The following is a 288,358-nucleotide window of genomic DNA, read 5'->3' on the forward strand; positions in this document are numbered from 1 at the left end:
GTGCAACATTTAATCTACTGGTCAACTGGATAAAAAAACATAAAGATTACAAATAATTTTAAAGTTCTTTGTCGCTTTTTGAAAACTCAGAAAATATGTCCTCATTTTAGTTTTTTAGAGCACTAACCATAATTTTGATGCAGATAAGACCCTCTCATATATGTAATTCCTTAAGGAAATACTCTAGGTATTACAGTTTTGATTACATCAAGATGACGTCAGGCGTTCCACACTTTTGTAATAAATATAGAATGTTAGCAATCTAGTTGTTCATTGGGATACTGTTGAGAGGCAGAGGCCAGGGACACGGACTCTGAAAATTGAAGGCAGGTAGGAGAGTGTAGAGGCAACAATTTGACCACACTGGGCAGGCAGGAAGGGCAGTGGCAGCACAACAGACTATGGAGGGCAGTGGAAAGGGGGGCAGGGGCAACAAACCAACAATACAGGACTGGCAAGAGAGGCTGTGGCAATATAATAGACCATTGTGGGCAGAAGGAAGAGGCAGTGGTAGTACAACCATACATGCCAACAGACCCGTTTCAGCAAGGAAACGTCCAATGATTTTAAGTTCAAATGGGCTTTATTTGATCTGTCTCCTGCCAACAATCTCCTCTTTTTCAATGCAACTCAAGGGGGAAAATCAATACCCTAGTTTTTTTCCCAAATCTCTCTCTTACCAAGTTCAAAATGTTCGGAAGTATGGTACATTGGATCATGGTAGGCAGGAGGAATTGGGGTAGGGACATGGACTCGGATAACAGAGGACAGGAGGTACATGGAGAGGTGCACCAAACTGATCCTACAGGGCAGGCATCAGGGTTTGCAGCAGCACAGTACACCACACAGCGCATGCGGGACGGGAGTGCAGCACAACAATCCATAGAAAGCAATAGGGAGGGGACAGGACCATGCACATGGACAACAGAGAACAGAGGGGAAAGAGGCAATGGTAGCTACCTGACCATAATGGACAGACAGGAGAGAAAGCTGCAGCATAGCAGACCATAAAGGGCAGGAGGGACGGATCAGGGGCATTACAATGGAACAGACAAGCCAGGAGGTAGGGAATAGGGGTCTGCACATGGAAACAGAGGGCTGGGGGCAAGAGGGCAGGGCAGGAGCAGCAAGATGACCATGAGACTATGATGGCATACACACAGACCATGGAGGGAAGGTGGGAGGGGGTCAGGGGCAGCTAGCTGACCACACAGGGAAGGTGGGAGGGGCCATGGCAGCACAGAAGACCATGCATGGCAAGCGGGAGGGTTAGTGGCAGCACAATGGCTATGATGGGCAAGAAGGAGGGTGCAGGGACATGCACAAAGGACCATGGAGGATAGAAGGGAGGGTCAGGACCTGGGCACAGACAAGAGAGTTCAGGGGAAGGGGCCTCACAACAGACCGCGTGGGGCAGGCAGGAGGAGCAGTTGCAGCACAACAGACCAGGGAGGGCAGAAGGGTGTGGCAGTAAAATGGACCATGGTGGACAGGAGGAAGGGGATAGGGGCATGGCATGTGGACAGGCACAGGTTACAGTCGTCTGACAATGCTAGGCAGGTGGGAGGGGAGTGGCAGCTCAACAGAACACTTAGAGTAGAAAGGAGTGGCAGGTCCATGGAACATGGTGGGCAAAAAGGATGGAGCAGGGGCATGCACAAAGACATCGGAGGGCAGGGGGAAGGAGAATAGGGGCAGCAAGCTAAGCACAAAGGCTAAGCAGGAGGTCAATGATGGGCCATAGAATTGTGCAATGGAGGGCAGGAGGAGTGAACAGGTACATCATGCTAAATGAAGGGCAGTGGCAGCACATCAGACCATGCATGGCAGGAGGGAGGAGGCTAGTCCATGGATTCAGACAACAGAGGATAGGGAGGAGGTGGATGGGGCAGCAAGCTAACTGTTCAGAGAAGGTGGGTGTTAGGAACTTTATTGTTTTTAAAATGTGTGTCTGTGCGAACTACTTAAAATATGAACAAGTATGCAGCATAATCTCACTTTTATTCAGGAAAAAGAGGACGTTTGTGGCTGTGACTCCGGGCTCACTTGACAGAAACACCCCCTGACCCTCCACCCCCCATCGCAAAATGTAATGCCCGTGAAAAGGGTAGGTGGACGCAGTGTTATATAGAACATAGTCCTGAGAGCACGATTGAAAATGAAAACTAGATATAGTATATGGTATAAACTATGCACCAAAAAGTGTGATATAAGATGAACCGGGGCGTGAAATATAATATGCAATACATTGTGCGCAATGACAGATTCATTGGAGAGCGCAAGATAGCATAGGCACTAGCGCGTGCTATGCGATATGCGCCTTGGAGTGTAATATGCACAGGGCAGTGTTGTGTGACCTAACTTGTCTCTAAAGTTGTAATATAAAATATGTGCTGGGGAGTGCAACGTTGCATATGCACTGTGACAAAGATATGGATCCCAGATTGTAATATGTATGGCATAGCGCTGTGCGTTATAACATAGGCATCGAGGAAGGCACGTTAGATGGGGCAATATAACCTGTGCGAAGGCAAGTGTGGCATGACATATTCACGGTGTGGTGTTACAGTGCACATGGGCTAGAGAGTGTCATAGCATACCCACTAGCTGGTGGAATACAACACAGAGGTGTGAGGCACTCGGGGGGCACTGGTGGGTGTAACACAGCATTGGGCTCAGCCAGGAGCACGTCGTGACTCTCAAGTGAGGTTCGTCTCCTTTCCAGAGAGTAAAATAAAAAGTATTACACATCCGGCGGTGGATGTGTACTTTATTAACCGTGAGGGGGGTTTCTTGCATAGTTTGGTCGAATTTTTGTTGAATCCCCTTTGAATGGCTTGGTGTGCATGTATATTAAATGTGCCCGTCAATAACTACCCATGTTTGTATAAATAAACGACAAGGGTGTCTACTTGGAGAGTACCCACCGGCGGGGGCGCCGGGATTAGGCACGGTAGGGCGTCAGACACGTCAGAGCTTCACTAGCGGTGTAAATACATTCCATGTGAATTCATTCTATGCATAGTCACCTTTTAATGAATATCACGCAAATCGTCATGGTGATAGGTACGTACGGTTTGTCCAGCATGTCCTATGTGTTTCTATAAATATATATTTTTTTTAAATAATAAAAAACAAAGGCCGGCCCTGGGGGATGGGGTCCCCGGGGCCATAAGTGGCCTGAGGAGGGGGGCAACGCAGCCCCCTCCTAAAGAATAAAAAAAAAGAAAAAGGCCATGACCCGGGGGTTGGGGTCCCCGGGGCCGATTAGGGCCTTGGGAGGGCCAAATTTATTTTTTTGCCACAAAAAAAATTAGGGTGTAGGCCCTGGGGGATGGGGTCCCCAGGGCCAGTAAATTAGAAAAATTAGAAAAAAAATAAAATAAAGAAAAGACCGGCATCGCGCCGGAGGCCATGCCCCCTCCTTGCAGCACTCTGCAAACGCGCCCCCTGGCCAGTTGTAAGTTGGGGAATTAATTCCCCTTCAATACTGAGGGTCCCTGAGGGCAAACTAGCCCAACAGGTATCTCCAGTATGCGCCAGGGAGCTGCGTTGCAGACAGGTGTTCTGAGGCCACGCCCCTTTTTACACCTCTATGCATCACAGCTCTGTGGCGCTTACTGGAGGTACCTAGTGGGCTAGTTTGACCCTAGGGACCCTTAGAATTCAAGGGGACTTAATCTCTCAACTTAGAACGGCCACAGGGTGCGTTTACACAGTGGTGAAGGGAGGGGACGGGGCCTGAGGTGACGTGTGCAAACACGCCCTTTGGCGCTTTTTAAGTTGGGGAAATAATTCCCTTTCAATCCTGAAGGACCATGGGGGCCAACTAGCCCACCAGGTGCTTCCAGTAAGTGCCACTGCTCTGCGTTGCAGAGAGGTGGTGCAGGCCGTGCCCCTTTTTACACCTCTCTGCAATGGCGCTTACTAGACGTACCTAGTGGGCTATTTTGCCCCTAGGGAGCCTCAGGATTCAAGGGGACTTAATCTCCCAACTTAAAAAACGGCCACAGGGCGTGTTTAAACAGTGGTGAAGGGAGGGGACGGGGCCTGAGTTAACGTGTGCAAACAAGCCCTGTGGCGTGTTTTAAGTTGGGGAAATAATTCCCCTTCAATCCTGAGGGACCCAGGTGCTTCCAGTAAGCGCTACGGCGCTGCGTTGCAGAGAGGTGGTCTAGGCCGTGCCCCTTTTTACATCTCTCTGCAACGCAGCTCTGTGGCGCTTACTGGAGGTACCTAGTGGTCTAGTTGGACCCTAGGGACCCTCAGGATTCAAGGAGACTTAATCTCCCAACTTAAAACGGCCACAAGGCGTGTTTACACAGTGGGGAAGTGAGGGGACGGGGCCTAAGGTGATATGTGCAAACACGCCCTGTGGCGCGTTTTAAGAGGTAGTTTTAATCCCCTGCCCTATTTCATACTAGGGGCTTACAGAGGAGGTCATGCTGATCACAGGGGGACACCAACGCATAGTGTTCCCTAGTGTATGTAGGTGTTTTCACTGTATTCTGAGTGTCTTTTAACATTGCACTGGCTCTAGGACTGGTTAGTCAGACTCAGTTACCACCAGTATCCGTCTGAAAAAGTTGAGGGTACAGCATGATTTTGCAACAAGGCTTCTTTCTGCTCTTCTGTTTGTTCTTTCTGCACGTTATCCTTCTTCCTGCACTTTTCTTCGTCTTTGAGGACTTCTGTTGCTTCTTTCTGCATTTCTTTTTTTTCTTTCTGTGCGTTTTTTCTTCTTTCTTCACATGTCCCATCTCTGTAGGCATAGTTAGAAATTAGCATTTAAAAAACCTTTGAAATTCACTGAAAAAACCATAGGTTTCAGGCACGTTATAGTTAGGAATTAGCATTTTATAAACCTTAGAAATTCACTGAAAAAACCATAGGTTTCAGGGGCATTATAGTTAGCTGGACTTTTCACTCATACAAAACCATTGAAATTCCCCCGTTATAGTTAGTTCAGCTAACTATAACTCGCGCGCCCGCAATGCACTGCTGATGACGTCACATATTACATCACTCATGACATGGTCAGTGACATCACTCATGACATCACTGATGACATCTCAAATGACATCACTGATGACATCATCCTTGTGATAGAGTGGCAGACCTCCTCTCCCCCTAATATAACCTTTGATACACACATTCAAAAATAGAAACTAAAATTTTCAAAACAATGGACATACCAATATTAGTTACAACAACCTATTCAGTAATTCTAAGATCCACATACACATACACTCATTCACCAACAGTCCTATACAGTCACTCATACATGTACTCACTCATCATATGTACTCACACACCTATACATCCTGTTACACAACGCCACTCATCCATAGAGTTACTCACACACATAGTCACTCATGCTAATAAAGAATCAAACATCCATTTACTTGCATATACAGTTATACACACACCACCACACTTACTTCTACAGAAACTTACACATACTTAGTCTTTTAAACAATCACTTATAGAAACACATACTTATTCATACAGGAACACTTTCAATCTCTCACTCTCACATATACTCACTTATATACACCAATAGTCACATATACTAGTTTAAAACATATGTAGTTACACATAAAGACACTATTGAGACAGTCATTCACTCACTAACACACCCATGCACACACTCATCCACCCATACAGTCCTGCACACATGCTGTCTTCAACACATACAAACAGTGAGTCACTCATTCATGCACCTATGCACTACGTAATACCCCCCACCGAACCATACAGACACTCAGACACTCATACTGATACTCAAAAAAACCAACTAATAACCTATATAGACACTCATGTAGCTACTCACCAACCCATGCAGTCACTTATACACAAAGTGAGAGACTGATACAGATATTTACATATTTAAACATTACTCACTAAGCCATGTATTCACTAAGATACACTTAAACAGTCAGTTATACAATTCATTTTTCAAAAACAAATCATCCATTTAGACACTTATATACCCATTTATTCTTCCATCGACCTTGAGATATACATATATAGAACATATGTAATTTTCAGAAAAACACACATTCACTGGATGATGTCATCAGTGATGGTATTTGAGATATCATCAGTGATGTCATGAGTGATGTCACTGACCATGTCCTTAGTGATGTAATATGTGACGTCATCAGCAGTACATTGCGGGCGCGCAAGTTATAGTTAGCTGAACTAACTATAACGGGGGAATTTCGATGGTTTCGTATGAGTGAAAAGTCCAGCCAACTATCATGCCCCTGAAACTTATGGTTTTTTCAGTGAATTTCTAAGGTTTTTAAAATGCTAATTCCTAACTATAACGTGCCTGAAACCTATGGTTTTTTCAGTGAATATATATATATATATATATATATATATATATATATATATATATATATATATATATATATATATATATATATATATATATATATATATATATATATATTCACTGAAGAAAACAAGGGTTACAGAGACATTATAGTTAGGCTCAAGTTTCACAAAACCAGTGAAGTCAGCAGTTATAGTTAGCTGACCTAACTATAACTCGTGCCCCCACAATGTACTGCTTATGACCTCACATATTTCATCACTCATGACATGGTCATTGACATCACTGATGACTTCACTGAAAAGACATACCTTATGGCATCATCCAGTGACTGTGAGTGTTTTTAAAATGTTTATGAGTATTAAATATATATATTTACCAAGGTGTATTGATGAATCAGTGGGTGTATGAGTGACTGTATTGATGATTCAGTGGATGCATGACTGACTTTATAAGTGAGTGATTAGGAGTCTCAGTGACTGTATGGGTGAGTGACTAGGTTTTAAGAATGTCTTTTTGAGTCTGTCAGATGGTGTCTAAGTGGTTGTATGGGTTGTTGAGTGGGTACGTGAGTGGCTGTATGGTTGATTGGGTGTCTAAGTATCTGTATGTATGCATGAGTGACTGTCTGTGTGAGTGAGGGATTGGGATAGTGGATGTGTTGGTTAGTGAGTACATGTGTGAGAGGCTGTATGGGTTAGTGAGTACATGTGTGAGAGGCTCTATGGGTGAGTGAGTATGTGTTAGTATCTATATGAATAAGTGACTGAGTGTGTGTATATAACTGTATAGGTGAGTAAATGACTGTCTGATTGACTCTATAGGTGAGTGAGTAGGTGTGAGTGTAGCTCTCTGAGTGACTGACTGGGTGTCAGTGGCTGAAAGGCTGTATGAGTGGATATATCAGTGGCTGTATTAGTGAGTGAGTTGGTGTATGAGTAGCTGTATTGGTAACTGAGTGGATGTGTGTATATAGACCTATGAATCAGTGATGGGTGTGTAAGTATTGGTATGAGTTTGTCAACAGTTTTGAGAATGTTAGGGGGGGCGTTGGAGTGGGTGTATGAAAAGTTATATTGGGGTGTGACTGGGTATGTTAGAGATTCTGTGGATGATGTCATCAGTGATGTCCTCAATGATGTCACTGACCATGTCATGAGTGATGTCATATATGAGGTCATAAGCAGTGCATTGCGAGGGCATGAGTTATAGTTAGTTCAGCTAACTATAACTGCTGAATTTCACTGGTTTTGTCGGAATGAAACTTGAGCTTAACTATAATGTCTCTGTAACCTTTGTTTTTTCAGTGAATTTCTGAGGTTTTTTAAATGCTAATTCCTATCTATAATGTCGTTGTAACCTTTCTTTTGTTCCAAGAATTTCAAAGGTATTTTGAAATTGTATTTCCTAACTGTAACCTGAAAACTTTGAGAGTCGAAGTGTTAGTCACTTTATAGGTTGCTGACTGGGTGTGTGAGTGGCTTTATAGGTCTGTGAGTGAGTATGTAATGTCTGGGTAATTACGTAAGTGCATGAGTAGTGCGTGGGTGATTGTATAATTCCATAGGTGGTGCTTGTGTGATTCTATGAGTTCAAATGACAAAGACACACTGCAATTACCGGGTTTTTTGACAAAGTGTAAAACACACATATAGACATATTTTACCTAAAGTTTCGGGGTAGCTATTTAGTAAGATACCAATTTAACTTTTCCCTTTGTATTTATTTATCAAAATAAAAACATCAAATATGCATTTTCCTTCTTCACAGCAACAGTAGGAGCGCAATGACATTAGTAGTCATGAATATAAATGACAACGCGTAAAACAGATATATAGACATATTTTCATAACGTTTGAGTCTGGCTGTTTAGTACCATATTGGTTTAACTTTATTTTAACAACATATTTCTAAAGAATAACAGTTTCAAAAAATAACTTTCAACATCTGAACTCACGAATACAACATAAATACCAAACAAACATCAAACTATCCATTGTTACCCAAACTCATGAAGAATCAAAAACTGCTGCAAAACTAGTGTAATACACAATCTGTGACAAGACCCTCTCCAGAGGGAAAACAAATATTCATGTGGGACAACGTCCATCTTATATTATCCTAAAACCTATTACAGAAACCTTCTCCAACTGTTGATCTACCAGAGAGAAGCTGGAGGACCATCTACATCAGTGACAGCAGCATGTAGCCTTACGGCTAGAGTGGTCAACCTCAAAGCTGGGGAACCGGGTTTGAGTCTTGACAACGACGCTCAACATTATGTGATTCTGGGCAAATCACTTAATCTCCCAGTGCCTAAAAAAATGAATGTGGCCATCTGTAACGAAACTGGTGCTCTTGTAAAGCGCCCTGATACCCGATGTCTCGGGTCTAGTTCGCGCTATAAAAAGTTCTATAAAGAAATAAATAATAAAACAATACCTGGTCAGAAAATCTCTTCAGAGGTACACACTACTATAACATATATGGCTCCAGAGATTCCAAGAATGGCCATGTATTGCATTCACAGTAGTATTGGTATAATTGCTGGTGCGCAGTGTGTTACAGCTTTTTGCAATGCTGCAAAAAAATCATACATGCAATTTGTTTCTCCCTTTTATATTTTTTGCACATTTCTCAGTGTACATTTTTCAAATTCCTACTGTCCCAGTTGCCATTTATGTTACCATACAAAAGAACAAATATTATTTTTAACTTTACAAAAGCACAAAAAAGTTATTAAAAAACAAAACAGAAAATCATGCCACTGAGAAATAAAGGAATATCATTGGATAACACACTTTTCAACTAAAACATAAAAAGAACACGCCCATTTATCTATTTTGAACATTCTTTAAGAGGAGTTCATAGTGAACAAATTTGCGCAATATGTCACAACAAATTATCAAGGGATACAAATAAATAATACTCTTGGGGACTATGTCTATGCTTTACCATCTGAAAACAAACCATACCAATAGTCTAAAAGCAGCAAGAAGGCAACACCAGGCTGAAGGACCCTCAACTTCAATAGCAGCTGCAATAACATCAGGGCAGAGAGTCCCTTCAGAGGTCCAATCTCAACTTCAAGATTTCGCTCCACAGTTTTCCAGGATAGCATCATACTAAATGTATTGTGGAGTTGTAGTGACTGATGGAGTACAGTCCAGAACAGCCCCTTGCAATGCTGCAAAGAACCATAAATGTTGATTTTTTTTTTTAAATGTTGGCCTCTCATAGTTTTTTTACATTAACAGGCATTTTATTATCTTACGAAATGGGTATCTCATATCTATGGGGTCTTCGTTTTTTTATCTTCTAATTTATTGTAACACTACTTGCATATAACTTGCTGTATGGACAAGTCAGAGCCTTTAACTACAAATAAATACACAGCTAACTTTTGCCAGGTATACAAGTCAATAGTCTATGTTTGAATCTTCTAGTGAGTGCGTCGATAACATATACAAGCTTACTTGTGTTAATTATTATAATCTTTTTTTCAAAACTATCAACTGTAATATATGTGTCCTGGTCTGCCACCCCTCCTCTTAACAGCTTATCATTTTCTCTAGAATCCTGCACAGGACCAAAGAAATGAAACCGCACATCATCACAAACCTTTTCTACGTCTGCCACAGTACCATGCAAAAGGGTTCTGTTCATTTCTCCTAAACATAAAGCAGGAGTTTTTACATAGTACAGCTTCCTCACTAAAGTTCGCATTGTTGAGTGATGTACAGCTAACATCCTGAAATGATGAAAGGTGCTTGGGCACACTTTCTCTGATAAGCAAGCTAGTGAGTGTCCCTGCAAATTTGTATGCTTTCTCATCTTGGAAGGATCCGATCTTTGTAAAGTACTAATTTTGTGTATTAAACTTCGCCTTGGAAAGATACTTAGGAATTTCCTTAATATATCAGTGGAATGCTGCCAAATACTACCATCACTAATACACTTCCATTTGTATACAGGTGCCTGACTGCACCTTCTGAGGAACTTCGATTTCTGATCGCGATCGAATCGACCTGCCATTTTATGTTCCGCCGCCATTTTATGTTGCCCTCACTCAGGTAGCGCGGCGAACAAAGTCTATTCTGCTTTTTCTGCAGCTTCGTGTCAAAAATTGTCCTTTTTCCTCTATTTGCAAAGCTGTGTTAGGTTTGGCCAAGTACACTAATCCCTGTCTGGTTTTCCTAATCCCCGTCTCAACTATCTGTAATATGTATTGTTTAATTGGTATTTATGATTAATTAATTGTTAATTAATTACTAATTGTAAATTAAATATATTAATTGATTAATTAATTGTTAATTAATTATTAATTGTAAATTAATTTTATTAATTGGTTAATTATATAAGTTATAATTAGTTTAATATTAATATTTATTTATTGGTATTGTTAATTAATTAATTGTTAATTAGTAATTAATTGGTGATTTAATTTTATTAAGTGATTAATTGATGATTAAATTAATTATGTGAATTCTTATGTGCAGTGGGTTGTGGGTTTATAGGGGAATAGGGTGGGATGTAATTAAATTCAAATATTATTATTATTATTATTATAGCGATTTATAAAGTGCCTGGTGACCCAAGGGCATCCCCGCGCTATAAAAGTTATAATCCAGTTGAGGGGGAGGAAGGAGGAGGGAGGATTAATTAGGGAATAGGTGTGTTTTCAATTTTTTACGAAATGCCAAATAGTGGGGTTCGAGTCTGAGGGAGCGTGGTAGGGCGTTCCATCCAATGGCTGCTTGGACAGAGAAGCGTCGTCCTCCTGTACGTGCCTTTTTGAATCTGGGAACGCTGGCCAAGTGCTCATTCTCAGATCGTAAGGATCTGGGTGCTTTGTAGGGCGTGATCATGCTGCTGAGGATCGCGGGACCAGATCCGTTGATCAGCTTATGTGACATGCACATGGCTTTGAACTGCACCCTTTGGCGCACAGGGAGCTAGTGCAGGGCCTTGAGTGCAGGTCTGGCAGACGCTCTAGAGGGAAGGTTGGTTATCAGACGTGCTGCAGCGTTCTGTGTCCGCTGCAGTTTCGTCAGGGTGGCTTCAGGGGCTCCCAGGTAGACTATATTGCTATAGTCCAAGTGGGACAATACTAGTCCCTGGATGAGTAGTTTCCTGGAAGCAGAAGGCAGTAGGGGGAGAATCTTGCGGGTCGTGCGCATGAGCCCGAAACAGGTACCTGAGGTTTTGGTTGCTTGCGTCTTCAAGGTGAGTTCTGGTTCGAGCCATACGCCGAGGGTCTTGACTTCACGATTCGGGAGGGGGGTTTCTCCAAACACGTCGGGCCAGATTGCTGGGGGGATGGTCGTCCATTGTTTCCCCAGGAGCATCACTTCCGTCTTTGACCCATTTAATTTTAATGATGAGTCACTCATCCAGCTGTAGATTTCTGTAAGACAGTTGGTCAGATTCTCTGGGTGGTCGATAAGTTGTGATAAGGAGACGACCAGTTGAGTGTCATCAGCGTAATTTATTATTTTGATGTTAAATGGTGTTACCACGTCCTCAAGGGGGGCCATATATGCATTAAAAAGCGTCGGGCTCAGGGAGGAGCCCTGAGGGACCCCGCTTGTGAGGGGGAGGGTGGACGAGTGGTGATTGTCGTCCCAAACCTGGAACGTGCGTCCAGTGAGGAAGGATTCAATCCAGCCAAGGGCCGTCCAGGAGAGCCCTGCTGTCGCGAGTCGATGAAGAAGGACACGGTGGTTAACCGTGTCGAAGGCTGCGCTGAGATCCAGGAGGATCACTGCCACTGACCCTCCTGAATCCAGGATGCGCCTTGCTTCCTCGATAACGGCAAGAAGGGCGGTGTCTGTGCCATGGCCCGGGCGGAATCCAGTCTGGGATTGTCGTAATGCGTTATTGGTCTCAAGGAACTGAGATAATTGTTCGTTGACCAATTTCTCGGCTACCTTACTGATTCCGGGAAGTAGTGATATTGGCCGATAGTTTGACATATCCGCTGGGTCGAGCTGGTACTGATATTTTTTATTTATTTGTAATTAATAATACTTAATTGTTAATTAATTATTAATTGGTAATTAATTGGTGTTAGTATGTTAAATATAGTAAATATAAATAATTTATTATTTCATGTTATTTGTTGTTATTGCTAATTAATGTATTGTTAATTAATAATTGATTTGTGAATAATTGTAATTTGGTAGTTAATATGTATAAATTAGTAAATAATAAGTATATTAATTATAAAGAATGTATTATTAATTGTAAATAATAGATAAACTGATATTTAAATGTATTGTGTATTTTGTATGTGTAGTGTGTTGTGTGTTAAAGGGGGAATAGTGTGGGATGTAATTTAAAGTTAGTTATATAAATATTTATTTTAAATAATTGGTATTTAAGAATAAATATTTTGTAAATTAATTATTAATATGCTATTTTTTTTATAACTACTTATTTAATTGGTTATTATGTTTATAGAATCCCTATGCTATCCAGTGCTTTCCCAACTGTTTTACTATCTGGAGTAGGAATAGTAATTTTTACCCCTACGCTATCCAGCGCTTTTCCTACTGTTGCACTCTCTGGAGTTGGAATAGTAATTTGTACCCCTACGCTATCCAGCGTTTTCACTACTGCTGCACTCTCTGGAGTGGGAATAGTAATTATTACCCCTACGCTATCCAACGCTTTCCCTACTGTTGGACTCACTGAAGTGGGAATAGTAATTTTTACTCCTACGCTATCTAACGTTTTCCCTACTATTGCACTCTCTGGAGTTGGAATAGTAATTTTTTTCCCTACGCTATCCAACACTTTCCCTACTGTTGCACTCTCTGGAGTGGGAATAGTAATTTTTACCCTTACGCTATCCAACGCTTTCCCTACTATTGCACTCTCGGGAGTTGGAATAGTAATTTTTACCCCTACGCTATCCAACGCTTTCCCTACTGTTGCACTCTTTGGAGTTGGAATAGTAATTTTTACCCCTACGCTATCCAGCGCTTTCCCTACTGTTTCACTTACTGGAGTGGGAATAGTAATTTGTACCCCTACACTATCCAACGCTTTCCCTACTGTTGCACTCTCTGGAGTTGGAATAGTAATTTTTACCCCTACGCTATCCAGCGCTTTTCCTACTGTTGCACTCTCTGGAGTTGGAATAGTAATTTTTACCCCTACGCTATCCAGCGCTTTCCCTACTGTTTCACTTACTGGAGTGGGAATAGTAATTTTTACCCCTACGCTATCCAGCGCTTTCCCTACTGTTTCACTTACTGGAGTGGGAATAGTAATTTGTACCCCTACGCTATCCAGCGTTTTCACTACTGTTGCACTCTCTGGAGTGGGAATAGTAATTTTTACCCCTACGCTATCCAACGCTTTCCCTACTGTTGGACTCACTGGAGTGAGAATAGTAATTTTTACTCCTACGCTATCCAACGTTTTCCCTACTATTGCACTCTCTGGAGTTGGAATAGTAATTTTTTTCCCTACGCTAGCCAACACTTTCCCTACTGTTGCACTCTCTGGAGTGGGAATAGTAATTTTTACCCTTACGCTATCCAACGCTTTCCCTACTATTGCACTCTCTGGAGTTGGAATAGTAATTTTTACCCCTACGCTATCCAACGCTTTCCCTACTGTTGCACTCTTTGGAGTTGGAATAGTAATTTTTACCCCTACGCTATCCAGCGCTTTCCCTACTGTTTCACTTACTGGAGTGGGAATAGTAATTTTTACCCCTACGCTATCCAGCGCTTTCCCTACTGTTTCACTTACTGGAGTGGGAATAGTAATTTGTACCCCTACGCTATCCAGCGTTTTCACTGCTGTTGCACTCTCTGGTGTGGGAACAGTAATTTTTACCCCTATGCTATGCAATGTTTTCCCTACTGTTGCACTCATTGGAGTGGGAATAGTAATTTTTACTCCTAAGCTATCCAGCGTTTTCACTACTGTTGCACTCTCTGGAGTGGGAATAGTAATTTTTACCCCTACGCTATCCAACGCTTTCCCTACTGTTGCACTCACTGGAGTGGGAATAGTAATTTTTACCCCTATGCTATGCAATGTTTTCCCTACTGTTGCACTCATTGGAGTGGGAATAGTAATTTTTACTCCTAAGCTATCCAGCGTTTTCACTACTGTTGCACTCTCTGGAGTGGGAATAGTAATTTTTACCCCTACGCTATCCAACGCTTTCCCTACTGTTGGACTCACTGGAGTGGGAATAGTAATTTTTACCACTATGCTATCCAGTGGTTTCCCTACTGTTGCATTCTCTGTAGTTGGAATAGTAATTTTTTTCCCTACGCTATCCAACACTTTCCCTACTGTTGCACTCTCTGGAATGGGAATAGTAATTTTTACCCTTACGCTATCCAACGCTTTCCCTACTATTGCACTCTCTGGAGTTGGAATAGTAATTTTTACCCCTACGCTATCCAACGCTTTCCCTACTGTTGAACTCTTTGGAGTTGGAATAGTAATTTTTACCCTCACGCTATCCAACGCTTTCCCTACTATTGCACTCTCGGGAGTTGGAATAGTAATTTTTACCCCTACGCTATACAACGCTTTCCCTACTGTTGCACTCTTTGGAGTTGGAATAGTAATTTTTACCCCTACGCTATCCAGCGCTTTCCCTACTGTTTCACTTACTGGAGTGGGAATAGTAATTTGTACCCCTACACTATCCAACGCTTTCCTTACTGTTGCACTCTCTGGAGTTGGAATAGTAATTTTTACCCCTACGCTATCCAGCGCTTTTCCTACTGTTGCACTCTCTGGAGTTGGAATAGTAATTTTTACCCCTACGCTATCCAGCGCTTTCCCTACTGTTTCACTTACTGGAGTAGGAATAGTAATTTTTACCCCTACGCTATCCAGCGCTTTCCCTACTGTTTCACTTACTGGAGTGGGAATAGTAATTTGTACCCCTACGCTATCCAGCGTTTTCACTACTGTTGCACTCTCTGGAGTGGGAATAGTAATTTTTACCCCTACGCTATCCAACGCTTTCCCTACTGTTGGACTCACTGGAGTGGGAATAGTAATTTTTACTCCTATGCTATCCAACGTTTTCCCTACTATTGCACTCTCTGGAGTTGGAATAGTAATTTTTTTCCCTACGCTATCCAACACTTTCCCTACTGTTGCACTCTCTGGAGTGGGAATAGTAATTTTTACCCTTACGCTATCCAACGCTTTCCCTACTATTGCACTCTCTGGAGTTGGAATAGTAATTTTTACCCCTACGCTATCCAACGCTTTCCCTACTGTTGCACTCTTTGGAGTTGGAATAGTAATTTTTACCCCTACGCTATCCAGCGCTTTCCCTACTGTTTCACTTACTGGAGTGGGAATAGTAATTTTTACCCCTACGCTATCCAGCGCTTTCCCTACTGTTTCACTTACTGGAGTGGGAATAGTAATTTGTACCCCTACGTTATCCAGCGTTTTCACTGCTGTTGCACTCTCTGGGGTGGGAATAGTAATTTTTACCCCTATGCTATGCAATGTTTTCCCTACTGTTGCACTCATTGGAGTGGGAATAGTAATTTTTACTCCTAAGCTATCCAGCGTTTTCACTACTGTTGCACTCTCTGGAGTGGGAATAGTAATTTTTACCCCTACGCTATCCAACGCTTTCCCTACTGTTGGACTCACTGGAGTGGGAATAGTAATTTTTACCCCTATGCTATGCAATGTTTTCCCTACTGTTGCACTCATTGGAGTGGGAATAGTAATTTTTACTCCTAAGCTATCCAGCTTTTTCACTACTGTTGCACTCTCTGGAGTGGGAATAGTAATTTTTACCCCTACGCTATCCAACGCTTTCCCTACTGTTGGACTCACTGGAGTGGGAATAGTAATTTTTACCACTATGCTATCCAGTGGTTTCCCTACTGTTGCATTCTCTGTAGTTGGAATAGTAATTTTTTCCCTACGCTATCCAACACTTTCCCTACTGTTGCACTCTCTGGAATGGGAATAGTAATTTTTACCCTTACGCTATCCAACGCTTTCCCTACTATTGCACTCTCTGGAGTTGGAATAGTAATTTTTACCCCTACGCTATCCAACGCTTTCCCTACTGTTGCACTCTTTGGAGTTGGAATAGTAATTTTTACCCCTACGCTATCCAACGTTTTCCCTACTGTTGCACTCTCTGGAGTGGGAATAGTAATTTTTACCTTTACGCTAGCCAACGCTTTCCCTACTATTGCACTCTCTGTAGTTGGAATAGTAATTTTAACCCTATGCTATCCAATGCTTTCCCTACTGTTGCACTCTTTGGAGTTGGAATAGTAATTTTTACCCCTACGGTATCCAACATTTTCCTTACTGTTGTTTTTGTTGGAGTTGGACTAGTAGTTTTATTGTGTCTGATATTTAATATGTTTTGTATTATTTTTGCTATTGTAATATATCATTAATAATAAAAATTATTCATATTAAAAATATTGATTATTATTTGCTATATGTAATTATTAAATATTTATTAATGTTATTGTTTTATGTGTATAGATGTATTGGTAATTTTTAAAAACATTTAATAATTTATACGTTACAGAAATTATTATTAAAATTAATGATTAAGTAAGTATATATATTATATATTATATGTATATGTTTAATTAACGTTTTATTAAATTATATATATTAATTATACATTTTAAATATTATACAATATATTTAATTATGTTTATTTAATTTCTAAGTATAATTTGGTTTATTTTACATATATTTTTAAAGTAAAAGAAAAACGATATTTTTAATAACGATATTTTTGACATCGATATTTAATTTTCGATATTTTTGTACTTACCATGTTGTAGATAGGATGTCGATATTCTTGACATCGATATTTTTGTTGCGATATATGTGTAGGTCGATTTTCTGTCTGTCGAAATTATGTCATACAACCATGAGCTCTATTCGAAACATGGTATTGGCCCCATTTCCTTTAACGAGGCATGGACCCGATACACGAAGAAAGATGGTGTTCTAAAATGGCCAGAAAATGGTAGCTTTGATCCCGATGTGCTAGATAATTTGGAAGCAGTCCTATTCAAAAGAAAAGCCCGGCCGGCAATGTTTGACTCTCTTCGCCTTTGGCGTAAGGAAGCCAAACAGAAAGAAATTAAGCAAGCAAAACGAGATAGGAAAGCACAGGGTATGACGATTATATAGGCTGCTCAACAGTTCAAAGATGATGAAATTGATAAAGTAACTGAAATTTCAGAGAGACAGCATCGCATGGCGATAGATAAATGCTATCCGGTGTTGCCTGTTTCCCCCTCTGAAAATAAGAAAGATATAGAAGAAGATCCCCTAATGTCCCATTTATTGAGGTTGCCTCCGCCCTATGCACATAGTGCCAATCCACCCCAATTATTACAGCCTGTCCAGCCGCCAGCGGTACCTCCGCCTGTTCCGGCTCTTCCGCATTTGCCTCCTCCAGTATTACCGCCTCCGCCAGTGTTACCATTAACTTCAACTTCTTTGCCCTCATCTCCTGATCTTAGACCTCCTTTGCCTTCTGCTCCTCCTGTAATTATCGATTCTCCTCCTGTCAGTTCTCCTAATACTTTGTCTCCAATTCTTATGTCTAATTCTCCGTCTGTGCGTAAGCGTCTCACAGACACTGTCACTGGTATTCTATCTCCTTTCTTTGGAGCTTTAAATGTGTCTCCGGCTTTTGTTCGCAGACAGTCTCGTAGTCAGTTCCCAGATTTTGAAGAACGAGAAAGGTTAGACTCTCTCGCACGTAAATGGATCAAGAAGGGTCCTCAATATAGTGTGCCCGATATTATGCCTACTTTCTCACAATGAAATGCGCCTACGCAACGATATGTTTTTAATGCAATGTGCGATACTCTCATTAAGGAATGGGAAGATGTAAATTCGAGTCCGATCCCACAAGATCTGTTAGATGTTCAGGCTGATTTCAATAAAGGTCTTATTGTGGGTTCCAAGGTTGAGAAAGCTATAAGGACACTTATTTCTTATAGATCCTTGTTGTTCTCTCAGGCTCTCCTTGATTCTGATCCGTCGGTGAGACTGACATTGAAAAACTATCCCATGAGAGAGGTTCCTCCAGTATGGAAGGAAGAGGTTCCAGCAGCAGGCAACGTACCACTTATTCCTGCTCATTTTCAGCGTATATGGGTACATGTTCCATGGAAACGATCTGAAGTCTTGGCCCTTAAGCAGACTCTACCAGATCCTCGTAAGAACCCTGCAGGTTATTACAAAGAATTATCACAGACAGTTGATGCTTGCATCATGAATTTAGCTGATATCGACATGTTAATGGGAAATGTAGTCCCACAGACAATATGGGCTAAGATTCGTAAATAGAATCACGTACAGGAATTAGGTGCCACTTGGGATGTTATAACTACCACAGATAGAGACCAAGTGGGTGGTGCAAAGCCTGAAGCTTTGATTTCGGAACTCCCTGGTAGAATTATTACATTAATGAAAACTATGATGTCTGCCTTGAGAGTTAACTGGGATAAATTAGCAGCATGCAAGCAAAAGAAAGATGAAAGTGTCTCTGACTTCTTCACTCGTTTCGAGGAGACATTTATTGATCACAGTGGTCAAGATATGGCTACAGAAGGTGGACAGCGATTATTTGTGGACAAATTTGTATTTAATTTGCTTCCCGAGCTGTCACACAAATTGAAAGACTCTGAAAGTTCATGGGCTGTTTCTTCTTCTGCCCAGATATTGGCTACTGCACAATATTACGAAAACAGAGATAAAGAAGAGAAGGAAAAGCAAGAGAAAAAGACGAAATAATTAAAACCGAAGGTTCTCTTGCAACAAGCTTATCCTCCTCGCTGTTCAGCCTCAGTTTCAACAGCCTCAGCAGTTTCAAAGGTTGTATCAAAAACCTGAGTCGTACATTCCGCGACCTTTGTTGGGACCTAATCAATGTGCTTATTGTAGAGAAGAAGGTCATTTTAAGAATAGTTGTCCGGTTTTATTGCAACGCAATGGAGTATTATCTGCTCCACGAGGTCGTGCTGGCCTCCAGTCAGCAGACAGGGGTAGAGGTCGAGGTGTGTTGACTCAAGAACAGCGTACCCTTCCTTCTCCCAATTCTGTGAACTGTTTTGATTAGCAAAATGTTAGGTCCACGCAATATTATAATGAAGATTGTTATGTTGAAAACGGAAATGAGAGTCTTCATGCTAACTAGGACAGCCATGGACAAAGTAAGGGAGTTGTGTCCATTCCAGTAGATCAGAATGGACCTTATGTTAACGTCACTATGATGGGTGTTTCAGAGCCATTTCTTCTGGATACTGGGGCAATGAGAAGTTCTATCATTCATTCTAAACTCCCTGGGGCACCTTTGTCTGGCTTAACGAATGTTTCTGTAGGTTTCTCTGGCGCCCCTGTTCGTAACCCAGTTTCTTGCCCTCTGCCTATTACAATTGGCCCCTATGATTTGGAAGCTCCACTTCTCTTGACGAATGGTTGCGGTGAGAATCTGTTGGGTCTAGATCTACTGAAAAGAATGCATGCTACGATATATTGTTCTCCTTCTGGTATACATCTTACTTTAGGACAGAAACTGACTTTTCCAATGTATTTGTCCGAGGATCAATTTCCACCCGAATTGCTTTCTCTTCCAGCAACGCTTTGGGCCACGGGTCCAAACGATGTGGGTTGTCTTGAGATTCCACCTTATGTTATCACTCTTAAGCCTAATGTTGAATTACCACGCATTCCGCAGTACAGGATTTCTACTGAAGGTGAAAAAGCGCTTTTGGAGGTAACACATGCAATAGTCCTATTCTGCCTGTTCTTAAACGCACTGATCCTTCTCAGCCACCTGTATATCGTTTTGTGATTGATCTCCGGGAGGTAAACAGAATTGTTGTGCCACAGTTTCCCGTAGTATCAGATATCACTGCTCTGTTGACAATGATACCTTCTACAGCGACCTGGTTTTCTGTTATCGATCTAAAGAATGCCTTCTTTAGTATTTCCATTACAGAAGAGAGTAGGGATATTTTTGGCTTCTCTCTTGGAGGCCGAAGCTTCCGGTTTAAGCGCGCACCTGAAGGCTATTGTGAAAGTCCCTCTATTTACAGTCAAGCTTTAAAAAGTCATCTTGATACTTTTCATTTGCCGTCTGGTGCTGCTCTTATCCAATATATGGATGACTTATTAATAGCTGCTGATTCAGAAGAGATTTGCAAAAATGTCACTGTTGCATTGTTACGCCATTTGTTTGATCTGAATCATAAGGTTTCACCCTCTAAACTACAATATGCTTGTAGAGAGGTTACCTACTTGGGTCATCTCCTATCAAAGGAGGGACGACGATTAACACCAGAACGAATTCAGATAATTACGCAAATGTCTGTGCCATCCACACAAAGGGAGGTACGTGCCTTTCTGGGTATCACCTCTTATTGTAGGCAATGGATCCCTAACTTCTCTCTGATAGCCAAACCTCTGTTGGCCCTCACTTTAAAAGATACGCCTCACCCCCTTCCATGGACTGATGAGTGCCAAAAGAGTTTTGCCGATTTATGTACTGCTCTATGTTCCGCTCCTGTATTGGGTACTCCTGATTACAATAAGCCTTTTACGCTCTATGTTCACGAGAGAGAAGGTTGTGCGTTGTCAGTTCTAACGCAACGATTTGGAGACAAGCAGCGGCCATGTGCCTATTTTTCGGCTACGTTAGACCCAGTAGCTAAAGCATTGCCCAGTTGCCTCAAAGCGACAGCAGCAGCAGCAATTTCTATCCGACAGTCTGCTGGAATAGTGTTGGATAACACTCTCATTGTCATGGTACCACATGCAGTGGATACCTTACTAAATAGAACGAAAACACAGCATCTTACGAGCGCTCGTCTAACTGGATATGAGCTGACGCTGTTGGCTAGTCACGTACACATCAAACGATGAAATACCCTAAATCCAGCCACTTTGATGCCCCTTCCAGATGAGAAAAGTGTTGAGGAGCAACATGATTGTTTCTTTCGTACTGAAGAAGAGACGAAAGGAAGAATTGACCTGAAAGACACACCGTTAGAGAATCCGGATGGAACTCCATGGGTAGATGGTTCTTGTTTAAAAATGCCTAATGGAGATACAGTTTTAGCCTATGCTGTGACTACTTTGCATACAGTTGTGGAAACAGCACGTATTAGGCATAATTCAGCTCAAGCAGCAGAATTGATAGCTTTAACAAGAGCATGTGTCTTGTCAAAAGGGAAGAGAGTGAACGTGTACACCGACAGCCAATATGCCTTTGGTGTAGCGTTCAACTTTGGGCGTCTTTGGAAGGAAAGGGGATTCCTCACTTCACATGGCACAAAAATACAACATGGTCAGTTTGTGACTGAACTCCTTGAATCGCTTGCCTTACCCACCCAAATAGCGATTGTGAAGTGTAGTGCACACAAAAAGATTACAGACGACATTGGTCGAGGAAATGCATTTGCAGACGAAGTAGAGAAAGAGACAGCGAGAGATGCAACAAGTCGAATGTATGTGGCGGGTCCTGCGAATTGGGTTAGAGAAAGAGGAATGTATGAGGATACAGTGGAAAATGTACGAGCGATTTAGAAAGAGGCTTCAGAGAAAGAATTGAGCACGTGGAGAGAAAGTACAGGAATGTTAGATGAGATGGGTTTTTGGGTAGAATTATCTGAACACCAACGTTGGCTGTTACCGGATGCCTATGTGCTTCCAGTGGTTACTATGGCGCATGGTCCAGCCCACTTAAGTGCGAAGGGTATATGCAAACTTCTGGCTCCAGTGTGGCAAAATGACAAAATCCCAAAATGTGCAGACAATGTAGTGAAACATTGTATTGTTTGTCCGATGTACAACCCAGGAAAGGGAACCTCAACTCCAGCAGGTCACTTTGCTCCTCCAACATATCCATTTGAGGTGTTGCAGATCGATTATATTCATATGGAACGATGCAACAACCTCAAATATGTTCTGGTGGTAGTATGTGCCTTTTCAAGATGGATTGAAGCATACCCTGTAAAAGAAAACACAGCTTTATCCACAGCTAAAATTCTATTGAAAGAACTTTTCCCTAGGTTTGGTTTGTGGCGCATTGTCTGGAGTGACAATGGGAGCGAATTTGTTGGCCAAGTCATGCAGAAAGTTTGTGCGGGTCTTGGTATCAAGCAAAAGTTCCATGCGGCAAATAATCCACAATCAACGGGTCTAGTAGAATGTTACAACGGCACATTGAAGTTGAAATTAGCAAAGATTCAGGCTAGTACAGGACTTAATTGGCCAGATGCTTTGCCATTAGCTCTACTGTCCACCAGAACTGCAGTACACTCTTGTTTGGGACTTAGCCCTTACGAAGTAGTTTTTGGACGCCCGGCTAATGTATGGGGAGTCCCTCGCCCTAAGAAATACTCAGACTTGCCATATCCAATGTTGATTGACTATCTGCATGATCTCACGACTAAATTGCGTGTTCTCCATCAACAGGTTCAAAGTGCTTTACCAGAGGCTTCCACAGACCCAGGTCATTCCATCTGACCAGGTGACTGGGTTTGCACCAAAAACTTTCAGAAAACGAGAAATTTGGAGCCCAGATGGAGGGAGCCCCGAATGGTCTTGCTCACCACGAGAACAGCAGTTAAAGTCGAGGGAAAGAAAAATTGGATTCACGTTGTGCATTGCAAGAAAGTACCTTTGCCTCTACCATTTGATCAGTGGGTTCGTAGGGGTGTTGGCGACGCAGAAAGTAAAAAAGTTCCATGATTCATACCTTTCAGTGATGCACACTTAAATGGGACCTTGTCTGAGAAAGAGGACGACGACATTTTACAGGAAGCAATACCATCGCATCGTCGATTAGATACAACCAATCCACAAACATTGTTTCAAAATCAGAACATTCCTGGAAGAGAACATTATGATCTGAGACCTAGACAAAAGAACTCTTAAGATTTTTCTCACTTGTGTAGTATTCTGTCCCGGTTGCAGGGTCACGGTAGGAGTCTTAATTGTGACCTGAGTGGTGGCAATAGGCCTGCAGGACTTGCAGTGTCATAGGACGGCAGACAATCATAATTGAGTGATCGGGGAAGATTTCCGTGAGCATCCATTAGAAAGATGGAAACTACACAAGACAAAAGAGAGAGACAGAATGAAATGAAGAAAGAATCCTGTAAATTAATGTACAGTCGTTTTAATATAACCTTATGTGTTATTATATTATTGTGTATTGTTTTGGCGTTTATCGGTTGGATTGTTTATGCACTGCAGCAAAAAGTTGTCTCTCCTCCTTCCTCTTCGTCTTCTTCTACTGTTTCTCCACATCTTTTTCATACCCTTCCTCAACATGAACTCATTAGAAGAACTGAATATTACAACAATTCCTTTGTCCAGTTGTTGCATCAACACCAGTTAGTGGTCAATACGACTGACTGTTGGGTGTGTGGACTTATGCCACATACCACAGAGAAAGGAATGCCATATTTGGTTCTCCCGTTCTCTTATGAGGGTTCTGCTTGGGCTAATTTTGTCATTTTCTCTAATGCCTACCAAAGTAAGTTCAAACGCTCTATTAGTTCACATATTGGTGGTCCAGACTTTAGTTATAGCTCATTAATTAAGGGACTGGTAGCTATGGCTAAAATCATGGAAAATAGTAAGATTTCCATTGATGAAAGAAAAGAGTATACAAACTGGAACGTCACCCATTATGTCTCTAGTCTTAGTGATAAAATCAAACAAAGAAAATCTCCGCCAATCTGGACGATTCCTCATCAGGGAAATTTCTGTCTGCAAATTAATGAACGCTCCTCTGACACCATACAAAGAAATAACTGTTCTCACACGTACGTTTATTCCTCTCAGAACTCGCCTCCTCTAGTGCCATCTCAGGGCACGTATTTTATCTGCCACAATAGAGCTTACACATGGTTACCCACGGATTTTTCTGGTAACTGCTATATAGCTTTCCTTCTTCCCCCTACATACACCGCTTCTGAAAACTATCATCGAAACAGATATGGCAGAGGGATTATTGATTCGAAAGACACAGCAGGACAAGAGGAGGAGATTTCCTCAAAGGATTTCTTCCTTTTTGGGGTCCAATGGCCAACAGCAGAAATATAAGGCAACTAGTCCGTGTTGTGGAGACCACAATAGACATCACTGTAGGAGCCTTAAGTAATATCACGGCAGAACTACAGGCGGACCGTCTTATGACTTTACAAAATCGGGTTGCCTTAGACTTTGTTCTTGCAGATCGTGGTGGAGTGTGCAAATTGATCGGGTCAAGTTGCTGTATTTTCATACCTAATGACGCTCCGACAGTATACCAAGCTATCTCCAAGTTGCATATAATCTCTGAGTCGATTCACCAGGACGAAGGAGATTGGTCCTTTTCGGAGTGGTTTTGGGGACTACTGTCCAAATGGGGTTGGAAAGCATTGACATTTCTTGGAATAATTTTGACCATTATTTTCTCCTGCTGCCTTTGTATGCACTGTGGTCCCGCCATCTGTGACCTATGTGCTACTATGTGCATCCCTAAGCCCAAATCGCCAAGAACAGAAAACATAAGAATGATGTTACAGCAACAGCTCGATGAACTCATGGCTATCGACGTTGTCATGAGTCTATCTTGCCTGAGTTCTGGCAAAAGGAGGGTCTGAGGAACTTCGATTTCTGATCGCGATCGAATCGACCTGCCATTTTATGCTCCGCCGCCATTTTATGTTGCCCTCACTCAGGTAGCACGGCGAACAAAGTCTATTCTGCTTTTTCTGCAGCTTCGTGTCAAAAATTGTCCTTTTGCCTCTATTTGCAAAGCTGTGTTAGGTTTGGCCAAGTACACTAATCTGTGTCTGGTTTTGTAACGCCCTGAACGTCTCAGGATCGTTTAACAGACACGACAATGAGGACGCAACCACTTGTGAAGGGTTAGTTCTTTTAATGAAGGCAAATAAAATACAAAGAACAAACAAAAGTTATAGTCACTGGAATCCTCCAGGCTAAGTACGTTACCAGCCCACAGCACGGATGGTCCTAACCGTCCTCTGCATATACGCCGATCCCGGCGTATGCCAACAGAGGGCAGAAATGAAATGGCCGACAATGCCAATCGGTAGGCTGTGAGGGGCACGAAGAGTGTTGGGGAGAATCGAGGAGTCAGGGAAACACCCAGCCGGGGTCTCTACCTGAAGGGAGCAGCCGCTCAACCTCTTCCTCAGACTGCACCGGGACGCGGAGTCACCTCCTGGTGATGCGTCACCGATACCCCAATCACAAGCAAGAAGACTGAACCGAGAGCAGCCGCTCGATCGATCCTGTGGACTTCCGAGTCTGTAACGCGGCAAACACCTCCTGGTGTGCGTTACAGCTGGCAGTCCCTGTGTCTCTGGTCGGGCTGGGAGTTACGACTCCAACCAGCAAAAGCGCCACTGCGCTTGGACTCAGCCGAGTCAAAAAGCGAAGCTCAATGGTTGACCGGTAGAGCTTCCGGGTCCTTCACAGGTGACGATGGGGCAAGACACGGCCCAGGGAGTAACGACTCGACCTACCTCCGTTCTTGCCTTACTGGAGCACCACTCCGGAACACTGCTCTTCACGAAGCAGGTACGTCGGTGTAAACACAATATCCGACAGCCTTGTACCTCCCGGTTCCTCCCTTTATAGGGCGTGTTTTCCTTGAGTTATGTAACAGCTCTCCTGTTTACATAAGGGCGTGTTTCCCTTGAGTTATGTAACAGCTCTCCTGTTTACATAAGGGCGTGTTTCCCTTGAGTTATGTAACAGCTCTCCTGTTTACATAAGGGCGTGTTTCCCTTGAGTTATGTAACAGCTCTCCTGTTTACATAAGGGCGTGTTTCCCTTGTATGACAGGAATTCTTGACAGTACATCCTCCCTCTCAGCGGCTCCCCACGGGTCCAGCGCTGGCAGGAAAACGCCGATGGAACAAGGAGACCAAGCGCGGAGCATGAACCCCTTCAGCCGGTTCCCATGAATGCTCCTCCGGGCCATAGCCTTTCCACGCAACCAGGTACCACAGCTTCCCCCTGCGCCATTTGGACGCCCGTATGCCCGACACTTCATACTCCACCTCCGACTCCACGCATACCGGCCTAGGTGTCCCAGACGGCTTGGAGGGTGCTGGTTTGAGCAATGATACATGAAAGACAGGGTGTATCCGCAATGACTGGGGCAAGCACACCTTCACGTTCACGGGACCCATACACTTGGTAATTCGATAGGGGCCCATGTACTTGGGATGGAACACACTGTTCTTTCGAAACCTCATGTTTCTTGTGGATATCCAGACGTAGTCTCCAGTGCGGTACAGTGGCCCGGGCCTTCTCTTCCTATCTGCCGCAGCCTTGTATCTTCTCTTGGCCTCTATTAGGACAGCCCTTGAGCGCATCAACGTGTCTTTTATGTGTGCCACCCTGTCCGCTGTGGCGGGAATCCTGTCCTCTCTGAACGGATGTAGAAATGGCAAGAACCTGGGATGTTGGCCATAGTTGCTATAGAACGGAGATGACTGTGTGGAGCTGTGAGTGGCGTTGTTATAGGCTATCTCTGCAACCCATAGCAAGTCGACCCATTCTTCCCTGCCCTGGTCCACAAAACATCGCAGATACTGTTTGAGCGTTTGGTTCAGGCGCTCGGTTTGGCCGTCCGTTTGAGGGTGGTAGCTGGTGGACAGGGCGGTCTTAACATGCAGCGCAGTGCACCAAGTTTTCCAGAATTGCGCAGTAAACTGCGACCCCCGGTCCGACACGATCACCCCAGGTAATCCATGCAGTCGTACCACATTCTTTAGGAGTAGTGACGCCAATTCCCCGGCCGTAGGGACTCTCTTGCAGGGGATGAAGTGCCCCATTTTCGTCAAGTAATCCACCACCACCAGTATTGCCGTCATCCCCTGGTCTACCGGTAGGCCCACCACGAAGTCCAGTGATATGCTATCCCATGGTCTATCCGGGGTCGGAAGTGGATGTAAGAGCCCTTGGGTTCGGCCATGGTCGGCCTTCATGGTAGCACACGTAGGACACTCCTGTCCCCACCTCCTGACATCCACTCTCATGGTTGGCCACCAGAAATGCCGTCCCATGCTAGCCACCGTTTTTTCAAAGCCCAAATGACCTGCGCATGGAGAGTCATGGCACCAGATGAATGCTTGTTTCCTTAGCCTAGGCGTGGGTATCAATAGGCACCTGCCCTTCAGGGGTATCCCGTCCTTCAGCTGCCATTCTCTGTGACTGAGGAGCCACCTCCGCCATGCGAATGACCTGATCCCTCTCTTTATTCCCCTCAGGAAAGTATCCGGTTGGATAACCCCCAATACCATCCTCGGGGAAATGATGGAACGCTCGGTTGCAGGCAATGGTTCCTTAACTGCAGATTGACGGGACAGGGCGTCCGCCTTCCGGTTTTCCGTCCCCGGCCGATATGTGATGCGGAAGTTGAACCCCGCAAAGAAGATCATCCACCGCAGCTGCCTGGGAGAAAGGTGTCTAGTGGCCGTCATGAACTGTAGGTTCCGATGGTCCGTGTACACCGATACCACATGTCTTGCCCCCATCAACCAATGCCTCCATTCGGTGAAGGCGTCCTTGATTGCGAGAAGCTCCTTCTCCGCAATATGGTAGTTGCGTTCGGCGTCGTTGAGTTTGCGGGACATGTACGCAACGGGATGAAGCACCCCTGTGTCGTGGTTGCGTTGGGACAAGATAGCCCCCAGCGCCACATCCGACGCGTCCGCTTCCACCACGTAGGGGAGATCCGGATCGGGGTGAGCCAACACCGGCGCCTTACCAAAGGCGCTTTTCAGGGCCTCAAAGGCTTTGTTCGCTTCAGGGGACCAGACAAACTCCTTGGACTTCCTCAGTAGCTGTGTGATTGGGGCCACCACTCCTGAAAATCCATCTATAAACCGCCTGTAAAAGTTGGCGAAGCCAATGAAACTTTGGACGTCCTTCACGCTTTGGGGCACCGGCCATTCTTTCACCGCCTTGATCTTTCGTTCTGCCATCTCCTGTCCCTCTGGACTCAGCATCACTCCGAGGAATTCCACGGATGTGACGTGGAAGTCACACTTGCTGAGTTTACAAAACAGCATGTTTTCCCTCAGCTTTTGGAGCACAGCTTTGACGTGGTGTACGTGCTCCTCCATACTGGACGAATAGATGAGGATGTCGTCGATATATACGACCACGTAGATATCCAACTCCTCTCTGAATACCTCATTCAAAAAGTACTGAAAGGCTGCCGGGGCGTTGCACAGACCGAACGGCATGACGAGGTACTCAAAAAGGCCGAACCTGGTCTTAAAGGCGGTCTTCCACTCGTCTCCGTCCCTCATGCGCACCAGATGGTATGCCCCTTTCAAATCCAACTTGGTGTAGATACGAGCTTTCTTGACCTGTTCCAGAAGTACACTGATGAGAGGCAAGGGGTACCGATTTTTTATGGTTATCGCATTCAATGCCCTAAAGTCCACACAGGCTCTCAGCTCCCCATTAGCCTTCGGGATGAAGAAGAGTGGCGAGGCGGCCGGAGACTTGGACGGGCGGATGAATCCTAGCTTGAGGAGTTTATCCAGGTACCCCCGGAGATGCACGTTTTCAGGCTCCGTCAGGGCATACAGCCTGCCGCTGGGAACGCTGGCCCCTGGCACCAGGTCGATCTGGCAGTCAAACTGTCTATGTGGTGGTAGCACTTCCGCCTTCACCTCATCAAATACATCCTCAAAACTGTGATAAGCCTGGGGGAGAGCCACATCTTTTTCTGCCGCTGTAGCCACCGTCTGACTCCCGCTCTCATCTGCGTCAAGGGATTCCGTTCTTATTCCACAATGCAGGATGCAATACGGTGACGTCATTTCGATGCGATGTGTTGGCCAATCCACAAAGGGGTTGTGTTTCTGTAGCCACGGCAATCCCAATATGACGCCATATTGGGGCGCTCGGATGATGTTAAAATCGATTTGTTCCAAATGGTTCCTCCCATATCTCATCGGAAGGACCCCCGTGTGCTGTCCGATGGGCCCCGTCACCAATCGCCTTCCGTCTACCGCATAGACGTCTTCGGGTACTGCTTTGGGAAGAAGCACTAGCCCTAGCCTGCATGCCTCGTTGTGGTCCATAAACATGCCAGTGGCCCCTGAATCCACCATGGCCACAACGGGTATCCACTGGTCATGCACTCCCACGTGCACCGTGATAAACAGGTGTCGTTGTCCCTTAGTGACCGAGTTGGAAAGTGAAGGGATGGATGAGTGACTCCGAGATGCCCCTTCTCTGGTCTTGGAGTCCTCTAGTTTTCCGCCGGTATGTCCACCACGGCTGTTACCGACCGGTTGGCCCGATAACGTGACGTCTTCGGTTTGGCAGGGCATTCACGTACGTAGTGGCCTTTTTTGCCACAATATAGGCACAATCCTTGTTTACGGCGTGACTCTTTCTCCGTGGCTGTGAGGCTCGCTCGTATTGCGCTGATGTCCATGGGTTCTCCCTTGGATGCGGTGGACGTTTCAGGACTTCCCACCGTCACATAGGATGGAAGGGATTTTCCTTTTCTCCCATGATCCCCCTTTCTTTCACTTAGCCTATGTTCCAGCCGTAATACCAGGTTGATAAGGCCCTCACATGTCTTGGGTTGAGGGTCAATATGAGCCACGGCGTCCTTGAGCTCATCGCACAGCCCTTGATGGAAGAGCGCCGTCTGTTTAGCAACAGGCCACTTGGTTTCCGCAACCAGCCTTCGGAACGCGTTGAGATACTGCACCAGGTCGTTGGATCCCTGTCTCAACTCAAGCATTTCACGGTCCGCCGTGTACGAGTCAGCCCTTCTGTCGAATACCTTCAGGAATTCCTCGCGAAAAGCACCCCAATCACATAAGAGGGGGTCGTCCCTGCTCACCAGAGGTACGGCCCATTGTGCCGCGTTTCCAGCCAAATAGGATATAAGGAAAGCCGCACGAGCCTGACTCGTGGGGAACGCCTTTGGTTTGCACGATAAATGTAGCGCCACTTGTGTGAGGAATACCTGCACTGTGTTAGGATCCCCACTGTACCTCTCTGGTGTTGCCAAGGGGATGGCTACCGGCATTTCCACTACTACCGCAGGGGTCTGGTTCGTGAGGGAGGTGCTGGGCGTGAGCGGGTCCAATTGGATAGCATCCAGTCTGGCTTTTACATCGGCTGTTTCTTGCCTAGAGGCAGCCACTTCAACTTGCATGGCCGCTAAAGCAGCCAGCACATCATCAAGTGTTGCCATGTCTGTTATCGACCGGGAGACAGTTAGTGTTATTAAGGTCGGATATTTTGTAACGCCCTGAACGTCTCAGGATCGTTTAACAGACACGACAATGAGGACGCAACCACTTGTGAAGGGTTAGTTCTTTTAATGAAGGCAAATAAAATACAAAGAACAAACAAAAGTTATAGTCACTGGAATCCTCCAGGCTAAGTACGTTACCAGCCCACAGCACGGATGGTCCTAACCGTCCTCTGCATATACGCCGATCCCGGCGTATGCCAACAGAGGGCAGAAATGAAATGGCCGACAATGCCAATCGGTAGGCTGTGAGGGGCACGAAGAGTGTTGGGGAGAATCGAGGAGTCAGGGAAACACCCAGCCGGGGTCTCTACCTGAAGGGAGCAGCCGCTCAACCTCTTCCTCAGACTGCACCGGGACGCGGAGTCACCTCCTGGTGATGCGTCACCGATACCCCAATCACAAGCAAGAAGACTGAACCGAGAGCAGCCGCTCGATCGATCCTGTGGACTTCCGAGTCTGTAACGCGGCAAACACCTCCTGGTGTGCGTTACAGCTGGCAGTCCCTGTGTCTCTGGTCGGGCTGGGAGTTACGACTCCAACCAGCAAAAGCGCCACTGCGCTTGGACTCAGCCGAGTCAAAAAGCGAAGCTCAATGGTTGACCGGTAGAGCTTCCGGGTCCTTCACAGGTGACGATGGGGCAAGACACGGCCCAGGGAGTAACGACTCGACCTACCTCCGTTCTTGCCTTACTGGAGCACCACTCCGGAACACTGCTCTTCACGAAGCAGGTACGTCGGTGTAAACACAATATCCGACAGCCTTGTACCTCCCGGTTCCTCCCTTTATAGGGCGTGTTTTCCTTGAGTTATGTAACAGCTCTCCTGTTTACATAAGGGCGTGTTTCCCTTGAGTTATGTAACAGCTCTCCTGTTTACATAAGGGCGTGTTTCCCTTGAGTTATGTAACAGCTCTCCTGTTTACATAAGGGCGTGTTTCCCTTGAGTTATGTAACAGCTCTCCTGTTTACATAAGGGCGTGTTTCCCTTGTATGACAGGAATTCTTGACAGGTTTTCCTAATCCCTGTCTCAACTATCTGTTGGTTCACACTATTCTTTTCTGACTTTATCTTATCGTCTGGCCTTCACTGTCCTCTGCTAGCATTCTTTCGTTTCACAACTGTCCTCCAACACACACAAACGTATCTCGCCACCTGCAAGTTAGTTACAAATCCGTTAATGAATTAGTTTGAGGGAGGGGTGACAAACACAGTTGGAGGAGAGGTTTCTTCGAGTCATCTGATACTTTGTTTTCAAACCTTTCCTATTGGTGCTGTCTTGTTTTCCAACTTTTCTTATTGGCTCTTTTCTTTATGTTCTGGGTGTGTATTTAGTTAATGTATATTTTACATATGTGGTATATAAGTCTGTGCGCCACAGAGTGAAGTGGCAGTCTCCTGAGAACCTACCTTGTGTACTTCTGGGACAACTGTACTAGCTGCAGCTAATAAATCTGATCTTCTAACGCCTAATAGAGTGTCCCGTGTCTCTGTGTAGCTGAGCAGGAGAAACCCAGGAGATTAAGGCATACCCTGCGCCACCAGGCCCAAAAGGTTCTGGTTCTTCACTTCCTTGTACCTGTTATTCAATAACTTGTTCTACATTTGTAGGTACCATCACCTCTTTTGCTATAGAAGTGCCATTCTTCATTTCATAACATTGTCCTCGGTAATCAATAGCATGAACTAATTTATTATCCTGGAGATAGCTTTCTTAATAAAAAAAAAGACTCAGTACCAGAAGTATGTAAGAATTCTCCACTAAAAACTGTACAAAAGTTACTTCTATTCACTAATCTTTTGGTTTTTTCTTCTCATGCACAACACCATTTTGTCAAGAGTCTTCATTCTATTTATATTCAAAATGAAAAGCTTCCTCTTCAAAGCAAAGGCCTTATCAACTAGTCTCTCAACTTGTTCTTTCTGTTTCAGTGCCTCTGTCCTTTTTTAGGTCTCGCCTTGCTATCGCGTAAGCGATGGCAAAGCGAGACTATTGTAAGCAGGTTTTAAAAGTGCTCCCAAAAAGCGGATTGCATGGCTAGCACGCGCACAATCACGCGCATCGTGCCGCCATGCAATCCGCTTTTTGGGAGCACTTCAAAGGGTCCGCTCCCCCGCCCCCGCCAAGCGCGCGCGCACGCCACGCTCCGCCGGGCTTGTTAATCCCAGCAACCAAATGTGAGCGCCACACTTTCAACCATCCAGCCCCCACTAACAACAACAAGGTCCGCTCCCCCGCCCCCGCCAAGCATCCTGCAAAACTGTCCCAGCCCTCGAGCTGTTGCTGCCTTCTGTCTGCCTCATTCATTGCTTCCTACACATCAGCTTTACTTGCTTTTTCCCTGTCCCCACAACCCCCCACCTCAAGCTCCCTGTCGCCCACTACCCCCCGTCCGCTTCCAGTTGCTGTACTCTATAAAATAATTATATATTTATTTTTGCCTGTGGAAGCTGCAATTTAATTTTGGAAACATGTATTTTTGCGTGCATTTATTTACCGCTCCGAAGGACGTAACCCATCTTGAAATGGCGAAAAGAAATTTGCAGATTCGTGATAACACATTTGTACACAATTGCGCTTTTATTTGTAATTTTATCGATGCTGCAGAGCATTGACAATGCCTATGGGCCCAAAAAAAATTATCTCTTATAGATATCTAGCTACGTCAATTCAGTAACTTAATCAAACACCATCTCAAATATTTTGTATCGATTGATGAAATAACATTCATGCTTGTAATAAAGCAACACCTGACTACGGTTTTGCTCTTACTGCATCGTCTGAAAGGAGTGTTGATTTGCATACACTGGGTAGTCGCACAGAACAGGTACATCAAATAAATTTTACAAAAGATGGGCCCGGTGAAATAGCAAATCGAGACGAATAGCATTCAGTTAAACTCGACAGTAATATGCCAGCAGTATTAAACTGAATAAGAGGAGTCAGCTTTCTGTTTCAGGCAGGCAGCTTAGTAAAATTTTAGCTTTTTCCAGAGTGCACCATTTACTTCAGTTTATTCCTCTCTGAAGTATTTTTGATGCCTTTATCGAAGGCACGTTGAAGCTGAATTCAGCCTTTCCATCTACATGAAAGGTTCGTAGACTATTTAAAACGTATTGTGAGAATCCAGCTTCAGAGGCTTTAGTCATAATCATTGTGGTTTTTCTCTATGAAAAGATAAACGGGCCCTCGAAATTAAAAATGAATACGGGTGTACAGAAAACGGGCAACATTATTGGAAGAAGAGACTGGTCTATGTACATGCATTAGTTGTTCCTCTGTTAAGTGGTACACCATGGTCCGAAGACGTTTTTCGTGATTATTGAATACCTCTTCGGTTTTTAGTTGTGAAGTCGAGGAATGACTGCTCTGGGATGAAGAAAGGGGAAAACTTCGTAATTTAATAAAGTATTTATTTTGACATAAAGGACTGCTTACAGCAAAATAGCTTTTGTCTGAATAAATATTGTACTGTCTGCGTTTGTAGGTGTGTTTTATTCCTGGAGGTAATGCATATTGTCTTTTCCGTAGAATGCGTTACGTTGCTGCCTACCTTTTGGCTGCCCTTGGGGGCAATGAAAATCCCAACTCAAAAGACCTCTCAAAAATCCTTGAAAGCATTGGAATCGAAGTAGACAAGAAACGCGCCAACAAGGTATATCTTGGTGCAGTCTGAGTTGACATTGTGCGGTTCTGCCACGCTTCTCTTTTGCTCTTTGTACTGTGTTCAGTCTTTCACTTTCTCCAAATGCAGCGAAAATTGTTTTTGTTTATTAAAATAACTAATGTTGCTTTTATTCTAGGTGATCACAGAACTGAACGGCAAAAATCTTGAGGAAGTCATTGCTCAGGGTAAGTACATCTTTCGGGTGGGTACCTGAGCAAATCATATCTCCACATTTTCCTTGGTGCGCTAAACTGCAAAAAAAAAGATAAGAAGATTCCCATATGGTTTCACTATTGATTACTAACTTTTTTTGGCAGCAATAGTATGGCTCAGTGATTTATTTTTTCTTTTCTCTATTTGCTCAACAAAAATCCTACATTTCATGATTAAGTGCTGATGCTTGTTTCTCTACTTGTCTGAAGATTGCCCCCATCAATTTCCTCCCATCTAACTCTGCGGGTAAACTGCCTTTAGTTCGCCCCTTCAGGTAGGTGTAGATTAAAGCAGTAGCTTCCGACTGATGCATTCATTAAACTTGTCATACATAGCTAGCATTTACGGATTCCTGGTTATGACTATGGCTATTGTAATTATGTGGCACAGATATTGTATCCAGGTTAAGTTATGGAGCAAACGAAAGCCAAATTGTGCACTGTCTGTAGATTAATTTTTATAGCAGTCTTGGAGTTAAGACGCATTTTAAAGAATCTGGAGGCTTTTGTAACTACACAGTTCCTCTAAAACTATGCACATTTGCCCTCAATAGTAGTGCTTTTTTAAACCAGATTCTGCTCAATAGAAAGCAGTCCTGCATGTACACAATTCTAGTACTATAAGCTGTTTCCTTTTCTCGCTGCATCCAGTTTTAAACTTTCTTTCCTAGCTGCATTATCTTGCTTTTACACTATCGGGCCATTTGAATAAACCATCAATGGTTCGTTTCTATAAATGTATGTCTAACTAAATGCAACATTTTTAGGATTCTTAAAGTCCTATTCAAATTATTGATGGTTTGAGCGCAATCAACGTCTCATGTCAACAGAAATGAAAGGATTCATTCTTTACACCCTGTCTGTAGTATTTACGGTTTGTGTTGGCTCCTGAAAGTGGGGACATCATTAACCCGAGCATGTGCCTTTAGGATGAACACAATTGTTTTAAAAATCAAATTACAATGCAATAGGTCTCGCATTTACGCGAGTTTGAGCTATTCACATTGCAAATAACAATGCCTTTTATTTGCGTTTTCGTTTTTCAAACATAAATAAAAGGCATCGTCATTTACAATGCCAATAGCTTAAACTCGCGTAAATGCGAGACCTATTGCATTGTAAATGCTTGTCTATACTTTTTCATAGTTCTCAGTAGATTTATAACTACTCTACTACAAAAGATCCTGGCTCTGATTTCCTTAAACTGTTTCTGTTTTCTAGTTAAGGTGTGTCCATCTTTGTTATATTCTTTCCTGTTCTTGTTATATACATGTTGTCCATTGTTAATCTTTCTCATAGTTTGAATTGTATTTTCATTATTCAATAATCTTTGGAAATATCCACATATCTTTTGAAGAAATGACTTAGTACTCTTACCAATAGCTTTTTTTTGTTCACCACTTTTTCTTAATTTTGCCCCCTTTTGAGTCTCAGTCCTTCATAGATACTATGGTTGTTTATGTTCCTTTTTCGTCATGGGTTTAGTAGGCATTCTGTCTGTAACTATGCAAATAATGTTCTGTAAAAAAAGAGCTATATTTCATGTTTTTGCTAGCCAATGTACCAACTACTTTACTATTGGCCTACACATTATACAAATACAGATTTTATGTTATGTTGCAGTTTTAAATCTACAAATGAACCTACCAGCATTTCACTGGTAGAATTCTCCTTTAGTGCTGGGAAGTCTTCGGGCAACTATGCGCTCTACAAATCCCTTAAATAAATAAATAAATACCTACATAACTACAAGTACTTACTTAAATTGACCAAACCCAAACTAAAACACAAAACCTAATTTATTAATTGCCTTTTAAGATCATAGCACCCTCTCCTACAACACACCTGCACCATATCTCAGTTCTCACTTATACACACTAAAAGACCACTTTACCCCTTATGTATTCAATTTGAAAATAAACATCAACCAAAGTAAAAACTTACATACAGTGTCTCAATACTGTAAATCCAAAAATACAACTTAAGAGCAATCTCTGTGCCTCTCTGCCACTGTGTCACAGGTACATTTAGTGTTTCAATACTTTTCGACTTAGATGTGTCAGATGTAAATGTTGAGAAACACTGCATATAAAAATATGCACATTAATCTGTATCACAGCATAGCTCACAAATTCTTCTGATTACATGCAAACAGTGTATGACAGGTTACATATATAATTCACCAGATGGTTCTAAAAGAGTACATATTCCCCACTAAAACTTGCAAATGCATGTGTTTCTGGTTGAGTACAACAATACTCCCTGGCTGATTGGATGAGTGCATAGATAGTGTCTCTCAGAATATAGGTAGTGCCAACATGATTCCCTGAGTATGTAGGAACTACATCAGTGATTCTACGTCTGCATAATGAGTGCCTGTGTATTCACTTGACTATATTGCTATTATCTGGCTGATTGTATGAACACATTGGTGTTGTCTGCATAGTTCAATGAGTACATATTTAGTGCCTGCATGATTGGAAGAGTGCATATGTAGTGCCTGGTTAATTGAATAAGTCTAGATATCACACTTGATATATAATTGCATACATGGCTCTCTAGGGGCATACATTGCTCTGTTACTCAGTGTGCACATGCATCAGGAAGTTTCTAAAACTGAAAACAACAATTCTTACTTTTTCAAAGCACAAAACCTTTTCTTAATGGCATACCTACATCATTTCGCAAATATTTATTGTGTCTTTAAAACATATATTCAGCATTTCTCAAAGAAAAGTGAAGCTAGCACAAGAACTCTCAAGATACATTCTACACTATTAACCCACCTCAATTTTAAACATAGCATGTTTAAAGAAATACAACACCCTCATCATATACATGAAATTTCCAACAGCCTTAAAGAACAAAGATCACCAGTTAAACATTTATGTGATTTCATAATAGATATACACCTTCAGGCCATCTTTCCAACAATATATAGTTCTCTGCATCTTCAAATAACCTCAAGAGTCTCATAGTACATATAACAATCTACAACTACAAAAACCACATCTCACCATCTATGTATATGCAAACTAGTCATATAAGGTAAAAACCACATTCACAAACACTTCATAATATATACCTCAATCAATCAATCAGGGGTTTATATAGTGCGCTACTCACCCGTGAGGGTCTCAAGGTGCTGGGGGGGGTAGCGGCTCTGGATTAGTCAAAAAGCCAGGTCTTGAGGTCCTTCCTGAACGAGTGCAGGGTCTGGGAGCGTCTGATGTTCACAGGGAGCTCGTTCCAGGTCTTGGCTGCAATGTAGGAAAAGGCTCTCCCACCAGTTCTGTTTCTGCGGATGCGGGGTACCTCTGACAAGGCGAGGTCAGCTGAGCGGAGGTTCCTCTTGGGTACGTGGAAGGATAATCTCTCATTGAGGTATTTGGGTCCGATGTTGTGGAGGGATTTGTAGGCGTGGGTGAGGAGTTTGAAGGTGGACCTCTTCTTGATGGGTGCCAGTGGAGGGCTTGTAGGTGTTGGGTCATGTGCTTGTGACATGGTGTCCCGAGGACAAGTCTGGCTGCGGCGGTCTGGATGGTTTGGAGTCTGTGTAGAAGAGTTCTGTTGATTCCAGCATAGAGGGCGTTGCCGTAGTCCAGTCTGCTGGTTATGAGTGCGTGGGTGACGATCCTTCTGTAGTCGGGGGAATCCATTTGAAGGTCTTACGGAGGATCCAAAGGCAGTTGAAACTAGTGGAAGCGACAGCATTGATCTGGTGGTTCTTGGAGAGGGAGGAGTCAAGGACGATGCTGAGGTTCCGAGCATGGTCTGTCGGGTGGGGGTTTCCCGAGGGTGGAGGGCCACCATGTGTTGTCCCAGGTAGAGGTGCAGGGTCTGAGGATGAGGACCTCAGTCTTCTCTGTGTTGAGCTTCAGACAGCTGTATTTCATCCAAGCTGCCACGTTCTTCATTCCTACCTGGAAGCAGAGTCTGGTGTCTTCGGGACTCTTCGTGAGTGAGAGGATGAGCTGTGTGTCATCGGAGTAGGATACGATGCTGAGTCCATGTTGTCTGACGATGGCGGCGAGGGGGGCCATGTAGATGTTGAAGACCGTGGGGCTGAATGATGATCCCTGGGGCACTCCGCAGTTGATTTCTGTGGGTTCAGAAAGGAAGGGAGGGAGTCGGATCCTCTGGGTTCTGCCAAAGAGGAAGGATTGGATCCAGTCGTGGGCGGCTCCTTGTATCCCTGCGTCGTGAAGTCTGGCTGTGAGCGTGGGATGTGAGACGGTGTCGAAGGTTGCGGAGAGGTCTAGAAGGATGAGGGCTGCAGTGTGTCCCTGGTCGAGTAGCATGCGGATGTCATCAGTGGCAGCGAGGAGGGCGGTCTCGGTGCTGTGGTTGTTGTGGAATCCAGACTGGGAGGCGTCAAGGATGGTGTTCTCTTCAATGAAGGCGGTCAGCTGGGCGTTTATGAGTCTCTCGGTGACCTTGGCTGCAAATGAGAGGAGGGAGATGGGCCGGTAGTTTTGCGATGGTGTTAGTGGGCTGGGTGCAAGATCCTGGTGGTCTTTAGATGAGGGTGCCGCGTAGCGTCGTCCTGGGGCAGGTCTGGATCTGGAAGTGGAGGTGTTCTGTGTTGGAGTGGGGGTCAGTTATGCTGGATGTGGCGATTCGGAGGGGGGCCTTGTGTGCAATGGGGAGACCTCCTCCCGGTCGGTGCGGGCGGTCCTTTCTCTGGATCTTGTATCCGTCAGGGATGGCAGTGGCGATGTCGGGGCCGGAGGCGGCATTGGTCCAGGTTTCCGTGAAGAAAGTGACATTGGGCGAGAGGATGTCAATCAGGTCCCAGATCTCTACGGCGTGTCGTTGCAGGGAGGTATGTTGAGGAGGATGCATGTCAGGGTTTCAGAGGTGCGTGCATCGGGGGGGGGTCGTTGGCGGCCGTGGGAGCTTTGTCGATGGAGAAGGATCTGTGGCAGTGTCTGCACGAGGACTGTCCTTGAGTGGTGTTCGGCGAGGATCTTGCATAGTCGGCATGTCTTCTGGGATTGAGTGCGTGGAGAGTGGTGTTGTAGCGGTGGAGACTTGGGGAGCCAGGGTTCCTGGCGCTGGTCGTGGTCGGGTCGTGGACGGGCGCAGACTGGTGCAGACGGGCCTGCCTTAGGCACGCCTTCGGCGTGCCAGCAGTGCAACCACGCAGTGGTCGGCATTAAGTAGGGGAGGGGGCGGGGTCAGATGTAGGGTGGTGGGAGTGGGGCTGTGTCCGGGGACAGGGCCGCAGGGGCAACAGCGGCGAGAAGAGTGAACAGTCCAAAATTAAAAGTTGAAAGCAAACACAGTAAACAAAACAAAGGCAATAAAAGAAAATTAGTAAAGGGGGTTTAACAAAGCAAAACGGACACGGCAGGCAGAGAGGAGAAAACCACCTGAGGCGCACTGCCGGCGCGAACCCTGCTTGAGGCGGGGCTCTGAAACCGGAGCGGAGCGACTAAAAGCCGAAGCTGCTGGGGAGTGCTGGCCTGGACCAGAGGTCAAGGCTTCACCTAACAAGTATTACTACTGTATAATTCATATACAGAACGCAGCATATTTTTTTATCTTTTATTTCTGACTACACTACTCCTGTTTAATAATGTGACTAAAATTACGCACAACTCCCAAAATGCAAATAATATAGATGTATCTATCCTGCACATAATGCTTAGACATTTAAAACATTGTCCTTTTTAAAAGTGTGCTCAACAGTACTAACATCTTAAACACATACCCACTGCAAGATACAGCTCATCTGAAATTTTTTTCTTCACATCACTGTGATACTCTTTTTAATCAAAATCCTATACACATTTTCATTTCTAATCTAAATTTCTTAAATATCTCAAAAGTTATATACATACCAGTAAATTGAGTTTTTTTTAATTAATTTGTTGTTTTAGCTCTTTCTGGATAGTTTTGACATTGTTAAGATTTGTGAAAACTAAGCACAAGAATGGTACACTACTCTCATTGACAGCAACGATAAAATGTCAACCTCTTCAACTTTCCACTCTATGATCATGAGAAAGGCAGAAAATGAAATAATTTCTTTAATGTTAAGCTATTGCATCTCCCCTTGTGAACGGTTAGCATCTGATAACCCTTCCAATCAGTTTCAAAACGAGGTTCCTGTCTCCGTGTGTTTGTGTTGTTTTCACGATCATCGAGGAGTCATTGCAAAAAAAGACGGGAGTCCAAACCAATATCTAGCTTCAGTTTTCTTAAAATTTAAATACTGAACATCAGTTTATAACATAGTCTTGACTTGGAAATTAAAGTTTGACATTACTTAAATTATGTCATAACTCCTCGACGTTTTAAAAAGCTTTCTGTGTCTTTAACACCCTTCCCCTCCAATTCACTCTTAGCTCAGTGTACCTAGCAACCCAGAGGCACCAGTAGGTCACAAGTTCACAGCACATTCTAGAAGGAGCATGAAACTTCCAAATAATACAGAGCAGATGTGGTTTACTCCACAGATTCAAAAGCATATCCATGTATGTATCACATTTCTTTTTTTAAACAACTGCCAATAGTAGGACTTGTTGCGAAGGCATCCAACATACCACCTAATTGTATTCACGTTCATGCTGACAGCATCCAATGAAATATATATATTTTTTTTAAACTTCCATTTTAACTGTTTTTCATTTGGAAAACTACCTCATTCAGCTCCAGGCTTCTCCTGACTGCTATTGCTCCTTCTCTTCAAAAGGTTTAATCAGTTGCTGGCTTTGGTTAAATCCATTGTGGATTCCCGAGCTCCTCCCCTCATGATTGTGCACTGTGGTGGCAATGACCTAGGCACATTGACTGGGGTAGGGCTGGAAATCCTAATGAAAGAAAACTTTGCAGAACTGATGTCCTTTTTCCCTCACACTGTCTTGGTGTACTCTAATACATTCAACATACAAAAACGAACTGGGGGTCAATAAAGAAGCACAATGGGAAATATACACACTAATTGAAGGATATCAATTCTATCACCCTAGGCATTCAGAGCAGAGCAAGGATTACCATCAAAACGCTTTAGGTGGTAGAGCTAAAGTGTCAAGCTCAGATGATCAATGTTATCATTTGGTCATCCGCCAAACCCAGAAGAACAATCCTTTGATCATAAGGAATTGCTTCTATGGCAAGCTCTTGTGCTCTCAAAAAATGCCTTACCAACCCGAGGCAGACAATAGATACAGAAAAGTGTATTTAGTGATGAAAAAATCTAATGTGATGCAGTGCAAAGAAAAACAAAGTTAAAAAGGTTATGTGGAAAGACTAGAAACTCTAGGCAGTATATCTCTCCTCACACCTAGTAAAAATGAAAAACAAAAAATGCAGTAATCCTTAGTAGCTGCTATTAAATCATAGCAGTAAACACAGTGACTGCTAACAAAGGGTCGACATGTTTCAGCCTAACTGGTAATTGCCCACGGCTTTCTTCAGGACCTATACTCTTGTAGCTACTGCATATCCATAAAACTCTTATTATATAAGAGCAAAAAGTGAATTAAAACCATACTGTGTTTACTGCTATGATTTAATAGCAGCTACTAAGGATAACTGCATTTTTTGTTTTTCTTTGCACTGCATCACATTAGATTTTTTCATCACTAAATACACTTTTCTGTATCTATTGTCTGCCTCGGGTTGGTAAGGCATTTTTTGAGAGCACAAGAGCTTGCCATAGAAGCAATTCCTTATGATCAAAGGATTGTTCTTCTGGGTTTGGCGGATGACCAAATGATAACATTGATCATCTGAGCTTGACACTTTAGCTCTACCACCTAAAGCGTTTTGATGGTAATCCTTGCTCTGCTCTGAATGCCTAGGGTGATAGAATTGATATCCTTCAATTAGTGTGTGTATTTCCCATTGTGCTTCTTTATTGACACCCAGTTTGTTTTTATATGTTGAATGAGTTTGCAGTAGGGGATTAGGACTCGGGCTGGTCATTAAATATAGCTTCCCTTAGACACTGTTTGTTCACCAGTTTATTGATGTACTCTAATACATGCCAATGACAGAAATGGAAGTGATAAAATCAATTCTGTACACATATTGACGAAGCCAGGAAACATGTTACTAACACTATATCTGCTTTCATTGGAGACCATAACATGGGCTGTATCTATAACAACAATCTAAATTTTCACATGGATGGAATTTATAGAAATGATGTAGTGCACTTCACAGATGAAGGCAACAGGGTGTTTCTAAGTAATCTGAAACTCTGCATCTTGTCTTATGTGTAGCTCATATACACACAATCAACACAAAGGTTCTTGTCAGAGACTCCCTAGTACCCGAAATATTGTTAATTTTCTTTACAAGGATCCTTTTTTTTGCATTTTTTGGCAATCTGCGACAACATTGTGATGGTAATGGATACGTCACAAGAAGGGAAAACCAAAGCAGACATTCAACGGACACCAGCACATCCAACAATAATAATTTTAAAAATCCATTCTGAACAATGAGCTACACATATTACTATATACATGCTTATTTAAAAACATGTTTATACTCAAGTTTTGGTACTAGGTTTCTTAAAAATCCATCTTTAAGAACTATTTTCCATTTTCATGGTTATTCGTGGAATCGCGACGATGCAGTTAACCGTGACTATAGCGCCTTATCCATAATGTGAAAAACACATATATGCACACAGGGGTTTATTACTGTACACTTCAAACTCATATTTTTCTCAACCATCTCTAACACCTATTTTCCGTTTTTGCGGTGAGGCCGGAGTTCGCGATGACGTAGGTAATGGTGATGCCCATGGGTATGATGCGAAAGTAAAAGCAGGAATTCAGTAGCCACCACCACAGTAAAAAATTATAACATTACAAAAAATTATAACCATCACACTAGATAACTCGCTATCTAAATAACTCTGCAAAAACATTTATCGGAATCTCAATATCTCTATTACAATGTATTAATGATTCACTGATAATTTTTTTTTATATTACTACCAATATTTGCGATGATATCGGTAGTCGCGACGTCCTCGCGATGGTACACGGGGGCCTGCGCTGGTGGTTGCTGGGTCACTGCGAATATCATGTGTGATTAAATAAATCACCTTTGGACACATAACTTGTGTCACTAACACACCCATTTCTCAAACATGGGGTCAAAGTGTCTCCACCCTGACCCCTTATGTTAGCTTTCACACACATTTTCAACCCCAGGAACCATTCCTGGATGATAAAATGGTGGCCACAACTTTCTGTTTGGGTTGCATCCAGCCAATCAGAGCATTCCTGTTGGCGCACGCATCCATGATTAATTGCAAAACCACCCAAAAATATCAGCGGCCAGAGATATATCTATACATTTTGGCTATAATTTCTCAAAAACTACTGGATGGATTTGCACCAAATAACAAAAAGCACAATCTGTGTAACAACATCTACCTTTCTGCCACATTTGGTGCAATTCTGTCCAGCGGTTCGAGCTGTAGGTTTGTTAACGCGTCCCTATGGGAGTTAACATTACAAATGCAGCCTTCTTTCGTGCCCCTATTTCTCAGTCCCCACTGCACGGATCACCCCCAAACTGTCTATGGCACACAGAACCAAATTTGACACTTTATTGGGAGAATTTCATTAAGATTGGTCAAATTACGTTATAGGCATGTCAAGAAATGCTTTTCCTATGGAAACTAGGTCCTAACAATAACTACCTACTGGTGACAGCCAGTAGGTAATATAATAATATATATAGTTGCCAGTAGGTAGTTATAGTTAGGACCTAGTTTCCATAGGAAAAGAGTATTTGGACTTGCCTATAACTTTGGCACCGGTTGTCGAAAGTTCCTGAAATTTGCCCCAAAAATGTCATAGTAAGTCTTGTTGTGCATGGAAAGTTTCCAAGGGATCCGTTAAGCGGGAACTGAGAAAATGGGGGCTCAAACAAAGTGTGTTTTCCCAATTTGATTCCCACTGGGCACATAGTCGAACCTACGGCATGAACCGCTGAACATAATTACACCAAATTAAGCAGACAGGTCAATGTTGTTCCACAGGGTGTGTTTTTTGTTATTTGGTGCAAATCCCTTCTGTAATTTTGGAGAAATTTAAGAAGAAAAAGTTAGTGATAGCTCTTGTGTCGAAGCCTTCGTGAAAAAAGACGAGCTTGTACAGGGGAATGCACAGCTCTGAATGGCTGCCAACACTTCAATCAGGAAGTGCTGGCAGCCATCTTGGAACTCAACTTCACCGAGTCCCCAAAAATAAGTGAAAATAAAGAAAGTGGGCAGGGTAGCAATACCCTCACCACATGCCATGGTCTTGGCATCCCTCGGGGACCCCACTACGTAAAAAAGTATTTTTTTGTTGTACTTTTACCTTGAGGTTGCGACAAATTTGTAAAAATGGAAGTCCAGCACCTCTCCAGCCAGCCCGTAGCAAACTCTGCTCTTGCTTGCATGAAGCAAAAAAAGATTGCTTTTGGACAAAGGGAGCTGCATGTTTAGCTGCTCCCTCTATGCAAAAGCAATGCCGGCTTCCACAGGATGCGTGGAGCCAGCAGGGACTGCAGGGGCCTTCACCCTTCTCCTGCTGTCCCAAAATATTTGAAACTAGGTGCCCTGGTTGGAACCAAATTTGGCAGAAAGCTAGATCTTGGTCTAGAAATATCTCTTTTGTAATTTGGTGTAAAGACATTCAGTAGTTTTTAGGTAGTCAAAAAAAAATCTATGCATATCTAGGGATGCCAAGGGTTCATGGATAGGATGAATCTCATGATGAGATCTGATTGGCTACCACCACTTTAACCAGGAAGCCATTTGGGACTTGGGACTCGGCCATGTGGCTGCCTTCCCGGAGCCATTAACAGTTCTGCGGACCCCATCAGCCAGGGCCGGCTCCTACTATGTCCCAGGGTTCCCATCCTGGGAAACAGTGGTTTCCGTGCCCGCACCGGCGTGGGCAGGGAGATCTGTGTTTGCAACTGTTTAACGGGAGCAATTTCAAAGCTCCTACTAGCTTACTAGCTGGGAGCGTACTTCAGATCGGTCTGTTTCCCAGCATGCACTGATGCGGGCAGGAAGACAGATCTAAATATTGCTCCAATCACAGCAAACAACATTTTCAGCTGCTCCCCGCCAGCGGGAACAATGCCGGCTCCTGTTCGATGTGGGGAGCCGGCTTAGGCTGTAGAGTCCTTTAGGCTCCCATGACGACCCACAACCAGGATATGGTTGGTGTCCCAGGAGGCACCCACCACCCTCTGTTGCCTTGGCCCCGGGCAATGGGGTCCCCAAGCTGAAATTGGCCCAGGGAGCGGTGCACGTGCCCCACTCCTTATTTTAAAATGTGCTGGGCACCAGGGGATTGGGTCCCCTGCACCAAAAGCAGCCAGTGGAGGGGGACTGTACACCCCCACACCATTTGAAAATGTGCTTAGCCCTGGGGTATGGGGTCCCTGGAGCGGAAATTGGCCTGGGGTAGGGTTTTATGTGCCCCCTCCCACATTATGATTTAGCTCGGCCCAGGCCTTGAGTGCCAAAATTATCCCAGGGAGGGGGCATGCAGGGTCCCTCTCCCATGCATATAGTGGTGGTACCTGGAGCCGAAATCGGCCCAGGGTGGGGGGCTGTGTGTCCCTGCCGATCAAATATAGTGACGGGTCCCAGAAATTGGGTTTCTGGGGCCAATTTTGGCCTGGGAAATATGTTCCCGGGGCGAGGAATGGCACGGGAGGAGGGCCTTGTGCCCCCACCCTAAAAAAAGGGGCCAGGCCCCAGAGGATTGGGTCCCCAGGGCCAAAGGTGGTCAGGTGAGGGGCCCATGGGTTAGCTGCCTTTCGGGAGGTTGGCCATAGGGCCTGGCCGCTAGCCAGGAACTGTACCTAACCCCCTGCCTCTCATGGCCGAAGGGCGGGGAGGTTGGTCACATAGCCTGTCTCATACAGTGTAGTGTTGTATAGTGGATTATCATTATTTGTGAGAACAGAATGCATGGTAGAGTGGCGAGTTATAGTTAATGTTGTCTGGTTAGCAAGCTGAAAAAAGTGTGTAACAAGGTCTGCTACTTATCATAATTTTAAAGTGTTGGATACATTGTAAACTGAAATTATCACTATAACTTTAGAATTTTTAAAGTTTGTGTAGTTTACACTAAGTTTGTATAGGGCAAATATTTTTTCCTAACAACAACTAAGCTTTAACCTTTGATTTTTCATTTGATTGTTTTTTTTGTAAAAATATGTTTCAAATAGTAGAGTGAGGTGTCCCAAGGGGAGAGTTGTTATGTAGAGTGTCGTACAGTACAGTTGAGGATATTGTTGTAAAGTTTACTGACATAGACTGGAATATCATAGACTGGAATCGAGTGGAGTAGAGTAGAGTGTAGTAGTATCTTGTTCAGTGTAGTAAAGTTTTACATAGTGTAGTGGCATGATGTCTCATATAGTGGAGTCAAGTCTCGTTGACTTGAGTAGCGAGTTGTATATTGGAATGGCATGTTGAACAGTAGAGTAGGGTGTCGTAGACTGTCATAGAGCGGAGTAGAGTGTTTTAGAGTGGAGTAGTGTGAAGAAGAGTGTCATAGAGTGGAGTATCATCAAGTGGATTATCATAGAGTACAATGGAGGAGAGTATCTGAGTGGAGTACTGTGTCATATAGTGGTGTTGCATATCATAAAGAGAAGTTGAGTGGCATGTCGTTGGGTGACATTGAGTGTAGTACAGTGGTGCAGAGTGGCTGGGCAAAGCTGCTAGCCAGGAACTGTGGCTAACACCCTTCCTCTCATGGCCGACGGGTGGGGAGGTTGGCAACATAGCCTGTCTCATACAGTGTCGTGTTGCACAGCAGAGTATCATTATTATTTGTGAGAACAGAATGCATGGTAGAGTGGTGAATTATAGTTAATGTTGTCTGGTTAGCAAGCTGTTGTAGAGTGTCATAGAGCGTAGTACAATGTTGAGGGTGGAATTGCATAGAGTAAAGTAGAAGGTTGGACAGTGGAGCAGCGTAGAGTGGAGTATAGTACAGTGCGTAGAGTGCGATAAAGTGTTGTAGAGTGTTGTAGAGTGGAGTATGGTGGAGCACTCTGGATCGGGATACTGTAGAGAGAAGTAGAGTGTCATAGAGTGGAGTGGAGTGGCTTGTCATAGACTATGGTGGCGTGGAGTGCAGTAGAGTAGAGTGGTGTAGCATACAGTTGAGGAAAGTGTCGTAAATTGGAGTGCTGTGTTGTACGTTAGAGTGTAGTGAAGTGTCATATAGCATTGGAAAGCGATGTAGACTACAGTCGAATAGAGCAGCATACATTCTTGTTCACTTTTTTAGGGTGCAGGGGTGTACAATACAATACAGTGTTGTAGAGTCTGGTAGAGTGAATTGGCATACATTGTTATAGAGTATATTGGCATTGAGGGACGTAGAGTGGAGTGCCGTACAGTGGAGTACTGGAGTAGAGTGGAGTACTGTGTCAGAGAGGAGTGGAGTAAAGTGGCGTCTTGTGGCATTCAAAGAATTGTGTACAGTGTTGTATAATGGACTAGAGCATTGTACAGTAGAGTGAAGTAGAGTGCTTTATAGTGGTATACAGTACTGTACAGTAGCGTGAAGGGATATAGACAGAAAAAAAGTGTTGGAGGGTGGCATACAGTGTAGTAGAGTGTTGTAGAGTGGTGTTGCATAGAGTACGGTAGTGTGTGCAACAGTGGACCTGCATAGATTGTACAATTGTATAGTACTGTACAGTGATGTAAAGTCTCATACAGTGGAGTAGAGTCAAGTGGAGTGGTGTAACGTAGTGTGAAGTAAAGTACAATAGAGTGTATTGGTATGTCATAGAGTAGAGTGGCAAGGAGTGGAGTGTACTGGCGTAGCGTAGGTAGTAATATGTTATAAATTGAAGTGGGGTCTCGTACAGTAGAGTGGAGTGCTGTGTCATATACAACAGTGCTATATAGTGGAATAGAGTGTTGTACATTGGAGTGTACAGGTATAGTGTGGAGTATAGAAAGTGAAGTGTATGGGTATAGAGTGGAGAAGAAAGTCATAAAGTGCCATGAAATGTGGTAGACATTTATAGATGCATCACGCCGTATGAGATGAAAGAATCATCGTAAACCATTTTAATCAATGTTCCATGATTTTTATTGTTTGTAAGTTGAGGTTGCAGAACGAAGTGATTCCAATTTTCAAATGCGTGCATTATGCTCAATCGCCTTTAATACAGCATGTCGAAATTCCCAGTTCCTTTAACAATTGTGAAAAAGCTTGACCCAATGCATTTCGGGCCTTACCGGCCCTTCGTCAGGGTTTCTTTTCTACGTGTAGAATGTTGTACACTAGAGTATATGGGCATAGAATTGAGTGCAAATTTGGACAGCGCAATTTACTGGGATAGAGTGGAGTATAGTCTAGTAAGGTGGAATTGAGTAGAGCGGAGGAAAGTGGAGGAGAGTACACTAGCATGCAGTGGAGTGCATAAAATGGAATAGAGTTGAGTGAGTAGTGAAAACTGAAGAGGTGTACAGTGGAGCGGCATAGAGTGTAATCGTGTATAGTGTAGTAGAGTACAGTGGAGTTCCGTAAAGTGCAATAGCATATAGTTTAGGAGCGTACAGTGTAGTGGCATACAATGAAGTGGTTTAGACTAGAGTGGTGTATTGTGGGTTGGAGTAGAGTTTAGTATCATACAATTGAGTGGCATACAGTGTAGTGGGCTAGATTGGAATACTATACAGTAGAGGGGGAAACCTGCTCCCTCTTCCATGAAGCTGAGCAGATTGCTTTTGGGCAAAGGGAGCTGCATGCCAGCAGCTTTCTTTGTCCAAAAGCAATGCCGGCTCCCGCAGGAGGCGGAGTGCCGGCAGGGACCACGGTGGCATTGGGGCTCCTCCACGGTCCCCAACAGTGAGGCCATACCCTGGGGTATGGGGTCCCCAGGGCCGAAAATGATGTGGGAGGGGGGCCACTGGGGTCCCCTCCCTTTCCAATATATTAAAAAAAAAGAAATAAGGCTGGGCCCTGGGGGATGGGCTCCCCGGGGCCAAAATTGGCCTGAGGAGGGGCACCCCACGGCCCCACTCCATTAAAAGAATTGCTTTTTTAAAATATGTGGCCATGCCCCGGGGGATGGAGTCCCTGGGGTCGAAATCGGCCTTGGGATGGGGGCCTTGCAGCCCTCTTCCAGTTTTTCTTTTTTTTTAAAATTTATTTTTAAGGCCCTGTGGGATGGGGTCCCAGGGCCCACAAAATATTAAGAGAAGGGGTGCTACACAGCCACCCCTTCTAACAATAATTTTAAAAAACAGAAGCCGGCATCTCGCCGGAGGCCCCACCCCCTCCCTGCACCACTCTGCAAATTAGCCTCCTGCCACATTCTGGGTCGGGGGATGAAGTCCCCTAGAATCTTAGGGGCCAACTAGCCCACCAGGTACCTCCAGTAAGCCCCACACAGTGGGATTGCTGAGAGGTGGCCCGAGGCCATGGCCCTATTTACACCACTCTGCAAACATGCCCCTTGGTGCAATCCGGGGGGTGCAATGAGGTCCTCTTGTGTCATAAGGACCTCAGGACTAAAGTGGACTTCATCCCCTGAGCAGCAGTGTGCCAGGCAGCGCGTTTGCAGTGTTGTGTAAAAGAGGGGGCATGGCCTCGGACCATTCTCAGCAATCCAGCTGTGTGGGGCTTACTAGAGATACCAGGAGGGCTAGTTGGCCCCCAGGGAACCAAGAGTGCGCCAGGAGGGTCGTTTGCAGAGTGGTGGAGAAAGGGTGTGTGGCCTGTGTCCATGTCTCCGCAATCCCACTACCTGGGGCTTACTGGAGGTGTCAGGTAGGGTGGTCGGCCCCTAACGGCCCCCAGCAGCAAACGGGACTTTAATCCCCATCCAAGAGCGTGCCAGGGAGTGCATTTGCAGACTGGTGAACAAAGGGGGCATGGCCTACTTTAAGAACTTACCAATGCTGCTGTGTGGGACTTACTAGAGGTAATAGGAGGGGTAATTAGCCCCCAAGGTTGTCCTTGGGGGCCAGCAACCCCTCCTGTTACCTCCAATAAGTGCCACACAGTGGTATTGCAAAGAGGTCTTTGGAGCCACGCCCCCTTTCTCCACCACTCTACAAATGCGCCTCCTGGCACACAACGGTCTGGGGGATGAAGTCTAGTTTACTCCTGAGGGAGTTTGGGGGCCAAGAAACCCTCCTGGTACCTCCTGTAAGTTCTACGCAGCGGAATTCCTGAGCGCTGGTTGGATGCCCAGCCCCCTTTCTGCACCATTCTACAAACACAACTACTAGGTTATAGTTATAAATTAGCATTTTAAAAAACTTAGAAATTCCTTGAAAAAACCATAGGTTTCAGGGACATTATAGTTAGTAATTACCATTTAAAAAACCTTTGAAAGTCATTGAAAAAACCATAGGTTTCAGGGACGTTATAGTTAGTAATTAGCATTTAAAAAACCTTTGAAATTCACTGAAGAAAACCATAGGTGTCAGGGACGTTGTCATTTGAGATGTCATCAGTGATGTAATCAGTGATATCATTGACCAAGTAATAAGTGATGTAATATGTGAGGTCATCATAAGCGGTGCACTGCGGGGGTTTAAGTTATAGTTAGCTCAGTTAACTATAACTGCTGAATTTACTGGTTTTGTACGAGTGAAATGTGAGCCTAAATATAACGTCCCTGTAACCTTTGGTTTTTCAAGTGAATTTCTAAGGTTTTTTAAATTCTGTTTCCAACAATAATGTCCCTGTAACATTTGCCTTTTTTTCAGTGCATTTTCTTTAGTTTTTAATGTTATTTCCTAACTACAACATCCATGTAACCTTTGGCTTTTTAGTGAATTTCGAAGGTTATTTAAATTTAATTTCCTAACTATAACCTGTAACCTTTGAGAGTGGGTGTGAATGGCTGCATAGGTCTGTGAGTGGGTGTGTGAGTGGTTTTATAGGTGGGTGGGTGAGAGGCTGCATTGGTCAGTGAGTGCGTGTGTGAGTGGCTGTATGGGTCTGTGAGTGGGTGTGTGAGTAACTGTATGGGTTGTTGACTGGTTGTGTGAGTGGCTATATCGGGCTGTTAATGGGTGCATAAGTAACTGTTTGAGTGTGTGACCAGTTTTGTCAGTGGCTGTATGGGTTTCTGAGTGGAAGTGTGATCTGCAGTATGGGTCTTTGAATGGGTGTGTGAGTAGCTGTATAGATCTGTAAGTGGGAGTGTGAGTGGCTGTATGGATCTGTAAGAGGGTGTGAGTGGGGCTGTATGGGTGTGTGAGTAGTTTTCTGGATGCATGAGTGGGTGTGTGAGTGGTTATGTGGGTATGTGAGTGGGTGTGTGAGTAGCTATATGGGTGTGCGAGTGGGTGTGTCAGTGGTTTTATGACCTGTGAGTATATTTGGGAGTGCATGAATGGCTGTGTGACTGGGTGCCTGAGTGTCTGTGTGGGCGTGTCAGTAGCTATATGAATGACTGGGCCACAACGGAGCTTCACCTGCCCCCCTTTTTTGGCAGTAAAATTGCAAATCAGTTGCGATTTCATTGCAAACTTTTTTAATACTTTTTTAGCACTGGTGGCAGGCACGGTGCGTCCATTGAGGCGTAGACCCCCCGCCCGCAGCTCCCTCGGTGTCTCTGAACTTAAGTAAACTGAATCAGTTTACTTAAGTTCAAAGACGCCGAGGGAGAACTGACAATCATGTCAGTCAGCATACCGTCGGACCACCCACTCCCTTCAGAGTCTGAAGGGGTGGGTGGTCCGGCGTCATGTTGACTGACATGATTGTCAGACCAGGGGTAGCAGGCAGCAGCACAAGTGCGCAAGAGTGGGGAAGGTCGGCGAATTTTTCAGCCGTGCCCAGTCATGCGCACTAGTGTCTGCTCTGGCTGGCGAATGCCCATTAGGAGAGCGATGGTTGAACAAAGGCTCAAACCTCGGTCTCCTAATGGGCAGGCGGGCGAGTAGTATCCGTGCCCTAAGCCAATCCTGGCGCTGCTGGCAGCACCAGGATTGGCTAAGAGGGGTTGCCAGTCCACTCCAGTGCCGTTTGTGAAGGGGCCAAGGGGAGCAGAGGTGGCACAGACCGGCTGTGAGGTAAGTTTTCTGTTTTATATTTAATTCCCCACCCCCCGCGAGCCGTGACTGAATGTGTGCTGTATAAGTACCACCTACAATCTACATAATTAGAACTGCATCAAATAAACTGCCTAAACCACATTCTCAATATTGGAAGTGGTTTATTATGGGACCGTGTTGTTGGACAGTTAATGCTCTGCTATTGTTAGAGGCTCTCACCTGTCTGTCCTCTCCCTCTCCTGTGAGTTAAAAAATGGCTCTATACCTTGGCGCTAATCCTCCTTGGTGCATTAATGGCATTGGGTGACGTGGTCATTATCTGCACGGATCGATGGCCTAAACTTGAAGTGCGTGTGGGTGGGGGTGTCTGTAGCAGAGAGTGTGATCTCTAGTGTATCTCGGTGTCTCGCGAGAGTGTTGGTGAAGGGGTGCAGGTCGATGGCAGGGTCAGGGCCCTGCGGGAGGGGCTCGTGTCCTGGTTTTCGCTGCTCGGTGCAGGAGAGCGGGCTGTGTTTTTATTTAATCTTTGAAGTGCAGTGCGTGTGAACTCGGCGTTCATTAAGCCCGGGCCCCCCTATGAATTCTGGGGTGGCTGACCTGGTGTGGAATGCAGTGGACAGGAAGTCGCGGGACGGGCAGGGTGGTATTCGTGCAATACACATATCATGCTTTCTAGTAACCCCTTAAAACAAACAATAAAGGACTCTTCCGTGACACTGTACAATGAGGCTGACGTCGGGGTAAATTAACAATGTGGTCAGTAGAAGGCGGCGTGCACTGTTTCCCTGGAGTGTCTTCTAATTTTTCTACATTTGTAGTGGTGCTTATATAAGGCTTTCCGAAAACAACTTGCAAAGACAAACGCACTTGGATAGAGTACATTTCCTGGCATGGAAAAATCATGCGCTGCCCGTGAATTTTGTAGGATGTGAGCCCAGTTTTTCAGCTGCATGCGCGCTCGAAGGGCCCCTCAAGATTTATGAATCTCTCTGCATTTCCTATAGATTTCTTGATTGCATTGTGCGCGCAGTCGATAGTCTGGAAAATGGGATGGCTCGGAAGCTCAGCTTTGCAGCGCTCCTGTTTCAGCCAGGCAATGGAGGTTGTACCAAAATCACCCCAAGCCCCAGCTATCGGGGCGAGAGACCCAGCGATATCCTTGCTTCTTCACAGGGTCACGGGTATGAAGGCGCAGGGAACGGTTTCGTTTGGTTTCAGATCCCATTCCACGGCTGGTGCTGTTCCTGCCTTTATTTACGACATGGAGTCGTCTTACTTGCCCTGGAGTGAACGGCACCACTGCAAGGAAGGGTGCGGGTTTCCTACACGGTGCTCTCTACAGATTGCATTTGCTGTAGGTACTAGGGACAATGCAGTGAGTGAATTTTGGTTTGCATGCAAAGTGCTGAATCGAGAGCTGAGGGCGCTGACGTCCTGCACTCTTAAGTATCTCTGACATTCTTGCAGAGTGTAACTAACTGGCCGTAATGGTGAGATTAGAGGTCTAAATTCATACCCATTCAATGTTTGGCCTCTCTGCTAAGTTTCAAAAGAAAAGCCTATGTTGTGGCCAGTGTGACTTTTTTTGGAGAAAGTTGTGTATGAAAGCATGTGTTTGACACTCAAAAGAATCATTGTGCTCCGTCGAAGGTTTGCTGTTTCTGCGCAAAATTTCTAAAAGATTTCAGATTTATTTTCAGGGTATAGCTCAGAAAACTCATTGAACTGCGTTGTACAGAGTTCAACAAAATATTTTTTTTGGGGGGAGAGGCTGGGGGATTTTGGAGAAACACAACATGGTACATGTCAAGTATTTCAGAAGGAAATATGCGTAATTGCTAAACATTTTGAAACATCGTGACTGTGCAAAGCATAGAACCCCTTGGTTGTGATTTACAGGCTGCGCTGCTGCTTTAAGAGTTGGCCGGCTCCATCTCTTCCAGTGTGTACATCAGATGAATATTCAACATGTTTCTGCTCTGACGCAGCGAGTGGCTTCCTTGGAAAACTGGCGCGCCATGCCTGAGCAGTGTCCTACAGACCTGCACACCGGTCTATCCCTGGACCCCCAGACCCCATTCGACCCTCGGGCTACCTTCGCACCTGCAGCTCTTCGGCCTCTCCACCTTCTGGACCCTGGGCTCAATGTCCCCTCTGGCCAAGTCCCTGGCTCGAAGTGCTCATGGTGAGTGGGTTCCCCATTTTGTTTTGCTGGATTGCGAGCACCCCAGCTGGTCTCCAAGGGGCTGGTGGGTCGCGGGGCAAAACAGCATCTCACTAGTGCTTTGTATTTGTTTCAGGAAGATGTTATCACTTTCAATTGCAAGATTTTCTCAAAACTATTCTGAATCATTACTATTGATGTTTTATCTCCTAGATACACTGCATACAGATTGTTTTGTTTGATTTTACACTGCAGCAGGGTTTTATGTTTTATTTGAGGCTCAAAATGCATGGCAGGCCTATTGGCTTTGCCAGACGCCAGTGCTTGTTTTGCTTCTGCGTGTGCTTGATGCACATGTGTTTTGAAGGGGCTCTGCAGGTCAAACATGCAGTTGTCGCTAGGATATCCCTGTGGTGTAATGTCCACTGTGCAAAAAGAAGGGTGATTTCTGCCAGCTTCAGGTTCAAATCCCGACATGGCCGTCTTATCCTTTCACCATTATGATGACGTTGTACTTCTTGTACCACGTATGTTTGCAAGACTGTAATTCCTTCAGGTCGGTGTTTCTTATTTTTTATTACCCTCTTCTGTACTTGCACAATTTTTCTGTATCTTCTGAACCTGTGTGTCTGAATGTTGATTTGTGTAATCCTCCTTACACAAGCCTGCGTGTGTCAGTGGTCTGACAGTGGTGTGTGTCAGTGCGTCTGTCTCAACGCCTCTGCGAGTTAACAAATGTGCGGGGCCTGTCGGTGTGTGTGACTTGGCAACCCAGAAATTCTCTGAAATAATGTATGAGTTTTCATTTATGAATGCCTAGAACTGAATTTTTAGTCCATTTATCACAGAAATAGTGCTGAAAAGCGCACCAAAAAGATGCCAATTCTTTTACAATTTATTCATGGGGGAGAACCCCACCCCAAACCCATTTATTGCCGTCGGGCTCGCTCGCTCGCATACGTTCATTCGTTCTGCATACGCCGCCACTGACTGGTGGGATCCCTGGGGGACCGCAGCACTAGGCATAGGAGGGGGCAGGGTATTCCTACTCTGCCCCTTTCTAGTTTTTTCTGTTTTTGTTTGGGACTTGGCTGAGTCCGAGTCCTAAGATGGCTTCCAATACTTCCTGGTTAAAGTGTTGACAGCCAATCAGATCTCTGCATGAAATCGGCAAGATTCATGCAGATTCTGCTCCTGTAGATATAGAAATGTGATTTTCCTTTATCATCTCCAAAACTACTTAATGGGTTTACACTAACTAAGAAAAAGTACTCTTTCTAGACCAAGAGCTACCTTTCTGCCAAATTTGGTATAATTCCATCCGGTGGTTCAGGCTGTAGTTGTGTCTAAAATCTCTAAGGGAATTAACATGGGGAAAAAGCGCTTTGGGGTCGCCCTTTTTCTCGCCCCCCCAAACGTTCAACATATATCCTTCCCTCATGTGTGTTGTGACTCACCAGGAGTAAACTGCTAATGATCCTGGCTTGGGGCCATGGGGCACTGATTCACCCCTCATTAAGTTCTGCTGTGTTGCATGAGTGAGGTGAAGCAGCACAGCAGGAGGCTCAATAAAAAACTCAACTTCTTTCAGTGTGTGATGAGAGAGCTCTTTAAGCAGATCAACAGCTCTTTAAGCAGACACCAAAATGAGGGATCAAGGCATCAAAAACCTGCACCCGTCAGCACAATGTGGAAGCTGTAGATTATGATCACAATGATGCTCGGAACCCTAAGTGTGACCCTTCTACACTTCTGAGAGGAAATACATTTCCAAAATGAACATACATGATAGTGGTTCAGCACTCAATTTCAAAATAAGTTAAATGTACTTAGTGAATCTTAAATCTATTGTACACAATTTGTATTTTCAGGCAATGTCATCATTTAGTCTCAATAAACAGATGTCAGGATAATTTCTTCTTTCAGTAAATCTTTATTTATCTCTTTTTTTCTTAAAATCAAATTGGTTGAATAGTAGCCAACACGTTTCGTCCGCCAAGGGCTACAAAATGTATACAAAAACAAACACTTAAAATGCAGCACAAAGAAAAAGAGGAAGTAACGAGGAGAAATATCTTTATTTCTCCTCATTATGCCTATCCTGGGAAGGCCTAGCATTTTGGCGCATTCCCAGGTTTACCAGTTCTGATAAATCTGAGAATGCACCTAAATCCATGGGAGTAGTGAAAGGAACACCCCTGCTATGCCCATGGAACGCCTTCCCAGGGCAGAGGAACGTAACGCAGCAATTTATGCTTTGTTGCGTTCCTCCAGATCTATGAAGCCACTCAGGGCCAGGCAAAGTGGCCTTGCGTGGCTTCATTACTCTAATTTTTGAGTTGTGTTGCATAAGCACCACGTTGCGTGGTGCAAGTGCGATGCAACTGGCCTCAAAAATATGTCCCTTAGTATTTAGTGGATGTGAAATTTACATCTGAGATCATGCACATAGTGGGCCTCCTTTACGAGGTTTTGGCGCAGGGCAGTGCTGCAAGGAATCTTGCTGCGTTGCCCTGCATCAAAAGAAAAGGACAAGAAGGCTTCATATCTATGAGATACGGCACATTCCTGTCATTTTTCCCCTGCGTTGGTGCACAATGGGGTGCCATGCGCCAACACAGGCACCCTTGCACCATGGTGCAAGGGTGCCTGCGTTGTAGGGGGGATTGTTTTTGTGCAGGAAGGTACACCTTCCCGCACAAAAACAATCACAAGAGGTGGTTTCCTCTTTCTGTGCATGCTGTGTGTACTGCTGCGGAATGCTATTTCTCCTTGTTGCGCCTCTCTAACGCCACCCCTGGGGTAGCATTAGATTCTGATGCATTCCCAGGCTTACGTTCCCTTGTAAATCTAGGAATGCTTCAGATTCCATGGGTGTTGCATGGAACTCACAGCAACACCCATGGAACGCCCCTTTCATGCACCGTACTGCATAAAAGGGGCACATATTTACATGGCCATGTAAATATGCTGCGGCACTCTGTTCCACTCCGGCGGCGCAAAAGTGCCTCTACAGACCGCGTAAATGAGGCCCTTTGTGGGCCACTCAAAATCAAGGCTTAACTGTTCCATCACAAACCTGAAGCTTCAGAGAGCTGAGGCTTAAGATATCTCAGTCATTCCTAATGCCTTACTCAGGAGTAGTGTGTATTTCAGTCACTTGTACACTCCATCTTCCGGTGTCCAGTTACAGTCCTGAAATTCGAGAACCTTGGTTTTTATATTGATTTTGTATTTAGTCTGACTGTGTGTACTCACCTGGAAGCAAAATATTGGCCAGTGTGTACATCCGGCATTAGCCTAGACCATTTGATTTTATTAAAATGATAAATCCTTGCTTTCAAGCAGCCCTCTATCTCTATTGGTCTGTTATTGTGGCCAGCTCATTTATCTTCCACCCTCTACAGAATGCAGCCTATTTTTATGTCTGTGGCGCTGTGCCTGTTTTTGATTCTGAAAACCTGTTCACCCTGGTACTTTCTGTTCACACTCCTCCCTAAGCAGTTCTACAAGCATGATATTTAGCAGCTTTGTTCTCTGAAGCAGTTGTTCTCCGTGGCTTCCCGGTCCTCGCAAGGCAAGCGCAGACTCGGGGGACCAGATAACAACACTATTGTTTGCTGCAGCTCCCCGGGGCCTCTGCCTGTAGCCACGGAGCCAAATTCTCATGTCAGTTCCTTCTGAACCTGCGCCCTAGAACTTCGCGGTAATAAAACGTGCCTGCTGGAACAGACGCTTACGTAACGCGCGTCCTCGGTTAACCCCTGCGTCGGTTGAATAATACCACTTCAAGAAGGCAGATTTTTTTCCTCAACTGTGAATTGGCGCGATAAGAAGGGAACTGGACTCTGAGGTGAAATTGATGTAATGATAAAAATGTAGTGCCGCGGGGCAAAACGGCTTCAGGTATCACTTTAAAAGAATTGGTTAATTTCACCTGACTGCTGTAAACATCGCTCAGCGTGACACTAGGGACCTACGCAGGAACTGGAAGCTTTCAGTGGCAGGTTGGGTAAAAAGTGTTTGTGTTCTGAAATCACCATTTATAAGTGTACAGGTAAATAGTGCCAATATCGGCAACAGTTATCACAACACACATAAGTACATAAATAAAACACACGACACTGAATGTAAGTGGAGAAATATTGCTGCAGGTTTATTAGCATAAGCAATATGCAAACATGGTGGGTTATCTTACGGGCGATTCCAGGGCAGGCCAGCCCCTATGCCGCCTGCCCGTCTGATAAGCCTAGAGTCACCATGGCAACGCCAATTGGTGTATACCTAATGTTGGGAGGGTCCCCCCCTCCCACCTGTGGACCACCAGTCCACTTGCTACACACGCCCCCCCGTGATGGGTGGGCGGAGCATACATGGCAGCCCCCGGTTGCTCAGACCCACAACCGCCTGTCGGTTAGCGGGGCGCCGTCGTTCTTCCAGGGGACCCGCTAAACATCCCTGGGTATCCTGGCTTAGCACCCCATGGTGCTGCTGCATGCTGTACCCCTTGGTAAGTGCAGACCCTGGATCGCCCTGTAACTCCTCCTGCAACACAAAGCGAGAATTGTTAGAAAACCTGGCCCCCCCATTGTCCCTCCGGACGCCGGGTAAGCGGATGGGCGGGCAAGGCGAACGAACGGACAAGAGGGCGAGGAGGGGGCGGAGACAGAATATGTACCCCCCTGGCTCCTCCCCGCCGGAAGCAGCTCTCTGCTGGGGTCTCCCTAGGTCCATCCCAGGGACACGACCTCCCACCCCTGTGCCTTCCTGTGGCACTAAGGCGGCCGCCCTCAAAGGGGCGGGCCGCTGCGCAACCCCCCCCCGGGCAGCCTTACATAGTGCCAATATCGGCAACAGTTATCACAACACACATAAGTACATAAATAAAACACACGACACTGAATGTAAGTGGAGAAATATTGCTGCAGGTTTATTAGCATAAGCAATATGCAAACATGGTGGGTTATCTTACGGGCGATCCCAGGGCAGGCCAGCCCCTATGCCGCCTGCCCGTCTGATAAGCCTAGAGTCACCATGGCAACGCCAATTGGTGTATACCTAATGTTGGGAGGGTCCCCTCCTCCCACCTGTGGACCACCAGTCCACTTGCTACACACGCCCCCCCGTGATGGGTGGGCGGAGCATACATGGCAGCCCCCGGTTGCTCAGACCCACAACCGCCTGTCGGTTAGCGGGGCGCCGTCGTTCTTCCAGGGGACCCGCTAAACATCCCTGGGTATCCTGGCTTAGCACCCCATGGTGCTGCTGCATGCTGTACCCCTTGGTAAGTGCAGACCCTGGATCGCCCTGTAACTCCTCCACAGCCTTGGGAGTGGCCACCGTCACTACCAGGGCCCCCCACCAAAGTCCCCTATTATTTGCAACCCGCAGCTGCCAGTGCTTCCCCTAGATCCAGTAAAAACAACTCCATGCCTAGATCCGAGAGGTGAACCCCATCTCCTGACAGACATCCAGTTGATTTGGCGTGCAGCAGGCCATGCCTGATGAAGCCAAAGCCTCTTTGCTCAGTGAACTTGCGCATGGCGCTGTTAACTTTTCTTCTAGACACTTCGATGGCGTCCCCTGAGCGAGCACCATGCCAAATCGCGCGTGGTGTCATCTCCGACCACCACAATTCACACGGCCCCAACAACACGCTTAACTTGCAGAAAGTATCCCTCATGTCCTGGAGCAAAGCTCTCCTTCCTAGTGATGTGAGGTCATTCCCCCCCAGGTGAACCACCAAGAGGTTGGGCGGGAGCCCTCCCCCCTGGAGTCTCTGCTTCACTTTTCGTAACAGCTCGCACCAGCGCAAGCCTGGGAAACCCAACCACGTGATGTCTGTGTTGGCAAAGCCATTCTGCCACTCTCTTGCCTCCGCCCAATGTGCCAGTCTTGCAATGATTGAGTGACCAATTACCCACACCTTCATACCTAATAAAGAGAAAATTGGTTTTGAGTATCTGTTTATTGAACGGAAAATCAGCAAAACAAAAGCACATCTACAGTCAAGGTATACGTCAATCAGGAGCCAGAGAAAGGGGGGGGGGAGGCCTGACAAGATAGTAGGTCTCGAATTAGACAGTCCAACCAACGTGTCCCACTGCCCGCCCGGCCACTCCTAGGGCCGAATGTATCGCTTGAAGCAAAGCGATTGCCAGCGCCCCACATTCATGATACCTTCTGCGGGCAGTCCTGCCAGGAACGCTGTGGTGGCCGCACCTATGCGGAAAGAATGGCTGCTGAATTTTTTGTCCCTAACCTCATGGCCGGACAGCCTTAGGCAGGCCCTGAGGATGTGGTCCACTTGGAATCTAGTGACCGGGAGGCCATCCTGATGCACCAGCAGGTAACCCGCCCCCCGCGGGCGAAGCGGCAGGTAGGTTCTGACACAAGCTACCGGGCAATACCTCTCATCCCCCAGGCTGTGTCGCACAAATGACCTCCCCCGCCCTAGCTGGTCAGTCTTGGACTGTCTCATGACTATTTTCAGGCACCCCGGCTCCAGCTCTACGTCTTTTACGTTCAAAGCCACCCCCGAGGAATCAGATTTTGAGCGAGCCACCAGTTCCCCGATCCTGAAGGCCCCAAAGAAGGCTAGGGAAAAACAGGCCGAGAACAGTGTGGCTTCGTACCCCGAGTGGGTGGCCCTACCCATACAATCTAACATCCCTTGCAGCAGTGAGAAACTAATGGGGGACCTGGGATCAGGGGATCGTGGAACCAGTTTGGCCCACCCTCGCAAGGCTGCCTTGATCACAAAAGCCTTGGTGGGATCAGACTGTCCCCTCAGTTTGGCGTGGTGGCTGATGGCAGCGAGGTGACCAGCTATCCAGGAATGTGTTTTGCCCTCCCCTCTGGCCCACAGCAAGAATTTTTGGACTCTCAGCTCCAGGGCCACCTGATCCTCCTCCCATCCTCCTGTAACTGCACTGAAAAGAGTGACACAGCTCCCATATCGCTTTGCAGTTCTGGGGGCTAGGGACCGTTCTCCCAGCTCCCTCATCCGTGGTCCCACTTCAGCAGCCGCCACAAGTGCGGCGGGAAAGGAATCCCCTCTTGACGTGCGCTCGGCCAGGCCTCCCGGAAACGGTGCCACTGGAATCGAGACAAAGAGTCAGCGGCAACATTAGAAATCCCCTGAATGTGCCTAGCCCTGCACTCTACGTTGTTAAATAAGCAGGCCCTGACAAGCTCTCGCAGTAGACACAGGACCAGGGGGCAGCTGGCAGACTGGGAGTTGATGGCCTGCACCACCGCCAGGTTGTCTGACCAGAAAAGCACACGTTTGGCGGACAGGGCCCTGGGCCAGAGATGAAAAGCTACCACAATTGGGAAGAGTTCCAGGACGGTGATCTTGGACGTGACCTTTTTCTTGTGCCAGGCGTTAGGCCACCTCTCTGCACACCACTCCCTGTCCAAAATCACTCCGAACCCTTCCCGGCCAGACGCATCAGAAAAGAGGGCCAGCTCCCGACTGTTGGCCCAGGGGTCGCGCCAGATGACTGCCCCATTGAAGTTGCATAGGAAGTCTGCCCACATGATCAGGTCTTCACGCATCCCCTTGCTCAATTTAACCATGTGGTGCTTCCTACTCACAGAGGCCGTAGCTCTAGCTAACCTCCTCGCAAATGCCCTGCCCGCAGGGATGACTCTGGCAGCAAAGTTTAGCTTCCCCAAGAGGCTCTGAATGTCTGCCAAGGAAACCTTCTCCTTCCCTACCACTTGACTAATCTGATCTCTCAGGTCCCGCACCTTGTCGGCTGGCAGCCTGGCCTCCCCCGCCACCGTGTCCAACTCAATACCCAAGAAAGAGAGAACCTGGGCCGGACCCTCCGTTTTCTTAGGGGCTAAGGGAACGCCAAGGTGATGCATCAGGGCCTGAAAATCATCGAGGGCTGCCCTGCATTCCTGAGTGCCATCCCTCCCGATGAATAAGAAGTCATCTAAGTAATGGGAAACCCCGGAAACGCTGTAGGTGTGCTGAAAGGCCCATTGAAGGAAAGAGCTGAAGGCCTCGAAGAAGGCACAGGAAACCGCGCACCCCATGGGCATGCACTTGTCAAAGTAGTACATGCCGTCCACCTTGAAACCCAGCAAGTGTTGGCTGCTGGGGTGCACTGGTAGTAACCGAAAGGCCGACTCAATGTCGGCCTTTGCCAACCATGCTCCTTTGCCAGCCCTCCTTACCAGGTCAAGTGCAACATCCAATGTACAATACGACACCGAGCAAGACCCCTCCTGGAGGCCGTGGTTTACTGAGCTCCCTTCTGGGTAAGACAAGTGATGTATCAGTCTGAAAGACCCTGGTTCTTTTTTAGGGACCAAGCCAAGGGGTGAGACTACAAAGTTATCTAACGGGGGCTCCCTGAAAGGACCCGCCACCCGTCCCAGCCTCAGTTCCTTCTGAACTTTTTCCTTTAAAACCTGTGGGAGAACCCTGGCAGATCTGAGGTTCTCCGCATCGCGACTGGACGGGGGACCTACATAAGGGATGGTGAAGCCCAGCGAGAAGCCTTCTAGCAGGAGAGCGCTGTCAGAGGAGAGGGGGTACAGTCTGAGTAATTCGAGCAAGCGGTCAAGAATGACAGGGGAAGGACCCTTGATGGCCAGGGGCGCCGGAGCGCTGGCTGCTTGAGCGGTGGGAGTGAGGGGGAGGGAAGAGGCCGCAGCTGAGGGAGGGTGCGAGGGTGGCTCACGAGGATGGTTTGAAGGAGTCAGCAGGCTTCTTGTTCTGTTTGGCTTGGCACGAGGAGGCGGGGTGGCGCCCCCCGCACTTGCTGCATGAGTGCTGGAAACGGCACCTGACCCCCCAAGAGCAAGCGCCAGCATTGAACAGGTTGCAAGTCCCGGGCGGGACCCGCTTGCCCCCCCTCCCCTGCCACCTCCTCTGCGGCCCCCCCGAAAGGACTGCCTCGCGTGCTTAACATTGAGCTGTGCGCTCCCTGGCTGGCCGCCCCCCCCTCCTGACCCTTTGGGAAGCGGGGCAGAGCTCAGGGATCCCCGAGACCCCATGTGGTCCATCCACAGCTGTACCTCTTTCTGGTCCCATTCCATCTCTGGGCAAATGGCCATCTTCTTTCTGAACTCCATGTCATAATTGAGCCACCCTTCCCCGCCCCACTTCTGCGCTTCTGTGTGAATTAACCGCTGGTACAGGACTAATGCCTGCCCCTGTTCAGGAAATTTTTCAAGTATAACCGATTGAAGAATGGAGAAGGCGGATAGCCAGTTATCTATGGTTTTATCTGGCCACTGCTGGAACCTGACCTTCTTATCGTCTTCCTTCCCCCCAAGCCTACGCGCGTCTTGCCCACGCTGGCCCAGCAGCAGCAGAGAAAAGATGTCTAAAAACTCGCGCCTCCAGATGAATTCCTTTACTGCTAGAGGGACCTCCCAGATCAGTGAGCTATGGCCAGACAGGAGCGGGGCATGGGTAACCTCCTTCTTTGCTGCGACCTGCATAGCTGGCCCTGGTACTGCTGCGCTAGCTATCTGTGTGGACGCGCTGCCCCCTACTGTGGTGGCGGGGGCGATGGACACGTGGACGGCCGCAGGCTGCCCAGTAAGCGGCTCACCTCCTGCTGGTTGACGCTGCTCACCCCCTGCCGGGAGGGGGCCTGGTGTGGGGGTGCCGGCGGGTGCCGCCATCTCCTGCCTGATGGAGAGTTCAGACCCTGCCACCGCCGCCGGTTCTGCACTCCTGGGCAAGGAAATAGGTGGTGTGCACGGCACCGTGGGCAGCTCGGGGGCCGGACGACATGTCCCTTGTGGTGCCCACACCGTGGCTGCAGCGGAAGGGTTCCCTCCCGCACAGTCCGCAGTCGGCCGTCCCCCGGCTGAGGCTGCACGCGAAAAACCAGCCCTGACCTCTTCCATGAAATTCTTAAGGGTGTCAGTAAGATTGGCCAGGTCCTCCTTGGATGCAAAGTTAGCAGAGGGGGGGCTTAAACTTGAGGGGGGTGCCGGGCCGGCCGGGGGCGGATGCCCGGAAGGGGCCTTGGCGGCGGGCACCGAGCGGATCCTGTGTGCAGTTCCTTCAGCCGGGAAGTCTCTAACCGTGGCCCTGCGAATTCGTTTGGGGCGGGGAGGTCCTGCCTCCTCATTCGACTCTTGTCCCATCGTGGGACCCCCTGAAATGACCCCAGAATCATCTGGGCAGCTGGCCTTGAGAAGGTCTGCGGCCCAGGCCAGTCCTTTGGATTTGGCAAGCTCAATAATAGCTGCAATCTGTGCTTCTTGCGAATTGCCCTGCTGGGTTTCATCGACTTGGGACGGCGTCGAGAAGAGCGCTGGGGTACCCTCACTGTCCATCTTGGACTGGGTCCTAACCTGAAAGAGAAATGAACGTAAGCTGCGGCCAATACCACTTGAGACCGGCCCCTGCCCGCCCTGAAACCAATCCTCGCCGTCACACCCGCTACTACTTACTCTCACGGAAGTGAACGCACCTCCTTCGGCCCCGAACCTATGCTGTCGAGATATCCTGCATACAAAGAACAACAACTGTTAAAGAAAACGCGCAACAGGGCGACCTTGTTCTTGTCCGTGCAAACCTAGAGCCTCCTCTCCCCTTCCCTCCCCACCCTTAGACACACTTACACCCTTTTCCGGCAGCAAGCGTGTTCGTCTGATACACCTACCCCTTGGCACGATCTAGGAGGGAGAGAGGAGAGGGATTAAATTTTTTTTTTTTTTTTTTTTTCTTTCTTGCGCACATGGAGATAAAGTAATCGCGCAGAATCATGAATGTTCGGCATTATTCAAAAGCCCGAGTTAGTCTCCCCGTTCCCCCGGTCACCTCCGCTCCCTCGCTGATGTTGGGCCACCGTACACGGCAGCCACTCTGCCAGATGATGGTGTGACGGGGGGGTGGGAACCCACACGGCGCAAAGGGACGAAGCAACAAGCGCCTGCCAATTCGCGACCGAGGGCGCTGCGGGGGGGGGCACATTGCGGAGCGTAATCATTACCCACGGCGCGCGCCAGACTCGAAGGGCCGCGGTGAGCCAGCCCCGAAAGAGACTACCCAGGCAGGTAAGTGACTGTGAGGGGGGGGGGGGGTGGGGGGGGGAGCGAGAAAACCATAGAGGTGCCAAATGCATCCAGGCAACCGGCACTTATTAACCATCTGAATTTTTAACTGGAACGTGTAAACATGCTACTTCACGTACAGGCTGCTATTGGCAACGCACCTGAAACACAGTGACTCTAACCGCAAACCAGTGCATTGTGCTTGCTGTAACTCACTGACTATTGCTAGATGAGCTGTCCTACACGAGCGCCCCAAGACGGCGCTCTTGGCGCCCCGAGCAATGCCCACTGTGGCCTGATCGAGTCCGCCCGCGACGCACCTTCCCCCCCCCCCCCCGCGGGCCCCCAAACATGGCGGCCAGGGGGGGCAAAACGCGATTCGAGCGCATGGCGGGATCACCTGCTTGCCGACTCGCACATTCAGTAAGCGTGCAGGCCTCCCCAAGCCCGCTAAATCCACGCACGAGGCCCCCAACGGACCCAGGGCAGTGCACGCCACCCGGGGGGGTGGGGGGGGGGGCTGAAAGAGGAAATTCGCACCGCAGACGCTTGCCGAAGCACGCCCGGTGGGGGGGGGCAGTTTCTGCCCCGGAAATCAGGGCCAGGACACGTTGCCCCGAGTGAAACTGTGACCCACCCGGAGGCAAATGAGATGCTCCCCCCCAGCCCCGCGATCCTTAGCATTTGTCGGAGCAGGGGAGGGAGTGAGACGGAGAGAGTGGGCCGCCGACCGAGGTCTGAATCCAGCCAGCGACAACCTCCCATTACCTAGTCTGTAGACCAGCTCTTGTCCAGAACTCATAATAGAGGGGCACTAGGCGCGGGGCACAGAACTCGCTGCGCCTGCACATATCAGCCTCTACACTTCACGTGGACTGGCGCGAACACCTAAGCCCTGAGACCCGCATTGTGCATGCGGCCATTACAGCCCGCGCTGTCAAATCAGATGCGCCGTACAGGAGAGGCTGCCTGCGACGTACCGACTGCGATAAAAGGAGCCTGGCCCCACGGTAACTTTCGATAGAGCACAGGCGCTTTCCCCTCAGCGTGCACAAGATCCCGTCCCCCGCCACAGACTCTCTAAAGTACGGCGACTGTCTCCCCTCTCACCACGCAGCTCAGCCAATGTACCTCAGCCCTGACGGCAGCATTTCACCGATTGCCTTACTGGGGATCCACACACACGGATCTACCAATGCAACTCAATCTGGAACCTCGATCCCCGTCCCGACCTTCGGATTGTTTCCGACTCTTTTTGGCACCTCGATGCCCATGGGGCCTGTCTATTCCGCAAATAACTTATTCCTCACCAGGCAACTCCTTCCCTGCTCAAGCCGACCGCACCGCCCTCTCGTTCCAGTGAATAATTCATCCCCTACTGACTAACAGCTCAGGTATTTCACAACCCGCTCCAAACCAATTTAATAAGTAAACGTGAGTTGTTACGAGCGCGCTCGAAGACTCCCGCAGGAGCACTCGATATTTACATGGCGATGTGGACATAAGGGGGCACGGGGCGCAGGGCCGGGGCACTAGCCCCCTCGCACGCTACTCGACCTCGCGACACGCGCCCCACAGCATTCTGCCCTCAACGTACACATGATCCGCCCCCTCACAAACTCTTTCCCCGAGCACGGCCCCCCCCCCGCCCGTGGCACGCCGACCACAGGGCCCTGTCTCCTGGTACTGCCCAGGGACAAGGCCGGGGCGAGAGGGAAGTAACCGGCCGACTCACCGAAGCAAAGACGGGCGACACGACGGAGCACGACGGACTGCAGGCAAGGCGAACGAGCGGACAAGAGGGCGAGGAGGGGGCGGAGACAGAATATGTACCCCCCTGGCTCCTCCCCGCCGGAAGCAGCTCTCTGCTGGGGTCTCCCTAGGTCCATCCCAGGGACACGACCTCCCACCCCTGTGCCTTCCTGTGGCACTAAGGCGGCCGCCCTCAAAGGGGCGGGCCGCTGCGCAACCCCCCCCCGGGCAGCCTTACATTAGGCAGGCCGCTTAAATTAAAATTAAAGCCACCGACAGAGAATACAAAGAGCCAGTTCTGGTGGCTAAGTGGACTAAAGTGTCCTCTTCAGTGGCCTGTGTTCGACCTCATGGTCACAGATTCAAATCCCAGGGGTCCTCTCAGCCTTTCATCCATCTGAGGTCAATAAAATGAGTAGCTGTTGGGTAACAATAAACAGTTATTCCGCGACAAAATGCTCTTCTGGATGAATGTGTGCTTTACAAATACACATGGTATGTTATGAGTCTCAGACAACATTCTCAGATTCAGCAAGTTCATTTTATGTTCACCCCTTCGCGTGCTGGTCAGGGAGAAATGTTATGTCTTATGAATCTGGCCCTTCTCAAACAGTATAATAATGGGGGTACAGTTGTATAGACAAACATTGCCATCTCTTTGGGTTCAATCATTATCTTATGGATTGTTTTCAACAGGTACCTCCAGCAGCGGGGCAATCGGGTGGCAGGTCGAGACGTCTCCATCCAACAGCAAGCCCATGGCCATCATTTATATCCCTAGTTACCATCAAATACAGATTTCTGTTACCTGAGGAGCTGCCTCTCAGAGACTGAGAGGCGGATAAAGGATGAGTGCCTGAACTATATCCAGTGTACAACTGAGAGTCCACCCAAGTACCCTCAGAAACCCAGGCCAATTTCTGATGCCTGTCTGTCCATGCTTGCTAAGGATGGCATTACTCTCACTGTGGTTCAGTCAGCCAGCTATAGGTTTTCTCTTCAACTCTGAACTTTCTGTGGCAAAATGTACCTTCTGAAGCAGATGCTTCACTGACGCGCACCGTTGGTTTACCCATGTGCCCGTTCCATCAAAATACCACATGAAATACCAAAGTCCTAAGATGCAGAAAGAATAACCATGTGGAACAAAGGCAAAGTGTAGAGTCTCACTCTAAATGCAAAGCAACACATGTTGACTACCACCATGTAACTAGAAGCATTCCACTAAACTCGAGGCTCACTAACTGCTTACCACCTCCACAAACATTGTCCAAAAGACAGCTTATCCACTTTTTGGCCAGATGAAATGTAACATGGTCCTAGGCAATATGAATTGTCCACCTCGGCACACTCCTTGGAGATGGAGAGCAACCACTCAATTAGCCTGTTAAAAGGCCTCAAAATAATTCTGGTCAACCGCAGCCAGTGGGCAGCAGGTGACTCAAGCTTGTGGTCCCAGTCAGCAAGCATGTTCAGAATCAGGTGAGAAGCAGCGTCTCGCAATGACAGCGCCCTTGGTCATCCCAAAGATACGTTTCCTTCACCTGCAACCCCTCTCTTTGCTCTTCCTCTAATAATAATTTCTCAAAATGAGGGGCAAATCTACAAAGGTATTCATCAACATAGTGAATGTAGCAAACTGTGTTTGACACGTGAGTTAATTTCTTATGTGGTCTGCCTGGCTATGATTGGTTGTTGTAGAAATGTGTTTCAGCTGGAGATGGTGGTAGCGTTGAGAATATCACTACTTTCTTTATGAGGTGTTTTGCAGAGGAAATTTCTAACATTTGTTTCTAAAGGAAAGGTAAACACATTCAAAACTCATTTATTTACCATGCTTCAAACATTAAAAAGCCTTTTATATAAGAACAGTTTAAAAAAAACAATCAATATTAATTTAGTTTGGGATTTTGCAATAGCAATTACCAATGTAGAAGATGTGAAACAATAAGTTGTTTTAGTCTGGATTTAAAAGAAATTACTATTTTTAATATTTATCGAAGAAATAAACGTGGCTTTATTTGCCAATATATTTATATTTCATAACTGCATTTATTTGTATGGGAGGGCGCTTCAGTACCAGGGTTTGACCATGTGTGGTGCTGGATACTGAGCTAGCTGGAGTACATTTATTACTGTTTTAGGTCCTTTTTGGCTGTAGAAACTTTAGAAGTGCATTTTGTGAATAGTAATGGGCTTACTCTTTTTGGGTGTATTGCTTATTTCTCTCTTAGCTCCTTTCTGCTCCCTCAACCCCCTCATCTTCAGTAGTATGAATTCCCAGTTTTTTGTCCCCCTTACATTTACTTCTAAAATGTATACCTATATGTGTGGACACTCTGCAGTTGGGGCGGAGTACTCAGCCAAGAAAAAGATAACAGAGGCTGAGAGGGAACCTCATACATAGATTTTATTAATAGCATGTTGTACGTGAGTTGTACTATTACAGTACTGCTAAATATACTGTAATGCAGTTTGCGAATCTTCCCCTCATTGTCTTTCCATCTAATCTTGCTACTGGAAGAGGTACTCAAGAATTCCATCTTCTCACACCAATCTGTTACTTGGTAAACTCTCCCTTTGAGAAGACCGCACAAGTTATGGTGCCAATTAGCTAGTTCCCTCTCTACAAAGCAAATGGAGGCAACAAAATGTAGCATGCAGCACTTTATACACTTGATGAATGAAATAGAAAAATAGAAAAAAATGAGTTAGTATCTCCAGGATTTTAAACTTCGAGTTAAAGTGAAGTGAAAATAATGAAATAAAATTGCAGCCACCCTGAATGTGTGTCCATTTTCGGTTATCTGCTCAAACCATAACTAATTATTACATTGAAAAAATAGATCTGCTATTAGGCAGCTCATGACCTCACAATAATTATACCTATACCTATAAAAACCAGGATGTAACAACACAACATTAATAAATAATAACAATTATCCCAAAAAAATGAATGATATTGTATGCATAGTGATCTTATCAATAATGTCAATGATAAGGTGATAAACAGTGTCAGCTACAGTAATCTCTTCAACTGAGTCAATAGTATGGTCATACAGAATGTCACTAGTTTGTATGTATGTATGTATATAGTATTTGTAAAGCGCGACAAACACCCAACGGGTACCTCGGTGCTATAGATACGTGAGCACAGACCAGCACAACGGGAGAGAGAAGAATATAGTAAGACCTAAAAAAAAGAAAGAAGAACAGACAATCTCAGTAGTGGTAGAGTCAATCTCTAGGAAATAGCCAAATTTTGACCCTTTTCCTAAACTGCAACAAAGTACTACATTGTCTGATTGCGAGTGGGAGTTTATTCCAGAGTTTTGTGGCCGCATAGTTAAAAGATCGGCCTCCTATTCTGGCCTTGTTAAATCTAGGTACTGTTGCCAGACATGCACAAGAAGAGCGGAGACTACGGGCTGGGGCATACCAGACCAATTTCTTCTGCAGTGGCTTGGGGCCCAGTCCATGTAGCGCTCTAAACCCAATGCAGAGGGATTTAAAAAAAAATCCTCTGCTGCACCGGGAGCCAGTGTAGCTCGGTCAGGCACAGCGAAGCAGAAGAGCTACGTAGTCTTGACAAAACTAATTTTGCTGCAGTATTCTGAACACGTTGTAATCTCTGGATTAGATATTTGGGAGATTCCAACAATAGGGCGTTGCAGTTGTCAAGTCTACTTAGGATGGTGCCTTGAACGATCAATGCTCTGGCCGAGACTGGGAGCAAAGGAAGAATCTTCCTTAAGGCTCTCATCAGGCCAAAGCAGCAGCCTACCGTCTTGTTCACTTGCGTCTCCAGTGACAAATTGGCATTGAACATAACTCCCGAATTTCGTACTGTCATGGATGGTGCCAGGGGAGCGGAAGTGCCAAGAGGCCAAGAAATTGTCAGGAAGGGGCAAGGGAACCTTCCCAACTGTGCAGTGCAGAATTTCGGTCTTCTCCGAATTAAATTGTAGGAAATTATTTCGTAGCCACTGCGCAGTATCATGCATACATGCATGAAACTCCTCCAGGGCATTAGATTGAATTCCATCAAGAGACAGAATGATCTGAGTATCATCCGCGTAGTTTATCAGTTTAACCTTATGAGCTCGAAAGATATCAATCAGAGGGCTCAAATAAATGTTGAATAAGATCGGGCTGATAGCAGATCCTTGTGGAACCCCATGACAGATGTTGGTGAAAGCTGACTGGAACGGTGGGAGAGCCACTGCTTGGCATCTGTCCGAAAGATAGGATCGAAACCAATCTAAGGCAGTGCCCACTACTCCCACCTTCTCTAGACGGGTAAGCAAAATATTATGGTTGACCGTGTCGAAAGCGGCAGACAGGTCAAGCAAAATAAGGATTGCTGATTGTCCCCTGTCTGCCAGCTGACGAAGATCATCCATCACGGTCACCAGAGCGGACTCGGTACCGTGTTCTGGACGGAAGCCAAATTGTACATCTGCCAGGCAGTTGGTCTGTTCCACAAAAACTGACAGGGATTTGCTAACCCAACGTTCAAGAATTTTCACTGGGTAGGGGAAGAGGGAAATAGGCCGATAGTTGCCCGGGCAGGTTGGATCTAGGGTGGCCTTTTTCAGAAGTGGCGTAACTACGGCCTGTTTCCAGTCAGCAGGTACCACTCCACTAGAAAGTGACTGGTTACAAATCTGTCGAAGCCTAGGAAACAATTCTGAGGCAAGTTCCTTCCAGATTTTATGAGGAAGGGGGTCCAGAGGAGAACCTGAGGAGATGCCCATAGCAAGCCTACTGAAATCCTCTTCCGAGAGAATCTCAAAGTGGTCCAGGAGACTTGGTTTACCGGACACTTCCCCAGACTGTGAGTCAACATAGGGCGCTCTGCTCTTGCTATCAGCTAGAGTAGCTACTTTGGGAATCACACTTCCTATCGCCCTGGAGGTGTCATTTTTTAGCCCCATGATAATATTGTTAATTTTTTCATGGAAAAAACTAGCCAAGCTGTCACAGAGATCCTGAGTGGGCTGGATCTGGTTTTGGGAGCATTGAGGGTTAATCAGATCCTCAACTAGTTTAAAAATACATTTAGATTTATTTGATGAGTTTAGAATGACCTCAGTGAAGTATTCCTGTTTGGCTACACAGATTTCTTTTTTATACAAGGATATGGCCACTTTCCAAGCGGCTCTATCCTCATCTGTATAGTTCTTCCTCCATTTACGTTCTGCCTGTTTGCATTTAGATTTAAGGTTTTTGAGTTTCTCATTAAACCACCTGGCAGAGGGCCTACCTCTATTTTTACAGCGTTTCACCAGAGCAAAATGATTAATAGTGTCAGTGATGTGGCTACAGAAGGCCATATAATTCTCTTCTGCTGAATTGAGTGCACAGAGATCCACATTAAAAGGGAATAGTGGTGCCTGTGACGCTTTTTCCAGCAGCCTCTTCCAGTCCCTACCCAGGAAGTTCTTCACATCCTTCAAGTCAGTAGCTCCACGGCTTGGGATGGCCATCAAAAAGTTAATCAGATGGTGATCGGTCCAAGCAACCGGCAGAATTTCCATGAGATCAATAGCCCTCTCTTCCGTGAAAATTAGATTAAGCATATGTCCCTTAATGTGTGTAGGTCCGGTTACTCCCTGGAATGAATCCAGGCTTTCGCAGGATTGAAAGAGGGTGTGGCAACCAGTGTCTAGGGTCCCATTATGCCAAAGATTGAAGTCCCCTGCAATAAGCAGTCTCGAATGGCTAACAGCCATATTATTAAAAATATCTATCAGCGCCTGCAGCTGAGATGGACTGATAGCACCCGGAGGTCTGTAACATACTATGCCATCCAGAAGATGCCCCCTGGGGTCTTTTAAGGAGAACCCCAGGAGCTCAAAACCCTCTGCAGCGTCAATATGCCATTGATGTAATTTGTGATGGCATATGCCTCGTTATGCGTGAGGAGATGAGCAATACATTTGGGGGTTAGGTGTGGTTTTCATGAGAGATGTGTGAGCAATGGTGTGTTTAGCTAACCATAACTCTCCAATTTCAAGTAGTTTCCAGTTTTATTTTGTTAACCATAAATTTACTGTAAATGTGTTCTAAGGGAATTTCTGATTTAGAAAACAAAAAAAACAACGTTGATGTGTTATGGGCAAAAGGAACCAACAATTACACTTATCAATTTTTTTCCAGTTAATTTTTGTTATATTTTATTATATCCTTCAAAGTAATGGGGTTATTAGTTGCAAAGAGCATAAGTCCTTCATAAGTAATGTCTGCAACTTTCTCTTTACCGTGAATCAAGTACCTCATTGTAGCACTTGACGCTCTCAGTGTAGTGAAGCAGTGCATTACAAGGCCTACTCAGGGAGGTGATGTGGATAGTACCCCCAGCTCTTTGGTACCCTACAACAACGCTCAATAGATAATGGTCCAGTCAGTGTTCTTTCCTATAAAAAAGAAAAACACTTTACTAAGCATACATTACTAAATACTATGCCTTGATAACACATATTTAGACTCAGGAAGATGGAAATACATTTGGTGACACCAGCAGAACAGCTGGCACCACAGAAAGCCAACACCATAAGACACAGTACTACTATATGTAAGTATAGAAACAAAATCATAGGGCACAGTCATAAAATGTAGGCCTACTGGTTTTGTCAGGCTGTCACCACAATTGTAAACATAGAAAGATGACATATACAGTTATTGCTAACTACATTAATAACATACACTAATAATACCATCTCTCAATAACATTCATTAATATGTAGTGTTACTCACTGTTCATGTAAACTTGTTGAATAAAGCATTTTAGAACATTTCAATTTGTGTTAGTTGGACCAGACCAACACCCCAAAGCCCATGTGCAAAGGTACAGGCTCTGGGAGTACTTAAAACAAGGAGCATCCTCTGCCGGGGTCATGAATATAATACCCTGGGAGACTTACGGTGACATAAGACAAAATGTGTGGGTGGGCTAAGGTGGGGGCACATTTGGTGTCCCTGTGCATAGTCCAGTTCAAACCGGTTCAGGGGCTTCCAGCCCCTTCTCTGGCACGAATATGGGCAAAGGAAATGGGTGTAGCCACCCCTCTTTCCAAACCCTCCCATAGGTGGGTCCCTAGAGCTAGTCCAACCCCTTCCTTAGGTATAAGTAAGGAACCTCTGTAACCAGAACTTTAGATATCCCTGGACGAAACTCTGAAGCTGAATCCTGGAAATTCAACGCTCTACTAAAGACTAGAGGACTGAAGAAATCTCTCTTGGGGTCAAGTAGTGAGTAGTGACTCCCCTGCTTGGTAGGCACCAACGAAGCTTTTTGCCGGTCTGCATCTCCGAAGCTCCTGCCGGACTCTGAAGTAATTGCAGCCCAGGAAGACAATTTCCAGATATCTCAGAGGCCGACCCGAGTCCCCAGCAAAGCTGAGACCCGCAGCCCTTGTGAGTAGCGTAGAACCAGAACTCCTGGTCACCGTGCACATTTGCAAGTGCATTGACTTCTCGACGTCTCTTGAAGTCTTGCTTGAGGTTACTTGTAGCCCCTATCTCGAGCAGAGAATCCACCAAAGACTGTCGACCTAGTCACTCCGAGTGACCTGTGGGCTGCCATTTTGTGTTTCCTCTTGAGGTCCCTTTGCGATCCCTGGTCCGTCGACTGGTGGGTCCCTGAGGGAATAACTTTGATTTTCCTTGGAATTCCCTGGTTGCTCCAGATGTGCCCTGACTCCCAACCAAGTGGTGAGTCTCCCAGACCTTGCTGGTCTGCACCGAAGCATCTTTTTCCTTTCTGCGTGGGATGCTGTTACCAAGGCTTGTTGTGTCCAACCTGGGCACCGACACTGCAGCACTTGACATCCTTTGTGGGGCAGCTCGAATCCAGCTCCTGGTCATCCTCAACGCCTCCTGGTCCTCGTGGCTGAAGAGTCAAGCTTCACCTTCTTCACCTGAAATCACCCGACATCGGTGGGCATCCGCCTATCGTCCTACTGGGCACTGGCAAGTGACCCAGACTCTGTCCCCTCTGCTTTCAGGTTCTTCTCGACTTTAATCCAGGCTTGGATCTCTTCAGACACTTCGCATCTTCCTGGCAGCAGCATTTCTTTGCCAGCTCCCATTGAAATCAACCACACGACGCGACACCATTTGACACCTATGCACCCGGCTTCGCTGGATGAGGTAACACCAGTACTCCATGCTCCCGTAGGTGTTGACCCTAGAACTTCCTAAGTCCCAAAGGGTTTGGTCCTGACTCATTTCTAAGTGTCCCTAATCTTTAAAAATCTCACTGCGACTTTCCCCATAGAAGCTAACAGGAGCTTGCGGCTGTGTTCTCACACTGCACATGGCACCGTGGGTCTCCTGTGTCACTACCTTGGGCGGTTCCTTGGGGTCACAGTGATTCTACAGGCTCAAAGCCTTGTGTCTAGTTAAGTCGTGGTTCTCATACCACTATTTTAGTGTATGGTTTGGCTCGCCCCTAGGGCCTGACGTGTATTTGTGCTATTTTACTGTCACATTTGAAGTGTAACTTATGTGTTTTGACCTCTAGCCTCATAAAGAGACTAGGAGGGTGTGTTTAGAAATAAATACATATATTTTATATATATACCTGGTGTGGTTGTCTTTCATTTAGCCACTCAAGAGATTATAAACTGGTAAAACAAGCTGCTTTACATTCCTTCAAGACTTAGCCTGAAGGCTGCTCTCCATAGCTACCACTAGGATAGCTTTCAATAAAGGTTGTCTTTAACCTATCATCCATAAGGGGTTGTTTGGACTGGTACTGGGTGCCCACTATAATTAGTGGACAGCATATACCAGGCGAACTTCTCACAAACCATCCCACGCATGCCGACCATCATTGCCTAACAGGCCTACGGTACCAACACAGCGGACAACCAACATCCCACTCCACACCAAGCTGCTGGCTTGGCTGCACCTGTTGGCCCCTGGCACCCCCAACCAACACCCGCCAGAGTCGGAGGAGTCTCACAGCCAGACACATCCAAGTCCCCCACACCTGTCCTGGACAGCATCATTACCCTGGTACCCCAGTCCCCACACGTCCAACACAATGCGCAGGTCACGCTGGAGACCAAGCAAGGACCATACGCCATAGCAGGATGCACGCACATGTTGGGTACAACCCACAGCACACATGTCCTACCTGTGCCCCCTGGTGACCCAGCACACAATCACCGCAACAGAAAGCACACGTCCCACCCCAATGTGCAGGCAACAACATAACACCGTGGAACCTCCAACAATGTCGCCTTCAAATACACAGCCAGTGTGCATGAACCCTTTATCCTCCGATCGTCCATCATCAACCAGAGTACCCAGGATGGCAACAAGGGAAATGGACAGCCCTTGGCAAGTTCCAAATGAACACCCCACTCACTTCAACTCCACAACCATGCAAATCACAACTCTGGCAATGCACACGTCACAAAATCACAACCAACATGCACAACAACATGCCCACCCACCAGACATGACAGAACAACTCACAATGGTTACCTGGCCAAGCCGTGAACATGAGCTATCAGTGGCATGTCACCTCAGCCACACGACAGCCGCATGTGAGGAGAGGTGGCAAACAGGCATGTGTGAAGGATGCAGTAGTACCTTGATTGGGAAAGTACACAATGCCAAGAGTGGCAGAAATGTGCTGGACAGACCGCAGTATGCAGCACACACCCATATCCATGGCGACATACACCTCTGGTGTATGGAGTGTAGTGGACAGTGGACGCAACCATGTCACCACAGCCACTGGGGGACCTTGCAGAAATCTTGCCTGTTACGTCCCCCCTAAGTGTGACCGGAGTGGGATGGCCCGGCGTGCGCCACGCCAGCATAGGGGTGTGAATAAGAAGCACGTAGCCCTGGGCGTGGTCCTCCTCTGGAAAGCCCAACGTCTCTGCCAGGGCGGCGCCTCTCACCCCGCATGAGGCCGACGCCGTCCTCTTAAGCGGAGTTGCCTGCGATGCTGTGCGCCTGCCGGACCCCGGCACGCTGGACCACAAACCTGTCAGGCCCGCCCCTGCACAGCCAGGCCTCACTGATCACCTGCCGACACCTGCGTGTGTCAAGGAGGGCCCACCACGTTCTGGCGCAAGCTCCAGGCCCGAGTCCCGTGACCTTGGCAGCCTCCTCAAGCCATCACGGCCTCCACAACACAGGCCCGCTTTACTCCTTTTTCGTTGACGTACTCCACTGCTGCCTCAGGCCTACTCTTCAGCCCAGTAGGTCCCATATATGAAACTGTGCCCTGAGTCATGGATGGCAGTGACCCCAAATCCAGGCCAGCTGCAACAGCACCAGGCCCCACCCGATCAGTGAGGCATAGTTCCACATGGGTTTTTGGCCACACGTGGTGCTACTAACCCTGTTCAACACCAGCCGGCGACACGTAGTGCCACTAACGCTGTTCAATGCCAGCCGGCGACACGTGGTGCCACTAACCCTGTTCAACATCAGCTGGTGACACGTGGTGCCACTAACCCTGTTCAACGCCAGCCGGCGATACGTGGATGAGGGACCAGGACTACCCTGTGGACCAGTAGGTCCCACATCCAGCACCTGGGCGCAAATCACGAATGGCAGAATCCACACCAGTGGTCGCACGGAGAGGTGGAAGAGGAAGATGCGGCTCATTCCGGACGAAACCCGAGTCACATACACTGAGGTGTCCGAACACGTGGTGCCACTGAACCTGAACTACGCAGGCCGGTGGGGCCATCCAACCTATGCCAGCGACACTTGGGGAATGGGTCGTGCTGACCACTGCCTCAGGCCTACACCACAGTCAGGTAGGTCACACATTTGGAACTGAGTCCTAATTACACCATGGCAGTGAACACCATTTACGGCATAGGACAAGTCACTATACACCCTTCGATGTGGTGCCAACAAGTCTGTGCATGGCATCACAACCACACGTGTCTGTGGGCCTACGCGGACTACTGCCCTCGGCCTACGCTGCGCATGAGTGGGTCACAGATTTGGAACTGAACATCAGTTATTCAAAAGGCAGAATACATGTCAACGCATGCACAGAGAGGCATAAGAGGATGACAGGTTGCAGTCTGGAGGGAACAGGATCATCGTTACGGAGGTGATCGAACACTACCGACAACAGCCCTTGTGTCACTAACTCTGTGCTTCTCCAGGCAACGACACATGGCTGTGGGCCACTGCTGACCACTGCCTCCAGCCTACACTGTGGTCCAGTAGATCACAGTCTTGATTTGGCAATGATGGAGTTCATGTCAGTGTACCGGCATCATCGCAGACTGCATCCCCACTCAGCACCTGTGCCACTAAGTCTGCTCCCCGACATTCATGGACACTCCCTGGTCGTACATAGGTGGCATTTGAGTCTATGGACTAGGGGCTAGTGTTCATCCTCATGGAGCTGATACTGAATTGGTGGTGAAAACGAGGCTGGCTCTTTCCACTCCTCCATTTGCTGCTGCTTGATAACATCAGGCCTTCCGCATCATGCCCTGGAGGACACCTTCCGCTGTCCCCCGCAACCCTCCGCAACACACACCTCGGACATTGATGGGCTCCTGCCCTGGTCGCATGGCCCATTTGACTGCACCGCAAGTCACCGTCCCCTGGCTGAGTGCCTGTGCTGACCACAGTGCATCAGGGGCCACTAACTCTGTGCTGCTGAGGTCTGGGACCCCTGCTTCTGATATATTGGAAGACCTCTGTGACGGTGGTCTTGGGGTCATCAACGCCATGTGTCTGTGGCCCTGCGCTGTCCGCAGCCTCCGGCCTCAACTGCGGGCCACCAGGGCCCACACATTGATTCGGATCCTGACCGGCCCGGATGTCGCATCATCGCAGGAGGCACACGTCACCACCGCAAGGACCACCTCCAATCGCCATCTGCCAGAGTTGATAAGGTGGTCCTGACAGACCTACGGACTTGCTCAGACCTGCATCAGGACTAACCCAAAGGGACACAGTCCTAGCAATTCCTTCACATGAGCGCACTCATCTCTAGTGCCCGTACCTCAGTGCACTGCAACTCACGGAACCTCCTGACTGAATATCGGGTGACCTCTGTCCTTGCTCCAGCTCTATCCATGTTGCTGTGCAGTTGGCTCTGTTATGCATGTGTTTTCTGTTTCTGTTGCACTGGTGTCCAATGTTCAAGTTGTATCCAGCACCAAGCATTCCGTGCGGACTGGCTTACACTCACCCCACACACATCCAGGACAGCCGTCACTGTACATGTGGCACTGCCAATAAAGGGGCCGGGCGTGGGTGCCTGTAGCCAGTTCGACATGATATCTACGGGTGTCCCTGTGGTGTTGTTTTATGCATGTGGGCCCTAGGACATTACAGTGTGCTGTGTACATCGGATGCAGACATGTCACCGCAGGCATCGGGATGGAGCTTGCAAGTGAGGAGAACCATTTAGGAAATGCAAAATAACAAAAAGTGGACCTCTACATATACAAAACAAATATGCAATCAACCAAGCAAGTATCGAAAATATATATATTTTATTTGTATCACAAAGTTTTTTGGGGAGTATAGAAATATATTTTTTTCAATAGATTAAATACCGAGAGTATTTTAAAAGTACATAATGTGTATGCTAGTCACATCCTTGTGTGCCATGCCCACAACACACACTGCCCTGGCATACATCAGCCACCCCTCTAGCTGGGTGCCCTATGCCAGTCGTGTGGGTACAGGTGCCTGAGGCCTGTGCCCCTACAGTACCCAGGTCCATTCCTGGGCACTGTAAGTGCAGTGCTGCCATTTAAGAGTATATGGTGCTGGGAGATCGTCAACACGAACTCCACAGCACCATGATGGCTCCATTGAAAACTGGGAAGTTTGGTATCAAACTTCTCAGCACATTAAACCCGCACTGATGCTAGTGTAGGATTTAATGCACAATGCACAACAGAGGGCATCTTAGAGATGCCCCCTGAACCTAACCTACAATCCACGTCTTGTCTGAGGGGCTGCCTAGGCTGCCACACAGCAGACATGGTGCTGGACCCCTGGGTAGAGAGCCATCCGCTCTCCTGGGCCTGCAACAATGCACATCCTGGGCGAGGTGCTATGTCTCCTCCCCAGGATGGGCAGGGGAAGCTTCAAAGGCATGCCGCCTTTGTGAGCTTCTCCAGGCCACTTGCTGTACTCAGCAACTGGCCCCTACCGGTTCTAACCCCCACTCTGGCGGGAAGACTGGCCGGAAACCCCAAGGAAGGACAGGGGGTGTGCCAGCCTCTGCCAACCCCACCCCTCAGGTGGGGGAGACGAGGTGAAGCACATCTCCGGGCTCTCACCATCTTGAAGATGGGAAGCCCTGCCCAATCAGGACTAGGCTACTGCCCCCCTCCCACAGGAGAGTGGCAGGATAGGGGGTGTACCCACCCCAGGGCAGGGACCCAGTGGTCCCTGCCCTTTACCTACCTGCAACGCCCCTAAATTTAGTATTTAGGGGCACCCTGAACCTTCCTTCCTTAGATCCAAATTCCAAAACAGCAAAGAAGATCAAGAAACAAGAAGACCTGCCGTGCAGCTGCTAGCAAGAGGAAGACACCAACTGCTTTGGCCCCAGCCCTACCGGCCTGTCGACCTCGATCCTGCTCCTGCTAAACCCCGGCATCTCCCATGGCCAGCAACCTCACAAACCCCGGAGGACCTGGCTACCTTGTGACTCTAAGCAACTGGGACTCCCACGAGCAGTGGTACTGCTCAAAGCAAGTAACTGACCCCTGGCATCAGCCAGGAACCGCGAACCCTGCACACTCTGCACCCGGCCAAGCCTGGCCTGTACAGGAGTGGACAAAGACCCCGAGGATGTCCCCCCGGTGACTCTGACCCCGAATCCAGCACCCAAGGACCCACCTCGACGCTCCTGACGACGCCTGCAGCCTCAGAACCAGGGACCCCTCCAACCACGACCAGCAGAGGGTAAGATTTCCCGACACCAAAAGGCACCGCTGCACCCGGCGCCCCACGGCCCCCTGTGCCCAACTCCTGGGTGCCTACCTATCCTCCAACTACCCAACTTACCTCTCGAAGTGGTGGTCCCACCTGAAGAATCTTCGTCCCCGAGCTTGCAGCCTTTGTTCGTTTTTGAGCTTCTCCATTGCAATCCATTGAGCGCCCGACAGCTCAAAAGCACCCTGCACCCAGCCGCCCAAGTGCCCCTGGCAGTGCAATCTATACTCTACTCTACTTCCCTATTTGCCCTGAGCAAGTGACCAGGAGCCCAGCTCCAACAGCCGCGTGGCCTGCTAGCCAGCAGCCACCAACCAAGGGCCCCCTGCCTCCCATAGGATAACATTGGGCCTAACTCACTCTGCACCCGGCTGCCCCTGTGCCGCTGAGGGTGTAACAACTGTGCTTACTTGGCCCCGGGAGACCCCTGAGTCTATGCCTAGAACCTTAACTCTGCCAGTCGAGTACTTACCCAAAAGCCGATAACTCTCTTTTCTTCCATAGGGTAACATTGACTGGTTTAACTTGGAAATTCTTCTGTGTGGAGTTTCTAAACTTTAAAATATTCACCTAAAATCAACCGAGTGACGAAAGCGAAAATACTCACCTGCTATTAGGAGAGATCCCAGTGCTGGATCTTGGTGCCCCACACTGACCCTGAAAAGTAAATACAACCATACTTACCGCTAACCCAATTTTCTCCCATAGGAAAACATTGACTGTTTTTCTGTGAAATTTCTTCTAAGTGTCGATTTTTGCAAACTACAAATATTCTTTAAAAATCGCACCAACTGTGAAAACGTAATTACTTAATGTTTTAGAAAGATGTCCCAGTGCTGAACCTAGGAGCCCAGCACTGGATTACAAAAGTAATGAGAACATACTTTACCTATAATTTGAATTTCATTCCATAGGATAACATTGCCTGTTTTTTGCAGAAAAAGTTTCTGTCGATTTTGCAAACTTTCAAATATTCGTTAAAAATCGCCTGTATAACCAAAACACATTCTTTCAACTGTTTACAGGTGAGGCCCCAGTGCTGGATTCAGGATCCAACTCTGAGTTAGAAGAAGTAACAATAACCCCACTTACCTGCTAAGTGAAATTCCTCCCTTAGGATAACATTGGTGATTCTAGGAGAAAATGTTTCTAAGTGTCAACTTTTAAAATACCAAAATATTGCTTAAAAATCACTACTGTAACCAAAACGCTTTTACTCGACTGTTTACAGGAAATGTCCCAGGACTGAATCCAGGATCCAGTCCCGTGGTTAGAAAAGTAATCCTCAAAGTAACTAATTGCATTTAACTAGAAATTCCCATTGAGCTCAATGTATTATTGTGTTTGAAATTGTGTTTCCTATTGCAACAACTGTGTCTATTACATTCAAAAGCCTATTCCATATTGAAAGTATTTACCTAAAGCCTCTCATTCAGAGAAAGTATAGTTTTAAATCTATTGTTGGTTCTAAAAAAAAAACAACCATATATTTTTATACAAAACCACTGGCTTAGAGGTCAGTGCTTGAGTGTGTGAGGCCATTTGCTGACTGAGTGTGTGCAACAAATGCTTTACACTGTCCTCTGATACTGCCTTACTGCTCGACCAAGCTACCACTTTAGAGAGTAAGGTTATATCTAACTTTAGCCTCTGCCAAACCTCTGGGGACTGTGGACTCTGTGCACACTGTACCTATTTAGGAACAGTATATGCAGAGCCACTTTCCTACACCGAACCAGCTATGCATGTCTTTGGCAGTGTGCCTTGGGTTTGGTCTTCAGCCAACTCTGTCCTTGCCCCATGCAACTTAACCAGTAGCATACAGTCTTTGTACATACACACCAGCCTCTTAGGCACAATTTGCCAGGATGTGCACAGTCTGTGCCATGTACATTTGCATTGAGAACAGTTGTTGTTTTCTTTCTTTATTCAGGATTCGCAAAAAAATCAATGTTTTAAAATAGTTGAGGATCTAACTGCAAAAAGGTAGAACCCAATTTACATCCCTCAAATCCATGAGAAAAATGGGTATGTTTTTAATTTTGTAGAGAGCAGCTACCCCTCTGTGGCACTCCCCATCATCACCCTTATTGCCAAGGAATGCTACATCAGCCATCCTATACTTGCTCTGAAAACTTTTTTGAAGCTGCAGCATTGAGGGCTTTGCATTCGGTAATGGCTACAGCAGCAAAATGTTTCAGTTGCTGCGATCCAATCAGATTGCCGATCCTTGAAATCCTCTGAATGATCTACAAATCCTGCATATATACAATTATCAGTCGTTTTCAGTCTGATTTCAATTCATTCGGCAGTACCTATGGGGGTAAAAGTTTGATATTGCTATTTTTCACCCCACATTTCTTTTTCCCTACGTTTGATGTGCGTGAAACTTGACATACAGAAGCCGAGCCACTTACCCCGTTTCTTTGGAAAGTGTAGCATAGATTGATGATGTTTCTCCAAAGTTATTAGCAAAAAAAAAAAATCTTTTCACTGGAAAGTGAGACTTAACAAAAACTACAAAGCCACTATCGCACACTGTGTGATATACCTTTATACATTATTTCTGCTTAGTGAATGACATTTTACCGACATTCAGTAGTCAGATTTTCAACTCAAGCTACATATAGGTTGATGGCAATGGTAGCCCATAAGCAATTCTCCTAAGTTTAGCTGATCACATATGAGCGCGTGTGGGAACCCATTAAATCTCCATCAATATTTCCGTGCCCCTTTAAAATTCCATAACTGTACTGAACGAAACGTCATCCTGTAGGCACCCTGCTCTCTGTGTTTACTTTACATTTGTGATTCATCGTTTCATGGTTTCATCTGCCGGCATCATCAAAAAATATTTTATTCATAAACCGGGTTTGTTTATCCATTACTAGAAGTCCGTGTACATTCACCTTTGAGCGTCATTTCAACTGAGCATTACCAGCATAACACACAAGATGATGGACGGAATGTTGCACATTGGCAAAACACTCAAGACTGATTTGCATATGGCTGGGTTCAAACTGGAACGGCATGGTGAGCAAAAAAACGATGGATTTAGGCCCAGATCTCTGTACTGGGATGAATGTATGACATTGTTCTTCATTCTATTCCTCAATTGTTGCTTTTGCATTACCAGCATCCCAGATGCCACAGCACTCAGGTCATGCCATTGAGCAAGGTCATATAATTACTCCCGAGCGAAGCATCGGGCATGATTTATAATAACCTAGGGGCATATCAACAAGTAGGCGATAAAAAATTATCGCCGCTTTTGCGGCCGTTTTCGGCCCAAAACCGGCGATAATTTTATCGCCTAATCAGCAAGGTCACGCTAACGCGTGAAACCTTGCTTTAGTGTCAGGATTCCTAACGCCCAGCTTTGCATCTCTAATGAGATGCAAAGTGGGCGTTCCTGACAAGACTCCCTTGGGAAAATATCGCGAAGGCAGCTTCGCGATATTAACAAGGGAGGGTAGCGATTTTTAAAATCACGTTAAGTATGCCTTAACGCAGGAATTTAACGTCTGTTAAATTCCTAAGGCATACTTAACATGGGGGGTGGATTTTGTGGCTAAGACCACAGGCCCTATCATCTAGGATATCGCCGTTTTCCACCATGGAAAACGGCGATATGCCAACTATCTCTGGAATTTTTATTGCCTCGGCGATGCGCGTTGTTAATAACGCGCAAACCGGGCGATAAATTCCAGAGATAGCCAGCGATAAATATGCAAGCGCTAAGCGCGCTTTGCGATATTTATCGCCGGCCCTTGTTAATATGCCCCGAAGTAATTTCTTGTACTCCAAAAAATATCGTCATTTCGAGTGCTCAAACAAATATAAATTCCATCCACCTTTAAAAGAATGAATGGCGTTGTGTGCAATGTCACAGTGACATCTCCAGAGGCCATTCCAAATCCAAGAAAGACTCCTCGGTCAGCTGGAACAGCTCCCAGAGGCCTTAAAAAAGCTTTTCCAGGCATTGTCACTCTATGTAGGACGAGAGGATCTTTGAAAATTACGGTGAGTCATAATTCCTTGAAACGCAAAGAATGAATTGCGTTGTGTGGTAATACTACAGTGACATCCCCAGAGACCATTGCAGATCCAGAAAATACTCGGTCAGCTGACGCAGCTCCCAGAGGCCCCAAAAAGCCTTTCCAGGCAGTGTCACTCTCTGTATGATGAGAGGACGTTTGAAAATGATGAGGAGTCATAAATCCTTGAAACGCAAAGAATTTCATTCGCAGAAAAGGAATACTTATATAATGGCTAATAATTAGGTTTGAAGACAAAAGCCCACATTACAACTAGCGTGGAGTGGTATTAGCACGGTCTTCAGGGGTGATGTCACTGTGCATGATTACCAGTGTTACTAGGTGCGGTCTTAGTGGGCGGTATTACCGCACGCTGCATTACCTCATGCTTTTCCAGTCACCAATTCCATCTGCCTGGAGCAGGGAGGGATTTGTCAGCAGGAAAGGGCATAGAATTCAAGGAAAACATGCAGTAAACTGATCTGTAATCACTAACAGCATGCCACATACTCCCATTGGCTGGGAATTGAAGCAATGATATCGCCAGTAACAGTAATAATTCCAACTGAATTATCACCACAATTTACTGGCCAGCCCGTAGTGAGACCCAAAGTCAATGTCACGTAGCAGTGTCTAAATTGGATTTTTTATTTATAAAAAAAAAAAAATTTAAGATAAGAGGTCTAAAGAAAACTTTGTAACTTTGCATTGTTTGCAAGGACATATGTACTAAACTAAAGAATTTTTACAAAAATATTGCATATGTTCTTGTTCAGTGCTGAAAAAGTTTTCAAGAAGATTATAATTCTACTTCACAACGTCACCATGAATAAAAAAGCCCACCATAATAAACTTGACAAGAAATTATAGATCCATCTTCCACCATGGAATTATAACACAAAAACACAAGCAGCATGAATCTTACACTACACTACAGGTCATGTTTGGCTTGGCACAGTCATGTTAGTTTGAAACCGATATTAGTGTAGGGCAGCCGCAGTCGGTAGTAGGAGTAACTGCAGGGCGGTGACAACATGGGGAGGGGGAGGGTCAGGGTGGGGGGTAGTAAACTACAGATTACGGAGGTTTACAGGTAAGTTAACATATAAATTAATAAAATGAATTTCGTTGCGTGCACTGCATCCCCAAATGCGATGCAGTGCATGCAACAAAATTCGTTTTATTAATTTATATGTTAACTTACCTGTAAACCTCCGTAATCCATAGTTTACTACCCGCCCACCCTGCCCCTCCCCCTCCCCACATCACCGCCCTGCAGTTACTTCCACTACCGGCCGCGGCTGGTGTAGGGAGAGACAACTTTGCACGGGTAAGGTTAAACCAGGTACCTCTGTGGTTGAAAAACAAACTTTCACGTCTTGTGGCTGTCTCCAGGAACCCACCAGTGGTGGCTGGCATTTACTGAGGGGTAGGGGGCGGGCAAACAAAAGAAAAAGAAATGAAAAACACTTAACGGATGCTGACGACGATGTCCTTTTCACTCCGCCCTCGTCTCCTCCGACTGCAGTGCAGGCCTCAGCAAACTCCCTCAACCAATCCTGGCCTGCTCACGCGCTGTTAACCAGCATGTGAGCAGTGCCCTGATTGGTGGGAGCGGCCTCTCTCGGCGTTCCCGAGGGTACTGGATGCCTGCACTTGCTCTCAACTTAGCTTCCTTAAGACAGCTGAGTTGAGAGGTTTAAAGTGTGCATGTGTGACTGGCTGTCTCAAGAGGGTCGGCCAAAGACACATGCACACTTTAAACAAGTGCAAAGGCAGCCCTCTGCCCACCACTCCTCCCTGCTCAACCAGCAGGCCAGCCCCTTCCTAGCGATCAGGATGATAAAAATAAAATGAAAATCAATTACTGCTAGAAATGGGCGTCTCTAGTTGGCAATGTTTTGCACCTATTCATGTAGGGATCCTTCTTCCTAGTCAGGGTAAGGCGGATACACTTCTAAAATAACCCCTGCTCACCCCCTTGCTGGCTTGGCATGAGCAGATAGGCTTATCACAGAGGCAATGTGTAAATCATTTGTGCACAAATTTAGGAATACAGTGAAAACACTACAAATGGACACCACGTCAGTTCTGAAAATTAAGTAATCTTTATCTAAACCAAACAATACCAAAATGACAAAAAATCCAAAATACAATAAAAAATATGACTTTTAGAAGGTAAAACAGTTCTGTCCATAGCAAAACTATAGACGCGACACTTTCAACACAAAGTACCTTGGATGCATCAAAATCATAAACAAAAACAGCCGCAGGGAAGGTGATGCATCAGTTCCTTACGCCCAGGGAAGGTGATGCGTCGGTTCCTTACTCCAGGGAGGTGGTTGATGCGTCGGTTCCTTACTGAAGCGGAGGTAAATCGTTGGTTTCTTACTGCAGCCCTGGCATTGATATAGACATGGCGCTCCGGTGCGATGCGTGGGGATTCGGGGATGCGTAGGCTCTCGATGTGGCATCAGCAGCAACCGCGCTGCGTTGATCTCTGCAGCCATAATCCCATGATGCTTTGGTTCTTGCAGTCGCACAGCAGGGCCTGTGTCAGAGTTGGTGAGGTGATCTCGGACTTCAGAGCTCGGTGCATGAGACTCGTCGTGCCGCGATTTGACCAGCCGCTGGCAGGCGCTGCCTCGGTTTCTTCAGCAGCACAGCAGCGATGCGTCGGAAACGAGTGCGGATGCATCACGCTTCTTTAGTGGCATCTCTTTTCCCAGCTCCCAGCAGCAGCAACACCCTCCAGAGGCCAAACACAGGAACAGGCACCTATTGACAGGTCAGAGCTCCCAGCAAGGAAGTTCAGGGGAGCTAGTGGTGAAGTCTTTGTGTCCCTGAGACTTCAGAACAGGAGGCAAGCTCTACTTCAAGCCCTTGGAGATCTTCTTCAAGCAGGATACACAGCACACAGCAAAGTCTTTGTCTTCTCCTTGGCAGAAACAGCCACTGCAGGCAAACCCCACACAGCAAAGGGGCAGTACTTCTCCTTCAGCTCTCCCTGCTCTTCTCCTCGGGGGAGGTTCCTCTTGAGTCTAGAAGTATTCTAAAGTTCTGGGCCCAACAATTTATGTTCAATTTCTCTTTGTTCTCTTGTAGCAGTGAGGCTCTGTGCTCAGTCAAAACCAGTTGTGTCCTCTCTGGTCCAGCTTCCCGGCAGGCGGTGGAGACAGCATTGTGTAAGGCAGACCAGGCCCAATCAGGTGCAAGGAAATCTCCTCCCCCTACTTTAAATGCAGGCCAGGTCTATTCAGCCGAGCCCTGGCTCATCCAGGAAAGGCAGGGCAGACCTCAATCCCCCCAGTGGCTGTCTACAGTGAATGCACATCCCCAGCCCTGTCACTCCACAAGTCAGCAGAGCCCCATAGGACAGCTAAGCAAGAAAATACATTCTTTCTAAAGGTGGTATTTTCAAACACAATATGAAAATCATCTTTACTAAAAGATGCATTTTTATATTCTGAGTTCAGACATACTACATTCAATTTTTCTACTTTGTCCCAATGGGAAGTTATATTTATAAGACGTCATAAATAAACTCTCATTCTATACTATGGGACAGATAGCCTTTCAATAGTGAAAAACAAACTATACTGTATTTCACTATCAGGACATGTCACACACATCAGTACATGTCCTAACTCTCACATACACTGCATTCTGCCCACAGGGTTACTTTGGGCTTACCTTAGGGGTGACTCACATGTAATAAAAGGGAAGGTAGGGCCTGGCAAGTGAGTGCACTTGTCAGGTCAACATAGTAGTAGACACTGCGCGCAGACACTGCAGTGGTAGGTCTGAGACACCTTTTGAAAGGCTGCTTGTGTGGGTGGCACAATCAGTGCTGCAGGCCCACTAGCAGCATTTGACTTACAGGCCCTGGGCACACACAATGCATTGTGCTAGGGACTTAGAAGTAAGTCAAACAAGCCAATCATGGGAGCACCAAACCATATTCACAATTTACAGAGGGAGCACTTGAACTCTGGCACTGATAAGCAGTGGCAAAGGGCCTAAAGCATCTAGACCAGCAAAAACGAAATGCAGCACACAGCAAAAATACAGGAGGCAGAGGCAAAAAGACAGGGGAAAACCACGCCATGGATGCCAGGCTAACAATTACCATTTTACTTTTTATCTCTGGGGCTTCAGGGGGCAAGTAAATGGGGCAACACTCTTTTGCTCCAATGGAGGAGCCACCCCTGGAACCCACAATTGAGAGCACAGATGTCGGCCACCGAAATAACGAGCTGTTCGGACACAACAAATAACTACTTTTCTTCTCCCCTAACTCCAGTCTTTGGGAATCCCAACTTCGAGCTGGGAATTTCAGACGAAGGTTAGCTGAGATAGAAGGGAGAGAAATGCAGCCAGGGTTCTTGTTTGAGGGAGGGAATCTCAAGAATAGTGAACAGTGTGCCAACAGTGTGTACTGGTTAATGCAAAGGTTGCCCTGGGTTCAGTAGACATAAGTGAGCCATTGAGGGATTGCAGAAACTACTGGCAAAGGGGATATACACAAAAAGTGAGAGACAAATGGAGTAGCATCCCATTTGTGTAAAGCCTTAGCCAAAAGCCTCTCACTGCAGGATATAAAATACTCAAGACCCTTAGAGAACTACCACCACTGAAAAGAGACCCACAAATGCTCACAAGTCCTTGTAAGGAAATGCCTCTTTTTGTATGATCACCCACAAGGTTTTGGACTGATCCTGCAGTTTTTTTCAACTCTGAAGGTGCAATTAATCCTGACAAACAGATCTCAGTGCCAATGCTTTGACCCTTAAAAAGTTATACGCCTGATTGGTTCACCACAATTGACATAAATTAACTTATTTATAAGCCCCTAGTATATGGTATCAGGGGTACCCAGGGCCTCTAAGTTAAAATATTTCTTGTAGACTGCAGCACTTATTGCACCACCACGAGTGAGACAAATCAAATAATGAGACCCAGTCCACCATTGCTGGTTGGCAAAGCAGTTTTCGACTGCTAGCTCGACTTTGCCAATTAAAGCAATGTCAAAGTGCACATTTTCCATTTTAATATTCATACGTCACCCCTGAGGCAGCCTTTACTGAACACTAAAGGAAGGGTGCATTATATTAAAAAGTTGGACACATGTTTCTTAACTTGACATGTCCTGTCCCCCATTGCCGTTTTTACTGTGAAAAGGTTAGTAGTCCCATTGACAACTACAGAGTTACACTCCGAAAACTCAGCAGTGCTACCTTCTGAATGGAACTACTAACTTTGATAGTTCAAGGTATCAGAATATTTGTTGCATTAAAGTGGACTTGATGGTCAAGTCGGATTGCATGTAACTTTAGCAAAAGAGGCAACTTTAGTAAGTAGCCACTTTGATGTCCAAACTTTTTCAGAAACCCTTAATGGCTGCTGGCCACAAGAAAGCCTTCTGCCCTCCTGGAAAAAGGTGCGAACCACTCTCAGGTGTGACAGATAGGACCTGCCTTTGAAAGAAGTGTGACCTCTCCCTGGAAGGAAGGCCAAACAGTGCTCAAACCGAGTTTCAAAGGGGAAATCCCCTTTGAAGGGCAAATGGTGGACACACAGGAGAGAGGCTGCTCTGTTGTTCTTGCAGGGTCATTTCTGCTTACCTGATTTGCTCTGAGATTCACCTCTCCCCACAGTTAAACTGCTGTTAGAAATGATAGTAGACATTCAGCCCATCTGAATATCTTTGAGGCCCTAGAGATAGTACTGGGAACCAACCCTATCCTTGAAGATTTATTTATGTACTGGACTCAGTGTTATCAGTTCTTATAAAACAACCCAGGCTATGGAGATGGTGAGGGAAATCTTGGAGACCTCTCCTGATGACTCCAGTTCTCTCTAATTCAATGACATTTTTTTTCTTCATTTTAGAATATTATCTATCAGATTCCAGTGAACCAAAGGTGGCTCCCCACCTCTTGGTGCTGGCTTTAGTAAGGATAAATGGGGAAGAAGGATTCAGGAAAACTCTATGATTTAGATTCAATTTGTGAAGACACCACGTCATGGTTAACTCCTTTAGTGGGCAGGAAGTTTTAGACAAACTTAATATCTACTCGAAAGGGATTCTGTGGACTTCTGAAGAGGAGATGAACAATATCTCAGGAGAAATCTAACCGACTTGACTAGAAGCACCAAAGATGCCATATGACCGAGAACTTCATGCCCTTTCAAGAGCAGAATTGATTTGAAAAAGCAGGGTCAATGAGTTGTAAAGTTCTTCTGCACTCTGATCCGGAAAGACTGACCTTGTACCATGATGTCTGGAAGAAGACCTGCATGAACTCCACCTCTTGCATTAGAATGAGACCTGCTTTTCAGATTGTGATGACATATTGTAAGTTCTCATTATGAACATGTGAGCATCATTCCCTGAACCGACTCTGGCCAACCAGTTGTCTAGGTATGGGGAAAGGGATAGACTCTCTAAATGTAGAGAACCCACTAAAAGTGCCAAAACCTTTGGGAATACCATGGGAGTTGTCTCCAGTCCAAAGTGCAGTACGATTAACTGTTAATGCTGTTTGTACACAGTGAACCAGAGATTCTTTTGATAAGTCTAATTTAAGGGGAGGTGGAGATACACATCCGGAAGATCCAGGGAGGATAGAGAAACTCCTGCATGCACCATGGGAATCACCTATTGCAGAGTTACCATTTTAAAAGTTAGACTTGGTATTCAGGGATTTAAGTACTCTAGGTCGATCATCAATTTGAATTTGCCTAATTCTTTTTAAATCATGAATATCCAAGAGTAGAATCTGCGGCAAGGCCACTCCAAAACCTGGATGAATTTAATTCTCCATCTTTAGGTGGATGTGTCTGACCAGTAAATTTGTGATTTCTCTACATTTGAGTTTTTGAGTACCTAAACAGATTGATTTCCAATAATCTAAGGCTCTATTGCTTGTCCTTGAGCTCCCTCAATTTTTTGCCTCTCTATTCTTAGGTCTCTGATAGACAGCGCATGCGCTGTCTCGAAGAGATGGTTGTATTCAGTATATGTGAGTCTGCCCACCCATAGGCTTCCCATTTGCTGGCTCATTGTTGCTCTCATATTCTTTCTCCCCATGTGTCCATGGCATGCATGCCTCATGCCTCTTCCTGTGTTTAGCCCTCCCTGAGAACATGGACCAATTACTACTATCCATCCACTGCTCCCAGTTTAGGAACTGTCCCAGGAACTACTTTTTCCTCTATTGAAGAGCAGTTCACATGAGTGCATGATTTTTCAATCACTCCCAGCTGCATTTCTGTAAACAGGCCTGTAAATCTTGTTCTTATCTCGTCACATCTGATGTGCATTAAAAGTCTGAGGTCAAATGTCAGATGCTGTTTTCTAAGGGCTTGTCTTCAATTTTCTTTCTCTGACTTCAAAGTGAGAGGATCCCTCAGCCAAGAGTTTTCTGTGTTCACGCCCCACCTGAGACTGCTTTTGCCTTGTACAGTCCTGTCCCATTTTCTTCCCTTATAGTTAGCATTTTATCATTTGATATACACATGTGACTGCATTTTCCCAATTTGCTTTGTCCAAAATGCCATTGTTTATGATTTTGTTTTCTTTGTGCCGTTCCCAGCCATCCTGTGCTTCCTGTAATTTTTGTTAATCCCTTGGATTTTTTCATAATTATACGTCTCTTTTTGCTTTTATGGTAACTATTAATTAACACATTTGACTCTTTTTTCCATTGCTGCATATGACCTCACTGAACATGGAAATGTCCGTGTATTTGTCCTAAGTCATATTTAGTAACACCTTGGTTTACCAAAATGACAACCGTGATAAAAAGATTGGTGGATCCTAACTTGTTTGTTTGTGTTTTAATTTAAATAAAGACAGTAAATAAGCCACTTGGAAGGGTCTGAGGGATAATTGGAGCCTGATATTTCATTGTACAACCAAATTTTTGGCAGTCATGTACTGGAAAAAGAAATGCCATTAACATGAAATTTTATGACAAGCTAATATTTATATTTTCTGTTTATTAAATAACTACATGTTGCCCGCTACTGGACACAATTATACGTTTTCAATATGCTGATGCTAATCGTAATTACATTATAACATTTCAGAAAATGTAACAATATCAGCTGTTTCAAACTGGATATTTCCTACGTAGTCAACATTTGTCCTTATTTTTAGGAGGTTCCTAACAAGCTTAGTTACTGTAATACGTGGTTCATTTTTTTTTTTTGTTAACATTTGGTTGCTGACTGTGTGAAATAATGTTGCAGTTTGGGGTTGCACGTATTGCTCGCTTGTTAAACATAACACATATAGGCATTTTCAGTGAAATTGTAGGTGCATGGTCATAACCTATTCTCAATATGTACAGATTAACATCAACAAAGCCAATAGTTCCCACATCGGCTGGACCTATTGGCTTTGCCAGAGCTTGTTCTACTTTGTTATTACGTCCTTACACCAACATCACATCCCCTACTCTTCGTAAGCAAGTTGAACACTTTCCTGTGCCATCCCAGTTAGACCCGAACACTTGTCACCTAGGCTTTCACATTCACCTACATTTCTCCTTGGCAGTTTGCACCCTCCTCTGGGTTTGTGAAGACCCCATTGACCCGCACTCCATGAACTAAAATGGATCTCTTTTCACTTGTAGTTTTAGATTGTACACTGACAACACTGCTATGACCTTGTGGTGATCTGTAACATTCTTTGTGATTTTAAAGTAATTAAGTAATTTTAGGTTTGGTTATCCAAAATATAAAGAGTCAGGAAATTGAAGTTATGCATCACACAGTAAGAAATGAGCATTTCTGAAACTACTTCTTCACAAAACTATTGTATTTCTTCAGCAGCAAGCATGTCTGTGGTTTGGAGTAGTGTGCAATGGATATTACGCCTCTATAGCAAGTATTCCCACCCTGAACCTAGAAATAATTCTCTTGGCGTATCTGTCTTCTGCTTTGGGATGTACAAGCTGAAGTTCCTTTGATTGATTATTAAGTGAACACTGTTCATGTTCAAATAATGTTGTAATTTTTTTCTTCAGGAGTGAGATATGGTCTTCTTTGTAGCACCACCCTGACCACCATATGAAAAAAGTGCCTGGGATCTAGTGAACACTCATTTGTAGTCTCTGGAGTAAGAATCATATTAATGGGTCATATGCAAGTCAGAGGTCTTTGGTATCTAAAGGGAAGTCAACCCAGCAGCTTTCAAAACCTAACCCTCAGTTGCATTTGTTTCTATGTCTGTACTCACATAATAGAGGGGCTGCGGCTTCAACCTAGACATTTGCATACACACTGTAGCCACTCTAACAATTTGTATACATTTTTTAGGATAAATAAATATTCTAAAGCTGTTTTATAGGGAGGAGTCAACACTGCAACTTCAATAATGTCTTCGGTGCAATGGAAACGGTGAGGACAACTTACTAAACATAGGGATCAGCAGTTACTAGAATGAACAAATGTCTAAAAAGTTCTGTTTTGGGAAAAGTTTTTTAAATATATGCATACATGTGCAAGGGAAAAACTAGTGATTCAAAATGAAAGCATACTCATAGTTGCTGGGTCTATACTTTGTGCTTTGGTGAGAGGGAGCTTAATTTGGGTGACATTTGTACAGACCAATGCTTAAAGATTGTTGATGGGGAGCCAGTACATATGTATGTATTTTTGTATTATATTTTTTGGAAAACATGAGACAGGCAAAACAGATAAAGCTGTCTTTAGGCCAGAACTAAAAAGGGGCACACAATAGTCCATCACTAGGTATTCACTAAAGACGGGTGTGGGGAAAAAAGACATTTAGGGTGAGAGGTTAATGCAGCATGTCTGGATTGTGAAGCCAATCTTAAACATCCATCATTTGCAATGTGGAAATAAGAAGTAATTACAAAAGTCCTGAATTTAAATCAGGCAGATGTTGAATGCAACCATCTGCAGAACCCTAAGGAAGGGAATCAGAATGATATAGTGAAATATTTAAGGAAATAATGGAAACTCAGGGGAGAGTCTCGCAAACTATAAAAAGAGTAATGTGATCCCTCCGGTAAGACAGTATGCTGATGTAGGCACTTTTGAGAGCACTGTTCATATATGAATACTGTCTTAAGGCAAGAACAAGCTAAATTTTGCATTTGAACAGATGAAATCCTTTGAAACCTTTAAAAGAATTGGGTCTTTTTTAGCCTGAAGGATATATGATTTAAGCAGGTCATATCCTGTGATTTGAAGGGCAGGTGAATCATGAGAACAGAATTGTATCCAAGTCATACCTCAAATGCAATTTCAGAGGCCAAAGATAAACTTAATCAATGTGGTTTGGAACTGATTCCTCCCAAAATTATTGAATGAGACTCAGGAAAGTTAAGACTACTCGTAACGCACCACTCCGCAGTAATGCCACATAATAGGCTTTGGGTGATGGAAATGATTACAGGCCTCTTATGATAGGAGACATGAAAAAGAAAAAAATATTTAAGACTGGAAGAGTCATTGATTGTAAACTCTATATGTGTCAGTGGTTCTTCATGATAATTTGATTTTGACTGTGGATTTTGAGGTTGAGGAGATGATTTTAATGATCGTAGGGCATTGAAAACACTGCTTCAAATCTTATTTCCTATGCAGATCAGTAACTCTGGTCTCCTAGGTGCTAATTATACCCAAAGATTACAAACTAATTTGAATAAGAAAGGTATGAGTAGACTCTAAAGGATACACTTGAAAGAGGTGCAATCCTGTAGACCCACATAAAGTATGGTGGAATGGTCTAATGATATAAGAAATATGGTAATAAATTGCGTCATCGAAGGCTCATCACAACCTGATAACACAAATGGCAAAGAGCTTAATACAAATGCTAACCAACTGTATGCCTATGAATCCCTAATCAAGGAAAAAATATTGACAGGGTCCACATGCACTATAAGCAACATCATATGGAAGCAAAACTAAAAGTACTGAAAAAGAAAAGAAGCATGGATAATAACATCATAATTGAATGTAAAATAAATGTAATTTTTAGAATTGACAGAAAATGAAGATAGCAATTAAAAAGGCCAATACTACAGAGTTTTGGTTATCAGTTAATGAGAACTCGAGAGGTATACTAAAAAAACTTATTATATGTTGTATTGGAAGTGTCTTTGACTAATTTTAGTTCCACTCTATACAATATGAGTGATGCTAATAATGTTGAAGAGGGATTGGTTTCTAGGACATACTATAGGGGGGGCTCAGTTCGGAACAAATTGTTATTTTACTACCCCATTTCTGCTAATTCAAGGGACATGCTGTCTGACTATACTGAATAATACATTAAATGTAAAGATGGAGAAATAGATAAATGTGAGTTAGGGAGAAAGCTTACTTTTTAGTGGCCCCTTGGAAGGTGGGAGGCATGGACAATTGCTCACTTTGTCCATGCCTTAAACCGTCTCTGAGTCCTGTACCCCTGTTTGTATCTCCCAGAGGAGGACCTGAGATGGGAAATTCTGCATCTCAGAAATAGAGGTAAATCAAGCATGAACGATTCAAGTCTAATCCCTATGAAACTAACTAGAAGCGGAGGATGTGTTTCAAGAAATATAATTGCAAAGGAAATATGGCAATTTGTTCGCTAAGCCAAATCCCCTATGGGGATATTGCTGTTGCATGTTACATTGTTACAAGGTATTTTTACCAGTTTTGTATGGTTGACTTTTTGGGGCAGGAATTTTATATTATAGATGATATCATGAAAGAAGTGCTGTATGTATGTATAATGCTTTCAAAGACAATTTCTTCATAAGCCAATTAAAAGTAATAATCGCATTTCTAGGGGTTTGATAACTGCATTCACCTAGTATGTACCCATTCTGGGTTAGGCACAAGGGTTTAGCTGCAGGGCCTGGCCTTTGTGTCTCCCAAAGCATACAGTACTACAGGAGCAAGAGGAAGCACATGCTACAGAAGAGCACATAAGGCTGATAGTGGAAATTGATTTCACAACAAGTTTTACAAAGTAGCCAATGAGACAGCTAAAGACCCCAGCCATGCAGAACATGATAAGCATTGCAGAGAATGGATAGAAGATGCTTCTAGAGAGATCACAGCATTACACCACCAAAGCCCGGCAAGAACACCAGGGCATCTAAAACATAACACAGGAAGTATTGTTATCCCAGAAGCAGAACTACTGAGAGGACAACTAATATAGTGCCCCTTGGACACTAAACAGTTCAGCTGTCTCACAGCATTCATTAGGGAATGATGAAAACTGGAGCCTGACTCTGAAGAAAACATGTGGTTCTCAGGAATCAACACAATGGTGGAAGAGGAAATACGGAAAGTCTGCAGTGCCACTTCACCAGACGTCAGATAAGGCAGATCATATTAGTGGAACCAATGTGCAAATGTCTCTGTGAAATAACCAATGTGGATTTTGGCTCAATGCCGTTGAGAAACTCCTGTTGCTGGTTATTAAACAAAACTCAAAGTACCCATAGGTGCTATTATTGTAGACTGCCAATGCAGTGATGTCCAAACTGCAGATTATTCTTGCCACTAATTGTAGAAAGCTGGGCTGTTGAACCTAGGAGAGAGTCAAAAAGGTCTCATTCTTGATATGAGCTGTTGTCCAGTACCAATATACTCAAACAAACTGATATGTGAATGTGAAAGCAGGTTTCCATGAAGAACGCCAAACGTACCACCCTTGGTAGCTGGGCACAAGTAGCAAGCCTTTCCTCAGACAAATGTGGGTATAACACAGGAACAATACGACCAAAACTATCTATGAGTTAAGAAATAAACACAAGAAATTCCCAAACAAATTTAGTTAAAACGAGATAGCTCACTGATAATGTAATACAAAATTGAATCAAATCAGATGTAGGTTGTAGGCATCATGGGAGATTATAAATCAAGAGAATAAACACACAATACATCTGGTCTCTACATAAAAAAAGGGGGAATAAGGACGTAAGGTGTCTGTGGGAGAACGCTTCTTTAAGGAAACGAACCCTCACTCACCCAAGGGTGACATGCTTCATCATGGAGTTCCCTCCTCACACCAGGACCGCCATTATAAAGGGCCGTGAGTCAAAAGATCTAAAAGAAAAGGGGGGGCTGATGGCCAGGGAACATGCGATACATAGTCCAGACTCCAACTCTTCTACGTTTCATATTGTTTGAGCGCTTTTAATGAATCTCTTGTTCTTATTTCCTAGTATGACAGTGGACGCTGGTGGGCCACCTCTGAGACCACATGGCTTACAGATGTGAGGCTGGTACTTTTTTATTCTATTTGCAGAGTGGCACTATCACCTTAGCCCCGATGAATGACTTTGACCCTTCATTGGGTCAGTTATATGCAGAAACATGTTGACCATGTAGAGCGGGGAATTTTCCAAACCCCATGTCCTCTCTTACGTTTTAACCCTATCTATTTGGGGAGCCAGAATAAAGTATAGATTCAGCCCACCAGGAGATAGTTTTATTGACCACACTTTTTTCTTGTACTCTGCCCCTCACTTAGAACAATTATTCAGCTCCTTTGATTGCAAACACCTCTGCTCCTCTCCATTGGAGAGTTGTTTCCCACACCAGGTACCTTGCGGTCCTGTTGTGCGGTGGGAACCCCATGATGAAGCATGTCACCCTCGGGTAAGTGAGGATTCTTGTCCTTAAAGAAGTGTTCTCCCAATAGACACCCCTTTTTAGGTCTCGCCGATGCAGCGCGCATGCGCTGCATAGGAAAAATACCTTCAGCAATTGAGTCGGTTTTGAGGCCAAAAATGTGCACGCATTGCATTGCTTTCAATGGCAATGCATGCCCGTTTGGCTATTCCCTTGCGGGAGCGAGCAGCAGCGCCATATGTTAGCAATTGTCTCGCCTTGCTGCTCGCTCCCGCAAGGGAATCCGGCGCAGGCCCCCTCCTCTCTCCCCTTCCCCTGCTGCTGCGCGAGGCGCGCGCACTTGTTTAATAGAGTTTCGAATGGGAACCTTACAATCAGCTGTAAGGTTATAGCACTATTTAACCACCTTGCACTACCACACATCCTGTTAATCTAAGTATTATTAATAAAAGTGCACTTGTTTTCAATAGGGCCAGAATAAAAGTTCGGGGAAAACATCAAAAGCTTACTAGTGTGTTCCGTTTACCAGATTAATACTGCACTTTAAACAATAGTTGCTATATTCCCCTCCTACCTGTCTTACGGCTGGCCACAGAAAAATAGTTGTGACAGAAAATCGCCACTATAACTGCAGCTCCTGTGGGACACGGCGAAACAGAATTGTGAGCTGCGTCGTGGGTGGGGGGCAATTTGCAGCCTTTCCGCTTTCATTGCCTGCGAGTGATTAGCAAAATGACCCCCATTTAAGGTGCGCAGCAAAGCAGAAAACTCACTTCCACAGTCCGTGAGCCGTGACGGAATATAAATGCTTATTGAAAGCTGCCAATCCTGCGTCAAATCAAGGGCAAAATGGATGTACACTGGCGTGGACGCTGGTCGAGTCCCTGACTTGTGGGGAAGTCGCTGAGGACCCGTGACATGCATCAGAACAAGAAAGGAGATTTCTCCTTTATTAAACCCTGCCATTCGACACTCAGGAGGGTAAACGCGCACCATCGATCCTCGAGCTCGACATGAAACCACAACGAGAGAGAAATGCAATGAAAGAAAAGGACAGAATCATGGCAGACAGTAAACTTCATCATATTGTAATGTTGTGGTTGCTTTTGCAGGTATACAGCTCTGTTATACTGCAAATGGCGAACGTTACGGGCGCCCAGTTAATTAATACTCATTTTAATTACCTGGAAAGGTTGAAAATCTGCTTCAGCCCACGGTTATGCAAACTCGTCAGTCTCTTGCATTGCCTCTGCCGTTGTTCTCATGTTTAGAACTGGCTTTGACACAATTTTATTTGTCTTAATTGACAAATGTAATAATAAATGTAATCCTAAATAAAGAAATGAATGGATATATACATTTAACGTTAGCCCTCTTCCTCCATTGATCTGTTCGACTGTCATTCGCGTTTTGTTTCCACCCCCCACAGCATACAGTGTACGCAGCCCACTTCGAACACTAGTCCTTTTGTCTTGGATTGTGAATTATGTATTTTTACTGATCAGATGTACGCTTCAACCAGAAAAGGCTTGCACTTAATTGTCAGAGTTGGCAGCCAGTTCTTTGCTAATGATTTCTCCCCATTCTTTATTTTTTCATTTCGTTTTGTTGTCATTTTGTGTTTAAAGAATGCCTTCGGGTTGTAGAAAATCAAAGACAAAAACATATTTTCTTTATGCCAATAAGCATCACATTTCCCTGCTTCCAATACAAATATTGCAATAAAAATTTCAGAAGCTTGCATAGGCTGCCGGTGATTGTTTCTTCTCAGTACATCTATTGTGACTCAGGGATAATGAGGAAATTAAACTGATCTTTAATTAAATATATAAGTGCAATAAGTGCACATATATACGTTTTGCTCGATTTAGAGGTAATTGCAAACTTTCCAAATCTTTAAAATGGCATTAATTAACCAGAACCATTCAAATTGTTAAATCCTCCTAATGCATTTAAAAATATATATAAATTATAAAGACGCAGTCTTACGTAACTGTTTGTCAAGAGTATGGTTTGCCACTCCGCTCTGGACTAGTATCTCAGTGGCATGCATGCTTATCTCTGATAGACCGCGTAGCTGGGACAGAGCCATTCTCACTCTGGGCTCAATCTCCGAGAGGCTGGTATGATGGGAGAAAACACAAAGAGAGGAGTGTTCATCTCTGAATGTGGCGTCACATCTGAAACTGATGTCTTGAAGACAAGTAGCGTGAATTACGCTGTCACAGATACATTTTATTTATTTATTTCAGAGTCATTGGCATTTTAGAGGTCTTCATCAATGGGGTGGGGGTTTAAAAGTCACTCATAGACTACCGAGAATGTTGCAATGCTCTGCCAATGGCAGATTGTGTGCTTTATACAAAAGGAAGAAGAAATCGCATGATTTAAGAAAGGATCCAATCATCGCAGAAACTCTGGAGCTGTGCCTTCCCCAGTAAGCGATTCTGGCCCACATCTGTTTTTTTTTAATAACTATTTATTGGTTCTTTTCCTTTGTAAAACATTACAAATATTAGGAAAGAAAACAAGCATTGGCATAGCCAATAGGTCTCACCTTTGGAACCTTATAAGTGCTTAGCCATGCAACAGTTGATGTTGTTGCACCAAGGATATTGTGCTGCATAACTAAACACTTATAAGGTCCCAAAGGCGAGACCTATTGGCTATGCCAATGCTTGTTTTTAGATAGTGACCAGACGTATTTTGTGTGTATTCTCATTGGCCAGGGAGCAGTACGTCATTGGTTGGCTTTCTTTGTCCCTCTTGTAATGATGGGCCCTAGGCCCACATGCTAGGTGAAGGAGGACACAGGACACATAGTTGGGGATAGTGGGAATGGCCTCGAGCACGTGCGCTCGGCCCCTTTTATTGACAGCGTCACCTGACACAGTGACGTCTGTGGTGGGTGGGTGTACAGTGTAATACAGCAGGTCGGAGCACTAGAACGTGTCCATGCTTGGACACTACATCCCTCCCAATTTTTTTAATAACAAAACCCAACGTCAAAGTTCAACCTGGGGGAGAAAGAAAGATATACACAGTTGTAATACAGTGACCAAACTTCTGCAGAATCGCTCACGCTTCAGCTGCTTGGAGTCGCAGAAGATGTTCTTCCTGTCGCGGACGATGCTCTTCCTGTCGCAGACGATCACCAGTTCACTGTGGCACCAGTCATGGGTGCTCGATGGATCTAGTCTGTTTGACGGCTCTGCCTTGAAGTTGTTCTCACAGTCTTTCCTTCGCTTTTACTTTCTTGGCGACAAACGCAGTTGAGTTCTTGTGGTTTTTACCGCTAGATGTTGCCGTTCGTCTTTTCGTCCAGTCCTTTTCTTTATCTGTGGCGTGTGTTCTGTTTTGCAAAACGGATTGGTTGCAAGACACCCCTCTCACCAGGATGCCTCTCTCGCAGGTGTTCCCCTGCCACGGGATATCCCTGAGGCCCTCCGACTCGTCCTGAGCTGGGTGTCCTGTGTCGTGTTACTCGCACGCCGATCCGTGTGGGTGCAGAGGAGACGACAAGTCTCACCTCGGGTTCTGCAGTCGTGCCTGGAGGGTAGCTGTTGGCTCCTGTCTTCGCACACAATGTCTTCATCCTCCTGGGACCTTTGCTGGAGGGCGGCTGATGACCATCTCTCGTCGCGGGGACGCTCTCTCACTGGCATCCCTGAGGCCTCTGCCCCTGGGTCACCACGGCTGGCGTTGTCCAGTGTCCGTGTGACCCCAAAGGTGGGTGTTTCGAATGGTCCGGCCTGCTCACCTCTGCAGATCCCAGGTGCGCTGAAAGCATCATCAAACAGATGGTCTTTCTCCGTGCCACGGGTGTTCTTCAGGACTTGCGCACCGTGTTCTGACGCTTGTCACCTTCCTTGTCTTTGAGGTGCGAGTAGACTTGCCACACTCTTCTCTCTTTCCTCTATTTCTTTCTCCGTGCGGATGTCATGTCACTCTGACTTCTTCTTTTGTTGCAGTGGCAACCGTGCCACTCAGATCTCTTCCTTTCCCCTTTCTTTTGGTGGCAAACGTGCCACTCCGATATCTACCTTCTTCTTTTCTTGTCGTGGCAAACGTGCCACTGCGATTTCTTCTTTCTTCGTAGTGGCGGACGTGCCACTCTGGTCTCTTCATCTCTTCGCTTCACGACCTACTCTGGACCGTTCCTGTTCTCTTATCTGGCCAGGCTTCTCCATGCAGCGCGCGCACTCTGCACGTGTTCCCCCTGGTCTTGTCCTCGTCCGAGAACACTCTCTTCATCTTCCTCAGCATTCCGAGTTAGGGTCGTGACCTTCTCTTCATCTTCACCTTGTCACCAGTTACGTCGGTTGAAGTTCGTGGGGCCATGCTCATGGTCCGCTTCGGTCTTCTCCTCTTCACCAGTTGCTTTGGTTCTTCTTGAGCTTCTTTGGACCACTTGACGGTCCGCGCTGCCGATCACTGGCAGGATATCTTCGGTCTTGCGTCAGACCTCTTTGTGCGACTCCTGGCGAGTCGGCTTCTTTGGTGCGACCATGTGGCAGGTCGGCTGGGCCTTTGTGGTGCGACCGTTCGGCTGGTCGGCTTGACCTTTGTGGGGCGACCGTTTGGCAGGTCGGCTTGGCCTTTGTGGTGCGACCATTTGGCTGGTCGGCTTGACCTTTGTGGGGCGACCGTTTGGCAGGTCGGCTTGGCCTTTGTGGTGCGACCATTTGGCTGGTCGGCTTGACCTTTGCGTTGCGACCGTTTGGCAGGTCGGCTTGGCCTTTGTGGTGCGACCATTTGGCTGGTCGGCTTGACCTTTGTGGTGCGACCATTTGGCAGGTCGGCTGGGCCTTTGTGGTGCGACCATTTTTGGCTGGTCGGCTTCACGAGGTGTGTCACGTCGTGTGACTACCTGTGTCCGCTGCCTTGTCAGGCGCTGGTGCGTGCTACTCTTCGTACCGTCGTGGTACCTCTTCAGTGTAGCGTTGCTCCTAGTATCAGGATCACTTGATGTGGTGGCTTCTTGGCGCCACTGGGTGTTGCTCTGCATCCATGGCCGCCAGTGCCGGATACTTGCTGCGCCCATCCTCTTCAGTGGGTTCCTCTCCTGTGTAGGCGCTGCAGTGTACTGTCCGCGTCCGGGGTACAACTGCGCTGAGTCCGTTTGTTCTCTTGAGGGTTCGCTCCACTTGATGCGGCGACAGCGCAGTCCTCGCTGGGGTGGATGTGGCTCGACACCGTTCTTCTTTCTTCCTCCTTGTTGCTGCGGGATGACGCTGCATCCCTGTGGCACACCGTCTCTTCACCCTTGCAGTTCTGTGCTTCCGTCGCGTTCCTGCGCTTCTGGCACATTCCTGTGCGCCTCCGTCGCGTTCCCGTGCGCTCACCTTCGCGCCTCCGTCAGACCTTGCGGTACTTGCCTTGCTGCCTCTTCTCCCTTGCGCTGCGAGCCGTCGGTCTCCTGTGGCTGCTGGACTTCTTTGGATTGCTGTAGGCTTGTTGGTTTCTTAGTGCTGCAGTACCACCAGTGGCCACTGGGTGGCAGTGTTGCTTTTCCTTGGCTTCAGCAGCAACCTTCTGTACTGCCAGAACTCTATCCCTTGTTTTCCTTTCCACAATTTCCCCAGGCTCCGGTAGAGTGCAGAGGGCTGGAGTGGGGCTGGAGCCAGGCAGACCAGTGAAAGGCAGGACCGGAGCTGGGCAGCAGGTAAGTCTCTTCTCCTACTTTTACTTATTTATTTACTTTAGAGGCAGGGGGCACCGGCACTGACATTGCTAACAAGGGAACGATGAGGCATCCCTGGCAGGCTGGCTGAGAAATGCTCTGTCCTCACTGCGGGTAGGCTCCGCTTCATGTCTGCAGCTGCATGGAGGGCACAGGCATGTGGGCTGCATAAAGGGCGAGGCAATACTCCCTGGGGGCGTGGTGCCTCCGCGCACCCAGTACAAGTTAATTTTCGGCGGCGCTGGCCGCTTGCTCTGTTGTAGGCGCCGACTGGGGGTCCCGCGAGGTGGGGCATACTCCGATGGCCATCGGCGGCCACTACATAACTTCTTAATTGCCCTCCCTGCCCGCGGCAGCTTCTTTCAGTCCTTGCGCGGCAGGGAGGGGGGCGGGGGTGCATTTGCGGAGCACGCTCCTCACCGCTGCAGCGTTGATTTAGGGTGTACTGTGAGCGGCGCTCCAGTGCGCCAGTCTTCACTCACTTCCCGCCCCCTGCGGCAGCCTGCACTCTACACGGGCCGCGGGGGGGGGAAAGTACTAGTGCTGCACTCCTCCGGCCACGGGCCGGGTGCTTCCTTTTCGCCCACGATCCTCACGCGGGGTAGGCTCCCGCTGCGGATGGGGTCACTCAGTGTCTGCCGTTGCGGTCTGAGGCGTATGAAAGCACGGGGTGAGCTCCCGCTGGCTTCCTCGCGCGGCTCCTCACCTTCGGCCGGCGGGCCTCAGCTTTTCCTCGCGGGTGGGCTCCGCGTGACACAGGCTCCTGTGAGGGGTCGTGGCCGACGCGGGTGGGCTCCGCTCGGTGCACTCTTCGATCCGGGCACGGCGGCAGGCTAGACAGGTTCGGGGTGGGCACCCGATTTCTCCGGCTCACTCTCGGCGTCGCGGCCGGTGCGGGTGGGCTCCGCACGGTCGGCACTTCCTTCTGGGCGCTTCTAGGCACAGCGGCAGGTCGGGGTGGGCACCCGACTGCCACGCTTCCTCCCTGGGGCACAGCGTCGCCTACCAGTCTTCGTGGCGGTGCGGGGTGGGCACCCGGTCACCGCAGGGCCTGCTGCGGGCTCCGCTCGCCTGGCTGGCTTCACGGCGCGTGGCGCCGTCACCCGGGGGTGTGCTCACCGGGCAGTCCTCCTTCCCCCTCAACCATCAAAGGTGCGCCGATCGGGGGCTGCACACGCGGGGTAACGTACCCGCCTCGTCGCCAATGTAATGATGGGCCCTAGGCCCACATGCTAGGTGAAGGAGGACACAGGACACATAGTTGGGGATAGTGGGAATGGCCTCGAGCACGTGCGCTCGGCCCCTTTTATTGACAGCGTCACCTGACACAGTGACGTCTGTGGTGGGTGGGTGTACAGTGTAATACAGCAGGTCGGAGCACTAGAACGTGTCCATGCTTGGACACTACACCTCTGGACCTCTCTTGTGTATTCAGATTGCAAATCAAACCAGGATGCTTTTTTGTCATCGAAGTAGGCTATGGGAATGAAAATGTAACACACCAATGCTCGGTGTCTGTTTGTAAATGATGGCCACTCGGGGTAGCAGAGCATTTATTTTGGCACTGAAACAAAGCAATGTCATCCATTTTAAGAGTAGAAAGATTCTTAGAAAAGAGTTGTCCAGTAAAATACAGTTTCTCTCACGAGCAGCAAATGTCTATGATTTGAAGGTACCGATCAAAAAAAATGTTGAAACGTTCGAAAATTGTAGCAAGAGTTCTGTATATTCTATTCTGGTACGCCATATATCCACCTCGTCAAGGGCTGCTCAATGGACATGATGCCACAGGTTCATCAGATGGAAGAAGCTCCCTCTTCTTTTGGTCCTCTCCAGCTTGAGGCAAAAGAACTTCACTGTAGTAAGTGTACTTCTGGATAGCATTGGATACTTGTGGAGAGTTTTTCTGACACCAAGAGTAGTCTTGAGAGTCAGAGATTCCCGATGGAGCACAAACACCACTCCTCAGTCCATTCCCAGACAAAGAGTAACTGGATAACATCAGTCTTCTTGATATTTCCATTTTTCCACCAGCAGCACTCCGACAATGTGAAATGCCGTCCAATTTAAAACACCCAGCTGGTATCAAGCAAATAAAGAGGACAAATGTTTCTTAACAACCCTCAAGAAAGTGCTGCCCATAGCTAATGAGCAACACCAAAACTTGATGTATTATGCTGATTTTAAATGAACAGGGGAGCGCCCCTCAATTGACAACTTGATCAATCCCAGTTGCTCTTCTCCTTGTCTGCACAATACAAGGGTCCATACCCAGGATCCTCACCTGAACCATCACAAGCCTGGACTTTCAATACATAAAAACCTGCAGGCAAAGAGCAGTGATCAGATGAGTCACAAGCAAAGGATCAAGAAAGTGAATATCAATGTAGGTGGTCAAGTACTCATCAAAGGCGGACATCCAAGAGGAGAGTTGCACATCCATTTTGAAATCCAACTATTGAAGAAGTCCACAGTATAAGGAATAATCATTACAGCCTTCTGAGGAAACAGGGCCATCACACAAGACGTGTACTGAGTCAAAAAAAAGAATGAGCCCCACACTCGAAAAAGGCAACACTGGAACCTTAACAGGAGCTTGATAAAGTTGAAACTTGTCCATCTTCCCTTGCTACTCCCTCAGCAGATGGGGATACCAGAGCATCAACAAGACCAGAAAACTGGGAGTCAGTCGCATGTGGACACCCCTCGTCTAGTGTGGCGGTGAGGACGGTGACACCTCAGACATCACCCAAGCCAGAGGAGGCCTCAACAGAAATGGTAAATACCTGTTGAGGGGTAAATCAGACCTGTCAACCAGGCTCTAAGACTTTGCCACCTAACAATAGTAACACACTACAACCTCTGGATCCCATTGGCCCACTGGTCCCCTACTGGACTGTTCTGAGCAGGAGGGCTGAAAATATGTCATAGGTGAGCTGTTATGTAGTAACAACCTTTGTGCTATCCTGTCCACACACATCTCCTCGCTCACTCTCTCACCTCCCTCTTGTGCTGGATGCTAGGGATGAAGAGCTCGGCCAATTAATGGTCCGAGTCACAGCCAGTGTGCAGGAGATTCAAACAGCAGGATGTCAACACTCTGTGTTTGCCCTGCATTCTGAATCTAAGCTCCAGGACTGATACCCACCAGGGTTGCTGGACTATGACGTTGCAGAGAAAGAAAAACATATGGGTGTGAGAGATGGAGGGGTTTGGATATAGGCTGCCCCTCTTTTTGGCATTTCCTTGTGAACGGGTGGATTCTGTCCCTGGCTGGATTCAGTATTTCTCAATAGTAGAGCAAGATTATTTAGCATTACATTATAATCGTTAGCCAAGTCATATATATGTTTTATTGTAATCACAGACCCATTACCGTAGTCTATCAACGACCACATCATCAAAAGAGTATGCTTCATGCAGACCCTGGTACCATGATATTTCAGTGGTCCGTAGCAGGGCTATTTTAAAAGGCCAACCAAGGGTTTATAGAGCTATTATTTAATTTCATGAACCCTTCACTGGATAATTACCTTTTGAATAAACTGTATTCCCGTGTCCGTTTCAGCGATGAGCTGCTCGCGGACTCGGACCTCATGCTCTTTGACAGGCCCCGAATTTCAGGTCAGTCAGTAGTCGACCAGCCCAGGGCATTCAAAATGGAGGACAACGCGCGCGAGGGTTCCATATCCATTTGTTTGCAGTCCAGCCCACTGTTTTCACTCGCGCACACGCGGCTTGCTTCTTCAATGCAATTCATTTTTTAATGACACAAAATAACCTTTCCCTGCCTTTAGGATGCGAAAAAACTCATCGCTGCGAGATTCACGTTTCCAAAGGATATACGGTAAGGCCTTTGTCCTGTCAAGCATTTCTCGGATTTCAAGCTCACGATCTCGCAGACCGAAAATCATTTTTGAACGCGGCCCATTGTGCTCTTAGTCCGAGGACTAAGGGTGAAGTCACAGAAGGTTAAAGGCTTGCAAATGAGTATTCTTGGAAGTAATTAGATGAATAATGTGAAGGAAACATATTTTAAAGCAACCTTCCATCCTCAGGAGTGCTTAAGTCATTGTAAAAGCAATTTTATAATTACCATAACACCTCCAACATGAACAGGCAAATCTGCAAAAGAAAGCCTGAAACATTTTAATCATTTAATGTATCATATTGAATAATAGGGGATGGTAAATAGGCCAATTTGTAATTTTTGAACGCACACTCCCCAGGGACAGCCGGACTGAATAATAAGAAAAGGAAAATAGAAAACGGGGGAGGAGGGGGCAGTGGTTGAGGGAAGAGAAAAAAAGTCAGAGAGCGATTGGTTTGTTCCCAGATGTATCAGTAAATTCATCTATTAAATTAAAAGCGAAATAATCCCACTCTGGGCTTGGGGTGGCTCGTTACTGAAAATGTGTCCCCTACATAAACGTCACACCCTATGTTTATCCTGTAGGGGAAGCCGGAACATTCAAGATATGGTGACCCCTAATATTACATGGGGGTTGTACGTTTTGTTGTACGATGCATTACATTTACATTTTTGTGTGTATTCCACAATTACAGAAACATGCGGGCATGCATGAGTTGTAGGGTGATCAGATTTTGAGAGATAAAAACAGGGACAGGCCAGACATAGAAGTAGGACTAAAGGCTGGCAATGATCAAGGTGTATATATCGGGCATGGCTCATATTTATATATCATGTGATCAAGGCCGAGTAAGGCCGAAACGCGTCATGGCGGTTGTGGTGATGGACGAATAAACTAAAATACCTGCACAAAGACTGGGTTTGTCTCTGTTTGATCCTGATGAAAAGGAAGTATTGGTGAACGGTGTAACAGGAAGTCCGAAACGCGTCAGGTTCGAGGTTGAGAAAGGAATAAACGTCATTTAACCTCATTCGTTTGGGTTTGCGTCTCTGTTCGCCATTGCTGTGGGGGTGCAGGGAAATCTTCATTGTTTATATATATATATATATATATATATATATATATATATATATATATATATATATATATATATATATATATATATATATATATATATATATATATATATATATATAGCCCACTGGCGGTCGCCAGTAGGTAGTTATAGTTAGGACCTATTATCCATAGGAAATTCGTAACATTCTATTTCCAATAACTTTGGCGCCGGATGACGAATCTTCGCGAAATTTTCAAAACTGGTGGGATGCTCCAGTCAGCTCCTATCCAGACAGTTTGGGGGTGATTCGTCAAGCAGGGGTACGAGAAAAAAGGGGGGTCCCAAAACGCGTTTTCCCCATGTTATTTCCCATAGGAAATTTTAGACACTGCTACAGCCCGAACTGCTGAACGGAATTACACCAAATTTTGCAAAAAGGTAGCCCTTGGATCAGAAAGCGCCCTTTTTTTAAAATGGTGTAAATCCGTTCAGTAGTTCCTGAGAAATTAAAAAAATAGAGGTAAAAAAATCAATTTCCCATAGGAAATTTTAGACACAGTTATAGCAAAAACTGCTGAACAGAATTACACCAAATTTGGCACAAAGGTACTACTAGGCTCAGAAAGCAACCTTGTTTAAAATGGTGTAATTCCGTTTAGTAGTTTTTGAGAAATTATGAAATAAAGATAGTGATATCTAGAGGCACGGAGGATCCGCGCACTCTCCCGATCACAAGCTTCATGTTAATTGGGTGTCAACACTCCAAACTAGGAAGTGTTGGCAGCCATTTTGTGCCTCGGAAGAACAGAGGCAGAAGAAAACCAAAAAACAAATGTGGAAAACAGGAAAAGGGGGCAGGGTAGAAACACCCTGACTCCTAAGGCCTGCTCAGGGGGTCCCACAAGGACCTGCGGGCCAACTAGCCCACCAGGTACCTCCAGTAAGCGGCACGGAGCTGCGTTGCAGAGTGTTATAAAAAGGGGCATGGCCTCAGAACACCTCTCTGCAACGCAGCTCCCTGGCACATACTGGAGGTACCTGGTGGGCTAGTTGGCCCCCAGGGACCCTCAGGATTGAAGAGGAATTAATTCCCCAACTTAAAACGCGCCACAGGGCGTATTTGCACACATGTCACCTCAGGCCCCTTCACCATTGTGCAAACACGCCCCTTGGCGAGTTGTGAGCTGGGGAATTAATTCCCCTTCAATACTGAGGGTCCCAGAGGGCCAACTAGTCCACCAGGTACCTCCAGTATGCGCCAGGGAGCTGCGTTGCACAGAGGTGTTCAGAGGTCATGCCCGTTTTAACACCTCTCTGCAACGCAGCTCTGTGGCACTTACTGGAGGTACCTAGTGGGATAGTTGGACCCTAGGGACTTTCAGGATTCAAGGGGAGTTAATCTCCCAACTTAAAACGGCCACAGGGCGTGTTTACACCGTGGTGAAGGGAGGGGACGGGGCCTGAGGTGATGTGTGCAAACACGCCCAATGGGCGGGTTTTAAGTTGGGGAAATAATTGCCCTTCAGTCCTGAGGGCTCCTGGGGGACAACTAGACCACCAGGTGCTTCCAGTAAGCGTGACTGTGATGCGTTGCAGAGAGGTGGTCCAGGCCGTGCCCCTTTTTACACCTCTTTGCGAGGCAGCTCTGTGGCGCTTATTGGAGATACCTGGTGGGCTAGTTGGACCCAAGGGACACTCAGGATTCCAGGGCACTTTATCACCCAAATTAAAACGGCCACAGGGCGTGTTTGCACACATGTCACCTCAGGCACCCCCTCCCTTCACCAGTGTCAAAAGCGCCCCATGGCACGTTTTAAGAGGTAGTTTTAATCCCTCTGCCCTATTATGTACTAGGGTCTTACAGAGGAGGTCATGCTAATCACAGGGGTACCCCAACGCATAGTGTTCCCTAGTGTATGTAGGTGTTTTCACTGTATTCTAAGTGTCTTTTAGCATAGCACTGGCTATCGGCCTGGTTAGTCAGAGTCAGTTACCACCAGTACCCATCTGAAAAAGTTGTGGGCACAGGATGATTTTGCAACAAGGCCTCCTTCTGCTCCTCTGATGGTTCTTTCTGCACATGTCTTGCTTCTTCCTGCAATTTTCTTCATCTTTGTGGACTTCTGCTGCTTCTTTCTGCATTTCTTTTGCTTCTTTCTGTGCGTTTTTTCATCTTTCTTCACATGTCCTACCTCTGTAGGCATAGTTAGAAATTACCATTTAAAAAACCTTTGAAATTCACTGAAAAAACAAAGGTTTCAGGCACGTTATAGCTAGAAATTAGCATTTGAAAAACCTTAGAAATTCACTGAAAAAACCATAGGTTTTAGTGGCGTTATAGTTCGTTGGACATTTCACACGTACAAAACCATTGAAAATTCCCCCGTTATAGTTAGTTCAGCTAACTATATCTCGTGCCCCCGCAATGCACTGCTGATGACATCACATATTACATCCCTTATGACATGGTCAGTGACATCACTGATGACATCACTGATGACATCTCAAATAACATCACTAATGACATCATCCATGTGATAATTTAATGCATCTTCTCACACCGTAATATAACTTATGATACATCAAATCCAATTGGCCGCACTCTGCTCGTCTTACCAGCAAGTTGCCCCAAGGAACTATGGTCCATGTAGTGGCGGCGGCGAGTACGCCTGTGCCACAATGTTAGAAGAAAGTAAGTGTCGCATTCGCCATCCCTGGACACGTGTTTCGAGGTAGTTGCCTCTCGTCAGCAGGGAGTAGGTGAGTGTAAGGGGGTGCCGCGTAGACTGCCAAAAACGTATTAACAGGTAATGTACCACTCATGGCGCGCAGGTGCTGGTCCAGGGCTCGTCAGCCCAATGGCTCAAGGGAGCCTTAATACAACAAATCTAATTGGCCGCACTCTGCTCGTCTTACCAGCAAGTTGCCCCACGGAACTATGGTCCATGTAGTGGCGGCGGCGAGTACGCCTGTGCCACAGTGTTAGAAGAAAGTAAGTGTCGCATTCGCCATCCCTGGACACATGTTTCGAGGTAGTTGCCTCTCGTCAGCAGGGAGTAGGTGAGTGTAAGGGGGTGCCGCGTAGACTGCCAAAAACGTATTAACAGGTAACGTACCACTCATGGCGCGCAGGTGCTGGTCCAGGGCTCGTCAGCCCAATGGCTCAAGGGAGCCTTAATACAACAAATCCAATTGGCCGCACTCTGCTCGTCTTACCAGCAAGTTGCCCCAAGGAACTATGGTCCATGTAGTGGCGGCGGCGAGTACGCCTGTGCCACAGTGTTAGAAGAAAGTAAGTGTCGCATTCGCCATCCCTGGACACGTGTTTCGAGGTAGTTGCCTCTCGTCAGCAGGGAGTAGGGGAGTGTAAGGGGGTGCCGCGTAGACTGCCAAAAACGTATTAACAGGTAAGGTACCACTCATGGCGCGCAGGTGCTGGTCCAGGGCTCGTCAGCCCAATGGCTCAAGGGAGCCTTAATACAACAAATCCAATTGGCCGCACTCTGCTCGTCTTACCAGCAAGTTGCCCCAAGGAACTATGGTCCATGTAGTGGCGGCGGCGAGTACGCCTGTGCCACAGTGTTAGAAGAAAGTAAGTGTTGCATTCGCCATCCCTGGACATGTGTTTCGAGGTAGTTGCCTCTCGTCAGCAGGGAGTAGGTGAGTGTAAGGGGGTGCCGCGTAGACTGCCAAAAACGTATTAACAGGTAACGTACCACTCATGGCGCGCAGGTGCTGGTCCAGGGCTCGTCAGCCCAATGGCTCAAGGGAGCCTTAATACAACAAATCCAATTGACCTGCTCCCTGCTGACGAGAGGCAACTACCTCGAAACACGTGTCCAGGGATGGCTAACGCAACACATACTGTTCTTTATACATCGTGGCATAGGCGTACCCGCCGTCGCCACTACATCTACCACAGTCCCTTGGGGCAACTTGCTGGTGTGACGAGCAGTGTGCGACCAACCTTTGCATAATTTATTACGGCTCCCTTGAGCCAACGGGCTGACGAGCCTTGGATCTGCACCTGCGCGCCATGAGAGGTACTTGACCTGTTTTAATTACATTTTGGCAGTCCACGCGGCACCCCTTTACACTGACCTGCTCCCTGCTGACGAGAGGCAACTACCTCGAAACACGTGTCCAGGGATGGCTAACGCAACACATACTGTTCTTTATACATCGTGGCATAGGCGTACCCGCCGTCGCCACTACATCTACCACAGTCCCTTGGGGCAACTTGCTGGTGTGACAAGCAGTGTGCGACCAACCTTTGCATAATTTATTACGGCTCCCTTGAGCCAACGGGCTGAGAGCCTTGGATCTGCACCTGCGCGCCATGAGAGGTACTTGACCTGTTTTAATTACATTTTGGCAGTCCACGCGGCACCCCTTTACACTGACCTGCTCCCTGCTGACGAGAGGCAACTACCTCGAAACACGTGTCCAGGGATGGCTAACGCAACACATACTGTTCTTTATACATCGTGGCATAGGCGTACCCACCGTCGCCACTACATCTACCACAGTCCCTTGGGGCAACTTGCTGGTGTGACGAGCAGTGTGCGACCAACCTTTGCATAATTTATTACGGCTCCCTTGAGCCAACGGGCTGACGAGCCTTGGATCTGCAGCTGCGCGCCATGAGAGGTACTTGACCTGTTTTAATTACATTTTGGCAGGCCACGCGGCACCCCTTTACACTGACCTGCTCCCTGCTGACGAGAGGCAACTACCTCGAAACACGTGTCCAGGGATGGCTAACGCAACACATACTGTTCTTTATACATCGTGGCATAGGCGTACCCGCCGTCGCCACTACATCTACCACAGTCCCTTGGGGCAACTTGCCTGTGTGACAAGCAGTGTGCGACCAACCTTTGCATAATTTATTACGGCTCCCTTGAGCCAACGGGCTGACGAGCCTTGGATCTGCACCTGCGCGCCATGAGAGGTACTTGACCTGTTTTAATTACATTTTGGCAGTCCACGCGGCACCCCTTTACACTGACCTGCTCCCTGCTGACGAGAGGCAACTACCTCGAAACACGTGTCCAGGGATGGCTAACGCAACACATACTGTTCTTTATACATCGTGGCATAGGCGTACCCGCCGTCGCCACTACATCTACCACAGTCCCTTGGGGCAACTTGCTGGTGTGACGAGCAGTGTGCGACCAACCTTTGCATAATTTATTACGGCTCCCTTGAGCCAACGGGCTGACGAGCCTTGGATCTGCACCTGCGCGCCATGAGAGGTACTTGACCTGTTTTAATTACATTTTGGCAGTCCACGCGGCACCCCTTTACACTGACCTGCTCCCTGCTGACGAGAGGCAACTACCTCGAAACACGTGTCCAGGGATGGCTAACGCAACACATACTGTTCTTTATACATCGTGGCATAGGCGTACCCGCCGTCGCCACTACATCTACCACAGTCCCTTGGGGCAACTTGCTGGTGTGACGAGCAGTGTGCGACCAACCTTTGCATAATTTATTACGGCTCCCTTGAGCCAACGGGCTGACGAGCCTTGGATCTGCACCTGCGCGCCATGAGAGGTACTTGACCTGTTTTAATTACATTTTGGCAGTCCACGCGGCACCCCTTTACACTGACCTGCTCCCTGCTGACGAGAGGCAACTACCTCGAAACACGTGTCCAGGGATGGCTAACACAACACATACTGTTCTTTATACATCGTGGCATAGGCGTACCCGCCGTCGCCACTACATCTACCACAGTCCCTTGGGGCAACTTGCTGGTGTGACGAGCAGTGTGCGACCAACCTTTGCATAACTTTTGATACACCCATTCTAAATTACTGACTGCCATTCTCAAAACCATAGACACTCCAAGACCAAAAACTACATACCCGCTCACTGATTCTTAAGTCTACACACACATCCACTCACTCACCCATGCAGTCACTCATACTTACGGTCACTCTGTACAGGACTATCATATGCACTCATACACCTATATAGACACTCACACACCCCCACTCATCCATAGACATACTCACACACCTAGTCAGTCATGCAAATATTTAATTACACTCCCATTTACTCACCTATACAGTTATACACACACCAGCTCACTTACTGATAAAAATACTAGCACATTCTTACGCTCTTATACAATCACTGATACAAGCACACACTCATCCATACAGCTACTCTTGTAATCACACACTCTCACTTATAGCCATTTATATACTCTAACACACATATCTACTAACTTTCACATATGTAGTTACTCACACATGTACCACTGAGATATACATTCACTCACTAACACACCCATACACACACTCACCCACCCATACAGTTCATCACAGATGCAGTCTTGAAACCTTGCACCCAGTGAACCACCCACTCACACATCTATGCACAGAGTCACACACACCCCACCCACACAAACACTTAGGCACCCATACAGATACTCAGACAACTAATGAATAACTCATATAGACACTCATGTAGTTATTCACAAACCCATGGAGCTGCTTACACACCAACAGACAGATGGATGCAGAGATTCACACAGTTTAGTCACTAACCCATGCATTCAGTAAGATATGTTTAATCACTCACTTATAGAGTCAGTCACTCACCTAGTAAATCATTCATTCAGACACTTATACGCCCACTCATCTTCAATACGCCTTTCCCTATATATATTAAACATATTTAAACTTTACAGAAACACACAGTCACAGGATGATGTCATCAGTGATGTCACTGATCATGTCATGAGTGATGTAATATGTGACATCATCAGCAGTGCATTGTGGGGTCGCTAATTATAGTTAGCTGAACTAACTATAACGGGGGAATTTCAATGGTTTTGTACGAGTGAAATGTCCAACTAACTATAACGCCCCTGAAACCTATGGTTTTTTAGTGAATTTCTAAGGTTTTTTAAATGCTAATTTCTAACTATAACGTGCCTGAAACCTTTGTTTTTTCAGTGAATATATATATATATATAAAATTAAACAGTCCCAGATGCACTGATTCCATCGAAAAGGGCCGGACTCCAGAATTATGTGCTGATTTCAAAAGTTATTTACACAGACATGCTGATATGATGCGTTTTGGCCACCACATTTGGCCTTGATCTCATATAGTACCATATATATATATATATATATATATATATATATATATATAGATATATATATATATTTTCAACAATGCGGCTTAAGTTCGGATCGCTCCACAGCGGGTGCGAGTGTTGGGCCAAGCCAGCGGCCAGGAATCAATTTTCAAACAAATGACACTCGCACTCAGGAACCTTGACAGGATTTATTGTTTTAACAGAGTCCCCGTCTGTTACACCAACGCGTTTCAGCCATGTCGGCCTTGTTCACGGTAGGTGATTCTACTTCCTGTAGCATTTATAAAGCATTTCCTATACAATATTTGGAGCCCCATGGAATTCTGAGATTTGTAGTTTTTTCGATTTTTTAACAAAATAGAATTAATTGATCACCTAGTAACAGTGAAAAAAGACTCGTCTGTTTCTAATTACAAAGGCATTTGAACAGTTGTCAATGGCAATTGGAATGAGTTAACTGGTATTAGTGACCAACCTCATAATTGAAAAAATATGTTTCACAAGTTAATGATTAATAACAAAATGTACAGCAGGTATCAGTAACCAATTGCTGGATTTCAAGAAAAAAGAGAGGGGGGGGAGAGCTGCATTTATAAAATGGGTACGTATGCCAGGATGTCCTTAAGTAGGCTGAGTTCTATTAGAGATGTACATAAAGTTCCTCATCCGAGTTCATCCCTCTCGGGTACTTGGTTCGTAATCGTATAATGTATTTGGATTCAAGTTGTCGTAATTTCCTTTGTCGGTCACCCATCCTTTCATTGGTTTCAATAGAGTCAATGGCAAAAAATGACATATTCATCCAATTACCTTTCTGGCATGCAAGCATGTGTTTGGTGGTGGCGTATGATAAATCTCTGTTTTTGACCGCTCTAATGTGTTCCAAAATGCGCTTTTTCAGCATACAGATGGTGCTGCCTATGTAGAGCATGTCACAATCATATTGAATCACATATATTACAAATTTCGTTGTACATGTTATTTTGTGTTGAATGTGAATGGTTTTGCCTTCTGGGTCTTTGAGCGTTCTCATGTTTTTCCCAATTTTGCATGCTTTGCAATTGTTGCATTTCCTGAAGCCAATTTGTTGTATTGTGAGCCAGTTTGGTTCTACAGTTTGGATGGTTTGGAAGTGACTCTTGGTAGTAAGGTCTCTGATGGATTGTACCTTCTTGTATGAAATCGATGGTTGTGTTCCAATGATGTTCACTAGATCTTGATCCTGTTGTAATATTGGCCAGTATTTTTGGATGATTTGTCGGATTTTATACGATTCTTTGCTGTATGTAAGTACTAGTCGTGGTGCTGCCTGATGGATGGTGGTATGTTGGTTGTTCAGTTGTGGGTGTTTCTTGACAAGGATATTGGTTCTACTCCTAGTTTTTACTCTGTCTATGCTTTTCTTGAGATCTCTCATTTTATAACCTCGTTTTTGTAATCTTTTGGTACACTCAAGGATTTCTTTATTGGCATCTTCATCTTTTGAACAATTTCTTTTCATGCGAATAAATTCACCGTAAGGGATGCTTCTGAGTAGGGCCTTTGGGTGGAAACTGTCTGCATGCAGGATGCTATTGGTGGCTGTTTTTTTCCTGAATAAAGTAGTTTCAATTTGATCATTTTCAATGTACACTGATAAATCCAGGAAATCAATTTTGTGACGGCTAGTATTGCATGTGAATGAGAGTCCAATGTTGTTATTATTGAGTGTATTGAAGTATGACATGAAATCATCTTTATCTCCATTCCAGATCAAGAACAGATCGTCAATGTATCGCGACCACAAAAGAATTTTGTCTAGTGCTGCGTTGTTCTGTGGACCCCATGCTATTTCCTTCTCCCACCATCCCATTGTGAGGTTAGCGTAATTGGGCGAAAAGGAAATTCCCATGGCACAGCCACATAATTGATGGTAAAGTTGGTGATTGAAAAAAAATATATTGTTGTTTAAACATGTTTCAATCATAGTAAGCAACATGGCTGAGTGTTCCAATTCATGTATACTTTTTTGTCGCAGAAAATACGCACAGGCATTTAAGCCAATGGTATGTTCTATGGATGTGTACAATGACACTACAGCTATGGTTGCCATAAGACAATTGGGGTTCCATGATGTATTAGCAAGGATCCGTAAGAAGTCACTTGTGTCTTGAATGTACGAAGAAAGATATTTTACCAATGGTGCAAGGTACCGGTCAATGTATGAAGAGATGTTTTCATATATTGAATCACAGGATGATACAATTGGTCTCCCTGGTGGTTTGATAAGTGTTTTGTGAATTTTTGGCAGAAAATATATCGTGGGAATTGTTGGATTTTCTTTCAGTAGAAATTTTTTCTCCTCAATGTTGAGTAAATTATGTTCATGCCATTCATTAAGATGTTTCTTTATCTCCTGAAGCATTTTATGCATAGGATTGTTTGTAAGTTTGGCGTATTTCTGAGTATCACTTAATTGGCGGTATGCTTCTTCTACATAATCCCTGGTGTTGAGAATCACGATATTGTCGCCCTTGTCTGCGGGCTTTATGATGATATTGGGATTGTTTGCCAAATTGCGAATTGCTTGACTTTCTTTTTTGGAGATATTTTCCCTGGTTTTGATGTTCCTTGTTTTGTCTATTTTGTCGATTTCATTCATAATTATTTCCGAAAAGGAATCAATTTTATTGCCTGGTGACAGCTGAGGACAGTATTTGGATTTTGGTTTTAGGCCACTGGGTTCGTGTTGTTTAGTGTCAATTTCAAGATGTTTGAGAATTTCCAGATCAGTGGTTTGATCACTATCCGAATCATTGGCCAAATCATACAGATTTTTTAGGTGTGGAATTTCCTCTATTGTAAGTGAGTCTTTCTCAGTTTGCTTGGTACCTTCATGTTCTTCTGTGTACTGGGTATTTAGTTTCTTTGATGCATGTATTTTAGTGAGTTTCAATTTCCGCACATATTTATATATGTCAATTTTGGTAGTAGTATAGTCGAGATGTTTTTGTGGGCAGAAAGATAGGCCTTTGTTGAGGATCCTGTGTTCAGTGTCCGTCAGCACGTAGTCCGATAAATTAGTTATTAAGTTCTCCATGCCTAATTCTTCTTCGTGCGGTTCCTGAGTCCATATGTTCTTTTTTCGCTTGGATCTCCGGGTTTTCCTGAGGCTTCTGAAAACTTTGTATTGCCTCTTCCATACCCTCTGCCTCGTCCTCTGCCTCTGCCTCGTCCCCGGGTCCGGGATAGGTTCTGGTCCAGGTTGACGAGGCGCATTTCCTCTAAAAAAGTAGTGTTGGTGGGTTTGTTGGTGCTGGAGATTGTTTCATTCTCACTGCCACTGACATCTGATTCTGTTTCAACATCACTTAAGGGTTTTGCAGGTTGTGTGGCTTGGTTCATTTTCAATACATCAAACCTTTTAGCAAATGTGAGTATTCTGCCGTGTTTGTAGTCAGCTTCATCGCGAGCAAACTTTCTCTTTTTTCGTTGTTCAATTTCATCCTCATACTTCTCTAAGCGGTCTTCCATTTCTTTCCTTAATTTATCAGTGTCTTCTTTATTATTTGCAGAAATTTTAGCTTCCAATTCTTGGATTTGGTTATGTATCTCCTCAAGATCCTTTTCAGCGTATTTTATAAGGATGCGCATCATATTCTGACTACATGCTGTATTATTTGCTCCCCATTCCTCAAGCATGTCAGTTCTCGTTTCTGGGTGGGTGGGCATTGTAAAGATTCTCAGCCCGCGTGGGATTCGATTTATTTCAAGGTACTTTTGAAGTGCAAGTGCTTCCCAACTTTTGCTTATTTCCCGCTTATATTGTTTTTCAATTGAGAAAAAGAGTTGTTGTAACGTCGGATTGGTATCTTTACGTGTTGCTGTATTGACATTGGTTGAAACGTCATCGTTTCCCTCAGGCTGGAGAAAGGTTGCTACTTTAAGTGCGCGTTTCGCTTTACGTTCTTCCATTTTCATGCAGTTCTTACGTTTGTAATTAACTGGTATTTTACCGAGATGACACAAGTTCAGCTGCCAATTCTGTCATATAGTATGTTTGTATTTCTCACGGGCTGTCTCGAGACAGTATTTTCAAAATTGCAAAGTTCCTACTTAGTGTAATTCAGTGCCGACTATGCGCTTAGATTCCATGCGCAAATGTCGGATTGATACAATGTTACACCTTCAAGTCGCTTCGGCGGAATTTGTACACACAAGGATTTCAAAGCACAGTGCTTGGACACTTACCCGGTATGGAAACTCCCGTGAAGGCGGCGCTCTCTGCCCCGTCTTTCTGCGTTCCTGCGGGTTTAGCAGTGTTGTTTCCAGCGTTCTCGTTTCCGTCGGGCGCCTCCGATTTCACTTAGATTTTCAACAATGCGGCTTAAGTTCGGATCGCTCCACAGCGGGTGCGAGTGTTGGGCCAAGCCAGCGGCCAGGAATCAATTTTCAAACAAATGACACTCGCACTCAGGAACCTTGACAGGATTTATTGTTTTAACAGAGTCCCCGTCTGTTACACCAACGCGTTTCAGCCATGTCGGCCTTGTTCACGGTAGGTGATTCTACTTCCTGTAGCATTTATAAAGCATTTCCTATACAATATTTGGAGCCCCATGGAATTCTGGGATTTGTAGTTTTTTAGATTTTTAACAAAATAGAATTAATTGATCACCTAGTAACAGTGAAAAAAGACTTATTCGTCTGTTTCTAATTACAAAGGCATTTGAACAGTTGTCAATGGCAATTGGAATGAGTTAACTGGTATTAGTGACCAACCTCATAATTGAAAAAATATGTTTCACAAGTTAATGATTAATAACAAAATGTACAGCAGGTATCAGTAACCAATTGCTGGATTTCAAGAAAAAAGAGAGGGGGGAGAGCTGCATTTATAAAATGGATACGTATGCCAGGATGTCCTTATGTAGGCTGAGTTCTATTAGAGATGTACATAAAGTTCCTCATCCGAGTTCATCCCTCTCGGGTACTTGGTTCGTAATCGTATAATGTATTTGGATTCAAGTTGTCGTAACTTCCTTTGTCGGTCACCCATCCTTTCATTGGTTTCAATAGAGTCAATGGCAAAAAATGACATATTCATCCAATTACCTTTCTGGCATGCAAGCATGTGTTTGGCGGTGGCGTATGATAAATCTCTGTTTTTGACCGCTCTAATGTGTTCCAAAATGCGCTTTTTCAGCATACAGATGGTGCTGCCTATGTAGAGCATGCCACAATCACATTGAATCACATATATTACAAATTTCGTTGTACATGTTATTTTGTGTTGAATGTGAATGGTTTTGCCTTCTGGGTCTTTGAGCGTTCTCATGTTTTTCCCAATTTTGCATGCTTTGCAATTGTTGCATTTCCTGAAGCCAATTTGTTGTATTGTGAGCCAGTTTGGTTCTACAGTTTGGATGGTTTAAAAGTGACTCTTGGTAGTAAGGTCTCTGATGGATTGTACCTTCTTGTATGAAATCGATGGTTGTGTTCCAATGATGTTCACTAGATCTTGATCCTGTTGTAATATTGGCCAGTATTTTTGGATGATTTGTCGGATTTTATACGATTCTTTGCTGTATGTAAGTACTAGTCGTGGTGCTGCCTGATGGATGGTGGTATGTTGGTTGTTCAGTTGTGGGTGTTTCTTGACAAGGATATCGGTTCTACTCCTAGTTTTTACTCTGTCTATGCTTTTCTTGAGATCTCTCGTTTTATAACCTCGTTTTTGTAATCTTTTGGTACAATCAAGGATTTCTTTAATGGCATCTTCATCTTTTGAACAATTTCTTTTCATGCGAATAAATTCACCGTAAGGGATGCTTCTGAGTAGGGCCTTTGGGTGGAAACTGTCTGCATGCAGGATGCTATTGGTGGCTGTTTTTTTCCTGAATAAAGTAGTTTCAATTTGATCATTTTCAATGTACACTGATATATCCAGGAAATCAATTTTGTGACGGCTAGTATTGCACGTGAATGAGAGTCCAATGTTGTTATTATTGAGTGTATTGAAGTATGACATGAAATCATCTTTATCTCCATTCCAGATCAAGAACAGATCGTCAATGTATCGCGACCACAAAAGAATTTTGTCTAGTGCTGCGTTGTTCTGTGGACCCCATGCTATTTCCTTCTCCCACCATCCCATTGTGAGGTTAGCGTAATTGGGCGAAAAGGAAATTCCCATGGCACAGCCACATAATTGATGGTAAAGTTGGTGATTGAAAAAAAATATATTGTTGTTTAAACATGTTTCAATCATAGTAAGCAACATGGCTGAGTGTTCCAATTCATGTATACTTTTTTGTCGCAGAAAATACGCACAGGCATTTAAGCCAATGGTATGTTCTATGGATGTGTACAATGACACTACAGCTATGGTTGCCATAAGACAATTGGGGTTCCATGATGTATTAGCAAGGATCCGTAAGAAGTCACTTGTGTCTTGAATGTACGAAGAAAGATATTTTACCAATGGTGCAAGGTACCGGTCAATGTATGAAGAGATGTTTTCATATATTGAATCACAGGATGATACAATTGGTCTCCCTGGTGGTTTGATAAGTGTTTTGTGAATTTTTGGCAGAAAATATATCGTGGGAATTGTTGGATTTTCTTTCAGTAGAAATTTTTTCTCCTCAATGTTGAGTAAATTATGTTCATGCCATTCATTAAGATGTTTCTTTATCTCCTGAAGCATTTTATGCATAGGATTGTTTGTAAGTTTGGCGTATTTCTGAGTATCACTTAATTGGCGGTATGCTTCTTCTACATAATCCCTGGTGTTGAGAATCACGATATTGTCGCCCTTGTCTGCGGGCTTTATGATGATATTGGGATTGTTTGCCAAATTGCGAATTGCTTGACTTTCTTTTTTGGAGATATTTTCCCTGGTTTTGATGTTCCTTGTTTTGTCTATTTTGTCGATTTCATTCATAATTATTTCCGAAAAGGAATCAATTTTATTGCCTGGTGACAGCTGAGGACAGTATTTGGATTTTGGTTTTAGGCCACTGGGTTCGTGTTGTTTAGTGTCAATTTCAAGATGTTTGAGAATTTCCAGATCAGTGGTTTGATCACTATCCGAATCATTGGCCAAATCATACAGATTTTTTAGGTGTGGAATTTCCTCTATTGTAAGTGAGTCTTTCTCAGTTTGCTTGGTACCTTCATGTTCTTCTGTGTACTGGGTATTTAGTTTCTTTGATGCATGTATTTTAGTGAGTTTCAATTTCCGCACATATTTATATATGTCAATTTTGGTAGTAGTATAGTCGAGATGTTTTTGTGGGCAGAAAGATAGGCCTTTGTTGAGGATCCTGTGTTCAGTGTCCGTCAGCACGTAGTCCGATAAATTAGTTATTAAGTTCTCCATGCCTAATTCTTCTTCGTGCGGTTCCTGAGTCCATATGTTCTTTTTTCGCTTGGATCTCCGGGTTTTCCTGAGGCTTCTGAAAACTTTGTATTGCCTCTTCCATACCCTCTGCCTCGTCCTCTGCCTCTGCCTCGTCCCCGGGTCCGGGATAGGTTCTGGTCCAGGTTGACGAGGCGCATTTCCTCTAAAAAAGTAGTGTTGGTGGGTTTGTTGGTGCTGGAGATTGTTTCATTCTCACTGCCACTGACATCTGATTCTGTTTCAACATCACTTAAGGGTTTTGCAGGTTGTGTGGCTTGGTTCATTTTCAATACATCAAACCTTTTAGCAAATGTGAGTATTCTGCCGTGTTTGTAGTCAGCTTCATCGCGAGCAAACTTTCTCTTTTTTCGTTGTTCAATTTCATCCTCATACTTCTCTAAGCGGTCTTCCATTTCTTTCCTTAATTTATCAGTGTCTTCTTTATTATTTGCAGAAATTTTAGCTTCCAATTCTTGGATTTGGTTATGTATCTCCTCAAGATCCTTTTCAGCGTATTTTATAAGGATGCGCATCATATTCTGACTACATGCTGTATTATTTGCTCCCCATTCCTCAAGCATGTCAGTTCTCGTTTCTGGGTGGGTGGGCATTGTAAAGATTCTCAGCCCGCGTGGGATTCGATTTATTTCAAGGTACTTTTGAAGTGCAAGTGCTTCCCAACTTTTGCTTATTTCCCGCTTATATTGTTTTTCAATTGAGAAAAAGAGTTGTTGTAACGTCGGATTGGTATCTTTACGTGTTGCTGTATTGACATTGGTTGAAACGTCATCGTTTCCCTCAGGCTGGAGAAAGGTTGCTACTTTAAGTGCGCGTTTCGCTTTACGTTCTTCCATTTTCATGCAGTTCTTACGTTTGTAATTAACTGGTATTTTACCGAGATGACACAAGTTCAGCTGCCAATTCTGTCATATAGTATGTTTGTATTTCTCACGGGCTGTCTCGAGACAGTATTTTCAAAATTGCAAAGTTCCTACTTAGTGTAATTCAGTGCCGACTATGCGCTTAGATTCCATGCGCAAATGTCGGATTGATACAATGTTACACCTTCAAGTCGCTTCGGCGGAATTTGTACACACAAGGATTTCAAAGCACAGTGCTTGGACACTTACCCGGTATGGAAACTCCCGTGAAGGCGGCGCTCTCTGCCCCGTCTTTCTGCGTTCCTGCGGGTTTAGCAGTGTTGTTTCCAGCGTTCTCGTTTCCGTCGGGCGCCTCCGATTTCACTTAGATTTTCAACAATGCGGCTTAAGTTCGGATCGCTCCACAGCGGGTGCGAGTGTTGGGCCAAGCCAGCGGCCAGGAATCAATTTTCAAACAAATGACACTCGCACTCAGGAACCTTGACAGGATTTATTGTTTTAACAGAGTCCCCGTCTGTTACACCAACGCGTTTCAGCCATGTCGGCCTTGTTCACGGTAGGTGATTCTACTTCCTGTAGCATTTATAAAGCATTTCCTATACAATATTTGGAGCCCCATGGAATTCTGGGATTTGTAGTTTTTTAGATTTTTAACAAAATAGAATTAATTGATCACCTAGTAACAGTGAAAAAAGACTTATTCGTCTGTTTCTAATTACAAAGGCATTTGAACAGTTGTCAATGGCAATTGGAATGAGTTAACTGGTATTAGTGACCAACCTCATAATTGAAAAAATATGTTTCACAAGTTAATGATTAATAACAAAATGTACAGCAGGTATCAGTAACCAATTGCTGGATTTCAAGAAAAAAGAGAGGGGGGAGAGCTGCATTTATAAAATGGATACGTATGCCAGGATGTCCTTATGTAGGCTGAGTTCTATTAGAGATGTACATAAAGTTCCTCATCCGAGTTCATCCCTCTCGGGTACTTGGTTCGTAATCGTATAATGTATTTGGATTCAAGTTGTCGTAACTTCCTTTGTCGGTCACCCATCCTTTCATTGGTTTCAATAGAGTCAATGGCAAAAAATGACATATTCATCCAATTACCTTTCTGGCATGCAAGCATGTGTTTGGCGGTGGCGTATGATAAATCTCTGTTTTTGACCGCTCTAATGTGTTCCAAAATGCGCTTTTTCAGCATACAGATGGTGCTGCCTATGTAGAGCATGCCACAATCACATTGAATCACATATATTACAAATTTCGTTGTACATGTTATTTTGTGTTGAATGTGAATGGTTTTGCCTTCTGGGTCTTTGAGCGTTCTCATGTTTTTCCCAATTTTGCATGCTTTGCAATTGTTGCATTTCCTGAAGCCAATTTGTTGTATTGTGAGCCAGTTTGGTTCTACAGTTTGGATGGTTTGGAAGTGACTCTTGGTAGTAAGGTCTCTGATGGATTGTACCTTCTTGTATGAAATCGATGGTTGTGTTCCAATGATGTTCACTAGATCTTGATCCTGTTGTAATATTGGCCAGTATTTTTGGATGATTTGTCGGATTTTATACGATTCTTTGCTGTATGTAAGTACTAGTCGTGGTGCTGCCTGATGGATGGTGGTATGTTGGTTGTTCAGTTGTGGGTGTTTCTTGACAAGGATATCGGTTCTACTCCTAGTTTTTACTCTGTCTATGCTTTTCTTGAGATCTCTCGTTTTATAACCTCGTTTTTGTAATCTTTTGGTACAATCAAGGATTTCTTTAATGGCATCTTCATCTTTTGAACAATTTCTTTTCATGCGAATAAATTCACCGTAAGGGATGCTTCTGAGTAGGGCCTTTGGGTGGAAACTGTCTGCATGCAGGATGCTATTGGTGGCTGTTTTTTTCCTGAATAAAGTAGTTTCAATTTGATCATTTTCAATGTACACTGATATATCCAGGAAATCAATTTTGTGACGGCTAGTATTGCACGTGAATGAGAGTCCAATGTTGTTATTATTGAGTGTATTGAAGTATGACATGAAATCATCTTTATCTCCATTCCAGATCAAGAACAGATCGTCAATGTATCGCGACCACAAAACAATTTTGTCTAGTGCTGCGTTGTTCTGTGGACCCCATGCTATTTCCTTCTCCCACCATCCCATTGTGAGGTTAGCATAATTCCATGGGGCTCCAAATATTGTATAGGAAATGCTTTATAAATGCTACAGGAAGTAGAATCACCTACCGTGAACAAGGCCGACATGGCTGAAACGCGTTGGTGTAACAGATGGGGACTCTGTTTAATCACTCACTTATAGAGTCAGTCACTCACCTAGTAAATCATTCATTCAGACACTTATACACCCACTCATTCTTCAATACGCCTTTCCCTATATATATTAAACATATTTAAACTTTACAGAAACACACAGTCACTGGATGATGTCATCAGTGATGTCATTTAAGATGTCATCAGTGATGTCACTGACCATGTCATGAGTGATGTAATATGTGTCGTCAGCAGCAGAGCATTGCGGGGGCGCGAGTTATAGTTAGCTGAACTATCTATAACGAGGGAATTTCTCTGGTTTTGTATGAGTGAAATGTCCAACTAACTATAACTTTCCCTAAAACCGATGTTTTTTTCAGTGAATTTCGAAGGTTTTTCAAATGCTAATTTCTAACTATAACGTGCCTAAAACCTATGGAAACAACGTACAGAAACAAAAAAAAAAGAAATGCAGAAAGAAGCAACAGAAGTCCAAAAAGACGAATAAAAGTGCAGGAAGAAGAAGAGATGTGCAGAAAGAACCAACAGAGGAGCATAAAGTCCTCCTGTGCCCACAACTTTTTCAGACAGTTACTGGTGGTAACTGACTCTGACTAACCAGGCCTAGAGCCAGTGCTATGCTAAAAGACACTTAGAATACAGTGAAAACACCTACATACACTAGGGAACACTATGCGTTGGGGTACCCTGTGATTAGCATGACCTCCTCTGTAAGTCCCTCATACATAATAGGGCAGGGGAATTAAAACCACCTCTTAAAACGTGCCACGGGACGCGTTTGCACACTAGTGAAGGAGGGGGGCTGAGGTTACATGTGTGCAAACACGCACTGTGGCCATTTTAAGTTGGGGTATAAAGTCCCCTTGAATCCTGAGGGTCCCTGGGGTCCAACTAGCCCACCAGGTACCTCCAGTAAGTGCCATAGAGCTGCGTTGCAGAGAGGTGTAAAAAGGGGCATGGCCTGGACCACCTCTCAGTAACGCAGCGCAGTGGCGCTTACTGGAAGCACCTGGTAGGCTAGTTGGCCCCCAGGGGCCCTCAGGATTGAAGGGGAATTAGTTCCCCAACACGTCCCGGGAGCTGCGTTGCAGAGAGGTGTTCAGAGGCCACGCCCATTTTTATACCACTCTTCAACGCAGCTCTGTGAGTTTGCAATGACAGGGCGGGAGCTGCGAGGCTCCCGCCCTGTCATTTCAAACAGCAGTGTCCCAGGGGTGGTCACCCCGGGACACTGCAGGAGCCGGCCCTGGGGGGTGGTGGTCCCGAGGGCCATCACTGGCTCCAGGAGGGGGGCCAGAGCGGCCCCCCTCCCAATGTTAGCAAAGCCCCAGGGAGGTGGTGGTCCCCGGGCTCGGGGGTCCGTAACGGACCCCCACATTTGCATACTTAGTGCCCCGGGGAGGTGGCGGTCCCCGGGGCGTGTGGGGGGCTCGAGCCCCCATATAAAGGTAGTTTTATTTTACTAAAAACAAGCCCCGGGGGTGACGGTCCCCGGGGCTGCAGGGGGGCTATGTGCCCCCTGCAAATATTTTTAGAAAGCCCCAGGGGGTGGCGGTCGCCGGGGCTTCAGGGGTCCCCTGGGCCCCCGCCACTATATGTTTGAGATGTCCCCGGGACTTGGCCCACCCGGGGGCTAATTAATAACGAAGCGCGGGAGACCGCGCTTTGTTTTTTTAATTTTCGCGGTCGTATCTGCGGATGCTCCGCGCATCCCGCGATTTAAAAAAAAAATCTTTTTTTGGCCTTGGGGGTCCTTGTGGGACCCCCTAAGCAGGCCTAGGGGGACAGGGTGTTTCTACCCTGCCCCCTTTTCTTATTTTGCGCCTTTGTTTTTCTCTTTTCTTGTGCCTTGGTTCTACCGAGGCACAAGATGGCTGCCAACACTTCCTGGTTTGAAGTGTTGACAGCCAATTAGAATGCAGCTCGTGATCGCGAAGGTGCGCGGATCCTCCATGCCTCTAAATATCGAATTTGTTTTTGATTTTCTCAGCAACTACTCAATGGATTTACACTATTTTTAAAAAGGTCGCTTTCTGAGCCAAGCAGTACCTTTTTGCCAAATGTGGGGTAAATACGTTCAGTAGTTTCGGCTTCTTGCATAAGGTTTCCTATGGGAAATGGATTTTCTGACTCGTATTTTTTAAATTTCTCAGCAACTATTGAACGGATTCAAACCATTTAAAAAAATGTCTCTTTCTGAACCAAGGGCTACGTTATTGCAAAATTTGGTGTAATTCCGTTCAGCAGTTCGGGCTGTAGTCGTGTCTAAAGTTTCCTATAGGAAATAACATTGAGAAAACGCGTTTTGGGACCCCCCTTTTTTCTCGGCCCCCACTTGGCGAATCACCCTGAAACTTCCAGGATAAGAGCTGACCGGAGGAAGACCAACGTTTTGAAAATTTCACGAAGATTCGTCAACCGGTGCCAAAGTTATTGGGAAAAGTAAAAATGATTTTTGAATAGAAGCAAGGTCCTAACTATAACTACCTACTGGCGACCATATATATATATATAGAGAGAGAGAGATACGTTGAAAGATAGGTTAATATATCGTCTGTGAGTTGTGTCCCTCTAGGACTAGATTTGCAAAAGAACATGGAGGGTCCTTCGTATTGAACCTGTCCCATCATTCGACGGGTCCTTAGTACCCTGTTACCACTGGCCAAGGGCGCACATTAACTCAGCTTAAATTAAGCTATTGCAACACCAATAGAATCTGTGCAAGTGAGCATGGCACTGCAAGCTATGTAAATGGTTCTCCATTTTCCTTATCTGCAGAACCCAACAAGATAAACTTGATGCCTTCCTCTCTCAGTACAGAGAAGCCATTCATGGTGTTCCACCAGACTCCACCTTTCTGCTCAACTTTATTTAGTATTTACTTATACCCCTAGTCAAGCTCAGTGCTCATTAAAAACACCATACACACTCTTGTCCACCTGACATCAAACTTTATATTAAACACTCACAACACATGAAACATTCAACAGATCTAACTTTGCTGTTACTTGAAGTTCAAAACTACTGCACATAATCTGTTCGTAATTAAACTAGACTAAAACCTCACACAAGACTTCCTCATCGGCTCTTGAGTCACCTGGCATCTTTAACCTCAATGACATGCCCTTAGAGAGTGTTTAAAACTAGCGTTTCATCTGTGACTCACAGGCCACGCACAACCTCAGGGACACTTAGGGACTTAGGGCCTGATTACGATAGCAGACGGACTTCAGTCTGTTCGCCATAGTCTCCTATTTGGGACCGCCCGCCAACAAGGAGGCAGTCTCACAATAGGAATTAGGATGCGAAGGCCACCGTGGGGGTCGCATCACCCACCTTTAACATTGTGGTGGGTGCTGCTGGCTGCAACACCTGCTGCAATGTTAAAAAGGGGTGTTTTACATATCCCTGTCCTACGTGACAGGCACCATGTGGTGCCTGTCACTTGGTGGAGGGATATGTAGGAGGCACCATAGATGCCCCCAACACCCAAACAATGGGCCAGGGTGGAAGGTGGGCCCGCTACAGGCCCCCAATGTCCATCCCTGCCAGCTTTTTCATGGCGGTTTAACCGGCATGGAAAGGCTGGCAGGGATGGATATCATTATCTGACCAGCGGTGCCTGACAGGCACCGCCACCATTCTGACTAATGCGGGCGGTCCGTTTGGCAGTCGGATTCTATCCAACTGTCGAGACTGTGGCGGTCGGATTTTGTGACCGCCAACAATCAGACCGCCAACGTAATATGGCAGTCTGATCGGCCCTCAGAATTGGCGGCAGACCACCACCGACAGGCGAACGGTGGCAGTCCTTCCACCATCATAATGAGCCCCTTATTTATGAGTGCCCTGCGTCACTTTTGCACCACGTAAGGTGGTGCATGCATGACGCAGTGCTCTCATAAAGATTTATGAAGCCACGCAAAGCCACCATGCGGCGATTTTTTTGTTCCTATTTCCATGTGTTCTGTAATCTGCAGCACACATAGAAAGAAGAAAACACCTCTTAAGAATGTTTTTTGTGCTGGAAGGTGCCCCTTTCTGCACAAAAAACAATCCTGCCTTCAATGGAGGCACCCTTGCACAATGGTGCAAGGGTGTCTACGTTGGCGCTATGCTACCGAAACGGCGCAGGCAAAAAAGACAGGAATGCACCGTATTGGTACATTCCTGCACTTTCAGTTTGGCGTAGGGCAGCACCGCAAGCTTCCTGGCTGCGCTGCCCTGAGCCAAAATGCCATAAATTAGGCCCTTAGTTGTTAGAACTACATGGCTTATTTGTGAGATTTTATAAAGATTTATGAAGGTACGCAAATCCACCCTGCGTGGCTTTGAGTGGCCTCATAAATCATGAGTAAGGCGATGCAGTTCAAATAGCTGAGTAACCTCACTCTGCATCTGGAAGATATTCCATGGGCATTGCAGTGGATTCTCCCATACAACACCCATGGAATTTGATGCTGCCCCAGGCTTACAAAGTGATGTAAACCTAGGGAAGTGCTATTCCGTACGCCTCTAGAGGTGAGGCGTAACGAGGAGCAAGGGTGCCTACGTTGGCACTAAGCCGCCAAAACTGCACCAGTGCAGGCAGAAAGGACAGGAATGCACTGTATTGCTTAAATACAGTGCATTTCTGCCCTTTCACTTTGGCATAGGGTGCCTTGCTGCGCTGCTCTACACCAAAATACCATAAATTAAACCCTACTTTTTCAACATCACTCGACTTGACTTTTACTGTCCTTTTTTCTTTAAAGACCCATGATGTGGTGGTAAGCATCACAGTAACTTCTAGACACAACTACTACAGCAGAAAGTCCAAAGGTACTCTAGAAAGGGCAAAATCACTTCAGTTAAAGCAATTTTTGGATTGGGCAGATCACTTCACTGGACCCTGTACTGGTTCCCAGTGAAATATCTGATATTTTATATCCTAGGTACTGGATATCATGCATCGGTGTCTTCATCAGGAGGTATATAGCTAAAATTCATCATCGAATGTCTGGTCGTGAACTCTACAGCACATCTTAATTAAAGGTACATGCCCCTAAATACAGTCTTGAACTTTGGGAAAAAAGAAGAACACTCACCAGTTTGTGTAATTGAAATTGTATTTATATAGCCTATACTACCAATGACGAGTACTCTGGAACCCAGGTTAATAGTTAATCAAGTGGGTGTTGCTGTAATTACGTTTAGTCATGTGCTCTCCTGAAAAAATGCCTGCATCTATACTTGTTACTTTATGATAGATTATATTAATACCAGTTACATGTAATCAGTAGTGGGTGATATGTGGTTTCAGGTGAATGGTTGGTGAGGTAGGTGGTGTGGTAGGTCGATACTTCGCAAACTAAAACAACGCATACTTTTACAATGTTGTTTTTAGTTTGCAAGTACCATTACAATGCATTTTTATATAACGCATACCATTACTTCACAAGGGCTTGGAAATGCATATAAAATGTCTTTTCAATGGATCCCAATTCCTGCATACTTGTACAGCGCATTTTTATTTAAATAACCCCCAACACTACGTTCATTTCTACATCCAGATACACTACCCTACATAACACCTACTTCACAACACTACCCTAACCCCTCAAACACCACCCCCAGCACGACCCTCCCCCTTCCCCCAATTTGGTCCCTACATTCAAACACTACACTGCATGACCCCCAACACTACTCTAAACCCTAAAACACTACCCTACACTAAACAAACAACACAACACTACCCTAAACCCTAAAACACTATCCCCTGCATGACCCTCCCCAACCCCCACTCCTGTCCCTACACCCAAACACTACCCTGCATGACACCCCAGACACAACCCTAAACCCTAAAACACTACCCTGCACTACACAAACACCAAAACACTACCCTAAACCCTAAAACACTATCCCCTGCATGACCGTCCCCGACCCCCACTCCTGTCCCTACACCCAAACACTACACTGCATGACACCCCAGACACTACCCTTAACCCTAAAACACTACCCTACACAGACTCCAAAACACTACCCTAAACCCTAAAACACTACCCCCTGCACGACCCTCCCCCGACCACCAGTCCTGTCCCTACACCCAAACACTACCCTGCACGACCTCCGACACTACCCTTAACCCAAAAACACTACTCCTTAAACGCTACAACACTACCCTTAATCCTAAAAGACTACCCCCTGCACGACCCACCCCTACCCTAAACCAATAAAAACGACACAGCCCCTCTTACCTCTCTCTCCTCGTGGTTCCTCTCTTCTCCATCCAGCGTCGTCAGAGGGGCGGTGCTCATTGCACTGAGGCTCTGCCGTTTCCTCACAACGACGTGGATCGCATTACAACGCTTGCATTGTAACAGCGCATGCGATGTAATAACATGCGTAGTAAAGGCTATGCGTTGTTACAGTGCATGCGTTGTTACGCTTGCGTTGTAATGGTATGTGGTGTAATAGCCAGGTACTAATGGCTGTTCACCCTTTAAACATGTCTCAGGACGGCACTGCAGAGCCTGTGTGTGCAGTTTTAAACTGCCATGTCGACCTGGCAAGTTCACCTACTTGCCAGGCCCAAACCTTTCCTACATGTAATGCACCTCTTATGTAAGCCCTAGGCAGACCCATGGGCAAGGTGCAATGTATTTAAAAGATGGGACATGTTTTTTTAAGCTTTACGTGTCCTGGAAGTGAAAAACGGCTAAATTAGTTTTTCACTACAACAAGGCCACACATTAGCATTGGAGCTGCCTTGTAACACTGTACAAGTGTATCTTTCAACTGGGAGCAGATAGAAAATTGGAATTTGGTGTCTCTGGACTCACAATTTAAAAACACATCTTTTAGTGAAGTTGGTTTTTAAATTGCAGGCCTGAAAATGCCACTTTTAGAAAGTTGCTCTAAGATAAACCAACAACTGGGGTTAGGCCCGAAAGACCAGGGTCAGGTAGGGCCATATAATTTATTACAAAAAAGGGGGGAACCTGACACCTTCACAGTTTTTGTGCTGTCTCCTTATAGCAATGGTCAAACAACAATTACTTTAGTTTGATCTGGTTATTTATTTAACCTTGAAATTCATTAATATTCATACTTTGTGTTTGCGTTAGAAAAGAATAACGCTAATTCCTTCCAAAGACATACATATTAACAAATGACAGATTCAATGAATATCAATATTCATACACAACAAACATTATACGTGTGACATTACTAGACCAAACAAATGGCTAACATATCCCTGCACCATTTCCTATTTGTCAACAACAAACAAAGAGGCTCCCAATTATTCTGCCTCTCCTGAACAAGAACACTGGAAACAAATGATACAAGCAGAGGGTGATAGTTTTCATTTCATTTCCCTCAAAATAGAATTAGTTATAATTCACAGTTCCTCAGTGTCTCTATATGCCAACGCGTTTTGATTCCTAGGCAAGAAGTACTGGGGCTCTCATCAGGGCTTCATATTTGTTACAAACTGGTATGATCTGACAGGCGATGGTCGCGCTAATGGTGGAGCTCACAGGGGATCTGAGGGTGGATTTTTCAACCTGCACAAGTGCAGCATTGCTCCCACGTGTCTTAGCCACAGGAAGCTATTACCGGGTCACCGGGGGCTTCGTATTTTCTCTGATCGGGTGCTTGACTCGCGAAACACTTTCTTTTTGATCACGTAGATCGGCTCTATTCCTCCTCGCGGTCTTCCATTCAGTTAATGAGCTTGGTCCTTCATCCGATCATGGCCGACACAAAGGACTGTAGGGAGAAAATACGAAGACCCCGGTGAAAAATCCACCCTAAGAGATGCAAACCTAGTGCAAAGTGTTGCTTTCTCCAACTCATTCCAAAATTGCTTGTTTGCTGCACCATACAGCACACATACAAAGTGGTATAGTTTTAAACGTTGTCAAAACCTATAATTTTGTGCTGGAAGGGTAGGTTTCCAGTATTAAGCTTAATCTTGACATCACACAAACACCCTTGCAAGGGTGTGTGCATTGGCACTAGGCAGCCTAAGGAGAGAGCAACAGCACCATTTCTTTGTAGATATAATGCTGTTGTGCTCTCTCTGTTTCACAAAACACAGTTTAGCAGCTTTGGCTTCTGCGTATTATAAAAACATGATTAATTTGTCCCTCCGCTTCTTCTGACCAACCACTCTTAACCTATATTGACTATCAGTATGGAAGACATATGACTTCTGCACCTTGTAGTCCTCATTGTCTTAAGTAACATTTCCCATATATTAATTTACACATTTGCATGACTCATTGTCTCTGTATGATATGTTTGTTATCTAAAGCACTCTGACAGTATACATTTGGATGAGTAGTGCTATAAAAAAAATGGATGTGAGAGAGGGACTAAGGAGAGACTAGGGTCACCATTGGAGAGTGATCCTGAGGAAATCTGTGAAGAAGGAGGTCATTGGGGTGCACCAACAAGACTGTTGCACCAGGTGCCACCACCACTAAAGCCGGCCCTGGTGCCCAATGTGAGACAAATGAACATAATGGAACATGGTTGTCAAGCAAACACAGGGCAGAGTAAGACTTCTGGATTTTGAAGAGGACAAAGGCAAGGTAGAAAGGGATATGTAAAATCACCTTGGGTTCCAATGAGACCCACTTAGCAAGCACTTATTGGTGTTCCATCTATGGGTGGCAACAAATGGAGAATTATATTAGCCAAAACTGAAGTAGAAATACAGTCCGTAAAGCATGCATACTAATTGTGGTAGACAAGACAGAGTAGCAGCCACTTGCATAACAAACATTATCAAAGCCAGTATATCTTGGTTCGTCCAGGGTGTCAACATTTCCAATGCTTATTGCCCATTGTGCACAGCTGTCTGGCAATCTTGAAATGGTTTTTGTATTACCCCAATAACCCATTCCAGTATGGCTGCTGATGCTCATACATGTGTTATGATGCAGGCGGACATTTTAAACTCAACGTTCCAACATGGCAGATGGCCATGTTAGAATGGCAATCCGAAATGGAAAGACAAAGAAGAAAAATAAGTGTGCAAAGTGCAAACATGGATGTGAGGGACCAGGCAGTACTTTGCAACTGCTGGACCCTTGTAAAAATATATATGTTTAACACAGAGAGCAGGGTAGGAAGTGGGATAGTAGTGGGTAGGGAGCGAAGGGAATTGAGAGAGCGTAGAGTGTAAATTTGCAGCAAAATCTGAGAAGAGAGCCAGTTAACACTTGTACTTATATGACATGTTAAAGTAGCATGAAACAAACATTGGCAAAACCATGGGATATGACCTTTCGCAAAGCTGCAGCACTGCAAGGTTCTACTAGATGACCCTCTTGAGTTAGAATACTGCTTGAAAAGTCTTTAACAAAGCTGAAGTACAGTAAATTGTTACTAGATGTCCCTCTCGAATCAGAAGCATCTGCATCAAAAGTGTTTCACAGACCTGCAGAATGGTAAGGCATTACTTAATATCCCTCCTGAGTCAGATGCAATTGTCTGAACTGTACTTCTTATATGTGCAGTACCTCATACTGTTACTGGATGTCCCTCATGAGTCAGATGCAATTTCTTGAAAGGTCTTTCACAACTAAGCTACAACTCCTTGAAAAATGTTTTACAAAGCTGCAGTACAGAAAGGCATTTCTATTTGTAAACAGGGGTTTAAGCACGGGTCGGAATTTTCCAGCCCACATATAATCATTGCCTAAGTGTTGACCTGTAGTGCTTACTGAAATATCTGTGGTGTTTGCACTGTAATATACATTCAGGCAAAATCTGCCTTCAAGTGTAGTTTTGTCATACTTAGGCCTCCAAAGTCCAGCAAGGTACCAACACGGGTTAAAAGATACGTGTGAAGTTTGAACTTGCAGTTCCAAACCCACTACATCCACATCTTATGAGACTTATGGACTTGCATATTTCTCTGGCTCAGTTCCTAATCAGGTTCCAGTCCTTTCCGCCCTTTACTGGGGCAAGTTAATTACCCTGCTTCCTAGTAGCAGCATCAAAGGCCACCCAACACAAAAAGACAATCAACAGTGATTGGCTCAGTTTCTGGGAAAGGAAGAGGAGTGGGGAATACAGCATCTGATAATTAGGCTCTTACACTGCACCTGGGCTGGGACAGCCCAGGGCTACTAGAACAAAGGAGGGAGCCCAGACATCTTGAACCAACACAGGAGGGCCTTGCCTTTATAGTTTTGGTGGAAATGGATCAGGCAGTAATAGCAGTTGAGGGAAGATATAAGGCCCTCAGATGAGCTGTTTCCAGCTATGATGTGCCATCATAGGGTTGACCATCAGAACCTATCCCCTATAACTTTCAAACCTCTGTACAAGGAGAGAGAGAGAGAGATGAGAAGTACCTGGACCTGGGGGCAACAGCGGTTGAAAGAATGCTCAGCTGGACAGAGAAGCCACATTATGCCCTGCATAGATGGACTAAGGACTTTGACTACAGGTGACCCCCCATCCCCCATGACAAGCACAGATCTCTCCAGGACCTTTGGTGCTGTCCCCCTTATGATCCCTGAGGACCGGTTGGCGGAAAAGTCTTGGACTCCACTGCCCCCTCACAGGTGCCCTTCAAGACGGCATGAGGCTCTGGGGTCTGGGGAGTTTGGACTAGAGGGTCCCCACTAGCAGGAGAGGGACACTAGGAGTCACACATAGAAAAAACTGACACAGAGAACACGAAAATCCATCTCCCCAATAGGAGAAATCCCCCAGAGGCAAGGAGAGCTGATGAAAATACTCTTGCTGACTAGGCCATCCGCCAAGAACAAAACGAGCCCAAGATACGGAAATTGGCCCAATGGGGCCTGACATAGGCATTTTTCAAGATTTTCTTTTGAAAGGCAAGAAACAAGAAAAATGAGCATGTAGTGCTCAACCATATTGTAATGCTTACCCTTGGAACGGACAAGGGCCTGGGATTTGGCGCATTTTCTTTAATTTTCTTGATGGAGCATGCATGCTTGAGCCCCCTCCCTAAGTCAGCATTGCCCCTGGAGACTCCAGTCTCTCTGGAAACCGGTGCAAAAAAGCTCAGCTAAGGCACCTTAGTTCAAAATCCTCATTGGGTCCCGAAGCATCCCAGTTCCAGTTCCCCAGGAACCACAGACCTACCTTGCCAGGCACAATGCCCCCCCTTCATGTCAATATTTTGGCGGGATGAGTTGCTCTGGCCTCTGCAAATCATGCCCATCCTCATGGCAGGCAAGGGGCATGGTGTAGCTACTGCCCACTGGGTGACAGCAGAAAGATAGATGCCAGTTCCTTCACCTGTGGGGTCGCATTGGCCTCGGAGCACACCCACACTCATGAATAGAGGATCCTGTGGTTGTCCTGGGTGGGATTGGTGCACACACTAACCAAAATAAAAGCAAAAGACATACATGGTGAGCAGGGCCACATGAACGAGGAAGGGCGGGCAGGAGCTCCCATAATGGGGGCTGAGGATTACCTTATTTTCTCCTTTGTGCCCCGAGGAGGGACAGAGGTACTACTCATGATTTTGAAATAAGTTTTGGGGGTTGCAAGGATTGCAGCACCCTCTGAGATGTTTTTATAATCAAATAAAATGTGTTAAAGAATTCATAACTAATTATTGCCTAATTCATTTCCCACCTTATCTCCCTACAAACCCTACAACCTGATACAAAACTATAAATTACTATTAAAAACTAAATAAAATATTCTAAATCACCTACAATTAAATGCTATATTAAAAAAAATAACATTTATATAAACAATAAAACAATATTTAAATTAATATATTTCAACTAAAGACATTAAAATAATTAAAAAACGTTATTGTTAACCACCATGTTACTAAAAACTACATTAAAAAGCAAGATTATTCAGCACTATATTTACTTACCTCAAAAATCAATATTCTTGTCAACGATATTCTTCAATCACAATATTTATGTATCACAGTATTTTATTTCTGATATTTCTGTCTCCTGATATTTATAACTCAATATTTTGTCCAAACATCGCCCTTTTATGTCTTAAATCATTATAGAAATTGTTTTCTTTAAGATATAAACCATACATTTGCTAATTCTCATCCTAATAAAGTCATCCTTCGCTTGTTATTTAAATAGCACACTTGAATCACAGACTTATTGATCTGTGGGCCAGTTAAGTTATAAAAAATACAATGAAAGGGACAAGTTTTTTCATTCTAACACAGGTTTATGCAAAATCTGATTAATTAAAAATCCCATCGACTCTTGTTTATAAGAGCCACTGGCAAATTGATAGTTTTCTTGTTGCCTAAGTGTAAATGATTAGGATTCATGATGCAGGCATTAGCAACAATGTGACATTTAATCACTCACCATCATCTATTTACCTAGCTTTTCATCTATGAACCTGTCCTCTACTTAGGGCCAAATTACAAGAATTTGGCGGAGCGGTGGTGAGCGCTGCTCGCCACCAGATTATGACTTATTCGTAGTCTGGCAGGCGGACAGTGTGGTGGTTCCCATTGCGGTGGCCTTTAAGCAGTGTCTCTTAAAAAGGCACCACAATGGGAACGCCTCACAAGGTCCCTGCACGGCATTGGCTCGTAAGTTCATGCCGTGCAGGAACCTATGTGCATGCACACAGGGTGCACATATTATGGCCCCCGTGTGCATCCACATATGTCTGAGGCACAGGGGGGCCCTGTAGGTGTTGGAACCGCCATGAAAAGCCTAGCAGAGAGGAAGCTCGTAATATTCTTGGCGGGACAGTGGCGGTCCTGCCAGCCACGGTCCGCGGAGGGAGTTCCGTGGGGCGAAAGGTTGGCGCGGGGGAGGGGCAGGGTGGGGGGAACTAAACACAACACCGGAATATGGATAATTGGAGGTAAGTAAACAATTAAATAAATAAAACAAATTTCGTAGTGCGTGCTGCATCACAAAATGCGATGCAGCGCGCGCTACGAAATTAATTTTATTTATTTAATTGTTTACTTACCTCCAATTATCCATATTCGGTGTTTAGTACCCCCCACCCTGCCCCTCCCCCACCCCGCCTTTCCGCCCCACGGAACTCCCTCCACGGACCGCGGCTGGATCCTGCCAAGCATATTGCGGCTTCTGACCACCGCTCCTAAGCCAGGGATATGCGGTTCCCTATCTGAGCTGGCGGTCCTAATGCGGTCCAACTACCCTAGTCAAAATTGGGCAGTTGTACCGCGGGTGCAGCGGTGGCTGGGTCCTCCACAGCTGCGCCACCACAAATATGGCGGTCCGTTGTTTCTTTATTAGATGATGAAAAGCCTATAAAACTCTACTGCTAGAGAGATTGTACAATTTTGAGTTGATCATGTTATTAGAAAACTAATTAGTTATTAAACAGTTTAGTAGTAGAGAAAGGTTTAGAATCAGTGCTTTTTCAAATGCCAGTTACAATTTGTTCAGAAATAATATTCTAATACTTATTGTGAGAGAGACCTAGGATAGGTTACTAATGTGAGATATGAGCCTAGCAAAATTGTAAATTTAAGGTCTGAATTTACTGCCCTTCACACTAAATAATATTCTTTTGAATAGTGCATCATGGTAAGTATGCCTCTAATGTATATGGTCCAGTAATTGACTTCCTCCCACTTAAGAAAAATACACTTGAATGTAATGGAGAATAAAAGAATAATGTAGGTGCTTAGTAATTAATTTGAGATGCTGTGTACACAGGAGACTGTCCATCTGCAACAGAAGTTAATATTTTATAGGAGGCAAACTATCCATTGATGAGCAACACTGATAACAATGTTTGCACCATCTGTATCATCTGAAAGACATAGCAACTGCAATCGGAGTTCTCATCATTGGCTTAATATCATATTTTATCCATTACATTGTAATGTAATGTTAATATTATTCACTTTCATTGATATTGCTGTGGAAGGTATGTACAAGTTATCAGAAGATTGCCTTTACCAAACAGAAGTGTGAGGACGTAGGTTAGGTGTCTTTATGAAATGTTGAAGAAACTTGCAATATTCCCGTTACTTACATTTGGAGACACTTTGGGGCTAATACTAGCACCCTATCAACAACAGGGTGCTAACATGCAAATTTGCATGTTAGCACCCTTTTACTCTACGCTTCCCCTTGCATCTCTAATGAGATGCAAAGGGGGCGTTCCAGAGTAAAATAATAGGAGAAATGTTGTTAAGCGACATTTCTCCTATTATCAAGAATATCGCTAACCCTGTTAGAGACAAAAAAAGCAGCGCTAACCGCGGTTAACGCTGCTTTTTTACGTCTGGTATTTTTCTGACTTAGCCATGATATCCTATGGAAGGAGGATATCATGGCTAAGTTTGTCTGTCCCTATCAACAAGCTAACGTGAGATTATCGCTGGGTTTCCAGCGATAATCTCACGTTAGCCACTTAGCGTGAGGATTTTTATCGCTATTGAGATAAGCGTTGCTAACAGCACGCTATCTCAGCGATAAAAATCAACGCTAGCCGGCGATAATTATCCTAGCGCTAAGTGCGCTTAGCGATTATTATCGCCGGTTGTTGTTGATATGCCCCATCATTCCTTAAAGTCCATGGTCCCTCAAAAATCATATTCAGACAAAAACAGATGTAGTAAAGATGAAGGGGTTTATTTAGAAACCCCCTGCGCCCCCGGTGCATCACTTTTAATATGGGAAAAAGTGACGCACAGGTAGAGCAAGGGACTGGTAAATAAGCCCAGAATTATGCAAACTCCATATGCGTCCATTTAGTAGATGCACAAGGAACTGAAGTATGAGTTGTGTGATAACTATCTCACCCACACAGTTTTTCACTGATAGATTCCAGCGCATCAAACATGCCAAGCTTTATCATTGGAAAAGACCCAGAAAAAAAGCCAAAACATGTAGTTTCCGGCTTTTTAAAAATTGACTCTGTGTGTTTTGTCTCATTCTCATGTTGAAAACTCAAAATAGGAGGTATATACCATACCTGGAACCAGATGTACTAACATTTTGCATTGTGTGAGCGCCAGATTTGAGGTGCAGCCATAATGCAAAATCTATTTCAGTATTTACAAAGCAATGCAAAGCCTGATTTGAATGGTTTTGCATGGCTTTGTAAAAACAAAAAGTCATGTTACTTTGCATTGAGGAGACGTTATATGAGGTGAGCACGGGCTTTCCCATGCATCAACCATTGTATTTTGAAGCAGACCCAGATTTACTAATGTCTGTAAACCTGTGTTTTGGCCAAAGTGGTGCGCCTACCCGAGGCTGGCATAATGAGGAGAAATATCTTTATTTTTCCTTGTTACTTTCTCTTTGCATAAAAGGACGAATACGCCTCTAAGCAACAGATTTTGTGCAGGAAGGTACTCCTTTCTGTACAAAAACGAACATGCCCACAACGCAGGCACCATTGCACCTTGGCTCAAGGGTGAATGCATTGGCTGCCTTACAAATAACTTGCATACACTGATAACGTACTTCTGATTGCATCAAACTCAATGGCATTAAAGGAGCTAGCTTTTTCTAGCCTATCTTCATGTAGTAGCATTTTGTTATGTAGATCTAATTCACCAAAGATACCTGCCAATACCCATGTCTAGGTTATTTAAAAAATTACAATTTTGAAAAATGGAAACAGTAATATTAATTTTCACCAGTTAAAGACAGAGTAGTGTGGTACTGCAAGAGTCAAATTTAAAAAATGATTGAAGTGGAAAGTGATAGATGGTCCTCGGTATACCTTACTTTGCAAGGTAAAGACCCGGCTAGAATAACAGTTGCTCAGCTGAGATTATTATATTGTTTTAAAGTATGCCATATACATTACTGCTGAAGATCTTGATCATGTTGATATGTTTTGGCGATTATAGGATATTTTGATAAGGCCTTTGTAAGGTGCCCAAATTCTTTGTGACTTCAAACAAGATAAACTTCATAGACGTCTGGGTTATTGGATCCCAGACTACACGTTACCAGTTACTTGGATAGATTAATAATTTATTACACCACACCCTGTAATTATTAGAGAAATACCTCATTTGATCATAGAAATAGGTGAGTAAATGAATCATAAGTTGACCATGGAACCTGGTATTGTTTGGTATATGGCATACGTGAGCTGTTAGATTGGGGGGTCTCTAGTTGGCAGAGGTAGGTACCTTTGACCAAATAGGGACCTTTGCGTCTAGTCAGGGTAAGGGGCTACACTCCTAAAATAACCCCTTCTCACCCTCTTGGTAGCTTGGCACGAGCAGGCAGGCTTAGATGCGGTGTGTAAAGCATTTGTGAACACATATAGTAATACAGTGACAACACTATAAATGGACACCACACAGGTAGTATTATAAAAATAAGTACTTTTATATAGACTTATCACAAGACCAAATGACAAAAATCCACAATACTGTACTCAATAATAGACTTTAAAATGGTAGGAAATAGCTCAGTTCTCTTAAGATTGTAAATGCAACACTTTACTCTCAAAGTACCTTGGATGCGTAATGCAAAGCAAACAAAATGGGTCGCAGGGAAGGTGATGCGTCGGTTCCTTACACTCAGGGGAGTGGACGCGTCGGTTCCTTACTGCTGCACAGGGGAGTTGATGCTCGCTTCCTTACTGTGTGGGGAGGTGATGCGTCGGTTTTTTACTGCTCTCCGGTACGATGCGACAGGATGGCACCTCGATGCGATTCTCTTCTCTGGTACGATGCAACAAAATGGCGACTTGGTTACGATGCAACAACGTTGATGCATGCACGCCCAACGGCCTTGCGGCGACTCGATGACCTTCTGAGCCGTGACAGGCCCTGCGACATGCTTCTCGGTGATGCGACCTCTGCGGCGGCAGCACGCTTCTCCGGTGATGCGACGCGCTTCGGTGATGCGATGGCGGCAGTGGCGACAGCCTTCCTTGGCAATGCTACGGAAACTGCTGTGGCGCAACACGCTTCTTGTCGTTAAGTCGTGCTTACAGCTCCCAGTGACACACAGTCTCTCAGAAGGCCCAACACAACAGCATGCACTTCAGTTCCCAGCAAGGAAATTCAGGGGGGAGCTGGTTGGTGAAGTCTTGTGTCCCTTAGACTTAAGCCACGAGGCAAGCTCAAGTTCAAGCCCTTGGAGATTCTTCTTCAAGTTGATGACAAGCACACTCAGTCCTTTCTTTGGCAATGAAGCAACCACTGCAGGCCAACCCACAAACACACAGCACAGGGGTAGTCTCCTCCTTCAGCTTCCTGGTTCTTCTCCTCAGCAAAGGGTTGTCTTGATTCCCAGAAGTGATCTAAAGTTCTGTGGTCTGGGTCCCCCTTTTTATATACCAAAATCCTTTGTCTCTGAAGGAAGGCATAGAGTGTCTGTACCTAGTCCAAACCAGTTCTGTGCAGTCCTGGAGCACTTTGTTTACAGGACTCCTTCTATCCTTTGACAGTGTGGGCCAGGGTCATCAGACGCACCACAGGAGTTGGAGCCGGCATTGTTGAAGGCAGGCACAGCCCAATTCAGGTCCAGGTGCCACTCCTCCACCACTCCTCATGCAGATAGGTCTATTCAGCCTTGTGCTGACTTACCCTGTCTCCTGGAGCCCCCCAGCCCCTGTTGCTCACAAACCAGACAAGGAATACACAACCTAGCAAAGTCAGGCTTGGATAGTTAGGCAAGAAAATACCTTCTTTCTAAAAGTGGAATTTTCAAACACAGAATGTTAAAACCAACTTCACTAAAATATGTATTTTAGCATTCTGAGTTCAGGCATACGAAACTCGAATTTCTACCTGGTTCCCTGAGTCAGTTAGGATTATAAGGTGTTATAATCAAACTGTCCATTCTGGCCTACGGGAACAGGTAGCCTTGCAATAGTGAAAAACGAAAATGGCTCTAATTCACCATCAGGACATGCCACACACATCAGGGCATGTCCTACCTTTTACATACAATGCACCTTGCCTTTGGGCCTACCTTAGGGGTGGCTAACATGTAGAAAAGGGAAGCTTTAGGGACTGGCAAGTGCACTTGCCAAGTCAACATATAGCAGTACCAGACTGCGCACAGGCTCTGCAATGGCAGGCCTGAGACACAGTTTACAAGCTGCTCCGGTGGGTGGCACAATCAGTGCTGCAAGCCCACCATTTGATTTACTCTCCCTGGCCACACGCAGTGCACTGTACTAGGGTCTGACAGGTAAACCAAATAAGTCAATCACGGAGTCACTAATCCATACATCAATTTAACATAGGGAGCACTTGCACTGTGGCACTGAATAGTAGTGGCACAGTGCCCAAAGCATCTTAAACCAGCAAAAACATCAGAGACAACAGCAAAAAATGGAAGGGAGACCCACGCCAATGGTGCCAGATCTAGCATGAGCTTTTTGGTAAAACTTATCACGTTTGTCTGAGAGGCAATGCTATGAAGCACACCTCTTAAAATACAAAAACCTCACATTTCATGGAAGTCATGGACTTAAGAGACACTAATTTCTTTTTGTTCCGTACAGAAAAATATATTTGCTGGAATTCACATTTTGAAAGCTGAGCACAAAATTGGGTAAGACTTCTGAAGTGTCCTTTACTGTTGCACCATTGGTATTGCTGTTATTGGAAAAAATTGTGTTGTATAATCTTTAAGATCCCAAGAACAAAATCTAGTACTTGTAAAGGCCAAAATTGGAGAACAAGTAGTTAGATGAGTATACGGAGTATATGTTTAGATGATAAATGGTATCCTTAAACTTTAAGGGGCTTATTTAGAGTTTGGCAGACAGGGTACACCACCACAAAAGTGGCGGAGTAAATAAATAAATAAATGTAAATGTTGTAGACTTGTAAAGCGCACAGCTGCCCCAGCAACGGGGCGTCCTGGCGCTGTAGACTGCTGGGGAACCTGTCCTGGCTATCCCTGTGAGATGGTCCCTTTCTGGGTATCTTGAAGGGGAAACCAGGCATCCCCAGCATCTGTGGGGGGCTGTTGTAGAGATGAGGCAAGCTTAATGCCCAGAGTTGCCGAGTGTGTTCCTGGTTAGAGTAGGTAACGAGGCAAGAATTATCGAGTCCATTTTGACCCTGGTCCACGACCCTGCCGCGTCGGGAATTGAACCCTGGTCCCTGGCCGATTCTCTGCTTACGGGTCTGCCGCCTCTAACCAGTGAGCCACACCTCTCCACACCTCTGCACTGTCAGCCAAACTAACAAGCTACCAGCTGTATTTAGAGACAGATCTTCATGTTTCCAACTGTTATTCCGCTGATTCTACAGGCGGAAATCCTACACCGATGGCCTGATGGAGTTTTGGTTGTTGGTGGAGGTGCATCAGACCATCTGCCCTATTTTGAGCAGACAGCCTAATGTATTTTTTTCAGTTCAGGACTGCCAGCGATAAAAAGAAATTAAAAATGACCCCACACCCTCAGAAAAAAGCTAACTCTGGCTTTGACAGATTGTTTTTGAAAAGAATTAGTTTGTTGAGCGGTTGTCTGGAACATGGCAAGTGGTCAGCAAACTTTCAGAGCTTTCAGAGGAGCCAATGTGGCTCGTCGGAGACCTCTAAATATGTTGAGCAGTAGCCAAGTCAGGGGGGTGGAGGTAATTTAAACATTGATTAGTACTCCCATGTAGGGCCATGATGCACTATTCCACCGGCAAATTTAGATGATCTAGGGTCTTTCATTAGCTTCAACAACTCACTCTTTGTCTTTCAATTGTCCCCATTATACCAACCTCTATTTTTTAATCATCCTCTCACTGGTACTTGCCACAAATTGAGATTTAACTGTGTCAGTGAATTTAGAAACTTTGTATGTTGCTTATGCCTCTCACTGGTCATCATACAGCCATAATAATTTGCAGGTTGGCCGCCATCACAATAGAACCATATTTTTCATCTCAGTTAGTCATTAGTCAACTAAGCGTTCATTGCTTTTTGGACAAACACTCAACTATTTGTGTCCCTTAATAAAACAAAAACAAAATGACAAAAATCCAATCAGTTGAATGGGAGATATGCAATTGAAAGATTTCAGTAAAAATAGTGCCAAAAACCACAAAGTGTCAACTGTGAATATCTGGTCATGCTTAACAAGGACAAAGTCGCAAGGTCAGGCCAACCACTATTGAGCGTGGGCTAGCTACAGGGATGCAGCTAGGCCTGCTGAACGAGAGTACCTTAAATCCTGGTTGTGGAGCACTGCGACGTCGTGCGCCGAGGATACATCATGCAGCCAAGGTGATACGTCAATTGGAGGTGCTGCAAAGCTCGATGTGAGAACCTGAATTGTCGTTGAGGCTACTATCGATGAGAGATTATGGTGCAAGTGCCCGTGTGGCGAAAGCTTCGCCCAGGCAGAAGTTCCAATGCAGGCTGCTACGTCAATGAAGAGTCCTTTTACTAAGGGAACCCCTGAAGCGGAGGCGATGCATTAGCCCTGTTTGGGATTGCGTAGCAGAGATATGACGGTTCTGCTGGGTCCACAGATGAGCTAGCAGGGCACCTTTAGGCCCCCTTTCAAGAGTCCAGGCCAGGGGTGACACCACTTGGCAGGTTTGGACCCCAGATGATGAAGTCCAGGTGCTGCGTTTAAGGTTGTTGGAGCCTTCTGTCCCTGAGGCCCCAGTCAGAAGGTCAGCCCACTAGCCCTTGGAGTCTCTCTGGGGTCCTGGATTCAACATATGGAGGTCCAGTCCTTGTCACCCAAGCAAGGGGGCAGCAGCTAGCAGGTCAACACAGCAGGGCAGTCCTTCAGTGCAGCAGTCCAGCAGAGTGGCAGTCCTTTCAGGCAGTACAGCAGTCCTTCCTGGCAGAGTATCCACTGGTCCAGAAGTGTACTGGAGAGTTGTGTCTGAGGTAAAATATTTGTACCTGGGCCTTCCTTTGAGGTGGGAGAAGTTCCTAGAGGTTTCCCCTTTAAGTGCACAGGCTTCCTGCCTCCCCTGTCCGAGCTCCAGACTAACTACTGGGAGTATGCAGCCCTTTGGGTGGAGGCAGAATACAGCCTATTCAAGTGTAAATAGGGCTGTGCCCAGCTCCCCGCTCTCCCATCCTGCCAGTAATGGGCCATCCAGGCACACATAAACTCTATAGTGTGTGTGGTTGTCCAGGAGGAATGCACAAAACCCAACTGTCAGCTACACCTATTCATGTGACCCAGGGGCAGGCTACAGGCACTAAATGGCTAAAGCAGAAAAATGCATATTTTCTAAAACTGCAATATTCAAAATAGTAATTTAAAATCTGACTTTACCATAAGGGAGGATGTTTAATTAAAATTCCAAAGACACTAACCATTAACTGGTTATCTGTTTCCATTTGGACATTACGGTTTATTAATTGCAATAAGGTAACTCCAATGGGAGAGGTCGGTTTTTTTGCAGTAGAGAAAAGCGAATGTAAGAGGTTTTCACTATCAGGACATGCAAAACTTTAAATTCCATGTCCTAATTTTTAAATACACTGCACTCTGCCCTCTGGGCTGTCAAGGGCCTATCCTAGGGTTAGCTAACAAGTAGGTTGGAATGTCTGGTGAATCAATGCTTTAGTGCTATTATTCTTCACAGGGAAATTATTGGCATTCCCTATAATATCCATATCAAGAGCCAAGAGTTGCTACAGTTGAGGGCACTGAAACTTTTCGGAGTGCACAAAATAGCCTTTGCCATCATGATAGATGCTTTATAGACACAATTAAGATTAGCCCATCGAACCTTCAAAGCAGGGTTATAGTCATGATATATAGAATGTTTAAGAGTAACCAGTTTATCTGTAAACTACAAACAAGAAGGGTGAGAATGTTTGCGTTGCTCCCTACTTTTCAGTTCTCAGAGGTGCAGCAGGGAGGTTATGTGGCCATAATAATGTTCCCCCAGTATCTCAGGGTCAGCCAGAGCGGGGACCTCAGATAGATGCTGACTGACACCTTCTTTCAGTTGCTACATTCAGTAAGAGGCTGAGAGTGGGGAGTATTTCTATGCATGTACCAAAAACAAGACAGGGGGACTAGGAGCTCGTTGTGGTCCAGTACCTGTGATCCCTATGCTAATCACGAACCAAACAGGGGGTAACTGTTCCAGGTGTGGGCTCAAATAGTCACCTGCAAACAAGAGAAAGAAGAGAAAAAGGGAAAAGAGTAAGATTCTAGGTCTAAATCTCACATATTAGAGGCAAGCTCAAGTCTTGTCTCTTGATGCCCTCCACACCCCGATGATGTCATGTTTCATAGTCGGGCATTTGCTCCTCATCAGACCGGCGTTGCAATGCCCTACGGGTCCCCTGAAGGGTAACTTTAGCAGAGATCTTTTGTTTGTACTGCCGTATGAGGAGTGTGGGTGTGAGAAAGAGGGTTCTAAGAGAACAGTGGTTGGGTGATGATTGATAAAACTGGCTAAGGGATACCAGAGTGATTAAAATTTAATGTACAGGCCCCCTTGTCATATTAAAAAAACCGTAGGTTGTGAGTTACTGATAGGGCGTAATGTGCCTTAGTAACTAGAGGTCGGTCGACATGTTTTGCGCCGTCTAGGTGGTCAGAACGATCCCTGGCGCTTCTTCAGGACGAAATAGTGTGTGGGAGTGGTTGGGTCTAGAACCCTATTCGATCGGAGCAGTCCAACCTTGTATGCAACTACAAGGTGGCAATAACTCAATTGTATGGCCGCTCCTGTCGCAACCTAATCTATGATTGTAGGTTGCTCCATAGGATAGCGCTTGTAGAAGCCCGCACCGTAACAGGAGTTTGCCGCCGGGTGCCTGTCTGTCAGCACCTACCCCTTACACGCTTGCCTGCATGTTGCAACAGGAGCGGCCATACAATTAAGTTATTGCCACCTTGTACCTACATGTTTGATATGTCTCGGTTAGCAGTGTGCCAATGGGTGAAGTTGTGCTTGCTTAATGAATGACACTTTAAGTGACACTGTTTCACAAGCAGAAATGTATTTCAGAGCTAAAATCACCAGCTCCGCTACTTATTTGCATTAAGTAACCTGCAAGCTTGTGTGTTTAATGAAAAGATCAACTCTCCAAGTACCAAAATATATATGAACCTATTCAACCAGGCAAGGTAAGTTTAGATCATCCAAGAAGTCCATGGTCAAGTCCCAGCCTTTTTCTGTTTTTGCATGTTAGACACCTATTTCCTCAGAACAGTGAAATAATATTTGACAAACAATTCACTTATTAGTGTTTTCACACCATACGTAATATAAAGACATCAACTTATTCAATGTCAGGTATGAAAGCTGTTTCAGGCTAAAGGATTGCACTTCAGAATAGTATTTCATAATTATATTTAACGCTGACAATTGAATGAATAATCGAGGGAGTGTTCAGGAGGCTTATTGTTGACTGTGATTGGTATCTCCTATTGCAAGATTTGTGTGAAGCCGGCCCATCATCTGTACTAGAAATCCTTTCTACCATATCATTACTGCAGTCTGGTGCTGGATTAGTATGACCAGGCTGCTCTCTGAGCATGTATGACTGGGGTAACGTGCCTTTTCTCTGGTCCTGTGAGGTCTCTGTAATTGCAATAAGAGTAGGTAGGATCTAACCAAGGCACATGTTCATAAGATTTGATTTTCCCCCATCCCTCCAATGCAACTGTGGTCCGAGCATTGACTATATCTCACCAAGACTATGAAAATTCACCCTGTCTCATCATATTTGCCTATCTCGCACATCGTCTACAGGTTGTTCAAAACTCTGCTGCCCATTTCATTGGTTGGCTCTCTCCTTGTACCATTGTAGCTGTGCATCTGAAGATTCTTCATTGTCCTCCATCAGCAAACCTTCTATTTTCAATGCTCTTTGCTGGGTCCTCATAATAATGCTTGGCCAATCATTGTGAGATGGAGGTTACATCAATATCACCTCTCACATAATTTATGATCCACCACTGCTAACTTCCTCACGCTTCAACGTTTTGTGGAAACTGACCAAGGTGGACATTCCTTTAAAACATACCCTATGTGCCCTATTTGGAACATTTCCATCTGCAAAATATTGAAAATCTGGCTGTTTGAGCTGGCTTCACCTTTTCGCAGTGATACTCTTTAAGTGGCATGATACACTTTTAGGTCAAACTATCAGCCATGTTAAATAAATCGATTTACCATCTTGTAATGTATAACATAAAATAGAGATTCTCATCCTCTAATTGGAAGGAGCACAATCAAAAAATGAAGCAAAAAGGATGCTATATTTATTTAGACAAATGGTAGGCTAGTGAAAGTCAACAATCATGTTCTAGCTCCTTGTAATATGTGTAGCTCTTAATGTAATCTACTACATATTGAAAGATTTCTTGGCTACGGTAAGCCTCAGTAACCAATAGAGAGGGTATTACTTGTATGGTACACCACAAACTTATTGATACATATTTTGAGTACATTATGAGTGTTCCTTCAGAACTTCTGTGGATTTTTAGTTGATCGAAGTGAAAAATGTAATGTTAAATTCACCATCTGGCACTATTTCATTTATAAAATTACATCAACGAATCAATTAAAAAAGTTGGGTCTTAGTGCTTTGCATAATTGCAAGATCCTACATCAGGCAGATGTTTATACCTCTCTACTTTGAAGGTTCACCAATTGCCAATGCCTGTACGCAGGAATGGTACTCATGCAGAAGACACTGGGTGTTGCCCACAGTAGTTGACCTAGCAGCACCAGCAGTGGAACTTGGCAATCCCAGCAGTGGTGGTGAGCTGCACCCACCTAAGAAAACATTTGGTGCCACTTTTTTTTCTCCACAATTAAGCACTTATACTGGGTAAAGGAGAAGTGTACCGGACAATATGAATTCACATTCAGGGTAACATGGATACTAACATAAGAAGTGTGCTTTAAATGTAGAGTAATATTTGAAACCAAAATCAAGATGTTCTTTACATCCATAAGGGAAATTATCATGGGAAGGTGCACATTGCTTACAGCAACATTGCGGACACTGTCACTGTTACAAACAAGGATTACTCACAGAATAACCCCGATAACCATAAAGCAATCCTAGTTTTTTCATATACTCATATTTACTCTAGGTATATGCATCTAATTACTGACAATAACTTCCAAATGCCTTTACACCCCATCCTACTCATTGAGGGTTTCTGTTCTCTGCTATGAGTGCTCAATGAAAAATGAGGAATCATTTATAGTGCAAGATTGTCTGTTATTCTAATATTTTGAAAATGACATATGATATAGACGAACCGCAAAAACCTTTTCCTCAAACAATACAACATATTTTAATCATAAGAAAATTAAAATTACCATTACAATATCACAAATACATTTACTACATTCAAAAGTGTCCATTATGAGCTACATAAGATTAATAATTGGAAAAAACATTAACAAGTGTCCAAATGACAAGAGTCCTATATATCAATTTATCAAATCTCCTATAACATTAGTTTAAAGAACTGCAGTGGCCCAAGGGGGCAGGGGTGCCTAATTTGTAGCCCTGTCTTGTGTTTAGACCTGTTTCGACCTTTTTAGCGGTGGTATTCCTACAAAGGTCTTCCACATGGCTGTGAAATTTGATATGGGACACTGTTTTGGAAACAGGAAAAAAGTAATTACTTCTTGGTTTATGTAGCAGGGCTTTGGGGAACACCTCACAGCATACCCCCTTTCCTTCCTCATAAGGGACTATCAGTGGCTGCATGGTTGGCGTCTCAGGACTCTATTCAAGGCCTTGCACCTATCAAATCAAATGACAGACTAGTATAAAGTTCTTGAAGAAGCTATACATCGCAAGACTTCAAACCATTTTACCATCAGCCTCGGTGCAGTGAGCATCATAATTATTTGCTCCTGAGGTCTCTTTAATCAAAAGACTTGAGGCCTGTGTGGTGAATACATTTCCAGGTAAGTTATGTTGCTGGCATGGAGGCATTATGCAAAGCGTTTGTGTCTGAGTGGGACTTAGCGACTAAGGGGCAGATTTACAAGCCCCTTGCGAGAAGTTTACGCTGCCGTTGCGTCACTTCTGTGACGCAGCGGCGGCGAAAACCATGCGTCATGTTGCGCCTTATTTACAAAGTGACGCATCTAGGGAGATGCGTCACGTTGTAAAGCCCTGCGCTACATTAAACCTGCGTCAGGTTTAATGTATGCAGGGTGGGCGTTCCGTCGGAAAAAGTCTCGGAAAAGTGACGCAGTGAAATCTACAAGATTTCACTAAGTCACTTTTCCGACGCTGCTGCATCAAACCCCTGTGCCTGCTTGAAGCAGGCGTAAGGCATGACGCAGCATGTTAGGTATGGGCAGCCCCTGAGCATTGCTGGAGTTGCGTTGTGCTTGCGACACGACTCCAGCAATGCGCCGCCCTTACTCCATCAGATGCGTCATGCATCTGTTTATCCTTGCGCCACGATGCGCTGCATTGTAAATGCGGCGCATCTGTGGTGGCGCAAGGGTAAACTTGCGTGACGCATCTTTCCTGGCGCATTCCTGCTGATTTGCAGTGATGCGCCAGGAAACATAAATCTGCCCCTAAGTGGGGCCTCTTGTGTTCCTCCTTCGCGTCTCCTTTTTCATCCTTCCTCAAGCGGGGAGAGTTAGTTCATCATGCTCACTGCTCAGGAAAGCTCAGTCTTCCTGTAGCGTTCTGCTGAACACCGCCCAGTCCTTGTTTCAAACTGCTGTGTGTTACTTTTTTGCTACAGCCAGCCTCATCACCGCAATGTGTCATGTGACCTGGAGGGTCATGGGAATTGTAGCTCAGCTCAATATTCCTGCTATGTACTGATGAATGCCGCCTGGTTCTTACTTCATAGCCCCATTTGAACATTTCTTCTGTATACTTCCTACTTCATCGTTGACAGATGTCACGTGACTATAGAGGTCATAGCGGATGTAGTTCAGCCAACCTCCGTGTGAATGCTCAGGACTGACTATTTATAGTAACGTAAATTGCGATAAAGTATGTGATAAGTGTGAAGCAATTACTGACTCATGACCTCCTGTTTATAGTGATATATAGTTCCACACAATATCTTATCATTTGCTGTGTACGATGTACTATGCTTCACTTTCACTAGCTCATTAATTTGGAACCAAGTGCAGCCTTGGTTACAAAAAGTCCTTATTTGCTCTGACTGGAGACAAGTGTGTTAAGGAAACTTTCGCAAAAATTAATGCTTTACATCCTGTATCGTTACAACAAACGTATCAACATACCAAAAGGTGTGCTCTCCTAAGTGACCTGGTAATATTTCTAAGACCAATGTACATCACACAATCTCTTATGAATCACACATAATCCAAATTCAATTTCTTAGTTATATAAAGGTGAAAGTCGTGTACTTGGTTGTTTTAAAGAGTCTTGTTCATCATAGAAAATTATAGCATTATTATTTCATTGCAATAAAAAAACATAGACATACATGCTAATACTTTTTCTCAAACCTTACATTAGGCTGCTTTTAAAGCTGTTCAAACAAAATCTAAACAGTCAGTTGTGAGTTGTGACAGGGACCTGCTGAATACATGAATTTGGTTATATTAGTCAATGTTGTATCAATAGTTAAAAAGTAAGAACAATGAATCTTTTAGAGCAGGGTCTCCAACAGGTAGCTCAGTAGCTCACCAGTACCCTGGAAGTAGCTCTCTGAGGTGCAGCCCAGCACAGTATGTAATTCAAGGGTCTAGCCACATTGAAGAAGGCAGCAGTATACATCTCCAGACTGCACACTGTGACAACCTGCAGGGCTTGAAATATAATCACCTGTCTCCTCTATTTACAAAGCCACATGGAGATTTGTCATTTTGCAAGTCCCACTCTATCAGGCATATAGTGTGTGAAAAACACAAGCCATTCTTGGAGTGTTTGTACTTATAATGAAAAGGGCACATGTGTGTAATTTGAAAGAGTGGTATGCTGATGTTTTGATAAAAATCCAAAACATATTTAAATTTAAAGCTACTCTTTGAATGATAATTCATGTGCGTTTGGGAGATTTAAAGTTGTTAGTATTTCTTTTGTGTCAGTGGCCACGTGTTGCTGTGGCTATTATTTCATTAGTCATGTGGAGGCTTTTTATATTGCTAACATTTTTCCCAACATAGCTGTTGGTAATTCTGTCTTATGTTTTGGGTTGGTTGATGTTTTATCATAATATGTCCAGGTATTCAGAATATTGACAACCACAACGTCGTCGTGAAAGAAAGTATATATAGGTAAGTATAGTTTAATTTGTGATATGTACCTGGGTGGTAGCTACTATGATCCTGCAAGGTTTGGTCACTGTTGTGGTCATATTTGATGTGGTCACTACTCTATCAATGATCAAAGTCAATAGTATCTCAGGACTATTTTAATTGATCAGAAGTAGCTCTCACTATAGAAAAGGTTGGAGAGCTGTGGTTTTCTTGAACATTCCTCTTTATTGCTTGCCTTCTTCATGACAATGTATTCTCACATTTCAGTAGCTCATTAAAACAACAATAAGTTGCTAGCATGGGAAAATCTCACAGTTTTCTAAACCTCGAAGCCAGATATGTTAATACGGAGTTTAAAGACAACACTGCCAATGTTTCATCACTAACCCAAATTCTTCCTGGAACACAATCCATCATGTATTCATCAGAGCTTCATTTCCTGGCTCACATTTCATCATGTATTCATCACAGGTTCACAACCTCTTCTGGTATATATCATACAAAAACTTGTCCCATCAGGCTTCATGCTTGGCAGATACACCAGCAAATATTGAGGTCAGTTTAACACCTGTCAATCCTCTTCCAGATGTTCGTGCTGTGTGATGCTGCTGCTCACAGGATGTTTGTAAGGCTATGATTACTCCCTCCCCACCTTGGAGGTTCAGCTGGCCTGGAGTAAAGTCTCATTCCTCCAAAACCTACCCAAATAATTATGCATACCCATGGCTCCATAGGCCTATGTTTGCTCTCTCACTGCAACATGAGAAAGACATGATATGTGTCTGTCAGGGTTATTTTCAGTTTGTTCTCTGTCCCTACCCTTTATTATTAGCCAAATGTGGATCTGATGAAACTAATTTCCCTTTTTGCCCCCCACTCCTCGAATCTTCTGTCCTCAACAGGAGGGAGGAGTTTTGTGCATGCTAGGATACCAAATACCATTGTGTCTCCCTGTTAGGATCTCAAGAAATGATAATAACATTTGAAATATCTTAAACATTTTAAATATTGCACAGATTGTGGAAAACACTATGTAAAATGGGGTGGGCGAATTAGGATATTCATTTATAGTTTACAAAGTGCAAATAGATTGTGCAGACAATGCATGTGTCGTGGTGTTGACTCTCAAAATCATCAGTCTTGCTATGACATTGTGCAGTTAATGTTGCTTTTCAAGTTCTAACCAGTGTGTTGCTTCAGTAAAAGAGCTTTTCATGCTCCTCAATGCCCTCATATCCCCAATGTATGTAAAATGTATGTGGGGATTTCTCCAATGTCTCCATTCACCGATGCATTCAGGAAAAGGTTGGTTGCTTTAGTTCTTTACCAATACTCTCAAATGATTGTCATGTTTTACTTACTGCTTTCCTTAAGCTTCCTCGGATCAATAGCTTTTTGACACGTTTTGTTTACTTATTATGTATGTATGCATTTATTTTTTAATTATAGATTTGATTATTTAGTTTTCTATTTTTTTTAGTTGGAGGTTTTGAAATACAAAAGATTTTTCCTTTCGGTTACTTCATGCATTTTGTATTGTTGAAATGCTGATCTGCCAAGTGGAGGTTCTTTTCAATTTAAATATGACTTTGTTTATTACAGTTTTGCCTCTTATTCCCTATTCCAGGCGTCTCTTGCACGAGCTAGTGCCTCCTTGACTGTTTATTTTGGAACCGATGGCCCACGTCAACACACATTTACCGCTCTACACGTGACTGACAGACAATAAGCTGTATAGCCATAATGATAGCTGTGTAATAACTTTTTGGGGGTGAATCACAAACCTCTTTCCTACAATAAGTGTGGCTTCCACTCATCGTAGGTTGCAATGAACACATACAATTATAACAGCATGTGTGCAGTGTTTAATTTCTAAAAAAATAAATAATCATAAATCCAGGAATCCAAAGTTTTTCCTAGGAGCCTGTGGTTGGTAGTTCTAAATGCTGGGTTTGACAAATACCAAGAATGCCTACTCTTGGTTCTATCTCATGCCTCTTTTCTTCCACTACCCTACACTCCATATCCCTTCATCTCACTATTTCAGGTTCTTTTTCGGTCTTGCTTTCCCATATTTTCCTATCTTTTGCTACCTCCTTCTTCCTACCCCCTTTTCTGCTTTTCTTTCTCTAAGTTAAAGTCTGATAATGAAAAATAAGTCCCATGCCCGAAAAATAAGGGATGCTACAGTGTCTACAAATTGATGCACACTGATCTGCCCATATTTTCACTCTCCCTAAGTACTGGGACTCTGCACCTACTTCAATTAGAAGGCAGGAGTTAAGATGGTCAATGACCAGGCCCTCAAATATTTAGTGCTATTTCTATGCCTCCCCTGTGATTTTCCAGAGATGCACAGAGAGACGGAAGAGCTTCAGAGGCTACAAAAACGGGTATTTTGCTTTATCTGCTTTTCACTACTAATCAATTGATGAGACGGTCCAGTCCTGTTTTCCCACATATTTTTCCCCACTCAGTCCCGATGGTTCTGCTAAAAGTTAACTAGATGTTTCCATGTCACCCGTACTTACATTTCTGGACTTTCCTTTTACCTACCAGTGCATTCTGGGAGTTGTGGTCTTGGTTCATTTTAATTGAGCCAATTGGACTAACACGTTGATGACAATGATATGTAAAAGCAAAGCCCAGGAATGGAATAGTGGTGCCCAGGTGTCTCTGTGCAGCTATCATTAGTGCAGCATGCTATAACTTTGCATTTGTAAAGCACTCATTCACCAGACCATTTCTTGACACTGAATAACAGATGGTTATTGTTATCTAACTCTATGGTACTCATTTTATTGATCTCAGGATAAAAGGCTGAGGGGACCTTCTGGGATGCAAAAATATAACTACGTGGTCAACCACAGATCCCTGCAGTAGTGATATTAGTCCAATGAGCCATCTGACCAAGGAGTGTCACCGAGGCCCGGGGACATAAGGAGGCCATGAAACCCCGAATTATTGCTGTCTTTCACTGCAGAACCGGGCGCAAGGGCCAATTTTCCTTGGTCAAATTAGGGCTCTTAGCACCCTCATTATGTCACTGTAAGTATGACACTTTCTGTCAAATGCCATGCTGCCTCTTTTCAGTTTTTCAGTCTTTATTGAGGAACCTAAGATCCTTGCTAGAGATAAGCAATAGTCATGCTGGGTGATCTCAAGTTATTTATCAACACTGCAGATTCTTCGTTATCCCACTGAATTTTACTGTTCTCAACTAGTGATGATAGAATAAAACAAAACCAATACATCAACAGTGACATAAGGCAACACACTCCCATCAACGCTACAACTTGGTCCAGTGCTTAATTTGAGCAGGTAGTTTCCGGTGCTTGGCACCAGCACTTAACTGTGGACACCAGGTCTTATGCCAGTCTGCCACATGGTGGCGCTGTATATGTCATTTAATGATGAACCCAACAGCAGTTGTTTATTCAATCTATATACAGTAAAAATAACTAATACCTGCCACCTAAGCCATTCTTATAGTATTGGGAGGATGGAATAGTCCGAATTGTCACACTTGTAGGAGTGTGGTGGTTAGTAGTTGTGTTGGTACTGTCATTAGCAGTACCAACTGCAGTTGGCTCATGACAGGGCCCTGTCACTTTTTTTTTACACAAATAAAGCACAGATTTTTTTACCGGAGTTTTATGTATGAACTGACCAGAAGGTATCGGAGCGCTTTCGATGAGAACAAGTTGCATTACCAAATGATATATTCATTTTTTTATGAGCCACAGGGAGATTAAGTGATTTACTCAGAATGACAGGATAGTGAGCGTCGTTACGGAGACTCGAATCCTGTTGCCCCATTCGAGGTTGACGGCTCTAGCCGTTAGGCCACATCCCTGGTCACTTGTAAATATAACTAAATTAATTAGTGCAACTAGTCAATTAGAAGGCTACTGAAATGTGGGGCTGGGAGGAGTAATGCAGCCCCATCAAGCACCCATGGAAGGTCACTACCATCTGTATAAGGACTGGTGCTGCCTCTAAGAATGCTCTGTGGGAGGTGCTTGGCAGTTTGCTGAAAGGAAGAAAGTTGCAACATTTATTGAATCTTTGTTGCAATAAAGAGCATGTCAATGGGAAGGCCCCGTGTGACTCTGTCAGTGGAAGAGAAGAGGGAATGAACCACAAGGGAAAGTAAAACGAAGAGGAGAGAGGACACTATGAGGAGTCCAGAGACAGAAAGAGCAGGGCTTTAAGTGGGATGAAAAAAATGTGGGGTCTCTCACAGGGGCGTGGCCAATGTAATTAAGGGCGTGGCTTAAAACACATAAGCTAAAAATCTGTGCTTAGCATAGTGTGCCGCCCGACTTGTATTTTGCTGTTTCTGTCATTGCATCCAGCAGGGCTATTGGCTTTGTCAATGGTTTTAGTTGCATAAGATAAATAAGCAGCAACTATGGCTTGTATATAATATTGAAAAAGCTTCCACTTAAAGCCCTGGTGACACCACGACAATGTTGCTGCTCCTGAGTTTCAAACAGAGAAGGGAAATCCAGAGAGAAAATGACTAAAGGATTTCCCTTCCCCTACAACGCTCACCTGTCACCTCGCACTAGTGACAACGCTCACCTGTCACTAGTGCGAAGTGAGCAGTGTGAGCACGCGCACATCGATGTGCCTGCTGTCAATGCAGTCAGGAAACAAACGGCCCGCCTGTGCCAGGGCACAAAACAGAGCCCGATAGAGACCCGTTTCGAGCCCCCCTTTAAAAAACTGCCGGTGCTCAGCACCGGTGAGACCGCCCCCACTTAAAGCCCTGAGTAAGAGAGTGGAATGTAAGATACAGAGCCAAGTGAGCGCAAGATGGCTGCGCGCGAGAGAGAGAGACAAGAGGCTAAAAAGTATGTGAATGTGAGAACAGGAGAGATAAAAGAAAGAGACTTCCGAGAGACTAGAATAAAGAGGGAGAGGGCGAGGCACAGAGGCTAAAACAAACACAGGTGCATAATAGATGCCGAACGGTCAGTGACAGCAGAAAGTGAAAGAGACAGAGAAAACGAGAGACCGGGTGTAAAGTGACAGGTGGGAAAAAAGCGCAGAAAGAGCAAGTGAAAGAAAGCGAGAGGGAACTAGATCACCTGAGCCTTGATAGCGAGTGGCCCCGAGGCGCGTTTAGTATTTATCACTCCCGCTAAAGCCCGCAGCACACCGCTTTGAATTAATAAGGGGCAATAAATCACAGCTGAATTGAACCCATTCTGAGTTTTTTCCCCAGTGATGGAGAATAACACACACCAACATCCCATTACCTCCTCGTCCAGTCTTCCTCGCCACAGTATTCACAAATGAGCCTCAGGCTCCACACAGAACTCCAAGTAAAATTAAAAGAGCAGCGCTCTAGTCTCCCCTCCCTCCTCCAATATGGCCCCCAGTGTCTTCAGCCAATCCCATAAAGGGATACATATCAAACAACACTGTTCTTTTTTTCTGCACTTCTCCGAGTGCTGTGTCGCCTGTGTTGGTCAGGTGAGTGGGGCTAGGTTCCTGCTTCAGCGGTACCGTTATGCCCTTGGGTATCTAGTTTGGGGGTAGTAGTAAGGTGTTTTTACACGTTAGTTTGTTGTCTTTTAACTGTATTGTATTTTACCTCCTGCTTCTGCCTTTGCGCCTCTGGTCCTGCTTTAGCGGACTTTCAGTGGCGTTCGTTTTGTTTATAGGCATGTGTCGTACTGTGACACTGACACTCCCTCGTGGTTTGTTTCATTTCCCGGCCGCGCGTCCTGCTAAGCGGACATAGCACGGCCGGATGCGTTTGATCTAGGGGCCCGAGGCTCCCGGTGTCATTCTTACCTCCTGTTGATGCCGCGTGTGCGGGCTGTGGGGGCGGGTGTATCCCGTCCGCGTTTCTTTTTGATTATGGTTCGTTGCGCGTTCTTTGATGTTCCACTCTGTCTCGGACCTCGCTTGCACTGTCTATGGGCATGCGCGCAGCTGTTTTTCATCCGGCATTTATGTTGGATTGTCTGATTACAGGTGCTGGCTTGTTTGGTTGCCTAGCAACCCCGGGGCCTTTAATGCCAGGCGTGTTGTCTTCTTACCTGCCTGTGTTTCACTTCATGCGTTCACTGGTGTGTTGCTATAATGGAGAGTGGTTCTGTACCTGAGTCTGCTCCTGGGGCTTCTGGTTCTGGTATCCAGATCCCCTCTATGGAAGTGTTGCAGCAGATGATCAATTCTGCTGTGGCTGCTGCTATGCAAGGTCAGACGCCTGTTCCTCCTGCGAAGCGGGCTAAGGTGGATGACGCTGCGGCTGCTGATTCTGACATTGAGGAGGAGGTTTTTTTTTTTTTTTTTTTTTTGGTTTTAAACAATCTTTATTCAACATTTAGTCACAGTACACAGCTTATGCCTACAACCTCGGGGGCCGGCAGCGTGGCAGGAGAATGAAATGTAATGGTGTACACAGCGGTTCATCCACAACCCGCAAGGGGCCGGCCGCGTCAATGTGTTTAACAAAACGTAGAGTGATTAATCGAATGAAGGCTGTCCGGCTTCTTAATCTCTGTCTTGGTCAGACCATACCGGGCAACAAATATTGGTGGCAACCCACCCCGTCACATGTCCCAGTATCGTATTATCTCCCCTTTCGGTGCGTATTCCCCAGTGGCCAATGGATTCAATGAGGAAACCCCTCCCATCTCCTCCTTCTGGCATTCCCCCTGCCCGAGTCCCCGAAGTGCGGAAGTTGTATCTCTCAGCCGTCACAGCTGGAGGCTTCCTTAAATGTAAGTATTGGTGCAGCTGTATCTGCCCGATCCCGTCTTCTAAGGCTATCGTTTATACAGGGTGGACCCATTGGGTTCGGTGTCTCATGATCTGTTCAGTAGAACCTTGAATGGTGTGTTATGTTATGGGGTGTGATAGCAGGTATGTCGTGAGAGGGCTCCATATGTCCAACGGGCGAGAGGCCTCGGGCAGCAGTTCCGCGTATAGGAGCAACGTCTCCTGACATTTCACCATGTTACTGATCCAGTCTTTGAATTTCGGGGCTCTTCCCCTGCCCCATCTGCAAGCTATCAGTCTCTTCACCATAAGAAATGCGATTGTGGCGAAGCTGCGCTCAGACTTTCTAATAGTTTTTGTGTAGCCCAGTAACGCCTGCACCGGAGATGGTGACAATGGTGTATTTATCATCTCCGAGATGCCCGAATATACCAGGCCCCAGTATTCGGCCACCTCCCGGCACCCCCACGCCACATGTAAGAAATCTGCTGCGGGTGCATGACAGCGCCAGCAATGGTCATCCTCCCGAAGGCCGAACCTATGCATGCGGGCTGGAGTCTGATATAGTCTATGCAGAAACTTGTAGTGAATGACCCTGAACCTGCAGCTGGAAGATATTTGTTCGGTTTGTGTGCAGCAGAACTCCCAGATGTCGTCTGCAATGGGGTCTCCCAGTTCTCCCTCCCAGCCACTGCGCGCCCTGCAATGTTCCGGCTCCGGCCTAGTGTGTGTTAAATGATAGAGGTGCGAAACCGCATGTGCAGGGGTAGTAGCTTTGAGCAGCTGATGTAGAGGGGCCAGTGTGGGCGGCTCAGCCGGATACTCCTCTGTTAGCGCTCTAATCCCGCTCCGAAGTCGTATATATATAAATGTATCCATAGGTGTGGGTGTAAGGTCAGCGAACATGTGTGCCTGCGATCTAAACCGACCATCATGGTATAGGTCTCCCCACGTTTTGATGTTGAGTTTGTTCAGGAAGATTTTGAATATTCGTTCCTGCAGAAGAGGTATATCGGGATGGTACGTCAATGGAAGTAGCGGAGAGTATGGTAAGGCTGTATTAGTTTTTTCCCCGATGCGACGCCACGCCATGACTGTGCTAGAGACCGTTGTAGCGTCCGCAATCTGGGTCACGGGTGCACTAAATAAGGCACCTTCCAGCGGAATCGGGTCTGCCAACCAATGCTCCACTGCTACCTGAGGCAGAAAGGGCGTGGGGCGGATCCAATAATGTATATAGTGTGCTTGGGCACTGTAGTAGTACAGTTCGAACTCCGGTAGGTCAAAGCCGCCTTGCGCGAATGGGCGAGTCAAGACCTCCCAGCGCAATCTTGGTTGTTTTCCCCCCCAGACCAATCGGATTAGTTCAGAACGCAGCATTTTGAAAAAGGGCCTACCTGGGTAGTATGGAATGTTGAGAAAGAGATATAGGAGTTTAGGCAGGATCACCATCTTGATGAGGGACGCGCGTCCGGCGAACGAGAGTGGCAATGTGATCCATCTGGTCACACAGCTTTGGATATGGTCAAGTGCACGGCCATAGTTCATCCGCATTAGTTCGTCCCGTTCTCTAGTGAGATCTATGCCCAAATATCGGACCTCTTCTGCGCACCATTTCAGAGGATAATCGAGGGTGAATGGCTGGGCCGCTGTCGTAAGCGGGAAGATAGTAGATTTTCCCCAATTGATATGAATACCCGACATTCCGGCGAACCGGATGAACTCTCGCAGCAGGGGGTTTAGGTTAGCGCTGGGATCACGTACATATAGCGTGATGTCGTCTGCGTATAGGGAAACGAGAACCTCTCGCTGTAGGCAGCGTAGGGCCTTCTCCCTGTGGTGCTGTCGGAGTCTGGCCGCCAGCGGTTCTATCGCTAAGGCGAACAGTAATGGAGATAAGGGGCACCCCTGACGTGTGCCCCTGGATATTGCAAATGCGTCCGATATCCGACCATTTACTCCAACCCGGGCAACTGGTTGACGGTAAAGTGTGCTTATCCACTGTGTGAAGCCTATCGGCATTCCCATGTTCCGTAGTATGCATAGGAGGTAGTCCCATTCTAATGAATCGAAGGCTTTAGTGGCGTCTAAAAACACCGCCACCATTGGCAAACCGGGGTCTACATTTTGTAATATGGAGAAGAGCGTGCGCAGATTGTATGAGGTGGCTCTGCCCGGGATGAAACCAGCCTGGTCCGACAGCACCAACCCCCCCATCAGCAGCTGCAGGCGATTGGCCAGGACCTTGGATTGGATTTTAGCATCACAGTTGATTTGGGACAGAGGCCGGTATGAGTCACAACTCCCGGGCGGTTTACCGGGCTTCAGCAGGGAAATGATTAGGGCTTCCTGCATGGATGGGGGAAGGATTCCCGACTCGTGGGCCTCCAGGTACACCTCACGGAGCACCGGTATAAGGATATCTGCGTAAGCCTTATAGAAGTCCATAGGCAGCCCGTCTAGTCCAGGGGCCTTCCCAGGTGCCATCTGGTTAATAGCATCCCTTATTTCGTCTTGACTTATGGGTTCTGCCAGGAATTCTCTATGCCTGTCCGGAAGCCACCCTAGAGTGAGCTCCCTCAGATAGTCATCCATTTCTAGGATTCCCGTTCTGGTAGTAGCATATAGTGCGGAGTAGTGGTTGACAAAGGCGCCTAAAATTGAGTGTGTATCTCTTAATGGCTGCTGTCCGTCTCCCTCCAACTCCAGAACGAAATTGGAGCCACGTCGGGGACGAATGACTCCCGCCAGGAAACTCCAGGGGCGTTCCCCTTCTCCATAAGCTCTAGCCCTGGAATGTTTTCCCCGAAAATTTACCTCCCTGTCTGCGGTGGTAGTATATTCTGACAACGCTTCACGATAGCGCGCCTGAGCAACGGAGTCCGTGGGAAAGTCCGGCTGGGTTTCTAGTGTGCGGAGTGTGTTTTCCAATGTGTGTAACGTGTTGCGTAAAACCCGCAAGACGCTCGAGCCCTTGGATATGCAACTGCCGCGGATCGTAACTTTCAACGCCTCCCACAGTGTGGCTACTCGCTCTACAGATCCCTTGTTATGGGATATAAACTCTTCGATATCTTGACGTATTTCAAGGCGGAATAGGTCATCCAGCAGCACGTTGGGGGGAAGACGCCAGGAAGGGGGCCCTCCCAGTATGTCCGGCAGTCGGAATCTAGTCAGCACCGGTGAGTGGTCGGAAAACGTGCGGCTTACATGTTGTGCGGCAGCCATGGAAGGGGCCAGCCCCCGAGACACCAATATGTAGTCCAGGCGGGCCCAGGTGGCATGCGCCATGTTCCAATGTGTACCTTCCCTATCGATCGGGTGTAAGTGTCGCCATGTATCTACCATCTCCTGATTATCACAGATGTCACGTAAGGTATCTATGTGTGTTGGTGTAGTGGTGCGTGGAAGGGTTAGACCTGTCAAGAGTGGGATCAAGGACCGCATTGAAGTCTCCTCCCCATATGAGATGTGTCAAGCCTACCTCCCTGATCTTGTTCCAGAGGGCAATGAAACTACTCGGGTCATCGCAGTTCGGGCCATAGGAGCATGCAATGGTGATGGTATCTGCACCCATCCTTCCCCAGGTGACGCAGTAACGTCCCTCTTTGTCCGATGCATCCCCCAGTGGAGCATAGGGGACACTCCTTTTTATCAGTATTGCGGTACCTCGAGCATAAGATGAGTATGCTGCGAAGACCGAGTGTGCCGCCCAACGGGCAGCAAAGCCGCCTCTACGGAGTGGGTCCATATGGGTTTCCTGCAGGAGTGCTACGTTAACGTTGAGTCTGTCTATCGCACCTAATATCTGACGCCTCTTTCTCGGGTCGCCTAGGCCTCTAACATTCCAGGAGATGACTGACAGCAGTCCCCCCTCCCTGCTATCCATCTGCGCCCCCCGGCTCATATCTACGTCTAGGTAATCGGGAGTAACCGGTGTGGACGAGCTCCCACTTACTTCTGGGCCCTGTCCCCACGGATGATTCAGAAGGTGAGTATGACATGTGCAATGTGACGGTATACATGCTGTGTTCAAACAAAATAACAACTACCCCATAAACATCCCCTCCCCCACCCACAGCGACATCCCAATCATGCCGAGCATCTGCCCCCACCCACAACAATGCAACAACCCAAACCATAGTCTGTTGGGGAATACCCAAGTGGGAAACGCCAGGGCTCCAGACCCGCCACCCCAACTCCCCCGATATTGCACCCGCCGTCCGCTGGGGTTAGCAGCGGCAAGCTATGCGGGAGGGGGAAGGGTGTGCCAGGGCAAGATCAAGTTATATAGCTACAGTCGTACCCTGGAAGCAATCGGGGCATCATTATACTTATCATCAATCCGAGCCCATAGTGTCCAGCAAGGGAAACAACAAGTAGCGAGGTTACCTGGGCGGTATAGGCTAAATAGTTCTATACAGTGTCAGTGTAATGGGGAGTAAGCATATCAAACATACCCTTCTAGTCAGTCCAGCGCTGATGTGGGAGAGCGAGAACCTTCTCTCCCAGGAGATGTTCGGGCAGGTTCGTGAGCACGCTTATGATCTTTTAGGAACAGTTCCACCTGGGACGGGTTCTGAAGTATGTGCGTCTTACCATGGATGACCACTCGCAGGCGCGCCGGGTAGAGCATGGAGTATCGAATATCACCTTGAAGTAGACGCTTCTTGACTGCTCCAAATTTCCGGCGTGCCTCCTGTACAGCCTGCGTGAAGTCAGGGAAAAATGAGAGCGTAGTGTTTTCATACTGAACCGGCTGTTTCTCTCGTGCCAGGCGTAGTAGCGTATCGCGGTCTCTGTAATTTAGGAATCGGATAAGGATTGGTCTCGGGGGCGCTCCGGGAATGGGACGAGGACCCAGGGAGCGATGGGCTCGCTCCACCACCAAACATGGGGAAAAGGCCTCCGTGCCAAATAGTTCGGATAGTAACTTCTCTATGAATATTTCCATTTTCCCCACTGCTGTTGATTCTGCCAGTCCCACAAGGCGCACGTTGTTTCGTCGCGAGCGCGCCTCCAAGTCCTCATTCTTATCGGCTATCACTTTCAGTAACCGTTCCATCTGCGAGACTGTGTTGGCATTCGCTACAGCGCCATCCTCAAGCCCCGAGATGCGCTGCTCCGTCTCCTTGACCCGTTCCTCCTGTTGGTCCAGTCGGTGCACCACAGAGTCCAATCTTCTGGACATGTTATCGATCTTTGAGTCAATGGAAGAGAGACTAATCTGCATGTTGAGAAGGAGCGCCTTCCAGTCCACTTCCTCCGCCTCTGTCCCCTCCGAGTCCCCGTCTCCCGCCAGTGGGGTGCGGGTTTTCTTCTTTTGGGTCTCGAAGGGGAGCTTAGATTGTTTATGATATGTCTTCCCCATGACGCTGGCGGGACGGGCAGCGTCTTCCCCCACTCCAAAGCACCAGAGCGGGGCCCTCCGAACAGCGCAGTCCTAGGCAGGTATAGGATATGTTGTGCCGCAATACCGCCGGTCCGTTTTCCGCTTCAGTCTCTCTATCTCCCTCGCGGTGTAACACTCTGGCGTTAGAGACGGTCCCCAAGGTCAGGAGCAGAGTCGCGGCATCATGTCAATCCGTGCATATGCCGCCCGGTCAGTGGTTGGGTAACGATGGGCACCCCTCACCGCCTTGCGTGTAAGTCTCTTCCCGCTAGGTTGGCGGATTCATGGACTTCCAGTGCGATGTGCGTGAGGCGAAATGTCAATGGGGAGCCCTCCACCACCTCCCGATGCACCCTCTCCAGCCAAGCAGCAGCGTTCCTCACCTCGAGCTTGTGGCGGGGTTCGGCAGGGCGGTATAAGCATGCGAGGCGCTCCTACAGTAGGCGCCCCTCTTCTGGGCGGACTCCCTGGCGTCTGAGTGCGCCTCGTTCGTTCCGCAGATAGGGCGCATGGGATGCCGGCCCCTAGATGTGCGGGCCTCGCCGGGGTTGCGCACTGTGGCAAAGTGCCCCTCCGGTGCTCCCGGGCGGCAGGATCGTCAGGCGGCTGTCAACCGCAACTCACTTCGCCTTCGTGCCCCTCTATCTCCTTTGCCTCTTCGCGGCTTCAGGCTCCCCAGCTCTATCTCCGGCAGTCCGGCGATGTTTGGTTCCCCCGGCAGGTCCGGGCCTAGGGACCACGTGTGAGCACCGGAGTCGCGTTACGTGCTCGCCGTCTCTCCTGCGCCGGCGGACAGCAGTGCCTCCTGCGGGACCTGTTAGGGCGGATTGGGTCGCCGTCACCGCACCGAATTTCGCCAGACTCGCCTCAGATGTGCATCTGCCTCTTAGGAGTCCTCGAGCGTTGTTTCTTCCAGTGTCCAGGGTACAGGATGGGTATGGCGGATGTTTGAATTGCCTGGCTGGCGAGAGCCTCACATGAGTGCGGCCATATCGGTCTGGCGCCCTCTAGCACCCCCCCATTGAGGAGGAGGTTGATGTCAGAGGTCGTTTTGTGCAGGGTGCCGACCTGAAGGAGGTGCTTGGTCACATTAGAGAGAACTTGGTGTTTCCTGCTTCTGTTGTTCCTCTGGAAGACGATCTCTTTGCGCAATACCAGCGCCCTGAGCCTGATTCTTTGCCTCTACACTCTTCAGTCTTGAAGGTCCTGGAGAATGAATGGAAAGATGTGGACAAGGGTTCCTTTCCACGCTTTTTGAATAAAAGGTACCCGCTACTGGACTTTGATGTGAAATTCCCTTCCTCGGTGAAGGTTAATTCCTTGTTGGCCAGCATGGCGTCTCATGGATGCTTCTGCCAGACGTATGGGTGAGTTGGGTGCCTTCCTTCGTTCTGCTCCTTTTTTGTTGGTTTTGGCGGACAGGGTGGTGTTGCGCCCTCATCCTACGTTCATTCCGAAAGTGGATTCTTATTTTCACAGGTCTTCTGAGGTGGTGCTTCCATGTCTTTGTCCTGATCCTTCCTCGGATGAGGAATCCCAGTTGCACCTCTTAGATGTTCGTCGTGCTTTGTTGATATATTTGTCACGCATGTCTTCCTTTTGCAAGGTGGACAACTTGTTTGTCAATTATGGTTTGTCGCGTCAGGGACTGAAACCCTCCCTCTCAACGATCAGTCGCTGGATTAAGGAGGCCATTTTGTTGGCGTATGCTTCGATTTCTGACGTTCCCTCCCTTCCTGTTCAGGGGCGTTCCACCCGCTCTGTTGCTGTATCTTGGGCCTCCTTCAAAGGGGTGTCCATGGAGGATGTTTGCCGGGCTGCTACTTGGTCTTCGCCTCATACTTTCATGTCCCATTACCGCCTCCAGGTTGGGGGTGGGGGTTCTGTTTCATTTGCATCTTCTGTTCTGACTGCGGGGATGCCTTGAGAGGTTGTATTTGATTGCTGTACCTCTGTACCTTTTTCGGTACTTTTTCGTCTTCTAGGCCTCCTCGCCATTCTCGAGGCCTTCCCGCCGTTGCTTTTCCCGCTTTTTCACCTACTCGCCCACCTCCCGCCTCCCAGCTACCCCCCCTCCCCGGCTACCCCTTAAATGGCGGCCGCTGCGAGGCAAGCCCGTCTGCGCCCGTCCGCGCCTGGACCGCGCCCAGCGCCCGACCGCCTGGTCCCCACGCCCCCCGCCTGACTTACGCCTCTGCCACGCTCACCAACCTCAACCCCGGCCGCACGCCGGGCTGCTACCACGCCACCCCGAAATGGACCCACGGATCCTTCACCTGCAACAACTGCCGCTTCACCTGCCTTCGGGCCCACGCCGCTCCCGCCGAGAACAACTCCCCCGGAAGCAATCTCCACTGCATCCTGGTCAACACCCGATCCGTCCACAGGCACGCCATCGAACTGTGGAACCTCATCAACTCAACAAACCCGGACATCGCCTTCCTCACCGAGACCTGGATGAACCCCTCCTCGGCACCCGACATCGCCATAGCCATCCCCGACGGCTTCAAAATCATCCAGAAAGACCGCACCACCGCATCGGAGGAGGCATCGCCATCGCACACAAAAGCTCCATCCGCATCTCGACCCACACCGACGACTCATTCCCCGACGCCGAACATCTCCACTTCACGATCCACAGCGACCCCAAGACCACCCTCAGAGGCACCCTCATGTGCAGACCTCCAGGACCTCGCACCAAGTTCAGCGAAGACATCGCAGACTTCGTCAACCCTCATGCACTCTCGTCCACCGACTACATCCTCCTAGGAGACCTCAACTTTCACCTGGAGAACCACACCGACAAAAACACCACCGCCTTACTGGACAACCTCGCCAACCTGGGACTGAAACAGCTAGTCAACACACCCACCCACCACGCCGGACACACGCTCGACCCCATCTTCTCCTCCAGCAAACACATCACCGTCAGCCACGCCACCGAACTCACCTGGTCGGACCACAGCTGTGTCCACTTCAGCTTCAAGAAGACCACCGTGCTTCACCACACCCAGCAACCACCAAGAAGACACTGGAATCGTATCACCACTGAACAGCTCGCATCAACCCTCTCCCAGAACCAACCCACCAGCACCACCGACCCAAACAAAGCCGCCAACAACCTCACAAGCTGGATCTCCGACTGCGCCAACCTCCTGCCCCCCCTGAAGACTCAAGCTAACACCAACAACCACAAGAAAAACTCCTGGTTCACCCCCGACCTCAAGGACTCCAAGAAAGAATGCCGCGCCCGCGAGAAGACGTGGCGCCTCAACCAGTCCGAAGAGAACATGTCAGCTCTCAAGGACGCCACCCGCCAATACCACCAACACCTCCGCGCCGCACGAAAAACAGCCTACCGGAACAGACTTGACAACAACGCCCACAACAGCAAGGAACTATTTGGCATCGTCAAAGAGCTCTCCAACCCGGACGCAGAAAACAACCCCATCCCTCCCTCAGAGGACCTCTGCAACTACCTCGCAACCTTCTTCCAACACAAGATCATCGACATATAGAACAGCTTCCCGACCGCCAACGCGAACCCCCACCCGGAACCCGCCACCGACATCACCACCATCCTCACCTGGAGCCCTACCACCACCAAGGAGACCACCCGCGTCATGAACTCGATCCACTCCGGATCCCCATCAGACCCCTGCCCGCACCACATCTACAACAAGGCCGACAGCATCATCGCACCGCACCTCCGAGACGTCATCAACGCCTCCCTCACTGCCGCCACCTTCCCGGGGAGCTGGAAACACGCAGAGCTCAACGCCCTCCTAAAGAAACCTACAGCAGACCCCACCAAACTCAAAAACTTCCGGCCCATCTCTCTCCTACCGTTCCCCACCAAAGTGATTGAGAAAATCGTCAACGCTCAACTCACCACTGCCCTGGAAACCAACGACTCCCTCGACCCCACACAGTTCGGGTTCAGGGCCAACCACAGCACCGAAACCGCCCTCATCGCAGCCACGGACGACATCCGAGCCCTGACCGACAAGGGAGAAACCGTGGCCCTCATACTCCTGGACCTCTCTGCAGCCTTTGACACGGTCTGCCACCGCATCCTGATACGCCGCCTCAGCAACGCCGGCATCAGAGGCAAGGCCCTGGAATGGATCGTCTCCTTCCTCTCCGGAAGGACTCAGAGAGTCCGCCTGCCCCCCTTCAGATCCACAGCCACGGAGATCATCTGCGGCGTACCCCAAGGATCCTCCCTCAGCCCCACCCTCTTCAACGTCTACATGACCCCCCTGGTGAACATCGCACGCAAACACGGACTCGACCTCATATCCTACGCCGACGACACCCAGCTCATCCTATCCCTCACAAACAACCCCACCTCAGCTAGGACCAGACTACATGACGGAATGAAGGAAGTAGTGAACTGGATGACAGCTAGCCGGCTGAAACTGAACACAGATAAGACGGAGGTCCTCATCCTCGGCCCTACTCCCACCGCATGGGACGACTCCTGGTGGCCCCCCGCCCTAGGCAGCACTCCCCAACCCACCGACCACGCACGCAACCTCGGATTCATCCTGGACTCATCCCTCTCCATGACCAGACAGGTCAACTCGGTGACCTCGGCATGCTTCAACACCCTCCGCATCCTCCGCAAGATCTTCCGCTGGATCCCCACCGACACCAGGAAGACCGTCACCCACACCCTCGTCACCAGCCGCCTGGACTACGGGAACACTCTGTACGCCAGCATCACCACCAAGCTGCAGTGGAAACTACAACGGATCCAGAACGCTGCCGCACGACTCATCCTGGACATACCCCGCCACCACCACATTTCCGGACACCTGAAGAGACTTCATTGGCTCCCAGTCAACAAGAGGATCACCTTCCGACTCCTCACCCACGCACACAAAGCCCTTCACAACCTCGGACCCAAACTCATCAACAACCGCGTCTCCTTCTACACTCCTCCGCGCACTCTACGCTCTACCGGACAGGCCCTGGCAGCCGTACCCCGCATCCGCAAAGCCACCGCCGGAGGAAGATCCTTCTCCTTCCTAGCAGCGAAAACCTGGAACTCTCTGCCCAGCCACCTTCGCGCCACACCTGACCACCTCTCCTTCAGAAGGCAGCTCAAGACCTGGCTCTTCGAGCACTGACCCCCCCCCCCTCCTCCAGCGCCTTGAGACCCTTTATGGGTGAGTAGCGCGCTTTATAAATGCGATTGATTGATTGATTGATTGTATATTAAATTTTGTTTTTCACTGCACTTTGATGTGGTCTTTTCCTTACATGAAGCTGATTGCTTTGGTATCGGCTCATTTGTGAATACTGTGGCGAGGAAGACTGGACGAGGAGGTAATGCCCCGATTACTTACCGGTAATCTTCATTACTCCGAGTCCTAGTCTTCCTCGCCACAGTATAGTTTCCCTTCCCTCCCGGCCCTGGTGGTGGCTTCATGTCTGCGGCTTTGTGTATCAGGTCGTGTTGTTTGATATGTATCCCTTTATGGGATTGGCTGAAGACACTGGGGGCCATATTGGAGGAGGGAGGGGAGACTAGAGCGCTGCTCTTTTAATTTTACTTGGAGTTCTGTGTGGAGCCTGAGGCTCATTTGTGAATACTGTGGCGAGGAAGACTAGGACTCGGAGTAATGAAGATTACCGGTAAGTAATCGGGGCATTGCCTACCTAAGTTCCAGGCATTGTGCTCTATGAGGCTTTGTGGATGGAGGGTATTGGGGACAAGAGTAGTTTGGGTACGAAGGGGGCCCTCAAGATACTGTGCATGGGGGACCAAAGGTTTCATTACACCACTGGCATGTCTCAAACATAGCCATTTCCCCAAAAGACCGAAACACATCAGAGCTTGCTTTTGACCCTTGGACAGCTGGCTAACACAGCAGTGTGGGCTGTCTCTTTTGGGGGCGGAGCCAAGGCTGCTTTGCATATGGTTGGTGTTCCTCAAACTGGTATGTGGCCTGGGGTAATTTCTAGTAGCTGAGATTAAATCAAGCATTCCAGCCATCACTCTTCATTTTCTCAGACAGTTTTTTGGAGGAAAAGCTGACGGTGAAGCAGTCAGAACACCTCCACTTCAGGGCACCATGTCTTTAACTTAGAATTTTCTGTCTAATGTAGTAGCTTCACAGTACTTTGGGAGTCCGGTGAATTAAGTCCCCTGATGTGGGCATCTGAAAGAATTCAAATTTTAGGTGCAAGCAAATGCAGGCGCGAGACTGGCTTGAGTCAATCCAGTGACTGGTTCAGCTTTGTCTGTCTGGTCGACAGGATATATCTACCAATGGTTTCGGTTCATTTTTTGTCTCTCTGGGCCAAGCCATGGCAGTGGCTCAACTATTTCTCGGCTTCCCTTTGAATTTGTTGGTTGCCCACCTTTAATTGTGAGTGGTCATAATCGAACTGTTTATGTCTTTTGCACTGTTTTATCAAAACTGTGGCTGGATAAAGCCACGTTCCAATGAGTCTTTTGCTAGTTTCCCATTTCTTCAGTACATGCTTGAATCATACCTTTATTCTACAACGCATACATTCAAGTTACTACTAACTCTTAATTCCTTTGGGGCGGGATCAACGTTAGATGCATTACAAACCTGCAGAGTGACTGGAGGTCCCTGGACAGCCCAACAGCAATGATTTGCATGAACGCTGACTGTAAATTTGTGACTCGTTAGCTGTTGGTGGACAAGAAAAACCAGGGGTAGCCTTCCCAGCAACAGCAAAAATGTGCTTCCTGGTCTCTGCTGTCACACACTTTACTCACCTGCAGGCTGCCATAGGTCACAGAGCAGAGGAATTCAGCACCACAGTCAATGATCCAAATAATGTGATACATCAACATTGCTGTGAGTGTGTAGCTGCAGATGTAAAGTTCTGAAGTAGGCTTCCAGCATCAGAAACAATTCACCTGATATTTCCCACTGTCAGCATGCTCACCCCTCAGGGCACAGAGCAGAGGAATCCTGGAGTACCTTGAACAAGCCACATCAATCTTTAATATGCAAACTACCAGAACTGTTGCATAAGGAGACTAACTTTAAGTCCACTTTCAGATGTGCTCACAATATAGCATGGTGTTTATGTTCAGGCCAAACTACAAAACATTGTAAAGTCAGGCATTATATTCTGAAGAAATCTACACATGGAAATGTTTTTATTGTAGAACTAAATCCTTTTTAGATAAACAATGTGTAACAGAAAGTGTTGCAAATACAGTTTAAGTTGTAAAAATTATGATATAGAGTTTTGTGTTGTGTCATGTCACGTTAGATGCATGACTGGGAGCTCCAAATATGTCCCATTGTTTTTAGCTCATTAAGGGCTGGAGATGTTGTCCCACATTACCTCCTCGGTAGTCTTCCTCGCCACATGACTAACAAAGTGAACTCATGTGGCGAGGAAGACTATACTCGGGGTAATGAAGATTACCGGTAAGTAATCGAGTCATTACCTCCTCGTTAGTCTTCCTCGCCACATGAGTTCACTTTGTTAGTCATGTGGCGAGGAAGACTATACTCAGAGTAATGAAGATTACCGGTAAGTAATCGGGGCATTACCTCCTCGTTAGTCTTCCTCGCCACATGAGTTCACTTTGTTAGTCATGTGGCGAGGAAGACTATACTCGGAGTAATGAAGATTACCGGTAAGTAATCGGGGCATTACCTCCTCGTTAGTCTTCCTCGCCACATGAGTTTACTTTGTTAGTCATGTGGCGAGGAAAACTATACTCGGAGTAATGAAGATTACCGGTAAGTAATTGGGGCATTTACCTGTACTGGGTATGCGTCACAAAAGTGATATAAATCAGCACAAAGGGTCGATTTACATAACAACATGCAGAAAGTAGCACTCAAGTAATGGGAAGTAGCGCACTCAGCTACTTTGCTCTACTTTGCATGAAGGGGGCATACCATGGATGGGACGTGGGCGTTGACATGGAACCACTCATATTTTTTGCCTCAAAGACCTATTGAAAACGCCAGACGTAGCTTTGCACCAAAAGTCTTCACCACTTCAAGGCAGGCATTGTGTCGGAGAAAAGTTTCTTTTATCCAAGCCTTTACAACTTTGCATGAGTGCGGTCCTTTATAGTACACAGAAAAACCTGGAAAAGTTTAAACAATGTCTATGCATAGTATTTTGTACTGCAAGTGTACCATTCCAGTTCAAAAACATGCTATACAGCACATACACCCTTCCACTATACTGCCAGGGTGAGTGCCTGGTGAAGTCAGCCTAAAGTGCACCAGAACAGGGGAAGAGAGATACAGCCTCATGCCTGGTTTAATATGGTGTTGTTTTGCTCTCTCCCTTTTACACATTGCAGAACAGCAACTTTTGTTGTTGCACACGTAAAAAATGAGTACATGTGGTCCCCAGTCAGGATGAAGAAAACCCCTAGGTTTCACTCCATCAATTCCATGTCAACAGCTAGAAGACCCCTTGGGCCTCGTCACTTGTGGGCTGCTGCAGCAGTAGTGGAAATGCCTAACATTGCACTGCAGCACATTACAGAATTCTTATTTTGCCAAAATTCACAGGGTGTCCAAAATGGACAAATGAATGATGCTTGCCAGGCTGTTTCCTCTCTCATTGTGCATTTTCAGTGTCATAGCTCTTCTATTGACATGTAGAAACATAGAATAATAGTCTCCCATAACAGATGCATGTCATCTACACTCAGCATAAACCTCCTTCACTGCAAAACAAACACGCACATCCAAAGACGCACACCAACCCAAGTATGGGGTTACAACTCAAAACAAGCCTTCACTTTCACATGGTCAAGACTGATTTGCATATGGCTGGGTCCAAACTGGAATGGCATGGTGAGCAAAAAAACAATGGATTTAGGCCCAGATGTCTGTACTGGGGTGAATGTATGACATTGTTCTGCATTCTGTCCATCAACTGTTGTTTTTGCATTTGTCACCCCGAGTGGGACGGGTATGCTCAGGCGTGAGTCCCGTGCTCACCATGCCACTGGAATCAAGCTATCCTGGCTGAAGAGGGGTGAAACCCCAAAACCGGTCCTAAGATGCTTGTTTGCAGCCCAGGGAGGACCTGGCCTGGAAGTTCGGGCTGGACTGTTCCCATGGAGCACAGGGTCAAGACTGATTTGCATATGGCTGGGTCCAAACTGGAATGGCATGGTGAGCAAAAAAACGATGGATTTAGGCCCAGATCTCTGTACTGGGGTGAATGTATGACATTGTTCTGCATTCTGTCCATCAATAGTTCTTTTTCCAATGACATGTGTCCTGTGCTATAGCCTAGTGGAAGAATAGGAGCACCAACAAGCAGTGATACAAAATAGCAAACAGCCAAGGAGGAGGCGGGCTGGTGGTGAATGATGTTGAAAACCACCCACTGCTGGAAATTACCTCACCAGTGGGACATAGTCTGCTCCTCCCCGACCACTGCACTCCCCGCAGCACTGCTGACTGTGGCCACCACACAGGGCAGTGGGGGGTGTTTGGGTAGCGGAATGCAGTGCTAAGTTCTGCCTACATAGGGTCCCACTGTGTGTGACCCGGACAGCCACATTTATTTATGGGCTGATAAAGGAACAAACGCATATATGGCCGGTGACACAAGACAGTGACAAAGAGGGGTCGCACCATGATTTTCTATGGACGTTGGACGGGATGTTGGTCGGCACTGGTTATTGCGCTAGACTGGGAATTGATTTTCACTTCAAAGCTGAATCTTTTGTCGTGGTGACTGGCTCTTGCATTGAATGATGTGAGGGGAGGGCTTTGCTTGGGTCAGAGGAGGTGTCACAGGAAGCTGAAGATTACAGGTACGAGGGAGTGGAGTGCAGCTTATACCACCCTCAACTGGCCACACAAAGGGTGAGTGAAAGGGGCACAACTACGAATACCACATGACCAAAACCTGGCTTACGCACCCAAACTCCAAAGAGTCTCCTTAGTGAAAAGATCCAGTTCCTTTTATGTGGGATTATAATTGGGAGATTTCTGGCCATGATTGGACTTCTTGAAGGCTGGCAAGGCTCGGGCAGTGGTAGACACAGATAGATTAATAGGGAAATAGCAGAACAACAAGGAGTTTCTAAAAGGCAAGTTTTTAAAGGTTTTATAAACTTCACATATGTCTTCTTTGGAATGTCTATCAGAAGACAATTCTATAGGTGTACTACGTTTACAGAGAACCCCCTATTCTCACTCTCCTGGTAGGAGAATCAAGATTCAAGCTGAGCACAGCTTGGCTGCTCTACTCTGAGTCTGGCTCTTAGCAACAATGTGCACCACTGTCATGGAGTTTAGATATCATGCACAACCTTCCCTGTTCACTGAAAGTCAGATCAGTACCAGCACATTGTCAACACTCTTTTTTAGCTTACAATCAATCAGGTGACTTGGTTTTAGAACAGTTGATTTCAGGTATTGCTTTTTGGCAACCCTAACTGACTGGCATTGCATTGCAGTAATGTAAACAAGCAGACACAAACACATAACATGTGCTGTATTTCTTAGAAAACTGAAAACCTTTCCTTGGAATCCGTAAATGAAAAACAGCATAGAAACTGTCTTGATGGGATTGATGTTTCAAGGTCAGTTTGTGACCTAGAAGTTACTATTTTGTTATAGCTAACAAACTCGTGTAATGGAAGCATCTTCTGTCGGACAATTTTACAGCTGTAGTACCTTGTAGGCCAGTACTGCATTGCCACCAGTGTAAATTTACACATGTTTAAATGGTTTAAAACTGCCATGATCCAAATTTTGCTTTTGAAACACAATTGGAGAAGCTTGTCACCACTACAGATGGTACAGAAAGATTATGAACAGATCTGGTGGCACTCAAAAGCTGGGCATAGCAAAATATAGGAGATTTCACCCAGATAACTGCAAAGACATCCACATGAGCCATAGGAATCAGAAGCAAAAGTACCAAATGGGAAAGTAAAATGTAGTTACTCTGAAGAGTATTCAAGTGAAATCATGGACACGGGTGTAGAAATGGACATCATTTAGGGGGTCACAGCTGTGAGCCCCGGTTTGCTCCTTGTGACCCCTGGAACTGCCTTTGCCACCCCTGGTCTCAGAGGTGGTAACATCAGTGCCTGGAACACAGGGGCAGCTTGTCCTAATGGATGACAGCTGGACTCAGCTTTCCCAGGTTCCCTAGATAATATTATTCACTATTAGTGTAATACAAATTGGAGTACAATTAGCTGGAATATGACACTATCTGGCAGCTAAGGTAAGTTAAAATGTTTTTAAATGTATGAAATGTATTTTGTATGCGTGGTTACAGGCGAGAGTATGTTCATGTGAGAGACAGTGTGTGAATGTGTTTGTATGTGTATGTATGTGCGTGTGTGAGTCAAAGTACAGGTCAAATGGCATGTGATGTCACTTCTGCTACCCCAGGCATTTTGGTGAATTGGTGCCCATGCGTGTATACATATACGTTGCCCATATAATTTAATAGCAAAGAAAGCAAATGCAACACTAGTTAGATTAAAAGAAACGTATTGTATGTTGTTGTGTAAGCAACAGCAAAACACAATCAAGATTGGTTACAACAAATTAAAAGAGGCGCTGGTCATTTTGAGTAATTAAGGAAGGTGCTGCACCAAATAAAAGGACTGAAGGGTGTAACATATAAATTAGACTAAAAGATGTGAAAGTGTTTATCCTTTTGAAAATAAACCAAACCAGGCCACATATTTGAGTACATTTCCAGGGTCAGAAACTTTCTGCAGTTTGTTAATTTTTACCCACAAACTCCCTTGTGTGTGGGTGTTCATCTGCTTAAACTGATGCACCCACACAGGAATGGAGACAATCTAAATGTGTGTCAGACTGGCCAAATTCCAAGAACCACAAATGTATGTTGAAAGTACACAATTCCAGCATTTATGCTTTTGTGATCTGGAATTTGGAATTTCCATGACCAAAGTGAAAAGTGTGAGCATCTAAGTAGTTGAACGCTTTGTGAATGGGGCCACTGGCACTTACCACCCACTAATCAGGGAGCATAAAGCCAAAAATTGTGCAAGACTAGTAAAGTGCAATAGTGCATAAATATCTTACAACATCTGAACCTGATTATGTTCCCAGCTCTCTTCTTCATAAGCACATCTAGTTTCACTGCATTGTTGAGTAAGAGTTTCCCTATGATTTCTGGGGAGATAAGGAGTTCCAGGAAATACCTATTTCTCACTAGTTGCACCAGTTACATGGAAAGTGTCTCACTCTTCCCAGCAAGTCTTGCAGTTTAAACCCCATCTTATCGAATCATTTTCTGAGAACACCGTGGTTGCCTCATCAGTGTGTGCTTGTTCTTTAAAAGATATCAGATGATGCTTCCAGGAGAATTAAACTACATAGATAACCCTAAGTTTCGTACTAATTGACTCAAACGTGAATTTGCTTATCGTAAATGTGTCAGCTAAGCATCCAGTGGTGACATTCTGAGTATTTCTAGGGCAAAAAAAACTCTAACCTCATCTTGCAACATTAAAGAAAAATTAGAAAATCTTGGCCATGCCCTCGTTGTTGATGACCATTACATTATGCTGTGCTAGGGAACATTGATGGTGGCACCATAGTCAGTAGCGTAACGAAACTTGCGTAGGTCCCCCTGCAGAGTTAATGTAGGGGGCCACCTTGCTATTGACCCAGTCAGGAGCTCTCAGGCCAGCCCACTCAGAGTGCAGGAGGGGGGCCCCTGGTGCTCGGGCCCCCACGCACTGCGGGGCTATTGTTATGCCACTCACCACAGTTAGAGTGACCTACCTAAGCATTGAACAGGTGATTGACAGATGGTGTTTATATGCTGTCTATCAGCTGTCTGCATGAAGGGTGTTGTATATTCTGGGCCCCATGATCCAGAATGCTCATAGACTCGAATAGCACAGCTCAATGAAATCAGAAGGACATAGTGAGTTTTTGCATGAGGCTACCAGCGGTTAAATAGGCAAAAAGGTTAAGGGTGTTTCAATTGGTTTGGGATGGGCACAGATTGGACTGAGAATCGGCCTCCCGCCCTTTCCCTGTATCTATAGGTGGGATTGTATCTTGAAATATCAAGCTACAAAATACTGCATCCACCACATCGACTTCCAATTTATGGTAAGGTAAGTATGGAGAGAGAACTATAGATTTCCCTTTCTTAAATCTCCGTCTGCTTACATTGATGAGAAAGAGATGGGCAGACATGCTCTTATGTGAAATATTCAGGGTCCACACATTAGGCAAACATAAGTATGCATGTGTGTATGTTTGTACGCGTACGTGTGTGTATGTGTGTTTTTGCGTGGGTGTGTCTGTGTGTGTGTAACATGTAAAAATAACTAGAAATGCAGTTAAACTTATGAGACCTTTCAGAAATTATATTATGGCCTTTAGTTTTAAACACAGAGTTTTGCCACAAAGCGGACCCCTTAAATGTTGACAATGGCACGTGATGTGTTTCCAAACTCACATGGATTTTACAGCATTCTACGGCATCTCTTAACAAACATTTTTTATATTCAGGGGTTGAAACTATCTTTAAAATACCATCCTCCATCATATCACATGATATCACATTCCAGTACACTGATGTTGATTATATGTACCTAACACTATATTGCATCCAGTACACCTCCTATGACTACAACTTCATGGTGAATATATTGCCACAATTTGTACCTTTACATCCTCTACCTAACTCTATTAACTATTGTATTTATTTATTATACGTACCAATATTTACCATACAGTGTAGTGGTGCCACAATGTAGTAATGCTATATAATTGCCATGCAATAAAAAGGATGCAATATTGTAGGGTGCAATATTAATCTTTGTATTTTGTATATCATATGCGTTACACGTACCCTCACTAGTTGATTATGCAGTCTGCAGTCGTACATTTGAGTCATGAACATTTATATCCTCCACTAAGGAAAAACAATCCTAATATCATAACACTGAAAGGACCAAGGAGATTCTTTAATTCTGGTCGATCTCTCACTCCAAATTCTAACCCACAATCTTCTCTCATTTTTGCACCATAATTCTCAGTTCATGTCTTCACTCAGCTTCATGTAGAGCCTTCTCAAGTGATGCTTGGATACACATGTGGATAATAAATTCATCATCGTTAAGGAGTTTGGTTCTCTTCAGTATTCTCAAAATGATAATCTTTGCAAGCATTTATACTTTCCATAGTATTTGTGTCCAAACATTCTTGAGTAAACGGATTTATTTATTAATTACATTTTTATTTTTTTAAAGAGTTTTAAATAGCGTTGTCAAGACCCATGGGTATCTGAGCACTTTACATCAGTGCATGAACATTACAAATAACAAGTATAATCACACATTTGGGATAAGAGAGAAACACAACAGAGGTTTAGTAGGAAGGTTAAGTTCATGTTTTGTTTGTTGCTTGGCATCCTGCCAGTTGAGATATTGGTTGAGAAGTAGATCCTGTAGCTATCTCTTTAAGCTCGAGAAGGAGGGGTTTGTCCTTAGATGTACTGGAATAGAGTTCCAGATTTTGGGGGCATTGCCCGAGGAGCAGCAAGCCATAGTTTTTTGTTTGTGGACTTTAGGTGGAATAAGGAATAGGTTATTTTCGAGCTTCTTAGGTTTCTTGACTTTCAAGTCTTTTAAAGTTTTGAGGCAAGGTAAGCTGGTTTGGTGAGTGAGACAGGCAGTTCTGAAGTTGCAGCGAGCTTCAATTGGGAGCAATTTAAGTTTTTTTAGGGCAGGGGAGATGTGGTCATATTTTTTTATTCCTGTGACCAATCTAGCTGCTGTGTTGAGAGAGTGATTCTAAGGGGTGTGAGGTGGGATTTTGTAGTGCATGTGAGGGTGGTGTTCCTATAGTCTAATCTTGACAGCACCATTGCTTGTGTGGCAGATTTGAAGTCATTCGGTGGTAGGTATGGTTTGACATTGTTCAGACATTTCAGGCTGTAGAAGGCCCTCTTATATGATCTTTCATGGTTAGTTTAGGGTGTAATGTTATTCCTAACGATTTGGCAGAATCAGTTAGGGTAAAATTGCAGTTGAGATCATCAATGGAGTTTATCTATTCTTGCATTTGAGAGAATTGCTTTGAGTTTAATATGAGCAGAATTTCTGTCTTATCTTGGTTGAGTTTTAGGTGGTTGTGAGATAGCCAGTGTTGTACTTCTTTGAGGGTAGCATTTAGTCAGTGTACGTCATCTAGTGAGGAGATTTCCAAGCAAAGCTGAATGTCATCTGCATATAGATGGAAGGGGATGTTTGCTTGGTTGAGAATGATGGTGAGGGGCTCCATGTAGATATTGAACAGTGTGGGTGAGAGGACAGAGCCTTGTGATTGTCATTGTGTCAGAAGTCAGATTGCTTATTTTTATTTGTTGAGAGTGGTTTTGTAGAAAGGATATAAACCAGCTTAGTACCACCTCTTCTGTGCTGATCCTCTTTTGGAGGGAGTCCAAGAGAAGCTTGTGGTCGACCGTGACAAATGCCGCTGATAGATCTACGAGGATGAGCAGGCAGCATTAGTCAGTGTCCAGGGATTTGTGGAGGGCATCCACTATGTTCAGAATAACTGTTTCCGTGCTGCAGCCCTTTCTGAAGCCCCATTGACGAGGGTCTAGGAGATTGTAGTTTTCGATGTGTTGGTTCAGTTGAGAGAGAACACATCTTTCTAGGGTTTTGGCTAGAAAGGGAAGTTGTTGAGGTCTTTTGATTCAGTTGTGTGACTTCACCAAGTTTCAGACAGTCTGGCATCACTCCAGTCATCAGGGAGCTGCTTATGGTTTTAGTCCAAAGGGGTGTTAGACCATGGTTGAGTTTTTTTGCCAGGGATGTTGGGAGGGGTTCTGCAATCTGGGAGGAGGATTCGAACTTAGGCATCAGAGTAGAAATGTCCTCCTCCGAGATTGGGTTGAATACCTTCAGTTTTTAGTAGTTATATGGGGCTCTTGGTTATGAGTACATCTTTTGAATTCCTGTGGGGTGCATGTTGACAGGGTAGACGTTGAGTGAGAAGGGGGGTTCTTATCTGAGCTCTATTTTTATGATTTTAAAACTGAAAAAAACTGCTGAAGGCGTCACACTGTTCTTTGGCGATCTGAGTTTTTTTTAGGGGTGACTTGAATGATTGTTGTTTAATGATATTGAAAAGCTCTTTAAGGCAGTTTTGGCCTTATCTAGAGCATTGTGGAAGAAGGTATTTTTTTTCTTTTGTGATGTGTTTTTTTGTATTTTCTGCGTTACATCCTGTGCTGAACTAGGTTGGCTGTGGATGGGTTAGTTTGCCAGAGTCTTTCTGTCGCTCTAAGCTGTCTTCTTTCAATGTTGAGGTCTTTATTAAACCAGAATCTTGAGGGTGAGTGTCTCATCCTTTTCAGTTTTAGAGGGGCTACTTGTTCCGGTATGGAGGACATTGTTGAGTTATAATGGGTGATGAGTTCAGTTGTTAAGAGGCTGTCTGATGGGGGGAGTTGTGATCCCATTCTTTCTTTGAGGTCAGCTATGGAAATTGTTTTACGTTTCACATCCATTGAAGGGTTTTCTTCGAGTGCAATTGGTGGTGAGGGGCTACGTTGTTGTGGAACAGAATGATGTGGTGGTCCTACCAGTCGACAGGAAGGATGCTGTTGATAGTGTTTCTTCCTGGGCTATGATAGCATCCAGGGTTGAGCCTTTGATGTGGGTTTGATCTTTGCAATGCTGGGAAAGTTTCTTCTTGAGTAGGAGGATGTAGGTTGTTTAATGATTGGATTAAAACATTGGTTTCATCATTACAGTGAATGTTGAGGTCCCCTAGGATGATATTTTTGACATCCGAGAGTGAGCAGTGTGTTATCAAATCTGTCATGTGTTCACCGAAAGAGAGTAGGTTGCCTGGTGGGTGGTGGAGTAGGTGACAGTTCAGAGTTGTGTTGTTTGTCATCCTTATGGTGGTGTTAAAAATTTCAATTGTGCTGTAGTGAGTGAATCATATAATGGGAGTGAGGTGTAGTGGTGTGGCCTTGTGGAGTGTCAAGTATATCATGTTCATTATCGGTTGGAGTGAGGGCAGGGTGATTTGTTAGGGAGGGAGGGGAGCATGTGGTGTAACTCTTGCGTGTTTCATTATGTGTAGATTCCTGTGGGGAGACTGGCTGGGGGAAGGTATATGTGACAGTGATATGGCTTTTTTCAGTGTAGGGAATATGGATTTGAAAGTGTGTAGGTTGTCACCATTTGCTTGTATTATTATAGTTCCGTTTCTGAAGACGGTTCTGGTAACGTTGCCTTTGAACATGGGTGAATTGGAGATTGTTAGTTTGAGTCCATATGGGGTGTTGGGGGTTTTGGTAATGTGAGGGAGTTTTGTTATGATTGTTTTCCATTTTGCTGGACGTGTAGTGTAAAATATGACATACGTTTTCGTTAGGCCTTTAGATGTGTTGAATTAGATATCGGCAATGAGTAGATCCGGGTGTTGTTTAATCAATTTGTCTTGGAAGTTCTTCACTGCTGTTATGGAGAGGTGTGGCTGAAGCTGATGTAAAAGGAGTATGGACCATGGGGTTTAGGATGGAGGGAGTGCAGGGGTGGAGGGTGCTGTGGAACCCTGCATCTTGAGACCTTTAAGGGGAGTTCGGAGTCCCTATAGGAGTGGTGGATGACCACTTAGAATTGCAATGGTAGATTTTCCATTACAATTCTTAGTATATGCATGATGTATATGATGTAACAATGTTGGTGTTGTCTAATGCAGTATTCTGTTTGGGTTATAATAGGGGTTTCCAATCCTTTCTTTTCACAAGGGCTGCTTATGCTCAATTGATGTTTTTTTTAATTGTTTTTTTTATTAAAAACAAATTAACACATAAAATAGCACTTACAGACAATATCGTGTACCATGCTGCAACGGGCAACCCTCCACATAAATGGCCTATCCCCCTCTCGGGTAGAAGATATCATAAGACATCAGACAGGTAAGCATTACTCAGTGTCCAAAATTGGAAGGTCTCTCGGTGGCTCACAGATATCCCCCCTGTAAGTGTTCCATTTCTGCCATACTCGCGACCATTTGTTAGGGCAGCCTCGTAAAGTATATGCAGTTTTCTCTGTGAACATACAGTGGTCCATATCATTTTCCCAAAGCCTCAGGGATGGTTTTTCTCTCACTCCCCACAGCTTTGCAATATTGCGTTTGGCGACCATCATTCCCAATGACACCCAGATCTTATCCTTGACGTTTAGGTCTGAAGGGCCCGGTTGTTTAAAAGACATAACTTAATATTGCAATCAGTGGTTACCCCCATGATTTCTGTCATACAGTTCGTGACCCTTTCCCAGTATCTCTGAATTAATGGACACTCCCAGAGTGTATGTATGAATGTACCATCCAGCCCACAGCCCCTGATACAAACTGCGTCTTCCCTAAAGCCCATCTTCATCAATGTTTATCCTGAATAATATATCCTATGTAATATTTTAAGTTGAACAAGCCTCAGTTTGGATGAGACTACAGTTTCTTTGGGGGATGCTAGGACTTCTAGCCATTCCTCATGATCCAACCCCGCTACATCGTGGTCCCAGTGAGCACGGAGTCGGAGAAGGGTATCGGGGGAATTGTTTATTAGTTTTTTATATATCATGGAGATTGCTTTCTCCGGAAGATGGCCATCTAGTATTCTGTCCTCTAGCGGTAAGGACTCTGGCGGATTATCACCGCTGGGTATCACTGCTTGCAGCGCAAGTTTGACCTGAAGGTATCTGTAGTGTTCTGAGGCAGCTAGGTCACATTCGTCTCTCAACTGGTCAAAGGATAGTATTCCTCCATCCCTCCACTGGTCCCCCACTGAAGATAAACCAATTAGGTCCCATCTGTCAAACCCTTTAGTGATCCTCAAGTTCCCTAACTGGGCTGAGTACCAGAGTGGGGTAGCCAGTGTGATTGTGTCCTTCCACCCCAAACTCAGTGTGGTGTCCCTCCATACCTTGACTTGGTGGGCCCTGTTTGTTTTACTCTAGAAAGATAGGTATATCGTGCTCCCCTGTAATTTCCTCCGGGTAATAGCCATCTATCCATGTTGAAGCCGGGGTCATTCTGCGGTCCGTACATACAATGATTAATAGCAGTGAGATGAGCTGCCCAGTAGTATCGTCTGATATCGGGGGCGTGATGCCTCCATCGTACCACCCCTTCGTAAGCTTAGAAAGAGATATTCGTGGAGGTTTCCCCTCCCAGAGGAGCTCCCTCAATACTGAATCAATTGATTTAAAATATGCTTGCGTTACCGGGAGTGGTGCATTCTGGAGCGCATAAAGAAAACGAGGAAGTGACATATTTTTAAACAAAGTGGCCCTCCCTCGTTGGGATAGAGGGAACGATTTCCAGTGTGTGACATCACTTTTTAGGCGCTGTAACGGGGAAAGGAGATTCTGATCATATGAGAGTGTCAAATCTTTGGAGACATGGATCCCCAGGTATGTAAAACTGGTGGGGGCAAGTGTTATGGTAAAGCCTCTAGGCAGAGTCGGGATTTTCCCGCTCAAGACATAGAGGACTGATTTAGACCAGTTGATGGTGTAGCCTGAAAATTCCCCAAAGACCAGGAAGATGTGGAGCACTCGATTTAAAGAGGCTGCCGGTGTAGCTAGATAAAGTGAGATGTTGTCAGCATAGAGTGATATACGGTCCTCCCAGTCTGGTGCCCATCTCAACCCTCTAATTATCGGGTCCCTCCTTATCCACATAGCCAATGGTTCCATATTGAGGGCAAAAATTTATGATGAGGGGGGCAACCCTGACGAATGCCCCTACCCAGCTTAAATAGGGAGGACCCCCGGTCGTTGAACACTATCCGAGCCATGGGGGCAGCATATAGGAGGCATACCCAACTCAGGAAGCCAGGGCAGAATCCTAGTTTTGCAATACCGCCAACATATACGACCATTTGATCGTATCAAAGGCCATGGCTGCATCCAGTGACACCACCACAGCATCTTCCAGAATAGTGTCGGGCCTTGCCAGGACTCCATGAAGTCTCCGCAAATTGAGAGAAGTATTTCTGGCTAGCATAAAGCCAGATTGGTGAGGATGAACAAAGTAATCACAGTCAAAAGACGGGTTACAAGTACCTTAGCCAGGATCGTGGCCTCTGTGTTTGGAAGCGATTACGGCCAGTAGAACGAACACAAGTGGTTGTGTTTACCTTGTTTGTGAATTACCACAATATTGGCCAGTCTCTGATCCAATGGGAGCAGTCCAGCGTCCCGACTGCCTTGGAAAATTCTGACTAGAAATGGCGTGATTTTACTTGCGGTCAACTTATATAGTTTGACCGGCAAGCCGTTTGGACCAGAGGCTTTCCCCCATGCAGGTCGTGGATAGCTCTTTCCACTTCTCCGGCCTCCAGTTCCCTATCCAGGTCAGATCGCTCCTCGTCGGAAAGCCTAGGGAGGCGAATATCGTGGAGCATAGAGAGTGCATTGGTTTCAGAGTACTTCGTTCGGTAGGTGTATACTTCTTTGTAGTAATCGGCGAACTCATTAGCAATGGCCTGTGGGTCAGAGGTCAGTTCCACCATTATGCGACTCACCTGGTCTCTACAGATGAGCCACGCAAGTAGCTTTCCTGCTTTGTCACCCAACTCATAGATTCTACACTGTGTGGCTCTGTGCTGTGTCTTGGCCGCGTTCCTTGACACGGCCCAAAACTCGTTCTGCTTGAGTAGCCATTCATGTCTTTTCTCCTCTGAGTCAGTCTCTTGAAGACTATTGTCTACCGTTAATATATCCATTTCCAACCGGTCTAGATCCTCACACTTCTCTCTCTTGGAGGTGGCAATTTGGGAGACGGCAGTCCCTCGTATAACCGTTTTATAGGCCTCCCATAGCACCACTGCTGAATCTACTGAGTTTTCGTTTTCCTGAAAGTAGTGCTCCATGTCGCTGATAATACTCTTCCGTATCTTGGGGAGCTTAAAATACCAGGGGTTGATTGGGGCTGTCCTTCCTACCAACGGTTCCCCAACTTCAACCCGAGCCCACACGGATGCATGGTCCGAGATGCCTCGGGCTAAGTGAGTAATTTCTCTAATATGACCCAGCTGATCCGCATGTAGTCTATGCAGGACTGCATTTTATGGGCCTCCGAGTAAAATGTATATTGTCTCTCTGTGGGATAAAATGCACGCCAGGCATCTGTAAGGCCCAGCGCAGTCAGGATATTGTTAACCCGTGTACGTGTTACTGGTATTGTCTTGGGCGGCCGTCTATCCAAGCTATCTGACACTATGGAATTGAAGTCCCCTCCAATGAAAGTCTCCCTTCAGGTAGTGAGGGCAAGAAATCGCCCAGAACTTTGAAGGCCAAACCCTGTAGTCCCGGAGGGATATACGCCGACTCAAGGTTAAGTGTGCTCCCTTCCCAGCACCCGGTAACAGCCACAAATCTTCCCTGGATGTCTAACTTTATGGAGTTAATTTTCATCTGAAAATGTTTACGGAGCAATATCCCCACACCACCAGAACTAGAACCAAAGGCTGAGTGTGCCACCATTTTGAAACCCCATCGAGTCAGTGCCTGGCATGCATTACTCAAAAGGTGTGTCTGCTGGAGCAGAACTACATCCAGCAGGTGTCTTTTAATATAGTGCAATCCAATGCCTCATTTAATCTTGTCCCCGAGACCGTTGACGTTCCAGGACAGCAACCTAAATCCTGCTATTTGTGGCATACCCATGGCTTAATGTTATACAACTAAGGCCATCCGCCTGACGCATCATAGGAGGATACCGCCCAAGCCACCCGCCACCCCAGTCAGTCTGGGTGATCAGCAAAGATCCAACATATTCACACAGGAACTTTGGTTTGTTGAGACTCCCCAGGATGACCCCTCCCCAGACCTCTTCATTAGATTGGAGCAAGACCCGATAGCAGACCTCATACATTTGCTCCAATGGAGGCGCAGCACTCTGAGGGGCGATCCCTTCAGACCTTCATAGAGAATAACGCGCTTGTGAATGTGGGCCCATTCAGTACATTGAGGCCCAGCATGAAATTTCACAGTCACCAGCATGCAGTGGAAATCAATCGTCCCTTGTCTGTAAAGCAACAAAACGAAACAACATATAACGTAACCCCCTCCCCACCTTTCACTTGTGAACGCCCAACAGGGGCATAATGAATACGGTTATGACCTAAGATGCATCGTGCACAGGTATCCCGCCCTCCCACCATATCAAACTCGACTCCCCTCCCTGCATGGCGGAAATAAAACCTCCTGCCTCCCCAAACATGCAGAGTGCCTTTCACGCACCCCTTAAACTAGTAGGTGCGTGCAACCAACCGGGCACCCGCTTCAATTCCAAAAGTCATTCTGTAGACGTTTATCTTAAAGCACTGTGGTCCCATCAAAATGGTATCTTACCTAAACCAAATAACCTACCAACTCGAATGCCACCCCCCCACTTAATACTTAAGCATTTGTTACCGCTGTTAGGTGGCCCTAGTCTCTGCCCAGTTCAAGAATTCCATGTGGCTGCATTACCCCACCTAAAGAGATTCAAGATACAGACCAGTCTATTCGGTGCCCCTGTGTGGCACTCCGTCGTCTGTCGGGGCATCTTCCTGAGCGCCGCCACGAGCGCCATCCTCTCCAGGCTTATGATTTTGGTTGTTTCTCCCCTTGCCTGCCATACGCCAGCCATCCAGCCATTCCCAGGCATCCTCCGGGGTGGTGAAGAACCAAGCTCTCCCCACCGATTCCACTCGCAGCTTGGTTGGGAATAACATGGCATACTTAACATTTTTATCTCTGAGTGTGCGTTTAACTTCCAAGAAGCTATGCCGTTGCCGCTGCACTTTGAGAGTGAAATCCGGAAAAAAGGTTATCTTGCAGTTTTGGAACTCCAGTGGGGGTGAAACCCGGAACACCTGAAGAATGGCATCTCTGTCTCTATAGTTGAAGATTCTGGTGACTATCGGGCGAGGTGGGGCTCCCGGCTTTGGTCTGCCTCCTGGCACACAATGCGCTCTCTCAACGGAGAAAAAGCTTGAGAGTCTTATTGGTTTTAGATGATTTGTAACCGGCTCCTCGATAAATAACTCAGCTGCAAGTTCCTCGGTTCTCTCCGGGACCCCCAGTATGCGAACGTTGTTGCGCCGGGAGCGTCCTTCGTAGTCGTGTCGCATTCTTGGGAGCCCTCTAACTGACTGCGAGACCCTCCACTTTTCTATAAGATTCTCCCCCTTTCTCTCCTTCTCGGATATTTTAATTTACCGACCGCGTGGACCTATAGGTCAGTTTCTTAATTCCTTATCCGAAACTGTCACCAAGCTGGCCAGTTCTGCTTCAAATTTTACTATCCTAGGCGATTTAAATATTCACATTGACGACCAAGCGTCAATAATCGCGTCAGAACTCTCTTCTGACCTTGCTGCCCTCCAACTCTTTCAGAAGGTGCCACATGCTACTCAAACTAAAGGCCACCTTCTTGACCAAGTTGTCTCCAATTTACAAGAGCTATTCTGCTCGGACCCTATTCCCATTCCCTGGTCAGACCATCACTTGATCCCCTTACACTGGTCCCCTAAGTTGGCTACCCCAACCGTTCAACCAATAGGGAAAACAGTCTGTGGTTGGCCTAAACTTAGCCTTGAAAGATGGACCTCTGTTTTGGATCGTTCCAAACCCTCTACTAACACTGACCAGGTATCAGCTAATGACCAGTTCAATAACTGGATCGAAGGGACTTTAGACCAAGTTCTCCCTAAGAAGAACATCCAGATAAACATAGGGCCCAACAAAGCAGCCTGGTACACGCCTGATCTTCGCAAGTTAAAGCAATTGTGCAAGAGAGTTGAGAGAATCTGGAGGAAAGATTTTTCCCTCCTTAAGAAAAAGCAATATAGGGACACCATTAGAACCTATAAAAGTGAAATCAAAAAGGCGCAAGCTCATTACTTTAGCGAAAAAATCACTGCCGCCGTCAACTCCCCTCGGGAGACTTTTCACATTGTAAAAAACACATCTGAATGCATCCACCCCCTTGGACTCCAATGAAGCTACAGACTACTGATATAATGAACTTGAGGATTATTTTCAAAATAAAATTGTAACTATTTGCTGCCTGTTCTCCAATCCCCGTCCATCCATCCCTCCCTCTGAGGAAATAAAGATATGGCGCAGAGAGCATTCCCTTGAAGTGTTCCCGCCATTGGACATAGAAACTTTCCAAACCATTTTTGCACTGGTTAAGAGTGGATCACCTCGGGATCCGGCCCCCCTTAATATCCTAAAATCTGTAGTTGCTTCAGTAGGCCCCGTTATTATGGAAATGATCAATGCTTTGCTTTCCTCTGGGGTGGTCCCTCCCCTATGGAAAAAAGCTTTGGTAAAAGCCCTGCTGAAAAAACCCAACTTAGACACCGACTGCCTCGGCAACTATCACCCTATCTCGCTCCTCCCAGGGGTGAGTAAAATCGCAGAAAAGCATGTCAATCTGGTGCTCTCCAGATACCTTGAAAAGGAGAACCTTCTCCACGCGTCCCAAACCGGGTTCCGTCCGGGACATGGTACGGAAACTGCCTCACTAGCAGTTGTCGAGGATTCCAGAAGGATCCTTGATGCAGGAGGTTCCCTGGCCGTGCTACTCTTAGACCTTAGCGTGGCCTTTGACACGGGTAATCACCGTATCCTAGTACTACGACTTCAGGACTTGGGTATTACTGGAGTTGCCCTTGATTGGCTGCGATCCTTCCTGGAGGACAGATTTTACCAAGTAGCCGAGGGTGAGGCCATCTCAACTTCACAGACCTCTCCATTGTGGGGCTCCTCAGGGATCGTCCTTGAGCCCCACTCTTTTTATTGTTTACATGGCCCCTCTTGCTGACATTGTTTTCCATTTTGGGGTGCAAATTGTCACCTATGCCGACGACACCCAACTGGTCGTCACACTGAACCAACACCAACAAAGCATCTACCTGCCTTGGCCCATGCCTCGAAGAAGTGATGAGATGGATGAAACAATCCCACCTCAAATTAAATGGAGACAAGAGAGAGCATATGTTCCTGGGTAATCCCTCTCTCTCTGAAATAGCCTCCACCTGGCCTACATGTATGGGCTCCATGCCCGCCCCTAAATCAGCTATAAAGAGCCTCGGTGTCTGGCTTGACTCCGAGCTCGGTTTTAACATTCAAGCCAGAAAGGTTGTTGCCTCCTGCTTTGGGATGCTAAGAATGCTGCGCAAAGTGCTTCCTCTGCTACCTCAGGTCAGAAAGCTTGTAGTCCAAGCGCTTATTTTATCTCGCTTGGACTACGGAAATGCCTTGTACCTTAGTGCCCCCAGCTCGGTGCTGGCCAAACTTCAAACCGTGCAGAACTGTGCTGCTAGGATTCTTATGGGAACTCACAGCCACCAAACAGCTAGGCCAGCCTTAAAGGCTCTCCACTGGCTCCCAGTTCTGGAAAGAGTCCAATTTAAAGCCCTGTGTATTACTCACGGGCTTATAGGAGGTAAAGGACCCGCTATAATTTCATCTTTTGTCCAGCCCTAACTAACTAATAGGGCCCTTCGCTCAAATGATCTTCTTCTGGCTTATGTCCCCAGAATCAAGAGGGCTCGAAGCGGCGGCCGTCTTTTTTCCTACAACACCGCTAAACTGTGGAATTTACTCCCTCTGCAGCTACGAAAGGAACCCAACCATATGACCTTCCGCAAGATGCTTAAAACTTGGCTTTTTCCCAAATTATCTTGCCTCAGCCTTATTCGACTATGCCCACAGCGCTGGGATACCATCAGGTAACCATGCGCTTTATAAATATTGTTTTCATTTAATTCATTTCATTTCATTTTATTCATTTAATTTCGTCCAGCTGTGTTTCCAGTCTCACAGTAAGGGACTGTAGATTTTCCACCTTGCGTTGTAGGTCAGACATGTCGACGACCAACGAGCTAGCTTTCACTTCCATCCCCTGTAGTCTGGTGTTCATGGAGCGCATGTCCGCTCTGATGAAGGACACTTCCTATGAAATGGAGTCCAACGATGTGTGTACTGTCGTAATGGCCGTGAGGATGTCCTGCAGCGTTGGCTCTTTAGGTTCTGCGTCCGATTTTCGCATCGCCAAGGGGGCTTCACCCACTTTCTGCAATGCCCCGGGGCCTTTGTCCCAAGCATATTTTTCCAACTTGGCCTGCGCGGCCTTGGTATGACAACCTGTCATGGCTTGGGCTACCCCGATGCAGTACGTAGAAGACGGATGAGAATACACTGGGTGGCTCCTGCTGTTCCACAGACTCCACTCTGCCCTGCGGGGGTCGTCTTCTCTGGGCAGACCAGTGCCCAGTAAGCCCTGTTCAGCCAGTCCCAAAGGTTGGGGAGGCGCAATAGTGGGTCAAGCAGGCCACGGGGCCTTGTAGTGTGGTCGGGTACTTCAGATGGAGCCCTCAGGGCAAAGTCTATAGTGGCCACCTCCAGACCCACAAAGGCAGGCACACTCGATCCCCCCGGTTGGACAGCCTCGGAATACTCCCCCAGATCAATAGTAACAGCTCTGTAGGGTGGGCCGCAAACCAGCTGACAGGGAGCCGAAGCACCTGAAGAGCAGCCAAAGGGAGGGGGGCACCCTCCCTCCAGTGGTTGAGAGAAACCCCCAGGGGCCCTCCACACAGAGGATTGGGTCGGAGCCAAGCAGGTCTCTAAATGGGTTTCACACAAGTCTTATGCCCCTGATGTTCTGGCAGGGTCCCGCAACCGCCGGGGGTGAGACTCCAGCTCTCATAACCCAGGCGGCATGATTAGACCCAGAGTGGCCGATTTCCGCCAGGCTCCACGTGAGGTTCAGTACCGGCACAAACTCACCGGTTTCGGAGATGTTACTGCAGTCGCTCCCACAGCCACTCTGGAGGTGCCAGGATGCGAGGCTTGCCTCCTGCTGGCCACCGAGTCTCTCCTCCAGTCTTCGGCGGGTCACAAGTGGCAGGCCTCCTCAGGGTAATCACCTGGCTGCGGGGCTCCACCCAGACTCAATACGGTCAGTCGACGTTGTAGGGCCCCAGGGAGGTCCTCCGGTGTTTACCCCTGACCTCGGCTCACACCAGGCTTCCGCAGTCACTGATGAATCCTTCAAGGCCGGCACTTGAGAGATGCCACGGCCTTCGCGTGTCGGGGTTGCTCACCCCTCCCCCACCCCAGTCACCACTCGGAGGTGCGCCAGGCTCACCGACAGCTAACTTCAGCTCTGCCAGCTGTATCCAGGCACTCAAGGGGTCATTCAAGTCAGAAGATCATTCAGGACTCAGCGCAGGTGGTTTTTGACGAATTTCGTCCGGATAAATGAGCAGATTTACTTAAGGGCGGATGCGCTCAGCCAGAGCCGCCTTAGGAAGGGGCCACGCCCCCCTCAATTAATCTTTTTGATCATCACAACTTAGGGCAGCGGTCTTCAAACCTGGGGGCGGGCCCCCCTAGGAGGGCCTCAAGTGATCTCAGGGGGCGGGGGGTGGGCACCAGGCTCTGGCCAAAAGAAGCATTATGCTGATAGAAGTGGTTTATTTTAAGTGGAAAAAAGAGTGGCAGTAGGCCTCTCTGTAATGGGTCTTCACTTACATCTTTTGTCATGTATATACTAGCTAAGAGTGTGTGACAAAGGGAAGGGACTCCAAATATTTTCAAAACCCCCTCCCCAATTTCTAACAATCACACTGTGGATACTTTTACATGTTAGTAAGGCCTGCCTGAACAGTATAGTATGTTTAGCAATCATGTATTTGATTGCGTTTTTGAAAGGTGTTAACAGAACTCAACTGCCATGTGTAAAGAAGTTTAGACACATTTAATCGAAATAATTGTGAAAAATTATGTGAGCGACCCTGATTATGTTTATTTTTTCACTGTGGGTGGCGCAGCAATTTTTATTTTTTCACTGAGAGTGGCACGGCAATAAAAGGTTAAAGACTACTGACTTAGGGTAATAAATATTTTAGAGATTGTTAGTTGGCCTCCCCAAACTAATGCAATCGTCTTTAAGATCACTCTACAAAATGTCTTTAGTCAAGTGCCTGCATAGATGAGAAGTATTACACCACCAATACATCTGCAAAACCTGTCATTGTTTGACAGTCCAATCTGAACAGCTAATTATCATCTAGTATCTTCTGCTAAGGCTGTGTTGCTGTATAAAGGTTATCTCTAGTTAAAAGTAGAATTTCACATCTCAACTTCATTGCTGGAACTTTTTTTAAATTAAATTTTGGTTAAACACAAGTACCTCTTTAGTCTTTTTCTGTACTCATACAAACTATATTTTTCAGTATCTCATTGGAGCCTGGAGACATATTAAATGTGGAGATATTTTGATTTACTAACAATTTCGTTCAATGGTTTGTTGCATTTCTCAAATGGACACATATAAATCTCAAAATGCAAACCAAGGAGATGTTGCACTGTGTGGTTTGAGTCCAGCAATGATAGATATGTGTGGGATTTTCAAAGGAATATAGTCTGCGCAATCGATTATGTAATATTAGCATGGATCACACAATCACTGTATATTGTGTACGGTTTATTCGATGATAGACAGTATAGAAAATATCACGAAATGTATATGTTCTAAATGTACATGATATAAAGAATCTATTGGTGCAAGCCACACCTGGCTTGCCCTAAGTAGCAGGCTTGTACAACATGTTGAACATGATATATGTCTGATTTTCCTCAAGCAGGAACACATCCATGCCAAGGCTTGACCCCGATCTGTGTTCTTCTGATTCCCTTGAGTGTGAGGGTACCAATCATATATGGGCTTTCTGGGGGTTGAAACTTCCAATGTGCTTTAAACTTAGTCAAGTGCTTTTGGGAAATGAGGAAAACAACCGAAAGTGAAAAGCCGGTTTAGGATAAGGGTATTTCTGGCCACTGTATCACATATAGGTTATATGTAAACATGTCACACCTGTATTTACACATCCTAAAGTTTCTATCACTGGGTGCCAGGCCTCCCTTGCTCCTACTGGCTGAGGCCAGTTGAATGCTTTGAACATGATGCTATTCAGAGTTTTAGTATTTCTTTTCCAAGATATCATCATCCATTCTTCCTACACAGGAACATATCTCTTTAAAGGTTTGGCCCAAAACTGTGTCTCCTGTGCATGAGGGTACCTAGCATGTATGGGTTATTTCTGTGTTTAGGGTGCCAAAAGGCAATAAATTGGGCAGCGTGTCTGAGAAAATTGAAAAGCAACCGGATTGAAAATGCTAATTTAGGGTACCTGTCTACAATGTCATATATGTGCTTCACAGGGTTAAGCCATTTTCTGCAATTTTTTTTATGAATACCCACCAACTCACTTGTTTGAAACTTTTTATCTATTTTCACTTATGCACACACTCAAGAATGTGAAAAGCTGAATGTGCAAAAAGGGAATTCGATCAGACTGGCTGAATTCCAGCAATCTCTAATGCACGTTGAATCTACAATGTTTGTTCATATAAGTTGCACTTCGTTATTCAACATGCACTGTGTATGGGGCAGCCTAGTGCAAAAGCAGGCACCCTTGCACAAGGTTGCCTACATTACAGGCAGGATTGTTTTTGTACGGTAGACAGCACATTACAACGTGGCTGTTTTCCCGTATGCCATTACATTGCAAGCGTTACAACGCATGCAATTTAACAAAGCGTAGCCATTACTATGTATTTTTTTTATATCGAATGCAATGTAAAAAAAAAATGGCGATCCACCTCGTTATGAGGAAAGAGAGGCTCCTCTGTTTCCTCACAACAACGTGCAACGCCCCTCAGACCCAACGTGCAGCAGGAACCTGGAGGCGAGAGGAACCACAAGGAAAGAGAGGTAAGGGGGATTGGTCCTGGGGTTATTTTTTCAGGGTAAAGGGGGTTAAGGTGAGGTGTGTGTGTGTAGTGCAGGGTAGTGTTTTAGGGTTTTGGGTAGTGTCGGGGGGTCTTGCAGGGTAATGTTTAAGTGTGGGGAGAGGACTGGGGGTCGGGGGAGGGTCGTGCAGGGGGTATTATTTTAGGGTTTAGGGCAGTGTTTGGGGCCGTGTCGGGTAGTGTTTTAGTGTAGGGAGAGGCTGGGGGTCGAAGGAGGGTCGTGCAGGGTTTAGGGTAGTGCGGGGGTCGAGCAGGGTAGTGTTCGAGTGTAAGGAAGTTGTGCAGGGGTAGTGTTGTAGTGCTTAGGGTATGGTTGGGGGTCGTGCAGGGTAGTACTTTAGGATAGGGAGAGGAATGGGGTTTGGGGGTAGGGTCATGCAGGGGTACTACATTAGGGTTTAGGGTAGGGTACTGCAACCTACCTTAGATACTTTTACCAAGAGTATGCCTTTACCACGGATGCCTTTCCATTGTAACTGCATGCGTGGTAAAGGCATATTTGTGGTAAAAGTATGCAATGTAATGGTAGGTTGTTGTAATTGACAATGCGTAGTAATACCTGTGTTGTAATGGCATGCCTGGTATTAGTACGCGCATTTTGCTCTTTCTTTGTGTGCGGCAGAATGCAGCACACGTAAAAAAAGGAAATAACAAGGAGAAATAAAATATTTCTCCTTGTTACCCCTCTGATGGGAACGCATAGCATTTTGAAGCATTTCCAGGTTTACTAGTCTTAGTAAATCTGGGAATGTGCCCAAATCCTTGGGTAGATGCATGGGAACACCCTCACTCCACCCATGGAACGCCTAACCAATGCAGAACAATACAAGGCAGCTACTTGCGCTACCTTGGTTTACTCTGGACAAGTCATGCAGAGCCATGCAAGGTGGATTTGAGTGGTTTAGTAAATCTCACTGAATCCCTTCCGGTGCCTTGCAACACAATGGCAATGCAAAGACTTCATAAATCTGGGCCATAGTTGAAGGATAAAAACCATTTGTTCTGTTTATTCACACCATGTAAAGTTAGCCCAATGTATGTATGACAGTATTCTAATCGCATAAACACCTATTGATAGGTTCTAGAAGAAGCATATTTCTTTCGTTTCTCACTGCACGACAAAAGGGCCGAAAACCATACCGTAGCCATCTTGGTCTGTGATAGACCACGTTTCAGATCACGTAGTTTCCTTTGCCTACCATCTTCATGATTTAGTTCGTACCAGCCCGAGACAGGTTAGTTGTATTTGCGGCCGAGGCCCAAGGTCACATCTGCTGTAGGGAGTATCAAGCAAATTCCTTCAGGCCCTGGGTCGAAAAGGGAGTCACCCTGCCGACCTCCTCTGTATAGATAGCAACCCTTTGTGCAAGGCTGAAACTTAACACTGTATGAGCTCATCCGGGAGCCCATGGACTAACTGGTATTTTTCCACTTGTATGACTTTGTATGCTGAATCTGTTATGTATATAAGTGTGGTTTTGTCAAGGAGCCAGCAGTCTTCCTCGGCGCACCTGATGGGTGAGGATCGACGAGGCTCCTCTATGTAGAGTTTTGCTTTGGCCAATAAAACGTTTGAACCTTCTCCGTTGCCAACTGACTGTTATTTGGAAAGGCTATTGCGGACCATCGGTAAGTGTGGCCCTTGGGATTTTTGTTAAGTACATCAGTTGGCGACTCTGGTGGGACCCCGTGAAAGGGTCTTTCCTCCCCCGTATTCGGGTGGTCGGATTGAGGGCGCCCTGGTCTGGCGGGTGGAAAGGAGGGCACTTCCGCCCCGCACTCCTGATCAGTGTGTCCTCTGCTGCTAGTAGCCCTTCACCGGGGTCCTACGGGCTTAACCCAGGAGCTGACCGTGCTGGTCCCAAGAAGTTGGTAGCGGAGAACGAACGTCCGTACCTGGGTGCACCCGGTGAGTACTTTGTTTGTTTGACGCACGCTTTGAGCGGTGCATTTGGAAACAGTTAACTGTATTTTGATTTGGGGGTCATGAGTACCCTAGGAGAATTATGGAGGTCTTGCAGGGTGGTCGGTAGGGACAGACTGTAGAGACTCCACGGATCTTTTGTGATTTAGAGACACCGATCAGATGCCTAGTTATTACCTGCGTGTAACACACGGCCGGATTGTATTCAGAAAAGCCTGTGGCTGTAATTGGGTAGCCATGAGACATACCTGAGGTGAGGCTCGCACCACATCAGAACGGTCTCAGTGGTGAACCAAGGAGGTCATGGGATGGTCTGTAGTCCAGTCCGTGGTCGCACCTGTCTGACTGCCTCTTGCCAGTCTTTTGGAAGACTGCTCGTTGTGATTCTGTCGGTCTGGTATTTTGAATAATTCTCCACGAACGGGAGTCGACGGGCTCGGTTCGTTTGTTTGGATGCATCAAGTTTGAATAAGTAGGTTGAGGTTGAACTGCAGAAAACGTTACATAGGAACAATCAGTATGTGTTATATGTGATACAAGAATTTGTTTGTATGTTGTTGGTGTTTGTCTGCTAACTAACATGCCGTGCTTCAGTAAATTGAATTGTTTTGGTTACTGTTGTCGGACTAGTGGCTCTCGTCTGGCCGAAAGCCAGCCTGCCCCACCGTAAGGCAGTCCTAGTCATTATATGTACATAAAACACGGAATAGCTCCTCTATTGTTCAATACTTTGTGGCATAAGTATACCAGAGGTAATGAAGAATTGCAGTGGCCTAAAACGGGTTCTTTTGATGAAAAGAAAATTGCCTTCTTACAGGATCAGTTATTTTCTAGACGCATTAGGCAGTCTATGTTTGAAGCGATAAACACCTGGCAGAAGGAATCGAAACAAAGGCGAATGAGGGAAGAGAAAATGGATGTTGGGTTGACCTGTCAGACAAATGCAGGTGGTTACTGCCAAATGCATTTGTGAATGTAATAGTATCCATGGCACATGGCCCTGCGCATATAGGTGTTAAAGGTATTTGTGCAGTACTAGATCCTGTGTGGTATAACACCAATATCAGTAAGACTGCAACACATTTGGTCCAGAACTGTATGATTTGTTTACAGCATAATCCAGGAGGTAGTGTCCCTGTTCTGAAAGGTAATTTTGCGCCTCCTACCTTACCTTTTGAGGTGTTACAAATGGATTTCATTCAATTAGAGCGGGTAAATAATCTCAAGTATGTTCTAGTAGTGGTTTGTGCGTTCAGTAAATGGGTGGAAGCATACCCCACCAAGGAGAATTCCGCTCTAGCCACAGCCAAAGCTTTAGTAAAAGAATTTTTTCCTCGGTATGGTTTACCACGTGTGATCTGGAGTGACAACGGAAAGCATTTTAATGCCGACCTTATCAAACATATTTGTAAAGGCTTATCCGTTAATCAGAAATTTCACGCTGCTCGCCACCCCCAATCAGCGGGGTTGGTAGAAAAGTATAATGGGATTATCAAACTGAAATTGGCAAAATTGCAAGAGACCACCGGGTTGAAATGGCCTGATCTCTTACCGTTAGCTTTGTTGTCTGTAGGAACAACTCCTCATTCCCGTTCTAGAATATCACCGTATGAGGTGATATTCGGTAGGCCCGCTAATGTTTGGGGTGTACCGAGACCGAAATCCTTTAGAGATATTGAGTACCCCATGTTCACAGATTATCTTTACGCATTAACTAAAGATCTTCGTTCCATTCACCAACAGATATCGGCGGTATTGCAGTCTCTGCCAGAGGGTCCTGGACATCTTCTTGAACCTGGACAGTGGGTCCTGATCCGGAACTATCAGCGAAAATCGAGCCTGGATCCTCGATGGACCAAACCCCATCAGATACTCCTTTCCACAAGAACGGCTGTTAAGGTTGAAGGGAAGCGGCATTGGATTCACGTGTCACACCTAAAAAGAGTTCCTCTCCCATTGCCGGATGACCAGCGGGATCAGAGTGAAGGGTTAGTGCATGAAGGTGAACAGCCCACTGAGGATTTGCCTTCCTCTGAAGCCCGAGGAGAAGTGAACGGGCGAGAGGAGGGTGCTGTGAGTTCCGAAATGCCTGCAGCAGCTGGCTCAACCACCAGTTCTGCTCCCGGAAATGCTGCATCTGATCAGAAAGAGCACACATCCAGTATATTGTCTGATCCTACTGTGCCTACTCTTTTCCCTGATCCCAGAACCCCTGGTCATATTCGTTATAACCTGCGGCCCTGACAAAAGAACACTGGACTGAACTAGCTGAGAGCTCGGAACTTTCAGTAAAGCTCTGGTCAGAAAGAAAATAGAGACATTGATCGGTTAGTGGGGCCCAGGTGGAGTCCTTCAGTAAGAGTTGTGTCAAGTACAACTCCAGCGCGAGAAGTTTTTGTATTTTTTTCTTTTTATGAACAATAGGAGTCTGCCTGTGAGGCTCTGAAACGGCCACAGGAAATAAGCACCCTCTGGCAGGTTGGACTGCAAGTAGACTTATTCCCCTTAGATTATATTTGAACTTTTAGCAAGAATGTATCCTTTTGCTCGCTTTGTTCCCGAAGAGGAGCGACCTATAGCACCATGTCCTTTGCACCCATATATGCCTATGTTTTCTACTTGGAGTTTGCGTATCAAGATAGTGTTCATAACTATAATAGCTATATCACTAGTGACATGTTTAGGTGTGTTCATTTATTTAGAATGTCGTCACCCTGTGCACACCCTTATAACCTCTACTCCTGTTCCTGAAGAGTATAATTTCCATACTTACGCCCACATAAGGAAAGACATCGTCAGACATATGTGAAGAATGCTTTTATTGAAATGTTGCACCAGACCCATAGCTCGACTAATGCTACAAATTGCTGGGTCCGTGGCCTCCTCCCCTCGGTTATGCACAAGCATGACCTTTTTATTTCGATGCCCTTGTCATATCTAGGCAGTTGCGAAGCCTGGTTTAAGTTACTGTCAATGATATATACGCACTATACTGTTGATGAGCACAGATTTTCAGAAAAGGATTATGAAATGATTTTAGCATATATAGAAGTACACCAGGGATTCACTCCGAATGAAGATGGTACAGATGGTACTCTAGACCCAACTGCTTGTATGAATGAGTATACTGAATATGCAAATGACACTTGGTTAAGGGATGAAGTGTTGGATTTTATGTCTTTCAATTTCACTGAGTATTTTAAATATTTTCAGGAACGAAATGTGTCAGATGATAAGGTCATTCCGGTCCCTGTATTGAATGCGTCATCTTCCTTCTGTATACATGGCACTGGTCACCTATCAGTTGGGTTTAGTAAATGCAATTATACGTACAGATTACGAACATTCAGCAGCCCACCAATGCTTACTCCTCCGAATGTGTATTTTGTATGCGGGGAAAATGCATACACATGGCTCCCCAGAGGATGGTCAGGTAGATGCTATTTGTCTTTCCTATACCCACCAGTCTATATAGCCCCTTCTGACTATCATAAAACCCATTCACTGAACCGGCGGAGTTTAGGAAAGAGAGCTACTACGGGGGATGCTACTGATCAGACCGATACTCCTGTACAACACTTTGTGGACATAATGAAAGGAGTCCTGCCCATATGGGGACCCATTTTGACTCGTAAAGAAATCAGAAGATTATCTAGAGTAGTAGAGGGAGTAGTGAATATCACTGCAGGAATACTAACTAACATAACTGTGGAGCTTCAAGCGACCAGGCTCGTAACTCTTCAAAACCGTATGGTTTTAGACGTTATCTTAGCTGATCGTGGAGGAGCATGCAGAGTGATTGGCAGTTATTGCTGTGTGTATATACCTGACTCCGCCCCCTCTGTGCATTTAGCCATTCAAAAACTGCACCGCTTAGCATCTGAAATTCATACAGATACCGGTACCTGGTCCATTTCTAGCTGGTTCTGGGGCCTCTTTGCCACTTGGGGATGGAAATTATTCATGATCCTTTTGGGTATAGCAGGTTTCCTTTTCACCTGTTGTATCTGCATACAATGTGGACCTGCCTGCTGTTCTTATTGCACTAATCAACTTCTTCTTGCCCTTCCCGAATTCAAACCAAACCCAGCAAAGAAAGGCACTCAGTTAGTACAGAAGGAAATACACGACATGATGCAGATAGATGAAGGCATCTTTGAAGATTAAGTTGGTATGTTAGCTACATTATGCTAAAAGGGCCGATCTAAAGGATAAAAATCATTTGTTCTGTTTATTCCCACCATGTAAAGTTAGCACAATGTATCTATGACAGTATTCTAATCGCATAAACACCTATTGATAGGTTCTAGAAGAAGCATATTTCTTTCGTTTCTCACTGCACGACAAAAGGGACGAAAACCATACCGTAGCCATCTTGGTCTGTGATAGACCACGTTTCAGATCACGTGGTTTCCTTTGCCTACCATCTTCATGATTTAGTTCGTACCAGCCCCGAGACAGGTTAGTTGTATTTACGGCCAAGGCCCAAGGTCACATCTGCTGTAGGGAGTATCAAGCAAATTCCTTCAGGCCCTGGGGCGAAAAGGGAGTCACCCTGCCGACCTCCTCTGTATAGATAGCAACCCTTTGTGCAAGGCTGAAACTTAACACTGTATGAGGTCATCCAGGAGCCCATGGACTAACTGGTATTTTTCCACTTGTATGGCTTTGTATGCTGAATCTGTTATGTATATAAGTGTGGTTTTGTCAAGGAGCCAGCAGTCTTCCTCGGCGCACCTGATGGGTGAGGATCGACGAGGCTCCTCTATGTAGAGTTTTGCTTTGGCCAATAAAACGTTTGAACCTTTTCCGTTGCCAACTGACTGTTATTTGGAAAGGCTATTGCGGACCATCGGTAAGTGTGGCCCTTGGGATTTTTGTTAAGTACATCATAGTTTTTAGCATCCATATGAAAACAATAAACCAGAAATATAGGAAATGCTTCATTTTTGGATGCTCTCTTGTTGCGGAGGACCTCTTCAATTCTTTCACTTATAGATGATATTGTAGAATTATTTCAAAGCAACACTCTCATTGGTTAGTCCTAAACAACATAACACTTTTCATACACAGAGACAAGAACAAATTCTAAAATGTAAAGTTTTATATATTCAGTTGACATATGGTTTTGGACATTCAGAACAGGGCCGGCTTTAGGGCGGTGCAACTGGTGCGGCCACACTGACAACTGACCTGGGCGGGGGCACTGACCTCACAGGGTGCTGTGTTTAGAAATAACTTACAATTTAAAAGCACTCCCTGCAGAGTACCTTATGCGTACAAGTTTCAGGCAGCAATAAACATGTCTAGAAAACTCTTGTGATTAATGTTCCTGCTAGATAGAGAGATCAGAGGTTTGTGTAGAGGCAGTTTTGACTCACCATTAAAGTAGCGCAGAGGGTTAATATGCCTGCTGCAAAGAACAGAGTTGTATTTTATGCGGAGAGCTGAGTCGATTAGTAAAGCCAGCCTTTACCAGTGCTTTAAAACAAATGAAATGTATGGGAGACAGGGGTTATGGAGAGATGAGGAGCACTTTTGCCATGTGGTACTGAGGGAATACGAGGAGGAGGTGATGGGGGTGCCAAAAAAGATTGTTGCACTAGGCTTCAACAGAGCTAAAACGGGCCCTGATTGGATATACGCCAATTTTACCATGTTTAAAGGAGAGAGCACAAGCACTTAAGAACTGAGTAGTCCTAAAAGCCAACACAAATGGGTTCAGAAATAGGAGGGATAAAGGCATAACATTTGGGGGGTGGGTCACCCTGCAGAGAGGGCCAAGTCCAACAAAGCAATATTAAAATACTACAATATTTTGGATTTGTATGCAAGTTGTTTGACATGTTACTCCCTCAAAACGTAACACATATCTTATACACCTTATTAGAGCACTGGACTGTCGAGTGCTCCGGCAAGACAATGGAGCAGCAACAACCTATAAACAATTGTATTGGACAGCTGCTTTCAACATTACAATGTCCTAATCCACAACCTCTTCATCTCTCTTTCTGCTGCCTCTCTGGGATATGTGAATTAGGGTGAGGAAGAGAGAGACCGAGGCTGTGGGCCAGAGTACAGAGCGAGCCATCCACCTTCCCTCCTCCTGTAGCTCATAGCGTCACTATAACCTTGAATAAAAGGAGGGGGTGTTGTGCTAAGATCACATCTCCCTGGCTCTGCTAAATAATGACAAACAGTTTGGCAGCTCTCAAGGAGAAAGGAGCTGACTGTTGCCCATTTCCACAAGTCTTGCTGTGTGTGTGAATATTAGTAACTGTCAAGGACACACAGCAAAATATGTGAAAGGCCTTGGAAGCCGGAGGAGTTGTAAACTCCTTGCGTCTCCCAGGAGGCTGTCTTTTTCAGTTAGAAAATTCTGCCCTCATGGTGTAACATTTTTCAACCACCCTCTGTAGTGGGCTATACTGGTTATTGAAGACCCAATCCCTTGTTAAAGGCCTCGCCTTTAGTTCTGTCCTTTGACGCTGAAGTGGGCCATTAATGCCCAGTATATGGCTATGTTACAAGTTACATAGTATACCATACACTTGTAATAAGGTTGAAGGTATATCTGTCACATTTATGACACAGTAACATGAATCATAAATGCCACACTCAGACCCACTATATGTTAAAGAAAAATCTCAATATATATATATATGTATAGAAGTCTGTATGAAAAATTGTGATGTTTAATAAAACATACTCATTAATAAATATTTTGTTGATTTCTTATCTCCCTCTGTATAGGTCAACTACCATAAAAAGAAGAAGATCTGTCAGATAATTGACACACAAGTTCCCTAAATGGGGTTTGCAAGTGCAGTGCCATAAAACACTGGGAGGACCTTCAGTGGTGGACCCACCTTATTGCTTTATCCAAACTTGGAAGGTCCTCCCAGCACAAAAGGCGAGTGCATCGGTCGCTGACCCACACGATGTGGCGCATCCTAGCAGTGGCCGAATGCGACTTGGATGGGGAAGTGAAGGCCATGGAGCATTGACAAGGGGGTTAGTTGATTTATATGAAAAATGTCTATGTTGTTTTTAATCTTTCTTTAAAGTTTTCAAGTTATAATATAATGTCAAAAGATTTGAAAATATAATTAAGTTCATATTACAAGTGCCATAGAATACAATAGACTTTGGGCCTTATTTAGAATTTGGCAGACAGCTACTTCATCATAAATGTGACAGATGCCCTGTCCACTTTTTCACAAGTGCTATTGGTTATAATGCATTGTAATGAGGCAGAAGGAATATCCACCATATTTGTGATGCAGTAACACAACTGTCGAACATTCGGGCCCATTGTCGATAATGTAGTTGCAACTTTGCAGATAGGATATGTGTGACATTACTGATGGTTATGCTCTCAATCTGCCCTTTCTTCAAGTAGTTAATGAGACTCACACTTCTGGAGTGCATATAGCAAGCTTTGGATCTGCTCATATTTATATTAAACTTGATGTGTTCCCACTGCTGTACTCAAATTCTGTGACATGGATAGTACTCCTTGGACATGAACTCAGGCTGTATTTTGTACTGAACATCAAAGTCCTGGCCAAGTATATGAACACATAGTTGTTCAAAAGGTGGCCTAAGCATTCACATACCCACAGATTTAGTTAGAGCTTAGGTTGAAATAGTTATACAAGTGTGATAGCAATAGATATAAATGTAAATGCTGGGCTAAGGCTACAAGTATATAACATGCACAGAACAACGCAGTCAACAATCATTTAAAGTGAAAAGATACCATTATGTGGCTAATTTTGATTTTGGCAGATGTGATAGTCCTTCAAAACATGGCATAACACACATATACCATTTTCCTACTGCATTAAAGCATTTCAAAATTCTAATGTATTGGCCAACACGTGTTCCATACATCAAGCTGTTTAGATGTGACACACTGTTTAAACCTGGAAGACAATTGCACACACTTCGGGAATTTTAGCTTCACTTAAAATTAGTTAATGAACAGATATTTGAAATGATTTTAAGATTTGCAGAAGCATAGTCTATCACAAAAGTGATAGAGATATAATCCACCTTATTACCAGACCTCGACACAGGGGTGCACCTATATCGGGAGGGGCTAGTAATTCAAGCCGCAGCAGTGGGGCTACCACTTCACGCAATGCTGTCAGAAACATCCTCAGAGCCAGTGTGAGAGCACACATTGCCAATAATTCTGGCTTTAATCTGCTAACACATGCAAACAATATTCATACGTGTCTATTATTCATGCTTTAGCACATTAATGCCAGATCTGTTGGCTTTGCCAATAATTTCCACTCAGACACTAAGCGATGCTGAAGCTTCGAGAGTTCCACCAGACCTGCGAGCATTGGATGGCAGCAAGATGCTCCGTACCTAGTGCCATATTATCAAGAATTGCGATAACATTATCACCATTTTAGCGGCATGAAACTGCCGCTAAAGCGGTGATAATGGGCTTGATAATATGCCCTTGAGAATTCCAATAGACACCCATGTTCACACCAGAACATGGGCTTCTATTGGAATTCTCAAGGGCATATTATCAAGCCCATTATCGCCATTTAAGCGGCAGTTTCCTGTCGCTAAAACGGCAATAATTTTAACGCCGTTCTTGATAATATGCCCCATAGAGTCTTGTACCAAAGTGCATATCTTACACATAGAAAAGAAAGCACTGAAGCCTTATTGGAAGGTGTCTTTTCATACTAAAAGACACATAACAAACATAACAAACAAAACTTGACATGGAACAAGAATATGTGTATAGCGGATCTCCTAATAAACGCAAGAACGTGCACCCACAGACATTGAGAAATAGACATTTAGAAACTGTGTTAAAGGATTGGAATGTGTACTGAGATAAGGAAAATTATATGGGGCTTCAATCAAAACGCCATAAAATGAGCGGGTTCACAAAGAGCTCAAAAGGAAGGGGCATTTACAGAGTGGAATAAGTGGTATAATTAAACAATGTTAAACATGTATGTTTTTATATTTATTTATCACAGACTTAGCAAGGGAGTACCGGAGCATTGTACATTTTGGGGAGTGAGACTGCATACATCAAGTGAGGGTTTAAATCTTTGAATTATCCTGTTACACACAATCACACCATTATAACAGATTAAGTGATTTTCCCTGAACTGCACAATTTCCAGTGGAGTTCCACAATGGATTCAATACTTGGTCCCCAGGCAGACTTAGGGCCTGATTACCAGCTTGGCAGATGGGATCCAAACATGATGGATATCCCATCCACCGTATAACAAGTTCCATAGAATACAATGAATTGTAATTTGGCTGACGGGATAGCCGTCACATTTGTGATGGAGTAACCCTGTTCACCAAGCTTGTAATCAGGCCCTTAGTCACTACACCACTCCTTCTTCCTTAGTTGAAAAAACACACTCAAAAAAGGTTAGGAGTTGAAAATGCTCAATCCTCGTGAACGCTTCTATTATTCACTGTTATTTTCCTGTACGCACTATGTTGTGTTCCCTATGCTGCCTAGTAAGTAGACCAAATGCAAATTATTATGGTATCTAGTTATTATACAGGGGTTGTACCTTATTTACATTATCTCTCGTTAAGGTTTGTCTATGTCTTTGTGCACTGTAACTCGCACTCTGTGGCGCGGTCATGTCCAATCAAGGGGCGGGGCACTGAACACAGAGGCTCCATTTTGCATGGCAGCACTCTAGTTTTCAGGTGCCCGAGTAACCTTTGGCATAAAAGGATGGCTGCAACCTGTCTGTGCCCGCCCGCTCTCCAACCGAGGTCAGGGCCTGACTCTATGCTGGCAGCAGTATAAAGGTAAGATTCACAGCCACCTACACCTCAGCAGAGATACTCAATTTGAAACCCTGCAGTAAGCGGTAACCCTGGGCTCGTAGACTGTAACGGTCCAGTCTGCTGTCGCTCTTATAAGAAACCGCTCCACCCTCTAAACTAAGGAGTCAGTAATAAGAGGGAGCACTTGGAAACCCATATGAAGCTAAAATCAGCACTAATAAATGCTCGCTCTCTATCAAAACATGCCAGAGACATTTACAATTTGATTGAAGAAGAACCATTTGAAGTTCTACTCATGACTGAAACATGGCTAAATGAGGATTCTTGCCATGAACTTCAACTGGCTCTTTCCCCACCTTATGCCTACATACACCTAGATCAAGAAGACAGGAGAGGTGGATGAGTTGCAATAGCCTTTAGGAAGTCATTAAAATACACTACATTCCAGGGTGAGGACTGGTCAGTGCGGAGGTCTTAGGACTGGTCGTCTCACTCTCCGCTCGTTGTCCCTTTGAGGGAGTCCGGCAATACTGCCCCCATGGTTATGTGGAAATCTTCATTAACTCCATTTGCCAAGCACTGGGTCACAAAAACATTAGCTATGCAAGTTTCACGATCTTGAGAGATCTCAACATTCAATTGGATAACCAATTGAACAGCCTAGTTTCAAAATTGACCAACTCGCTTGCGGACGTTGATCTTTCCACAACGCTAAAGGGGCCTACACATAACGCAAACCACACCATAGATGCCATATTCTCTAACACCTCACTAGACCTCGGCAGGCCAAAAGAAGTTCCTTGGTCAGATCATTTTATACTATACTTCTCCTATCCTTGGTTCCTTCCATAGTGTTTAGGAAGAATGGGGCCTTTTTTTAAGAATCGTGCTTGGAATAAGGTAGTTGTATCCCACTGCAGGATACTCTACCGACCACCAAGCCTGCACTAACAGATGACATAGTGTTAGACAAGGTCAGTGTGAACAACTGGCTTGCGGAAGCCCCTTCTATAGCTGACCCTGAAGTAAGTGACAAGACCCTTAGACACAAACTGTCCACCCCTTGGTTTACCAGTGAACTAGCGGAAGAAAGAAAGCATTGTAAAAAGCTAGAACGCACATGGATAAAACAATATAATTAAACCAACAAAAGCCAGTACAAAGTGTCTTTTAGCACTTATAACATAAACCTGAAACTGGCATGTCACAATATTTACTCTAATATAATTGGAAAAGCAAACAATAATGCACAATACATTTTTTAAATTGTATCTGATTTTACAGACCCTAAAGGCTCTGTACCCCCTCCTCCCTGAAACAAGCACCTCCCCGCACTCAACTGAGCACATGTTTTGAAGATAATTTAAAACAATTCAGGACAACCTCGCAAAAATGCAAGACTATGAGCCCTTGAGCAATACATGTAATTTAGTGCCCCTGGCTCAGGATAAATCGATGCAGTTTACCCCTTTAATGGTCGAAGAGCCGGAAAGTTTCTTAGCCCAAGGTAAATCTGGCTCCCCCCTTCAATCCACCCCCCCCAGGTTGTGAGGCTTGTGGGGGATAGCCTACGCCCTATTTACGTGATCTTTTTACTACTTCTCTTTGGTCTGGAATAGTACCCTCCTCTTGGAAAAGGCAAACGTTATTCCCTTTTAAAAAACAAAGGCAAATACTAAAATATTTTCGCATTTTAGACCCATTTTACTGATTAACCGGTTCTCCAAATTTGTTGAAACAGTTGTTAATACCCAGATAACGTTGCTTTTGAAACAAAATTGGAGAAGCTTGTCGCCACTACAGATGGTACAGAAAGATTATGAACAGATCTGGTGGCACTCAAAAGCTGGGCATAGCAAAATGGAGGAGACTTCCCCCAGATAACTGCAAAGACATCCACATGAGCCATAGGAGTCAGAAGCAAAAGTACCAAATGGGTAAGTAAAATGTAGTACTCTGAAGAGTATTCAAGTGAAATCATGGACACAGGTGTAGAAATGGACATCATTCAGGGGGTCACAGCTGTGAGCCCCGGTTTGCTCCTTGTGACCCCTGGAACTGCCTTTGCCACCCCTGGTCTCAGAGGTGGTAACATCAGTGCCTGGAACACAGGGGCAGCTTGTCCTAATGGATGACAGCTGGACTCAGTTTTCCCAGGATCCCTGGATAATATTATTCACTATTAGTGTAGTACAAATTGGAGTACAATTAGCTGGAATATGACACTATCTGGCAGCTAAGGTAAGTTAAAATGTTTTTAAATGTATGAAATGTATGTTGTATGCGTGGTTACAGGCGAGAGTATGTTCATGTGAGAGACAGTGTGTGAATGTGTTTGTATGTGTATGTATGTGTGTGTGTGAGTCAAAGTACAGGTCAAATGGCATGTGATGTCACTTCTGCTACCCCAGGCATTTTGGTGAATTGGTGCCCATGCGTGTATACATATACGTTGCCCATATAATTTAATAACAAAGAAAGCAAATGCAATACTAGTTAGATTAAAAGAAACGTATTGTATGTTGTTGTGTAAGCAACAGCAAAACACAATCAGGATTGGTTACAACAAATTAAAAGAGGCACTGGTCTTTTTTAGTAATTAAGGAAGGTGCTGCACCAAATAAAAGGACTGAAGGGTGTAACATATAAATTAGACTAAAAGATGTGAAAGTGTTTAGCCTTTTGAAAGTAAAAAAAAACAGGCCTCATATTTGAGTACATTTCCAGGGTCAGAAACTTTCTGCAATTTGATAATTTTTACCCACAAACTCACTTGTGTGTGGGTGTTCATCTGCTTAAACGGATGCACCCACACAGGAATGGAGACAATTTAAATGTGTGTCAGACTGGCCAAATTCCAAGAACCACAAATGTATGTTGAAAGTACACAATTCCAGCATTTATGCTTTTGTGAGCTGGAATTTGGAATTTCCGTGACCAAAGTGAAAAGTGTGAGCATCTAAGTAGTTGAACGCTTTGTGAATGGGGCCACTGGCGCTTACCCCCCACTAATCAGGGAGCATAAAGCCAAAAATTATGCAAGACTAGTAAAGTGCAATAGTGCATACATATCTTACAACATCTCAACCTGATTATGTTCCCAGCTCTCTTCTTCAAAAGCACATCTAGATTCACTGCATTGTTGAGAAAGAGTTCCCCAATGATTTATGGGGAGATAAGGAGTTCGAGGAAATACCTATTTCTCACTAGTTGCACCAGTTACATGGAAAGTGTCTCACTCTTCCCAGCAAGTCTTGCAGTTTAAACCCCATCTGATCGAATCATTTCCTGAGAACACCATGGTTGCCTCATCAGTGTGTGCTTGTTCTTTAAAAGATATCAGATGATGCTTCCAGGAGAATTAAACTACATAGATAACCCTAAGTTTCGTACTAATTGACTCAAACGTGAATTTGCTTATCGTAAATGTGTCAGCAAAGCATCCAGTGGTGACATTCTGAGTATTTCTAGGGCAAAAAAACCTCTAACCTCATCTTGCAACATTAAAGAAAATTAGAAAATCTTGGGCATGCCCTCGTTGCAGATGACCATTACATAATGCTGTGATAGGGAACATTGATGGTGGCACCATAGTCAGTAGCGTAACGAAACTTGCGTAGGCCCCCCTGCAGAGTTAATGTAGGGGTCCCCCCTTGCTCTTGACCCAGTCAGGAGCTCTCAGGCCAGCCCACTCACAGTGCAGGAGGGGGGCCCCTGGTGCTCGGAACCCCACGCACTGCGGGGCTATTGTTACGCCACTCACCAGAGTTAGAGTGACCTATCTAAGCATTGAACAGGTGATTGACAGATGGTGTTTCTATGCTGCCTATCAGCTGTCTGCATGAAGGGTGTTGTATATTCTTGGCCCCATGATCCAGAATGCTCATATACTCGAATAGCACAGCTCAATGAAATCAGAATGAAATAGTGAGTTTTTGCATGAGGCTACCAGCGGTTAAATAGGCAAAAAGGTTAAGGGTGTTTCAATTGGTTTGGGATGGGCACAGATTGGACTGAGAATCGGCCTCCCGCCCTTTCCCTGTATCTATAGGTGGGATTCTATCTTGAAATATCAAAATACAAAAAACTGCATCCACCACATCGACTTCCAATATATGGTAAGGTAAGTATGGAGAGAGAACTATAGATTTCCCTTTCTTAAATCTCCGTCTGCTTACATTGATGAGAAAGAGATGGGCAGACATGCTCTTACGTGAAATATTCAGGGTTCACACATTAGGCAAACATAAGTATGCATGTGTGTATGTTTGTACGCGTATGTGTGTGTATGTGTGTTTTTGCGTGGGTGTGTGTGTGTGTGTAACATGTAAAAATAACTAGAAATGCAGTTAAACTTATGAGACCTTTCAGAAATTATATTATGGCCTTTAGTTTTAAACACAGAGTTTTGCCACAAAGCGGACCCCTTCAATGTTGACAATGGCATGTGATGTGTTTCCAAACTCACATGGATTTTACAGCATTCTACGGCATCTCTTAACAACAATTTTTTATGTTCAGGGGTTGAAACTATCTTTAAAATACCATCCTCCATCATATCACATGATATCACATTCCAGTAAACTGATGTTGATTATATGTACCTAACACTATATTGCATCCAGTACATCTCCTATGACTACAACTCCATGGTGAATATATTGCCACAATTTGTACCTTTACATCCTCTACCTAACTCTATTAACTATTGTATTTATTTATTATACGTACCAATATTTACCATATAGTGTAGTGGTACCACAATGTAGTAATGCTAAATAATTGCCATGCAATAAAAAGGATGCAATATTGTAGGGTGCAATATTAACCTTTGTATTTTGTAAATCATATGCGTTACACGTACCCTCACTAGTTGATTATGCAGTCTGCAGTCGTACTTTTGAGTCATGAACATCTATATCCTCCACTAAGGAAACACAATCCTAATATCATAACACTGAAAGGACCAAGGAGATTCTTTAATTCTGGTCGATCTCTCACTCCAAATTCTAACCCACAATCTTCTCTCATTTTTGCACCATAATTCTCAGTTCATGTCTTCACTCAGCTTCATGTAGAGCCTTCTCAAGTGATGCTTGGATACACATGTGGATAATAAATTCATCATCGTTAAGGAGTTTGGTTCTCTTCAGTATTCTCAAAATGATAATCTTTGCAAGCATTTATACTTTCCATAGTATTTGTGTCCAAACATTCTTGAGTAAACGGATTTATTTATTAATTACATTTTTATTTTTTTAAAGAGTTTTAAATAGCGTTGTCAAGACCCATGGGTATCTGAGCACTTTACATCAGTGCATGAACATTACAAATAACAAGTATAATCACACATTTGGGATAAGAGAGAAACACAACAGAGGTTTAGTAGGAAGGTTAAGTTCATGTTTTGTTTGTTGCTTGGCATCCTGCCAGTTGAGATATTGGTTGAGAAGTAGATCCTGTAGCTATCTCTTTAAGCTCGAGAAGGAGGGGTTTGTCCTTAGATGTACTGGAATAGAGTTCCAGATTTTGGGGGCATTGCCCGAGGAGCAGCAAGCCATAGTTTTTTGTTTGTGGACTTTAGGTGGAATAAGGAATAGGTTATTTTCGAGCTTCTTAGGTTTCTTGACTTTCAAGTCTTTTAAAGTTTTGAGGCAAGGTAAGCTGGTTTGGTGAGTGAGACAGGCAGTTCTGAAGTTGCAGCGAGCTTCAATTGGGAGCAATTTAAGTTTTTTTAGGGCAGGGGAGATGTGGTCATATTTTTTTATTCCTGTGACCAATCTAGCTGCTGTGTTGAGAGAGTGATTCTAAGGGGTGTGAGGTGGGATTTTGTAGTGCATGTGAGGGTGGTGTTCCTATAGTCTAATCTTGACAGCACCATTGCTTGTGTGGCAGATTTGAAGTCATTCGGTGGTAGGTATGGTTTGACATTGTTCAGACATTTCAGGCTGTAGAAGGCCCTCTTATATGATCTTTCATGGTTAGTTTAGGGTGTAATGTTATTCCTAACGATTTGGCAGAATCAGTTAGGGTAAAATTGCAGTTGAGATCATCAATGGAGTTTATCTATTCTTGCATTTGAGAGAATTGCTTTGAGTTTAATATGAGCAGAATTTCTGTCTTATCTTGGTTGAGTTTTAGGTGGTTGTGAGATAGCCAGTGTTGTACTTCTTTGAGGGTAGCATTTAGTCAGTGTACGTCATCTAGTGAGGAGATTTCCAAGCAAAGCTGAATGTCATCTGCATATAGATGGAAGGGGATGTTTGCTTGGTTGAGAATGATGGTGAGGGGCTCCATGTAGATATTGAACAGTGTGGGTGAGAGGACAGAGCCTTGTGATTGTCATTGTGTCAGAAGTCAGATTGCTTATTTTTATTTGTTGAGAGTGGTTTTGTAGAAAGGATATAAACCAGCTTAGTACCACCTCTTCTGTGCTGATCCTCTTTTGGAGGGAGTCCAAGAGAAGCTTGTGGTCGACCGTGACAAATGCCGCTGATAGATCTACGAGGATGAGCAGGCAGCATTAGTCAGTGTCCAGGGATTTGTGGAGGGCATCCACTATGTTCAGAATAACTGTTTCCGTGCTGCAGCCCTTTCTGAAGCCCCATTGACGAGGGTCTAGGAGATTGTAGTTTTCGATGTGTTGGTTCAGTTGAGAGAGAACACATCTTTCTAGGGTTTTGGCTAGAAAGGGAAGTTGTTGAGGTCTTTTGATTCAGTTGTGTGACTTCACCAAGTTTCAGACAGTCTGGCATCACTCCAGTCATCAGGGAGCTGCTTATGGTTTTAGTCCAAAGGGGTGTTAGACCATGGTTGAGTTTTTTTGCCAGGGATGCTGGGAGGGGTTCTGCAATCTGGGAGGAGGATTCGAACTTAGGCATCAGAGTAGAAATGTCCTCCTCCGAGATTGGGTTGAATACCTTCAGTTTTTAGTAGTTATATGGGGCTCTTGGTTATGAGTACATCTTTTGAATTCCTGTGGGGTGCATGTTGACAGGGTAGACGTTGAGTGAGAAGGGGGGTTCTTATCTGAGCTCTATTTTTATGATTTTAAAACTGAAAAAAACTGCTGAAGGCGTCACACTGTTCTTTGGCGATCTGAGTTTTTTTTAGGGGTGACTTGAATGATTGTTGTTTAATGATATTGAAAAGCTCTTTAAGGCAGTTTTGGCCTTATCTAGAGCATTGTGGAAGAAGGTATTTTTTTTCTTTTGTGATGTGTTTTTTTGTATTTTCTGCGTTACATCCTGTGCTGAACTAGGTTGGCTGTGGATGGGTTAGTTTGCCAGAGTCTTTCTGTCGCTCTAAGCTGTCTTCTTTCAATGTTGAGGTCTTTATTAAACCAGAATCTTGAGGGTGAGTGTCTCATCCTTTTCAGTTTTAGAGGGGCTACTTGTTCCGGTATGGAGGACATTGTTGAGTTATAATGGGTGATGAGTTCAGTTGTTAAGAGGCTGTCTGATGGGGGGAGTTGTGATCCCATTCTTTCTTTGAGGTCAGCTATGGAAATTGTTTTACGTTTCACATCCATTGAAGGGTTTTCTTCGAGTGCAATTGGTGGTGAGGGGCTACGTTGTTGTGGAACAGAATGATGTGGTGGTCCTACCAGTCGACAGGAAGGATGCTGTTGATAGTGTTTCTTCCTGGGCTATGATAGCATCCAGGGTTGAGCCTTTGATGTGGGTTTGATCTTTGCAATGCTGGGAAAGTTTCTTCTTGAGTAGGAGGATGTAGGTTGTTTAATGATTGGATTAAAACATTGGTTTCATCATTACAGTGAATGTTGAGGTCCCCTAGGATGATATTTTTGGCATCCGAGAGTGAGCAGTGTGTTATCAAATCTGTCATGTGTTCACCGAAAGAGAGTAGGTTGCCTGGTGGGTGGTGGAGTAGGTGACAGTTCAGAGTTGTGTTGTTTGTCATCCTTATGGTGGTGTTAAAAATTTCAATTGTGCTGTAGTGAGTGAATCATATAATGGGAGTGAGGTGTAGTGGTGTGGCCTTGTGGAGTGTCAAGTATATCATGTTCATTATCGGTTGGAGTGAGGGCAGGGTGATTTGTTAGGGAGGGAGGGGAGCATGTGGTGTAACTCTTGCGTGTTTCATTATGTGTAGATTCCTGTGGGGAGACTGGCTGGGGGAAGGTATATGTGACAGTGATATGGCTTTTTTCAGTGTAGGGAATATGGATTTGAAAGTGTGTAGGTTGTCACCATTTGCTTGTATTATTATAGTTCCGTTTCTGAAGACGGTTCTGGTAACGTTGCCTTTGAACATGGGTGAATTGGAGATTGTTAGTTTGAGTCCATATGGGGTGTTGGGGGTTTTGGTAATGTGAGGGAGTTTTGTTATGATTGTTTTCCATTTTGCTGGACGTGTAGTGTAAAATATGACATACGTTTTCGTTAGGCCTTTAGATGTGTTGAATTAGATATCGGCAATGAGTAGATCCGGGTGTTGTTTAATCAATTTGTCTTGGAAGTTCTTCACTGCTGTTATGGAGAGGTGTGGCTGAAGCTGATGTAAAAGGAGTATGGACCATGGGGTTTAGGATGGAGGGAGTGCAGGGGTGGAGGGTGCTGTGGAACCCTGCATCTTGAGACCTTTAAGGGGAGTTCGGAGTCCCTATAGGAGTGGTGGATGACCACTTAGAATTGCAATGGTAGATTTTCCATTACAATTCTTAGTATATGCATGATGTATATGATGTAACAATGTTGGTGTTGTCTAATGCAGTATTCTGTTTGGGTTATAATAGGGGTTTCCAATCCTTTCTTTTCACAAGGGCTGCTTATGCTCAATTGATGTTTTTTTTAATTGTTTTTTTATTAAAAACAAATTAACACATAAAATAGCACTTACAGACAATATCGTGTACCATGCTGCAACGGGCAACCCTCCACATAAATGGCCTATCCCCCTCTCGGGTAGAAGATATCATAAGACATCAGACAGGTAAGCATTACTCAGTGTCCAAAATTGGAAGGTCTCTCGGTGGCTCACAGATATCCCCCCTGTAAGTGTTCCATTTCTGCCATACTCGCGACCATTTGTTAGGGCAGCCTCGTAAAGTATATGCAGTTTTCTCTGTGAACATACAGTGGTCCATATCATTTTCCCAAAGCCTCAGGGATGGTTTTTCTCTCACTCCCCACAGCTTTGCAATATTGCGTTTGGCGACCATCATTCCCAATGACACCCAGATCTTATCCTTGACGTTTAGGTCTGAAGGGCCCCGGTTGTTTAAAAGACATAACTTAATATTGCAATCAGTGGTTACCCCCATGATTTCTGTCATACAGTTCGTGACCCTTTCCCAGTATCTCTGAATTAATGGACACTCCCAGAGTGTATGTATGAATGTACCATCCAGCCCACAGCCCCTGATACAAACTGCGTCTTCCCTAAAGCCCATCTTCATCAATGTTTATCCTGAATAATATATCCTATGTAATATTTTAAGTTGAACAAGCCTCAGTTTGGATGAGACTACAGTTTCTTTGGGGGATGCTAGGACTTCTAGCCATTCCTCATGATCCAACCCCGCTACATCGTGGTCCCAGTGAGCACGGAGTCGGAGAAGGGTATCGGGGGAATTGTTTATTAGTTTTTTATATATCATGGAGATTGCTTTCTCCGGAAGATGGCCATCTAGTATTCTGTCCTCTAGCGGTAAGGACTCTGGCGGATTATCACCGCTGGGTATCACTGCTTGCAGCGCAAGTTTGACCTGAAGGTATCTGTAGTGTTCTGAGGCAGCTAGGTCACATTCGTCTCTCAACTGGTCAAAGGATAGTATTCCTCCATCCCTCCACTGGTCCCCCACTGAAGATAAACCAATTAGGTCCCATCTGTCAAACCCTTTAGTGATCCTCAAGTTCCCTAACTGGGCTGAGTACCAGAGTGGGGTAGCCAGTGTGATTGTGTCCTTCCACCCCAAACTCAGTGTGGTGTCCCTCCATACCTTGACTTGGTGGGCCCTGTTTGTTTTACTCTAGAAAGATAGGTATATCGTGCTCCCCTGTAATTTCCTCCGGGTAATAGCCATCTATCCATGTTGAAGCCGGGGTCATTCTGCGGTCCGTACGTACAATGATTAATAGCAGTGAGATGAGCTGCCCAGTAGTATCGTCTGATATCGGGGGCGTGATGCCTCCATCGTACCACCCCTTCGTAAGCTTAGAAAGAGATATTCGTGGAGGTTTCCCCTCCCAGAGGAGCTCCCTCAATACTGAATCAATTGATTTAAAATATGCTTGCGTTACCGGGAGTGGTGCCTTCTGGAGCGCATAAAGAAAACGAGGAAGTGACATATTTTTAAACAAAGTGGCCCTCCCTCGTTGGGATAGAGGGAACGATTTCCAGTGTGTGACATCACTTTTTAGGCGCTGTAACGGGGAAAGGAGATTCTGATCATATGAGAGTGTCAAATCTTTGGAGACATGGATCCCCAGGTATGTAAAACTGGTGGGGGCAAGTGTTATGGTAAAGCCTCTAGGCAGAGTCGGGATTTTCCCGCTCAAGACATAGAGGACTGATTTAGACCAGTTGATGGTGTAGCCTGAAAATTCCCCAAAGACCAGGAAGATGTGGAGCACTCGATTTAAAGAGGCTGCCGGTGTAGCTAGATAAAGTGAGATGTTGTCAGCATAGAGTGATATACGGTCCTCCCAGTCTGGTGCCCATCTCAACCCTCTAATTATCGGGTCCCTCCTTATCCACATAGCCAATGGTTCCATATTGAGGGCAAAAATTTATGATGAGGGGGGCAACCCTGACGAATGCCCCTACCCAGCTTAAATAGGGAGGACCCCCGGTCGTTGAACACTATCCGAGCCATGGGGGCAGCATATAGGAGGCATACCCAACTCAGGAAGCCAGGGCAGAATCCTAGTTTTGCAATACCGCCAACATATACGACCATTTGATCGTATCAAAGGCCATGGCTGCATCCAGTGACACCACCACAGCATCTTCCAGAATAGTGTCGGGCCTTGCCAGGACTCCATGAAGTCTCCGCAAATTGAGAGAAGTATTTCTGGCTAGCATAAAGCCAGATTGGTGAGGATGAACAAAGTAATCACAGTCAAAAGACGGGTTACAAGTACCTTAGCCAGGATCGTGGCCTCTGTGTTTGGAAGCGATTACGGCCAGTAGAACGAACACAAGTGGTTGTGTTTACCTTGTTTGTGAATTACCACAATATTGGCCAGTCTCTGATCCAATGGGAGCAGTCCAGCGTCCCGACTGCCTTGGAAAATTCTGACTAGAAATGGCGTGATTTTACTTGCGGTCAACTTATATAGTTTGACCGGCAAGCCGTTTGGACCAGAGGCTTTCCCCCATGCAGGTCGTGGATAGCTCTTTCCACTTCTCCGGCCTCCAGTTCCCTATCCAGGTCAGATCGCTCCTCGTCGGAAAGCCTAGGGAGGCGAATATCGTGGAGCATAGAGAGTGCATTGGTTTCAGAGTACTTCGTTCGGTAGGTGTATACTTCTTTGTAGTAATCGGCGAACTCATTAGCAATGGCCTGTGGGTCAGAGGTCAGTTCCACCATTATGCGACTCACCTGGTCTCTACAGATGAGCCACGCAAGTAGCTTTCCTACTTTGTCACCCAACTCATAGATTCTACACTGTGTGGCTCTGTGCTGTGTCTTGGCCGCGTTCCTTGACACGGCCCAAAACTCGTTCTGCTTGAGTAGCCATTCATGTCTTTTCTCCTCTGAGTCAGTCTCTTGAAGACTATTGTCTACCGTTAATATATCCATTTCCAACCGGTCTAGATCCTCACACTTCTCTCTCTTGGAGGTGGCAATTTGGGAGACGGCAGTCCCTCGTATAACCGTTTTATAGGCCTCCCATAGCACCACTGCTGAATCTACTGAGTTTTCGTTTTCCTGAAAGTAGTGCTCCATGTCGCTGATAATACTCTTCCGTATCTTGGGGAGCTTAAAATACCAGGGGTTGATTGGGGCTGTCCTTCCTACCAACGGTTCCCCAACTTCAACCCGAGCCCACACGGATGCATGGTCCGAGATGCCTCGGGCTAAGTGAGTAATTTCTCTAATATGACCCAGCTGATCCGCATGTAGTCTATGCAGGACTGCATTTTATGGGCCTCCGAGTAAAATGTATATTGTCTCTCTGTGGGATAAAATGCACGCCAGGCATCTGTAAGGCCCAGCGCAGTCAGGATATTGTTAACCCGTGTACGTGTTACTGGTATTGTCTTGGGCGGCCGTCTATCCAAGCTATCTGACACTATGGAATTGAAGTCCCCTCCAATGAAAGTCTCCCTTCAGGTAGTGAGGGCAAGAAATCGCCCAGAACTTTGAAGGCCAAACCCTGTAGTCCCGGAGGGATATACGCCGACTCAAGGTTAAGTGTGCTCCCTTCCCAGCACCCGGTAACAGCCACAAATCTTCCCTGGATGTCTAACTTTATGGAGTTAATTTTCATCTGAAAATGTTTACGGAGCAATATCCCCACACCACCAGAACTAGAACCAAAGGCTGAGTGTGCCACCATTTTGAAACCCCATCGAGTCAGTGCCTGGCATGCATTACTCAAAAGGTGTGTCTGCTGGAGCAGAACTACATCCAGCAGGTGTCTTTTAATATAGTGCAATCCAATGCCTCATTTAATCTTGTCCCCGAGACCGTTGACGTTCCAGGACAGCAACCTAAATCCTGCTATTTGTGGCATACCCATGGCTTAATGTTATACAACTAAGGCCATCCGCCTGACGCATCATAGGAGGATACCGCCCAAGCCACCCGCCACCCCAGTCAGTCTGGGTGATCAGCAAAGATCCAACATATTCACACAGGAACTTTGGTTTGTTGAGACTCCCCAGGATGACCCCTCCCCAGACCTCTTCATTAGATTGGAGCAAGACCCGATAGCAGACCTCATACATTTGCTCCAATGGAGGCGCAGCACTCTGAGGGGCGATCCCTTCAGACCTTCATAGAGAATAACGCGCTTGTGAATGTGGGCCCATTCAGTACATTGAGGCCCAGCATGAAATTTCACAGTCACCAGCATGCAGTGGAAATCAATCGTCCCTTGTCTGTAAAGCAACAAAACGAAACAACATATAACGTAACCCCCTCCCCACCTTTCACTTGTGAACGCCCAACAGGGGCATAATGAATACGGTTATGACCTAAGATGCATCGTGCACAGGTATCCCGCCCTCCCACCATATCAAACTCGACTCCCCTCCCTGCATGGCGGAAATAAAACCTCCTGCCTCCCCAAACATGCAGAGTGCCTTTCACGCACCCCTTAAACTAGTAGGTGCGTGCAACCAACCGGGCACCCGCTTCAATTCCAAAAGTCATTCTGTAGACGTTTATCTTAAAGCACTGTGGTCCCATCAAAATGGTATCTTACCTAAACCAAATAACCTACCAACTCGAATGCCACCCCCCCACTTAATACTTAAGCATTTGTTACCGCTGTTAGGTGGCCCTAGTCTCTGCCCAGTTCAAGAATTCCATGTGGCTGCATTACCCCACCTAAAGAGATTCAAGATACAGACCAGTCTATTCGGTGCCCCTGTGTGGCACTCCGTCGTCTGTCGGGGCATCTTCCTGAGCGCCGCCACGAGCGCCATCCTCTCCAGGCTTATGATTTTGGTTGTTTCTCCCCTTGCCTGCCATACGCCAGCCATCCAGCCATTCCCAGGCATCCTCCGGGGTGGTGAAGAACCAAGCTCTCCCCACCGATTCCACTCGCAGCTTGGTTGGGAATAACATGGCATACTTAACATTTTTATCTCTGAGTGTGCGTTTAACTTCCAAGAAGCTATGCCGTTGCCGCTGCACTTTGAGAGTGAAATCCGGAAAAAAGGTTATCTTGCAGTTTTGGAACTCCAGTGGGGGTGAAACCCGGAACACCTGAAGAATGGCATCTCTGTCTCTATAGTTGAAGATTCTGGTGACTATCGGGCGAGGTGGGGCTCCCGGCTTTGGTCTGCCTCCTGGCACACAATGCGCTCTCTCAACGGAGAAAAAGCTTGAGAGTCTTATTGGTTTTAGATGATTTGTAACCGGCTCCTCGATAAATAACTCAGCTGCAAGTTCCTCGGTTCTCTCCGGGACCCCCAGTATGCGAACGTTGTTGCGCCGGGAGCGTCCTTCGTAGTCGTGTCGCATTCTTGGGAGCCCTCTAACTGACTGCGAGACCCTCCACTTTTCTATAAGATTCTCCCCCTTTCTCTCCTTCTCGGATATTTTAATTTACCGACCGCGTGGACCTATAGGTCAGTTTCTTAATTCCTTATCCGAAACTGTCACCAAGCTGGCCAGTTCTGCTTCAAATTTTACTATCCTAGGCGATTTAAATATTCACATTGACGACCAAGCGTCAATAATCGCGTCAGAACTCTCTTCTGACCTTGCTGCCCTCCAACTCTTTCAGAAGGTGCCACATGCTACTCAAACTAAAGGCCACCTTCTTGACCAAGTTGTCTCCAATTTACAAGAGCTATTCTGCTCGGACCCTATTCCCATTCCCTGGTCAGACCATCACTTGATCCCCTTACACTGGTCCCCTAAGTTGGCTACCCCAACCGTTCAACCAATAGGGAAAACAGTCTGTGGTTGGCCTAAACTTAGCCTTGAAAGATGGACCTCTGTTTTGGATCGTTCCAAACCCTCTACTAACACTGACCAGGTATCAGCTAATGACCAGTTCAATAACTGGATCGAAGGGACTTTAGACCAAGTTCTCCCTAAGAAGAACATCCAGATAAACATAGGGCCCAACAAAGCAGCCTGGTACACGCCTGATCTTCGCAAGTTAAAGCAATTGTGCAAGAGAGTTGAGAGAATCTGGAGGAAAGATTTTTCCCTCCTTAAGAAAAAGCAATATAGGGACACCATTAGAACCTATAAAAGTGAAATCAAAAAGGCGCAAGCTCATTACTTTAGCGAAAAAATCACTGCCGCCGTCAACTCCCCTCGGGAGACTTTTCACATTGTAAAAAACACATCTGAATGCATCCACCCCCTTGGACTCCAATGAAGCTACAGACTACTGATATAATGAACTTGAGGATTATTTTCAAAATAAAATTGTAACTATTTGCTGCCTGTTCTCCAATCCCCGTCCATCCATCCCTCCCTCTGAGGAAATAAAGATATGGCGCAGAGAGCATTCCCTTGAAGTGTTCCCGCCATTGGACAAAGAAACTTTCCAAACCATTTTTGCACTGGTTAAGAGTGGATCACCTCGGGATCCGGCCCCCCTTAATAAATCTGTAGTTGCTTCAGTAGGCCCCGTTATTATGGAAATGATCAATGCTTTGCTTTCCTCTGGGGTGGTCCCTCCCCTATGGAAAAAAGCTTTGGTAAAAGCCCTGCTGAAAAAACCCAACTTAGACACCGACTGCCTCGGCAACTATCACCCTATCTCGCTCCTCCCAGGGGTGAGTAAAATCGCAGAAAAGCATGTCAATCTGGTGCTCTCCAGATACCTTGAAAAGGAGAACCTTCTCCACGCGTCCCAAACCGGGTTCCGTCCGGGACATGGTACGGAAACTGCCTCACTAGCAGTTGTCGAGGATTCCAGAAGGATCCTTGATGCAGGAGGTTCCCTGGCCGTGCTACTCTTAGACCTTAGCGTGGCCTTTGACACGGGTAATCACCGTATCCTAGTACTACGACTTCAGGACTTGGGTATTACTGGAGTTGCCCTTGATTGGCTGCGATCCTTCCTGGAGGACAGATTTTACCAAGTAGCCGAGGGTGAGGCCATCTCAACTTCACAGACCTCTCCATTGTGGGGCTCCTCAGGGATCGTCCTTGAGCCCCACTCTTTTTATTGTTTACATGGCCCCTCTTGCTGACATTGTTTTCCATTTTGGGGTGCAAATTGTCACCTATGCCGACGACACCCAACTGGTCGTCACACTGAACCAACACCAACAAAGCATCTACCTGCCTTGGCCCATGCCTCGAAGAAGTGATGAGATGGATGAAACAATCCCACCTCAAATTAAATGGAGACAAGAGAGAGCATATGTTCCTGGGTAATCCCTCTCTCTCTGAAATAGCCTCCACCTGGCCTACATGTATGGGCTCCATGCCCGCCCCTAAATCAGCTATAAAGAGCCTCGGTGTCTGGCTTGAGCTCGGTTTTAACATTCAAGCCAGAAAGGTTGTTGCCTCCTGCTTTGGGATGCTAAGAATGCTGCGCAAAGTGCTTCCTCTGCTACCTCAGGTCAGAAAGCTTGTAGTCCAAGCGCTTATTTTATCTCGCTTGGACTACGGAAATGCCTTGTACCTTAGTGCCCCCAGCTCGGTGCTGGCCAAACTTCAAACCGTGCAGAACTGTGCTGCTAGGATTCTTATGGGAACTCACAGCCACCAAACAGCTAGGCCAGCCTTAAAGGCTCTCCACTGGCTCCCAGTTCTGGAAAGAGTCCAATTTAAAGCCCTGTGTATTACTCACGGGCTTATAGGAGGTAAAGGACCCGCTATAATTTCATCCTTTGTCCAGCCCTACCTAACTAATAGGGCCCTTCGCTCAAATGATCTTCTTCTGGCTTATGTCCCCAGAATCAAGAGGGCTCGAAGCGGCGGCCGTCTTTTTTCCTACAACACCGCTAAACTGTGGAATTTACTCCCTCTGCAGCTACGAAAGGAACCCAACCATATGACCTTCCGCAAGATGCTTAAAACTTGGCTTTTTCCCAAATTATCTTGCCTCAGCCTTATTCGACTATGCCCACAGCGCTGGGATACCATCAGGTAACCATGCGCTTTATAAATATTGTTTTCATTTAATTCATTTCATTTCATTTTATTCATTTAATTTCGTCCAGCTGTGTTTCCAGTCTCACAGTAAGGGACTGTAGATCTTCCACCTTGCGTTGTAGGTCAGACATGTCGACGACCAACGAGCTAGCTTTCACTTCCATCCCCTGTAGTCTGGTGTTCATGGAGCGCATGTCCGCTCTGATGAAGGACACTTCCTATGAAATGGAGTCCAACGATGTGTGTACTGTCGTAATGGCCGTGAGGATGTCCTGCAGCGTTGGCTCTTTAGGTTCTGCGTCCGATTTTCGCATCGCCAAGGGGGCTTCACCCACTTTCTGCAATGCCCCGGGGCCTTTGTCCCAAGCATATTTTTCCAACTTGGCCTGCGCGGCCTTGGTATGACAACCTGTCATGGCTTGGGCTACCCCGATGCAGTACGTAGAAGACGGATGAGAATACACTGGGTGGCTCCTGCTGTTCCACAGACTCCACTCTGCCCTGCGGGGGTCGTCTTCTCTGGGCAGACCAGTGCCCAGTAAGCCCTGTTCAGCCAGTCCCAAAGGTTGGGGAGGCGCAATAGTGGGTCAAGCAGGCCACGGGGCCTTGTAGTGTGGTCGGGTACTTCAGATGGAGCCCTCAGGGCAAAGTCTATAGTGGCCACCTCCAGACCCACAAAGGCAGGCACACTCGATCCCCCCGGTTGGACAGCCTCGGAATACTCCCCCAGATCAATAGTAACAGCTCTGTAGGGTGGGCCGCAAACCAGCTGACAGGGAGCCGAAGCACCTGAAGAGCAGCCAAAGGGAGGGGGGCACCCTCCCTCCAGTGGTTGAGAGAAACCCCCAGGGGCCCTCCACACAGAGGATTGGGTCGGAGCCAAGCAGGTCTCTAAATGGGTTTCACACAAGTCTTATGCCCCTGATGTTCTGGCAGGGTCCCGCAACCGCCGGGGGTGAGACTCCAGCTCTCATAACCCAGGCGGCATGATTAGACCCAGAGTGGCCGATTTCCGCCAGGCTCCACGTGAGGTTCAGTACCGGCACAAACTCACCGGTTTCGGAGATGTTACTGCAGTCGCTCCCACAGCCACTCTGGAGGTGCCAGGATGCGAGGCTTGCCTCCTGCTGGCCACCGAGTCTCTCCTCCAGTCTTCGGCGGGTCACAAGTGGCAGGCCTCCTCAGGGTAATCACCTGGCTGCGGGGCTCCACCCAGACTCAATACGGTCAGTCGACGTTGTAGGGCCCCAGGGAGGTCCTCCGGTGTTTACCCCTGACCTCGGCTCACACCAGGCTTCCGCAGTCACTGATGAATCCTTCAAGGCCGGCACTTGAGAGATGCCACGGCCTTCGCGTGTCGGGGTTGCTCACCCCTCCCCCACCCCAGTCACCACTCGGAGGTGCGCCAGGCTCACCGACAGCTAACTTCAGCTCTGCCAGCTGTATCCAGGCACTCAAGGGGTCATTCAAGTCAGAAGATCATTCAGGACTCAGCGCAGGTGGTTTTTGACGAATTTCGTCCGGATAAATGAGCAGATTTACTTAAGGGCGGATGCGCTCAGCCAGAGCCGCCTTAGGAAGGGGCCACGCCCCCCTCAATTAATCTTTTTGATCATCACAACTTAGGGCAGCGGTCTTCAAACCTGGGGGCGGGCCCCCCTAGGAGGGCCTCAAGTGATCTCAGGGGGCGGGGGGTGGGCACCAGGCTCTGGCCAAAAGAAGCATTATGCTGATAGAAGTGGTTTATTTTAAGTGGAAAAAAGAGTGGCAGTAGGCCTCTCTGTAATGGGTCTTCACTTACATCTTTTGTCATGTATATACTAGCTAAGAGTGTGTGACAAAGGGAAGGGACTCCAAATATTTTCAAAACCCCCTCCCCAATTTCTAACAATCACACTGTGGATACTTTTATATGTTAGTAAGGCCTGCCTGAACAGTATAGTATGTTTAGCAATCATGTATTTGATTGCGTTTTTGAAAGGTGTTAACAGAACTCAACTGCCATGTGTAAAGAAGTTTAGACACATTTAATCGAAATAATTGTGAAAAATTATGTGAGCGACCCTGATTATGTTTTTTTTTTCACTGTGGGTGGCGCAGCAATTTTTATTTTTTCACTGAGAGTGGCACGGCAATAAAAGGTTAAAGACTACTGACTTAGGGTAATAAATATTTTAGAGATTGTTAGTTGGCCTCCCCAAACTAATGCAATCGTCTTTAAGATCACTCTACAAAATTTCTTTAGTCAAGTGCCTGCATAGATGAGAAGTATTACACCACCACTACATCTGCAAAACCTGTCATTGTTTGACAGTCCAATCTGAACAGCTAATTATCATCTAGTATCTTCTGCTAAGGCTGTGTTGCTGTATAAAGGTTATCTCTGGTTAAAAGTAGAATTTCACATCTCAACTTCATTGCTGGAACTATTTTTTAATTAAATTTTGGTTAAACACAAGTACCTCTTTAGTCTTTTTCTGTACTCATACAAACTATATTTTTCAGTATCTCATTGGAGCCTGGAGACATATTAAATGTGGAGATATTTTGATTTACTAACAATTTCGTTCAATGGTTTGTTGCATTTCTCAAATGGACACATACATCGCAAAATGCAAACCAAGGAAATGTTGCACTGTGTGGTTTGAGTCCAGCAATAATAGATATGTGTGGGATTTTCGAAGGAATATAGTCTGCACAATCAATTATGTAATATTAGCATAGATCACACAATCACTGTACATTGTGTACGGTTTATTCGATGATAGATATCAAACTCTGGACAGTATAGAAAATATCACAAAATGTATATGTTCTAAATGTACATGATATAAAAAATCTATTGGTGCAAGCCACACCTGGCTTGCCCTAGGTAGCAGGCTTGTACAACATGTTGAACATGATATATGTCTGATTTTCCAGAAATATGCAATTTCGTTCATTTTCCCTCAAGCAGGAACATATCCATGCCAAGGCTTGACCCCGATCTGTGTTCTTCTGATTCCCTTGAGTGTGAGGGTACCAATCATATATGGGTTTTCTGGGTGTTGAAACTCCCAATGTGCTATAAACTTAGTCAAGTGCTTTTGGGAAATGTGGAAAACAACCGAAAGTGAAAAGCCGGTTTAGGATAAGGGTATTTCTGGCCACTGTATCACATATAGGTTATATGTAAACATGTCACACCTGTATTTACACATCCTAAAGTTTCTATCACTGGGTGCCAGGCCTCCCTTGCTCCTACTGGCTGCGGCCAGTTGAAGGCTTTGAACATGATGCTATTCAGAGTTTTAGTATTTCTTTTCCAACAAATCATCATCCATTCTTCCTACACAGGAACATATCTCTTTAAAGGCTTGGCCCAAAACTGTGTCTCCTGTGCATGAGGGTACCCTGCATGTATGGGTTATTTCTGTGTTTAGGGTGCCAAAAGGCAATAAATTGGGCAGCGTGTCTGAGAAAATTGAAAAGCAACCGGATTGAAAATGCTAATTTAGGGTACCTGTCTACAATGTCATATATGTGCTTCACAGGGTTAAGCCATTTTCTGCAATTTTTTTTTTCTTTTTTTTTTTTCTTTTTTCTTTTTCTTTTGAAACCGTTTATTACAGGACTCAAAAAAATTGTACAAGTATGGGCCTACAACCTTCCGGCCGGCCGCTAGCAATATAAAGAGCATACGGTATACATTTGTAAAACACATGGTGCCGCTGCCGAGCTTTTACAGGAGATAACATCGTTGCGTGTCACATTATGCAGACCCCATCATACGGTTCCATTTTAAATTTAAAGCACAGCAAACACAAACAAACCCACAAGGCAATCCTCAATCGAAATAGCAACACGTGCTCCCCTAGAGGGGGAATCTAGCCATCTATAGGAGTCTCAAGAGGGGGGGGAGAGATCAGAACTAGGATTGGGGACACCCGATGCCCAGGTACCGGGGGGATGAGTTGGCTAAGGGGACGGGGCCTTCTGCAATTTTTTTGATGAATACCCACCAACTCACTTGTTTGAAACTTTTTATCTATTTTTACTTATGCACACACTCATGAATGTGAAAAGCTGAATGTGCAAAAAGGGAATTCGATCAGACTGGCTGAATTCCAGCAATCTCTAATGCACGTTGAATCTACAATGTATGTTCATATAAGTTGAAATTAGTTGTTCAACATGCACTGTGTATGGGGCAGCCTAGTGCAAAAGCAGGCACCCTTGCACAAGGTTGCCTACATTACAGGCAGGATTGTTTTTGTACGGTAGACAGCACATTACAACGTGGCTGTTTTCCCGTATGCCATTACATCGCAAGCGTTACAACGCATGCCATTTAACAAAGCGTAGCCATTACTATGTATTTTTTTTATATCGCATGCAATGTAAAAAAAAAAATGGCGATCCACCTCGTTATGAGGAAAGAGAGGCTCCTCTGTTTCCTCACAACAACGTGCAACGCCCCTCAGACCCAACGTGCAGCAGGAACCTGGAGGCGAGAGGAACCACAAGGAAGGAGAGGTAAGGGGGATTGGTCCTGGGGTTATTTTTTCAGGGTAAAGGGGGTTAAGGTGGGGTGTGCGTGTGTAGTGCAGGGTAGTGTTTTAGGGTTTTGGGTAGTGTCGGGGGGTCGTGCAGGGTAATGTTTAAGTGTGGGGAGAGGACTGGGGTCGGGGGAGGGTCGTGCAGGGGGTACTATTTTAGGGTTTAGGGCAGTGTTTGGGGCCGTGCCAGGTAGTGTTTTAGTGTAGGGAGAGGCTGGGGGTCGAAGGAGGGTCGTGCAGGGTTTAGGGTAGTGGGGGGGTCGAGCAGGGTAGTGATCTAGTGTAAGGAAGTTGTGCAGGGGTAGTGTTGTAGTGCTTAGGGTAGGGTTGGGGGTCGTGCAGGGTAGTACTTTAGGATAGGGAGAGGAATGGGGTTTGGGGGTAGGGTCATGCAGGGGTACTACATTTGGGTTTAGGGTAGGGTAGTGCAGCCTACCGTAGACACTTTTACCAAGAGTATGCCTTTACCACGGATGCCTTTCCATTGTAATGGCATGCGTGGTAAAGGCATATTTGTGGTAAAAGTATGCAATGTAATGGTAGGTTGTTGTAATTGACAATGCGTAGTAATACCTGTGTTGTAATGGCACGCCTGATATTAGTACGCGCATTTTGCTCTTTCTTTGTGTGCGGCAGAATGCAGCACACGTAAAAAAAGGAAATAACAAGGAGAAATAAAATATTTCTCCTTGTTACCCCTCTGATGGGAACGCATAGCATTTTGAAGCATTTCCAGGTTTACTAGTCTTAGTAAATCTGGGAATGTGCCCAAATCCTTGGGTAGATGCATGGGAACACCCTCACTCCACCCATGGAATGCCTAACCAATGCAGAACAATACAAGGCAGCTACTTGCGCTACCTTGGTTTACTCTGGATAAGTCATGCAGAGCCATGCAAGGTGGATTTGAGTGGCTTAGTAAATCTCACTGAATCCCTTCCGGTGCCTTGCAACACAATGGCAATGCAAAGACTTCATAAATCTGGGCCATAGTTGAAAGATAAAAATCATTTGTTCTGTTTATTCACACCATGTAAAGTTAGCACAATGTATCTATGACAGTATTCTAATCGCATAAACACCTATTGATAGGTTCTAGAAGAAGCATATTTCTTTTGTTTCTCACTGCACGACAAAAGGGTCGAAAACCATACCGTAGCCATCTTGGTCTGTGATAGACCACGTTTCAGATCACGTGGTTTCCTTTGCCTACCATCTTCATGATTTAGTTCGTACCAGCCCCGAGACAGGTTAGTTGTATTTACAGCTAAGGCCCAAGGTCACATCTGCTGTAGGGAGTATCAAGCAAATTCCTTCAGGCCCTGGGACGAAAAGGGAGTCACCCTGCCGACCTCCTCTGTATAGATAGCAACCCTTTGTGCAAGGCTGAAACTTAACACTGTATAAGCTCATCCAGGAGCCCATGGACTAACTGGTATTTTTCCACTTGTATGGCTTTGTATGCTGAATCTGTTATGTATATAAGTGTGGTTTTGTCAAGGAGCCAGCAGTCTTCCTCGGCGCACCTGATGGGTGAGGATCGACGAGGCTCCTCTATGTAGAGTTTTGCTTTGGCCAATAAAATGTTTGATCCTTCTCCGTTGCCAACTGACTGTTATTTGGAAAGGCTATTGCGGACCATCGGTAAGTGTGGCCCTTGGGATTTTTGTTAAGTACATCATAGTTTTTAGCATCCATATGAAAACAATAAACCAGAAATATAGGAAATGCTTTATTTTTGGATGCTCTCTTGTTGCAGAGGACCTCTTCAATTCTTTCACTTATAGATGATATTGTAGAATTATTTCAAAGCAACACTCTCATTGGTTAGTCCTAAACAACATAACACTTTTCATACACAGAGACAAGAACAAATTCTAAAATGCAAAGTTTTATATATTCAGTTGACATATGGTTGTGGACATTCAGAACAGGGCCGGCTTTAGGGCGGTGCAACTGGTGCGGCCACACTGACAACTGACCTGGGCGGGGGCACTGACCTCACAGGGTGCTGTGTTTAGAAATAACTTACAATTTAAAAGCACTCCCTGCAGAGTACCTTATGTGTACAACTTTCAGGCAGCAATAAACATGTCTAGAACACTCTTGTGATTAATGTTCCTGCTAGATAGAGAGATCAGAGGTTTGTCTAGAGGCAGTTTTGACTCACCATTAAAGTAGCGCAGAGGGTAAATATGCCTGCTGCAAAGAACAGAGTTGTATTTTATGTGGAGAGCTGAGTGTATTAGTAAAGCCAGCCTTTCCAGTGCTTTAAAACAAATGAAATGTATGGGAGACAGGGGTTATGGAGAGATGATGAGCACTTTTGCCATGTGGTACTGAGGGAATACGAGGAGGAGGTGATGGGGGTGCCAAAAAAGATTGTTGCACTAGGCTTCAACAGAGCTAAAACGGGCCCTGATTGGATATACGCCAATTTTACCATGTTTAAAGGAGAGAGCACAAGCACTTAAGAACTGAGTAGTCCTAAAAGCCAACACAAATGGGTTCAGAAATAGGAGGGATAAAGGCATAACATTTGGGGGGTGGGTCACCCTGCAGAGAGGGCAAAGTCCAACAAAGCAATATTAAAATACTACAATATTTTGGATTTGTATGCAAGTTGTTTGACATGTTACTCCCTAAAACCTAACACGTATATTATACACCTTATTAGAGCACTGGACTGTCGAGTGCTCCGGCAAGACAATGGAGCAGCAACAACCTATAAACAATTGTATTGGACAGCTGCTTTCAACATTACAATGTCCTAATCCACAACCTCTTCATCTCTCTTTCTGCTGCCTCTCTGGGATATGTGAATTAGGGTGAGGAAGAGAGAGACCGAGGCTGTGGGCCAGAGTACAGAGCGAGCCATCCACCTTCCCTCCTCCTGTAGCTCATAGCGTCACTATAACCTTGAATAAAAGGAGGGGGTGTTGTGCTAAGATCACATCTCCCTGGCTCTGCTAAATAATGACAAACAGTTTGGCAGCTCTCAAGGAGAAAGGAGCTGACTGTTACCCATTTCCACAAGTCTTGCTGTGTGTGTGAATATTAGTAACTGTCAAGGACACACAGCAAAATATGTGAAAGGCCTTGGAAGCCGGAGGAGTTGTAAACTCCTTGCGTCTCCCAGGAGGCTGTCTTTTTCAGTTAGAAAATTCTGCCCTCAAGGGGTAACATTTTTCAACCGCCCTCTGTAGTGGGCTATACTGGTTATTGAAGACCCAATCCCTTGTTAAAGGCCTCGCCTTTAGTTTTGTCCTTTGACGCTGGAGTGGGCCTTTAATGCCCAGTATATGGCTATATTACAAGTTACATAGTATACCATGCACTTGTAATAAGGTTGAAGGTATATCTGTCACATTTATGACACAGTAACATGTGTCATAAATGCCACACTCAGACCCTCTATATGTTAAAGCAAAATATCAATATATATATATATATATGTATAGAAGTCTGTATGAAAAATTGTGATGTTTAACAAAACACACTCATTAATAAATATTTTGTTGATTTCTTATCTCCCTTTGTATAGGTCAACTACCATAAAAAGAAGAAGATCTGTCAGATAATTGACACACAAGTTCCCTAAATGGGGTTTGCAAGTGCAGTGCCATAAAACACTGGGAGGACCTTCAGTGGTGGACCCACCTTATTGCTTTATCCAAACTTGGAAGGTCCTCCCAGCACAAAAGGCGAGTGCATCGGTCGCTGACCCACACGATGTGGCGCATTCTAGCAGTGGCCGAATCCGACTTGGATGGGGAAGTGAAGGCCATGGAGCATTGACAAGGGGGTTAGTTTATTTACATGAAAAATGTCTATGTTGTTTTTAACCTTTCTTTAAAGTTTTCAAGTTATAATATAATGTCAAAAGATTTTAAAATATAATTAAGTTCATATTACAAGTGCCATAGAATACAATAGACTTTGGGCCTTATTTAGAATTTGGCAGACAGCTGCTTCATCATAAATGAGACAGATGCCCTGTCCACTTTTTCACAAGTGCTATTGGTTATAAAGCATTGTAATGAGGCAGAAGGAATATCCACCATATTTGTGATGCAGTAACACAACTGTCGAACATTCGGGCCCATTGTCGATAATGTAGTTGCAACTTTGCAGATAGGATATGTGTGACATTACTGAGGGTTATGCTAAGTGACAAGACCCTTAGACACAAACTGTCCTCCCCTTGGTTTACCAGTGAACTAGCGGAAGAAAGAAAGCATTGTAAAAAGCTAGAACGCACATGGATAAAACAATATAATTAAACCAACAAAAGCCAGTACAAAGTGTCTTTTAGCACTTATAACATAAACCTGAAACTGGCATGTCACAATATTTACTCTAATATAATCGGGAAAGCAAACAATAATGCAAAATACATTTTTTAAATTGTATCTGATTTTACAGACCCTAAAGACTCTGTACCCCCTCCTCCCTGAAACAAGCGCCTCTCTGCACTCAACTAAGCACATGTTTTGAAGATAAATTAAAGAAATTCAGGACAACCTCGCAAAAATGCAAGACAATGAGCCCTTGAGCAATGCATGTAATTTAGTGCCCCTGGCTCAGGATAAATCGATGCAGTTTACCCCTTTAATGGTCGAAGAGCTGGAAAGTTTCTTTCCCCAAAGTAAATCTAGCTCCCTCCTTCAATCCTTCCCCCACAGGTTGTGAGGCTTGTCGGGGATAGCCTACGCCCTATTTACCGTGATCTTTTTACTACTTCTCTTTGGTCTGGAATAGTACCCTCCTCTTGGAAAAAGGCAAACGTTATTCCCCTTTTAAAAAAACAAAACCAAATACTAAAATATTTTCGCATTTTAGACCCATTTCACTGTTTACCGGGTTCTCCGAATTTATTGAAACAGTTGTTAATACCCAGCTAACGCTATTCCTGGAAACCTGCAAACTCCTAAACCCATCACAATCAGGCTTCAGGGCACTTCACAACACAGAGACAAAACTCATGGAAATTACAGACTCCATCAAATACACGCTGGACGCTGGCCACAATGCTGCACTAATTTTGATAGACCTCTCAATGGCATTTGACATGCATGAGATCTTGTTACATCAGCTCACCCACATTGGGATGGAGGGGAAGGCCTTTACCTAGCTGGGTTCCTTTCTAGAGGACAGGGAACAGGCATTATGGCTCAAACCTTTTTTTCGGGAGCTAAAAAAACTCAGGTACGGAGTGCCTCAGGGCTCAGCCCTGAGTCCCACAATTTTTTTTATATATATATATATATATATATATATATATATATATATATATATATATATATATATATTCAGTGAAAAAACTATGGGTTTCACACACGTTATAGTTAGGAATTAGCATTTAAAAAGCCTTGCAAATTCAGTGAAAAAACCATAGGTTTCACACACGTTATAGTTAGCTGGACATTTCACTCGTAAAAAACCAATGAAATTCCCCCGTTATAGTTAGTTAAGCTAACTATAACTCGCGCACCCGCAATCCACTGCTGATGACGTGACATATTACATCACTCATGACATGGTCAGTGACATCACTCATGACATCACTGATGACATCTCAAATGACATCACTGATGACATCATCCAGTGAATGTGTATTTTTCTGAAAATTAAATATGTTTTATATATGTATATCTCACGGACGATGGAAGAATAAATGGGTATATAAGTGTCTAAATGGATGATTTGTTTTTGAAAAATTGATTGTATAACTGACTGATTAAGTGTATCTTAGTGAATATATGGCTTACTGAGTAATGTTTAAATATGTAATTATCTGTATCAGTAGTCTCTCACTTTGTGTATAAGTGGCTGCATGGGTTGGTGAGTAGCTACATGGGTGTTTATATAGGATATTAGGTGGTTTTTTGAGTATCAGTCTGAGTGTCTGCATGGTTCGGTGGGGGGTATTACGTAGTGCATAGGTGCATGAATGAGTGACTCACTGGTTGTATGTGTTGAAGACAGCATGTGTGCAGGACTGTATGGGTGGATGAGTGTGTGTATGGGTGTGTTAGTGAGTGAATGACTGTCTCAATAGTGTCTTTATGAGTAACTACATATGTTTTAAACTAGTATATGTGACTATTGGTGTATATAAGTGAGTATATGTGAGAGTGAGAGATTGAAAGAGTTCCTGTATGAATAAGTATGTGTTTCTATAAGTGATTGTTTAAAAGACTAAGTATGTGTAAGTTTCCATAGAAGTAAGTGTGGTGGTGTGTGTATAACTGTATATGCAAATAAATCTATGTTTGATTCTTTATTTTCATGAGTGAGTATGTGTGTCAGTAACTCTGTGGATGAGTGGCATTGTGTAGCAGGATGTATAGGTGTATGAGTACATATGATGAGTGAGTACATGTATGAGTGACTGTACAGGACTGTTCGTGAATGAGTGGATGTGTATGTGGATCTTAGAATTACTCAAGAGGTTGTTGTAACTGGTATTGCTATGTCCATTTTTTTGAAAATTTTAGTCTCTATTTTTGAATGTGTGTTTCAAAGGTTATATTAGGGTGAGAGGAGGTCTGCCACTCTGTCACAAGGATGATGTCATCAGTGATGTCATTTGATATCTCATCAGTGATGTCATGAGTGATGTCACTGACCATGTCATGAGTGATGTAATATGTGATGTCATCAGCAGTGGATTGCGGGTGCGCGAGTTATAGTTAGCTTAACTAACTATAACGGGGGAATTTCATTGGTTTTTTACGAGTGAAATGTCCAGCTAACTATAACGTGTGTGAAACCTATGGTTTTTTCACTGAATTTGCAAGGTTTTTTAAATGCTAATTCCTAACTATAACGTGTGTGAAACCCATAGTTTTTTCACTGAATTTGCAAGGTTTTTTAAATGCTAATTCCTAACTATAACGTGTGTGAAACCCATGGTTTTTTCACTGAATTTGCAAGGTTTTTTAAATGCTAATTCCTAACTATAACGTGTGTGAAACCCATGGTTTTTTCAGTGAATTTGTATGGTTTTTTAAATGCTAATTCTTACCTATAACGTGTGTGAAACCCATGGTTTTTTCAGTGATTTTGTATGGTTTTTTAAATACAAATTCTTATATTAAACGTGTGATTTTTTTTTTTTTTGCAAGGTTTTTTACATCTTTTTATTTTTACTTTATATTCTCTTTAAACACTATGGTTACATTTTAAAAATTCTGCAATATATAATATTTTCTCAATTTTTTTTTACCAAACAGGTAAGATATATTAGTATAACATAGTGATTCTTTTTTTCCAATGGTTTTTTTTTTTTTTTTTTTACGTGCGCGTACGGTAAGCTTACGGTAAGCGTACGTTTTGCGTAATGTACGTAATATTTCTACTCTTTTTGCGTATGGTTACGCAATTTACGTAGACGTGCGTACTGTGTACGCGGCGCGTAAGCGCATACGTTACACGCGTACGTTACGCGGAAGTGTTGGGGCGTGCCTGTTATGCGCATGCGCGCGTGCACGTGTCTTTTATACGCGCATGCGTACTTTTACCGTAAGCGCTCCGTAAGCGCTCCGTAAGCGTAACGTACGCGCACGGTGAGTCATGTGATCAAGAAACACAACTTTTGATTGGTTTAAAGTACTTTCAGTTCTAGAACTCTCCTACACCACACCCATTCCCCTCATTTCTGCTTGTGATCCCTTAGGAGAAGGAGCTGAGTTGTCTTTGGGATACGATGGCAGACCAGCACTCCTCTTCTGAGAGTGAGGCTAGCAGCACTACCATCAGGCAGAGAAGGAGGAAACAGAAGAGCTCTTTTATATGGGAGTATTTTACGTTTCCTGAGGGCCAGAAAAAAGTAAATGCTGCTTTAGTGACTTGCAAGCTTTGCCAGCGTGTACTTTCTAGAGGTAATCCTAACAAGAAGTATTCCTTCGGGAATCACACTATGTTAAGACACCTTGAGGATGTACACCCTAGGACACATGCTCGACATACTGGAGGAAACCCTTCAGTAAGTCGACCAAGCACATCCACAGCAGCTCAGCCGAGTCCATCTTCGGCAGCTCAGCTGAGCCCTTCATCTGTGGGGGGAGATTCACCTTTTTCTGGTCCTCTGGAAACTAACCATCGATTTGCGAGGGTTACAATGCGGTGCTCAAATTGCCATGGTCTAATTGTTCGTGGGGAGACCAGTGTTCCCCTAATTAACAACAGAATAGACCAGCACATTTGTCCTACCAGCTAATATTCCCATTCTTCCTTTCCTCTGTCCCTGCATGAACACAACAGCTCTTTTAAGAGCCAACCTTACCTCTCAACTTTTTTAAATTTTTTCTTAAAAACTTTTTTTTTTTTTTTTATACACTAAAAAACAATTACCACATTACAAGGTCCTTGAGGGATTAATAACGAAATACGGAAAATCAGTTTGAGGAGAAGTGGAAAAAAGGGACCATCAAATTTCTGACTTACCTGACCCACCCAAAAATTTAATTATCAATTTAAATTTTATTGAAATTGCTTGAAAAAATGGTTTTATTTTTCGAAAATTTTCTTTCTCAATCTGAAAAAAAAGAAAAAAGTATTAATATTTAATAAAACATTTTATAATACAGTACACGTATTTACATATTTTCCAAAAACAATTTTTTGCCATTTTTTTGCTGTTTTCAGAATATATTGCATTTCACTATAAATCGTGAAAGCAATTGCATTCATCACTTAACAGCGGGCAAAAAAAAAATAACAATCTCAAAGATTGTTTTAAAAAAGCCCACAATCTCTTCTCACTTAAACATAACATTATAGAAATGCAAAATATTCAAAAAAAATATCATCTAATAACAATAACTATTTCTAAAAAATACCGTCTGACAATTTTGTTACAGAAGCATAATCACAAAAATAATATATCTCAAATAACTCCACAATACATCTGGTTACCTTTCCTTTAGGCCAAATGGTAATTTTAAAATTCTTTTTTGATTAAATTTCCAATGGTAATCCAATAAAATTCCAAAATTTAAATTGTACAGATGTTACCGATTCTCTCTAAAATTTTGGTTTCCGAAAGATTAATTAGGAATTAAATAAGTCCACAATACAATTGGTTACCTTTCCTTTTGGCCAAATGGTAATTTTAAAAATCTTTTTTGATTAAATTTCCAATGGTAATCCAATAAAATTCCAAAATTTAAATTGTACAGATGTTACCGATTCTCTCTAAAATTTTGGTTTCCGACAGATTAATTAGGAATTAAATAAGTCCACAATACAATTGGTTACCTTTCCTTTAGGCCAAATGGTAATTTTAAAAATCTTTTTATTTGAAAATTCCAATGGTAATCCAATAAAATGGTAAAATTGTTTTGTACAGATGTTGCCAATTCTCTCTAAAATTTAGGTTTCAGGAAGATTAGATAGGAATTTGCTAAATCAAAAGGCAAACGTTGCTTAAAAACCAATTGACAATCATTACACATTGTCCAGCCTTTTTTACATTTTAGATAAACTGTGTAATGACCAGAAGTTACAGTAGGTCCATCATGGAAAATTATTGCAACTGTTACAAAAGTTTTTCCTGAAATTGATAATTGCTGTCCTGTAAACTTCTTTATTAAAGTATCCAATTTTGAACCATCAGCTCTACATCGTTGCATCATTAAAATTACATACTGTCCGTATTCCTTTAAAATTAACGTTGAAAACATGTCAGATTTACACTCACCGCATTCCATGCTATGATTAGCATCTTTAACTAATTTAGCAAAAGTGACTGTTTTACTCTCTGGCAATGTTAAATAAATAAACCTTTCAGAATCAACATTAGAGCCACATGTATTGAAACAGTTTTCACAACTATGTTCCCATTTTTAAGAGAGACCAAACATATTTTCAATTTGTACCCCTTCTTCTTCCAGTACCTGAAGAAAATACATCAAGAATTCCTGTGTGTCTTGCTGTACATTTTGAGAAAACTGTGTACATCCTGAACATACATCTAAAAGTTTTCTAATTTCAGTAGCACTTTCTATTTTAGTTTTATCATTACTCAGCTTTTCAAAAAGGAGACTCAACTCAGAACAGAATCTTTTTCTCTGATTTACTATTATCTGCTCTTGCAAACTTTCAAGATAAAATACAACATTCAGCACTACATTAGCGTAGCAGTTGACACCAGAGCTATTTTCAAAATGACAACCAACAACCTCTTCAACATTTTCCTTTTTCTTTTTGCTTGCAATTACATCACTCTTCTTTTTTTTCTCCTCTCTACATCCTCATTACAGATATTCTCAATTCTCCTTTTTCGAGAAACAACACGTTTTTCCAACACAGGATACTGACCTAAATGAGGAGTATAGGTTCTTCTTAATCTATTATACTCCTTTACACAATTTGCATCAGCACTAACTTTTGAGTCATCAAAGTCTATCATAAATAAACCAGATAATTTTTTCACTCGTGACAAAGCAACATAAGCCATACCTTCTTTGAACACAGTTGAACCAATGTTCACAAAAGCACAATCTACAGTCAATCCTTGAGACTTGTGAATAGTTACAGCATATGCTAGAGAAAACGGAAACTGCTTCCTACGTACATATAAGTCTTTCACAAGCATGAAACGAACTGTACAACGACAAATGTCTATAACTTCTTCTATCTGATCAAATTTTATTTTTAAACATTCAATTCCATCTTTTTTCTGGTAATTAATAAAACCCACAACTCTTCCCATAGCTCCATTCACTAAACCTTTTTCAACATCCAAATTTCTCCTTAAAAATACTCTACAGTTCATTCAAACATATAGATTTTTTTCTAATCCAGCAGTTTTGGAAATGTTCTTCTCTAGTGAATCCAATTTATTTTTCAGTTTGCCTGTTAATGTAATAGTAATTCTTTCATGCTGAATTTTGTCTTCTGCTTCCAATTTCCTAATCTCTTCCTTTTCCAATTTCAAAAGTTCCTCATTGAATATTGAGCATTCACGTAGAGTTGGCATTAAGCAGATTACACTTTTCTTTTCTGCAATGTTCTTGTATATTTTCTCTGCAACTATTTCTTCCTTTGGGAATAAATTATGTAGTAACCGACTCTGTAATGCTTTCGTGCCAGCTTCAGTGAGTAGTCCAATTCTGATATCTTTCAGAATACTTCCATATTCTTCATCGTTTGCTTGCCTCATATTAGTAGTAAGTTCCTTGTACTCAAAGAAGGACCAAATATTTGCATTACCAATGCTTCCCAATGACTTCTTTGTGTCTTCATGTGTCACAGTATTAAACACTGGTTGTCCTTTAACTGGAGTAAGCTGTAGAAGATCCCCAAAAACTATGACATGTTTTCCACCAAATAATACGTCATAGTCTCTCCTTAGAATTTGCTGCATTCTTAAATGCACAAAGGCAAGCATTAAGTTTGATACCATGCTCACCTCATCAATAATGAGAACTTGCATCTTCTTCAATACTCTTGAAACTTCCAAGCATGCTTCTCCAGTTAGCTTGTGGTATTGTATTTTGTTCTCATGCTCCACTGGTAACATTAGCAAACGATGTACGGTGATTCCTTTTATGTTATATGCTGCTAACCCAGTTGGAGCAGTAACCACACAAGACAAAGTTGAATCCGTTTTTTGCTGTAGGTAGCTTCTGATGACTTTTATTAAGAAACTTTTTCCAGTTCCAGCTTGTCCGCTTACATACATCCTGATTGGTTGAAATGATGTGCATGAGCACTCTTTTTTTTCATGTAGTAATCCGTGATCAATTTTGTTTCTGATCTCTTCATAAATTTGTTGCTGCTCTTCATTCAGTTGTCTTTCCAAATTTGGTAAGTCTATTAATTCTTCTTGAGCTTGATTCATAGCCGTTTCCACTTCAGTCATAGCTATTGCAGCTTCATTTTCTACGATTGGTTGTCCTAGGGGATCTTGACTGAGTGTTCCAGAACTTTGGCTGTCTTGAGAACTGTCTCTAGCTACTTCAGCTGCAATTGTAGTTTCCTGTTCAATTTCTTCATTTAACATTTGGACATAAGTTATGAAAGTACTGCATTCTATGCTGTCTTTGCAAGCATTAAAGGAATCTTCATAGCTTTGAAATTCTCCCAGTAGTTCGTCCTCTGAACGCCATGGTTTAAACAGCTGTAAAAGAGCCAAGTAGTAAAATTCCTTTTTGTCAGTAGTTTCGCAACTGAGCTTCCTGTGATTTATCAAACTTCCTTTTGTTTGCTTCACCAAACATCCTTCCTCACCAATGACTTTATATTTTCCATTGTTGATGTCTTCTGTGGCTTTCCGTGAATAAATGTAGTTCTGCAGCACTTCATAGAGACACATGTTCTCAAGATGATGACTTCTCTTTGGGTAATATGTGTCCAACATGTTTGATTTCAAAATATCTGTACTTTCTGGGTCATTCTCGGCCAAATATTCAGTTTCTCCAACAGATTTCAGTACCCGATTTCTCATTGCTGCAAGGCCTAAACTTGCCCAAATTATTCTTCTTGATTTCGAGTAGAGACTTGCAGAAGATAACCTGAACATTCGTAGGATCCAATTTCTCGATGCGATAACATCTTTAAACTGAAACTGTATAGCTTCTTACTGACAGTCTTCTCGTGAGAAATCTCTTCCCACATTTCTTTCAATTCAGTTTTTTCTGATTTAGTAATGTAAGACGTTACATATCGAGCAACAGCAATGGAATTGTCTGCTACATACTGTATATCCATGTTAGCATTCCACATGGATAAAATGACTGGGTTGTAGTCATTTATATTTTTTGATTCTTCTTTTCTTTTTAGGTTGTAGGTATTCTTAGGTGATTTTCTTGTAATAGTATGTCTCACAGCTGACATAAAACTGTTTACTCTTCCTTTTGAAAGAACAGGTCTAGGAAATCCAAATCGACATTTAGTGTAAAATTTATCTTTGCTCTTGTATTTCCGTCAACAGTATTTTCCACACCGATGACTTTGGAAACGTAAAACTTGCTCCTTTAACTTTTTCTCTTCTGTGCTTTTTGGTATAGCACATGTTGCATATTCTTCAATGAAAGATAACACTGCTTCATCAGTATCTGTTCCAAACTTTGGGGCATCCTTGATCCACAACAGCATATGAATATGAGGAGCACCTCTTGCTTGGTACTCTTTTCTCCAAAAGAAATCCACAACTTCTCCAAGAGGTGGATTTTTTTTATTGCAGATGAAGCACATCATGGCCTCAAATCTATGATTGAAATATCTGCAAACATTAACCGGATCCAATGAGCACAGTTCTCCTGCTGTCTTGTATTCGATGTTTTTAATGTTTGAATTTGCCTCTCGTAGAAAATCCAGTAAATCATCCCAAGCGTACTCGGCACAGCTTAGGGTAAGGAACCATGTTGGAGTTCCTAAATTCCGTAACATGCATTTTAATTCACCATGGCGTCGGTACCAATATTCATTTGTCCCACGCTGACAAGCCATCAGATTGATCAGTTGTGTTTCCAAATGATCATCTCGGTGCTGCACTTTCTCCATAAAATCCTTAGCAGACACATTTTGTAGATGTACTCCACTTTTTAAAATGTGATTTACTGCATAAGATAATGCAGACAAGTCGCTTTCAAATAAAAGATGGAACAAATAAGGAATACTTTGTCGAAATCTTGGATCTTCTGCATATAGTCTTGTAGTCCGATACTCAGAAGCTGGAATCTGTTCTGGACGTTCATCGTATCGTCCTCCTTTTCCTGTAGGAAACAGCTGGGGAAAACATCGAGCTTCCAAGCTCTCCTCCCATACACTCACGAGAGTTCCTTTTGCTTTCTTCATCTGAAACAGATCAATAGTGTCTCCCATAACTTCTTTTGAATGAAGAGGATGTATGCTAAAATGTTCATAAATTTCTACTTCCTTTGACTTGTCCACTTTTTCAATTTGTCCAGTTGGTGTTTCTGTGTCTTCTTGTAAATCTTCTTCTTCTTCTTCTATATAAATTGATTCATACCATTTGTTATTCCTTTTCAAATACAAATTTGCTCTTTGTACTTTCCGTACATCTACCAGCTCCTGCCAAATCTTCTTATTCTTTGTAGGTACACCATTAACCAGAATAACTAATGGTTCAGTTTCCAAAGTATCTGCATCAATAGTTTCCATATTTTTTTTCAAATCCAAGGGCAAATACACCACTCTACCTTTTAAACCTCTCAGTAAATCTGAAGGAGGTAATTTACCAGTTTTGGGCTCCATACGTACTATGGTCTGGAACGGATGAACACATTGAATGAGTATAGACTCATATGTATTTAATTCAGAAAGTTCGGCAGGAATAGCATCCAATTCTAAATTATTATGTACAGCTCTGTTCGGCATTCTATTTTCTTCTAACTTATTATAACAGTATTTACAAATACGCTGATCTTCACCCAATTCAAAACAATTTTCAAGAAATAAATATGTTGCAAAATCCTTCCACTTATAATTATCTTCATTTTCACTTTTTCTGTAGAGATCAACATTCCTGGTTTGATTTCTATAATGAGTTCTGCAGCAACAAATACAAGTAATATTTGGTCTTTCATTAGAGATTATTGCAAATTTTGTCATTTGATCATCAAATTTCTTACTTACAGAGGGTTCTACATTCTCTTCCACATCTTCCTCAATAACTGTGTCATTACCTGCACTGTCTTGTTCTGGACCAAAGTAACTAAACTGAATTTCATCAGTAACCTTCTCTACATCTGATACCGATCCACGGAACAGAGCCCTATTCAATTCATCTAACTTTATTGCTGGACTTTTAGCAAAATACAATCGTCTCACAAACTTTCTCATTTCAGTATGATGAACAGCCAGCATCCTAAAATGATGAAAAACACTTTGACACACTTTTCTAGATAGACAAGCCAGAGAATGTCCCTGCAAACCAGTATTCTCTCTCACTCTGCATGGATCTAGACTTTGAAGCACCTTAATCTTCTGTTTAACACTTTTTTTACTATATTCTCTTAGAAAATCACGAAATTTATCAATAGATTCCTGACGCACAGTGCAAATACTACTACAATTCCAAGTATACACTGGGGCTTTAGGACGTCTCCCCATAACCTCATCCGCCATCACTTGTTCCTCATCTCTTGGAACCATTTTCTCCTTCTCCATTATACAACCATTTTTCACTTCATAAGCACGACCTCTGGTGTCAACTGCATGCAGCAAACTATTGCTTTGAAGATAACTCTCTTCATTAAAAAAAGGTTCACTACTTGAGCTATGCATCCATTCTCCTAAAAACACTTTACAAAAGTTTGTTCTTTTCACTAGTCTTTTCCTTTTGCTTTGTGATTTCAGTACATTGACCATTTTATCTAATGTACGCATCCTGTTCAAAATTAAAATGAATAGTTTCCTTTTTAATTCTAAAGCCTTTGCTACAATGGCTTCAATTTCTTTTTTTCTCTTATAAAATTTAGCTTTTTTCTTATATTTCTTCACATCCTTTATCAAATTGGACATAACTCTTCTCTGAAACATTTTTCTACGAATCTCTTTAAACGCTGTTTTTCTTTTTAAATTAATCTTTATTGTTTCTGAAGGTATATTTCCATTAACTAAATGCTCAATTTTTTCCTGTTGTTTTCTATTTAAAACATTATTTCCAGTACAGACATTTTGTACATTTTTCCTTTTTTTGAAGATATTTTTTAAAAAATCTTTTGTCTGCTTACCAGAAGACTTTCTCTTTTTCCCAACATGAGCATCTCCAACTAACTTAGGTCCTCCAGTTGTCTTCAAATATAGATTTTTTTTGTGGTTTTTCCTTAGTCTGGATTTTGTAGGCATCTTAAATTTTGTTCACTGCTCTTCAGCAATACCTGAAAAAAACTAAAAAAAAATTCCTTTATTTTATTTAAATATATTACTATATTTTTTATGATCTTTTCAAATCTTAAAATACTATGTACCCCTTTCCTACAAGTGAAAATCACAATAAAACCATCACAAATTAAATATCTAAAAACAATTCCTGTGTGCACACAGAGTCATGGTTTGATATTAAGCAGAAAACAAAATTTCTTTGCCAATTTGAAAGCACACTTACTACTCTTTTTTTGGCAAGTGATAAGTACTTTTACAGTCTGACACATTTTCAATCCACTTTTCAGATTCTGAAAACAGCACATGTCCAAACAGCTTTTTGAGACCAGGAACATGTGTAACATGGGTGAATGACTACACTCCAGCAAGGGCAACCAGCCTTAGTGATGTTGAATGTATTTGCATTACTCACTGCAACCTCAAACCCCACTCGGTTGTGAATACTATGCATGATTCTACAGGATAAGCAGCTGGGTGTGTGCAAAGAGTCTGCTTCTGCAGAAAAATAGCTGTCCCTTTCCTACTAATGCAAATCTAAAATTACCAGAGTAATACGCAATAAATCTCTGTCAACAATTCCTCTTTGCACACAGAGTCATGGTTTGATATTAGGCAGAAAACGAAATTTCTTTGCCAATTTGAAAGCACACTTACTACTCTTTTTTTGGCAAGTGATAAGTACTTTTACAGTCTGACACATTTTCAATCCACTTTTCAGATTCTGAAAACAGCACATGTCCAAAAAGCTTTTTGAGACCAGGAACATGTGTAACCTGGGTGAATGACTACACTCCAGCAAGGGCAACCAGCCTTAGTGATGTTGAATGTATTTGCATTACTCACTGCAACCTCAAACCCCACTCGGTTGTGAATACTATGCATGATTCTACAGGATAAGCAGCTGGGTGTGTGCAAAGAGTCTGCTTCTGCAGAAAAATAGCTGCCCCTTTCCTACTAATGCAAATCTAAAATTACCAGAGTAATACGCAATAAATCTCTGTCAACAATTCCTCTTTGCACACAGAGTCATGGTTTGATATTAGGCAGAAAACGAAATTTCTTTGCCAATTTGAAAGCACACTTACTACTCTTTTTTTGGCAAGTGATAAGTACTTTTACAGTCTGACACATTTTCAATCCACTTTTCAGATTCTGAAAACAGCACATGTCCAAACAGCTTTTTGAGACCAGGAACATGTGTAACCTGGGTGAATGACTACACTCCAGCAAGGGCAACCAGCCTTAGTGATGTTGAATGTATTTGCATTACTCACTGCAACCTCAAACCCCACTCGGTTGTGAATACTATGCATGATTCTACAGGATAAGCAGCTGGGTGTGTGCAAAGAGTCTGCTTCTGCAGAAAATAGCTGCCCCTTTCCTACTAATGCAAATCTAAAATTACCAGAGTAATACGCAATAAATCTCTGTCAACAATTCCTCTTTGCACACAGAGTCATGGTTTGATATTAGGCAGAAAACGAAATTTCTTTGCCAATTTGAAAGCACACTTACTACTCTTTTTTTGGCAAGTGATAAGTACTTTTACAGTCTGACACATTTTCAATCCACTTTTCAGATTCTGAAAACAGCACATGTCCAAACAGGTTTTTGAGACCAGGAACATGTGTAACCTGGGTGAATGACTACACTCCAGCAAGGGCAACCAGCCTTAGTGATGCTGAATGTATTTGCATTACTCACTGCAACCTCAAACCCCACTCGGTTGTGAATACTATGCATGATTCTACAGGGTAAGCAGCTGGGTGTGTGCTAAGAGTCTGCTTCTGCAGAAAAATAGCTGCCCCTTTCCTACTAATGCAAATCTAAAATTACCTGAGTAATACGCAATAAATCTCTGTCAACAATTCCTCTTTGCACACAGAGTCATGGTTAGAAATTAGGCAGAAAACGAAATTTCTTTGCCAATTTGAAAGCACACTTACTACTAATTTTTTGGCAAGTGATAAGTACTTTTACTGTCTGACACATTTTCAATCCACTTTTCAGAATCTGAAAACAGCACATGTCCAAACAGCTTTTTGAGACCAGGAACATGTGTAACCTGGGTGAATGACTACACTCCAGCAAGGGCAACCAGCCTTAGTGATGTTGAATGTATTTGCATTACTCACTGCAACCTCAAACCCCACTCGGTTGTGAATACTATGCATGATTCTACAGGATAAGCAGCTGGGTGTGTGCTAAGAGTCTGCTTCTGCAGAAAAATAGCTGCCCCTTTCCTACTAATGCAAATCTAAAATTACCAGAGTAATACGCAATAAATCTCTGTCAACAATTCCTCTTTGCACACAGAGTCATGGTTTGATATTAGGCAGAAAACAAAATTTCTTTGCCAATTTGAAAGCACACTTACTACTCTTTTTTTGGCAAGTGATAAGTACTTTTACAGTCTGACACATTTTCAATCCACTTTTCAGATTCTGAAAACAGCACATGTCCAAACAGGTTTTTGAGACCAGGAACATGTGTAACCTGGGTGAATGACTACACTCCAGCAAGGGCAACCAGCCTTAGTGATGCTGAATGTATTTGCATTACTCACTGCGACCTCAAACCCCACTCGGTTGTGAATACTATGCATGATTCTACAGGGTAAGCAGCTTGGTGTGTGCTAAGAGTCTGCTTCTGCAGAAAAATAGCTGCCCCTTTCCTACTAATGCAAATGTAAAATTACCAGAGTAATACGCAATAAATCTCTGTCAACAATTCCTCTTTGCACACAGAGTCATGGTTTGATATTAGGCAGAAAACAAAATTTCTTTGCCAATTTGAAAGCACACTTACTACTCTTTTTTTGGCAAGTGATAAGTACTTTTACAGTCTGACACATTTTCAATCCACTTTTCAGATTCTGAAAACAGCACATGTCCAAACAGCTTTTTGAGTCCAGGAACATGTGTAACCTGGGTGAATGACTACACTCCAGCAAGGGCAACCAGCCTTAGTGATGCTGAATGTATTTGCATTACTCACTGCAACCTCAAACCCCACTCGGTTGTGAATACTATGCATGATTCTACAGGATAAGCAGCTGGGTGTGTGCAAAGAGTCTGCTTCTGCAGAAAAATAGCTGCCCCTTTCCGACTAATGCAAATCTAAAATTACCAGAGTAATACGCAATAAATCTCTGACAACAATTCCTCTTTGCACACAGAGTCATCTTCTGATTCTATGCAGAAAACAGTATTCCTCATTTATACCAGTACACCTTAATTTATGGTGAAAACATAGTCCATAATATTTTACATGTTCCTTACATTTAAATTTCTCCCAAAACACAAAATGATAAACACAACTTCAACAAAAGGAATTCCAATTCTATTATTCATTTCTTAACTTACCACATACATCCCCTCTCAAACTCATAACTCACCTTTTAAATTAGTTAGTTGTGAAAGAAATGTGGCACTCAAACAGCAGATTATCAGAGCCAGGATCTCTGTTCTGTACACCTCTCTCCTCTCAGCAGAACCAGATAATGGCAATGTTTCCCTCTCTTTTTCCACACATATACATGTTAATTTCAAATCTCAGTGCTTCCCCCTTTTTTCAAATGTAATCACACATTTCTATTGGTTGAAAACCAACCCTTTTCCAAAAGTACCCTTCCCCCAACTTGACTTCTGCCTAGTACCCTTCCCCCAACTTGACTTCTGCCTGCTACCATAGCAACAGCTCATGGAACACTGCTGTGTGGAGTCAGGTCAGAAGTTCACCACACAATGTTTCATTTCCAAAGAGCAAGAGTGCTTGACTTTTCTAACCTAACAGCAAATCCATAGTAATGTTCTTTGGTAACACATTTTTCTGTACCAATACAAAACATGCTTCTATAAATTGACACATACAGTCTAGTTTTTAGTGTAGAATGGTATGAAACAGCCAATGAGTTCTTTTTATTTTAAAAAAATATGTATGCCTCCATTTCCAAACTGTCTTTCATTTCTTTTTCCCATTCTACTGAAATACACCTCCTGAGTGCATCCAGATCTCCTTTGAAGATGTTCACAGTGTGGATTGTAGGGCACAGCTATGTCTTCTGGAGTGAAAAGTATGCAGAGAAAACAGGTATGGTGAGAGACCTTGCTTTGCCAAATGTAGACATTAAATGGATTGGTCAGAGAGGGTTAAAGTGGCACCAATTGATGCCATTGGTGAAATCCTTCATGCAAATCCAACACCCTGACCTCATAATAGTGCACTGTGGTGGCAATGACCTAGGCACTTTGACTGGGGTAGGTCTGGAAATGCTTATGAAGGAGACCTTTGCACAACTGTTTTCACTTTTCCCTAAAACTGCCTTTGCGTATTCTAACATATGCCAAAGGCAAAAATGGAACTGGTCCAATCATTTTTGTCCACAGATTGACAAAGCAAGAAAGCACGTCAACAAATCTGTTTCTGCTTTCCTCCGAGACTATGGTATGGGTTCCATTTACCACAACAACTTGCGTTACAACATGCAAGACATTTATAGAGGAGATGGTGTACACTTCACTGATGAAGGGAACAGAGTCTTCCTCTTGAACCTTAGACTCTGCATCGGTACTTACTTGTGGGTACCACTAAAAAATCACTTCATAAACACAACGGCTCTTTTTAGAGCCCCCTAATATCTAAACACTTAAATCTGAATTTTATTTCTTTTTTTATTTTTTTTTTCTACCGTACGCGTACGGTAAGCTTACCGTACGCGTACTCCGCGATTTTTTTTTAAAATTAATAAATGTTTTTTTCGTACTTTTGTGTCCTTTTTGACCCCCTTTCAAATGTTAGGGGGTCTGTAACTCTCTTCCTTGCCCCCTTTTCACGTTATCTCCCTTTTTTTTTCTGTGTGAAACACACGAAATGGCGGCCGACACTTCCTGATTTCGTCCGATTCGAATGTTTACAGTCATGTGACAACCAATCAGATTTGAGCTCGCGCACGGCACCGTACGCGTACGGTAAGCTTACCGTAAGCGCACGGAGCGCGCTTACAGATATATATATTGATTTAAATGCTATTTTCTCAGGAACTACTGAACAGATTTACACCAGACCTACAAAAGGCACATCCTTGACCTGCGGACTACCTCTCTGCCAAATTACAAGTAATTCTGTTCAGCCGTTCGGGCTGTTGCTGTGTCTAAAGGTCCTATGGAAAAATGCATGGGGAAAATGCGTTTTGGGACCCCCCTTTTTTCTCAGCCCCCGCTTGACGAATCACCCCGAGACTTTCAGGGTAGGAGCGGAGCGTAGCGCCCCATTAGTTTTGAAAATTTCGCGAGGATTCGTCAACCGGTGCCAAAGTTATTCAAAATAGAATTTTGAGATTTCCTATGGAAACACGGTCCTAACTATAACTACCTACTGGCGACCGCCAGTAGGTAATATATATATATTACCTACTCGCGGTCGCCAGTAGGTAGTTATAGTTAGGACCACGTTTCCATAGGAAATCCGCAACATTCTATTTTGAATAACTTTGGCGCCGGTCGACGAATCCTCGCGAATTTTTCAAAATAGGTGGGGCGCTACGCTCCGCTCCTACCCTGAAAGTCTCGGGGGGATTCGTCAAGCGGGGGCTGAGATAAAAGGGGGGTCCCAAAACGCGTTTTTCCCATGCATTTTTCCATAGGACCTTTAGACAGGGCTACAGCCCGAACGGCTGAACAGAATTACTAGAAATTTGGCAGAGAGGTAGTCCTCAGGTCAAGGAAGTGCCTTTTGTAGGTTTGGTGTAAATCTGTTCAGTAGATTCTGAGAAAATAGCCTTTAAATCAATATATATATCTGAGCCAGCTTACGGTGCGCTTACGGTACGCTTACCGTACGCGTACGGTGGCGTGCGCGAGTGCGATTCTGATTGGCTCTTAGATCTTAGTAAACATTCGAATCGGCCGAAACCAGGAAGCGGCGGCCGCCATTTTCTCTCTCGCACTGAGAGTGATGTTTAAAATATAAAGCACAAAAACATGTAAAGGGGCTGTTTAGACAGCTCCCACACACATAGCCATGTTGAGGGAGTCCCCAAGGATCCCCAAAGGCCAAAATCGGAATATTTATTTTTTCGCTAATTTCGCCGATTACGCTTACCGTACGCGTACGGTAAAAAATTATAAAAAAAAAAAAACTATCCACACTCTCCCCACCCCGTGTGCAATTGGTGCCCGAAGGGCACCAATTGTTCATGGCTTATTACTGATAGAGATAAACTAAAATATTTAAAAAAAAAATAATAAAAAAAAAAATTATCCACACTCTCTCCACCCCGTGTGCAAATGGTGCCCGAATGGCACAATTTTTGCATGGCTTATAACATATACGAAAAATTAAAATATTACCTTTCAAAACGAAGTGCACCATATGTCCTCCATGTGCGCACGGTGCGCGAAGCGCATCGTGCGTACATGGCCCATCTAGCGTAACGTGGGCACGCGGTGCGCGTAGCGCACCGCGTGCCCACCGTGCGTGCACGGCACTAACTGCGTAAAGTGGGCGCGCGGTGCGCGAAGCGCACCACGTGCTCACTGTGCGCGCACGGTGCGCAAAGCGCACCGTGCGCGCACGGAACGAACTGCGTTAAGTGGGCGCGCACACCACGAATGGCGTAAAGTAACTTAGCATTTAAAAAACCGTACAAATTCACTGAAAAAACCATAGGTTTCACACACGTTATAGTTAGGAATTAGCATTTAAAAAACCTTGCAAATTCACTGAAAAAACCATAGGTTTCACACATGTTATAGTTAGCGGAAATTTTACTGATAAAAAACCAATGAAATTCCCCCGTTATAGTTAGTGCAGGCAACTATAACTCACGCGACCGCAATCTTCTGCTGATGACATATGTGTCTTTATGAAAAAAAAATATTTGTAATATATGTATAGCTAAAAATGTATGGAAGAAGACATGGGCAAATAAGTGTCTAAATACAGTATTAGCATCAGCAGAGGATTGCGGTCGCGTGAGTTATAGTTGCCTGCACTAACTATAACGGGGGAATTTCATTGGTTTTTTATCAGTAAAATTTCCGCTAACTATAACATGTGTGAAACCTATGGTTTTTTCAGTGAATATATATATATATATATATATATATATATATATATATATATATTCACAGAAAAAACCATAGGTTTCAGGCACGTTATAGTTAGGAATTAGCATTTAAAAAACCTCAGAAATTCACTGAAAAAAACATAGGTTTCAGGGGTGTTATAGTTAGCTGGACTTTTCACTTGTACAAAACCATTGAAATTCCCCCGTTATAGTTAGTTCAGCTAACTATCACTCGCGCGCCCGCAATGCACTGCTGATGACGTCACATATTACATCACTCATGACATGGTCAGTGACATCACTCATGACATCACTGATGACATCTCAAATGACATCACTGATGACATCATCCAGTGAATGTGTGTTTTTCTGAAAATTAAATATGTTTTATATATGTATATCTCAAGGTCGGTGGAAGAATAAATGGGTATATAAGTGTCTAAATGGATGATTTGTTTTTGAAAAAGTGATTGTGTAACTGACTGATTAAGTGTATCAAAGTGAATACATGGCTTAGTGAGTAATGTTTAAATATGTAAATATCTGTATCAGTCTCTCACTTTGTGTATAAGTGGCTGCATGGGTTGGTGAGTAGCAACATGGGTGTCTATATAGGTTATTAGTTGGTTTTTTGAGTATCAGTCTGAGTGTCTGCATGGTTCGGTGGGGGGTATTACGTAGTGCATAGGTGCATGAATGAGTGACTCACTGTTTGTATGTGTTGAAGACAGCATGTGTGCAGGACTGTATGGGTGGATGAGTGTGTGTATGGGTGTGTTAGTGAGTGAATGACTGTCTCGATAGTGTCTTTATGAATAACTACATATGTTTTAAACTAGTATATGTGACTATTGGTGTATATAAGTGAGTATATGTGAGAGTGAGAGATTGAAAGAGTTCCTGTATGAATAAGTATGTGTTTCTATAAGTGATTGTTTAATAGACTAAGTATGTGTAAGTTTCCATAGAAGTAATTGTGGTGGTGTGTGTATAACTGTATATGCAAGTAAATGTATGTTTGATTCTTTATTAGCATGAGTGACTATGTGTGTGAGTAACTCTATGGATGAGTGGCATTGTGTAACAGGATGTATAGGTGTATGAGTACATATGATGAGTGAGTACATGTATGAGTGACTGTATAGGACTGTTGGTGAATGAGTGGATGTGTATGTGGATCTTAGAATTACTGAAGAGGTTGTTGTAACTGGTATTGGTATGTCCATTGTTTTGAAAATGTTAGTCTCTATTTTTGAATGTGTGTATCAAAGGTTATATTAGGGTGAGAGGAGGTCTGCCACTCTATCACAAGGATGATGATGTCATCAGTGATGTCATTTAAGAAGTCATCAGTGATGTCATGTGTGATGTCACTGACCATGTCATGAGTGATGTAATATGTGACGTCATCAGCAGTGCATTGCGGGCGCGCGAGCTATAGTTAGCTGAACTAACTATAACAGGGGAATTTCAATGGTTTTGTACAAGTGAAAAGTCCAGCTAACTATAACACCCCTGAAACCTATGGTTTTTTCAGTGAATTTCTGAGGTTTTTTAAATGCTAATTCCTAACTATAACGTGCCTGAAACCTATGGTTTTTCTGTGAATATATATATATATAGGACACAGCTGGCATACCTTATTGAATCTTTTGGTATCCAGGTGGTTTCCAATGCAGATGATATACAAATGCTGTTGACCTATAACAGCAATATGTTGGAGGCCATAGTTACATTTGCAGCCCTTATGACAGTTGTGATGGCTTGCTTAAGACCAACTCCCTATAATGCAACCCTGAAACAACTGAGATCACGCTGTTTGGTATCGACCCCCTGCCCGGCTGGTCAGGGGCCTGGCCAACCAGCTGCACTGCCCACCCCCTGCTGAGGAGGTGGGAAGCTTAGGGGTTCTTGTCAACACACATTTATGCCGTAAACCCCAGATTTCAGCTGTGGTTAAAACCACATGCTGGTTACTAAGGATGCTAAGGAAATTCCTTACATTCCTGCACTGGGGATTCCAGAAAACAGTGGTACAGTCACTGATCCTATCTAGGCTGTACTATGTCAACATCTTGTACCTTGAATCCCAGAATACCTTATTCAGAAACTGCAAAAGGTACAAAACTTGGCAGTCCGCCTGTTTAATCTTCCTAAAGGCTCCTTGATCTCCCAGTACCGTAACCAATTGCACTGGCTCCCAGTGAAGAAAAGGGTCATTTTTAAATCGTTGACTGTGGCACATTCAGCTTACTACAAGACAGGTCCGAAATACCTACATGACAGGATGACTTTATACTGCCCCGAAAGATCCCTGGCCTGAAGTCGGCCTGTCTTTTGACCATCCCCTTCACCAAATAAAAGAAGTGGGGCAGCTCTGCCTGCTTGGTCTGGCAGCAAAACATTAGAATGAGTTCCCCTTTTACCTCAGATGCATTCCAGATAAAAAGCTGTTCCTCCAGCAACTGAAAACTCACTTGTTCAAGGGGATAGGGTGGTCTCGATCTTCCCAATGCCTAAATACCTCAGCGCTGGGGCACTCTCGCAGTTTTCGAGAGTTCTACAAATCCATTCATTCATTCATTCATTCACAATGGGTTAAAGTGTAACATGATATAGAACAATAATATTTACGTATTTTATTGGTTCATTAATAGTGATGCATTTCCATTGTACCACTCAAGGTGGAACAGAGTTCATAGCCAAGATTATGAATACCTTTTTTGCCATCGTATTTTCTCTAATTTAAAATAATATACAAAGGATTGACAAATACTTTTTCAGTTTTTGTCTTTGCAAACCTTTCTTGAAATGGGTATGCAGTGCTGTAACACAAAAGCCATGAGAGTGCAAATACCAACTATAAAAAGACAGTTACAATTTTGAGCTGCAGGTTAAATACCTTTCAAAAATGCAAATACATGCCTAGGCCAAACTTGTACTCAGTCACAATTTCTTTTTCTATAAACAAAAGGGGGTTAGCTAAAGATGTCAAGATGTTAATGTGTTAATTAAAAACGGAGGGCCTGGGGACTAAAAGAGATCCAGCATACGTACACCTGCAGCTAACTTGTCAAAAAGAGGTATTCAGTTCCTGTCATGGAGTTAAGATCTCCCAGGAAGCAGGGAGGGGAAATGCTCCCTTAGGAGCAAGGGCCTTCACACACCCCAAGGAATGTCATGCTTCATCATCGGGCAGCTGCTCGTTGGGAGATGCAATGCCCAACGGGTCCAGTGTGGGGGCTCTTTGCCAGAGTTCTTTTTATTTTGCCGATGTGAGTGAGTGAGGTGTGGTGGTGAAATGTGTGAATGAGTCTGAGTAGATTGGAAAGAATGTGCAATAAAAATAACTAAAGGAGCCCAAAAAGCTATTTAATCACTGGGTTCCTTTATTATGGTTAAAAAGTGGGTTCAGACGAGAGATAGATGTAGGATGTAAACCTCAAAATTTAAAACCACAGAATAAGCCAAGAATACAAGCGTGCAAGTCATTATAACCACACCATTAGGGCCCCTCATCTCTACTAATTTGATAAGTCCCTTTCATGGGACCATCAGGTATTTGCCTCAATCTACTTTGCACACTATCATTGGGCATACGCCACATGTGATATGTGTGACTGGCTGACGTGTTTTTAATTTCCGGGTCAGACTTTTTCATACCCATAATGCATCAATGGTGATAATGACTTGCACACTTGTATTCTTGGCTTATTCTGTTGTTTCAATTATTGAAGTTTAAATCCCACACCTGTATTGATGGGGATTGCGACCTGCATCTCTCTGCTTATAAATGGCACAGCATGATGATATTGCATTTTAACGTTCTATTCTCCCATTACCTCCTCCCCTCTCCTGGTCTCCCCCCAGAAGGTATATTATATGTCAGTTTAATTTACTTATGGTACTATCTACATGCACTGGTTCACCATCCCTTCATGAATAGATAAGGATTATTGGTCCTGATGAAATGTCATGATCTTTTAGACAATTATAGGCATGAAACATGTTGACTCTTTATTACCTAAACAGTATTTCCACGTATGTTTATAACATAGTTGATTGTGTACTTTTTGAAAATCTTGTTTTATTGTGAAACTATTATGGCCTATGGCCGAAATAAAGTATTTAAAATGAAATGACACTTTATTTCCTTATAAACACTGATGCTGGAGTGGACCATTACACCCATCTCCTGCCCAGACTATAATCCTGCTCTACAATAATCGGTGCCACGTGCAAGGTTTACATGAACTTTTAGTAAGTACTTCTAGTGCAGTGCCATACCGTGCCGTATTAATGTCTAAACTACCAAATGTTAAAGAAATACACTTTTGAAAATTGTATATATAGTTTAATAAATCAAACACATTAGGCTTTTGTACAACTGGTAATTTGAAGTTGCATATTTGAAAGGGCTTTCATACTCATTAATAAGGAAAAATGAGTTTTTGTGAAATAAAAAAATTGCTTAATATCACACAATTTAAGAGGGGAAGCCACGATTTTTCATAGTTTTCTGTTTTTACTTTGTACAATTCAGCCAGCAGATTCGGTATATATTTGTTTTTCTTTATGTTCACGCTTTGTTTTTATCTCTGAGCATTTTCCTGTAGTTTGTTTATTGCATGAACTTGACCCTGCAGTTTGGAGGCACTTTATTTGAGGACCAATTCAATTACTTTACACAAGGTCCTATTCTTTATTTATAGACATGGGGACATTACGTGATTTGCCTAGACTCACAGGATGTAGAGCGATACTGAGCCTGGAACCTGGCTTCTCAGCTCTAAAATCGGTGACTCTTGCCGCAATGCAATATCCTGGGTGAAGTGATGGAGTGATGGTGGCAAGCAGAAGCCACATGGAAGTTAGGCTTGTTATGGACTCGAGATTTCAACGGGACTTTGAGCTGAGCCAGAGCCAAGCTTCAGGCTCGAGCCTGGCTCGAGCTTTCAGTGGCTCGCCCACCTCTAACAAAAAAGATCTCTGCAGCAGGTGCCTTAACCACATAGGATATTTTAAAATGCAGACTTTGCAACCATTTAAGATGAATAGATTTACTGCCACATGTCTCTTTGTTGCCAATTTCATTGTGGCAGAGTTTTAAATAAATGCATAGGTTGAGGTCCAGATTTTGTGTTGGGATTGCAACACCTTTTTTGGCACTACTCAGATGCAAAATCTCATGTCTTGAATTTCATAATGCACTCAAATGTACTCATCATAGACTTGCTAAAAATATGTGTGAGGTGTTAAAATCTGATGTTACTTCTTGTGATGTCACTTCCTGTGGGTCATGGGTTGTGATGCCACTTCCTATGATGTCACCTCGTATGATGTTGCACATCATGATGTCACATGCCGTGATGTTATGCGCATGTTGTCACTTGCACGTTGCGTAACTTGGTCAGTCCCCCCCCCCACTTTGGTTTTAAGGACTTATGCCCTGATGGAGGGGTAGTGAAGCAGTGGTCTGTAGGAGGCTGGAGTTGGAGTGCCACAGCAACTATATTTTGGCTGTCCATGAGTGCTTCTTCAACAGGAGCTGGGGGTGATTTGGGACATGCTACTAGTGCTAGGGGATCAGGATATGGCTGACTACCCAGGTCGATCTTCCACAGGGTACAGTAGGCTGAAACTTTGGGTTTCCTGGTATTGTTTAGGGTGTGACCTACTGGTTGGAGAAGGAGGCTCCCCCTGGTATGAGGGAGTAGGTGAGTTCCCCTTGCCAAGTACTAAGTAGGGGCCCTAGTGGAAATCTTGTGAGACCAAATCACAACTTCAATGTAGATGGTGCTTGATGGGCCAGCCTGGTGAGCAACTATGATTTTGAGACATTTCAGACAGAAAATGTTATTTCCAGCATTGTGTTGATATGGATGTTCAATGCACATGATATGAATATTTTGACGGGTGTCAGTATCAAGAAATTATACTTCTATGTCTTCTGGAAAATAAATAAAGCCTCAGAATCTTTAATTGTCAAAACCAAGTTTCTTACTATCAGGCTACTTCATTGCTTTGATGCTGATGTTGGGAATGGGGCGGGTTTACTGTATTTACACAGATGTCATCACCATTCAACCTCTGTGGGTCCCTCGCCTGTGTAAAACGTGAACTCTTGTCTCCGGCATCAAAATTGAGCTCTAAAAATCCCCTCTTCATGATATCATTCAAAAGAGGCAAGTCATCTGGACTGTGTCTCTGAAGAAGTTCCATCACTGCTCAGGACTGGAGTTGCCAGTTGAAAGTTGGCATGTGGTAGTAGGAAACAGGGTGAGCACCAGCTGATTGCAACAGTCGATCAGTTTGAGGGACAGTAGAGTCCAGGGGTTGTGCAGCCAAGATGCATTTCAAATTAGCCTTTGAATTGTGTCTATGTCCTTAAGTTTGAACTGGGTACCCTTTTTTCCATGTTTTCCAACCACCAACTGCCACTCGTAGAGATGGTAAGAAGGCCCAAAACGTAAACCACACAAGGGCAGCGCAGTCTGGTGTACACCGTGATGTTGTGGCAGAAAACTTTGGTGGGCACACTACCAAGTGCTGTTCATGCATAGTTCCATACTGTTCCATTCTGCCAAGCTACTAAACATTCACCCAGGGTCACAGGCACACACAGTGTTCTGTGAGGTGGACTGTGAGAGGTCAGCACCCAGCAGCCCTCGACAAGGCGCAGTGAAATATTGCACCCCACGCACGTTCCTACTGTGGTGTACACGCCACGACTTACCCAAACTGAGCTACATTGCAATCAAGAGATAGAGGAGCACAGTGATGGGCTGCCCTCCTCTGCTGCCTGTTTACAGACTGTTAGAATAACTGTGTGGCATGACAGGAAGCGAGGAACATTTTACTCAGAGGCTGCCGGTGGGGCCTTCTTTTAAAAATCCCTGCCCAAACTATTAAGTGCTGGTTCCTCCCACCATCAACCACCAAAACAAACTAAGTGCCCAGACTACTTATTAGCCAATATCACTATGCACATTCTGAGATTTCAGCCAGTATTTGGAATTTTTAGAAGCAAAACTATAAGTGCTTCCCTAGAGAATGCAAGATGCTTTTGGTAAAATATTCTGGACTGCATAATGGACACTGTATCATTACAACACCATTTAACAAAATAGAGGAAAACAAATGTTCCCCTTTTTTGAATTTATATAGCGCTTCCTACCGCTTGTTATGGGTAATAAGTGCTATATAAATGCAATTACATATTATATAATCAGAGCCATTGGAATTATGCAAATTTCTTTTCATAATTATGGATCTCCAGCATTTGCCATATAAATCATCATCTGCTGCATAATCTGCAGATGTTACCCCCCAAAATTTGGTCTCTAGCTCTAACGGTTATAAAGTTACTAAAAGCACAGCAAGACGTGTTGTCGTGCAGTGGAAGGCCCTTTGTTGACTGGTCACCTTTCTGTTGCTTATGTCATTGTTTGAGTGTTAAACCGGTACTAATGAGGTGCAACCTATACCCTGACAGTGTTTACAAGTGTAAAAGTGACAACATTGTGAAGTAATACTTTCAAAAAATGTGCTGCATTACTCTGCATAGTTTGCATTTTCTTGCCACATAATCTGGTCACCCCTGCTGCATAATTTGTCTCTCTCCTGCTGCATAATTCCAATAGCCCAGAATACAATGTGTCATTTGTGCCTTCTTTACTTGGAAGGTCAGAGGTTAACAGCCAGGTTGGGAACAGGGCAGAGATCCTTTCAAGTGCAGATGATGCCTGGTCATTACAATGTTAATGAGCAATCATTTCTCTTTCAAAAGAATGAGGAATGTTAAAGTACAAGGCCCTGTACAGCCAGAACCACCACCACGGAGTCAGTGAACTAGCATATATAAATTACTGGTGACCTTGACTACTCCCTGGAAGACACTTTCTAGCAGCATGATAAGCTGAAGTGTCTCTTAAGAAAAAAATAAAATTCTCCATCGCCCTGTTTTCTAAGCAGTGCTCAGTCCAGGCTTTCCTCAAGACAAGCACCCATGAAGCTTCAGCTTGGGCTGCAGCACACATTGGGTGGGGGGCTTGGGGGTGGGGAGCTAAAGCCTTTTTAGCCCAGTCGGCATTGCACCCCTGGCTCAACAAGACATTCATCTTTTAATAAGGCAGAGAGAATATTCATGACATTTGTGATGGCGCAACTGGTCTGTGAAAATCAAGATCAGTCTCTTTATGATGTCCTAGTGTGTGCCCTTTATACACATTAGTATGCTAAATGTTACACTTTTGGACCTCTTTTGATGTGTATAACTCTTACTATTGACCTTTTGATCTGAAACTGATGTGTACATGCATCTGATTCAGTCTCATCTGGAGCAAGTGAGGGAGATGTTGACTAGACTGTGGGGTACCAGTAGGAGTTGTAAGGTGGAGCCACCTACAATAAGGAACCCAGTGGCGATGGGGGTAAAGCACCTAGCCAGGAGGCCACTAGTACACCTGATTCTGGAGCTTCCACCTCTAGCATGCCCCTTGTGATGAAGATCTAAAGAACACAGGCCACAACATCAGTTCCTGTGTCTGTCAACACCCCTATCAGCAGCTCCACCCTCACTCCTGTCCCTTCCGCTACAAAGGAAATACCCAGTCTGTAAATGGATCACAGTCTCCTTGGTCCCGGGCACCTCTTCCCTTACCCTCATTCCACTGCCACCGGTGTCAGAGGAGGCATTGGAAGTTCTAAAGATCCTCTCTGTTGGGCAAATGACATTGTTTGCATGTGATCCAGGGTGCCAGTCAGCAACTCTCATAGGTTATTTACACCCTGAACGGCATGTATTCTTCCATGTCTGCTTCACAGAGGGGCCCTGTCTCTGGTAGTGCCTCCTCTGATACCAGTGCTTACAGCACACCTTTTCATCCAGTGGCCCCATTCAACCACCTGCCCCTACTCAAATCCATGACCCCATTCCATCATTGCCCCATTCAAAGCCCTGATGCTGTTATAAAGCCCACCCCCATCACAACTCCAAAACCAATCCCTACACCTCCCTCCACCTTTACACATCTTATGAAAACCCCACATACCAATAAACATTCTTATACTCCTTAACACTCATATAACCCAACACCTTGATATTCCCATTGTCATTCCTCCCCAGAACCCACAGCTCTGTCCCTCTAAATAAATCCGAAACATTGCACCCCATCCCAAAACGTAAGTGCCCATACATCTATCTGCTCCAGGTAGATGAAGAGTCCCATGAGGAGTACACTAGTAAGAGGTGAAGACAAGATGAAGGCCTGAAGCATAAACCAGATGGTGATAGAGCACCATGTTATATTGCCAAAGCCTGCACTTTCATTTTAACCTGCTCAGAGGAAGAAGGTTTTTGTTATCTCTTTTTATTTTTAATTTATAAAAAGTTATAAATTAACCATTTGTTTGATGTTTACTTGTAGCTATTCAGTTTTTAAAATGTTATAATATTTACCATATCTTATTTCAATATGTTGCTTATTGTAACAATTAACATTTCCTATGTGTTTCATTGTAGAAGATGTGGTCCATTCACATCCCGATGTGTGCTAAAGGGTGAAAGAAGTGTACATTTTGATGTGACGGCCTAATGTGTGTGGCATTCAGATTGGGAGTGTATGCAACTACATTTAACTCTACTACTTTTGTGACTAAATGTCAGAATACCTTCAGATATTGAGGTTCACATATAGTCAATACCATACATTATATGCTTATGCCTAGCTTAGGTACATTGCTGCAATATCTGGCATGTGAATGTGCATCCTACCCTTGAGATTATGTGCAGTTTTATGTGCAGTTTTATAGACGTAACATATCAGTGATTGGGTAGTGGAAATATGGTCTTAGGGAACACTTTTGAATCATGATTGTGGTGTGTCTGGTAAGAGGGTTGCTATGGCTGTGACTACTCAGTCACCGCCATAGCCAAACCTCTCCGATGGCCCAAAGGAATAAGGGTTGTCTGCGAAATGGCTACATGTCCTCCCACTCAATCAGAGTTGGTGGACATATAGCCATTCTTTTACTGTTCATCACCGTTAGGTAAAACTCTGGCAGTGAGAGGCAGTAAAATGGAAATAATGTTGCTCCAGCCATGGGAGATGACTTCCATGGTGAAGGAAGCATTACTTATTTATTTTCAAAGTTTCTGGATTTTCTGTTTGAAAATAAAAAAAGAAGATGTTTCAGTGCAGGGCTGAGTCATGCTGACAAAGCCCTGTAATAAACAGCCAAATGCATTTGCAGTAACCGCTATGGTGGGGGGAAATGTCAATGCATTATAAATGTCTGCCTGCTTGGCGGTCATTTATAAATTTAGTGCGTGGTCCCTCTGCCATGGAGTCATTTACTCCGCCCCCGGGCGGAATGACAGGCCATCAAATTAATAAATGAGGCCCTAACTCACTAGATTGTGGGTTTTCACTTACTGTTACTGATGCACCCACATAGGACTCGAAGCAATCTAAATTGCACTCAGGTGCACAACATGCGTTGTGAAGCAGGCCAGGGGCACTTATCCAGGGGCGGCTCTTCCGCAATGGCGGAGGAGCCTCGCCACACCGGCTCAGAGCCAACAGCTAAAAACTCAAATGACATTTTGTTATCGTTTTATTTTTAAGCAGCTGGCTCAGCCAGCGTGTGCAGGGATGGGCAGGGCCGGGCCATGGGTGGGGGTGAGGAGTGGTATGTGACCTAAGTGCCCATGTGTCTTTGGCTGGCCGTTTCAGGCCAGCTTAACACATATGTGCATTTAGGTTTCTCTAACCCAGCTGTTGCACCTGAGCAAGCGTCTTTTCAGCCCGCTCAGGCCAATCCCTGTACTGCTTTCATAGCATGAGAGCAGCGCAGGGTTTGGACAGGGAGTCTGATGCAGCCCCAGTGCCTGCTGGGACAAGGAAGAGGCAAGACCAGATGCGACACGGGGACATGGTCGGCAACTTAAGGTAAGTTTTCCTTTTTTTTATTTTTTATTACTAAACTGCCTCCCCTTGCTCCCCCTCCCACGCCCACCACCTTTCTATGTGGCGGCCACAACCACACTTATCTTCCATTAATATAATGGAAACATACATTCCTAAGTTGTGCTAGAGGGATACAGTTTACAGTTGTGCATCAAGATCCTAGGACATCTGATTGTATTTCATACACTAGCCCTAAAAAGCGCATCTAGTTTAAGGGCATTGTTGAGAAAGTGTTACCCTTTTATTTCTGATCAGATAAGGAGTTCCTGTTAAAAGCCTATTTCTCACTTGTTACATCAGTTAAAAGGAAAGTGGCTCACTCTTCTCAGTAATTCTCCTCGTTTAAAGTACACATGTTACATTATCAAAGCATTTCCTGACACCATGACTGCATCATCAGTGTATTCTAGTAATGCCAAACAGAACAGGTTGTACTAAGCTAACCAAATGATCTTAATGTACTGACCATCTGACTCTACTGTGAATTCGGTTATCGTGAATGTGTCAGGAAAGCATCCAATTGTAAAATTCCGAGTATTTCCAGGAAACACAATATCTTGCATCATTTTGAAAACATTAAACAGAAATATGTGTTTTAGTATGTCAGGCTGTTTTCCCTTTAGTGAAAAAAACTTGGCCTTGTTACTAATGGCCACTCCCTGGCACTGCTTTTGAGAAGAATGTTATTTGCACCAGAGTGGGAGTGAGAGACATGACCTTTGAACCAGTGATTGACAGCTGGCACTAACAGGAAGTGCATCAGCTGTCTGCAAAAAGGGAGGTTGTATGTTCTTGGCCCAATGGTCCAGATGCATTTATCCTCTAAAGGCAGGGGCCAATGACATCTGAAGGCTATATTGAGGCTTTAGGATGAGGCTATCAAGCCTATTTGGCGATTGGCAGAGGTTAAATGAACAAAGAAAGGTTAGGGGTACAGGAACTGGTGTGTGATGAGCAAAGACTTCACTGTGGATGGGCATCCTAATCTTTCCTCGTGTTTAAAGGTTGATCTGTATGTTCAAATATCAAGCCACAAAAATACAACACCCTCTATACTGACTGCCTCTACTGTAAGGTAAATATAGAAAGGGATAGAGAGGGAAGTAGAGATTTACTTTCTGAATTCCACATCTATTTACCTTGATGAGAAAGTGGGGTACATAGAGCTGTTCTTCACATTCAGGGACCAAAACACAGCAGCCAAATAAAGGTGTATGTGGGGGGCTCTACTGATGAATGCACAGACCCTTTGAATATTGACAATGATACTTAATACATGTCACAAAGTTTCAAACACATATGAATTTACAGCATTCTATGGTATCTTATAACAATAATTGCCTAAATTCAGATATTACAATTTTTTTTTAAATATCACTCTTTATCATATCTCAAAGTATCCAATAATTCACCATTCACATTTCAAGATAACCAAGGATCCTCCTTGGTTGTTCGACACTGGATTGGCGTTGATTATATTTGCCAACCACTCTTTTGGATCCAGTACATCATTTACAACTACATCATCATGGTACTATTTTTAGCTTTGCTTTTTCTACTTAACTCAATCAACTATTTATTCATTTATTATCTGTATCAATATTTACCTTGTGATATAGTGGTACAGCGATGTAGTGGATATCATAAAACTGTCATGCAATAAAATGCGGGCAAACTATTGGTGGTATAATATTTTTCGTATACAACATTGTCTATCAAAGTTCACTTCTTCATAGTGTAGAATAGCTAACCTTTGCTAATTTTCTATCGCTAAGTCATATGAGTTACACATAACATCACTAATTGATCAGTACAACATTGCAGCCCTGGACATTTGTATCCCTCCGCTGATGGAAAACAATCCTACTATCATACTACTTTGATTGTCCCAAGAAGACTCTTTAATTCCTGTTCATCTCTCACTCTCACCCTAACCCATAATTATGTCACTTTCATTTACCATCATTATCAGTTTCTCTCTTCCCTCTGCTTATTTATCTGTACTATAAGCCGGTAGGTTGACTAATGCATCTCTTGTAGACAAGTTTTGTAATCCTGAAGATCACTGGTTCAAATCCATTGGGTCCACTCAGGCTTTTATCTGTCTATGTTTTTTATTTTTTATTTATTTATTTTAGAGTTTTATATAGTGCGAACTAGACCCGAGATATCGGGTATCAGAGTGCTTTACATGAGCACCAGTTTCGTTACAAAAGGACACATTCATTTTTGTTAGGCACAGGGAGATTAAGTGATTTGCCCAGAATCACAGGATGTTGAGCGTCGTTGCCGAGACTCGAACCCGGTTCCCCAGCTCCGAGGCCGGCAGCTCTAGCCATAAGGCTACATCCCCTACATCCCTACATCATGGTTGATAACATGAGAATCAGTGAGTATCAATACATTGATTAACATAGTAACAGAACATTTGATGAGATCAATATTAAAGTGCATAATGTAAAAATACTAAATATTGCTTCCATGCTGCATCTATAGAAAGGAAAATACCACTTCTATAGGTCTGCCTTAATTTTGCTCCTACCCGCTATGGAACCTTAGACAACTTATTTTATAAAGAAATATACCATATCCATGATCCCTTTGTGAAATTCTTGAGGCGCTTTATAGATATTTTCCTAAAAATGAAACACAAGCTTCACATAGCCATATAGACAATACATGTCAAGCTTATACAAAAATTACAAAAAAATTGGATACAAGATTATTGAAGGTGAGCACACAAGGATAATGGTAAGAAATAAGAAAGTCAATAAATAAATATCCAAAAATGAAAAGGGTCAAGTGCAAACCGCATTGAGCATTGTATAATGTGCAATTCACTACATATATTGTTTGGAAATTGTTTCCATGTGTTTTCAAACACACAACCTGTTCCCCTTTTTATGCAGAAGCTTCTCAAGTGATGCTTGGATATGCATGTCAATAATCCATTCATTCTTGTTAAGGAGCTTGGTTTTCCTCCATATTCCACAAAAGATCCTCTTTATTATTCAATATATAATGCTTTCTATAGTAATTGTCTCTAAGGGTTCTTGAGTAAATCCATTTGATCATCATAACCCAGAGTAATCAGTATTTTAGAGATTGTTAGTTGGACTCGCAAAACTAATGAGATCTGCATGAATCACTTTACAAAACTGCTGCACTTTTTTCATGCAAAAGATCATGGGTATTAGACCATCAAGGAGGCCATTACATTCCCTGAATTTGTCACATTCTGACACATTCTGAAAAATGTATTGGGATCCACTATTTTCTCAGAAGGAATTTATTTGCTTTATAAAGCTTATCCTTAGAACAATTGAGAGGTTAAAATTGGTATTTACCATGTTAACAATTTCCCTGCCTGATCCTTTTTAAGAAAATCATTGTTAAATTGTTTAAACACATGTACCTTGTGAGGAATTGGGTTGTTGGTTAACTGGGGTGTGCATTGGGCATCATACTAATATTGTAGAAACATTATTGTTTATGTTGAATGCTCAATATGAAATTTTGAATATTTTGAACGTTAAAATGGAAATTGTGATTTGATCAGAAAAATGTTTTGGAACATGTTGAGAATGTAGTACATGATGTGATGATATTATGCAACAGCATTTGCTATAGTGCACAGGAATCAGGTCTCTTTGACTTGAGATAAGGTGTATAACTGGGGTGTGAACCACAAAAACTCACTAAACTTAACCTGTGCTTAACCTTGGGAAGCTTGGCGCAAAAAGCAGTCAGGCTTAATGTATAGGCAATGTGTAAAGCATTTATGTAGCACACAAACAGTAATAACTTAACACAGCAAAAATCCCAATCCAATTTTGAGAAATAATGTAACATTGAATTAATTATTTGACACCAAAATGACAAAATTCCAATAAGTAGAACTGGCGATATAACTTTTGAAAGTTTTTGGTAAAAACTGGCACCTAAAAGATCAATGCACCAACCGTGGACATCTAGTCATGCAAGACCAGGTCAAAGTCATAAAATATGGCTGACCGCGATGGAACATTGTTCAGATACAAGAAGTGGATTAGGCCTGGTCAGCGGCTACCTTCAGACTTAGAAGAATTTATTTTCTGAGAAAAATGTTCAGAGAAGGTAACATTCAGTAGGGCAATGCAGCAGGAGGTGTCTGAGGTGGAAGTGTCATAGCCTGGGGTCAAAACCACAGTGAAAATGTCTACATTCGGACTTAGTCTATGAAACAGAAATTGAAAATCTCTAGCGGGATGAGGCAGAGGGTGGCAGCCAAAGACAATTCCACAAGGCTGGGTACCCTTTGGCGAAGGACTGCTGTAAAGAATTTGCTGCTGCAGAGAAGAACGTAGCGGGAGAAGCAGCAAAGTGAATCAAACTGGTGATGCACATCGGGTGAATATTCAAGCTGGTTGGTCCCGGTCTCCTCCTGGTTCTCAGAGCAGTTTTTGTTCAAAAATGTTCTAAGTCCTCAGTTTTGGGATTTTGCCATCTTGGAACCCTTATCACCACAAACAAATGACCAGGACTGGCGGGGCACCACTTGCGGGTTGAGGACTGGGTATAGGTGTGGGATCAAGATTATGGTGGCCTTTTGTGCCTCTGAGGCTCAGATCAGGAGGCCACAAATTCGCCCTTCGGAGTCACTCTGGTGTTCCTGGATTTAAATTGCAAGTCCAGTCCTTCTTCCTCAGGCAGGAGGGCAGCAGGGCAGAAAGGCAGCAAGGCAACAGAAGGTCAACAGTCTTGCAGAGTGACTGTCCTTTCAGCAGCTCAGCAGTCCTTCCTGGAAGAGTGTCCTCAGGTCAAGAAGAGTACTGAAGAGTTGGTGTCTGAGGTCTTACTTTTAACCTTGTGCCCTGGCTCTGAAAGGTGGGAGAAGTTTCTAAGCGATAGCTTTGAAGGGCATGGAATTTCCTAAATCCCCTGGACTGGCTCCAAGCTGTCTGCAGGGGCAATGCGGAGGTGTTAAATCAGTGGCGTAAAGAAACTTGAGTGGACCTGCAAAGTACATGGAGGAGATCCACTCTGGACTAACTCAGGAGCTCTCAGATCAGGGTACTGTGCTCAGGGGACACCCTGGATCTTGGGGCCCCCGCAATGCAGGGGCTGCGGGGGTCTTTGTTATGCCACTGTGTTAAGTTCTTTAGGTTAGGGCAGATCACTCCTTATTCAGTTGCAAATAGGGCTGTGCTCAGCTCTGCCCCCTCATTCTGCCAGCAGATGGCCCATTCAGGAACATCATGAATGATTGTCTTGTAGGAAATGACAACGTCTAACTGTCAGTTACACCCAGTCATGTGACACAAGGCGGACTTACAGGCACAAAAGTGCTAATTGCTGGAAAAAGCCAACTTTCTAAAAGTGGCATTTTCAAAATTGTAACAAAAAAAAACAGCATTACCATTAAATAGGGTTTTTCATTACAATTCCAAAGACACCAAACATGAAATAGCTACCAGCTCCCAATTGGAAATTACAGCTTATTAAATGTAATAATGAATCCCCAATGCTATCCTAGGGAGAGGTAGGCCTCACAGTAGTGAAAGATGAATTTAATTACACAGCAACCTGCCCTATGGCCTATCTAAGGCCTACCTTGGGGTGACAGGTAATAAAGGGAGAGTTTCAGGCTTGGCAATGGGGGTTAAATGCCAAGTCAATAAGGCAGTTTAAAATTGTATTCTGCCTGCAATGGCAGGCCTGGGACCTGTTTTGAAGTGCTACTTAAGTGTGTGGCACAATACATACTGCAGGCCCACTAGTAGCATTCATTTACAGGTCCTGGGTATATGGTATGCCACTCCACAAGGTATTTACAAGTAAATTAAATATGCCAATCAGGTATAAGCCAATTTAACCATGTTTTAAGGAAGTGAGCACAAGCACTTTAACACTGGTTAGCAGTGGTAAAGTACAGAGTCCTCAGCCCAGGAAACATAAGTGCAGCAAAATGGAGGAGGAGAAGCAAAAATGTGTGGAGAAGACCACCCTAAGGCTGACAGGTCTTTAGTATTTTTGTGTACCCATAGAAACTGTACACTTTCTTTACATTCAGGCTGTGTATTAGTTCAAACACTAGATCAATATCTCATTGGACCCTAAAGATATATTAAGAAATGTGGAGATATTTTAAATTTTCGAACAATTTTCTTCAACATTTGGTTGCATTACTCGAATGGACAAAAACTAATCCCAAAACAATAACCAAGAAAATGATTCCCTGCAAATCTCAAGTTCTGCAAAACCAAATATTTTTGGGTTTGAATCAATTGTGTAATGTTAGCACAGATCAGTAAAATGTGGCAGAATCACTGTTCTTGTTCATTGGTTCATATGATGGCAGGTATCAAAATCAAGACTGTGTGGAGATTATACAAAAATACATTTCTAAATCTGTATGACCAAAAACAAATTAGTGGTGCAAGGCAGACCTCTCTTGCCCTGAGTGGCTTGCTTATACATTATGATGAACATGATGTGTGCCAGATTTTTTGTAATTTTGTTTCCAAAAATGACAATTCCCTTCTGTTTCCCCCATGCTGGAACATATCCACGTCAAGTCTTGACCCATCTATGTTCTTCTAGTTCTCTTGAGTGTGGGGTGCAAGACATATATGGGTTTACTAAGTGTTAGAGGTGTCCACAGGTGATAAACATGGTGTGGTGCATTTGGAAAATTTGAAAAACAACCTAAACTGAAAAGCTGGCTTAGGGTACCTGTTTTCGTAGCCACAAGTATCCCCTGTGGGCTGTAGGGAAACATCGCACATGCAGATCTTCACATCCTAAAGTTTCTACCATGGTGTGCCTATTTTCTCTCACTTTGTTTGGCTGGTCCGTTAAACGCTGCAAACAGGACATTATTTACATTTTTAGCATTTTATTTTCCCAATTATTGAAGTTCTGTCAACTTCCCCTTTGCAAGAACATACATTTACCAACGTCTAACTCCAAACTCCGTTCCCAGAAGTCTTCTGAATGTCCAGTACCAGAATTGTTTATAGTTTCTATGGGGCAGGAGAGCCCTCAGGCAATAAATTGGATGAAGTTCATCTGGGAGAGTTAGAATGCAATGGAAAGCAAAATGCCAGTTAGGGTACCTGTTGTTTGATCCCAGGTTTCACCCCTAAATATAAGGACACATGATATAAGCATATAATTTTCACACCTATACATCCAAAGACTTCTATCGCTGGATCCAGGACCTCTTCAGTCCTGATTGGATAGCCAGTAGAAGCCACAATATCTATTCCTCTGAGTCTTGTAAGCATGGGGTTCCAAACATGCATTGGTTTTTATAGATTTGTGATGCTCATAGGTCATAAACTAGCGACTGGGAAAACAAAAGCCGCAGAAAGTGAAATGCTTGTTTAATGCACGTGTCTACTCTGAAATTGCAGGGCCTTATTCACAAAGGCCTCCCCACTCATGGCAGAGCCCCACATTCCTGGGGGAGTCTATGCCCTCGGGGCAGAATCTACACAATGAGAGTTCACGTCGCAGAGATTCCACCCCGAGCGCGGGGACTCCCCCATGACTGCGGGGACTCCTCCACGAGTTCGGAGGCCATTTGTGAATCAGGTCCTAAGTATTTATCCTGTGTCAGGAACTAACTATAATTTGTTGATCAATACTCTCTATCTCAATAGTTTGAGGGTGTTCACCTACTTTTACTGATCATCCACCCAGGAAAGTGGCATTCTAAATGTGTAAAAGCAAGAAATCGACCAGACTGGCCAAGTTGAGCCTATAAAATTCCATGAACCAGGATTTGTAAATTGCATGACAAAGTGAAATATTTGTGAATCTATGTTGCACTTGGGTGCAAAATGTGTATTTTGAATGGACCATTGACATTATCTCAAACATATGAAGTACGTAAATCCCTAGATTGTACCAGAGTGATAAAGTCAGTGCTTAATTTGAGCTCGTGTTTTCCAGTGCTCAGCACCACCACTTAATTTTCAACACCGGGGATTGTGACAGTCTGCCACAAGGTGGTGCTGTCTGGATAATTTAGAGATAACAACAACAACAGTTAATTATTGATTCAATATACATTAAAATGACTACTACCTGCCGCCCAAGCCATTCTTATAGCTTTGGGGGCCCGAAATAGTCCGAATTGTCACACTTGTAGGAGTGTGATGGTTAGTAGTTGTGTTTCTACTATTATTGGCAGCGTTGGTAGGGGCAATGTGTGGTGCTAGCTGAAGAGAACTCCTGAAGAGAGCCCTGGCACATTTGTTTTTAACAAATTAAGCACTGGGTAAAGTACAGTGTTGTGTAAACATATTAGGACATCCGCACCTGAATGTATTGCATGCAGTATTCTTAAAAAGGAAATGTAGTTTCCCTGCACTGATGAGTAAATGTTCCCCCTTGACTTCTGATCAAATAGAGAGTTCCAGTAAAAACATATTTCACTCTTGTTATGTCACTTAAATTGAAAGTGGCTCACTTTTCTCTCTCAGCCCCGCCATTTAAGGCAAATATGTTACATTCTCAAACCATTTCCTGACAAGACTGTGATTACATCCTCGGTGTATTCCGGCTCTGTAAAATAGATCAGGTTGTAGTTCCAGGAGTATTAAGCCACATAAATCATCTTAAATTACTGACTATTTGACTGCAAAGTAAATGTAGCTAATTTAGCCATCATGACTGGGAAAGTGAAGCATTCAGTGGTGACTGACATTTTGACTATTTCCAGAGCACATGGTTTTTGGCATCAGAATCAAAACAAAAAAAACTGAAATATGGCAATAGCTTCTGTGTTTTCGACGTGCTCTCCTTGCTGGTGATATTTCCAAACTCAAAAGACAACGGTTCAGTGTGTTTTACTTATCGATAATGTTTTAGAATGTTTTAAAGGTCTGCCCCTCCCCCAAATTGGCGATCCCAAACAATGTATGGTTACATTTTCATACACAGAGACACAAATGAATTATAAATCACAAAATTCATCTTTTTAGAATATTTATTTGACACATACTTTTGGACTTCCAGAAGATGGTGAAGATAGCGTATTGCACAGTGACAAGGTGATAAAGCAATAACAGCGCCTTTAACACAAACAACAATTCAAAGTCATAATACATTTTCAATCACATATGATGTATTCACCATTCCATGAAACCCTATAAAACAATAGGCACACATTTTATGCGTACAGTGGTTGTAAAAAAAAAAAAAAATACCAACCCCCCTTTAATACAAACAACAATTCAAAGTCATAATACATTTTCAATCGCATATGATGTATTCACCATTCTATGAAACCCTATAAAACAATAGACAGACATGTTATGCGTACAGTGGTTGTAAAAAGAAATCAAATACCAACCTGCAACAAATCTCAAAATAACCAATAATTCCTCATCTATATTTAAAAATAAACAAAAATCCTCTGTGATTGTGTGACACATTTGACACCAATTATAGTAACCTGCAATTCTATTGCATTTAGTTTATCAGCTACCAAACCATTTTTGTGCCTGTGTTGATCTACTACACTTACCTATGTTTACCTTGTAATGTATTGGTAGGATGATGTTAGACGCAAAATACCTATCATGCAATAAAATGCGCACAATACAGTGGGGTATAATGCAAACATCTATATGCCACGTACACTATTGTTTTATTGTGGTCCATGCCCTAATATCCTATTGAAGCTAGGTTTGTCCTAATATTGTATTGCTAACTCACATAATTTACACATACCACTAGTTGCTACATTGGAACCCTGAACATTTGTTTGCTCAACTTAGAGATAGGGATTCTATTATCATATGGCTTGGAAAGGCCCACGGACACTCCCTGATTCTGGCCTATCTTTCATTTTAGAGCTAACCCACATCTTCTCCCACTACTATACCTTCTTTCTCATCTGCTATTTACCCACTGCTTATTTACCTGGACTGATGCTTCCATTGTAGAGATATGTGTGTGCCCCGCAGGTCCCAGGCTCAAAACCAGTGGGTCCACTCAGTCTTTCATCTACCCGTGATCGATAAAATGAGTACCAATATCTTGGTTTAAAATGAACACTAAAGTGAACTATAAAGTTCGACATAAATGTATGGATAACAAACGTCAAGCAGAGTACAAAATCACAAAAGGTCTGTGCATTGTATTATTACACCACATAGCTGGACTACAGAATGTAACAAGGTTAAGGAAGATTTTGGGTTGTAGCACAGGCTATACCATATATGTTCTTAGATGTAAAACTCTATCATGAATTGACACCAAAAGGTACACAGGAGAAGGTCAGCATGCAGATAATTGAGACTTGTTGAACAGTGTACATGGGGATCATGGGACAGTGGTACATGTCTTGACACTCTGGATCTCAATGGGAAGGAATACGAATATTAGCAATACAACTGCATCCAATGTTGGCTAAGAATGGATCTCCCTGTGTCTCTTTCAGTGTAGTATAGCCAGTGTGTGTGGGTGCTGTGTAGACACAGAGGATGTCACATGGCCCTCAATGGGGAGCGCCATATCTTCTCTAACACACCACGATGCTGCCTGTAGCAGCTACAAGGTTACTTCAGAGTGCATATGGAGAAATGTTCTTCCTCAATAGGGTATCCTTTGGAAAGGGAAGAATTATTACAACTGGAAATGCAAAAATATTCATGAGAGCAGAGTAACACCTCCAAATCTCCACCTCCAATATGTTTATGAGGCTTATCAGAGATGGATTGGTGACTTAACCATTCCCATTAGTATTTGACCTTTGGGTCACACATTTGAATTCTGGCATGTCCAACACAACCTTTCGTCTTGCTAAGTGCAAAAAATTGATTGTCATTATATTGGGAAATATTACCAGTTTTAACTTCCAGGTCTTAGAAAAGGCCCCATGGCGGTATTAGGATCTGTATTAAAATATATTAGCAATGCTGCTGGCAGATAGATTAATTGGTGTGCTGCTACTGGCACATCACCATCCACCATGGCCAAGCATGTTTAAAAGGGATAATCTGACTAAATTGTGTTGAACTGTATAGACACCAACATTTCGTGAACTACATACAGCGCTTTGAAACAGGAAATGACGTGAGTAGTAGAGGTGGAGTCATCGTGTGCTTTACTGCAGCAAGGTCAAAAGCCAAATGTTGCTTTCACTTTTGCCTTGCTCCTAGATGTCACTTTTTTTCAAAGGGTTTAAATGTGACATTCTTACAAAAACGATAGATGAAAATAAATGTGGACTGATAAAAGGACATCATGTAAAACATTATGGAGCAATCTATTCTCATTTGTATTTATAACTTCAAGCTTGTTCTTCTGGTGCAAAGCAGCCCATAGGTTGGTGGTCTTCTTTTTCAGCATAAGTGGTTCAGCAGTGAAATCAGACTTCCTCTCTGAATCTGTATTTCTTGTTTTTATCACATGCCCCATTTTGCCTTTAAATCATGGATAAAACAACAATTAGTACAGCAGCTTCAATTTGAGAGGCTCGATGCATCCCAATTAAGACCCTCTTTTACCACCCAATCTTGGGCCAAGGTGGCCACGAGATTACTTTCTTTGGGTACCACTTACACCCTTCTAAGCCCGTTTTCATAGCATCTATGCAGCGATCACCCCGTTCAAAGGGTAAACAACCTTTACAACGCAACTTTTACAACGCACTACCATTACAACAAAACTTTTACAACGCAAGTGAATTTACAACGCATGCCATTACAACGCAAGTCTTTACATCGACTTGCGCTAGATGGCGTGCTAACATTACAAATAGTGTAGTTTACTATCCCAACACCTTCCCTACTGTTAAGTGGACTGGAGTTGGAATAGTAAATTACACTTTTCTAATGTTAGCACACCATCTAGCGCAAGTCGGTGTAAAGACTTGCGTTGTAATGGCATAGCGTTGTAAGTCCACTTGCGTTGTAAAAGTTTTGTTGTAACAGCACGCGTTGTAACAGCACGCGTTGTAACGTCATACATCCGTTCAAAGGGTTCATAAACAGTGCCTCCTACAGGAGGCGCCATAGGTGAGTGCCCATGTACCTCTTATATGGGCCCAATTTCATGACTTTGTTTACCCACAGCCACAGGAGCACTGGTCCACTTCTTGATTTTGCAAAACATACATTTGGACGGTAAATATTAGCGCACTTCAGTGAATCTACCCGTTGCCCTGAATGAAGCTATATGCCAGAATTCTTAATGCATATTATAATCGTGGCTTGCAAAGATATTGATCGGAATTCTCGGAAAACCGTTCTTGACCACTGCACGTAACGTGCCCTGCTGGAACAATAGAACCAAGGCGAATTTGGGCACTTATCTCCGTCGTCTCAAAAGAACATTTTCTCTCTGCCTGAGACATTCCCAGAAGTCGGAGCTAGCCACATTAATGCTGAATGGAAACAATGATGGTTTTTAGAAGAAAAAGTTCTTTAAACCATACATTTCTCCTTGAGGCTACATAAGCCTACCCGAGGGCGAGCACATATGATTCTTGAAGGAACTGTTCGAGCACTGTCTGAACCACTTTGTTTTTTGGGACTCATTTTACTGGTAGTTCTCGAAACCGCTTCATGAACAATACCCACATGTGCCTTCTTGGAATCCAACAATGTTTTGTCTCAAGTACTTTGTGTGCTGTTTATATGACTGTGCGGCGAGAGGGTTTCCTTTCTTACAGTTCCGCTTCCGTTTCCTGTAGGCACGCGCCTGTACTCTCTGACTCACTGAAAATGAAAGCACCTGCTGTCCCTTCAAACAGATGGTGAGATAGTTTGGGTTTATGGCAGTCTAATCCTTTCCCAGGTGTCTGAGTTCCTGGTAACTCCAGGTTTGTAATTATTTGTTGTAGCAACTGCCTCGCGTGTTGTGCCAGATGTACTGTTGAGAGGTTGGAAACGTAGCTTTCTTTGTTTAACACTTGCTCAGTATGTCAAAATGCTCAATATATTGATTTGCGAATTGCAAAAACCAATGGCTTGATTCAGAGGCGCAACTAGAGGCAAGTTTCGAGGGGGCTACTAAAAATTTCGGGGGAGCTGATTCTTCCAGCAACATGCGGAGTGGAGATGCAGGGGCTCTAAGACGGGTGGAAAACACAGCAAAGCCTCGTTAGCAAGTAAATGGTCTTTTTAAAGACCTGTGAAGTACTCGGGTGTGGCTGTGTGTGTGCCCGGAAAGCTGTCTCAGCCGGGCTGACATACACGACGGGGCGGGGGGGGGGGGGGGCTTCAGCCCTTTGAGCCCGATGGGTGTTGCACGCCTGGCCTGTCCACCATATTACAAGTGCAATTACAGGGCCACTGGAATTATGCGACAACGAAGGACCAAGTTATGACACAAGGTTGAGTAATTTATGCATCAAGAAAATGCAAATTATGCAGCACATTTTTTTATTGGTTTAACTCATTAGTTTGTCAATTTTGAACTTGTTTGGACATTAGTTGCACCTCTTTAGTACCAGTTTAACACGTCAAAAATAGCAAAAAGCTACAGAAAGTTGACTAGTCAACCTTTGCAAAGGGCCTTCCACTGCGTGGCAACACGTGTTGTTGCGTTTTTAGTCACTTTTGAACCGTTTGAGCTAGAAGTACATTTATTTTGTTAAATCTGCAGATTATACAGAGGATGATGGTTTATGTGGCAAATGCAGCAAATTTGTAATTATGCAAAAATCGCTGCGGCCGCACAGTTTCATAATTCCAGTGGCCCTGATTCTGTCCAAAGGCACATGTAAAACAGCAGATGGGATATTCGTCACATTTGTGATAGAGTAACCCGTCCACCGACTGTATTTGTAACAGTAGCGCAGCCATGTCATGGGCCTTAGTGCAAGAAAGATAATGGCCCCTTGGCTGGTCTTCGAATGATAAAATCCAGCAATAATCAGAGTTCTGTGGAACCTCCAGGCCCATGGGCCCTGGTATACCTGAACTTGCTGAACCAAAGGGAGCAATGCCCCTCATTTTAATCACAGCCGGACTAGGAACCGAAAACAGCCCTGGCAAACGGCTCGGGGGTGCTAGTGGAAAGCACCACTCCCGTCTCACCACTGCCAGTATTGTTACAGGGGGGTGATATTGCAGCTATGCTGTAAAACCGGCCCCCGGTAACAAAAACGGCCTCGGGGTCCAAATCCTGCCCCCACCCTAGCGGCCCACCGGAGAAACGCCCGGTGCCCGCTACTGCCAGTCCAGCCCTGATTCTAATCAACTGACTATTAGACGAAGTACATTCCCTGCACCTTTATACTTTTGGGTTGAACGTTATCCACAACATAGTTCACCCTGCAGTCCTGGAGGCAGTGACAGCCTCAGAATGTTTTGGTGCCCTGGGCCAGACAGATTTTGGTGTCTCCTTGTTCGGAAAAACTTTGAAATTGATTGCCTATTTTCTGCTAATTCAAGCCTGCATCAATTTCAAATTATCCTCCCATAGGCACTGGCCACAGAGCCTGACCTGCAAGCAGGCACGGCATTAACGTCCTGTACATCCCACTCACTGCTTTCAGCCATGTGTAGCGGCCTCTGGTTGCAGGCCCTGTGCCAGCCCCAATGCCCCTACGCCATTTGTGCATAGTCTTCGGCAGTGCACAGCGTATCCTGTTTGAAGTGCCTGTGGCATGGCCCAGCACCAGCTTCAGTACCACAGAACGAGCTGCTCATGCAGGCTTAGACGCTTTGAATCCTTTTAATGGCAACTAACATTTTCAGTCGCTGCAGGCATTTCAAATTTCTTGGATCCTTGAATCGTTTGAGGATCCACAGACCCTCTGCCAATCAGATTTGTTTATTTTTCAAATGTAAAATCATTTGCAAATTCAACAAACCATGAATTAATGGTCCAGGTAGCACTGATTTTAACCCTTCCGAGCTCACCTGCCATTTGTTTGTAAAGTACATTTATCAAAAAATGCTGAACAGATTTAGACAAACTCAAACAAAGGCAGTCCACTGTGTAAAGTTATAGGATGACCTCAAGTTTGGGGTAATTCTGTTCACTGGGCCTTGCTGTAGCTGAAAGCAATTTTTCATTAAAGAGTGTAAAGGGAAAGCATACAGTTTTACCTCCATTTTTAACACCTGCGAATGGATGAGCAGGAAACTTTAATTTGCAACACTTACCCACTTACACTGTGTGATTGGATAGTTTCATGCAGTCTGTCAAATTCTGTAAGCAGAAAAGTGCCTTTTCAATGAAAATTGAGACTTAGGGGCCCATTAGGATGTAGGGTGGATCGCCACCGCCCGCATGGCGGTGGTGATCCACCCTACATCCTTCCTCACCCGCCACCCATTTCCCCTCCACCATATTAATATGGCGGGGGCACCACGGCGGTCGGGAAGACTGTCCGCCGCTTTTCCGCCCAGTCCACGAGTCGACCGGGCGGAAAAGGGTTTAATATGGTGGCGGTGTCTACTAGACACCGCCATCCATATCAGGATGCAGGCGGTAATGGCATGCGGACTTTGAAGTTGGGGGCCCGTTGTGGGGCCCCAGGATGTTGGGGTGGTGGGAGGGCACATGGGGGGTACCTATGGTACCCCCCTGCATGTGCATGCACAACATGGCAAGCACTGCGCGGAGCCTGCCACGTTGTGCATGCACATGCCAACATGCATTTCTGACATTGAGGAGGGTGCTGCTGAAAGCACCGCCCGCCGCAATGTCAGGAATGCGGGATACGCCCGCCAGTATGGCGGGGGCATCCTAATGCCCAATGCGGGACCGCTGCATGCATAGCAGGCGGTCCCATTTTCCTGGCCTATGGCGGGCGGACAAAGTCCGCCCACCATACTAATGAGCCCCTAGGTCATAACTACACAATTAAGGAAAAAAACACAGTTGAAGTGCAGTTATGATTACAAATTAAAACCAGAAAACCCCTGAAATTCATTAGTTATAGTAAGGCCCACAAACACAACATCCACGAAAACCATATGTCATACACTAAATTCAGTACTCATGCCGGCAACATTGATGTGACAGGTGCAAAAGCAGATGTCATGAATGGTCTTAAAGGTCAGATTGCATGTCACATTACCATTAAAAATTATCAATAAGACAACTATAAATATTACATGACTTATTTGTTTAAAGTATTTCATGTTATTTAATGGCAGTGAGATCATAAAGCACTGCATTTGGTGTGCGAGTTATGGTTTGCAAGGCTGTTGTGAGAGTTATGGTTTGTATAGCTAAATGTAATTGGTAAATTGAAATATTTTTTCAACCCATGAGAGTTTAAAAAATAAAAAATAAATATTTGATGTGCTGGGTTCACAAACTCAACTCAGAGCTCACAAACTCACAGCAGGGGAAGGAGCTCAACACTTGCTGACTTGGATTCAAGTTCAGGAACTCTGCAACAGGTTTGTGAACTAAAAAACAAATGGACCAATGCTGGACATCCGTAAAAGGCAGCAAACTTTGAATTGAGTACGTGTACTGAGAAACTCGTGAACCTAGATTGGGTCTGCTATAGCCTATTTCGAGGACTGCACTCAACATTTGGGTGGGCTCTGAGTCTGGGGACTCAGAAGTCTGTGAATGGCAGTCACAGTTGAGCATCATTACAAAAAATGATACATGCATTATTCCTCATTCCATTTTTTGTTTCTGGGTTTACATTGTCTTTTAGAAAATGTGCTTATTGTGAACTCAAACTTTTTTTAAATGCATCACTTCTACGGATTTGAAACTGAGTCCACAGACTAAACCCACCTGGTGATACAATGAAGACTTTCCCTACTGTCTGCAGACTTGAGTCTGCAGAATTTCTGGAAAGGTTAAAATCATTTTGATGTTTTCGTTGGTTGAAACTTTATGTCATCTTTGCCACATCAAAAAGTACCTGTTTCTTAGCAACAGGAGCATATTTATTATTTCAAGAGAGCAAAGCAGTTGCTACTGGAAGTCATTCGTCTTTTCCACTTCAGATTCATGCCTGACTCAGCTGAGAGGGAGCTTCCAGGACCACCGTCTGCTCTTGAACCTCACTAAAAGGAAGAAAAAGTCTCCTGCATGTGGAGAATGTAGACTCAGAAAAGCACACCAAAGAATCCATGGGGCATATTATCAAGAACGGCGTTAAAATTATTGCCGCTTTAGCGGCAGGAAACTGCCGTTAAAGCGGCGATAATGGGCTTGATAATATGCCGCAGAGAATTCCAATAGAAGCCCAGGTTCTGGTGTCAACATGGGCTTCTATGGGAATTCTCAAGGGCATATTATCAAGCCCATTATCGCCGATTTAGCGGCAGTTTCCTCCGCTAAAGCGTCGATAATTTTAACGCCGTTCTTGATAAAATGCCCCCATAGTTTCTTAGATTTTTACACATGCCCCTGGAGAGAAGAAACTGAATGGCAGAAGGGTTGAGGGCAAATTGTGCAATATAAAAGCTGAGCAGAGGACAAGGAAGGTCTTATATTTTTTGGGATGTAGATGAAGTGAAATGACTTCAAGAATAACCGCAAGCAGGAATTTGCAAATGTTCTACTTGATCTGTGGCTAAAGAAGACACAGGAACACCAGAACATTGTCCAGCAGAGGTACTGCAGAAAACTGAAAAGCATGACAAACCTTATTTACCTCACCACATTTAAATTGTACTGCATGCAATTCAAACCTAATGTACAGTGTGGTGAGCAGAATCCCAGTATTAGGAATGAGAAGATCAAAAAGCACAACAAAAATTATCACAAATAAATAAAAACTTTGGGCCAGATGTATCAAAAGACTGGTCACATCAACTGGTTAAAAATTGCGCACTGACCTTTTCTTTAATTTTGTATGTTGCATCGCAAAATGTCCATTTGCCTGGGGGCTGCATAATGACCTGCCTAATTAATATTAGATAGTCGCTTTTCGCTACCCCTTATAGTTGATTACAAACACAGGGATGGTCACCTGCAAGTAACAGAAGATCACAAATCCTGCATTTGAATTCTTAAACAGTAAACATTTTTTGTTAAAGCAGCTGGTTTCCCTTAAAGGAACTAGTGCTGTTTCCTGTTTGGGAAAACATCATGTTGCATGGGCTGTGGACCAGTGTCTACCCCCCCCCCCCCCTCCCCCCCCCCTCCAAGATTTTGGATACCATTCACAATCGGGAAAGTGTTACATGATAGCATGATAGGGTCGTGGACCAGGGCCAGCGGACTCGATAATTCTCGCCTCGGTGCCTACTCTAACCAGGGATCACACTTGGCAACTCTGGGCATTAGCTTGCCTCATCTCCACAATGGCCCCCCACATTCGCCGGGGATGCCTGGTTTCACCTTGGAGATACCCAGGAGGGACCATCTCACAGGGATAGCCAGGTCGGGTTCCCCAGCGGTCTACAGCGCCACGACGCCTCAGGGCAGCAGTGCGCTTTACAAGACACATACATTTACATTTACATTTACTTTTCCCAGTGTGAATATTATCACCTCCTTTGATGTGTTGATAACTGAGAAATGGTTTGTGACTGCAATTTTAGTCACAAGCCGCTGCTACATACCATAATGCATTGTAAATAGGAGGAGACGTCCATCTCATCCCCCCTCCTAATTGTGAATTGGTATAGGTGAATAACGCCCATTTTGTGATTTGGACATGTTTTCCAACAAACAAAATGGATTTAATAGTTTCCTAATGCCATTGGCAGGTCGCAAGCTCTGTGTTTTTGCAAATTCGCTATGTTTGCGATCACAAAATGGCTTTGTATATCTGGCCCTTTGTTTCAATTTCTTATTATTTGTTTCCATTTCTTATTCCTCTTATTTGTATTTTTTAGCCAATCTGAAATGATAGGAGTTAGCTGCAATTTGCCATTAATGATCGTTAATGGGCATACAACCAAACTACCAAGAAAAAATACACTCAGTCCCAAAGGGAGCGCAGCATGGGCATTATGAAAGATAAAAATATTCTATAAAACATAAGTCTCTATTCAGATTTTATTGTGTAAAGAAAATAAAAGATGACTTGGAAGGGTCGGAAATTATAATAAAAGCTGATTGCTGATTCAATTTTAATAGATTATACTATTTTGGGATCTCACCCACAGACAGTTTGTAACTGCCTGTTGTCGAAGACCTATTGTGGAAAATACCAATACTTACAGTGGGCTTTGAAAGAGCCACTGCTTATTAGTGGCTGGCGTTTTTTTCTATCTTGCTTCCCTCTTACTCAATGGCTTTCTTTCCTCTTCTTGTATTTGTCCCTCCCCTGAAGCATAGATTCTTTACCATCCTTTTTGACTGGATGACTTGTATCCTTCCATTGCTCATATTCAGGGTACTATTTTTTCATTTTCATGTGTTTTCTTGCTTTCCTTGTGTGCGGCTTCCCAATGGAATTCCCTTTCTGTCCTTTCTCTGAATCCCAGTTCAGCCATTGCTTCTCCTGGCCCTCCCCAGCCTGCACTCCCTGCTCACATTGTTTGCCTACATTCTTTCCAAAATTCACATCTAGTATGTTTGACAATGTTTTGCAATATTTTTGGCTTTTGTTTCAACAAGAATAAAGCAAGGAATGGCAACAACTGCATTCCAGTAAAAAATGCCTTTCGGTAAATGGATGGAATAGGAGAACAAAATCGCAAAATCTACACAAAAATCCAAACAAATCACTTGCACTTTTCATTGTTCCTCACTTTGCTTTGGTGATAGATGCAGAATAAAAAGAATGTGAGGAGGTCAATACCAACTTGAACTGGAAGGCAATAACTCAGATTACTATTCTCCTCTCCTAGTAATTTTGCTGACTGAATGTAACAACAATTTCAGGGATTGTATTATTATCAACCTGTGTTTCCACTGAATCTCCAAAATTATCACCTGTCCTTCATTTGGGGCTAACTCAATTCTGCCATATTGCCCTCCTTAATCTTTAGTAAAAGTGGGTGATATATTCCGCTCCGCCAGAGGAATTGGCGGAATTTTGGCCTTGCCGTGTTATGCTTGTAATATGGAGTTCCAGCCAAATCCCGCTAACCACTGCGTGGAACAGTTTTTTCTCGCACATGACTTGCTAGTGGTATGTTGACACGGGCAAGTTAGATTTGGCATTTTCTAGTATGATTTTCGGCCGGTAAGAGGTCACCCAGTGAGTTTCTCCAACACGGGTGGTTGCGGCCATTTGCGGGTAGAAAGCTGCCCCTCAAGAAGGAATCTACTCGAGCGGCAGCACAATCAACTCACGAAGCTGCACCCTATGGCATTCCGCATGGTGCCCTTCTCATTGATTTTCAGCGCGGAACGAGCCCCCGATGCTAAATCACAGCAAAAGTGCCCATTCGCAAATGTCCATGGAGTCTCACTGAGTTTTTTGTAACTCAGCAGAATTACCAGGCTTAATTTCTAGCCGTATAAAGAAATAGGCTCTTGCAGGATTTTCAAGCATGTGAACGCACCGGCAGTGCATAAGGCAATCCTCGGTATTACTGCTCGGCAATAGCCTGTCAAGATATGCATCTCTTTTTTTTGTAGTAAGGCAGAAATATGAAAATTTTTTAGGTTCCTATAGACTTTTAGTTGGAGGCCAGTCCTTTGATTTCCATAAATGCCGCAAAATGTATTGAGAAAATAAAATCACTTCACGTCTAAAACATTATTTTATCAAAGCTATATGATATGGTAACATTGCATTTGATTGATTATATTATAGATAACAATAACAATAATTTAGAAAGAAAATCCCCTAATGAAGAAACATACTTAGCTACAAAATTGTGGATATGGTTGCAGGACCCTTTTGCTGAACAAACTGCATGAGCAGAGTTAAGTTCTGTCCTCAAATGATATGTTTCAAATGGAGTCAGAAGATAATGTTTGTATTAGAAGTGGTGAATTTATAAGTCATACTCAGCAAATTGTTGCGTAGTAGATGCTTTGTTTTCACTAAGGGCCAGTAATTTTCCTGCATCTTCAAGGAAGGTAATATGCGTGGAGGGTTTTCCTTTGTGAACCAAAAGCTGGCCAGCCAATAAGATGTTATCACAAAAGCAAAGTAAAACAAATGATGATGCAAAGGTTATTAGGAAATATCACTATCTTTGTGGAAGACTGAGACAACAAAAGAGCAAGCACTGCCTAAATCTAGAAATCATAAACCAGTGTTTACAATGTTGTCATGTCAACACAGTAGTCAACAGGCCGGTTATAGCCTAACAAAAGGACTTCTTGCCAGAACCCACTGAGAACAAAATGTGATCATGTAACCAGCCACAGGCCAGTACAGGCCACCCAAGCAATGGCAAACCATGAAGAACACATGAAAGTAAATGGCTAAAGGGGCTGCCCTAAGCCCCCGCTCTCTGGCTGACTATCTCAATCTGTAGTTAGACCACCAAATAATTAATAAACAAGGACCACTGCAATTAAGAACATGGCGAGATTAGATGCAAATGTATGTGTGTGACACTATAGTTTCCCCTCATTTGTGCATTTCTAACTTCCTTCTGTCTGTTTTGCATGAATTCCTATTCCATTGTTATGTGTCCCTCAGATCATTATCTACCGAACGTTTTTCTGTAACTCCCTTTTCTTCTTCCCTATGAGATCCGCATACCTCTTCTGTATGCACATTTTTGCCAAAGGGCACACACATCTCTGAGCCAGGCCAAAAATCATTTATCCCCTAATGACGAGTTAGTCAAGAATTACCGATATATGTAGTGTTACCTACTGCATTTATCAGAATTAAGAAAAACTTCATCACATATCCCTTTAGATTTTGTCAGGTTAACCTGCCAAAAGTTAAAGAATGAACAATGCCTGCTAATTATTGGAACATGCTTTTTTTTGTGCAATAGGTACCAAAAGCATCAAAATCCGTATGTTAGGCTCCATTTTAAGAGGAAAAAGCTCAGAATAAGTTTTATTTATTGTGGGCAATAAATAATATTTCCCATGGTATCGTCTTTTATCAGGAGCAATAAATATCGCACCTAACACTAAGCCACTCTTAGGGGCTCATTATGATGGCGGAAGGACCGCCACCGCCGGGCCAGCATTGGCGGTCCTTCTGCCATCATACAGAAAATTACACCACCACCAAATTAGGATGGCGGTGGGAATCACAATGGTTCCGCGGCAGACAGAAAGTCGGTCTGCCATGGTTCTGCAAGGCGGTCCTTTTCTGCCCGCCTTGCGGAACTCAGAACAAGGGCAACATTGCGGCGGTGCCGTGCAGGCACCGCCGTAGGGATTACGATATCCCTTTCTGCCTGTCTTTTAGGTGCGAGTATCCCGCTGCAAAAAGACAGGGGGACACTGGCTTTGGGGGCCCATTGCAGGCCCCCTCTGTGTGTGGGGGGTGCACTGGGGGGACCTATGGTACCCCCCCTGCAGTTCTATGCACCAAGTGGCAGGCACCGCGTGGTGCCTGCCACATTGTGCAGGGAAATACGGTGCAAGCACCTTTAACATTGCGGACGGTGCTGCAGCCAGCAGTACCGCCCGCAATCTTAAAGGCCCAGGATGCGTCTGCCAGTATGGCAGGCGCATCCTAATAGCAGTGGTGGGACCGCCGCATTTCTGGCAGGGGGTCCCAAACACCGCTATGGTGGCGGGTAGACCAAGTCCGCCCGCCATCATAATGAGCCCCTTAGTGAGACCCTAAAGCTATACATTTGCATGCAAATATCCAGTGCAGGCGTGGAAAGTACTATCTCTGTTTTTGGCAATTTCTGGTGCACTAGCTTGATATTTTTGTAGACTAAAATGTGGTTGCTGTCATTATGTCAAATATTCTCTTCCTGAAAATCATGTTTTTAATTGTGATATATGAAAGTGAGAGAGACACAAATTGTAAAATAGATTGCATGAATTTCCATAAGTTAAATCAGTCAATATACAACATTTACCCACATATTGTAAAATGTGCTAATTCAATCATTTCATTGGTTACAAAACTTTTTGAAAAGCAGAATGTGAGCTTGTTCTATGAAATTAAGCAAGTAAGAGACAATCTTCTTATGAATTCTAAAATGAAACAATACATTTTGATCTGTCAGGGACCTATATTATATTTTGTTGTGTTTTTGACTTTTGTATAGTGAAGATTTTGGCACATGTATGATCTCCTAGTGCTGTGATGATGTATCACAGGTGTTGTGGTCTGGTTATATATTCTGGCTAATTCAGCTGTAGATTTATGGTTTTGTTTTTTAAATGCTGAGGCTGGCGGGCCTTGTCCAACGCATGGAAGTCTTCTAGATTCATAGGCTAACTGATGGCCTGGTAGATGGAGTGTGATTGTGATAGCTGACTGCATGTTGTATATGTGCCTTATAGGATGCATGCAAAGTGTTCTGTCTAGTGAGTTCTGGTGATGGTTTCCTTGTGTTACTGGCTAGTGCTGTTGAGAAATGTGGCAGCTAACCATAAAGCATACTTCTAACCAGGTTAGCACTAAACACTGAAAAGGCTGGTCCAGTTGCCTGGCCCGCGGGATCTCTGACCACTCACCTGTCCTGGCGACCCTGGGATTCTGTCGTGGGGGATGCCCTTGTTCTATTTCCAAACAGCCGTGGGCTCTAAAGATCCCGCATATCAGAGAGGCTCTTCGCAAGGACACCGAATATTATTTTGCTGGGAATACAGGCTCTGTTGGCTCTGCAGTGACATTATGGGGGGCCTTCGGGGCAGTCATAAAGGTCAGGGTACTGTCACTAATGGTGGGACACAGGGTGGAACGTTCCAGAAGGGTACGGGAACTGGAAGCGGATATATTGGATCTGGAGGAGTCGCTCGCTCGCAATCCAGACCAAACCACCTGCCACAGCCTCGCGATCAAAAGACAAGATTAGAGACAACTTCTTTTCGAGGATGTCGCGGTGTGCTCTCTGGCTACCCGACACAGGATTTATGAACAGGGTGAACGCACAGGCAAACTTTTGGTGTGGCTTGAACGCAGGGAAC

General features: G+C 44.5%; 1 long non-coding RNA gene across 1 annotated transcript; it reads left to right on the forward strand.

Annotated features, from left to right (window-relative positions):
* Positions 1–104,728: 104,728 nt before the first annotated feature.
* On the forward strand, positions 104,729–234,362 carry LOC146789782 (uncharacterized). The gene is made up of 3 exons (XR_014969864.1): positions 104,729–104,807; positions 206,204–206,464; positions 234,102–234,362. It is a non-coding gene; the product is annotated as an uncharacterized LOC146789782 (long non-coding RNA).
* Positions 234,363–288,358: the final 53,996 nt, after the last annotated feature.

The sequence above is a fragment of the Triturus cristatus genome, chromosome 10, assembly GCF_964204655.1.
Source record: "Triturus cristatus chromosome 10, aTriCri1.1, whole genome shotgun sequence".
Taxonomy (NCBI): Eukaryota; Metazoa; Chordata; class Amphibia; order Caudata; family Salamandridae; genus Triturus; species Triturus cristatus.